The sequence below is a fragment of the Marmota flaviventris genome, chromosome 1, assembly GCF_047511675.1.
Source record: "Marmota flaviventris isolate mMarFla1 chromosome 1, mMarFla1.hap1, whole genome shotgun sequence".
In the NCBI taxonomy this organism is placed as follows: Eukaryota; Metazoa; Chordata; class Mammalia; order Rodentia; family Sciuridae; genus Marmota; species Marmota flaviventris.
The window spans coordinates 146,177,741-146,439,350 of NC_092498.1; the positions used below are offsets into that span (position 1 = coordinate 146,177,741).

The 261,610-nt window shown below is 48.0% G+C and overlaps 1 protein-coding gene and 1 long non-coding RNA gene across 2 annotated transcripts; one reads left to right on the top strand and one right to left on the bottom strand.

Annotated features, from left to right (window-relative positions):
- The first annotated feature begins 89,404 nt into the window (after positions 1–89,404).
- On the top strand, positions 89,405–227,215 carry Ccdc60 (coiled-coil domain containing 60). Its single transcript, XM_027923236.2, has 14 exons — positions 89,405–89,494; positions 149,245–149,324; positions 184,141–184,311; positions 189,216–189,317; positions 193,422–193,529; positions 203,177–203,267; positions 207,846–208,080; positions 213,888–213,972; positions 216,489–216,560; positions 219,813–219,875; positions 220,318–220,440; positions 222,703–222,834; positions 225,158–225,347; positions 227,078–227,215. Exons 1-14 carry the CDS (start codon positions 89,405–89,407, stop codon positions 227,213–227,215), a joined length of 1,680 nt encoding a protein of 559 aa, XP_027779037.2.
- LOC114081842 (uncharacterized) lies at positions 94,057–100,011 on the bottom strand. The gene is made up of 5 exons (XR_003580860.3): positions 99,738–100,011; positions 97,061–97,310; positions 95,654–96,305; positions 95,231–95,560; positions 94,057–94,347 (listed from the first exon to the last, which is right to left on the bottom strand). It is a non-coding gene; the product is annotated as an uncharacterized lncRNA (long non-coding RNA).
- Positions 227,216–261,610: the final 34,395 nt, after the last annotated feature.

The following is a 261,610-nucleotide window of genomic DNA, read 5'->3' on the forward strand; positions in this document are numbered from 1 at the left end:
GTTGATGATGTTCAAAGGGAGTGTATTCATATTCCTTAGCTAGAGTTGATTTTTTTTAAAAAATTCCTTAAAAAGAAAGCTTTGGGAAATTGGCAAATTTGGCCAATTTCATCACTCGATCATGGACATCTTTAGATTTCAGGGAACTGTCTGTCATGGAAATGACTTTGGTGTATTGGTCAAACTCGCTGCGAGACAGCTGGGGTACACATGGGGGTGTTCGTTGTGAGGTCTGAGAGGAAGTTCACCCAGAATCCCCTCCAGGTCCTCCGTCTCCTACTAAGGCCAGAGCACAGATACCTCAGCTTTTACCCCCGCTCTTGCTGAACCGTTAAGACGACCCACATTTTAACAGGAGTCTGTCCTCGTTACCTTTCGAACACTCAAGTGGTTTGTTTATGATTCAGGATCATGGATAATGGACCCAAAGGCCACCCTCAAAACACACAACTCTGAGTTTGAATCCCAGTTCGGCCGCTGACCAGCTGTGTGATATCAGGCAACTGGCATAACCTCTCTGATCTTTATTGTTATTTTGTTTTCTACTGTAAACAAAAAGTCAGAACAGTTCCAACTCCAGAGAGTTGTGTCAAGGATTTCAGGAGATGGCCACATCAAGTGCTCAGCCAGGCCTGGTGCTTGGTAAGAAGCCATTGCCTGGTAGTCTTTATTATCATTGTTGATAGTTGAAAAATCGTCTCCTAGCCCTTAGCGAAGTTCCTGAGTGTCTCTAATCCTTTGTTTCCACATCTGTAAAGTATAAAATGGTCCCGGTGGACTCGACTCCTGATTCTCAGACAGAATCTCCGAGATCACAGAGGGTCCCTGCCACACGTTCAGGAAATCCGTGAGATCCAATCGATGTTGTGTAACACTCTGAGGTGCTATTTGCCCCTCCACTCTTGTGCTCTCTTGAGCCCACAGAGGAATTTTCCAGAGTCGTAGTGACCCGTGAGATCCCAACGGAAAGAAAAAGAACAACCGCAAAAATCCAGGCATCTTCTGCTGTTGGACACGCAGGAGATTTGCAGAAACGTCAAGCAAGGCTCTTCTAAACAGGTTTTGGGAGTTTGGGTAATTATCATCACTTTTGTAAAAATGTGTTGTTTTTGTTACCCTTTCATGGCCTTCCTGTTGTTCTCAAATGAATTTATGTGAACCTTTCACCGTTACCCGTGTGATAACAGCGATCACCCCACAAACACTCCTCAGGACCGTCGAAGGGTGGGAAGTGTCCAGAGAGCCACACGTTGGAGAAGTGCCGGATTAGATGGCCGTGTCTCAACAGCACGAGAGTCTGGCATCGCTGTGTGTCGGACACTCGGTGCCCACAGTGCTGGGTCATCTGCATTCATTCTACAGCTGGGGTCTAAGGAGGACGTCCTGCATACCAGGCCTTCCGCATGGTGCTGGGTATAAAATGAGGAACAAGACACTCTCCCGGATGGGAGTAAACCAATGCCATGTCCCCTGAGTGACACAGACTCATGGACCCTGTGACAGAGCTGGTAAGGAAGAGGAAGGGAGATTCCTGTGGGCTGGGGTGGGGGAGGCAGAAAAGGGAGGCCAGGAAGGGAGGCCAATGTTAGGCGAGCAGGAGGCCAAACCTCCCGGCGTGGTTGAGAACACATCTGGCTCTGAGAGGGGGACGGGGGCAAAGAGGGCCGAGAATCAAGTGGGGGTGTGGGGTGTCCAGGAGTGAGGGCTCAGCGATGTCAGACATGAGTCCAGGAACGGCGACCTCTCTCCCTCCTGGCAGGTGACATCAGTGCTCAGAGAGACACTGGGTCCTGGGAGGTACCGGGTGCTCCCTCCCTGCTCTTCTTCCCACCTGCTGTGCTGTGGCGGCTCCAGAATCTCTTCCTTTGACTGACTTTCCTCACCCTCAGCCCTCTGCATCCTTCCGGCCATCGCCTTTGCTGCCCTGGGCCCCCGAGCAGACTACAGCCAGCAGGCACCTGTTACAGGTCACCTACACCCGCTTCCCACCTCAGCCTGTCAGCTTCTTGAAGGGACAGATGGTGCTTTGTTCCCCATCAGGCCTCCAAGGCACAGCTCAGGGACTTGTATGCCACAAACATCACCATGGCCCCACCATCACCATCATCACCAACCTCACCACCACCATCACCAACACCATCACCACCACCATCACCACCACCACCATCACCACCACCATCACCATCACCACCATCACCACCACCACCATAACCATCACCACCATCATCACCATCACCACCATCACCATCACCACCAACACCATCACCACCAACACCATCACCACCAACACCACCATCACCATCACCATCACCACCACCATCACCATCACCACCACCATCACCATCACCACCATCACCATCACCACCATCACCACCATCAGCATCACCACCACCACCATCACCATCACCATCATCACCATCACCATCACCACCAACACCATCACCACCATCACCATCATCACCATCACCATCACCATCACCACCATCACCATCATCACCATCACCATCATCACCATCACCATCATCACCATCAACCATCACCACCATCACCACCACCACCATCACCATCACCACCATCACCATCACCACCATCACCATCATCACCATCACCAACACCATCATCACCATCACCATCATCACCAACACCATCACCACCATCATCACCATCACCAACACCATCATCACCATCACCATCACCATCACCATCACCACCATCACCACCACCATCACCATCATCACCATCACCACCACCATCACCACCATCATCATCATCATCACCATAACAACACCATGATCACCATCATCATTGTCCTTACACCCATTTGGATTAGTATGTTTGGGCACTGTTTCATTTTATAAATCTTAACTTTTTTTTTGTACCAAGGACTGAACCCAGGGACACTTCACCACTGAGCCACATCCCAGTCCTTTTTATGTTGTATGTAGAGACAGGGTCTCACTGAGTTGCTTAGGACCTTGCTACATTGCTGAGGCTGGCCTTATACTTGCCATCCTCCTGCCTCAGCCTCCCAGCCACTGGGGTTCTAGGTGTGCCTCACTGTACCCCGCTTTACTCTTACTCTCATCACAGTCCCAGGAGGTATTAGGGTGCTCTAGATGAAATCGCCACTTTTTTTGTACTTCAAAACACTCACATACTAGCAGTTTCACGTGGTTCAACCGAATGTCAACTGTCCTCATTGGACAGATGAGAAGAGCGAGGCACCAAAAGACGATCACCTGTTAAGTAAATAAACACATGGGTGGAAAACCCTTGAGAACAGGGCAACAGATCTGTTGAGCGTCTGCTGCGTGACAGTCACTTTGCAGCAATATTTCATCTCTGTAACATGCATTCACCAAAAGAGATTTTTTAACCCAAACAATGATGAGGTCAGGTTGGCTGCAGACACCATAAATACTTCATTTACTTCTCACCACATCCCCAGGAGGCAAATAGGCAGCTATTACTACTCTTGGACCCATAAGATCATTGAAGCTCAGAGATGTGAAGGGGCTGGCCCAAGGGTCACACAGCTAAGCAGCACAAGAAATAGGATTTGAACCCAGGTCCATCGAGCCCCTTCAGGCTGTCAGACAATGCACAAGAGGGGCTTCTCCTTGTTTGTGTAGCAGTTACACAGAAAAAGAGGACAGAGAGACGCTCTAGGGTGTGTCTTCTTGTGAGGCCACTAACCCCATGGAATCAGGGCCCCACCCTTATAATCTCATTTAACCTTAATCACTTCCTTAGAGTCTCCACCTCCACACGGAGCCACACTGAGGATCAGGGCTTCCTCGCCTGCATCTGGGAAGGTCACAAACCTGCGGTCCCTACAAAGCCTTTTCCAGTTATTCCCATTTCTCTGCTCTGGATTCCAGGGTCCACACCCCACTGCGAAAGAAACCCTCCCAGCAAAAGCAGAAGCTTCTCCCTCCTGCAGGACAGAGAGACCAAGGACGAAAGGAAAACATTCTCACACAAACAAGCAGAAAATATTGACAAACGCGGCCAAGCCCAGCCTGGTCCCCACACAGAGGCAGACTCCGGAAGCTCCCGTCGCAGCCATCTAGGTTTATTGAACTCAACATATTTTTCCGCTGAAAAGCTTTTATTAGCAGCACGACTAGATTTTTTTTTTCTCTTTACTGGAGAAGGAGCCTGTGGACATCTAAAGAAATAAGACAGAGCCGGCGGCTGCTCTTTGTTCCTCTGCACAGGGATCACATTCCCCCTTTCTTCCCTGTTCGTCTTATTATTTTAACTACACAGAACCTTTTACGGCAGGAAAATCAGAAAACTCGGAAGAAACCCCCAGATCACCCCCATGTCCCACCCCCTCCATTCAGAGGAGAAAACCGCCATTGCTTTCTGTTGGTTTCTCCATCGACATTGGAGTGTGGTTATTGGGATGAGGATCATTTTGCAAAACAAGCAATAAAGCAAGTTTGGTCTTGTAGCCTTCTCTTTATTATTACATAATAGATGGTGAGTCCTTTTCCATGCCCATAAATACAGATTGATCTCCTTCTTAATGTCTGCCTGCTCTTCTACGACATTATCCGGATGTCTTATAATTTATTTACGCACATTCCTATCGATACCCATTGCGATCGATCGCTCCTTAGTCTTTCATTCTTACAAGCAAAGCGGACTTGGGCACGCTGGTAGCTGAATATCTGCACTCGTCCCGACTTTTGTTCCTAGAAGTAGCATTTCTGAATTAATGGATATACATAGTTTTGCTGGTTTTATGATATCTGCTCTTAAGATCCACACGTAGGATAGGGGCTGGGGATGTGGCTCAAGTGGTAGCGTGCTCGCCTGGCATGCATGCGGCCCGGGTTCAATCCTCAGCACCACATACAAACAAAGATGTTGTGTCGGCCAAAAACTAAAAAAAAATAAATAAATATTAAAAGATCCACACGTAGGTATTGTGCTCTCAAACTGGAGGGATTTTTAAAATTTTCTCTCTTCTTTGCCTTTTCTAATTTTGCGGGGAACCACTTTTGCAAAGACAGAGGTAAAAGGCAGAAATGTTATGAAATATAATTAATGAAGAGAGTTCATATCATGAATGAAGAAATGTTACTGAAATATAATATAGGAAGAGAGTTCATTGTTCATTATGTTGGAATTGCATCCCATATATGGAACTCCAACTCCACAGTCTTGCATTAGGTGTAACACAGGGTTGATGTGGAGATTCTCCATGATTTCAGGTAAAATTAAGAAAGGAAAAAAACACTAAAACTCTTGCAATGTAACTGGGTCCCCATGCTTTCATAGACCGTAGAGCATCTGGATGGCACCCCAACATCCCTCCCCGGAAATTCTTCTCACCTACACTGGCAAATCTCTCCCGCCTCTTGCTGCCTGGTATATAATAAGAAATTCTTTTGCACATGTCTCAGTGACAAAAATGTAACATGGCTTCACCTAGTTAGCATTTCTTCCCTTTGAGGGGGTTCAGCAAAGATTGGTTGTTGCTTTGCAAAAATAAATAAATAAATAAAATTTAAAAAAAAACTCTTTCCAAGACAAGAATTTGCTTCCCTAGAATCAAATTTCCACACCGCTGCTCTGTTTGGGGGGCCTTTGTGTTACACAGAGACTTTCCATTTCCATGCCAGATCATGTCATAGCATCATCTTTGCGAAGACATTTTAAGTGGCAATTAAAATCAACACGTGAAGCACAGGCAAAGTGCAGAATTCAGCTCTCGGGATGACAAGATGAGCAGCCACGGCCCCGTCTGCTCGGGCCCGGGGAGTGAAACGCCACCATGCCCACCGGCAAGCTCCATGGGGGACCCGAAGACACAGGGAAGTTAAAATTAGAACGACTGTGCATCTTTAAATCAGTGACGTTGATTCGCAGGAGCCTCAGGAGATTCCGATAAAAATGAGAGGGCTGTTAATACAAGCATACTGAGAATTAGGCTCCCTTATTTCTATCAGTAAGGGGACAGTCCAGAGCAGGTGAGGGACAGGACACATGGGTCTGCTGGCTCCTAGGTTGATGACATTTCCCACCTGCCTCCCAGAGACAGGGCCACTTGGTCACAGGAGGGAGGTTCTAGAGTTAAAGATACATAGAGATCAATATCAGATAGAAGATAGATAGATAGATAGGTAGATGGGAAGGATACGGATATAGCTATAACCTCAACATGATCCCTAAACACAAATTTCAAAAAGGCGTGAGGTCCAATGTTGGAGACACTATGTCTTCCTTCAACACAATGGAGATTTCTCAGGGGAAATTTGAACTTCAAGGTTGTGGTCTCCTGTGCTGGTCCAGGGTAGAGCTGGGATATAGGAGGACGGAATGGATAAGAGGAAGAGAATGTAAGAAAAAAAGAAATTGGATTGTCATTGTGGGGCTGGAGGCGGGGCCAGCAGGAGGTCATGAGGTCATCTAGAGGGATTGGTGCCTGTGGTGGTTTGGATATGGTTCGTCCCCACCAAAACTCAGGAGGAGGCTCAATCCCTCCATGTGGCAGGGCTGGGCAGTGTTTGGGATGTGGGTGAAGCTCTCATGGCTGGATCGATGCCATCACTCAGGAATGGGCTCTCATTCTTACAGAACTGGATTCGTGACAGTGAAAGCAGATTGCTGTGAAGTAAGATTCCTTCCTGTGCTTTGTCTCCTTCACGTGTGACTGCTTGTCCTGTGCCCTCTGCCATGAGTTGGCGCAGCAGCAGAACCTTGCTGGTTCTGGTCCAGCCCAGCCTTTCCTTGCCCCATCTGAACTTCCTACCCTCCAGAACCATGAGCCAAAATAAACTTCTTTTTTTTTTTAAGTTACCCAGTCTCAGATATTTTGTTATAGCAACAAAATATAAACAAAGAAAACACATGAAGACAATGCCTTTCTCATAGAACTGGATTCATTAGCACAAGAACAGGTTGTTATACAGCAAGCCTGTCCCACATCTTTTGCCTGATCCACACACACCCACTTGCCCTTCCACATTTCCACAGTGTGATGATGGTATAAAGCCCTTGCCAGGTGTGGCCACCTGATTTGGGGATTCCAGTTTTTAGAACCACAAGTTAAATAAACCACTTTTCTTTATAAATTATCCAATCTCAGGTATTCTGCTACAGTAACAACAACAAAAAGGACTAAGACAGATTCCACACCATACCAAGATCTAGACTCTATGCGAAGAGCATCCTCTGATTTTTCTCATTCATTCCCCATAGCCAGCTTTGGAATTGGGAGTCATGGTCATTTCCATTTCATAGATAAATGAAGCTAAGACTTTATGAGAAACCTGCCCAAAGACACACAGTGGAGAAAGACAGGCAGTGCAGTGAGGTGGCAGGTGACTAGGATCTGGAGCCAGCAGGCTGGTCCACGCTGAAATCCATGAATTTTCATGTATTGCCACATAACATATCACCGCAGCGTGGAGGCTTAAAACAACACAGTGAATCAGGAGTCTGAACGTGGCTTCCCTAGCCCCTCTGCTGCACAATCTCTAATAAGCCTGCAAAAAAGATAAGGCTCCACAGGGGAAGGAGCCCTTGTCAAGTACACGTGATTATCGGCAGAATTCAGTCCCCCAGGGTCTCCAGGCTGGTGGGCTCCATTCCTTGCTGGTTCTGGTCCAGCCCAGCCTTTCCAACATGGCAACTGGTTTCTTCATAGCCAACAGGGAAGACAGCACGTTAGCAAGATGCAACTTATGATTCATCCTAAGGCCATCACCCTGGCCATGTTCTACTGGTTAATCATCAAGCACAGGTCCCACCCACTCAAGGGGCGGGGCTCCCAGGAGGGTGAGGGACCACGGAGCCAAGGAGACCATCCTAAAGTCTCTATGCCATGCATGCTGACTACACCACTCCCTGGTGACTCACCCTCTCTGTGCCTCCTAAACCAACCTCCAAAGGGTGCCAGGCTTCTATCTGGAAAAGGAATGGAGTCCAAAATGTACCAAGAAGTCTTGAAAAGCTCGACGATGAGTAAACCATCCAAATTTAAAACTGGGCAAAAGATGTGAACAGACACCTCCCCAGTGAAGATATGCAGGATTAGGTGTATTAATATTTATAAAATGCTTCAACCAATGCCTGGCACATAATAAACATTCCCAATGTCTGTTAAACTAGTGAATACCAGAGCCAGGAACCAAACCCAGATGTGTTTGGTTCTAAAGTTCACGTTCTGGATCATCCTACTTCTGAGGAAATATTAGAAATATTAGAAGATACAACAAAAGAAAATGAAAATTATTCTCAATCAAAATACCAGCATCCCAACCAAAATCCCCATGAGTTGTTTGGTGGATAGTAAGAAGCTGATTCTGGAGTTTATATAGACAGACAAAAGACTCAAAATAGCCCATAATATTAAAAGAGAAGAAAATGGAGGACAGACAAGACCTGACTTCAGGACTTATTTGAAAGCTATAACAATCTAGACAACTTGGTAGGGCGAAAGAGTAGACCAAAAGATCAGTGAACCCAGAGACCAGCTGCTACCGATATAATCCACTGATCTTTCACAAAGGAGTTAAGGAGATCAATAGGGGAAAGGCAGTCTTCCCTCCAAGCAGAGGTGGAACAACGGGACGACCCAGAGTGGATCTCAGGTATAAATGAAAAACACATCATTTTAACTCTCCTATAGAGAGGAGGGAAATCTAGGTGACCTTGGATTTGGCGAGGACATTTCCGAATCAACACCCAAAGCGTGATCCATGAAAGAAATTGACATGTTGGAATTCTTTAAAATCAACAACTTCTGCTCTTCAGAAGACGATGGTAAGAGAATGAGGAGGCAGGTCACAGATGGGAGAAAATCTTTGCCAGGCTCCTATCTGGAAAAGGAATGGTGTCCAAAATTTACCAAGAAGTCTTGAAAAGCTCGACAATGAGTAAACCATCCAAACTTAAAACTGGGCAAAAGATGTGAACAGACACCTCCCCAGTGAAGATATGCAGACGGCCAATAAGCATGCAAAATTATGCTACACGATCAGACCACTGCAAATTAAAATGCTGATGAGCTAAAATGTACTATTACAATGGCTAAAACCCAGCACACCAAGAGCACCACATGCTGGTGAGGATGTGGGGCAACAGAAACTGTCAATCATTGCTGGTGGGTATGCAGACCTAGTCATGTTGGAAGAAAGTTTGCTGGCTTCATAGAAAACTAGGAGGTACTCTTACCTTAGAATCCAGCAATTGTGTTCCTTGGCTTTACCTTAATGAGTTGAAACCTTGTGTCCGCAACAAAACCTGCACAGGAATTATTAAAGCACTTTTATTCATAGTCACCAAACTTGGAAGCAATCACCTATGTCCATTAATAGGAAAATTAATTAGTTAAATAAAGTATTGTACAAATAAGCTGAGGCACCTTCACACAGTGGAATATTATGTAGTGATGAACAGAAACGAGCTATCAAAGCCCTGAAGAGGCATGAAAGAAACTTAAATGCATTTCGCAAAGTGAAAGGAGCCCATCTGCAAAGGTCACATACCATATGCACTCCACTGGATGGCCTTCTAGAAAAGACAAAACTATGGAGACAGTAAAAGATCAGAGATTGCCAGGGGCCTGGGAACAGTGAAACTGAGGTAGGATAGAGGGAATAAGAAATGCAAAGGAAACATAAAAAAGGACAAGGAAATAAGAGTTTAATTCAGAGGTTTCACGGACTCTTCCAGGTCCGTCACTCCCCCCAGCCAGTCTCTCTTGCAGGCCTGATACTCCGAATTGCTGGCAAGTCTCTAAATCTACAAACTCACCCACCAAATAAATAGATTAAGTGAAGAGAGAGATGATATTGAGAAACATATGAAGGATATGATTTTGCAAACCCATGATTTAGAGGACTTTCCGGTGCTATTTACTCATCAGATAATGAAGACCGGATCATCCTAAAGAACCAATGATTGGCCAGCCCACCAGAAACCATCTTGAGACCACCAGGTGGATGTCACTCCTACATACCTTTCCATACCCACTCCTCACCAAGTTTCCTTTAAAAGAAGGGCAGGGACCCATGGGGCGTGGTGGTGCACATCTGCAATCCCAGCCTCTTGGGAGGCTGAGGCAGGAGATTCGCGAGTTCAAAGCCAGCCTCAGCAACTTAGTGAGGCCCTAAGCAATTCAATGAGTCCCTATCTCTAAATAAGTAATATAAAAAAGGATGGAGATGTGGCTCAGTGGTTGAGCATCTCTGGGTTCATTCCCTAGTACTCCCCCCATAAAAAAGGAGCAGGGAATCCCCAAAATGTGTCTTTCACTCTTGAGATGATCCACCTTCTCCCTTGAATGTGCATCTACTTTTAAAAAAAAAAAAATCTTTATATTATATTATTTATTTATTTATGTGGTGCTGAGAATCAAACCTGGTGCCTCATGCATGCTAGGCAAGCGCTCTACTACTGAGCCACAACCCCAGCCCCAGGCCTGGATCTACATTTTAAAATAAACTATTTATGCTTCTGACTGATATGGACTGAAATTCTTTCCTATCCCTTATGCCAAGCTCTCTGCTGGTCTTGAGTTTAGCCTCCCCTCCTCTCTGGGAACTCCTCAGATGCTTATCCAGAGACATCTCTTCTTCTGTGACTAAGCTATTCGGCATGAAACTATAATGGTGGGTGTGGGTCATTACGCATTTGTCATAGCCCACAGAATGTATAATACAAGGAACAAACCTGGATGTAGAGGGTTTAGTTGCTAATCCTGTACCAATATTGACTCACAGACTGTGATGATTGCCCGAGGCTAATGCAAGATGTTAATAATTGGGGGAACTATGAGGGAGGTGACTCTGTGCTTTCTGTTCAATATTTCTATAAACCTCAAACTGCTCAAAGTTGTCTACTAAATATAATATAAATTAGTATATTAATTTAAAAATTTAAAATAATAGAATAATTAAATACATAGATAAATAGATTGGTTTTTTTTTTTTTCTGTGGTGCTGGGGATTGAACCCAGGGCCTTGTGCATGCAAGGCAAGCACTCTACCAACTGAGCTATATCCCCAGCCCAACATAGATATTATTGTTGTTGTGTTTTAAAGACGAATATTCAGTGGTTAAACTCCTAGTCTTGCTTCCAAGCAGATAGATGTGTCTTTAATTTAATGAATGTATCCTCAAAAAGGCAGGCACGTATCTGAGGATTTCAATACAAATGGTCAAACTTTCCTCCAGAAAGACTTCGATTTCCACCACCTGTAGAAAACACAAGTAATCTTTTCAATGCACCCTGATTAACACTGGAACCCCAGCCAGGCTCACACTCACAAGCCACCATGTGGCTTCTGAAGTTTGTATTATCCCATGCCGACTGCCCACTGCCCCCAGCTGTGCAGGCACAGAGAGCTGAGTTTATACCTTCCCCCACAGCATGTGGGGGCCCCAGGGGACTGGCTCTCTCTCTGCAGACTTCAGCTGCTCCGAATCTAAGGAGCAGGAAAAACTTCCGGCAGAATGGAATCTGGTTTGCTGCCAGAATGAGATTTGTCCATAGGGTGTTGCTATCTAGCCAGCATCAGTTCCTGTGTCCCCAGGCCTGCCCCAAATTCTGGCTGTCTTGGGATAATACCAAAGGCAATTCTTCAGGGCCCCACATGCAGTGCCAGCCCAAGATCAAGAAAGCCAGAGGTTGGGAGGGCAAGCTGGGCCTGAAACTGAAATGTTAGGACTGTTGGTGATCCTGGATGAATAACCTCCCCTTAAGCTGTCAGGTGTCAAAGGCAAGCACCTAAATCAGTGGCTGAGACTGTAGACTCCTTGTTGGCGTTCAAATGCACTCAGTACTTAGTACCTTTGTCACCTGAAACAAGTTAGAGACCCTCCCTGAGCCTTGATATTCTAATGTATAAAATAGGCATATCAATGCTCACGTGGGGGGGGGATTCTAGTGGGAATTAAAAGAGATAATCCAAGTAAAGTGCCAGCAATTCACTAGCCCTCCATAAAGAAAAGCCACCCTGAATATCCAAGGGTCATTAGAGTTCTGCCGTGCCTTTAGGGTGACTTCAGCCCAGAGAAAGAACTACTTCACCCAGAGTTACACATTGAGTTGCTGATCATGCCTGGACTTGGAGTTTTTGAAAGCTCAATCTAATGCCCTTTTGGCTGAAACCCAAGGGCCCCTCTTGCAAGACACAGAGCGCTCTGACCGTGACCTCTTACCACTTCCCTAGCTCTCTTCTGCCTCTGGGGGACCCTGGTGAGAGACAGGGCCTATGCCGTCAGTATCTCAGGCTTTAGCTTTCTAACAGGAACATTATTTAGGCCCTGAGTCATTTCAGCACAAAATTTAATCATTCGATCAATATTGTGACACAGCCTGTCAGAAACCTAGGGACTGGCTGGGAGGCGCGCGGTTGCCAAGAGTGCTTTCGTTTGCTGAGTTTCTCCTCTGGATCTTAAAGAGCGAGTCTCCAAGTGTGGAAGTTTCCATTCCCTGGGTGGGCCTCTGGTCTGTAACCAGCCGCAAGTCTCCCAATCTACATTTGCATTTGCCTGAGAAAAATGAAGTCCAGCTCTTCATATTCTCCAATGATCTCTTATGTAGTCCCCGCCCCCTCTCCACCTTTGCCTAGGAGGGTCCCCACGCCTGGACAGTCATCCCTTATTAGATCTTTCCAACTTGTCCCTCTGTCTCAACTCTGATTCCTCCTCCCTAGTCCACAGGATGACCCTAGGAGTGGACGGGATGTATGGACCTTCAGAAATAAAGGGTTTATCTCCCAAGCTGCTGCAGAATTGCCTTGTCCAAAGTCACTTTCCTTCCCAACATGGCTTGTTCAGAGACACATCACTGTAGGGGAGTAAAGACCCAGCCTCCTCTTCTCAAGATGGGATAAATCTGAAGGCTCATTTCTGGGTCAGAGCTCCCCATCATCTGAGGATTTCAGTTGTGCAAAGACCCTGAGGTAGAAGGATGCCCAACGTATTTGAAGAAGACAAAATAACTGGAGTGAATGAGCAAGAAGGTGATGAGTTTAGAATAGATTGGGGGCTAGGAATTGAGTGGGACTTGGATGCAATTTACTCAGAGAGCACGTGGAAGTCCATTGGAGAATAACATGTTTCAGCAACACTGTTGTTTTAGACTAATTGGAGCAAAGGTGCAGTTAGAGAGACTATAACGATAATCCAGGGAAGAAAGCATCATGGCTCAGATCAGGTCCAAGACAGCAGTACGCACTGCCAGTCTTCTAAAAGATTCCCTTCTCCCTTTCTTCCATAGTGGTGGGGGAATACATGGCTGTTCAGCTAGGACTACAATTCCCAGCCTCCCTTGGGGCAAGGTGGAGACCCATGTGACTAGGTTCTAACCAATGGAATGTGAGCACAACTGATGCAGTCAACCTCTCATTTACTTAAAAGGAAACGGAGTGTTCTTTCTCTCTTCGCCTCTTTACATAAAGGACAGGGAAGTGCCTAGATGCAGCCAGACAATGCTGTGGAAGGAGACTGAGTCCCTGGATGAAAGTGTGGAGCAAAGCCATGTATTCCTGGACCACTCACCCCAGGAACCATTTCATGAATAAGAAATCAACTCCTGTCCTCTTTAATCCACCAAGCTCAGGGGTTCTTTGTTACAGAAGCTTAACCTTTACCTCAACTAATACACGGGCTTTTGTGGGAGGTTTAGCAATATCAGAAGTGAAGTATAGCACAGTGTGGAATAAGAAACAACCTCAAATGTAATACTCACTAGCTCCCTCCGTAAAGCTCCTTTCTCCAACCCTGCAAGGAACTTTCCAGAATGTCTTCCCCCCCTTAGGTCCCTGCCTGATGCCTTTTCTGTTGATACATTCTGTCTCCTTTCATGTATATATATAAATAAAACTCCAACTCCCGGGTGCTTGAGGACATCTGCAAAATTTTATCTCCTTTTATCAATCCAGTGACTATTTTTCAAATCTCCATCACAGACCAGCCCCAGGAACTTCCTTTGCATGCCTCAAAAGACTTGATAATGCAGCCTCACAAAAGAAAGATGCAGCTGGGTGCTGTGGCGCACACCTGTCATCCCAGCTGCTCTGGAGGCTGACGCAGGAGGATCACGCGTTCAAAACCAGCCTCAGCAAAAGTGAGTCACTAGGCAACTCAGTGAGACCCTATCTCTAAATAAAGTACAAAATTGAGCTGGGGATGCGGCTCAGTGGTTGAGTGCCCCTGAGCTCAATCCCCAGTATTCCTCTCCCCACCAAAAAAAAAAAAGAAAGAAAGAAAGAAAGAAAAGCAAGACACATCTAATCCAGCTACTATCTTAACACAAAGAATTAGCAGCCCTTCTGAAATCATAGAAGACTCCCACTTGCCTCAGAGTAAGTTCTTGGCACCTGTCCCTTCTCTAAAATTTACTCAGTAGGTAGAAATGGGGCAGGGGTTGGTTTTCAGGAGGAAATATGTTTTCCTCTAGCCTGAGCCAATCTTAGTGTGTGCTCCTGGGGTTTTAGCATCCTTCTCTTGTGGCTTCAGACACCAATATTTATACAGCGGGCACCCCAAAGACACATCCACGTGGTTCTCTCCCACACCTGCACACAGGGAAGCACAGACCCAGGGAGCCCAGTCCTGCTGGAAGTCCCTGGGTGGTCCTGTCTCAACCTCTCTGCTCCCTCCGCCCAGCCTTCTTGACACTTCCCTGGTCCCTGGCTCTGTGTCCCTGGTCCCTGGCTCTGTGTCCTTTACACTCTGATTCTTTGGGTTTCTCACCAAAATTCACAGTGGGAATGTGGTGTCGCCTCATTTCCTCCTGCTCTTACGGTCTGTCATACCCATTAATAACGCTGTGAGGCCGGTTGTAAAACACTTCAGCAACAAGGTCCCCCGGAAGCTGGGCCCGAGCAAGGCTCTGCCAGGCTTTGCCACGTGTCAAGATATCATGTCATTTTTTTCCCCCTGAATAAGACAGGCTGTCTAATAGGGCCACCTGTCCCTGGGGTGACCGTGATCTGTCAAGTGTTCACATTCCCCACCACCAGCCGTGTGAATGGAGAAAAGGCCGTGCATATCTTGGAGAATGTCTTGCGTGGGAGGCAGCAGCATTAACCCTTCTGCCACCTCGGGGTCGGTGGGGGGGGGAGGGACCAGGGAGGGGAGGAGCGGGCAGTTCAGCGCAGGTTGCTTTCTGTGTGCATCTCTGCAAGGGCAGGCGTGTGGGCCTACTGTGCGTCAACTGGGTGAGCTCTTCCACGCATGCCAGCGTGGACGGTGGGTATGTGTTGATGTCCATGTGTGGAGCTCTTTCTTGGTGTGTGTTTGTATTTTATTGATCTCTGCTTCTCTCTCCACCCCTTTCCACGCCATTCTTCTCCCATGTTCTAAACGCACAGCAATCCGCCCTCTCTCCCCCCATCCACAGTTTTGCTTTCTGTGGTTGCTGTTACAGTGGGTCCACAGTGGCCTGAAAATATGACATGGAAAATTCTAGAAAGAAACACTTTATTAGTTTTAAATGACTTTTATTACAGGACACTGTTATAAGGGTCCCCTTTTACTGTTAGTTATTGTTGACCATCTCTTAGTGTGCCTAATTTGCAATTGGGCTTTATCAGAAGTATGTCTGAGCAGGAAAAAAATAATAATAATAATAACGCATACAAGATTCAGTACCGCCCAGGGTTTCAGGCGTCTACTGGGGATCCTGAAACCACGCTCCTTAGGTAAGTGGTGCTTACTGTATGCTCTTTATAAATTCCCCCATTCTCTCCAATCTCTCTGTCCTACCCAATAATTGATAAGTCCTTGGCCAGCCTGGACCGGTGACCTCTTCCCTTCACTCTTAAGCATTAACTTGACCCTGGGCCTGGGCTCCTGATGGCATCCGCTCCTGTCGGGGGAGCACCCACAGACCCCCCGACTTCCTCTCGCAGACTCACCACACCCGGCCCCTCCCACAAGCCCACAGTGGCCTTGCCTTGTGGGATCTTTGTTCCTTCGAAAGCATTTCCCCAAATTGACCTTCCCTGCAGGCTTCTGCCCCAGAGTTGACCACACCAGAAATCTGAACCCGCAGCAGCAGCAGCTGCTGTGTTTATTTGGGGTGGGGGCAAGGCGAATTTCTCTCTCTCTCAACTCACACACGTCACAGAGCTGAGAGCTCACCTGTTGTGGGGGGACTGGGGATAGAAGGCAGACCCAAGGATCTTTCACCTCCCGTCATATCTCCTCTTTTACCTTCTTCAGTTCCTGGACCAGATCTGAGGGCAGCGCCAGGGCCCGTCTGAAGATCACAGGGTCGCTGAACTAGGGAGCCTACCTGTGGCGAGAACTGGTGCGCATCCCAGGGGGAGTACGGATTCAGGCTTCGGGTTGTTCATCAGGGCAGGGTAGCAGCGCCTTTATGAGTTACATAAGAGCTTTTTCTTATAGGGTTAAACTTTAGATGACCTTTCTGGTCACCTGAGGTTCAAGTTCAAGTTCAAGGTCATCCTGGTGTGTGCCAGCTCCTCTCAGGGGGTCCACAGGGAACCCCTGTGGAAGCTCTCTCTTTCCATGTCCATCATCACTTTCAACGGACAGCCCTATTGACCTTGGGCTCAGCATCCCAGGCCGGGGCACCAGACTTAGATAAGAACTCCACAACCATGTCACATGGTCACTTAAGATAACTCATGAAACCTCCATTTCTCTGCCCTGATAAATAGCCTGAAGGCTCCACGGGGGACCAGACTCCAAACTGACTCTCGAGTGAAACCTGATCGCTGAATTTCCGAGGTCTAGAATCCACTCACCACTTGGAAATAGCTCCATCAGAGTGCCCCACACTCAGCCACCGTCCTGACGCCCTCCCATGGGACAGACCGCGTGTGCGTGTACACACATGAGAATTCCTAGGCGCCTTATTAACAGCCCTGGATTCCATATGTCCCAGGTCTTTCCCTGGGTCCACCGAGCTTTCAAAATTCTGATATCATTGTCAACAATTAGAATTCAGATTTCATAGACAAAATCCAGGTTTTAAGCTTTCCTTAAAAAAAAAAAAAAAAAACAATCGCTCAAGTAACAGGAGCCAGCCAGGTTCCCCTGGTGACAACTGGATGAAGGTGGAGGACAGTTGCTCCCTTTGGAGGGGCTCCTGTCCCCCACTTCCCCACGGCACCCATCTGTCCACTCCCTTCGATCTACATTACTCTCTGGCCCCAGGAGAATTCCGAATTTGGACTCTTCTGCCTCCAGGCATCCTTTTCATGAGCGAGAATAAGCTGCTGTCTCGTGCTAGCCAATATTTTGAGGCTTGGTACAATTAACGCTCGCTGTTACTTGAACCTGATTCTGAGCGCTTCGGCGGGTGCCACCGCATTCTGTGATTAAAAGCTAAAGGAGGGGCCTAGGCAGTGTCCGAGGGTCTCCCCACGGGTGGGGGGAACACAGATCCTGAATCCAATGAACATCCACTGATCTCTGTTCTTTAAGTCATGCATTTCCCCTGCCTCCCAAGGGTAGGGAGATGGGAAGAGCTAGTCTCCTCTTTTGTTTTATTTTGTTTTGTGTTTTTCCCCCGTTTCTCAAGGGAGCAAGAGATCTTCATCCCAGGCTGGTGGAGCTCCCCACAGCCCCGGGAGCCCCTTCTCTGTCTTGTTCCAATAGCAGATGATGTTGTCGGTCCCCTTCCCATCCCTCCCAGCGCCTCCAGCTCCCGTCTCTGCCATCTATTAAGTCCTCACGACTCGCCCCAGATGTCTTCTCTGTAGCTCAGCTTGTGGATGGAGCGGGTACAAGGCCATTCGGCCTCTCCTGCCGCCATGTTAATCTCTGCAGCCTGCCAATCCAGGGAGTCCCTGTCTCTTTCTCTGAGTCACATTATCCTGACGGCATCTCGGTTAGCACAGGTTTATTACGGTATTACTGATATTACTGATGGATGCATTATGTCGGGAGAGTTTATATTTGCAATTCAACCCAAAGAAATATTTCTTTCCAAGAAATATTTGAGAAAACATCTAGAAATTTCTAAAAAGTCAATCTTGAAGATTCTGGGCGCCTAGTACTACACTGAACCCACATAAACGAAGCAGAGTGCACGGGCCCGGCTGTAGCCGCGGCAGGCTCACCCATCCTGCTTCTCTGTGGCATTTATTTGAGCATTAACTGTACCAAACCTCATTCTCATAGGATGCAGTTAGGCCTAGGATGGTTGCATCAGTATTGGAAGTGGAAAGATTTTTTTTTTCCTGGTCATTATTTCCTAAACAGTACATTATAACAACTATCTATGTAGAATTGACAGAATACTAGATATAAGTAACCTAAAGATGTGTTTAAAATAACCAGAAGGGTGGGCACAGTGGCACACACCTGTAATCCCAGAAGTTCAGGAGGCTGAGGCAGGAGGATTGGGAGAGACTTCAAAGCCAGCCTCAGCCAAAGCGAGGCCCTAAGCCACTCAGTGAGATCCTGTCTCTAAATGAAATACAAAATAGGGCTGGGGATGGGGCCCAGTGGTCCAGTGCCCCTGAGTTCAATCCCCAGTAATAAATAAAATAAAATACTCAGGAAAATGTGTATAGATTGTATGCAAACACCACACCCTGTAATTCCAGGGCATGGAGCATCCATCCATGGATTTTGGTATCTGTGGGGCACGCTGGAATCAGTTCCCCACAGACAACGAGGACTTCTTTTGGATGCATATTCATTTCTGCATGCACACTTAATTTTCTACCCATGTAAGTTGATATTTCCCATAGGACGTGTATTATGTCATTTTAAAATATACTGAGTGCCAATGTGTGACGGTGTCTGCGAATGTACAGAGAATATCTCTATGGAGTGTTTTCTGGCCCCAAGCAGGGGTCCTTACGACCTCATTTAATCTATACAAGTGTCATTCTATAGGTTGTACTTTTTGCATTTTATAATGGGAAAATGCAAGCTTAGAGAGGGGCATTCTTTGGCCCCAGGGATGCTATGAGTTGTGTTTCTGTAGGTGCTTTGGGTGCCCCCTCTTTCCACCCACACTCACTTTGCCCCTCACTGGACCACCGCAAACGCTGGTGGCTCACAGTTCATACCTGCACACCTAGTTCGAGGGTACAAGGAAGGTAGCATCCCCTCCCAAGGGAGATTCTGGGCTAGTGATTGACTAACGTGGGGAGCTAAGGGCTCACTAGGTATTACCATCCAGGAGAAGATCGGGGCAGGGTTGGGAAGGAGCCAGGTCAATGTGATTCCAGGAGAAATCTAGTCTGAATCCCCATGGGTGGCTCTGCTTTTCGGGTTCCTGATCTGCACCTGGTTGAATCAGAGCTGGGGCATCGGCTCCGTCTGACGACAAAGCCTGGGGATTTTGCTCCACGCCACACCGACCCTCCCCGGGTGTCTGTGTTGCAATCCATGCTCATCCGGGATGCTTTTCTCCGTCTTTCTCCAGAGGTAGCAATGAATAGGAATTGTTTGTTTGTCTAAGAGCAGAGTGGAAGCTAACAGTTTTAGTCTAGGAAGTGCATAATGGACAGGGAGCCTGTTACATTACATTTTATGGTTTTATAGCAATTACATTGCATTTTATGGTGTCATAACATATTACATTTTATGGCTTAATATCAGCTTTAATACAAGATACCATGGCCCAGAATTTTAACAAGGGGAAGTGGCTCCTGGTGGGATGGTAATGGGCTTTCTGCATGACCACAGGCCTTCCAGAGGGAGGTCAGGGAGGGCGGCTCAGGGACCAGATCCCTCTTGAGGCCCCACAGCCACCCCTCCCTGTGCCCCTGGGCCAAGCCTGGCCTTCTCACCAGGGATCCTTGTGCAGACTAGTTGAACAGTCGCTTCTTGGAGCTCCCAGACCCCAGGTCTTCTCTACCCACATTTCCCTCTCCATATAGCAGACAATCCGGATAATCTTTATAATTTTTATTTTATTATTATTTAGTGCTGCGGATCAAACCCAGAGCCTTGCTCATGCTAGCCAAGGACTCTACCACTGAGCCACACTTCCAGCCCCCGGATGATCTTTTTTAAAACACCAAGCTGCTCCGGCCGCAGCTCTGCTCAAAACCTGTCTGACTTCTCACTGATAGTCACACTAAGCCTACACTCCAGGAAGGACTTCCCTGCTCTGATCTCAGCTTTGATTCACTTACCAGTCCCCATGTGCCCCGTGCTAAAGCCACAGTGAACTTCCTACCATTCCAAATGTCCCCTGCCCCCTTGGCACCTCCTTGCCTCTGCATATATTGTTTCTTTTGCCTAGAAACCCTTCCTGGATCTTTATTTATTTTTATGCATTCATTCAATAAATATTAATTGAGCACCTACAATGCATGATCTTGTTCTCACTGCTGGGGATGCAACCGGGAATGGACAGCCAACGCCTCCACTCTCACGGAGCTCACTGTCTCCTGGGAAGAGATGATGTTGTAGCCAGTCCTTTAAAACTCACCTCACCTCCTCCAGGAAGCCTGCCCTGATGGGCCCAGGTGGAGAAACAATGCGTTCCATTCCGTACTGTCATCTTCTCACTCCTCTGCCTTTCCCAATACAAATGGCGCCGGGAGTAAGCTATTTGTATGAAGAATTCCATAAGGGACCTGCTTACCTGCATTAGCAGATCAAAAGAGGAACAAAAAAATAAAATAAAGGATGTTTTACCCAAGTATCCAATCCATCTGAGCTCAGAAAATTAGTTAGAACTATGAGACACTGAGGCAGAATGACGAGAGCTTTGACAGTGACTGGCTGTTCAACTTCTGACAAGACCTTTGGCCTCTCTGGGCCTCCGTCTCATGAACTTCATAGTTCAAAAAGGCTGAAGTAGATATGGCAGGGACCTCTCAGGTCCCCACAGGTATGACAGCACTGCTATCATTGCTGTGGTCTTCGGCAAGCTACTTAACCCCCATAAAATGGGGAGAGGTATAAAACCATACACTCTTCAGAGGGTCAGAGTAAGGCCTTCGTAAGTTAATACAAATAAAGCAACTAGCACAGAACCTGGGATATCGTAAGCACCAGTAAATGTTGGTTATCATTAAATGAAGCAGAGGGTGGTATGCAGACCAAGGAAGGTCAGAGCTGAGAGAGACCATGATAAAAGCAAGAGTAGCCCTGTGTCAGGGGCTCACCATGCACCAGCCCTGTGTCGGGGGCTTTATAAACCAAATATTCTTGGTAACCTTCCTCCAAGGTAGGTACTGTCTTCCTTGACCCACCAATAAAGCTCAGAGCAAGTGAATAATGGGCCCAAGTTCTGGCAGATGGTAAAGATCCTAGGGCTGGAACCAGGCTCCACCTGATGGCCAAAGCTTTTCACCCAAAATGAGTCACTCTTTCTCCACGTGCTTTTTGATCCCACGTCTCTCTCTCTTCTCCTTTAGAGACTCTAATTACATGTGCATCAAGCTATTTGATGCTGTTCCCTGATCACTGATGCTGTTCCTTTTTTCCTCTGCGAGTTACACTGTGTATACTGTCTTGATCACTCTTCACTAATCTTTCCTCATGTTCTATCTAATCGGCTGTCAACATCGTTCAGTATGTTTTTCATTTCTCACCCTGTAGTTTTCCACTCTAGAAATTCACTTTGAATCTTTTTAAAAAATGTGCTCGATACCTCAACTTAACTTTTTTTTTTTTAGCTTAAGTCATATGGTTAGAATAACTGTTTTAATAACCTTGACAGCTAATTCCAATGTGTGTATCTATTCTGGGAGGGTTCTGATTGATTTTCCTCCTCTTGGACCTTGCATCTTCTTCTTGGCTTGTTTGGTAATCTTTGCTTGGCTGCCAATTAGGAAAGGTCATTTTCACCTCATTCTGGGAAATGAGCCACTAGTCTAGCCCAATCCCTGGCCTGTGATTGGTCTAGGAGTGAACACGTGGCAGAATTCTAGCCAATGAGCCACAAGGGAGAATGGACTGGGAGACTGGGGGTAAATTTCCTCAGTCTTAGGAAAGGGATCATGGAAATATGACTGTGTCCAAATGGAGCACCACGACTTCCCATTTATTACTGTGTTTATTGAGCACTTACTGTGTGCCAGCCCCTGTGCTAAATGCACTAAGTCCTGTCGTCCTAATGGTTAGGTTCTGAAGCTGATGTTAGCATGATGTCTGATTTACAGATGAGGAGACTGAGGTTCAGAGTGGTGTGTGTGCCCTTTTCTAAGTTGCATGAACATCAAAGGGTGGAGGTGGAATGGGAAGTCAGATTTTTCTGACTCCAGAACTTCTGACCTTAAAACATAATTCAACAAGGCCTCTGCATTAAGAAAACCTAATCCCGATAAGCCCCCTCCCCTCCCACTGATCCATATTCATAGCGCTCAAAAGCAAGTAATTGGGGCTGCCAAAGGGTCCCAAGAAGCCGTCCTAATGAGTTCGCTCAGCTCCTCTTCGGTAACAGCAGCTCCCTGCTGGGTCCACGGGGCCTCTTCTGTCAATATTGACGTCTGTCTGAGACACTCGGAACCCGCCACGGATGGAGGAGCAGCTACTGCTGAGATTTAAAGATAGAAAGGAAAAGAAGAAACACAAATCCTCTCAACAAAGTTACCACTTAATAGTGCAGACCCAGCAAACCCTTGTGCATCTGGGAAATTTTCAGGGAAAGAAAAAAAAGAAGAAGAAGAAAAAGAAGGCTAGATTAGATGCTTGCAAAACGTCAAGGTGCCTGGATCCCATACCTGGGGCCTGCTCACTACCTGTTCTATGGCACCCTGGAAAACTGGCCCAGCTAGGCAAGTCTGCCCTGGAGAGTGGGGGGGTGCCTCCTTACCAGGTGCACCTCTGAGCAGTTAAGAATCTAGATTCCTTGACCTGCTCACAGGTCCGGAAGCCAGCAGCCCCCTGGTCATGCTCCGGGAGGGCATGTTCTCCAGAGGTAAGGTTGGGACAACACAACTATCCTTCTCAAGAAGGGTGGTGCACTCTAAGGAGTGTTGGCTCTTGAGAGGCACAGCCTGGGCTCGAATCCGTAATAAGTGAATTATCCTCTCTGGCAATTGGGGATTTATCCACTTAGCAAGGATTCATGCATCTGGTGCTAATAATAATACCAGGTCATAGGAACGTAAGTAAAATGCCAGGCATTAGAATGTCCTCTGGAAATGCAGAAAAGTCCTGATGGGTAATGATGGTGTCGCTACCCCACTACTGTCCCACTATGTAGGGACAGCTGGGTAAAACGAGCCTTGGAGACAGGGCTTGTCCTCCAGCCCCGTCAGCACCCTCAGGCAACCTTGCAGCCAGTCTGCATAATGGGCAATTTTGTGTATCAATTTGACTGGGCTACAGGGTACCCAGACATGTGACCAAACATTCTGGGTGTGTCGGGAGGATGTTTCTGGATGAGATCAGCATGTGCATCGGTGGACTGAGTGCACTCTCCAGGAGGGGTGGGTTTCACCCAATCCGTTGAAGGCCTAACCAGAACATAAAGACTGAGCAAGAGGGAGCGCAACCCTCACAGGGTCTTGCTTGGCTTTGGACTTGGACCAAAATATCAGCTCTTCTTGAGTCTTGGGCATGCTGACTTTCATTCAAGGTGGAACTTACAGACCCCAGGTATCAGCCTTCTGGGTTCTTGGACCTCTGGACTCAGGCTGGAACTAGACTAAAGCTCTCCTGGGTCTCCCTCTCTTCAACTGCAGATCTGGAGTCCCCCATGCTCTGGCACCATGGGAGCGAGTTCCTGAGAGTAAATTAATAAATGTCTCCATCTACTACCTATCACCTACCTCACTGGTTTGGTTTCTCCAGAGTCCCTAGCACACTCCATTTTCCTAATTATGTGACCTCATGGGTTAACTGAGGACAATCAGTCCAGCCCAGTGTGCTATTGTAAGGACAATGATTCCTTGATGGTTTGCAGTGTGCTGTAGAATGCATAAGAACAAGGAACTGTGGGCCCAAAGGGGCACACGTCACAATCTTTAAGAATCGCTTCTTAGCCAGGCATGGTGGCACATGCCTCTAACCCAGTGACTCAGGAAGGCTGAGATAAGAGGATTGAGAGTTCAAAGCCAGCCTGCGCAAAAGCGAGGTGCTAAGCAACTCAGTGAGACCCTGTCTCTAAATAAAATACAAAATAGGGCCAGGGATATGGCTTAGTAGTCAAGTGCCTCTGAGTTCAATCCCTGGTACGCCACCCCCCCCCCCAAAAAAAAATAGCTTCTTATAAAAAGAGAGAGTTGAAAGACTGAGTGGCTGGTGTACAAGAGAGATTATGGAAAGAGTGTTTTAAGAAGAAGATATAGCATGTGCAAAGGCCCAGAGGTCAAATGGTGCAAGGCCTTATCCGTACATTCAACAAAGCACATTAAACAGAGCTTGGTATCTCCACAGCCCTGGAATATTTATTAGCATGAATACTTTGGTCCTTATTTTTTTTAATACATTTAATTTATTTATTTGATTTTTTTAATGTGGTGCTCAGAATCAAACCCAGTGCCTCGCATTTGCGAGGCAAGCACTCAACCGCTGAGCCACAACCCCAGCCCAAGTTGGAGCCTTATTTTGAAGACAAATGTGGAGCAATAGAAAAGTTTAGGCACAATGGTGACATCAAACTATGAGATTTTAAAGAATTCATTTTAACCTCTCTAAATTTTAGACTCTTTGTGACTAACATCAAGTGGTTCCAGCTGCCACACTGAGTTTTTGTGAAAACTGGATGAGGTTATGTACTTTAAGTGCTTTGAACATCACTGAGCACTTGGCAAATGGAAGGCAACCCAGGGTTGTTCTCTACCCATAAGTCAACATTACTGTATTAACTCCAAGGCTTTTGTGTCCCTCGAAGTTTCTCTAATCAGAGACACAAGTCAGATAATATATGGAGAAAAAGCTTCTTTGGCAAACTCTAGAACTTTGGATGAAATTTAGAGATTTATCAGCTGCCTCTCCAGCATCTGTGTTCATTGGGGGTCCTCTGAGAAGCAGTTGGAGTTCAGCATGCAATCCATCAATCTATTGCAAGGAAATGCCCGGGAGAGGAAACGGGGAGGGCACCAGGGTGCTGCGGGTCACCACCTTGATGCAGATCCGATCCCAAGGGAAGAGTAGAGAGAGGGCTCTGAGCCTGTGTACAAGTCTTTATAGGGAGATAATGGTTTTCTTTCTCTTAGGCAGAGATTTAGGAGGGGAAGGGTTGAATCATAGGCTAGGTCCACCCTGCTGTCTTAGTGACTGTAACTTCACAGTCCGTTCTCAAAGGTTTTTTATTGTTGTTGTTTTAGATCTTTTGCATCTCCATATTAATTTCTACTATTTTTTTTTATTTGAAGAAATACCAAACCGGTTTTAAAAATAGCTGTAGAATGCACGTCCTCACCAGAAGCATGCAGCGGTCACAGATCCTCAGCATCCTGGACAATCATTTTAGACATTTTTAAATAGGTGTGTGCAGCTCTCACAGTATTAGCTGCCTTTTCCTAGTCACTAGGGGTCCTGACACATTTGGGTGGGTTTGAGTGTCATGTCCTAGAGCTGCTTTGGTGGATTATCTGTTCAAATATTTCTGCCCGTTTTTAATTGGACTCTTTGTTTCCTTATTGAATTCTGCGTATTCTCCACGTCGTCTAGACAGGAGTCCCATGTCGGATGCACAACTCGCAGATATCACCTTCCCGTCCGGGGCTTCTCCCTTCCTTCTTTAACATTGCCTTTGAAGAGCAAAAAAAGTCTTGAATTTTTAATGAAGTCCAATTTGTCAACTTGTCCTTTTTATAGATTGTACTTTTGGTGTCGCATTTCAGAAATTCTTGTCTAAACTGAGATCACAAAAGTTTTTGTGTTTTTTTTTTTTTTCTCGTATTCAATTTCCTGGTACGAGTGACGGGTTGGGCCAGATGATTCTGTGCGACATCGGATGCTCAGTGGTCTATCTGGCTACTGCTTTCTAGGTGCCCTCAATGTGACCACAGAAACCTGATGATTCCTGGCAGGTGGGGCAAAGTCGTTCACATCAATGACGAGTACTCTAGGGATTTTAAGGTTGTAAGTTTTGGGTTCAAGCCTGTGACCCATTCTGAGTTCGTGTTTGTATCTGATACAAGGTGTGGATGGACGTTTTATTTTCTTTGCATGTGGCTCTCTAACTCCTCCAGCATCGTTGGTTGAAAACACTTCCTTTCTCTACTGAAGTACCTGACTGCCTTTGCCAAAACTCATTGTCCTGTGCACCTCCTTGCAATTCTGGACTCTTGTTTTGTCCCATGAATATGTCACTCATTTTGCCAATGATGTGAACATCTTTTATTTCCATGTCTCACCTTATTTCACAGAAGAGGTCATAGTGACACCCTTGTCTGATTTCTGATATCAGGGGAAAGCCTCCAGTCTTCGGCCCTGAAGTACGTTGTTAACTGTGGTGAACCTTCTGAAGATCCGTCGTGGACAGCCGTGTTCAGTCCAGGTACTCATTCCCCACCGATGAGCATGGCCCACCTTTGCTGTCTGCAGCGCCCTGAGATTCAGGCTTCCCAGTCTGGCTTGTGGGAACAGACACATTCTTGATCCTATTTGAATGCCCAGAGCTGTCACCCTTAATCCTTTTGGATGATCCTTTCCCCATACATGGGTCATTTTCTCACAGGCATAGATTGATCAAGCCTCTCCTGAAACCCAAGGATGTTCCTCTGCAGATTTCCAGGTTTCTCTGACATACAGCTCTCTTCTCTGCACCCCTCTGGCCTGGAAATGCCTGATATCTCGGCTTCCCCAGAGTCTCCTTCATCCTGGGGGCCCCAGGCTCCCCTTTCTAGGCTGCAACCTGGATGCTTTCTTAAGGCGGTGTGCTGTGGAAACCCAGGGCCGCCACACTGGTTTCCCATCTCACTCTCTGGACTTCCCAGAATCACTGTCTTCTATATTCTGAGGCCCAGCAGCCTGAACATCACGGTATCATATGTTGTCTCTGCTCCTTGGTTGTTTCCGGCAGGAGGATGAAGCCCATCCCTGCTACCCCTTCCTCATGAGAGAGAGAAATGGGTTCACTTGCAGAAATAATCAATTCCCGGTTTGTGTTGGAACTTTGTCAGCTCAAGCCTTCAAAGCGGCCACGATGGCATGGTTTATTCTGGCCTGGGACAGACTGAGCTGGAGGCTCACCCTGCTCTGGTTGCCGTGCCAAGGCATGGTGAGAGACAGCGGTGATTCTTGCTGCTTCTTCCAAAATAAGGGATTTGGAGCAGACACAAAAATTTGGGTGGCGCTGAGAAGTGGTGAAACCCACGGGATTTGGAATCCCAGTCTTGTGCTCCAACTCTGATCGGATGACCCTCTAATCATGGGAGACCCTGGGAAAAGTTACTTAAACTCCCTGACCCTCGGTTTCCTCATCTGTGAGGTGGGGATAATTACAGTAACCAGCTCGAGATGAGGCTGTTTTGAGGAGTCACTAGGATGACAGCTACGAAGCTCAATGTCTGGAATGGAGCTAATTATATGCAAAATGATAGATGTTCTTATTACTCACACGCAATACTAACCTAATCTAGTTTTTAAACAATCTAATTTCAATTTTTCCATGTCTGTGTCTGTAGCCTGAATAAAGCCTACATTAGTTCGATATGTGGGCTGCATAGAGCAAATACCCTGCTCCCAATTCTGTGAGTGCAGACATCAGCCCAAAGATCAGTAAGAATCAGCAGAGTTCTAATTTATTTGTTCAAAGTAGAGAACAAAGACATAGGATTCGGCTCCCATGTGGATATTTGGACCCAGAACTATTCAAATTATTTGATGGATACCAAAGATGGGCATTATTGAGTCTGTCTAGCCGCAGTCTCATTAAGGGAAATGCCCCGCCCACCCCATTCCCTGGTTAAGAGAGAGGCCTGGGCAACCTTGACCCTGACCTGCTACTGATCAGACCACAACTGACTAGTCCTGAGCCACTCAGTCAGATCTGACCCAAGGGGAGCCGCTCAGGGACCCCTGGTGACATGTTCCTTGGCCTGGGGAGGAAGAGATGAGCAGACCATTCAGACCCCCAGGGAAAGCCGGACGAGGTATACCCAGAGAACAGAGGTGAACCCAGCAAGGGTCACAGTCACGGTGGCACTGAAGCTTGCCAGGGAGGCTCTGATGGATCAGGAGCACCAGGACAGGAAACAGATGTGTGGGGACAGCAAACAGAGAGCAGAGCAGACCAACCGACGGGGGACAGGGACCCTCCAGTCCCCAAACCTGTTTTAGTTCCAAAAGTTCCCATCCCATTTCTGGGCTCCCATTCACAGGTGTCCTTTGGTCAAATAACTATTCTTGTTTCTGAACAGAAAAAGTACGCATTAGCACAGGCTGAAAAGAACAGAAAAACCCCGGAGAAGAATGTAAAAATCACCCTAGGGACTGGGGGTGCAGTGCGGTGGTGTGTGCTTAGTATGTGTTCAATTCCCAGCACCTCCCCAAAACTTAAAAATAAAAATGACCCAGATTCTCCTCTTCCCAGAGTAGGGCAATTTTTCCTCATCTTTTATTTTATGTCACACACACCCCCACACACACACACACCTCTTTATTTTTCAGGAAACTGAGCTCATACTATTCAACAACTTTTTTTTTTTTAATGTCACCTAACAATGTGTCACTGACTTTCCCCCACATCTCCTATGATATGCCTTTAAACGATTTCCAAGTATTCCATTCGAAGGCTGTGTTGTCATTCACTTATGTCATTCCTCATCATTGGACAATTAGGTGTCTCAAAAATGTTTTTCTCAGCTTCTGTACATCACGTACAGAACCCAGCCGTAGTTACATCTTTGCACGCATAAGTGATTATCCCTTTGTCATAAATTATTAGGAGGCTGGTTGCTGGGTCAATGGGCATGTACGTCTCTTAAATCTTTTGACACATATTGTTAAATGATGCTCCGGGGACATTGTAAAAATTTATATTCCTATCGGTGGTATATTAGTGTGTCTGGTCCAAGGAGTTTGGGGATTGATTCTTCCAGGCCTTGGAGATGACATCTCTCCTGTCAGCCATGGTGTCCATGATGCACAGACAGCAGGCACTCGATACCTGTGCGTTGACCCCAAATGAGAGGCGTCTTTCTCTTGAGCTAAGCGGACGATCTGTGATCTATGCGGCCACCATAACACCTAACCCATCTCCTGCACGCTCTTCTTGGGGGAAATCAGGTCTAATTCAATCTGGGGACTCAGAAATTTGGGGCAACAGATCCAAACCAGACACCCTTCCCTCTCTGAGCCTATGACCTCCCAAGAGTGGAATCCGTCCTTTCCTCTCCCCCAGTCCAACTACGAAGCAGAGAAAGACAGATGAAAACGAGACAGATGGAAAGCTCATTAAAACAATTATTTCAAAGCACTTGGACATGACAAAGGTGCACCAGGGTGTGTGGGTTTTTTTAATAAGACCTGGGTTGAGAGGGCAGCCGTGGGACCGTCGGGCAGAGAGCGAGACACTGCTTTCTAGAACCCACCTACTGTGAAAATGTTACCTGCCATTTAGACTGCAGCAGAAAATAGACACGGAATCAGAGAACGTTAAATCTGAGATAATGGGTTTTTTAATTGTTTTCAAATTTTGGATGAGCATTTTAATTGAAGTGGTTGGGAGGTTAATATAACTTTTGTATTTGATTATCTAGCAAGGAGAGGGGGGGAAATAAAGAAAAGTCGGGGAAATGGAGGTAGTCTTTTTTTTTTTTTTAAGCCTCTCGTGGTACATTGCATGATGAATTCCATTTCTGTACAGTCGCTCTCATTATAAGTGGCAGAGGCAAAATGATTTCTGTACATAATTAGTGCCAAGATCAGAGAAGTGCTGACAGCCTGAGGTTCTACGTTAACCCTCTGAAGACGGAGAGAGGGAGGAGATTTGCATTCTCTCAGTATTTCTGTTTAAGAGTTAGGAAGGATCTAGGATTTGGGTTGGCCGATTTTGGCCAACATTCTGTCAGGCTCCTTCCATATACATATATATATTTCCATAGTCACACACACACACACACACACACACATATATATATATTAATCTCACAACAACACTATGAGAAATCTATTCCCATTTCACAGATGACAGGACTAAGACTCAGAAAAGTTAGGTGACTTTCCCAAGGTCACCCAGCAGGTGGCAGAAGGTTGGAACAACTCCAATCCAAACCTAAAGGACACCGAGGTCAGCGCAAAAGAATGGATCAGGATACGTCCTCTTATTATTGAAAAGTCTTGTAACTTGGGGGTCCACTCTTCCACCTCTCTGAACCCCAGTTTTATCTTATGTAAAAAAGTGATAGTAATATAATAAATAAATATTAATAGCACCTGTCATCTTTTTTCTAAACCTTTTGGAGGTGTGGCCTATCGGGAGAAAGTTAGGTCATTGGCGGGGGCGGGGCACACCCTTGAAGGAGATGGTGGGACCCTGGCCCCTTCCTGTCTCTTTTTCTTTGTGATCCTGCTGTGATGTACTGCTTCACCACAACAGGTCCAGCTGACCCCGGTCTCATAGATGATTTACGTCATGTTTTGTCACCATGATGAAAAGCTAACGAGCAAAATTACGGAGCTGTAATTAGCAAGGCTCCCGGTTCAGGGCAGGCACTCCATCAACTTCAGCGGCTGCTGTTAGCAGGAAGGCCTCTCTGTGTACAGCCAGCTGCTTACTCCTTCCAAGGTCCTCTAGGGACATTTCCGAGGCAGGGTGCCCACCCTCGGGGAGCCCATAGCCTATTGAGATGGGAGTCAGGATCCCCAAATTTTCACAAAGATCCAGTCTCCTGAGCGGACAGAAAAGGCTGGTGACTGGTATCACCCCCACAGCGTGTTCCCAGAACTCCCACTGTTCCTCTAGCCTCCCTGCCCCCGCTGTGAACCCCACTTCTTTATTTTGGAAAACATGGCCCTTTCATCACCTAGAAAATCATCTGTGACATTCGACTTCATCGCCCACAGGCACGGACGTGAAATCGCAGGTCTAGGGGACACCAGAGGTTTTCTGTTTCTGCAGCCTCAGGGACATCCCCCCATAAGGGAGCAGGCAGTTTGAGGGGCCCATTAACTCTTTGGGGAACAGGGGCCTTTCCACATCCAGATACTCCCAGAGGAGCCTTCTCCCAGGGACGGATGCTACAGGCAAAGGGCACGAGGCAGAATGTTCCAGAATGCCAGAGTGTTCACCCTGGGTCAAGGGCTGGACCCATCTGGCGTTAGAGGGGCCTCAGGGACTGCGGGTCCCCCAGCTGTCTCTAAGATCATGAGATTGGAACCCTGGGTATCTTGACATGGCAACAGAAACTCCCTGCGATGATTCTACTATTCACATCCTAGGGGCAAGGATTAAGCTTGTCCCCAGCTCTGTCCCTTTATCCTCAGGACCAGTCCACTGCCCAGAGTGAAGCAGGACACATCTCCTGACTTGTCTGTTTCCACAACAGACAGGGATGGAGCTCCTTGGCCTGACTGGGCTCTCCACAAATGTTTGTTGAGCGACTGTGTGAACGGCTGCCACGGGTCAGCTGCCGCACATCCAGGACGTTCCAGGACGTTCAATACGAATGTTCTGATTTGGAAATTTCTGTTCTGTCATCAAATCATTTGGGATTTGAGCCAAAAGGGAGAGGGCACGGTGGGCCTGGGTCTTCACACTGTGGTGGGAATGGGAACGGTGCTACCGCCACCCCTGGTCTGTGCAGCATCCTTACTCCTCAGGACCCTGGCAGCTGCCTGCTAACTGGTCCCCCACCCCTCGCCCACAGAGTGTTCTCAACGCAGTGGCAGCTGGGATCCGAAACCTAAGTGGGATGGTTTCTATTCCCTGCAATGGATTCCCCATTCCTTTCAGAAAAAGTCAGACCCTTGGGATGGCCCCAAGGCCCGTGTGATCCAGTGTCGGGGACCTTCTCTGCCACCACCTCTGATTATGCTTATCTTCATTCACTCTGCACCTGGACACCGGCCTCCAGCTGCTTCCAACATGCCAGACACCTGCCTGCCTCAGGGCCTTGGCACCTGCTGTTCCCTCTTCCCAGATGGTCTACTTCCTGCCCCCACAGCCCGCTGGAATGTCACTTGGTGGGAAAGCAGGGCATAAGATCTTACGATCTGCCTGCTTTTCGGCTCTGTCACCTGAGCCTGGGTCAGTGCCTGGCACATGCTTGGCACTCCGTAAAACTTGGCTGAGTACGTGAAGGCAGAAAGCGTGAGCTCCTCCGTTCCCCAGGACGGGCTGGTGGGGCCGTCACCCGTGAGCTGTGCTCCCCGTGGGGTCACCCTGAGCCTTAAAGGAGCTGAGGCGCGTCAAGGGCCCCACAGACAGTAGGCTCTTGTCCCTTCAGGTCTTTATAACAAATTACTACAGACTGCGCAGCAGAAATGTATCTCTCACAGCTCTGGAGACTGGGAAATCCAAGGTCAAGGCCTGGGCGGATTCCAGATTCCCCACTGGGTGAGGGTGGCTTCCTGGCTCATAGCTGGCCACACCCTTCAGTGTCCTCACGTGGCCAAGGGGGCCGGGAACTGCTCTGGATCCTCCTCCATAAGGGCGCGAATCCTGTCCGTGAAGTCTGTGTCATTATGATCTAATCACTGCCCAAAGGTCCCACCACCACCCCCAAGCCACCCCCTGCAGTCCCCAGGAACCCCTTCCTCTCTGGACCACACCAACCTCCTTGACAAGGTGCCCCGGTTCTAGCCACCCCCAGACCTCTCCAGATGGAGCGAGCTGCCAATCAATTCTCGTTTCTTCCAGGTGACAGACAAAGGCTGTTTGGTGACCCAGGAGGCCCCCGGAGTCTCCCGCAAGAAATCACTCCAGCTCCCACTTTTCTAGATGAGCTGCCAACTTCTTCCCATCCTTCTCCAAATAATTCCCGGAAACAAACGCCGCCTCAAGACAGAGACAGCGTTGCTCTGCCATCCACGGTTGCTGGCAGCCTGTGGGAGAGAGGCACTCATTAATTAAACCAGAAACAATAACAATAGGAGTAGCTGGCCCTTAAAAGCACCTACCAGGTGCCAGGCTCTAGATACATAGGAGCTTATTTAACTCTCACCCTATTCCCCTGCAGGAAATAAGGAGAATAAGGCACAGAGAGTTTAAGTTACTTGCCCAAGTTCACACAGCCAGTGAGTAGAGACACCCAAAGCTCTCTTCAGGCAGTTTGGTCCCCATTATTGAATAGACACTGTCTGGCCAGGCCCTGGGTGTGGCTGGAGATAAAGGAAGGAACAAAGGAAGCGCAGTCCCTGCCTTTGAGGAGTTCAGGGTCTACTGGATAGAGACAGAAACATCTGTTATTTGCACAAATAAAGCCTGGGCTCAGAGGAGCAAAGTGGCTGTGGTTCCCTGGGTACCCACTGTGTGCCAGACACCAAACGGCGCGATCCACACGGGGACTTCCTTCAACATTACAGTTGTGGGACCCATGTATGTATGTATGTATTTATTTATTTATTTATTTATTTATTTATTTTTGTCCCCCTGGACAAGTGGAAAGGTCAAGGAGCTTCCTTGATATCTATCAGGGACAAGGACAGCGAGGACAGAACAGAGCTAAGTCCACGTCTTCCTACTAGGTCATCCATCCGATTTCTCATCCTCAGAACCACTGATGCTTTAGGCAGATACCTCTTAGTAGGGTGCGGGAGGGGGCTGTCCTATGCAGTGTCAGATGTTGAGTGACATCTCCGACCTCCACTCACTAGATTCCAGCAGCACCCCCCCTCCGCAGTCATGACAACCCCCAAATACCTTGAGGCAATCCCCAATGTTCCCTTTGTAGGGAGGGGAATTTGCCCCCCCTGCCTGAAAACCACCGCTGCAGAAACCAACCCACCCCTGAGTGTGTCTTATTGATCTCCAACTCCCTGGCACCCCACACAGTGCCTGGCCCATAGTAGGTGCTCAACTAAAGTTCTGTTAACTGCTGGATGGAAGAAAAGAGGAAAGGGAGGAAATGATACAGGGAGGAAGGAAGAAAAGGAGACAGACAGGGAGGTGAGAAGATCCAAGCTCACCCAGGATGTATATCACTCAGAGTCTGCAGATAACTCACCCCCAAATGATTTTATAATCCAAATTTTCTTTGAGGTACCTTGGGTGAAAGTCAAGGTAATCTGGTGCCATCTTTCTGTGACATGAGTCACTATAGCCAACTAGACACGCATCCCCATGTCTGCATATACTCATGCAGGTGACTGTCTTGTGGGTTGGGCTTTTCCACTTTAAAGTGACATAGTGATCATCCCCGGTCCCCAAAGCCGTGGGAACCAAGCCATTCTTGCTCTGTCTCAGTGGGAATTCAATTATCCACTTGAAAGAACACTCCAGGGGCCCCTGTGAGCACCCTCACAGAACAATGCTGATCGTGATTGATTGTTCTTATTACCACGGGGAAGGGATCTGCTTCCCTCCACCCCGAAGTCTTCCAGCTCTGCAGGGCATGGCTCGTGTGACCAGGGTCTCTTCTGCTCAGAGCTCCTGGGACTCAAGGGACAGCCCTTCCGTTTGTACACGGCAATCCACAGAAGCACCGGATTTTCCAGACAGATGTTTCCTCTCCGTACTGGCTGTGTCCGGAGCAGGTGGCCCTGTTAAAGTTGCATGTTGGACAAGACTTTCAGCTAAGGGTTTCATTCCTAGATAGAGAGGTCAGCTTCAGGGAAAGAGGGTCTGCTGTCAATTCCAAGGAAGGGAAAAACCCACCATCTTCCAAGTGGTTCCAAATGAGACCAAGGTGTGTCCTTCTCGTACCAAGTACCCAATAGCATGCGTATCAGGTATGTGGACTATGATACCAGGGTCCTTTAAGTCACCTATGAAAGTACCTGCAGTCACAGTCTGCCTGACTTGTGGCATGTAGGGGTACAGACAGGGGCTCTCAGATCCCACTTCTGACATATAGTAGTTGAGTGACTTTAAGGGGCTCCAATAGCTTGCTGGCTTCCAATGTCAACATAGGTCATATTCACATAACCCACCTCTCAGGACAGTTGGGAGGGGAAAAAAATTCACTCAATACCCATAAAAGCCTTTTAGCACAGAACTGAACGCCCCGCAAGCTCTCAATAAGCGATTGCTCTTGCTTGGATGACGGTCATTCGTCGAGAGCACAATCAGGTGGCCCCGGGGAGTCCAGCCTTGAACAGAGTCTTCAGGAAGCTTCTGTGGAGCTGGGGACACGCTGTGGGGCCCTGCGCCTGCCCAGCCTTGCAACCTTGGAAGTGATTTCTCACACAGCAGATCCTCAAGTTCCTCCACTGGGAACCAGTATTGGAGGTTTCCGCCCTTGATTGTTGTGGGAAAGACTTAAAACACCCAGTCCTTGGCAGACAGAGCCTGGGGACACAGGAGCGAGAGGCACAGTTGTCCTTCCATACTCACGGGGAACTAATTCCAGGATTTCCCATGGATTTGGAGATTCTTGGGTGCCCAAACCCCTTACACACTGTGTATTTTATGCTTTGTATAAAATGGCACGTCTTTGCACATAACCTGTGCCCATCTTCCTGTGCCCTTTAAAAGGTCTCTCGATTATTTATTCCATCTAATACCATGCAAATCCTCAGTGGGGAGTTGCAATATGGTATTGTTTAGGAAAGTCTGTGCAGGCTCAGTACAGATGTGATTCCTTCTTCAAGTGTTTGCGATCTGCAGGACCAACCAACTCTGAGGGTCCTGCAGTAGGGCGACTCTTATTAAAATGAATTGGAGCCCCAGGAAAAGCAGTGTCCACGGGGAGGTGACAGCTGCAGAGAGGGCTTCCCGGTGTGAGGAACTGATGGGCCCATCCGAAACTCTAGCTTGACTTGAAAGGTGTGGGGCCGGGAAAAAGCCATGGGAAATGTCCCATGGACATGGGTCCATCAGGATGAAGGGTGACAGGAAGATGCTTCGGCTTTCTAAAGCAGCTTAGTGATTCTGTAGAGGACTGGAGACCAACAACCTGATTTTATACCCTGGTCCTCCAAGTCACTGTGGGACATTGGATGTGCCACCTGGTGGGCACTCTGGGGGGTCCCTGTCACTGACCCCTTTCCCAGAAGGCGGGATGTGGACAAAGAAGACACATAGGGAGACATATAGAGAAGACTTCTGGAAATCTCCGGAAGTCTGCCTACCACTTGACATTGGAAGCCAGCAAGCTACAGGAGCTCTTTAAAGTCACTCAACAACTATGTGTCACTGGTTAGGGTCAGTGTAAGGGGCAGGAAGCCAAATTACAGTAACTTAAACAAGCAAAGAGAACCCCACACACACACACCCCAGAGGGAGGATTCTAGAAGAAGACAGCCATTCCATATTTGGAGGACTTGGCGCTGTCCCATCTGCTCCATACCATTTCCTAGGGGTAACCCCACCCTACCCCCTTTCCCTCTGCCCTTTTCAATGGAATTGGTCCCACCCTCGGCTCTACATGGTCCCTGATTGGCTTAAACCAGCGAGCGCACTTTATTCCTCATCCACTGTGATTGGTTGAGGGATGGGCACCTGACCCAGTTAACACCAATGAGACACGAGCAGAGAAGGGAGGGGCGTGTCTGTCTCCCCTGTGGGCCCTGTGATATGAGAATATGAGATTAGGAGGCCAGAAATATTGGACGATGGAAAAGTCAACCTAAGGATGAAGCCAACGAGAATCATCTAGAGAATCATCCAGAAACAAAGCGAGAACGTTAATGGTAGTATAAACCCCTGGATCAAACCATTCCTAAACCCAGCTCTCCCAGGGCACTTCAGTTATGAGATCCAACAACCTTCTTATCCTCTCCCTAATTCTTTCTCCCAAACTGATTTAGGTTAGATTTTTTCTGTTGCATGCAACCAAATTATTCCTAAGTAGCATGCTTTGTTTTTCTCTTTCCTACCCTCTCTCCAAACTTCTGGAATAATGACACAGGATAATAAGGTATGTGAAAATGAAGTGTAAACTGGAAAGCCCTGTACCAATTAGATGGGATGATTATCAGAACCATCACGGCTGCTTCAATCACTTCCTGGCCTAGAATAATCCAATTTGTAGCCGATGAATATTTCCTCCATTCCTCTGAAATGTACTCGTTTCATTACACGGAAATTATTAGATCATACACTGATAACGGTGCTTAATGGGGCTAACAGTATTGTTCTTCTATAAACAGAAATGTATATAATTAATAATTCTGCTAAGGCTCCTGGTATCCACTGGTACTAGTTATGATCCAGCCCTCAGCCGTGTGAGTCCAGCCTGAATCATCTCCTCACCAAGAGCAAAACCAGGTTTCCACATCTCCATGGGCTGTGAGTGCTGGTCTGCCCCAGGTGTGCGGCTGAGTCTCTGTGTGGCCTTAGACATGTCACCTGACGTCTGTGGACCTCAGTTTCCTCATCTACAAACTGAGGAAGTTAGACCCACCAGAGGTTCTTAACTTTGGGGAGATGTTGATGAGCATGCGCTGGACATTCTGGGTCTTCTCTGGAGATGTGCCTGCTTTACCCACGTCATCAGGCCGATCCAAGAAGCACAAAATCCAGAATCCAGTGACCTCCGAGGGCCCTTGTAAGTTATGTTTTCGGTGCCCAGATTTCCATGATTCCCCAGAAGTAAGACAGCCATTTGTGGGTCTTAGAAAGTTTACTTAACTAAAAGGTGCCGATCCCTTGGGCACCAGCAGCTGGGGAGCAGCAGAAGACAAAGAATCAGGCAAGAGGTTTTGTATCCATCCCAGAAAAAGGTGAAAGTGGAGATAGATTGGGGAGAAGGATGCAGAGCTTGGTGTAAAATGAGAGGAAGAGAAGGATTCCCAGGAGACGATCATGTAAGATTAAGTTCAACTGTGAGGAACAGTAAACCCCATTATAGTGACTTAAACAGACAAAAAGAATTCTCTTTTTCCCCTCATTTGAAGGACTCTGGATGTAGACAGTCCAAGGCCATTTAGAGTTAGCTGTTAATGTTTAGAGAACCTGATGCGTTCTATCTGTTCCACGATATCAACAACTTAGTTTTATCCTCAGGGTCTGCTGTGGCTGTAAGAGTTCCAGCCATCACACCTGTACTTCAGGACATAAGGAAAAGAAGAGGTAGAAATGCAAAATGAAGTTCTCTTAAGGAATTTATCTGGGAGCAAGACTTCCACTTCATCTCATCAGCTAGAATTCGGTGACACCGAGCTGTGGAAGAGACTGGGAAATGTTGTGATAAAATGTTTGGCTAGGCACATTGTTCAGCCTTCTACTCAGGAAGAGACACCTCGCACCTAGGTCCCTTACAAAGAAATGTGGAGTGTAAGGGACAGCGGAGGAGCGTCTGGTTTGGGAGTCTGGCTTGGGACATGCTGGACTTGAGTGCCTTGGGAACAACTTTAGAGAGTTGCCCAGCAGATAATTGAATACAAACGTGCAAAGCTCAGGAAAAAGTCTGAAGCCAGAGGTCAAGAAGTGAGAGCCACCAGGATGAAAGGGACACGTGGCACCCTGGAAATTCTCCTCCCGTGAATTATCTCAGAACACAAACGTGATCTCACACCTCCTTGTCGTCAATATTTCCATCTTGTCCCAGCTCTCACGATAAAGCTGAGGGTCCCTAGAGTGAACTAAGCTGAGTTTCCTAGTCTGGCCACTGACCCCCGGCTTCCTCTGCCATCCCCTTCCCCCCCCACCCTGGGCCCTCTTCCTTGGCGGGTGCTGGCCAATCTCCCCTCGTCCTCTTTACCCCCAGCTCTGCATGCTGCAGTAGTACCTCCCGGGCCCTCCCAAGCCTTAAAATGTTGGCATATTGATTGCAGTTTTACAGACGAATCGGACCGGAGCTCAAAGTCAAGAAAGATACCCAAGGTCACAGGATGAGAAAGAGGCACCATCAGAGATCAAAGCCAAGGTGTAGGAGCGGCTGGTACCTTCTCTCTGCGCCCAGCCTGCTACTATAGGGGGGCTCTCATGCCCTCCCCAGAAAGAAGGGGGCAGGAGGAAGCCCCAGAACTCAAAAGAGCTGACCCCAGGGGAGGGCTCATTCCGTCAGCCTGGACGGGAGTCTGCCCACTCCTCCTGCCTTCCTCCCCTCCCACCTTTCTCCCCACTTCCCACAGGAACTTGATTAATCCATCAGGTTTAACCTCTCCTTAACTTCCTGATTAGTTACATTTATAAACTCCATTTGTTTTGGGTTTTTTTTTTTTTTTTTTTTTTTGCTTTCTCATCAAGCCCAACCAACACCCCCAGGAAAAAAAAAATAGGCCAATTTTCAGTGCCACTGATTTACAGCAATTTTTGAAAATCAGACAAGAACGGAGGCGAGACATGACTGGAATTCTAACTCCTCCTCCTCCTCACAGGGCAGGTACCTCTGCTGGAGAGAAGAACAGCACAGCAGAGAGGGAAGGAAACAGCATGGTGCCTGGACCCCACTTGGGGACAAGGTGGCCGAACAGCATGCCTGTTCCTGGAGAAGACTAAGGCATTCTGGGGCATCCGTCTCCTGTTCGGGTAGCAAAGCTAACAAGAGCACCAAGGTCAAGGCTAAGAGAGGAGGTGTTTTCATTGGCAAAGTGAAATCCTCAAAATCATGGCACTGATTTCCTCTGCTTCCGTGTTCTCCCAATATTCTGTGGTCCGGGATATTTAAAAACATTTCTTAATATTTATTTTAATGAAAGCAATACCTGTGCCTTGGTAAAAGATTATAATGAAATTTCAGCCGACCCTGGACTTCCCCTTACAACTTCACCTCCTCCCCCACTTCCTTGGAAGCAACCACATTTAGTATTTTAGGCTGCCTTGGCTAGTATTCATCTCCATATTTTAAGTAATATACTAAAACTAATATTTGTCGAGTTACCAATGGTAAGCGTTATCTACTTTATTACTATTAAAGAAAGTAAGTGTTTAAATCTCTTACATTATGACCTCCCAAACACACACACACACTAACTCTCTTTCCTACCTCCAGTTTTTCCAAATAATATCTCAATTTTTGTTTAAACCAGTATTTGGTGTTAACATTATTAGAACCACATAAATAATGTTAATTCCTTGATAAAGTAGCATATGAAAGGTTTAATACCTACCAGATATTAACACCTTTTGTTTTTCCTGTAGATTACAGTTGCCTCTGGTTTTTGTTTACCACGCACATACCATTAGTTCCTCTTAAAAGTTACTACACAAAAATCTTAATACTGTCTTTCTACATGGACTGGTTTCTTTATTCTATTCTATACTTTCTCAAAATGGACTGGTTTCATTTAGTCGTCATGCCTGGCTGCTGACCTGGGACTTGCCTTCTTAATTTCATGGATCTTTCCCTTTTTTCCTGGCTCCCCAGTCACTTTTTTTGAATTACTCATTTATTTTGTTCGAACACTCCCTTTAGTAATGCTTTGGAAATGGTACTTAGGGAATAAAGATACTTTGCAAATCTAAAAATGTTTTTCTTCCATTCTTGTACTTGATTGGTAATTTTTTCTAGGTATATAATTCAAGATTGAAAATATTTACTATGAAATTTGAAGACATTCATGCATTTGCTTAAGTAATCCAATTTTGTTAGCTCCTGCCAGTCAAGTTTCTGGTCCTTACTATGTGACCTAGGCTTCTAAATTTTTTCCCCCTTCTTTTTCTGGATGTTTTTGTGATCTTTGTTTTAGCCCTTTTATTTTGAAATAGCATGCTGGTAAGCCTTGTATGAGTGTTTTTCCCACTTCATGAAGCAGATCACTCAATAGACCCTTCCAATCTGAAATTTCATATCCCATCATTCTTAGACAATTTCTTGTACTTTGTGTCTGATTATCTCATTCACTTCACTTTTTTTTTTTCTTTCCAGGACTCTAATTTTCACTTCTTCCCTGCTCTTTCCTAGATTCTCATTTTTTGTTCTTTCTTTTTATGTGCCCAGAAAAGATTTCTTCAATTTCATGACCTTCCTATTTTTATTGTAGTAGAATAATTCATTTTATATTTTATCTTTGGAAGTTGTAAGATTTTCATACATATTTAAAGTGCATAAAGTACATATCCTGAATAATGCATCATAAGACAAACACATTTTCTTTTAAATCATCTTAATAATTTATTCTTAACTCCTATTGTCCCTTTTAGTAGTATCCTTTTCTTGTCTCATGGATATATCTTCTCTTAACTCTAATGAGGCTTAAGCATTTATTTGTTTTACTTTTTATTCTATTCTCATGCTATATCTGTCTTCTCCAAGTTGATTTCTGTTTTTTAACTTTGTTATTACATTTTCATGTCTGAGAGTTTTCCTACGTATTGGCCAATCATGATATGTCAAGACACAATTATAAGTTTAAAAACCAGAAAGCAAATTAGAACTTTTTGAGAAGAATTTGTCAACCAATATTGGACTTTATTAAAGATGATCAGATAGAAATCTGTTCCATCTTCTTAGGAGAAGAGTGACCCAAAGTTCAGCCTGGGGTATATTGATTCTTAAAAATTACTTCTTGAATGATGTTCATTCATTGCTTTATCATTTATCATAGCGAAAACATTGGAACTTTAAAGCCTCTTTTCTAGATTTTGTTGTGAAAATATCAGACACAGAAGAGAATAATGATTCCCATGGACTCACTGACTTGGCCACGGACAATTTCATCTGCATGGCATCCGCTGGAGTATTTGAAAGTGAATCCCTCACATCAGATCACTTCGTCTGGAAATAGTCCTTTTGGACACCTTGCCTTTGCACACCTGTGGTTGGGACTCAAGGTTGTCATGGACATCAATCTCCAGTCACCCCCAGTTCCAGGAGAGCTCTTGGTCTCCCTCCATAATGCACCCTTCAGTGGTTTGGGGCTCAACCCATGGACCCATCTTTTGGAATATGAGCCCTAAGGGAATGATAATTAGTTTTAGCAGAACCAGAACTTGTCCTCACTTGGTCTTTTCCCTTCAGGAACAAGGACACAGGACAATCCTGCTAGCAGGACCTTAGGAAGCTTCATCGTGTTCAGGAAAAAAAAACAACAACAACAAAAAAACTCTCACATCACATCAACAGGCAAGCAGACATTTAAATCAAAACTCCCCAGAGGAAACTGAAACCACTTTTTATGAAGCTTAATCTGCAGTGCCACCCGGCACCATCCCCTTTACTTCTCCTGTCACTGTAGCAACCACATCCCATAATAAGCAGTAAAGACATTATCAGAACCGACAAGAAAGCAGAAAATGCCGACTTCACTCCCAATCAATCCCAATTTCAGGCTTCATTTCAATCATCCTCCATTCTTTGATGTTTTCTTCCTGTTGTAGGTTCTGGCCATTTGTGGTCCATCGGACCTACCTTGCTGGTCTCTGGAAGCATCTCCAGATGAATCAGAATGCTCAGAACATTTTGGATCACGCCAATTCGCTCCCAAATTTCCTAATGGCTTGCGCCCAGTGGTATCACATAAATCTTTTTATTTATATCCCAGTCGTGAAAGTCAAAAATAAAAGTGAATGGAGAACAGAGTCTTCAGGTGAGATTGATCCCTTGATACCTCCATTTCTTCATCATAAAATAGGAGTGGTACCATCTCTCCCATCTCTACCTGCAGCTCACAGGTGTTCTTATGAATAAGCCAATATTAATCAGGCACTTGGTCTTCACAGAAACCTTGGTGTTAGTTCCATTTTACATACGAGAAAACTGAGGCTCCAATATTCCTAGTACTTTACTCAGGAAAGCACAGCTAGAAAAAGAAATGAGAGTTCAACCTGAATCTGTCTTATTCCAAAATCTTGTCTTTGAATCATTCCTTTGTACAGAGAGAGTGGATAGATGGGCTATGATCTTTTCAATTTGTAGGGCAATGTAGCTGTTATTACTACTCTGTTACCCCTTTAACCAGACACACCCCATGCCTACACCAACCAAATGTGGAGACCAACCTGCGAACAGTGAGAAACCCAAAACTCACTGCTTCTAAGCCTGCCTTTCTGAAATTATCATAAAAGATGAATTATTTTCCCAATTCTTCATCCTTGTGATCTACAGCCTGTTCAACAAGACAAATCCACTCATCGCCCACTTGGATGTTGTATAAATGTTACATTTCTCCAAAGGTTTCCAAATGCTCACCCTCAATTTCTGTGGTTATCTCTTCATGGCAAATAACAGAGTTCATGAAACAGCACAGCCTCTAACGATGTTGTTCACTCATGGGTGGAGGTGGTATCTGTCTCCCACCCCACCACACCCCTTCCCCAAAGCCCTCAGCTCCTATCCGAGGACCCGTGTTGCTCTGGGAAATGCAGCAGCATCACTGGCTGCAGGCATGATTCATGTGCCCTAGGAGAAGCCAATCAGTGGATCCCAACCCTCTGACCTCAGCGATTGGTTCCACAATGCACATGTGACCTAAAATAGTCCAATTGGAGTGAATCTCAAGACATTTCCATAGCAAACAGGGAAAAGGATGCTCTGACCCTGAACTTGTGGCACAGGAGGGTGAGATCTGGTTCAGCTAATTCTGCGGCCATGAGGAAAGGTCCCCCAGAGGACAAGGACACAGAGTATGGTAGATTGGAACAAAGTGTTGACAAATGAAATCATAGCCCAGACAATGTCCTGAACTTCTGAACCCAACATGCCATAGCCTGCTTTATCTCTGAACTCCATAGTATCTCTCTCTCTCTCTCTCTCTCTCTCTCTCTCTCTCTCTCTCTCTCTCTCCTTAAGCCAGTTTTGAGTTGGATTTTCTGTCAATAGCAACCCAAAGAGCCCCTTTTCTTCTTTGTATGTATTTCTACAACAAGTACCTATTAAGTGCCTACCTGATGTCAAGTGCTGTGTTAGGTCTTGGGGGAGTGTTTCTTGCAGAAGAAATTGTGAAATGAGTTCGATGAGGCATGAGAGCCTAATAGAGCCGGGCGCCCTCATCCATGTCATCCGGCTCACTTTCAAGCAGTCCCATGTCATTTTAAGATAATATTTAAAATACAGATGTTTTGCAATTTATTTCAAAATTATTAACTCTGCCAGCAAAAAAATTAAAAAAAAAAAATACAGTGACCTTAAGGTTAGCTCTAGGGGGAGGGCCATGCTCCGTGTTTCACACCATCTGCAGACTTCATAATCTTTGCCAATTTTTCATACTCTCTCTTCATTTCTATTTAATATGATTAAATTGATTTACTTACTGAGTTTAAATTGTTTCGAGAGGAAACTTCTACAATGTCGCTAAAAATGGAAAACCAGTACTACTTTACATCATAAAATAAACACAATGAAATTATAGGATGTACTAAAATCTGGATATTGGGACTTGACCAAGACCATCATCAACCCTGGGGACTCTTCTCTGTCTTTCATGAAAGGGGGGATTAGCCAAGCGCTGAAAAAGGTGTTAAAGACATGTTAGCATCAAAACTCAGACTTTCTCCTTGTATTTAGAAAGATTAAAAGAAAATTGAAAAAAGGAGCCAATTTCATTGTTATTTAATGCTGTCTTTGTGTCATTCTCTCCTCACTCTTGGAGAAATATTATTTGGGCCAAATCTCCTTTCAAAGTGAAGCGAATCCAAGCTTCAGAAGCAGAGGAGCGTCCTCGGGCTTCCTGATTTCCAGCCTGCTCAGCTTCCCAATAGCCAATAACATTTGATTATTTTCATTGGATTTATTTTATGATTACTTTTTAATGAAGGAAAGTGACTCTGTTTTTTTATTTTTGAAATAATACCAAGTTTCCTGTTTAAAAAACCTCTGGTTGCTATTTGACCTCTTCACTGTTGAGAGTAGCTTGAAACAAAGACCTTAAGACGACGTGTGGTCGTGTTGACAGCACCTCCCCCACCTCTGCCTCTTCCTCCACCACCTTCACCTTCACCTCCACCTCCACTAACTCCACCTCCAACACCTCCAACATCTCTACGTCCTCCACCTATACCTACACCACCTACACCTCTTCCACCACCACCCGAGGCAGACCTGGGGGATTTATTCCTACCATCCCCTGCTGCCTCCTGATGGAATTCTCTTATATGCCCTATGATTTGAGTCCTCCTCTCCCCATGCCTAGAAGGATAAAAAGAAGACAGGATGCAAGAACTCCTCTGGAGCAGGATCTCTCAACCTTGACACCACGCCGAACTGGACCATCCTTCATATTGTGTGGGGATGCCCTTTGCATTACAGAATATTGAGCAGCATGCCTAGCCTTCACCCTCTAGACACCATTAACACCGCTCTAGTTGTACCAACCAGATGAGACTCCAGAATCTGTCAAATGTCCCCTGGGCACATATGCTACCCCAGGTCAAGAGTCACAGTGTTGTTCATGATTGAAATGTCCCCATTCCGGCCCTATTTAAATATAGAGCATTCCTTTGCCATGAAAGCTGGAGTAATTGGAGGTCATATTTTTAAACCACAGGATATTTTCTAAGAAAAATAGAAGTCATATCAGCTTCCCAACAGCCATAGAGTTCGCTCCCTCTACACAGTTCCTCCGTGCTCTCTCAGGCAGAGGAAGCTCAAATGCTGGCACCTTCGATAGGCCCTACCCCTTGCCCACCCCAGGTCCTTTCTCAGCACCACTGAGCACAGCTGATAGACGGAGCCTGCCCACGTGCGTATTCCATTTTCCCAGAATCCCTTGCATCTTAACTTCAGAATTTTAAAAGTAGAGGCATTCCCATGTTTTAATTTGACTTTTGGGGTCTGCGCATGGCAATGGTGTTAACGACTAAGGGCTGTACTTGAAAGTTGAAATGGCTATCCATCCTTCTTAAAGAAATCATTAATTTCAAAACTTCAGGTAACAAGAGAGAGCATGAACAAATGCAGGGGGCTTTGAGCTCTTGGGCTCTACCTGGAGACTCCTGAATCCCATCCACTCCTTCATTCATGCCAGACCTTCTGGCTGGAAGAAGTAGGTCTGTGGACCCCACTCGGGGAATGGGGAATTACAATGAAATGCTGTTGTCCTGGTTTGGGTTCCTTGAAAAACAAACTCTGAAACAAGGACTTGGAGGCCAAGAGTTTATCTGAGATGATACCAAGAAGTGTGGGGGAGGCGTGGGGGACTGGGAAGGGGAAGAAGCACTAGCAATGCCAGGTACTGGCTGGGACCTGCTGTGGGGGATGGGGAACTGTCCTGTGGCGACTTCCAGGGGACAGGGCAGCATGTGCTCCCCAACTGTCCCTCTGAGGAGCAAGGAAACTGGGGGATTTTTTCCACCTATTTCTATTCTTCATTGGTTGAGGGACACTCCTGAGCTGTCACTTCCTGCATAATCAGAGGGGTTACAACCACACTGCCATAGCCAGAAGAGAGATACCCTAAGGTTGAGAAGCACAGGAAGTTGTCACAGTGTATAGGAAGTTGTCATAGTGTACAGGAAGTTGTCAGAGTGTACAGGAAGCTGTCAGAGTGCCCAGGAAGTTGTCAGAGTGCCCAGGAAGTTGTCATAGTTGTACAAGAAATTGTCATAGTTGTACAGGAAGTTGTCATAGTATACAGGAAGTTGTCAGGGTGTACAGGAAGCTGTCAGAGTGCACAGGAAGCTGTCACAGTGTACAGGAAGTTGTCATAGTACACAGGAAGCATAGCCCAGTCTACACCTGTGGAGCCTAATCCCTTGGAACCTCTTTCTACAGTACGACTGGAAAATTTATCATGTAGGCTGGGTATTATTAGTAACTGTGCTATTCTATCTCCTGGTGAAATTACTGATATACCCTTTGGAGAACTGGCTATAATTTTTATTTCACCTTCATAATTGGGATCAATTACCCCAGGACTTATCATAAGTCCTTTTAGAGTAGAAGAGCTGCGTCCCAATAATAAGCCTACTGTTCCTTTGGGAAGAGGTCCTTTCACCCCTGTGGGAATGATTTGAACTCCCATCTCTGGAGTTAGTACTGCTCTGGCAGAGGCGCAGATGTCCAACCCTGCGCTCCCTCTGGTTTGTCTGATGAGGGATCTGATGGACAATGTGTCCTGGGCACTACCCTGATGGGGTTGCTGGGTTCCTCCAGTGCTCCATATATTTGTGGTTTTGGGCCCCAGAGCATTGGGCCCCCCTGTCCATTTTTTGGCAATGGAGCCCGATGCCTTTCTCCACGATATCGTGGATAAACACCTGGTCCTTGTTCGTTTTTTGATAATGGAGTACCCTCTATGGTGGTTTGAGAACGGCATTCATTAGCCCAATGTCTCCCTCTACGGCATCGTGGGCAAATACCTGGTATTCTACTCCTTTGATACCTAGTTTTGTTAAACCCTCCTCCAATGGGGCAATTCCTTTTAAAATGTCCTGTTTGTTCACAATTGTAGCATGTTCTTGGCCTGGCATCTAAAGCCTGTTTTACTGCAGCTGCCACAATTTGCCCTTGTTCATTAATGTCTCTGGCATCTAAAGCCTGTTTTACTGCAGCTGCCACGACTTGCTCTTGTTCATTAATGTCTCTACATAATTTAATATATGTGTTTAAATCTTCATGTTTCCATGGTCTAATGATATCTCTGCACCAACGATTCGCTTGCTCATAAGCCAGGTGTTTTAGTAATGGCATTGCTTGTTCTGTATTCCCAAAAACTCTGGTAGCTGTTTGAATAAGCCTATCTACAAATTCAGCATAAGGTTCATTAGCTCCTTGTATTACCTTAGATAATTGACCTTGTAAACCTCCATGTCCTTGTAAAGTCTTCCATGCCTTAATTGCATCTACAGCAATTTGTGCATATACACCAGGATCATATGCAATTTGTTGCTGCTGATCCTCATAAGGTCCCTTTCCTAACAACATATCTAGATTTCTCTGAGGATAACCAGCTGCTGCATTTCGCCTAGCCGTCTCCTTGCAAAATTCCTCATTGGCAACCTTCCATAACAGGTATTGTCCTCCATTTAGCACAGCTTTACACATATTAGCCCTTTCTCTCATCTCAGCTGGAACATATTTAATATCTAAATATTCCGGTAATTTAGATCTAGAATTATACAGCGTATTAATAACAGTTTCAATGTCAACAATTTGATTACTGGTTCGTCCTTGTGCCAATGCCTCGGATGTATACAGGAAGTTGTCATACTATACAAGAAGTCATCAGGGATACAGGAAGTCCACAGAGCATATGAGAACTCTCTGCACATAATTTAAGGGACAAGCCCAGGGGATTCAGGTCATGCACCAAGAGCACCTCCCAACGACACCTGCCTGAAGTAGGCACAGGAGCCTCCAAAGCCTGGAGATCAAGGAAGGCACCCACCACCCTAGCCCAGCCCGCACATCTCTGGAATTATCTTAACAGCTTCTTAATGGTTTCCCTGTCCCAATCTGTCCCCTCTCCAGCTGGAAACCAGTGATCCTCCTAGAACACATACCTGATTATTTTATCCTTCCCCCTAAAAACTCCTCTGACAAACCCCAATCTCTCCATGACCCAGTCCGTCTTGTCTCTGTGGACTCATTTCTCACACCTCCACGTTTTCTCCACTGAACTCTGACAAGTCCCCCAGACTCATTCCCAGAACAGTCCAAGGACAGGTATGGAGAACGCGGTTCAGAACCCTCCCTGCCCTCCGTGATCGCACTGAGCTCGTGATGTGGCCTGTCAGGAGAGGGGTCCAGGGAGACCAAGATGGAAGCCAGAGAGTCCCACACTGTGGGCGCCCAGGGCCCCGGGGAAGGAGCACAGGGCCTGGTCCACGGAGGGACATTCTGCCTTTCAGGACTCCCCTTCCTCTCCTGGAGTCACAGGTCAGGGATGGACACCAGGCTCTAAAGTTCAGGAAGGGAGTCTCTCCTGAGGGTGTGACAGGCAGCCAGGGACCCTGGGGAGGAGGGACTGCAGGGGACACAACCAAGAAGGGGAAATCGGAGATGCAAGGTTTCACCTGCTTCTCAGCCACCTGCCCAGCCCAGGTGACAGCCTCTCCTCCTGGGGTCTGGGGCTCGGTCCAGGGGCTCTTCGGAGCTCAACAAATGCGAAGACCTTCTGCTGACCAGCCCAGAAAGCCCCTGGGAAGCTCCAGGAGGTGGGGAGCAGAGGGGAGCAGAGGCATGAGGTGGCTGCCATTGATTATGCAGGATGCATTTTGTGTTTACGTAAAAAGATCTTGAGTAATCAGCGGTGATGAGCCAGAGGAGGGGAGAGGTGCCTGAGTCTGAGGATGTTATGATCCATTAAATGCCATCCCCCCCCCCCCCCAACGTCTGCACAGGGGAATTTTAAGGTGGAACTGACTTTAATTTGGCAAAGAGAATCTCAAGTGTTTTTTTCTTGATGCTCCAAAACGCATGCGTACCTGCCAGCCTGGCTTGTGTCACTAAGGGTAGATAGTCCCGCTCATTGTCACCCCCGTACTTTTACAGTGAGTTCTTTTAAAACTCTGTAAGTGATGAGCACTGGGTGCTTTATTTGGGGGATTGAACTCAGGGGCACTCAGCCACTGAGCCACATCCCCAGCCTTATTTTGTACTTATTTAGAGACAGGGTCTCACTGAGTTGCTTAGGGCCTTGCTAAGTTGCCGAGGCTGGCCTTGAACTGGCGATCCTCCTGCCTCGGCCTCCCTGAGCTGCTGGATTTATAGGTGTGCACCACGGCACCTGGGGAAGAGGGCCGTTATTGACTCCACTTTCCAGGGAACTGAGCCTTCAAGAGGTGAAGCCAGTTGTCTAAGGTTATCCAGCAAGAAGTAGGGCTGGAGTCTGTCCCAGGGCTGTGCGTGGTGGGTCCTATGTCCTCTCCCCTCCACGGCCCATGTTCAACAATATTAAGAGGTTTGGAACCTTTAAGAGGTGACTAGGCTGCTAAGAGGAATGAGTGCAGTTCTTGTGGGACTGGATTGGTTACTGCAAGAGCTATTTGCCACAAGGGGAGGACACCCCCCTTGTGGTGCCTCACGCACATCACCTGCGCACATTTCCACTTCTCCACCATGTTAGGACACAGCATGAGGCTCTCACCAGAGGCAGCTGCCTGATCTTGAACTTCCAGGATCCAGAACTGTCAATTAAATAGATTTTTTTCCTTTATAAAGTACCTGCTCTCAAGCATTTTGTTATAGTATCAGGAGCTAGACTAAGATAGCTGGTATGATTTTTATATATGCGTTTCCAAGGTCAGAAACAAGGCTGGGGAACTCAAACTTGCCACAGTCCCAGGAAATGGAAGCCGAGCTCGGAGCAAAGACTCAAAGGTCCCAAGCTGGACGCTCCTTCCAAGTTCGCTGTGAGGTGAGACTGGGCCAGAGGATAAACATAGCCTTCCAATCTCCTACCACCTCTGCCTGTCAGTGGGATTGGCTATGTCCTTGTTGCTAGTGGGAGAAGCTGGTATTCTGGGCAATAGCACAAAGTGGAGAGTTTGTGCATTTTGGAGCCCAATAAGCTTTACTTGCAAGCTGTGTGACCTGGAGCATGTTATTCAACCTCTCTGAGCTCCAATTTTTACATGTGTGAATGGAAGGTACTGTTTACTCTGAATAATTAGTACAAGCTTCAGTGTAGCACAAAGTGGGTGTTCATCAAAGATAAGCACCACAATGTTCCTTCTCCTCCCTAGGCTGAGGGCTAAAGTTCTTTTCTTCCTCGTGGGGCACTATGTTCAGAATGGGTCCAGGGTTTAGAGCTTAGCATAGTCACACACATGATCCATTGTAAAAGCACAATGAATGGTAACACCTATAATAAGAGTTCTTCTAATTATTGCTGTTTAAAAATCTATCCCTGCTGGACACGGTGGTGCATGCCTGTAATCCAGTAGCTGGGAGGCTAAGGCAGGAGGATTGCAAGTTTGAGACCAGCCTCAGCAATTTAGCAAGGCCTTAGGCAACTTAGGGAGACCCTGTCTCAAAAATAAAAAGGGCTGGGGATGTAGCTCAGTGGTAAAACCCCCCTGGGTTCAATCCCCAGTAGCACCCCACCCTGCAAAAAAAAAAAATCTAACCCTGTCACCCAAATATAACCCCTGTTAACATTTTCCAATATATCCTTGCAGATACGAAGAGTAGGAGAGCGATCATATTGCCCATGTTATTTTCCTTGCTTCTTTCACTTAACTTATATTGTGCACATTTTCCACGTCCATAAAAATCCATCTAAATCATTACTTTAAAAACCATAGAGTATTCTAGTGCATCCACACACCCAGACCCTTGCTGTTGGATAGTTAGGTTCAAATCGTTCCTGCCCTTTTCGAGAAGCCTGCGATAAACAGCAGAGCAGCTCAGCTTGTACACAGCTTTCCTCATATTTCATCGAAGACACTGCTTTAATGCACAGAAAACAGGCATGTCATCATTTATGGATCTGCTCATTTATTTAACCAATGTCCTCCTGCTGGATATTTTGATTACCTATAATTTCTAGCTCCTCTGAATAACAATATGAATGTCTGGATACCGCCTCTTCGCATCTTATCTGATTATTTCCCTGAGATAAATTCTTAGAAGGGGGAATGAATAGGATCAGAGGGAATTTATACTTTGGAGCCTTATAATGCACTTATCAAAATTGCCCCCAGGAAGAACCTTACTCAATCACTGACATTCATTCAACAAACATTTCCTCGGTTTGGAGTATCTCCTAATCTTCTCTCTTTCTGAGCACCGGCAACGCAGTGAAGTAACTGGGACCCAGCTAGCTGTGTGTTGGAAGCCTGGCTCTGTCCCTCTCTTCCCTGTATCACCTTGGGTAGTGTCCCCACGTCCCTGAGACTCTGCGGCTACCATCTCACCAACCTCCAGATTAATTGTGATGGCCCAAGATTTGAAAGACGTTTGAGGGCTGAAAACGTAGAAGGGACTTACAGCTAACACAAAGGGGGCTTCTCCTCTGCATTGTTGGTGTGTGATTTGTGCGTGGAACTCCACGTTTGCTACGAGACCCCTTGTTGTAACCCGCCCTTGCTGTGGTTACCAAGGCACAAATCCAGTGTCATTTCTTAAGGAGCCAACAGGCCCAGAGAGAATCGTTGGCTCTCTTTAGACCCCACGAGCCTTGGGACTGCTCCAAACTTGTCATCTGCCTGCTGTCTGGACGGTATTTCTTTTTTCTAGACCATCAGCACACAAATGACCACTGGCCCCGAAAGACATCCTTGCATTCACGATGAACCAAAAGGTGCCAGTGATTTAAGATCCTAGAGGCAATTCACCCTTTAATGCTTTGTCACCAAATACCACACAGGGACCTCTCCTTTCTCTTAGAATATTTGGAATCATCTCCGAGGTTCGGAAGGGAGGACGGAGAAGGGATAAGTCTCAGGATTCCTTGAGTATTGAGATCGCTACTGTGCCATAGTGTCCGTCTCAAAGCCTGAAGACTATTGTCGCTCCTGAGCTGATCATTCATCGCGTCCCTTATCAGGCGTCTCCTCCACGTCAGACACTGTGCTGGGTCCTGGGTGGCTTTGAGAAAGTGAGTTCACCTCTCTGAGCCTTTGTTCTGGAGATCGGGAATCATAAATCCTGATCAATGAAACTAAAAGGAAAAGATCTTAAGAGAGAGACCTGGGTGCGTGGTGGAGAGGCACTGGCAGACCTGAACCTGAGTAAGGCTCACAGCCACTCAAATGATCCAGCAGCACTGCTTTGTTCAAATATGTAGTTGTGTGTGGTAGATGGGGATACCCATGAGGGGCACCCCAGATCTTTTAAAAGGAAGCACAACAGCCCTCCCAGAGTAAAACTTCAAAGCATATAAATAAGGTGGGGTCAGTGATTCATATCACACAGGCCTGTGCCTTCCTTCCTCTGCCCATGGCAGACATTACTAATCAAACACACTGAACTTTGGAGAACTCCTCAGTAAGGAATTCCAGCCAATTACACCCAACAGAAGGGGGTTCACTAAGGCCATGAAAACTAGACAATCCCAGATGTAATGGATCAGAGCACAATTACCTTTAACCACTTTCTTTGGGCATATTTTCTTCCTGCAGCCCTGAGCACACAATGCCCTCTTCAAGACAATATTGTAGAAAGGCCATTTCCAGGCCCTCCCTCTCCTCCCCCAGAGTGTGTCCAGTTTAAAGAGACACTGGCCTTCCTACCAGATGTTGGGCCTTAAAAGAGGTTGCTTAGCCTCTGTGTCTCAGTTTTCTCAACTTTAAAATGGGGCAATCAGCCGGGCGCAGTGGCACATGCCTGTCATCCCAGCAGCTCGGGAGGCTGAGGCAGGAGGATTGTGAGTTCAAAGCCAGCCTCAGCAAAAAGTGAGGCACTGAGCAACCCAGTGAGACCCTGTCTCTAAATAAAATACAAAATAGGGCTGGGGATGGGGCTCAGTGGTCGAGTGCCCCTGAGTTCAATCCCAGGTACCCCCAAAAAATGTTTTTAGTGAATAAATAAAATGGGGCAAACATCAGCACCTCTTCATTTGGCGCATGAGAGTATTCGATGAGATAGAGGACGAGGTGACGTCCCAGCCTTTGGGATCAGCTCCCTAAACTTTACTTATTAGCTGTGATCATGAAGCCCGTACCATAACTAGGCCTCCTCGAGCATTATCTTAATTGTGTCTTTTAAACAATCCTGTGAGGCAGGTTCTGTGCTGTTAACTTTTTAAAAAACTAATTGTTGTTGATCGATTTGCACGAGCATCTGGCGTTTGTTGATCGAAAAAGCATGTCGTGAGGAGTCGGTTGAGTTCCTGCGCCCACACCTTCTCCCCAGGCAGAACTCGCCGGGCGCCAGGAGAAACGCTGTGCGTCAAATGTGACAACTGGATCTGACGGGACTTCAAGCAAGTGATGCAGAAATCACACGGCGGAGGCAAGATTCGAACCCGTGCTTTTTGGCTTCCAAGTGCCACCAGACTTCCTCTGGCCTTTCTGTTCACCCCGATGCCCCTGCCACACATGGTCTATTAGAAAACAAAGATGTAAACCCAAATAAACAAACAAACAAACAAACAAAAATGACATTTTGCTGCCAGTCTGTGCCAGGTCATGCCTTCAGCTTTCCTCCCCTGCTTTATTCCGCTGTCGGTGCCCTTGGGATTTTCTTTTCCTGGTACTGGGGATTGAACTTGGGGTACGTGCAGGCTAGGTATACACTCTGCCACAGAGTTATGGCCCTGGCTGCAGCTGACTGTTGGTATCCCCATTTTTCAGGAATCTCAGAGACTCTCTGAGAATTAAATAAAATAAAGGCATTTGAAAGAGCAGCCCTGACTTAAAGTTCCCCCTACCTCTCACCAGCCGTGGGAACCTAAGTCAGTTAGGGCAACTTCATTGAAGATGAAAATAATGATCTCCACCTCACCCCGCCATCCCTCCTTCCTTCATTAAACATGTATTGGACATCTAATGCCAAGAACAGTGGTATGCACTTGGTATATACTAAATACCGAAACGGGCATCATCTCTGATCTCTAGGGAGCTTCTAGGCTGTTATACCAGCAGCTCGGGAGGCTGAGGCAGGAGGATCCCGAGTTCAAAGCCAGCTTCAGCAAAAGTGAGGCCCTAAGCAACTCAGTGAGACGCTGTCTCTAAATAAAATGCAAAATAGGGCTGGGGGTGAGGCTCGGGGGTCAAGTGTCCCTGAGTTCAGTCCCTGGTACCCCCACTCTTAGCACAGAGTCTGGCAAATAAAACATGCTCGCTAAAAATTAGCATCGCCATTACTATTAATATGGCCCAGCCACGGTTTGAACCAAAGTTCTTTTCCATCCAAAATTCCTCTCCACAGAGATCAGGTTTTGTAAAGGGCTTGCATGAGATGGGATAAGGAGAGGACTGGAGCTCTCTAGAAGACTCCAAATGCTTGATTTTTAATAAATACAGTAGCAGCCCACCTCGTTCCTTATACTTCCACAGCATTTTTAGATCTTCTCCTTCTCCTTCACATCCCAGAACCAGCCCGATGTGCACGTCTTTGGATTTCCATAAACACAACCCTCTCTGTGGGAATAAATTTAATCCTCCCTCGAATGTGGACCCCTCTGTGTTTGATTTGCCTGGAAAGGTGTGGAAACTACCCAGACACGGTGCTAATGGGATGTGACAGGGACTCTCCGCTCCTCCAGGCCTGGAAGGAAGAATGTTGATGATGAGGAGCTTTAATGAGCTTCCACCCACATTTCAATTATCCTAACAAGCTGCCGGAGGAAGTCCTGCTTGCCGCACTGCATTCTGGAAAGTTTTGACAAGCCCGGGGGGGGGGGGGGGGGGGGGGGGAACTAGCCAGCCTGAAATTGAGTGTGCCTGAGGAAGGAAGCAGTTGGCTTTGTCAGCCGCTGTTGGAGAGGGTCCCTCATTCCCTGTCCCAGAACATTTGTATTGGTCATCTATGACCACAATGATGCTGCGTAACAAAACCTCATCAGCACACAACAGCAATTATCTTCAACCCCGTCTCATCCCACCCACAGGTTTGTTCACAGGGCAGCTGACGGCTCCCCAGAGAGAGGCCAAAATCATGCAGGCTCTCTTGTTCCCAGGCTCAGAAGTAGCAGGGATCCTGGCATCTGACTCCAGCCTGTGACCTGTATGTTGCATACTTTAGTCCGCCTGGAGCCCAACACAATCTTGGGATAAGGAGAGACAAGAGCAAGGAAACAGATGTTCGGTCCACGGTGGGGAGACCCAGGAGGCAGGAGTTTGTGGTGACGCCAGGAGACACCCAGACACCAGGATGGGGTCCAGGATCCTGGAGAGAATGCTCCCAACCGGAGCAGGAAGAGGCTCTGATGTCCGCCACCTGGCATGAGATCGGGGGCTGAGGCTTCACAAGGGCAACTGCAGGATCCCTGCTATTTCAGTGGCTGCACAGTGGGGAAGTCACTCAAGGGGGCCCCAAGGAACTCACCATACACCTCGAAAAATGGACTTGGCTTTGGCCACTGGCCAAACCCAGCAGAACTGGGAGTACGTGCCGTGCAGAGAAGGTCAGCACCCAATCCTGGGCGTGCCCATCAAGGGAGCCCAGCCCCCACCTCCCTGCTTCCTCAGATCTTCAGCCAGGAAGCAGAGAGAAGGTGGGGACCCAGGACAGCCAACCTCCACCCCTCTCCCCAGTGTTGGAGCTGAGAGAAGCGTGATGCGTGTCCCAGAACATTTGTATTGGTCATCTATTACCACGATAATGCTGCGTAACAAAACCTCCACATGTACACTACACCTTTGAACTCAAAGTAGTTCCCCCCCACAAGAGCTTGCCTTTCTTCTCTCTGAAGTTTGTCATATTACACTGCATTCGTTATCTATTACTGAATAATTAATTTCCCTCCCCAAATGTAGTAATTTAAAAACAATGGCATTTATTACCTCATGGTCTCTGTGGGTCAGGAATGAGGTGTGACTAACTAGGTCCTCTGGTGCAGGGTCCCTCACCAGGTTGCAGTCAAGGCATTGGTGGGGTTGTGATCTCAGCTGAAGGTGGGACTGGGGCAGGATCCTCTTCCAAGCCCACTCAAGTGGTTGTTGGAAAGTTCATTCCCTTGAGGGCTGCTGGCCCGAGGTCCTTGCCGGGTGGGCCTCTCCGTTGAGTAGCTCACAGCATGAACTCCAATTTCTTTGGAATGGGGAAGAGAGAAGAGCCAGAGATAAAGCCAGATAGAAGCTAGACTTTCAGAATATATTCCTGGAAGAGACAAACCATCCCATTTACTGTATCTTATTCATTAGAATCAAATCACGGTCCCAGGGAGGATTTCATAGGTGGTGGATCCCAGGAGGAAGAGATCCTTAGACGGTCATCATAGAATTTTGCCTCCCAGCATAAGAAAATATACTGATTTTATTAGGGCAACCAGTGCCGTTAGCCAAAAAAAAACTTATAATAACTAGGTAGATCTACAACGTCTCTGGTATAACAATCCCTACTCGTCTTACACGGTGTACACCCTGTCGATCATATGGGGTTGCTTAGGGAAGACACTTAACATCTTTTTCAAGCATTTTCTTATGGAAGCTTTTGAAGACTTGCAGAAGTAGGGAAATAATTACCTAGAATAATAAAGGAAACACAGCCATTCCTGGTTCGTGTACACCCCAGCCCTTTCTCCTAGCCATGAAGTTTTGTAAGGCATACGCAAGCCCGTCCCATCAGTTCATCTTTGGTGATTTAGCGTGAATCGCTACATAGCATTTTTACCCTTATACAATTCACAAAATCACTCCTTTAGCATTTGGACTTCTCCAATTATTTCAAAAATGTCTGTCTCTCTCTCTCTCTCTGTCTCTTTTTGTTTTGTTTTGTCTTGTTTGTTTGTTTCACACTTGGCTGGTTGAAAAGAAGCTCTAAGTCCCAGACTTTTAACCATGACTTAAGAGCAAGATCGTAAGGACGGAGACGGAGCCATTCTGCGAGCACAAATGACGGTAGATGATTCTATTACCTGGGAGTGACTCGCCAGGTGAGGGACAGTGCTCAAGATTTTACCCAGGGGCGGGGAGGCGACGTGGAGAGGAGAAGGAGGCTGCTTCCTGCTTATTCACAACAGTGGCTGCCACAACACAGGGGTCATCTCTAATCCTCCCCACGGCCCTTCAGGGTTGCATTCCAATCCTCATTTTCACGGATGAGAAAATTTAGATACAGGAGAAGGAACTCGCCTAAGGTCACACAGCTATTTTTTGGATAGAGCTCATGACCCAGTTGGGTCTGTGCGACCTCCCCAGGGGCTCCGGAAGCCTCTGTAAGGGACACTGCCCTGGTTTCCAGGACATTAAGATCGTGTGGCTGCCTGTTGACTTGGCGTTGGCAAGGAATGAACCAAGTGTGCGGCTGCTCTCTTTGTTTCCTTGTAGTTGGTACAGAAATGGGTATACAGCAGGTGCCTCATAAATGTAGCCCACAGAAAGCCTGTGTGGCCTGCTTCATCCCTGAGGCCACTACAGCACAGAACCCTGTCCCAGGAAACGCCAATTCTGACAGCCAGTCTGAATCCTCACTGGATCTTAAGTGGCTCCCAAAGGCTGCTACGGTGAAGGCTTGGTCCCCAGTTGGTGGCACTGTTGGGTGGTGGGGAAAGTCACAGAATGGAGTCTGCTGGGAGGAATTTATGCCTTGCCCTTGAGGGTGAGATCGGGGCCCTTCCTCTCTCTCTCTCTGTTTCCAGGCAGCCATGAGATGAGCGGATTTCCTCCTCTGTGGGCTCCCACCATGGTGCTCTGCCTCGCTACAGGCCCAAAGGCCACAGGGCCAAGCAATTGTGGACTGAAACTTCAGTCTACAATTGACTTGAGCCCAAGCCAACCTTTCTTCCTTTTAAGTTGTTCATCTCCAGGTATTTTGTCATAGCAACTAAAAGCAGAAAAACACGCCCAGCCACCACCACCACTTTCGTCTCCTTGACAATGGCAGCAACGGCAGAGGCGGCAGCAGACGTCGAGGTGGGACAGATTCATGCCCACGCTGTAGGAACTCGCCTGACAATGTTCGATTTTACGGGGAACTAGGTGCAGAGAAGAATCCGGTAAGGGAGTTCCTGGCACTATTTTCTTGGATGGGGCCCTGATGGCCAAGTCAACTGCATTCTTTCATGTCATTAAGCCTCTTCAAGACCCATGACTTCTCGCTGAAACTATCCCTGCATTCCGCCCCCTCCCTCTGCCTGACAAGCTCCTGATCCGTCAGGCCCCACATAAATCTCATCAGCTCGCTGAGGCTTTCTCTGTCTTTCTGCATGAAGTTCTATCTCCCTCCCACGTGTACCTGTCACCTGTCCAGTGAATCTTTCCCTTAGAACAATATGATGAATTAGGCAAAGACTGCATCTGCCCAATACCGGGAACATAATAGGTGCTCAATAAATGATTGTTCATTGGATTTTTTTTTTTTAAAAAAAGCAATGTTAAAATTATACCTATTGATGTCTCAAAATAAATCACGGAGCACAGAAGTATTTGTTTCATGAAATACAGCAAAACTTGACATTTACTCCCTTCTTCCTGTTGTGTACCCCCACCACCTGCTCTGCTAAAATGCCCCGTCTTTATTTTGTAAGCTTCCTAAAATCTCCAAATGCAGCCAGGGTCGCGGCCCTGAATTCTCTGTTCTGACAAAGGTCTCTCTTCTATTCATCACTTGGGCCCCTCTGTCTCTTGAATTTGCACTTCCCTAGTATCCAGATTCCAGAAAACAATGAAAGTCTGGAGACCGAGCTAAGCATCTTACCCGTCAGAAGATGGAGCAGGATTCTAAACTCCTAAAGGCATGCACTTGGGCCTGTTGGGTTCAGTGATTATTCTCATTGCCCCGGAGAGTACTTAGCGCACAGTCAGTACTCAGCCAAGATTCATTGTTGGAGTCTTTGTCATTTTCTTTTAAATTTCTATTTGCATGGATGCAGAAGAAAAATAAATAGCCAAAGGTGCTTCTGGAGATGAAGAGACCTCTGTATTTGGAGGTCTCTGATGGGACATTTGCCTGCAGAGACAAGTGGCCACACCGAGTAGAACAGAGCCCCCGGTCATTCTGGAAGAGCCACATGCTGCTGAATCAGCGAGAAACAGCACTGGGGACGCCGGCTAGGCGCAGTTTGGCAGCGGGGCCGCAACTGGGCTGACAATTTCCTTCTGTGTTTCTGCATAATTGAATCAGCATCCACTGAGACCGCCTCCCAGACATCGGCCACCATAGTGCCACCGAGCAGGCCCGGCAATTCATCTGCCATCACCAGGGAGTGAATTGCCATCCAATCCCGCACCTCTCCTGGTTGCTTTGTGGGCCCTCGTTAGAGGAAATTAGGTGATGCGAGGAGCCTGGGAACAATGAAATTCTTCTCGGTCAATTCCCAGCAGCGTGTCCAGGCTCTCCTGATGGGGACTCGGGCTCGCTCGGCCGGGTGCACACAAGCTCCCGGATGTGCTTCCAAATTTTGACCCGTGGTTACAAATTCATGTCCCTCTAGCTGAGGACATGGATGGTTAGGGAATCGAGGAAAGAAAATTTACAAAGGAGAACCGTGATACTGACCAATCCTTAACGGATGGTATCCAGACCAGGAATCCTAGAGTTCAGACAAGCCCAGGCCAATGGAACTGGCCAAAGCCAATGGCCAGGAAGATATGATATATCCAGCACGGAATCCAGGGAGACAACTGGGGCTAGGAGCTGGGAGTGAAGAAGAACCCTCAGCAGATGCTTCAGAACCCAGGTCATGAGCATCGAGAGCGGGTGCAGCAAGTGTCCTTCGGGGTGAGAAGTGGCCACTTGGAGGATCATGCCTTATTGGCTGGAGAAAATGACTGACAGCAGCTGGGGCGAAGAGTGGTATGCAGTGTCGGGGAGTGACAGGATCCCAGGCTGAATCCCAGTCCCATCATGATTGACGGTCAAAGCCCTTCATCCGTAGGATCTTTCCTCTGCTTCCTCAGAGAGAGCACAGGACACCTGTCCACGTTGAGATGGGGGTTGTACCCAGGACTCGAGGTGACTGAGTCAGTCTGGCTTTGTCTTCATCTGGGTTCCACCAATAAGGGACCTGCGGACACAGATCTGAGGGGCAAGCAGTCAGTTTGGGGTGTCATGGAAGAGAAGTGGGCAAATAAAGCAAGAAAGAGAAAGAAACCAAAACCAAACTGCTCACCAAGCCAGTTACTGCAGTTATTTCCACTAGAAATATCCCCATGGAAATCCCGGGAAACCACGCAGAACCCACGCCTCTGCCTTACCCCAATTCAGGAGTGAGGATCCGGGCATTTTAAGTGCCTGTTCCCATAAGTCCTTGGCTGAGGGCTGTTCGGGCAGGTGCTGACCACTTGGTATTTCTGGTCAGCCTGCGGAAGACTGGCCTTCCTCACCTTCAAAGAAACCCCAGGCACACAGACATCCATCCTGGCAACGGAGATTAGCCTTTTGGCACTGATGGGTGAGCCCCGATGGAAGCTGACCACTTTTACTGTCAGAGTTAACAATGAGACATGATGTCCCAGTTTGGGCCAAGAACAAAACACTGAGTGCCAGGATCTTCCAACGTTTTAAAGTGAAATGCAAGACTCTTGACAGGACTCGTTTCCTCTTGGCCTTAACCTCAGCCTGCGCCTTTCATCTAATTCCAGGGCAGTAGAGGGTTCAAGGTGAAGTGTGGACCAAGCAGAGAAATGGAAGGAGGACTTCTTTTGATAGTCATTGGAGCGTTGCAACACCCTCATTTCCTCTCCCCGGCCCCTTGGGGGAGAAAGTGGGTGTGTTCTGCTCCCTGAAGTCCAGGGAGGTACTCAAAAATCTCGGTTTGTGTCCCCCAAAGAGAGGAGAACCCTATGGGCTGGAGTCTGACTTGTGAGCCAGCAGAGACCACGTTCCAAAGTCCACACACACTCTTCCAGAGAGAGTGGCCGTCTGCAGAGCCCCGCCCACAGCAGTTCCAGGGAAATGAGGACTTTGCCCCATCACTTCCCACAAGGCCCAGGAGTAGGGCGCCTGGCTGGTTGGGCAGCAGCATCACCCCTTACTTTGGGGGAAATGATGCAAGAAGCTGACCGTGCCCATTTCCCACTGCGGCTTCTGCCCGCTACAACTCTGAGCAGCAGAAGTCTGACCACTGTCTTGGACATATTGATCACTGAGCTAAAGTGGATTGCAAGGTCACAGGTGCCCAAGACATTTTTTTCTACCTACAAACAAGAAGATGATCGAAAGATTCTGTCCGACAATCATTCGGCATCCCGTGACTGCACAATCGGGAGCGGGGATAAAAGTAGCTTCATGGACAGTATCGCCCAAGTCCTGCCCTTTCCAGATACAGGTTATTTAGAGACCACGTCCAAAACTGGCATTGAAAAAGGCATTCCATAAATGGTAGCTCTCGTCATTAGCTGCTCTGCAGGTGAGAGATGAAGCCAGAATCTCAGAGCCAAATGCCACTTGATGAATGTCCCTGGGCTGGACAGCACCTGGCCAGGGGGAGGAAGTAAATGGACTGAGAAGAGAGCCTGGCCCCAAGCAAAGCAAGAGGGTCCCCTCTGCCCCCCACTGCCATGGGCCATGAACCCAGGAAGGGTCCATTCACTGCGCACGCAGGGCGGGATCTTGCTCGTTCCCTCCCGGCAGCCACAGGAGAGGGAGCCTTGCTCAGTATTCTTCCTGAAGCCAAATCTCAGGGTGGATTGGGGAGGACCGTGGGGTCAGGAGCCAGGGCTGTGGGCTCCTTGCATCAAAATGCAAAGAGAACTGTTCACCCAGAGCTCAGAGCCCAGCCATGGTGCGGACCCAGAGGGATTCCCACACCTTTAGGGTTTATAGAGATCCTACCAGGGGCCTCAGGCAGGTGCTAAACATAACAGCAGAAGTACGGTAAGGGAATCTCTCCGTAACCTGTGCCTGCTCTACCTTCTTTCCTTACTGAAGAGCAATAGGCATGGGCTATTTTACTTATGCATGGTCCACGGTTCTATGGAGAATGCTTTAACGGAACTCGCTCCTTTTTCTGCAAGACACAGAGCTCCCCAAGGGAAGGAAACTGTGCCTCAACTTCTCTTTGAGTCCCTGGGACCTAACCCAGGGCCTGGGATGCTACGGTAGAAGAATCGGGGTTTGAATCTTTGCTGTGTGACCTCTGGCTGGTCATTTGACCTTTCTGAGGTTTGGTTTCTTCATCTGAAACATGGTGCTCATATCTACATCCACATTGGGAGAAGAACTATGTTTAATGTGTTTATTACAGTACCTGGCCACAGGAAAGAAAGTAATAATTGTCACCAGCATCATCAACGTCATCGTCATCATCCGCGTTGGCATTTCCCATTGGTCTCCCCTCCTCACGGTTATGTTGAGACAGTTCTGGTTCTACAACCGAATTGACTACAAAAATGGCTTAATCATTTATCCACCAAAGACACCCCCCCTCCTGTTTTGGGTGCAAATCCTGAGTCCCACCGTCTATAGACGTTGTTAGAGGTGAACATACTTTTTCATTATCAGAGAAGAAGATCCCCTTCTTGTTCCTCTGCCACCTCCTCCTGCTCTGGGTCTGTCCCAGTGGGTCCTGATGGAATGTAATCTTGCATGGCAGGTGAAATTGACACCTGAAATCAAATTTAGTTCCCGATTCCCAACGGGGCAAGCCTGGCCAGAGAAAAAAGGCCGGTTTCTTCCAAATCAGTTGTGTCCTCAGCAGGTCCTCCAAGCCTCAGAGGCTCCATCTGCACAATGGGTCTCTAGAAGATGAATGAGTGACGGGAGGGCTCGGACCACCCATGTTCTCACTTGCACCAACCTCTGCTCTGCAGGGAGGGGCCCTCGGCCACGGGGCTGCTGGCCAACAGTGTGCAGAGGCTGAATTTGACCCGATGGGCTTCAGTAGAGAAAAACCGACTGACTGGAGACCCCTTCTGCAAATTCTGATCAAATACACCATCTGGTGCGGCTGCGTCCAGTTGGGTTTTACCGTCTAACTGTTCCAGAGCTCAGTCAACTGCGGCTGGCGGGTAGGGGGAAGAGGAGGCTTTAGGGGGATGCAGGGACCTGCCACAGGATTCCTGGGGAGACAGCGGTTAGGGACAAGGCTGGCAGGAAGCAGGAAAGACCGCAAAGGGAAAGAGGCAGCCGCAGGAAGAGGTGGCTGAGGATTGTCACCAGGCCTCAGGGAGCAGGGGAAGGATTCAGAACCAGAAAGGAATCGGACTCAGCCAAGCGACCCGACTTGGAAAACTGGCATGGTCCCCACAGAAGGAAAAAGGAGAGGTGAGGAGGAATAACGGTGGCAGCCACTGTCACTCAGTGCTGTGCCAGGGGGCGTCATAGGGCATCCTCGCCATAGCCCAGAGGGTCGGTGTTGGATCATCCTCCTTAGACAGAGCCCGGGATGGAGACCCGGGGGGTGACTTCACAGCATCCCCCCACCGGCTCTCTCTCTCTCTCTCTCTGCGGGCTTTGAAGTCTCCATGCCTGTGCAGGAAACTTACTGGGTGTTCCTAAGTGGGCTCGAATTAGGTCAGGAGGCAGAGGAGAGGGACAGAATTTGAGGTGAAGGGGAAGAGGCAAACGGAGCCCCCCAAGCCAGAACCAGGAGGGTCTGGGGGCCAGAAAAATGCTGAGCAGGCCAGAGAACCCAGAGACACCTGGAACTGGCCCCAAGGAAAACTACCCACCCCCAGTCCACCTCCTTGCCAGTCCCTGTTGTCATAGCAACTGGAGGTGAAGGAGCAAGCTGGGGTTTTTCCAGAGTCCTTGGAAGAATGGTGCCAGCCAACCGCGCCCCAAGGCCATCAGAAACAATCATAGAAGGTGTCCCTGAGGACAGGAAGGCATAGCTCTCCCTGAACCGGAGGTTTTCCTAAAACAATCACAGGATCAACAACCAGCAGCATTTATCCGGTGGTTTATTTAATAGGACGCTCACACGGAGTCACCCATTTCATTTTCACCCTATGAATTAAGTAAGAAGACCATCCCCACTTAACCAATACGATATCTGAGGCTCTGAGGGGTGATGGCACTTGCCTAAGGACACAGAGCTTCCAAATGGCAGAGCCAAGATGGGAATCCAGGTTTGCTTGACTCCAAGGGCTGCAAGCGATGCACGTCCCTCCCCAGCCCTGCTGCAAGAGCTCACCTCCCTCCTCTAGGGACAGGGTCGGCTGAGCACCAGGGAGAGGAGCATGGTGTCCCTACAGCTCACAAGCTGTGCGACCTTGGGTGGGTGACGTCACCTACCAGAGCCTCAGTCTCCTCACCTGTAGAATGGTAACAGGTCATAGAGTTCTTGGGAGGATCCTGGATGCAGGAAGTGTGCCCATGGGGCCTACTGCTCCCCCTTGGGGGGGGGGCGTCTTGTGGTCCTTTATTCCCCAGCTTCATTTTTCCTACAGGGCTGGTCACAGGACAGCCATTCAGTAACTCTGAAAACACACAAGCGAGCATGCGTGCCTGCGTGGGAATACAGGGACACACAGGAAGCTCCTGCTTATCTCTGAGCTGTGGCCCTTTATCTCTCTCTTTGCTTATCTGCATTTTGGGACTTTCCCTTAAGCAGCATGCATTATGGGTGGCCCTAGGGAAAACACACCCTAATGACACTGCAGGTCACTTCTGGGGAACAGAGGGGGCAGGAAGGATAGTTAATTCTGGCAGGGGTGTGGGGGGAGTGTCTTAAAAATCTTCATATACATCCTGACTTCTGTGTTTATTTTGCGATTTTTTATTTAGAGAAAAACAAGCCATGCGACTTGTTATGGCGGAAATACCTCCAGCAAGCCAAGAGCTTGCCTTCTCATGCTGGCGGAGCCGCTGAGTTACTTCTCTGACCCTTGGTTTCTTCATCTGTAAAATGCAGATGCAAATGCTACCTTGGAGCACTTATTGTAAGGATTAGAAATACATGTTAAAAACTCAGTATATAATAAGTGATCAGTAGTTTAAAGCAGTTATCAATAGCTTATTGGGGATATTTTTTTCTGTGGGTTAATTTTGCATTAGCAAAGAACAAGGATGAAAAATGAACCTTTGCCAAACACCTAATCAAAACTCTACATCTCGCCACAGTGAAAAAGACATCTGAAAATGTCAGATGTATTTAGTCTGGGCATCGTGGTGGCTCACACCTGTCATCCCAGCAGCTCAGGAGGCTTAGGCTAGAGGATCCCGAGTTCAAAGCCAGCCTCAGCAACGGTGAGTCACTAAGCAACTCAGTGAGACCCTGTCTCTAAATTCAAAATACAAAATAGGGCTGGGGATGGGGCTCAGTGGTCAAGTGTCCCTGAGTTCAAGCCCCAGTACTAAGGGGAAAAAAAGTAAGATATATTTAAAATAAAATACCTATTGATATCCTCTTACGCCAAACTTGATGCCTTTGAGTCCCTTAGACTCTACCTCTCACGACAGACCGACTAATTAGCCAATTTTTCATTGCTTGACAAAAAGGTTGGAAAAGAACAACTTAGAGGTAGAAATGTTTATTTTGCTTCACAGTTTCAGAGTCAGCATGGTTGGCTGACTCCATAGCCCTGGGCCTGCGATGAGGAAGAGCATCATGGAGGAAGGGTCTGGGGGAAGGAAGCTGCTCAGGACAAGGCAACCAGGGAGCAGAGAGAGCTCTGCTCACCAGGAACAAAGTATAAGGCCCAAAGGCACAGCCCCCAGTGACCTATTTCCTCCAGCCACACTCTACCTACTTAGAGTTACCACCCAATCCACTAAAGTGGATTAATCCACTAAGGTGGATTAACCCACTGATTGTTTACAGCTCTCATAATCGAATCATTTTACCTTTGGATATTCATTGTGTTGTCTCACACCAGAGCTTTTGGAGGAGAAAACACATCTAAACCATGACACTGAACTTGGAATTCTCCAAGAAGTCAAGAAAAATCTGGACATTTATTTTCTTCTTGTACTAGTCGACCACAAAGCCCTCCTCAGAAAGTAAAATACACCAAGACCCCTCCCCATCCCCCCGAATCATGAGAAAGTGAGCTTTGTTCCAGCTGCATATGTCGGCAGTGCCTGAGCTAATCTTCCCTCGGGTCTTCGGGAATTCGCTGGACTGTTGACCCAGCTGCCCTACACATGCTCACAAAATCCGTCTGCCAAAGCTCATTGCCATTTAGGTTTCTGTGGTGCTAATCTGGGTCCTTTATTTTCTGGTGTCAATTTAAAGCATTTTCTCACCTCTGTAGGAATGCTTCCACAAGCTAGGGCTTTAAAAAATAATAATTAAAAAAAAAAACAGTGAATTGCAATGGATTTTGTCACAAATTGCCTCAAATTAAAATGTTTGGTCTCATCTCTCATTTAATTTCCAAATGATTACTAGCAACTGCCAGTAGGATCTGTTAGAAAGGAGGCTGAGACTATTTTCAGGCAAAACAACAAAGTATCAAAAAATACCCTAACCAGCAGCTTGGGAGGCTGAGGCAGGAGGATGGCGAGTTCAAAGCCAGCCTCAGCAAAACTGAGGCCCTAAGCAATTCAGGGAGACCCTGTCTCTAAAAAAAATTTCAAAATAGGGCTGGGGATGGGGCTCAGTGGTCGAGTGCCCCTGGGTTAAATTGCTGGTAACCCTCCCAATCAAACAAACAAACAAAAAAACCATAGCCTTGAAGAATTAATGTTTTCTGCTAATGGATTGCTAATATTTGCAGTGGCATGAAATCAAAGGCTGTTGGCGTATCTGACATCCCAAAATCTAAGTAAGTACTTTTTTTCTTGCACGCCAAAGGAGCAAATTGGTATAAATGCCGTGTGGTAACATGTGACAGTGATAACGGCAATTATGTATGGAGTATCACCACAAGCTGAGGTTTACAGACATCATATGCCTTATAGCAAGTCCCCAGTTATCAGGACAGTTTTGGCTGTAAGTATCAGAGAGCCAATTTACACTAGCTTAAGCAAAAGAGGACTGTCTGGGCTTGTGTGATTGACAGGAGGACTGAGTTCACAGGAAGAGGAACCAGCACCGGTGACTGGCTCAGGCGACGTCCTCTCTGTACTTGTCTGGGTCTGTGTTTGCCTGTTGACTACATTCCCTCCCACGACCCAGAGGCCTTTCCCATTCCACGATGTTACTTTCCCCCAGCGTGTGTGCATCAGTTGCAGGGAAAACTCTGATTGGATGGTTTAGGTCACATGCCCATTCCTTGGACCAATCACAGTTTGTTGCAGATGGTTTGGCCAGAATCAGGTTATATTGTCATCCTTTGGGCCAAGGAATCTGTGTCTGCTGGTAGAAGAAGGGTATTTAAAAAAAAAAAAAAAACTTAATAGGCAGAAGAAAACAGGGCCTAGCCCATGCTGCCCAAGGGCTTCAAGCTGAGAGGTTGTGCTCTGCTCAGGAAGCCAGAGCCCCGGGCTTTTTCTAATTCATCAACAGCTTTATATGGACCCTGAGCAAAAGCAATAGCTACCTCAGGCCACAACAAACCCTGGGAGATAAATAATGATCACTTCATCTTTAAGATGAGAAAACCGAGCCCATAGATGTAGTCACTTACCCAAAGTTGGAATCAGCAAAGCCAGGATTCAAACCCAGGACTGACTAGCTCCCAAATCCTTGCTTTCCTCCTAATAACCCACTCAACCTTCTGGGAGAAGAGAGGGGCTTACCAGGGTCCTAACAGCACGAAGAAGCCAGACAACAGGATTGTTTGAGCTTCTTCCCTCTGAAAACCCACAGGAACAGACAATCCACTCCGGAAAGCTAAACCAAGCCCGATACAAGACACTCCACTAAAACCCGTGTTTGCAAACAGCTTGAAAGTCATGGTGTTTCACTTAAAAAGGTAATTTCTTGCTTGGAACAGTGAGAAATTAGATGCAATCTGTTTTGATTTCTTCCCAATTTAGGACACGCTTTGGTGACCAATTTGAAGATGTGCCAGCATCCCTCTGTCTTGGGGACATGTTCGCTTGGTTTATGTCTCTGTTCATAAAGGACATCTAAATCAGCCCACAGGCAAAGCAGCCCAGAATACATACAACCAATGTGGGGCCAGGCTGGAGCTGCCACTTCCTGGCTATTATTATTCATAAGGATATAATAATAATAATAATTACCATTCACTGTCCTGGTGCTAAAGACATTGCTGCCCCACAGCCTGTTAGAAAGTCGGGGTGGATGGGCATCTCCCCTTATAAACATCTAGACATTTTTCCTGTTCAGGGACAATTCCCCCATTAAGAGGTTCTTGGTGGCAGCTGTCATGACCTAGGAACAGCTCTGGAGGGGAGGTTGACCCCGATGTGAATGTCAGTTTCCCCATGTACCCAACAGTGACCCATTGCAAATTACTTAACCTCTCTCTGGGTCTCCACTCCCTCACCTGGACACTGCAGGAGGCCATTGTGACTGCAACGTGGAATTCTGGTGCACATTAAAGAAATCATGCGTGGATCGCACACGGAAACCACTGGATGCGTGCTAGCAGTTACATTTGCTGCTGTTATGACTTGAGTTGGTTAACGCCTTTCTAGAGCATCACGTTTTATAGGGGGCTATATGACCATCCAGTGGGATTCTGATTGCTTTGTCACCTCCCCATCCCCCAGAGCCGTGGTTGAGGGGAAATGGAAGAAGAGGGATCCTTCTGCCAGTTGCCACGGGGTGACTTCAAAAGCCAGCCATTTACTGGGTCTTTCTCTGTGTCTCAAGCAGCCCCCAAGTCCCCAGCACCACGCAGCGAGGGCTCAACCTGTGCTCATTGATCACGCTAATGACGATGGATTTCCTTTCTTTGCCACTTGATCATCAGCTGCCCAGGGTTTTATCACCATTTGCCAGGGCAGAGCCGGCCACCCCCACCCCTGCCCCACAGCCTTTTCTTCTCACTCTGTGTCACCCAGAACACAGCCAATTAAAGAACTCATTCATTGCTCTCCCCTCCGCCCCTTTAATTACAAAAAAGCTCCGAGAGTTGAATAACAGAGAACAAAAGGCAGATTTATTTACCCCAGGACATAAACAAGATTATCAGAAATAAGCATTCAGAAGTCCTTAGCTCCTGGGAGAATTTTAATTCTCTGACCCCGGCTTTTGAGAAATCTTAGGTCTTTTCACATAATTATAAAATCCCCAGGGGCTTTGCCTGCCTGAGTTGTTGGCTGGCACACATTAGCCAGCCTGGCCTTTGCTCTCATTGGCCCATGATAAGCATCTCCATCCACGGGGCTTTCAACCAGGCTCTTTTGAGATGAAACAGGAAATCTCAACGAGAAATTCTCTTTTCCTGATGAAGTTTTCCTACCCTGTGCTTCCTGGAACTCGAAGGTGTGAAAACAGGAAGCATGATTATGCCGAGCAGAACATTTGGTCACAAAGCACTTGACCCCACACCAAGCTGACATCATGCCAAAAAGGGAATCTATGGTAACCCAAAAGTCCACCGTTAATTCCAACTTCAAACAGCACCCGATTCAGGGCTCCAGTTAACCATGTCCCTGGGCTTAGCCTCCCTGGCCCTCTCTGGCTCAGTTTTCTCAGGGTTGGCTTCTCTCTCCCCTGGGAAAGATGGTCCCCAGGCTGCCTCAGCGCCCAGAGAGCTGTGAGGAATCTCATTGGATCAGCTTTGGTCATGTGCCCGTACCTAGACCAATCACTGTGCAGAAGGAGATACACCCACTGGCTGCTGACCCAGATCTAGCTACCAACACGGTATCTCTTACGTAAGGTATTGAGTCGCGGCACTTGGTTACAGCAGCCCAAGTGAACGAGTTCTGCATCCTGTGAGGACGATGTGTGGCCAAGAGTTCAGACCCCCTGAGAACCTTAAAGGGGCTCCCTCAAGTCTAACCCCCTGCCTTAAGAAAGCCACAGCTCTACCTGATTCTGAGGCCACCAGGGTCACTACTGGTTTTAGGCTCCTGCTTCCACATGGCCACCCTCTGTCCTTCCCAGCATGAAATCAGGTATGAAACTCAGCCCTTTCCACAACTGTCCCTTGTAAAAAGAATCTGCTTACCCAAGAAATGCCTGTGTGGCTGGCTGAAGTCTGGGAGTGGGGAGAGGGGAGGATCCAACTGCACATGTTCATACAAAGCTTCAAAACCAAACAATAAGAATCTGTGCTTATTTCACTTAAAAATATTTATTGAACTCTATCTTGTCCCAGGCATGAGAAGGCAAGTTTGGTCTCCTCTTACCTTCTCTGTTGCCTTTCCACCTTCTACCATGTGGGAATGCAGAAGATGCCACCCACCATCATATGGACTTCCCAGCCTTCAGAACTGTGAGCCAATAACCTTCTGTTCATTATAAAGTATCCAGGGTCAAGTATTTTGTTATAGCAACACAAAAAAAGAATGAGACAGATTAAGACAAGAACTATATCATCAGTTTTTCTGGGGTCTGGACTTCTCAGCCCCATAATGATGTAAGCCCATTTCTTATCATATATTGCATTATAACCCTGACTGATACAGCAGGCCATAGGGCACCATAACCTCCCTGATAATGGGGCTGAATTTTTCCTTGAATAAACTGGAAATTTCCTCTGGTCATGTCAGCACAAAAGTCTCAGCCTGTTCTTTGCTGCCACCTTGGGTGGCAAGGAGAGGCTCTGTCCTGAGCTGAGGGGAGGGGCTCTGGGCAGGGCGGCAGCAGCTGCAGGCAGAAGGCGAGGAGCTGAGGCAGAGAGCACAGCACCCCCCGGGGAACACGGGAGTGTGCGGTCCAGAGAACCGCAGCTGGCTGAAGTGACAAGGAAGATGGATGTGTGGAACATGCCACGTCCCCTCCCGAGGGAAACCCAGCTCTACAAAGGAAAATGAAAACGGGGGGGGGGGGGGGGGGGGGGGGGGGGGAGGAAGACAGGAAATGGGGGAGGGAGAGAAGCTTCTGGAAACTGAGTGAGGTTGACCCCGCTAATTTGGTCAAAGATTAGTCTAGACATCGCTGTGAGGTGTGTTTTTAGATGAGATTAGTAATAAAATCTATAGACTTTGAGGAAAGCAGATTACCTTCCAAAATGTGGGTGGGCCTTAACCCATCAGTGGAAGGCCTGAAGAGAGATAAGTCCGGCCTCCGCCAAAGAAGAGGGAGTTCCACCTGCTGTCGGCCTTCAGACTTGGACGGCAATGTCAACGCTTCTCTAGGCCTGGGATCTGCAGCCCGCCGGCGCTCCCTGCAGAGTTGGGCTTGCCAGGCTCCATTATTACATGAGCCAATTCCTTAAAATAAATCTCCGTGCATATAGGCAGCGCTCAGTATCCACGGAGGATCGTTCCAAGACCCCTGCAGATATCAAAAGCCACACATGCTCAAGTCCCTTATATAAGACGGCATCGTATTTGCATATAATTTCTTCCCATTCTCCCGTCCACTTGAAATCAACTCTCGATGACTTCAAATGCTTGTTCAGTGGAGACGCTAGATAAATAGTTGTCACACTGTATTGTTCAGGGAATAAAGATGGGGGAGGGGGGAAGTCTGTACATGTTCAGTACAGATGCAATTTTTTAAAAATGTCTTCTATCCGTGGTGGGTAGAAATCACGGATGTCGAACTTACAGATGTGGAGAGAGAGAAGGAGGTTGTGCAGGGAAACAGAGCCTTCACAGACAGATGATAGATGATGGACAGGTAGATGGATGACAGACAGCCTACATAACAGAAAGGTAGCTGCAAATGTCATGTAAGGAAAAGAATAACAATGATTACATTATTATCATTATTATTATTATCATCATTATTATTATTATTATTTATGTGGTTTCTCTGGGGATCACTGACTGATATACCACCTAAACTTAGTGACTTAAAACAACGTCTTTTTATCAGATTTATGAATCCCGTAGCTCAGGGCTCAGACAAGGCATGGCAGGGGCCACTCACTCTGTGGTACCTGGAAGTTCAACTGGGAAGCCTAAACTAGCCCAGGCTAAAAGGCTAGGGCTGGAGGCAGAAAATCCAGGTGGCTTTCCACTCACCTGTGAACCCGGGTGGGATAACTGGAGGACTGGGATGGGTAGGACTTCCGGCAGGAGAGTGCACGCAGGCCCCTGTGCTTTGCCAACTCGAAACTCCAGCATGAGGCCAACTGGCCTGGCCTTTTACGGTCCAGCCTTAGAAGCCAGATACTGTCATGTGCACCGCATTCTGGTGGGCCTAGACTCAAGGGAGGGGACCAAGCCCGCTCCGTGGGAGGAGTGTGAAATTCGCAGGTGCCTTGTGAACCAGCTCAGGGACGGTGACACAGAGGGAGACCTGTTTCATCTTAACCCAGATTTTCTCAGGACGCCACTTAAGTATTGTTATAGGTTGAAGTGTGCCCCCCCCCCACTTCAAATTCATGGAGTTTGAACCCCCACCACCTCTCTAGGTGGCTTTGCTTGGAACTAGGGAGGAGGCAGGTGGAAATGGCTGTATTAAGGTGAGGTCACATGGGACCAGGTTGGGCCCTTCACCCAACAAGACTGTGTCCTCATAAAATGGGGGGATCCAGACACAGGGGAGACCACCATATGAAGGCAAAGGAGGAAGCAGGGTGATACTATCCAATCAAGGAACTCCAGAGATGACCAGGAAACCACCAGGAGCCAGGAGAGAGGCCCAGAGCGGACTCTCCCCACCGCCACCCCATGGACACCTTGACTCTGGCCTCCAGGTCCATGTCCTGAGTTACAGCAGCTCTGGCAGATGAATCAACTCCATTCATTCCCTCCTTCAACCAAATTCAAGGTTCTGTCTTCTGACTCTCTGCAGAGCCCCCAGGCAGCCCAAGGAAGGGGCAAGGGCTACAAACTCACTCCAAAACAGAACTTTGATACATTTTCAGGTTCTAGAGAGAGCAAGGGAGAGGGGAACCACTTGAGTGATACAGAAGAAACATTGCTAAAGTAAGCAAAGAGATGGTGTTCGATCCTGGCTCTAGTAAAAATTAGCTGTGTGACTTCGGGTAGGCCTCTGAACCTCTCTGGACCAGTTTCCCCTTTTGTGCAATCCAGATATCCTCAGGGACCTTCTTTCCTTTCAAGATCTAGACAAATTAATAGACACCCTTTGTACAAATTGTAGACAATCCGGTGTTGTAAGATTTCTGCAAAGTTCAGCAGGGAGGTGTTATTTTGTTATTAGTTCTGTTTAGGGATCATCTTGATAATTCTGCCCTGGATTCTAGTTTGCAAAGGGGCAGGTATAGGAGGAATTCAGCCTCTGTCTTAGTCTCCACCACTCATATAAGGTATTTGTATGAATGGGCATGTCGTGGTCACAGACTGTGTTTGCTGACTCCCATCGATACTTCTTAGGTGAACTCAGTTTGGGGGGAACCATCCCTTCCTTTCCCACTTCAGTCCAAGTGGAGGTGAATGTGACTTGGTCTCTGGTGAACACGTGACCCAGTCCCAGCCAATCACAGCATTCCGCCCCCCTGGCCGCAATGATTGGATTGAGGATGGTCCATCCAATGAGACTGAGCGCGCATGCGTACTGGGTCTTTATGTGTTGGAGGTGCCATGGGGGTGGGGGGACTCTCTGGAATCCACGCCTAAGAGCAAAGCTAATTTAGAAAAAAGAGATGTGAGACACCAAGCATCAAGGACGTACATTATTGAAGGCCCTGGATCCAGCCACGCCTGGTGTATGCAGATTCATAAGCTTATGAACACCCCCAGCTCCTTTTTCCTTAATCCAGTTTAAGGGGCGCTGCTCGCACTTGCTCTTGAAAGGGACCCGACTTATTTTAATCCTCGCTGAGCAGGTAGAAGAATGTGTAACACAACCGTGCAAATGACACGCATTCCACAGCAGGGGTTCTTGTTTGGAAAAGCCCTGGGTTCATCTCCTTCTGGCAAGTTCTGCCTGCCCCTCCTGCCTTTTGTCTCTAGGGTCTGAATTCCAGGTTCCTGTTGATTCCTGCAGGGACAGGTTCAGCAACCCTCCCAAAAGGCCTTTAGAAAGGTATTTCCCTAAACAAAGACAATTCCCTCCCTCAGGGGAATTCTGTTAGCAGCTATTGAGAGAATACATTTTCACTCCTCTGCATATGTAATGAAGAGGCAGGCAAGACCCCCTCCTCCACTGCACCCAACTTAAAAACTGTGCAGTTGGCAATACAACAAAGCCATTGAAACAGGGGCTTAGGAGCGTGTTTTTCAAAATGCAAGTCAAAACCCATTAGTGAGCCTTAAAATCAATTTACTGGGTCATAACTGGCATCTTTTTTTTTAAATGAAAGAAAATAAAATACAAAATAATAGACTATATCATACATAATGGAGGTGAGTATTGGTTCATGAAACTTTTATTTAACTTATAAATATATATGTGCTGTATATCCACTGTGCTGGATCACAGTTGAAATGTGTTTCTCAGTGTGTGTTACGCTATAAAAACTTTGAAATCCAGTGGTGCAAATCAGCACTCACTAAAGGGAAAAAATATCAGAAAGTTAAAAATTAATATATTTAACTTGTGTTTAAAAGAACAGAAAGGATCCGATCAGTATAAGTATAGATATAGGTGTAGATATATCTGAAAAATGTGGAATTATATATATCCCAAAAGAAACTGAATTATTATGCCTGGGCAGGGAAAATTATGGTATTTTTCATTTTCATGTGTATACTTTTTGTATTATCTAATTTTCAAAAAAGACATGTTTTACTTCTACAGGCAAAATCTTTTTAAAACATTTTTTTTTTTTATTTTGAAAGGTAAGTATACTTCTGGAAACCTTCTAAGAAAAATACCTAAGAAGTATGCCCAAATATTAATAGTACCAATTTTATTAGTCTATTTCCATTGCTGTGACAAAATACCGGAGGCTGAACACTTTATTTTAAAAAGAGGTTTATGTAGCTGGCCACATCGGAGACGGAAAGTTCTAACAGCAGGGTACCATCTCTGGTGAGGGCCTGACCCACTTTGCCAACCTCACATCCTGGGTGGGGACACAGTCATATTAAGTCAAGGGCCCAACTTGTTCCCATGGGACCTCCCTGACCTTAATACAACCATTTCCATTTGCCTCCACAGTTTTCCAACAGCAATGACTGGAACTTGTGCAACACAGAGGGACAAGAGATTCTGGGTTCAGGCTTATTCTTTGACAGCAATGCACCCTCAGGGAAACTAACCAGGATCCCCCAAGAGCTGTCTTAATCTTCTCTGAGGGCAGGGACCTAACCACCTCAACCTTGCACATGAGAGACCAGAGCTCCAACTCGGGAACACTGGGGTTACCAACCACCTCCAAACCACAGCGTGGGTTTATAAATAGTCTTTGATGCTCTCTCTGTTGTTGTTTGCTGACTCTCTGTTATTTTACAAGTTTCCCCATAACCAATGTAAAGGCAAGAGGCAAAACTGGGATTTAATTCCATGATTCTTCAGTGGGAGCAAGAAATTTGCAAACAAAACTTGAAAAATCCGAAAATAGAGTCCTGGGGAGGAAAGGCTGGGCGGAGCAGGGTGGGCAGGGGATGGAGGTCAGGCAGATCTTTTGCATCCGGTCTTTCCGCCTGGGTGAGCTCCTTCTCGTCTTTGAGCTCCTGTCTGATGAAGGTATAGGTTTGAATGCAGCCATTATATATTCCAAGTGTCACAGTCTTCAACATCTGTTTGAAAGAGCATAATTTATTGAGGAAGATGTGTCAACCGAAGCTCAGAGAAAGAGACAGTTTCTACCCAAGTGCCAGAAGGCAGGTGATGGCTAGACAGGAAACGGGTGTGCCTCGGAGGGTGTCCTTGAACAGGTGTCAGAGGACAAAGCCAGAGGCAGGAGGGGGGAGAGTCCCTCCAAGGACGGTATAAAGGAAATTTAAAAATCAGGCCGCCCCATCCAGTTCAGACTACAATGAGAGAGCAGAAATGTTGCCCTGCAGACCCCCGGATGAGTTCCAAGTTCAAAACTGGAAGTTATAAAAAGAAATTAGATGGGGGAAAACAGGGATGGAGTGGATAGAGAGAGAGGTGAAGGGCAACGAGTAGGCAACTGAATTCTTACCTGTCGCTTTTTCAGAAAAGCAGGGAGAAAATGTAGCTCGAGTTCATTGGGGGCAGAGCCACAAATATGAAGTCCCAGCCTCCCCACCTGGCCTCCACACCTAGAATGAGCAGCCCTCTGCGGAAGAACACGGTTGTGGCCAAGCTCTGCGCCTGGAGCAGAAGGCCACTTGATCTTCCTTATTCTTTTCAGATTAAAAAAAAAAGATCGTCATTTCTTTGCTCCCAGGTGCAAAACAAGGGAGGAAATTGGTGCTTATTTTACTTCTGTTTTGGGGGAGATATCGGGGATTGAGTTCAGGGGCACCCGACCACTGAGCCCCATCCCCAGCCCTATTTTGTATTTTATTGTGAGACAGGGTCTCGCGGAGTTGCTTAGGGCCTCACCGTTGCTGAGGCTGGCTTTGAACTTGCGATCCTCCTGTCTCAGCCTCCCGAGCTGCTGGGGTTTATAGGCGTGCACCACGGCACCCCGCCTCTGACTTATTTTGATTTGTGTGTTTTTAAAATAATGTATACACGTGATGAGGAAAACATTCCAACAGTCCAAAGGCAACCAGTGTGAGGTAGGTTCCGTTCTCTGCTGGCTGGATTCCCATCACCCAGGAAGCAGCCTCCATCCCCATAGCACCCACCAGCCTCCAGTGTCCTCAGGCTTCTAAGTGGGTGGAGCCAGGGGAGGCACAGGCAGGTCATTGGAGGAGAAGAACAGGGCGTTTTTCCCCGCCCCCATCTTCCTAAGGGGCTGCCTGGGACTTCCTGGACTGAGCCCTGCTGCTCACCAGGAGGCCCCTCCACAGCCTCTTTCTCCTTCACAGGACCAGCCTCTGCTCTGTCCTCCAGTCCCATAGGATTAGGACTGGTCACGGCCTTGCTGAATCCACCCCTGGCTTACTCCACCTTCTCCCATCCCACTGCTCCATACCATTTATAAGGAAACCCTCCCTCCTCTCACTGTGTGGCTTTGAACCCGCCACCTCCCATCCCTAATCCCTCCCCGGTGTGTTTCCTAACTGAAGGGAGACCACTGGCAGTTTCCTGTGTATCTTTCTAATCGCGAGTCCAAAGCCAGCCTCAGCAATTTAGCAAGGCCCTCAAGCAACTCAGTGAGACCCTGTCTCTAAATAAAAAATTAAAAGGGGCTGGGGATGTGGCTCAGTGGTTAAGCACCCCTGGGTTCCATCCCCAGCACCAAAACCAGAAAGTGACATCTCTATCCTGTCATATCAGGACCTATCGCCTGACCTCAATCTTACTTTGACAAGGGAGTAGTATTCTGTATCAGAATATAACAACTTATTTAACCAATTTCCTATTAATAGATATTAAGTTGCAAAAATAACCTGCATATAACCTACCATGTGCCTGTCACCTTTTCACATGCAGTGTGTCATCCTCACATCCACCCTGTGGGATAGGTATTCGCCTTGCATCTATTTCTGAGAAGAGGAAAAGAGGTTTGGAGAAATGATGAGAGAGCTCAGGGTTCTATATGGAGCAAATGTGGACACTGGATTTGAACCCAGCTCTGACTCCAAATCCCTTGGAATACTGGATATTGGTATGAATCTGAAGATCTGGCCTCAATAACAAATGTTGAAATTTGTTTTATTTTAATACCTTCAATACGTTTTTAAAATGAAATGGAGCGCAAAAGGATACAAATCCTAAAGAACCACACATCAAATGCTCAGGACGGTGAACGCACCCCAAGAGTCCCCAGTGTGATCTGGAGATTGACATTATCAGTGCCACAAACCCTCCGGGGCTCCTCCCGGCTACCATTCCCCTTGCTTTCCCAAAGATAATCTCTTTTCTTGTTCTTCTTGAGCAAATGTAATGTTTTGGTGTCTATTGTGTGTATGTGTGTGCCACAAAGGCCCGTGAGCCCCCGCACCTCAGCCAAGGAAGAACACTAATCCCTGAGAGACAGGAAAGAACCCGGCAAGATGAGCCCCAGTTCATGGGATGGAGAGGGTTTCCCAAATGGAGCACAGGAAAAGGAAGGGGCCACCTCCAGGCTGAGCAGAGGAAGACGGGAGAGGCAAGATGTTTAGAATATCAGAAAGCAGCCTAAAAAGTTGGAGCCGGACAGCAGAAGAGCTCAGGGGATCTTCTGAAGGTTCCTCCCAAGAGTCCATCTGGGTTCTGACCAGTGCATGGGTGTGAGGCAAGCAGCCGGGGCTGGGATGGAACCCTCTGAAAGAATTAGAGGGAGCATGTGCCTGTCATCCCAGCCACTCGGGAGGCTGAGGCAGGAGGATCACAAGTTTGAGGTCAATTTGGTCGACTGAGTGAGGCCCTGTCTCAAAAAAAATAAAAAGAGCTGTGGGTGTAAGCTCAGTGGTAGACCACTTGCCTAGCATCTGTGAGGCCCTAGGTTCAATCCCAAGAATTGAAAAATAATCATAATAAAGAAATAGAGGGAGCTATAGTCACATCTTTCACCAGGGCAGTTTATTGCAACTTGACAGACTAGAAAAGCTCAAAATTTACATGACATCAAGTCTGAGTACTCAGAAACGTTTATCTCAGCAGTGGGGCAAGATTAGCGCCAAATTAAGTCTGCCTAACCAGGCTTAAAAGCAAGACTTGCAGGGAGAAAACTTAACTCTGTCTCAGAACAAAATTCATGAGCATTTCCATAGAAAACAAAAATAGCCCGCACTAAGAAGGTAAAGGTCACAGTGTCTGATATTCAATCAAAAAAATTAGGAGAATATAACCCCTCAGAAAATCAATCCACTGAAACTGATGCAGAGAGGAGAATTCGTAATAGACAGGGACCTTAAGATGGTTACAGAGTAGCTATATGAAAGATTGATCATGTTACATAGAGATGCAGAAGTTTTTCAGAGATTCAAATTGCACCTCTTAAGATGAAAAATACACTGGATAGATTAATAAACATCAAAAAAAGAAAGATGAGTGAACTTAATAACATAGAAATATATATTTTCTTGAATATATTTGTCACCACTATTTTTTTAGTCTGTATCTTGGGTTTGCTTCTATTATCTCTTGTTTCTCTTGTTTTTTTGTTATCTGGACCTATTTCCTTGGGTCCTGGAATTTTTGATGGATTGTCAAATGCTGTGTGTGAAAATATGTGTGATGTATGGGACACAGATCCTATATATATGTATATATATATATATATTTTTTTTTTTTCAAAGTCCTGATTAGTAGTATCACCTTTCAAATAAAATACTTTGGATTTCTGACAGTCAACTACAGAAAGGAAGACTGCCTTAATCCAGTCAGAGACTGAGCTGAATTAAAACTGGATTTCAGTCTTTGCCAAAGTTGATCTGTTCTCCGTTTGGATAATTCTTAGAGTATAGCCCTGTTAGTGGATTCTAATTGGAAGGAAAAAAAAAATCAAGGAAGGAAGTGAGGGAGAGAGGAAAGAGAGACTAGGACCTTTCAGGGGACAAAGGATTTGGGAACTAATAATGATAGTTGGGGTTTATCTTGTGCCTACTTTATATTAGGTTCTGTACCTATCATATGCACTAACATGTTTATATCATAGATGGAGACAGATGTATGGGCAGACAGAGAGATGGATAACTATGTCATTTAGCCTCACAGTGACCCTATAAGTTGGATAGGTATTTGATATTCATTCTTCATAATGAAGAAATTGAAGCTTATTTAAGTTAAGAGAATTGCTCAAGGTCACATTTTTAATATATGTGATTAAAAATCAGGATTTGAACTCAGCTCTGTTTGGCTGAAATCTTTCCTCCTACTCAACTACCTGTCAGCTGGAAGCACTCCCCACCCGCTGAATACAGCTCTTGTGATTCTGCAGTCCAGGTGGCTGGCTCTTATGTGAGAGTATATTTTTAAGAGCCAAACAGGATGTGGGGAGACTGGAAAAGGAAACAACTCTTAGGGTAGAAAAGAGTTAAACTGTCAACTCTCTCCAATGCAGATTACAAAGTCTCAACACAAATTGTTTTAAGGAAGACAGTAAAACAACCACAGTCTCAACAACTCCAAAAATGGCACCCATGGACTCATCGAAATGGAAGTGTTTGGATCATGCTCGCCTGGAGCCCACCTGGAGACAGGCACAACAGCAGATTTCATCAGCACTCAATCTCTCTCCTCACACTGCTTCTCTCTGAGTTGGTCTGACTTTCTTCTCCCACAGAAAGACTTCTCCCTGTGGCACAAAAGAATGCCCTCGAACAGAACACAGATCATATCCTTCCAGTTCCATGGCCTACATGGACCCTTTCCTTGAATGTTCAACAAAAACAGAACAAAACAAAAACAAAGCGAACAAACAAAATTCCAAGTAACAATTCTGATTGACCCAGTTTGGATGGCATCTATATTAGTCAGTTTTTCATTACTATAATGAAATGCCTGAGGCAGGGTGTCCTTTGAAGGAAAAGAGGTTTATGTAGCTCCCAGTTCTGGAGGTCCAAGGACATGGCAAGGACATTAGCTCAGCTTGGGTGGGGACCTCAAGGTTGATGGTACATAAATATGGGAACAAGAGATCAGAGCACAAGGCAGGAAGCCAGAGAGTGATCAAGGTCAAGCTCACTTTTATAGAAATTTGTTGTGAGAATTAACTCAGATTCCATTCAAAACTACCATAATCTCTTCTGAGGGCAGTGCCCAGTGGCTGAAGGACCTCCCACTAGGCTGAACCTCTTTAAGGTCCCTCCTCCTTAAGGCCTCACACCAAGGACCATGAATGCTTCCAACACAGGAACTGGGCAGGGGAACCACACCCTAACCTAACCATGTCCTTCCCCCTGACCTAATCACTGTTATCAGAAGGAAATGGGGTTTTCAACTATCCAGGCTTGGGTGATAAGCTCACTCCTGTGACCCTCACAAGAATTCCATGATTGAAGTAAGGTGGGAACAGTTCCCCAGTGGAAGTGTGGCTGCTCCATAGGAAACGCAACTGATGTCCCCAGGCAAGGTCTTAGCTGTATGTCCTGGCACGAGGCCTCCACGATGAGCCATGGTCACTAGCAGAAGTTGATCTCCAGACTCTACAACATGCACGGTAGCATCGTCCCCTAAAGATGCACCCAACCATACAGTCAGGATGAGAATAGACTATCTTTTATCTAACAACAAGGAACTGGTTAAACAACTGTATAGAACTGTAAACTGGAACTCCCTTCTAGCAAACACTCATTTTGAAACCACATTTTAAAATGCATTTATGCTGGGCATATTGACGCAGAACCTGTAATCCCAGCAGCTCGGGAGGCTGAGACAGGAGGATCATGAGTTCAAGGCCAGCCTCTGCAATTTAGGGAGGCTCTAAGCAACTCAGTGAGACCCTGTCTCTAAATAAAATGTAAAAAAAAAAAAAAAAAATGACTGGGGATGTGGCTCAGTGTTTAAGCACCCCTGGGTTCAATCCCAGGTACCTAAATAAACAAATAAATACAGGCATCTATTAAAAAAAAAAACGGAAGATGTTTATACTTATTATGGGGGAAAAAATAACTTACAAACAGGACAGGTGCCAGGGATCCCTACCCTACCTGTGTGTTACAGGAGAACTTCACTTTTATTTAACTGAAAATTTGACGATGGCTAATTTTTAATTTTAGGCCACTGGCTCTGAAGAAATGTAGTCTTCCTAGGTTGTCCCAAACCTCCAGTAAAATCCTCCTCTGCATGGCCTCCGAGAAGTAGCATTTCGAGTGCGTTAATGAAATGAAGAGAGAAATGAAGCTACCAACAAGATTGGAGGAATATTGGTTCCTGGGGCGGCTGTCACCAATTACTACGAACTGCACGGATTTGAATAGGTTCTTACTGTCTCCGTTCTGGAACTGGAAGTCCAAAACCAAGGCTGAGCCCAAGTTCTCGGTGAAGGCTCCTGGGGAGGGGGCTCCTGCCTCCTCTCTTCCCAACTCCCCGGGTTCTCTGACTTGTAGGCCTGTGGGTCTAACCTCTCCCTCCATGCATGGGTGGCTTTCTCCCTGTGTGTCTTCTAGGTCTAGGTCTCCATCTCCCTCTCCTTGGAAGGACACAAGTCACTTCATCAGTGTCCACCGCATTCCTGCAAAAGCTCACCTGGCCATCTGCAAGGATCCTATTTCCAAACTAGAGGACATGCACAACTACTGTCGTTGAGAACTTGGGCATGACTTTTTCAAGACGATAACTCTACTGACCACCGTAGGAAGCAGGCCAGAGCATGTAAGGACTAGGAAATGGAAGGGGGTCCTTCCCAGCTGAGATGGGGGCCTGAGATGTCTTATTTGGAGGCTCAAGGACAGGCTTCCTCCAGAAGGCTGGGGAGGTCCGTCTTCTTGCAGGAGGGTTGGAAATCTTCAGTTGTCTTATTGTCTGGACAGCATGCGGAGGTAACTCCACGTTATTCTGCTGAACTCAACACCACACATACATGCACACACACCCTGTGCAGTGAGAGAGCATTATAATAGTGTGACAGAGTGTTGAAATACATCCCTGGATTTGGGATTTAAAAAGAAATGCTTCCCAGACAATCTCCAAGGCGAAACAATTGCTAACATCTAGAGCTTGCCTCCATTTCTTCCCTCGAAATATGGGATTCAGAGTTCCCCAGCTCCAGTCTGGCCTGCCTCCTAGGGCACAGCAACATGGCAGGGAAACATGGAGACACTGCCCTTGGAGGGGGCTTGGACCCCCAATCTAGTAGGTGAAATTCCCCAAGAATATTCCCAAGGGCTTGATTTTCTCCCCTGCTCCTGGACCAGTTGCAACAAAGTAGAAAAGGAAGAGGAGGAGACAAGATAACATTCTATGCTCTTCTTTTCTTTTGCAAAGATCCAAATTCTCTTCCACGCCCCCCCCCTTGGATTGCATTTTGGAGAAGAGAGCAGAAATGGGATATAGGGGGCCAGAGAACCCCCCCGGGGTCAAGGTAGCATGCAGTGAGCCTTCTTCATCCTAATGAAGTCCTAGAATCCACGGAGGTGGTACAAATACATATTATCCAGTGGCATTTAGTCCTGGAAGCAATTCATCAATAGATTGCCAGCTACCAGGTGTCAAGGGACCCCCCCCCCCCCACCCACACACACCCAGTTTTAGTCTTGCCCTGGGCCCCCTCATTTGTAACTCAACTGCTGACATTTCCATAAAAATATCCAGAAGGGGTTCTCCGGCAGGCTAGATGCAATGCAGAAAAGCATATTAAAGATATGCAAAAACTGATGACTTTTTCCAATAGATTTTTAATGCCAAACATATGTATTACTGACGGAAACTCAAGTGTTTACCAGGTTTTGAGATTTCACTTCAGCTACCCCAGCTGGTGTCTGACACGTTCCAAAATCTTTCTTCCACTTGATCCGTCTATTTTTAATCCTTTCGGGTGCTTCTGTTTCTGGAAAATTGGGAGGAGAGGGTGCCTGTTGCTCCACACCCCTCAGTTCACATTTTGCATAAATCAACCAGGAATTAAGAATTAAAGGATCACTTCCTATCTCAGTTGTCAAATATTTCACTGTTGGGGAATGTATTTGCATATCTGAAAACACGTTGGCCTCTCAGTGTTTGAGGGATGTGGAGAGTAAGAAGGGGAAAATTTAAAACATCCAGGAAAGCAAAACTGGGAGTCGGTAGCCAAAGAGCCCTCAGGAATCTCACAGAAGAGTCTGGGAGAAACCCAGGTTCCAGGGAGACCTAGGGACACCTGTTAAATCCACAGGAACCATAACTCAAGGTAGCTCCGTGCTGGTGGGCTGAGCTAGGACCCCCACCCTCCAATTCGTATCTACCTCAGAAGGTGACCCTACTTGAATCTGGGGTCTTTCTGGAGGTAATTAAGTTAAAACAAGGTCACTAAAGTGGACCCTAATCTCTATGACTGGTGTCTTTTTAAGAAACTTGGACAAAAACACACAGAGGGTAAGCCTCACAAGGACACAGGGAGAAGGTGGCCATCTGCAACCTAAAGAGAGACACGTCAGGACGAACCAACGGCGGGGGGTGGAGGGGACGCCTTGATCTCAGACTTCTAGTCCCCAAATGATGAGAAATGAAATCTCTGTTGTTTAATTTGCCTGGTCAGGATCGTCCTCCCTGACTAATACACTCAATTTCAGCAGCAGATGACATAACATTCCTTCCATAATATTCTATCATTATAGAGCCAATTATTGGGGTGTTACTGTGATAAAAAGTGACATTTGTGCAAAAGCCAATGTGCTATGATGGGGCTCTGTGACAGAGCACTTGCCTAGCACGTGTGAGGCACGGGTTCGATCCTCAGCACCACATCAAAATAAACAAAGTTTTAAAAAAAATTTTAAAGTCAATATGCCATCGAGTGTGAAGGTGAAAGTGTCCAAAAATTTGATTCCAAAGTTTGAGAAGTTGTGCAGTGCCCACCAGGAACACCTATCTGGTTGGAAAGCAACTGTGGCTATTTAAGAATCAAATGCAAAGTTTTCTTTCCAGGTACGTGTTGCATTTTATCAAATGGCGACCACATCTTTAAGATCTAAATATGTACTCAGTTGCATGGGCCAAACTACTTAACAAGTGGGCTTCTCAAGATATTTCTTTTGGCTTAGAGATGCCGTTAAAAATTTATTGAGAAGCAAAAGGCACCATGAGCTAAGAAAGTTTAGGAACATCTGTTGTATCCAGTGAGAGATTTCAAGGCAAAATGGTAGCAAAGAGTGCTTCTTGGGAACTGGGAACTGAGTGTTGACCGGGTCCCAACCCCACCTGCTACCATTATGTCGTCAATGCCCACGGAAACTCAGCTGTAGGACCTACTTCACTTTGGCATGGGATCCAGTCATCACACAGACCACAGCACCCGAGGCAGCTGGTGCCATAGATTCTGGACCAGTCCAGGGAAGGCAGAGCAGAACCCCTGCAAGGATGCTTTGCAATTGCTATGAACCCCATCAGTAGCATTGCGTCCTCCACACACAGAAGCCGAGACAGAGAAACAGAGGGGTCTCTCCACCCTTCATGTCCAATAACCCCTGAGGGACTCTGACCTTCCAATTTCTGCAGCTCTGAGCTCTGCAAGGTGAGAGTCCAGGTTCCCCCAAATGGTCACATTTTTGCCAGGGGACAAAGCATGGCTCTTTCTGACTACAGCTATCGTTGCTACAGGGCACTTGGATGCTGTGTGTCTGGGGACTAGCAGGAGAGAAAAGGGGTGACCACTTTGTCAGGAAGATTTGACCCTGATTGACAGTTATGCAGTTGGGGGAGGGCAGGAAGGAATCCATGATGAACGTGTGTGATCCAGCTGTGTCCCCAGAACTCTCCTGACCAACGTTAAGCAGAGAATGACGCATGGGGCAACCTGAGACCAAAAGGAGAGCGTATTTGTGGAAGGGCGCAGAATCCTTGGGAATGAAGACTTGGATCACACCACTAGCCAAGCCTCCAGGGCCTGTGGAGGCTTTGACGTCCCTCCCAGAGGGTCTGCAGGGAGCACGGCTGATTGGCAGGCGCTGTGTCTTTTAATACATACTCCAGGCTTTGATTCCATGGGTCACGCATCCCACACCCAGACGCTCCCAGCCAACGAGTGGGCACCGTGGGGGCCTAGAGCCAGGCCGTTCCTGCCCCATGGGGGATTCGTCTAGCAGGCTACTTTGAATCAGGGCCTCCCCATCAGCCTGGCTGAGACTTTCTCAGAGCTGTATCATCATGTGTGATTCCTCCCTTCCAATCCCCCCACTTCCGTCCTCCCATCACCAGACTCTCCATGCCTATCCCTGCCCCTCCTCTTTGTATTATGCCCCCCAATAAGTCTCTTGCCCATTGTATTAGCCCATTGCTATAACAGAATACCTGAGGCTGAGGGACTTAGAAAGAAATGAAGTTTACTCGGCTCACAGACTCAGAATCTGGATGTCCAAACAGCATGATGCGGGTTCTGCCAAGGGAACCCCTGGCTGCATCACATCATGGCGAAGGCGTCATGCAGGACAGCATGGGTGAGGGAGAAATCGGATGTGAGATCAGAAGCCAGAGTGACCAGGGAGGGGCCAGGCTCGTTCTTTGGTAACCACCCTCTCACAAGAACCAACCAACCTCCCACAAGAACTACATGAAATCCTGCTGAGGGCAGCACCTCAGTGACCTAATGACCTTCCACTAGGCCCCGCCTCTTAAAGTGACAGCCACCTCTTTACATTGCCATACTGAGGATCAAACTCCCAACACATGTGACTCTGGGGACGCACTCAAATCATATCCAAATGGTAGCACACATCTGGGGTCTTCTACTGAAGGAGCTCAATCAATCAATATGTCCCTTTGTACACTTTTTTGTTAAGGTTATGTGTATGTGTGTGTGTGTTCATCCAGCAACTAGACTGGGAGATGCCATGAATCTCCAGGGTTGGGGGGCTATTCCTCATTAACAAGTTTTTCCCCCAAAGTACTAGATTGATCTAGAAAATATTTCGTTCTTATGATCATAGCCTAGCAATAGCTATCATTTACCACGTCTTTATGATGTGTCAGGTACTGTGCGAAATGTTGTGTGTATGTCACACCATTTTTACATAGGTCCTATTTTTTTAATCTCCTTTCTGTAATGAGAAAACACAAGCTTCGAGAGGAGCCATCATTTGGGTAAAGTCACGCAGCTGGTCATGGGCCACGTTGGGATTTAAACGCCAGCTGAACTATATATTGTCTCCCAAGTTCTGTTTGGAAAGGACCTTAAATGTCAAGTAGTCACTCACCACCGAGTGATCACTGGGGCCTCTTCCACCCATCGAGAAGCCAGAGAGCCCTTGGTTGAATGCCACCGGTGCTGGGGAGCTCATTTCCTCCCTAGGGAGCACACCCCTTTGTAGACAGAAAAGGGAAATAGCACCCACTGAGCCCTTTCTGCCAAACAAGCTCTATACACTTGTCATTCTACTTGTTACTCCCAGGGGCAGGCATAAGATGGACGGGCCTGGCCATCCCTGTACATGGACTTCCCATCCATAATAAAACGGAGGCTTGGAGAAGTGACTTGACCCAGTTCTTCTAACCAGTAAATGACAGGGTCAGAATTTGAGAAGCCTTACTTCTTCCAGTTCTCACCTGGCTTTGGCAGGTGAGTACTAACAAAGGACATAGGAGCTGACCTTCCCTGAGCGCCTCCTCTGTGCCAGCCACGGTACTTTGCATAGATGGTCCCATCTAGCTTTCAGCCTGGTCCTTTGAGGCTAGTGACCATGGAGGCTGCTCGGTGGCTAAGTCAGCTGACTCCAGAGCTCACGTCTTTTAAAATGATGCTCTGCTGCATAGGTCTTTCTTCACATTGAGCCAAAGCCCTCTTCCCATGCCTTGGGCTCAGACGGAACTCGTTGAGTCCCTCTTTGCCAAGGCAGCCTGGGCTCAGAGCTGAACATTTCCCACTCTGTTTTCTCACCCTCAGCCCCATCCTCTAAACACAGTTCTGTTTATCTGCATTGTTCTGAAAGCGCTTGCTGTTGCTTAATGCTGCCCATAGAGGAAACAGAACCCGAACTTCCCATGAAAGGGGAGGTCAGATGCAGTCTCCTGACAATGGGGAGGAAATAATGACTTCCAGCCATCCACACCTGGAGCCGCATAGTCAGGCATTTTGCATTCCGTGTGGAGTGTCATCTTTTGGGGAAGATAAGCCCATGATGATATCATAATCCTCAGCAGCTCAAGGTTTAGGCAGAAACCAGGAACTCGACTGATTCAGGGTAAAGTAATGCCAAGGATAAGGCATGCAAATAACAAATGTGCAATAATTTTTTTTTTTTACAGCCTGAGAACCTACCTCACAGGGTTATTGGGGGATTAATTGAATTAATGTATGTAAAGTGCTTAGTCCAGTACCTAGCACAGAGTAAGCAATCCATAAATATTGTTAGTATTAATATCTGCTATGAAATGAGCCCAGCACAGTCAGAATGCCTAATTCTTCCTAGAGGAAGGATGTCAGGAAATAATAGCAGCACCCTCAACCAAGACTTCTCATATGCTCAGCTTTTATATATATTATCTACTTCAATCCTTAACAACCTGTAGTAAATCTGTTATCCCCATTTCAAAGATATGGAAGCTGAAGCTCTCTCTATAGAGGGCCCTTCCCCCAGGTCAGGCAGCTAAGTTGTTAAGAAATTGGGTTTTAGAATCAAACAGTTCTGACCTTGAATCCCGGCTCAGGTCCATGCTGTGTGACCTTCAGCGGGTCACTTAATGTCTCTGGCCTCAGTTGCTTAGTCTGTAAAACAGGGTAATATAACAGCTTCCTAGGTGGAATGCTGTGAGAATTCTGTTGCCGTTGTAATATAAAACACTTAGAACAGGGTCTAGCACGTTCTTAATAAACATCAGAGACAATTATATTCGTAATACACACGTGTGTTTATATGTACGTGTGTGTGCGTGAATGTATACCTGTAGAAGGGCTTTGAAGGATGAGCAGAAGTTTCTCAGGCAGGAAAAGGGGAGAATTAGGCCTCCTGGGTTAAGAATTGCCAAAGGCACCCGTTGTGCAACACACACACACACACACACACACACACCCCATCAAGGCACAAGGAACCACTCAGGGGTTAGCAGCAGGATGAAGCAAAGGTCAAAGGGAGGAGACGTGTAGAATGGTGGAGGAAAAGAATCCGGATCCTTAGATCTAAGAGGGGAAAAGTAGACCTTAGAGAACGTGGCTCTCCCGCCAGCCACCTGCTCAGAGCCTGAGTGCAGCTGCCAGGAGTCGGCGACCCCGCCCCCTCCAGCCCCAGCCAATGAGGCGGCCCCGCCTGGCGTCCCGTTGCCCGGCAACCGAGGGGCCCGCACCTGACTATCGGCGGCTGCGCCTCTTACCCTGCCTGACCACGGCTGGGCTGAGCCCCGCACTGGGGCCGCCTGGGTTCTTGGACTCTGGCGGCAGGATGGGGATTTTGTTGATGGAGTTTTATTTTCTTCACTTTATATTCTATTTTGCTTATCGGAGGGAAAAAGATACGCTTCTGAAGATGGGGGAAGTTTATAAAAGTTTGTAACTTTCTGAAAAGTAAAGATTTCCACCTTAGCCTGATTTCGTCGCCTCGGGACTTCCTTATCCTGTTTGTGGGACACTCGGGTGATTTGTTTTCCCATTCCTCCTCGCACAGAAACCCTTCTGGGGGATTCTGTGTGGCTGGAACTTGGGAGTCAGGGAGGAATTTCTGGAACTCCTCGAAAAGTAGAAGATTCTGGAAAAGCCTGAGAGATTTCCAAGATGACCAAGGTGCCAGCCACCAAAAAGATGCAGAGTTCCCCCAGCTCGGGGGCCGTGTGGACCTGTTATGATTCAGACCCTCTGACACAGGTAGGTCTCCCCATTCTGTCCAAACAAAGAGAAGTAGGTATTCGCCACCAGACCCAGGAGGGAGGGGAGAAGGGAGAAGAGTCTTGGTGTGATTCAATTGTCCAGACACATCCCTGTCACTATTCAATGGTTGGTTTCTCCCAGACAATGAAAACACAAATCAGAACAGTTCACTGGGACATCCTATTAGCCAGTAATTCCAAAATGATGGAGTAAATTGGCAGTGACACCGTAGAACATCAGAAAAAAATTAAGATGAATGGTAGGTTTGCCGTCGCAGAACTGATTCCCAGAGATCCGCTGGGCTCGGGAGATGTGCGTATTCTCTCTCAGTGTTGAGGCTGCAGGGCGTCAAACTTGGGGGTTTGGAGGCTGGGCTTACTACTCGTCCTCTGGGTGACATTGGACAAGTTGCTGAACGTCCCTGAGCCTTTCTTTGCTCCTGTCTACAAAAGGAGAACAGGAATGAGGCAGAAATAGCTGAAGAACTAAACACAATCAGATATGGAAATCGACTAGCATGATGCTTTTGCTTGCTCCTGTGTACATGGGGTTGTCGATTTGAGTGATAAAGAAAATTTGGCATGTCGTGAACGATCCAAGTCACGGGTTTCTGTTTTGAAGTGATTGTAACTGGGTAGGCCAGATTTATAAGTGTGCCTTGGTTTGGAACCCTCAAGTCCCTCCGTAGTCATGAATCAGCCACGTTAGGGAGAGGGGCGATGCTGGTCCACTCTGGTCTATCCACAGGGGCATGCACACTGTGGCTCAGAATCATGGCCCAGGAAAGTCGGCCCGTGGGGAGTCAGTGCACACAGGGGAGCTCACCAGTGCTTTGCACATGGCCCCAAGTGTCCTCTAACTGATCTTCTTGGAAGATGGACACACCATTGTGCACTCCTCTTGCTCAGCCCTCTTGGTGAGATCCGTCTGCAGGAGGCAGCTTTGCGAATCTCCTTTCATCTCTAAATGCTGCACAGAAGTGTGTTTGATCCAAATGGCCCCCTTGGGGACTGAACTTCCCAGGATAGCAACCAGGGTAAGAGAGTGAGGAGCCAGTTGGGGGTTTCAGTAGCAGCCGGGAGATCAGAGCAGGATCAGCTGACAGGAACAGGCTGGGTTTGTCCTGGATCTGTAACTTAGCATCCCCGTGGCCTTGGACAAGAGACAGAACTTCTCTGCAAAATGGGGATATTACAGTCCCTCTGCATGAGATTGCTGTAAGCATTCAGTGACTCAATGTAGGCCACCAGCCCTTAGGACAATTCCTGACCCAGTAAGTGCTGCTAAGATTTTAATTGTATGTTTATACCCCGTTCATTCAGCAAAGATTCACTGATTCCCTGTTATGTGCTGCAAACTCTCTTCCAAGAACCTCACTGCCCAGAGGGCCTATGTTTGGGGTGGGGAGTGAAGGAGGGAATAGGCAAGTGATTATAATGCAAGGTGAATAGTGATGTGGTAGGGAAATAGCCTAGGGTCTCATGGGAGCAAAGAAAAGGATAGCTAGCTCAAGACTTGTGTGTGTGCGCGCGCGTGTGCGCGTGCTATTTGGGGAGGAGAGAAGACAGGTGCCTATGCAACTCTTCCATTCAAGGATAGAGAAATGAGGAATATGGAGGAAGATACTGAGGTCAGAATGCCACACAGACCCTGTCTCTTAGATCAGAAGGCACTGATTAACCTAAGATGGGTTAACTAGAAAGGGAAAAATCACAGGAAACCCTGTAGACAGCGGGTGGGTTGGTCATCTGGGGCAAGTAAAGCCAATGATAATGACAGTTGTGCCCCAGAGGATGATGGTTGGTAGGGAGCTGCCTTGGCCAACCTTGGCTCAGGTGCATGAGGTACATTCTCGAAGGCTTCCAGGAGCAGATCTTTCTTGCTCCAGAGTTCCGCCCCCTCTCTATTTCATCATCCATTGGGCACCACAGGGGATACCGGGAGAAGCTGCAGGGCATGATCCAGGAGTTTCCAGGTTTGTTTGGAGCAGAGGAAAAAATACCTAAAGAGTATAAGAAAATGCCAGGCAGCCAGTAGGTGTCCATGGGGAGCACTGTAGGAGAGATCCGGCATCCCAGAGGAGGAAGGTGTGGCTGCCCCCCACCCCCGCTGCATGGCCCTAGGGTCCACGGCATTAGCTCCTATTGGGGGGGGCAAGTCTTGGGGAAACCTTGAAGCCCTCTGAGTCTAGACCTTTCTCCTCCTCCCAAGGACAAGCTTTTCAGATCCTAACTAATGGGGGGCAGCACTTAGAGCGTCTTCTTGTGGTCTTGTTTTTGTGCTGTTGGTTTTTTCTTCTCCCAGGCAGAAGAAACATAAATATGCAAATCCTCCACTTGAAGGTCTTCTGTGGAAGAAACCTTCCAGCCTGCCCCCGTGTTGTGCTCCCTAATCTGTAAAAGGAATCCCTTTGGGCTTTGTTTCCCACAGAAGCAAAAGAGAAGTCTAATGGGATTAGCCACAGACCGGATGGAGGGAGGAGCAGGCTGCTGTGTGTGTGTGGGGGGGGGGAGATGACTGTGAACCCACAATTTTCATCTTGGAAAAAGCTAGGAAGGGGTGGGGGGAATGAAGAACACCTCTCCCATGTTCTAGAATGGGAATGCTATTGGCCAAAATCTAAAAAGTTGTGGGATCCCTGAGGCAAGCTCGGTCTCTCAGAAACCGTGTCATTAAAAATCCAGAGAGAAGAAAGCACTCCCTAATTTGGGCAGATCCTAAGACTTCCCGGTTCCGGGGGTTCTGCTCATATTCTAGCTGGGTAACTAAAAGTAGAGATTCTTCAGCAAACTATGTGGATGTGAACCCCAACTCTGCCGCTTACTGGGTTGCATAACCTCTGGCCGGTCAGCCTCGATCTCCTCTGCAGGGCGGGTGTGCCATTTTAAGATGCATCTTGATTATGTTTTAATGAGAGGATAAGATGTGTCCTGGTTTCAGAGATGTTAAAACATGGGAGGGGAGGGATGTGCATCTTAGAAGAGGTGAATTATAGCTTAGCCACCATGATACGGTCGGTCGGTCCTTTAATCCTGTTAACAACCTCCATGATGAAGCTGGTATGGTCTTGCACCTGGGGAGACAGACACTTGCAGAGCGCCAGGGTCTAGTTCTCTGCTGAGAAGTGAGTGGGCAGGGCTGGGGAGCAGGGGACAAAGCAGACAGAACCCTAGGTATGCAGAAGACACAGACCTGCGCGTCTTTTCTCCACTCCCCCCAAATAATGAAGGAGCGTCTGCGCCAGGAGAATCTTGCTCTGCACCCAGCTGAGCCAACCTGAATCCCAAAAGGAGAATCAACACCGTTTAGAAAGACTTTCCCCAGCAAGGAACACCTGGACGCCCAGCGCAACCACACGCGTCCACCGAAAACGTGAAATGATTTTCTTCCCTGTCCGGGTGGAAGGAATCGCAGCCTAAAGAGGCGAACGCTGGTCCCTGGGGAGTGAGTCACGGGTCTTTGTCAGAAGTGAGCCCCGAGCTGCCTGACCTCTTTGCACTCTAACCATGGGGACCACCGCCCCCCGCCCTGCACTGAATCACTCACTGACTACCCTGAAAAAATAAAATATCCAACAGCCACTTGAGATTTAATTCTGAAGAATCCCAAACTGGCTGGACCTGTTTTGAGGACACACCTTAGACCAGAAAAATAGCAGTGACTCCTTTTCTTTCTCCAGGGGCTCCTCTGACTGCATTGTTTTGCCAACGGCAAAACTCAAAGGTCTATTTATTTCCTTTCCCTCTGTGGCCTAACGCTTGCCTTAGAGAATCTTGCTGTGTCTAATTGCAGGCCCATGTGACAGGCGGCTTCCGTCTGTGATAAATCAGGGTGCAGGCAAGAAGCCCGTTCATTACCTCCCAGCACAGGAAGAGCGACAGACACTCTGGGTGCTGGCCCAGGCCCTTCTGCAAACAGGCAGTTGCTCAGGGAGAGGAGGAGAGGGGCAGAAACAGATCACGGGCCCTTGCGGATGCGACTTAGAAACGCTGCCTTTGAAGTCACACAGTATGTGAGATAGTGCATGTGTAATACTGAGCCCAATCCCCAATATATGGTTAGTCCCCAGTAAGTAGTGATTGTGGTTATTAGTACCACTTGTGCTGTGTCCTCCCTTGGAGCACGGCCACCAACATTCTGAAGACCCAGTCACCCAGGACAGGCTGAGTACTCACATTACCAGCGAGGCCGTGTCCCAACTTGAGGGCAGAAAGGAAGAAGCAGGGGGCAGGAACCTAAATTTGGTTCCTTGCAGCAGAACGAGGTACCTTGCAGGAGAGAATGCCTGACCCATTTAGAAACCCCTGTTATGGAAAAGGGGACAGCCGGGTTCACTAGTGCACTCAGGAGGTTAAGGTTATTTGGGAGGCAGAGGACGGAGAATTGCACGTTCAAGGGCAGGCTGGGCAACTCAGCAAAACTTTGTCTTAAAAAAAATAAAAATAGAGCACCAAAACCTCAAAAACATAAATAAATAAAAATAAATACATACATACCTAATCATATAAATAAATCAATAGAAAACCAGGTGCCCCTGAGCATGGTTTGGGTCCCTTAGATTTATTTAACTGCCAACACATCCCCATTATTCAAATTTGGATTCCATAGAAAACCAAAAGATAGGAAGCGTAAAGAGAAACACTATGCAGCCATTAGAAAAATTTCTAGTTGCAAATAAGAGAAAAACTGGAGAAGACTGACATTAATGTGAATTCATCTTTCTCCTATAAGAGATCCGGAGGTAGAGGGTGCTGGTGTTGTTTCAAGAGCTCACTAGTGTCAGGGCTGGAGGGTCTCTTCCTTCATGGTTACAAAGTGGCTTCCCCAGCTCCTGGCATCACATCCACCTTCTATAGAAAAGGAGAAAAGTGGAGAGTAAGAGCTGCGTCTGTGTCTTTTGTGAAGCAAGCAAAGCCTTTCCTCTTATGTCTCATTTGCCAAAACAGTGTCACAAGCCTTTTCTAGCTGCAAGAATGACTGAGAAAGTGTGTATCTCACATAGGGTAGAAACCCTGGGCGAGGGAGAGGTGGTAGCATTGGAGATGAATATTTGATGAACAAATGACTTCACAAAAATTCAAACACTGGGGGTCCCAAACCACACACACTGATGAAGATGAACCCCAAGAGGAAAGAGATCCCTATTTCCTACCCTGTGCAACAACCGATTGGGAATGTCAGGGACATTTGTCCACAGTGGTCCCATATAAAACCCATCAGAAGGTTGGGGGGATTCATTCAGCTAATGTTTACAGAGGTCCAAGCATTCTTGTAGGTGTGGGGGAGTACAGAAGGGCATGAAGGTACACACATGGGTCGCCATTCTGGACCCTGGAAAACACAGAGGGCTTGAGGAATTCAGGCTTGACCAGCCTTTGCACAACCAGAGAGGGAGACCTAGTCTTGACTACCTTTCAACACCCGCACCTCCTCCCAAGATGCTGCCTTCAGCTGCAAAACTCAAAGGCTGCAAGAATCCATAGGGGGTGCAGTGGCGAGGCGCACTCCCATGAAATCTGACAGAAGCCAATTAAACCTTTCTCGGGCTGAATACACCAACGTATTTTTCTCGGAGATCTTTCTGACAGCTAAATCCAAAAATCATAATCTCCAGTAATGGGATCCCTTCTATCACGAGTTGGTGGCATCTTCCCTTCTACATTCCTGTTCTCAAACTCTGCGGAGGAAATTTCTTGCGGGGCTCAATCTTGATAGAAGGTTATTTCTGCCTACCTTGGAATTTTATGCCATCGGTAGCTTTAACTCAAACACCGGCGTGTCTGGTGATCTCTCTGCAAGACTGGAGGTGCCTCCGGGTTTCTGGATTTTGCTAAGAGGGAAGGCCACATTGGCGGGGATGGTTTCTGGGACAGGTGCAGGATGGTCAGAGTTCCATAGTGAACCGCAGCTCAGCGGCAGGGAGACCGAGAATCCTCCCCATTGTAGACTGGTACGTGGTCAGGAGCATCTCCTGAAGTGTATATTGTCCCCCTCCACGTGACAGATGTTACGAAGGCACCAACAGAACCAACTCTGGCGTCTTCTCCCAAGGAACCCACAGTTCTGTTGGAGAGAATATTAATAAGGAGCTATGAAATTAGGAGGGCAAATGAAATGCACCAAAAAGAAAGAACAGCCGGGCACGGTGGCACACACCTGTAGTCCCAGCGGGAGGCTGAGGCTGGAGGATCGCAAGTTCAAAGGCAGCCTCAGCAATTTAGTGAGGCCCTAAGCAACTCAGTGAGACCCTGTCTCTAAATAAAACACAAAATAGGGCTGGGGATGGGGCTCGGGGGTTGAGTGCCCCTGAGTTCAATCCCTGGTACGCCCCCCTCAGATAAAACAAAGAATGGGCAGTCATCCCTCAATGTCCCTAAGGGATTGGTTCCACGACCCCCTATGGATACCAAGCTCTGATGATGTTCAGGTCCCACCTCAGAGTGGCACAGGATTTACACAGAACCTACGCACTTGAGATACTCTCTAGATGGTTTATAATAATTAACGCGACCTCAGAACTCTGCAAACCGTTGTTAACTGTCTTATTCAGGGGCTGATGACAAGAAAGAATTCTGTACATGTTCAGAACACGCTCAATTTTTTTTCAAAGATGCTTTATCCATGGCTGGCTGAACCCGTAGATGCAGAACCCACAGATACAGAGAGCCAACTACTTTCAGGAGCTTAGGGGTAGGAACAAGTTCAGTCTCAGCAAGAGGCGTCAGGGAAGCCGACGGATCTGAATCTTGAACGCTGGCTGGATACAGACAGGGTGGGACGAGATGCTGAGCCAAAGCTGGAACCTATCCTGGAGGTAGAGAGGAAGGAGATATTACCTTTCTCCTCCAAGGAACAAGTTCTTCCAGGGTACCTGGGATGTGACAGGTGCATCCCCCACCCACAGAGCCCAGCAGATCAATCTTGTCATTCATTCTCTCTATATATATAAATAGATCTATGCGCACATTCAAAGTGGCCCAAGTTTCCCTCCCAGAGAGTTGCCAGATTAGGGCGGACTTTGCTCCATTGATTCCCATCAAAGGGTTAAATAATTGCAAAAGTCGAATGGGATTCTTCTTTACAGAGGTTGGGTTTCAGCAAGGCACTAGGGACCCTATGGGCAGTTCTATGCATTGATGGAAGGTAGGCAGCATCCCGGGATGCGGTCCCTCCTGTGTGACAACCAAAGATGTCTCAAAATTGCCCTCAGCAGGTCAAATGCCCTGGCTGAGAGCCACTAGCGGAGGAGCCCTGAGGTCCTGAGTACCTTTCCCCATCTAAACAAGTGATGCTCTCCTGCACCCAGTGTGGGTCTCTGCTCTCCCCCTTTCTGTTGCCCCTGGGGTCCAATCAGGTACTCGAAGGGAGGTGTCCTGCCTCCCTCATCAGGTGACCACCACCTGGTCCCCAACACCAGCGTTTCTTCTCTGGATGGTTCCGTCAGCCCTCCCAGCACCCCCCTACCGTCCCTCTGACTGTCTTCCTACCTTGTCCTTCCCTGAGTAGAAGCACTCCAGTGCTCCCCGCACTAGTGCCCCCAAAATGAGAATGAGTGGGACTCACAAGGCTCTGCACAGTCTGCCCCCAGCCAGGTCCTCCAGCCCCAACCCTCCTCAGGGGCCAAACTGGGTTTTCCATAAGACATTGAGCTTCATCTTCCTCGTCCTCCTGGGACTTGTACTTTTTTCCCAGTGTTAACTGTGGCTTCCTTAGCGAAGCCTTCCCTGAACACAGCCTCCTGAGCCACCTCATGTGCTTCCTGGAGCCTTGAAATTCGCCCTCATAATCCTCTTCCTTTGCAAACCGGAGGCTCCTTAAAAGACAAGAAATATGTCAGCTTTGATCGTTGCGGTAACCCTAGTGTCGCACAGTAGGGGTACATTTAAGACTAGGATGACTGGTTCCATGTCTCTAGGGTTGACTTGTCTCATAGGCAGTTCATTAGCATCAAAGCTTGGGACCTGAAGAGGAGCCTATGGTCCAGGTGGGACCTAGGAAGGGAATAGGTTAGAGCTCCCCCTCAATATCTCCTCTGAAATAGCCCGATCTTGATTGGTCTTCCATGGCAAGAGGTTCCTAGAGCTCCCAATGGTGATGGGGCAGGTATCGCCCTGGGTTAGGAGGCCTGGTTCCCAGATCTCCTACTACTTGACTGTTTACCTTTGGACAACCCACTTAACCTCTCTGATCTCTTCGTCTTCATCTGCAGAAGCAGGAAAGGCTCTCTGCAAATTCCTGGGCTCTCTGGTTACCCAGTGACTCTAGAGAGCAGAGTCACAGCTGCCACTTTTCTGAGCATCTGTGCTCAGCATGTAGAACAGGTGCGATCTTAACCCCTGTCTGAAGAGATGACCACGGTGAGCTTTGGAGAGGTGGCCAAACCTCCCGGGGAAGCAATCAGTGGTGTCAGGATTTGAGTCTAGGACCCAACCGCTACGGGGAGCCTGAGTTAAGAAGACAAGCCTTGCAGGCCATCGTGACAAGGGACAGTAGACAAGGATCTGTCCAAGTGGGGCTTCTGGGGAGCAGTTTTTGAAGAGCCTGTCAAAAAAAATTCTGGCAGAAAAAGGGAAGTGCCAATTTTCGCTGTAGGCAATGCAAACAAGAACGTGACAGTGCCCATGACCACAGACAAGGACATTTGCATTCACGTGAGCTCTTGCTAAAATATGCCATCGAGTTTCTGGCAGAGAAATACGGCGAGGGATGGGAGAGAGAGAACAGAGGGGGGAAAAAAGTCCTGTGTGCGGCTCAGACTCATCGTTCTAAGTGATGCTCATTTCCGTGAAGATTTATAAACCGCTTCTAATTAGAGCCACCTTTCTAAGAAAAAGCATATTTGGATCCCGGGTCAATATGCTGCCAAGACCAAGCAAGATAACAGAGAGGATGTGAGGCCCGGCTCATGAGGGAGGAGGTTCTGGGGCGAGCGAGGCCGAGATGTTGATCATCAAAACAGATTAATTGGGTTGAACAATTTGGGTAAATATCAAGTTAATAGGTTCACCCTGAATCTAAGCTCTGACCCACTGATTTTTTTTCTACCCCCCACCCCCCAAAAAAGGTAGCCTCCCCCGGCGCTTAGAAGCTGTGAATTAAATAACTCTCTCTCTCTCCCTGTCACCACCGCCTATTATGACACCTGACGATATCTGCTAGTTGCTCCTCTGCTTCTTTTAGCTTAATTATTGCAACAATTTCATCTGTTTAAAAGGAGGAAAAAAGAAGCCAAGCGAGCCCCCCACAAGGTCCCCAAGAGAAAGCAGCCTCCCAGCTCCCGTCCAGCCCCACGGCCTCCTGGTTCCACGAGTGTCCGTTTCTCTGTCTGCCCTGCATGGTGACGGGCATCTGTCTGCTGACTGTGTACTTTGGGTCAAAAGGTCACTAAACAAGATTGGGGACTCAAGGGTCCAGGTGATGTCTGCAACCCAACGCAGGGGGTGGCGAGGACGTCCCCAGCTGTGGATGACAGGGCACGCGGACTTGGTTAGGGGTCTGGGGGTTTTCAGCACAAGGCCATTTCCTGAAGGTTCAGCTTTCCCAAGGAGGAGGAGGGCTTGGTCCCCAGAGCACGGGGCATCCTGCCGATTGGGGGGGGGGGGTTGATAAAGAACTTGATCTCAAGTGGCAGCTCATTAAGGAGCCCAGGCAGCGTGATTTCTTCACTTTCCAGAAGCCTGGCTCTCCACAAACCATGTTATTGCCTCCTAATGGGGGGGGGGGGTAGAAGCCAGGAAGGCCTGCAAGTTCCAGGCCGGAAAAGGCTCAGCTGCAGGGAAGGCCTGGGTGAGGGTGCCCTGGGCTGCGCCTCCCACCAAGGTCACCCCGCGAAGGCACTGGCTTCCTGTTCCAGCAGAGGCAGGACTCAGGCCAACCCAGCGAGCCCAGGATCCGTCTCTTGGGTGGAGGCAGCAAAACAACGTAAACCAACAGATGGCCCCCCCGCCCCAGGTCCGAGAAACTCCGAAAGTGGGGACCGCTTACCTAGAACCAGAGGGTCCCAGAGAACCCTCCAAGGGCCCCTTTTATTGATCTCGCAGAGAGTTTGGAAGCTGTGCATTAAATAACTCCCTGTCCCAGCTCCAATCTCCTGGGTCTCTCACTCTGCCCCCCCCCCCCCCCCCGGTCTGCAGCCCCTGTCCTGCCACCTCCCCACAGTGAGGTCACCAGAACCCTGGCAGCAGCAGCGTCCAAGCTCCGGCTCCGCCACTTCCCAGCTGTAGGAGCTCGGGAGACTCACCTCTCTCCTTCCAGGACTCAGTTTCTTCATCTGCAAAATGGGGGTAACCATGGCCCCTACTTTTAGTGGCAACTTGGGTAAGCAGGATACCCGGGTCGAGACGGCTGGCCGGGCGTGGGCTCGGTACTTCAATGTGGTCTGAGCATCTAGATTTTTTTTTTTTTCCTGTTGGTTGATTTAAAAAGCGAAACAGATGCTGTCTTGGGTCCCGGAGCACATTCGTGGCTCATTTAAAACAAGGCAGATCAGGAAGTTCCTGCTGTGGAGAAGCTGTCCTGAGTCTCTCTCGCTGTCTCCTCCCTTCCCAGCTCCGTGGGGCTCCACAGTAACAGCCCCCGTCCTGCACCCGCTGGTACAACTGTGTCACCACCAGCAGCCATGAGCCCACTGGATGAATGATCATGGATTCCTTCATGCCCAGCCACCTGCAGCGGCTGGAGGATCACGGGCCAGTCAAGGCTGCTGGAAGACACGCAGCAAATATCTGTTGACTAAACCCGTCCTGCGTCCTTGTCAAGTCCCGGGCCTGTGACCCCCTGGGATCCACCAGCTCTGAACCACACGTATCCTATGGGAAAAGCGTCACCCTGGATGGTTTTCGTAAAAGTTCCCCTGGTTCTTTTCTTCTAGGTTTTCTGGATGATTCCAGAATATTCTAGAAGTCAGTTCACCGAGACATCTCCTCCCAGACACCCAAAGGTGAAATATCCCTTTGAATATCTGTGCTCACGAGCATCCCGTCGAGTTTCCCGTAGAGACTGTGCCCCTTAATTTATTATTGGAACAAGGGGTCACCGTTTGCTTCTTTCTCATTTCATTCATATTTATATCCATTTACCCATAGTTAGTTCATGCGAAATTTTATGTCTAGAATCTGTTACCTTCTCAAGCCATCTTTCTTTCTAGAAACTCTGGCTAAGAACTCCTGTCAGTCTTTCACCCGACTTCAGATCTTCCCCTCTAAAGTGTAGGACAGAACGTCCCCAGGAATCTTCTCAGTACAATTCCAGTCCCCAGACACAGATCCCGTCAGTCCCTGAGCTCACAGTTCCCCTCCTTCCTGGCTCCTGGTCTGTTTTTCACTTTATTCCTGTGCCTACCCAGAGACTAAATCCCCTAGAAATTCCAATGAGATCCACCCCAGAGGCTTCACATCACCAAGGCCTGCGGAACTGCCCTTTCGTCCCCGCAACGTCTTGCCTTGGGACCCTTTTGGCACTCTCTTTCATTTTCCTGGGTATCCTGAAGTCTTTTTCCGTCAGTAGATTTTTTTTTTCTCCCAAATGACTTTATGCTCCCCCAAATGCTTTTAAAAAGAAGTTTTATTATAATATGCACAGAGAACAGTGCACGGGTAGAATTGTACAGGTTTATCAATTTTTGCACAGCCAGAAAAGACCCAAGAAGCCTTTTCCACAAAACCAAGAGACAGAGCATCTCCTGAACCCCCAAACTCTCTCAGACTCCCTGAGAGGTGACCCTGTTACGTCACTGTGAATCATTTGGAATTCCCTCTTGTGAGTGCCTGTTTGAGTCTTCCGTTTTTAAAAAGTGCTTTGTCCTGTGTTATTGATTTGTGGGAGTTCTTTACATAGGGCAAGCACTGGTGCTTTGTCATGTGTGGGCACATATCTTCCCCTGGGCCTTTCTGTTCTTTTTAAGGGTGCCTTTTGGGAGCAGAAAGTCTTAAATTTAAGAAAATCAAATGTATCGATTGTTTCTATTGTCGTTGGTGCTTTTTTTTTTTTTGGCATTTACTCCAGGATCGACAGACATAGTAATACCAATATTGCTGTAAACAGCCGGTTTTCTATCAATGTGTCCCCGCATTTCCTCCCCTGATCCCTTCATCCTTTCCTGCGGGTCCCCAATTCCATCTGGAACCAGCTTCTGGAGTCCCCAGATTTGCTGCAGCTTGTCTCTTGGTGCTGTGCTGTTGCTGATGAGAAATGCCACCAGCGTGTGTGTCTGACCCTGTCCTTATTTGCTGCAAGCTTTGAAGGACATTCTTGTTGGACACAGAGCCATGGAAGGGCGGGTCGGAGGATTGTTTGCTGTTTGTTGGGCGCTCTCGGGCTGTCCTTCCGTCGTCCCTGGCTTCTGTAGTTTCTAAGCCCTTTGCATTTCCAATTCGGAGCATCTTCTTTTGCTCCCACGGCTCTCTAGTGTCTTTGAAAATATGATGTTTGTGGTTTTACCCTTTTTCTTTCTTTTTCCTTGTTGCGATGATAACAATAGGCTTCTCTCTCTGCCAGATCCTACTCAGAAACTGGACCCACACCCTCCTTGTCAGGGACTCCAGGCTGGGACACGACACTTGGCTTCCCTTCTTCCTTCTCTGATTGATTTTACCGTTTTGTTTTACTCATTGATTCTTTTGTGTGTCAGGGGGTACCAGGCATTGAACTCAGGGCCACTCGACCCCCGAGCCCCATCCCCAGCCCTATTTTGTATTTTATTCAGAGACAGGGTCTCACTGAGTTGCTTAGGGCCTCGCTGTTGCTGAGGCTGGCTTTGAACTTACGATCCTCCTGCCTCAGTCTCTCGAGCCGAATCTTTCTCATTCTCAACCAATTTTTGAGGTCTGGACATGTATAAACGTGAATGCGCACACTAAGTCTACAGCTTAGAGGTTTGACCAGCATCCATACCCACGAGCCACCAGCCCAGATGAAAGGCACAGGCGGGAACAGGAGGCTCCCGTGGTACCTGTTGTTTGAAGCACGAGGGGCACGGGCTGTCACAGGCTGTCACGGGCTCCAACAGCAGGAGGACTTAGGTTAGTCAGGGATTCTGAAAAAGCTCCCCAGAGAAGCTCTCAAGAGGAGGTGGAGGATGAAGGCCGGCTCGGGGTGTGGAGAAAACTCAGTGGACACGGGAGGCAGATGGAAATGAACCCATCGCTGAGCCTCCACCCTGGGGGGGCAGGTCCTGGGATCCACGTTTCATTTAATCCCAGAACAACTGTGAGAAGTGCTTGAAGCAGAGGGCGAGTCTCTTGGACATGAATGACCGTCCCTGGTGACACCATCCGTGGTCACAGCAGGAGTCAAACCTGGCTCTGTCTGGCTCCCAAGGTCATGTTCAGCCCAGACCTGAGGCCCACCCTGACTAGCCCCACTGGAGGGAGATGGAAGGAACCGGGCAGACTGCAGAAAGGTCAACTCGTCCCTGACACGTAGCAGACACCAGAAAAAGAAAGAAAGAGAGCATTTCTTGAAAAACTAAACAAGCAAGAAAAGGAAGCACTGGACCGCAGCAGCGCACTTCCTGGTTCATGTTGAATTCATCTCTTGAAAATAAGAACAAAGAGATGCATCACCCTCCTGCCTCACAGGGTCCCCGTGCCATTCGAGTTGGGGTCTTCTTGTGCATTTGTTTTCTTGTTCTGCTGTGGTCAGAGGCAAGAGCCGAGAGAAAGTGGGATCAGAGAAATGCCAAGGGGGTTGACAGAGCAAAGCGCAGAGGGATCCACCGTTAACCAGAGAGAGAGACACACAGAGAGAGACAGACAGACAGACAGACAGAGAGCCGCCAGGGGTCTCGTGCGCAGCCCATCTGTGGGTCATTTGTCCTCTTGTTGACCGGGAGAAGGGAGCGGAACCCCAGCGGAGGCTGGCCTCCATGGGAGGCACCTAACAGCCAGTGGAGGCGGATCAGAGGCCGTGTCTCCCCAGGAAACTCAAAGTGCAGGCCACAGTCTCCTCGACGGTGGAGATGCTATGTTGAAAAGACCCCGGGTCCCCGCCTGGAGTCCTGGGGTCTCCCTGAAGAGGTGCAGAAAGGGCTTCTTACAAAGCCGCTTTACGGAAACTCACGCACTTCATCTCCGACCCGCAGAGGGGACGCGTCCTCACCTTAAAGAGGAGGAACCTGAGGACCGAGAAGCCCAGTGACTTGAGGGAGGGTGAGGGACCCGGAGGCCCCATTTCCTTCTACCAGAGCCAGGACTGCGCTGCCTCTTGGACCCACACTTCCCAGGGGACAGGGACAGGGGAGCCTCAATATCAGGCATGGGGTGACTGACTCCCAGACTGAGGTGGGGTGTTGGAGAAGCCCCCCCCCATCCCACTTAGAAAAAACTTCCCTGGGGCGACTCCAAGAGGAGGTCCCCGTCATCAGCAGAGGACCTAAGAGTCTCAGATCACCCCAGCTAATGGATGAGAAAACTGAGGTCCAGGTCAAGGGCAGGGGGGCAGCGAGGGTCTCTCGGAACAAACACAGCCCTGACCTGTGGGATCAGGCCAGCCACCCCAGGTGGCATTTCGAGGCAACAATGCAAGTAACAGAAAAGGCTTCATGGCCCTCGCTGGGGTCCAGCCTTGTTCCTGGCACTTTCACAGGGACTGACGCATTTGGCCTCTGAACGGCCCTAAGGGGACGCCCTGACGTTCCTCCCTATTTCCCAGATGAGGAATTGGAAGGCAGAGGTCCTTCTTGTCCCTTCAGTCCCTCAGAGTTCCCGCTCTGCACGGTGATCCCATATCCTGTAGCCCTGAGCCCCCCAAACTCCGCGTCGGAGGGACCCTCACGTGTTCCTTGGACAAGGTGAAATGAGGTGTCAATCAATCTTGGTGCTCAGGCTCCTGAGCTAAGCCCGCAGAGCTGGGTCTCAGTCTGGGCTCTGAAACTGACCACGGCGACGGCCGCCCATCTCTGGGAACATGAGAGGCTCCAGATGTGCGTGATTTATATCTCAATAAAACTGTCCCCAAATTATTATCTTTTTAAAAAAATTGAGCTCTGGAGCAAGAATCCCTGGGTTCGAGCCCCAGACCTGTCACTTTGTAGCCGCACGCCCTATAAAGTCTAGAGACCCGGGACTGGCTGGGGAGGACAGTAAATGATAATGACATGCTTAGCCATCAGTATGGCTAAGACATGGGGACAGCCACTGACCCTTTGCAAGATTCCGTGGAGGTCCAGGGTGCCGCTGGAGAGGGACAGGGATGCCTAGCAGAGACACTGGACTTGGACTTACCTCTCAGCCAAACAGTCAAGAATGACACCTTCTGACTTCTGAGTTCAGCGTGTGGCCACCGGATGCCCCCCTGCAGTGGCAGCAGGGACAGCAGACCCTCCCACCCTTCCCTGACCCATTTTTCAGAAGACATAATTAACACGAGTTCACCAACGTGCCCCAGGAGGGTTTCCATGGAGACTCCCTGCTGTTGATTAGCACTTGGCAGGTGGAGCGGCTCTGCGTGGGTCCAGGCCCACGGCCACTTACTGGCCCTTTTATTTCTCATACCCCCAATTTAATGGGTGCTCCTGATGGCTCCTCCTCTGCGGTGATCTGATCATTCTGCAGGTTCCCCCCCCCCTTCCTCCTCCTCTTCTTTGAGTTTTCCCAGTTAATATCCCAAGAGAAGGGGAGAGATGGGGGAGACCTCCTATTCTCTTGGGTGGCGGAGGAAGAACCGTGGAAGGACACTGACCATGCTGACCACGTGGCGAGGGCACAGCTGGGGATTCCAGAGATTTAAAAAGTAAAATAAAATTTTAAAAAGGCAAGTTTGTTCTTGAAGCTGAAAAACACAGAAGCACACACCCTTCTATGGGGCCTTGCTCGCCACCACTGGAGGGGTGGGCGCTCAACCCAGGCCTGAGAAGTCTCCATATTTGGAGAGAGAGAAACTTGCAGTGGAGATTTGAAAATGCAAAGCACAGAGGCTCATCTCCAAGCAGGTTTCGCTTTCAACCCAGAAAAGGGTAAAAATTGCAAGCGGAGGGCCGTCCCAGGGGGATGGAGAAGCTCTCTAGTGTTGTGGGGTTGAAAGACATTTGGACCTCATTGTATTCCTTAAATCCGTGTGGCAGGAGGGATTCGGAGGGCTGCCGGAGTTTAAAGTCAGATGAGTCCTCGAAAGCTGACATAAGCTCCCTAGGAATCAGCCTTGCCAGAGAAAGAGTGATGTGCGGTGGTTCAGAGTATGGACTTACTCACTGGCTGTGCAACCAAGGGCAAGTTACTCCACCTCTCTGAGCCTCAGGATCTCCATGTGTAAATCAAGAACAATAATGGTACCTACCTGGTGGAGTTGCCATGAGGATAAATGGGTTGACGGGTTGAGGCAGCATCTGGCATGTGGTAACTATCCCCGGGTGATAATTGCGATTGTCCCCTGCCTTTGTCTCTCAGCACAAGGCCTGGGATGGACTAAGTGCCCAGTTATTGATTGTCCAAAGGATGGACGTGGTGATGTGGGGGTTCAGAGACCTTTCAAGGGCATCAGGACATGTGTCAGTCACCCAGATTTTTTGTGGGTCTGAACCCAGTTACTGAAAGCAGGAATTTCAAATTTAAATGTCTTCAAGGCCCAGGGAGGAAGCAAATGAGGAAAGTCAGCCAGGGAATAGGGACACCAGGCCCCACCTCCAGGTCAGCTCAGAAACAGGGGTCCCTCAACCTGCCCCAGCCCACCTGACACCCGCGCCACCTGGGATTCAGTCCTCCACACCCCCTACCCCCACCCCCCAGCACGCAGATCATTCCAAACAACACAATCAATTCTTAAAGTTCAGTGTCTCTCCAACCCACGGAATCCATAATGAATTAAGGAAAGCGTATCAGACATCATCACGCACTGTTGTTAAGTTCTGGGCAAAAAAAAAAAAAAAAAAATTGCCAAACGTCAGGCAGCCGGCCGGCGCCCCGGTGCTCAGCAGCGTCTGGGAGCGCGGCTTAACTTGTCATGATAATGAATGGCCTGCGCGCACAGGCTTGGGACTGGATCCCGAACGATCAGGTCGGGCTGGGAAAAGAAGCACCTCGCAAAGGTGACACCGTGTACCCCGTTTACAAGGCAGCGATCCCAGGCACGCAGTGGACAGGGGCGAGAGGGTCCCTTCCCACACAGCTCCTGCAAACTGCATGGGGCGGGGGGGGCGGGAAATCTGTTGGTAGAGGTCACGCGGGTGGAGCGAGTCAGCTGTCCCCGCCCATCTCGGGAACCTCTCTGGCATCCTGCCATCAGCCTAGGCCTTGCAGGAGATGCATCTGCTCCATAAAAACCACCTCTCCCTCTCGGGCAGTTTGGTGTAAAATGTGGGACCCTTTTTGTTCATCAACAAGGGCCCTGGAACCTTTATGCCTCCGCTGTGGGACACCTGGTCTCTCCTTAGCTGATTCCATGCTTCAAGCATCTCATGTTTTCTTCATTGAGCAGCCATTGCTGGGGGACCCATTCCTCCTATAGGAGAAGGAGATCACAAAGCTGTGGTGACATCAGCGAATTAGATCCTTGAGACTGTTGTGGGGCAGATGGCTCAGAAAACACACCAAGTCCCAGGTTTGTCCGAATTGCAGAGTCTTTATTGAGCCTGCCAGCCGGGGACTGCTCCCTGCAGGACCCGTAACTGTCTCTGCAAGGAACAGCCCCCAGCCTGAGTGTTTTAGGATGTTTAAAGGCAAAAACCACATCCAGGTTGGTGTAGCTGCAAGCAAGCAGGCACAGGAGCTGGACTGGGCAGCCACGTTGGTATTTCCCACAGGACTTCCCAGGTTGGCCCAGCAGCAAGCAAGCAGAAGGGAAGTGGGGTCAAAATGACCCTTAGTTCAGTACAAGTTAGAGAATGGCTACTAACGTCTGGACCATCCACCTCTGACAAGGTCCATTGCCCAAGAAAAATGGAAACCAAAGAGAACAACTGTATAAGCATTGCTATTTTGTGGCGCCAAGTATGTTATGAGAAGTAACTATTAATGGGTCCAGAGGCAGGGCTTTCCCACGGGAGAAGCATTTCTTACATGATATGGAGTCTCAGGGTAAAATGGAGTCTGTTTGGTCATTGCCCATAGAGCCTGGCCCATAACAGGGACGATTAGAAAGCACAGGACCCCAGAGTAATGCCCGTGTCCCCTCTGGGGGAAAGGGAAGGCAGAGCAGAAATCTAGAGAATTCCAGGGATTTGTCTAAGGAGCCTAAATCTCAAACTTAGTTCCCAGCCTATTTCCAGAGTTTAGATGGAGAAGTGGCTCAATGAGTAGTGGTGGAATGAATGGATAGAGGATGGATGGATGGATGGATGGATGGATGGATAGATGGCTCCTTGCCTTTTATTTGTCAGGAAAAACAACCACCTTTATAGTCGGAGCAGGATTCGAATCCCAGATCTACCACTGACAGGCTGTAAAATCTTGGACAAGATGCTTTGCTCTTCCAAGCCTGAGGATTTCCCACCATCCTTCGGGGCCTGGCCTCGGAGACGCTCCTAAACCATTGTTTAGAGTTTCTAAAACAAACCCAGCATCCATGCAGTTCTCTGCGCAGCTTCGCTTTCTAGCCCCAGAGCTGTTATTTCTTCAGGATTTGGTGTCTCTCCAAACCTCCAGAAAGACACTGCCTTGGAATTCTTCTGCACAACGCGGCCAGGAATCCCCCACCCTGTCTCTGAAAAAATAACAAGATTTGCAGCCTCTATCCTTTATTAAAAGGGCTTTTGCTGAGGCCCCGTGATGACCCCAGCCAGGACCCTCCCAATCTGGTGAGCCTCAGGTGGAAGGTGGCCAGGACACAGAGGTCAGTCAGCCAGGGGGCAGCTGAGCATTGGTCTCTTAAGAGTTTGGGGGTTGAATTAGGCCGACCTGGGCTCCCCCCAGCTAGTGGGAGGAATGGGCTCCTCCACCTGAGAGCTTTGCCTCTTCACCTCTCTTGTTCTCCTAGGTAAAGTGGGGCCACTGAGATTTGGAGCTGATACTTAGGACTGAGACAGCTAGGAGCCACCCTCTCATAGCCATGGGTCCAGGGTCCTGGAGAAACAAAGAACAAGACAGGGACCCTCATAGGACAAATTCTTAGAGATTTGATCGACATCTGGAGAGTCAGGCAGAACCTTGGTCTGAACCTTCTAGAAAGCACTTCTGTCTTCAAACATCCACCAAGGAATTTTCACTCTGAGATACAAACGGGTGGCTGGGCCCCACTTTGATCAACTTGGCCTTGTTGTGACCAAAAAACCTGGTAAGAGCAACTTAGAGGAGGAAACGTTTATTTTGGCTCATGGATTCAGAGGTTCAGTCCGTGGTCTGCTGACGGGCGCGAGAGTTCCACCCACCTGGGAAAAGATAGAAACCCCAAATGGTGAAGGCGCTCTTGCACCCACTGTCTGACAGGGTCACAGCGTGGGGGACCCTGTAGTAGGGCCACACCATCTGGAAACCGGAGCCATGTGGAATGTTAAGAGTTTTGCTTATGATACTCATGATACGGATAACAGGGCACATGTCAATCAATAATAGAAGTACGCAAGGCCTGAGATGTCAGGAAAATTCCCAGAATGAGACTAAGGATACAATTAAGACGTGCCCTGAGCTGTGTTTCAACATATCTCAGGATACAAACAATAGTGTTTTTCCTCAAGCCTGAGCAACAAGAAATGTTTATCCAAGGTTAACAATTTGCACTAAGCCTCCCCTCGACCCCGCCGTTCTAAGGCCACAACCTGTGCAACATACATTCCCCCCACCAACAGACCCTCCTTTGCCTTACACAGGAATTCATGATGAAATTGGGAAACAACACAGTTAATATTAATGGCAAATGGGCTGAAGTGCAGAGCCTGCCCTTTAGTTAAAGAATACAAAGATGTAAGACTTGGTGTACTTTGACCAAGGATCAGGGAAACTCTTTAAGAAAGCAGTTAAATAGGTCATATGAAAAAAAAGAAAGGAAATGACCTTGGAAATTAAAAGTAGAATAAAGTTAACATAAATATATTTTAGAGGCACTTCAGAGTAGTAGGCTTTTTAAGGAATAGACTTTCACTATTTTAAGTGCGTTTTACTGGGATTTTAGTTTAGAAAAAAAGAAAGCTTACCAATAATCATAGGTATGCTTTAAAGTTAAAGGTTAATGAAATAATTACAGGTATGCCTTAAAGTTAAAAGTGAATAATAGGTCTGGAGACAGGTAGTCAAGTTGCGTCGCCTAGCACCTGGTGATTGAGGTAAAAATGTAAAAGCTTAATCACGATTGGCCAAGATTATAGGAAAATATTTGGAACAATGTACTCAATATCTTAGGTAATCCATACGTGTCAGAAAAGATTGTAACTCTTGAAAATCATGTTAATCAAAGAAGTTTCGGGCTTTGAGGCTATGCATTAACTACCTGAAAAAACACCTGTAGAAAAGGTATATATATAAATAAAGGCCCCTCCAGGGGCAGCAGATCTTCTCTGGAGGCTGCATATAACTTGCAACCTGTATGTCCTGTCTCTTCTTTCGCTGACGCCACTCCTCCTTCAGGACCCCTGGGGTTGGACCCTGGGGCCCAAAGACACAGGTGTTGCTCCAGCCACCTACCTGCCAACAGTCCCACATCAGTGGATTGATCCACCAATGGGGTTACAGCTCTCATAACCCAGTCTTTTCACTTCTTGTTTCGGCTCACACCCAAGCTCTCAGGGGACACCACACGGCTAAGCCCTAAACAGGATCCTCCTTAGCAGTGGCCCCCCAGGATGACTTCAAAGGGAAGGCCACTCTTAATTGCTCACTGTGTGTTGATTTCCCTGGTGCATTAGGAGACCTCTGATGAGCACTTTCATGTTGTGGACTTTGTTGCTCAAGAAGAAACTAAAATAGACACTAGAGGGTTTTATTGTTGTTGTTTAATGTTAATGTAAAGAAAAATATTAATAGTAAAAGATGTGCCCGAGGGTCACAAGAGATGGTGACTAGGGAGGGATTGCATTGTGGGAAACTTGGAATCGGGAAGGAAATGTCATAGATTTAAGTGGCAGAGTGGGTTGTGTCCTCTTTACACAGTATTGAAAGGCAGGCAAGGTGGCTGACCTTGACCTACCCCTGAAGCCACTTTAACTCCCTGGTACTATATGCGGAACTTGGGGTATTCCTCCAATTAAATGCCTAGGACCTAGTATTTGCTCAATAAACAGTTGCTATTCCTATTATGAAGCTCAAGAGGAGGCAATTGTAGTTGATTGAGCTGCAGGAAAGCTGGGTTCCAATCCTGCTGAATCCCACCTGCAGCTGTGTTACTCTGAGCAAATTCCTTAACCTCTCTGAGCCTCCATTTCCTCATCTGCAGCTGGGGATTTTCTTATCACAGTTAAAGGACTGTCACGAGAAGCCCAATCACTTACTCACTCATGCCTATTTGTGTGGAATCCTGAGCCTGGCGTGATAGTGAGCAGTTTCAGGCAAAGAAGAACAGACGGTGCGCTCGAATCCACGCTGATGGGGGTTCCCACTCCAGCTCTCCCACCAACAAATCTGCAAATGTTGACGAGGGGTTTCCCACTGCATTTCCATAGTCCTCTCAAAACCCCAGCGTGGTGTGGCCCCCTTTTTCACCTCCGTGGTGGAGACAGGACACGTGGGTGATTGACCACCTTTGCACCTTTCATCCGTCATCCTGACAGCCTGGGAGGCCTGGAAAATGAACTCAGGATTCCAAATGAACTTCCGCCATTCCCTTTCTCCCTCTCTTCTTTGAGGCAATCAAGATTTCTCCAAAGGAAACACCAAAAGAACCCCATCCTTCTTCCTGCCAAAGATGGGTGGTTTTGCTCAGGAAGGGCCGGGAGGGGTGTGCACAGCAAGGGTCCATCAATGCGGAGGTCAGACACACTAACTTCACTAACTTCGGGCTTCCAAGAGCTCTGGATTCTAATCCTGGCTCTGCCGCTTTCTGGCCGTGACACTTTCATCCGGCCACTTAAAAAATCCCAACGTCTCCCCTTCCTCATCTGGACGACAACACAGGTGCTACTGTGAGTTATCCTGAGGATTAAATTTGCTGAATGTTAAATATACTGTGCTCACCGACTCCTTGGGGCAGCCACAGAGAAACAAGGTGCGATGCTATTATCATCCCCATTTTGCAGATGAGAAAACTGAGGCCCAGGGCAGTTAACCAGCTTGGCCAATTCGGAGGTGGTAAGGGGTACTGCGAGGAGGGGAAACGTTATGAAAATACTGAGTGTGAATACAGAGATCTTTGCAGTCTAGGCAGGAAGGGCGCTGGAGGGAATGGTGGGGTTTAGGGACAACGTCTCTTAAGAACGTGCCCGGTGAGGTGCTGATAAATGTTTAAGAACCAGTTTTCTGGGGGCTGGGGAACCTCATTTGTGGGGTTTGTCAATTGCTGTAGTAGGGATAGAAATTCCTGCCACTGATTTCAGGCTACCAGTGGCCGAACAAGGAGTCAAGAAGGAAATACATGCATGGCTCGCGTCCCTGGGTGATGGCTTTTTTACAGCCCCCTGTGTTTGATTTGGTCACCCAACATAATGGGGCGTGGGGCCATAAGTGGTGGGGGTGCAGTGTCCTTCCTTGACGCCAAGGGCTGCCTTCCCAGGACAGACAGACGTCCGCAGGACGGCCAGGAATGGAGGTGCCGATGGCTCAGATGGCATAAAAATTTCATGGGCTTCTGGTGCAGGCAGGATGCAAATTGGGGGCTCCACCCACAGGGCCCTGGAACCAGCTTTCAAAATGAACGAGGCCCCCAGCTCCTTCCCGCGATCTCCCCTTCTCATCGGAGCTCTAGGTGCGAAGTCTGACAAATGTAAAGCCACCTAATTAACTAGCCTATCGCCTCTTTAAAATACTTCCTCTCCTTGGGGAAAAGAGCAGAGCGGTAATCAGACGGAAAGGTCACATTAAACCAAGAAATGTGACTGTGGGAAGTGGGGCCCCCTCTCTGTGTTTCATTAACAACAAAGAAAACATGGCCACCTTCAGGGTCCCCCCACTTCTGACATCGCAGTGAAGCCGGGCCAGCAAGAGATTTGTCAGGGATCACCCTGTGCTAGCTAGAGAGGCCGAGCAGGGGGCGCCTCCAGCCCTCCATGAGGACCTTTCTAGGAGAAGGAGGACTGGCGAGGACCCTCCAGCAACAGTACGGCGCTGAGAAGATCCTGGCCAGCTCAGCTCCGGGGAGCGCCAGCGTCAAGACCGCCCACTTAGGCATCCCAGGTGGGGCAGAAACGTCCCTGGGACATGCACAGTGCTTAGCCATTGGCTGGGCTGTCCAGGGAGCCAGTGTCCCACACCCCAGTGACGCAGGGGGCTGTCACCTGACCACATGTCTTGCAGAAATGCGGGCAGCTCCCCCAGCACCCATCCGACTGCAGAGCCTGTGCTCTCGTGATGGGTGACAGAGTAGAAGCTGTTGGCCCCTCAGTCACTCGTAGCTTGGCGTAAGCACACAGAAGTGACTTCTGCTTGGTGGTTCATTGGGTCTGTTCTGGATCCTCCCCTAGATCCCTGTCCCTCACCAGTTTGCCCTGGGTATCTCCCTCAGTGGGGCCACCTCCCAGGAATCATCTCCATTTGGGGGAGTGGGGTCACTTCCCCACTGCAGAATATCGAGGACACTTTCCCATTGCCTCGTCCGACTGGCCCCTCAAAAATCTGGGAAACTCAAACAACCAGTTCTGTTTCCTTTTGCACAAATAGTAACATAAACACATTTGTCTTGTAAACAGTTACAATGTGACAGCATTAAGAACTGAAAGCATCTTTGACCATCATCCCAAACCCATGCTCACCCTAGAAGAAGGTCCCGTTTACTATTTAGCAAGATTCCTTCATTTCCCTGCCTTTTCTGTGCAACTAGTAAATGGGAAAACTTGGAACCCAACCCAGGATCATTTGGTTCCAAAGTCTTTCCATTTTATCTCTACACATTTTCTCCTACGCTACATGTAACTACTCTGTGAATACAGCCTCCTACAGACTTTGCCAAAGAGCATAAAGAAGTGCTTGGGACCTGCCAGCACTGTGCAAGGTCCCTCGATGAATCTTACAACAGCCCTTTCAACCGCTATTAGACCATTTCACAGACGCACAGAGGGAGGCTCGGGAAGACTGGATAACTGGTGGTAGAGCGAATGAGCCACCGAGATGGAGTTGGAACCCAGACCTGTTCATGCTGTTAATGGACATGGCGCCCGCCTCCCAGGACATAGCTGGCATTGGCTCTCCCTCCAACAAGCGGCAAGTGCGCTGCTGAGATTGATTTCCTTTGCCAAACTCCCCAAGGCACAAGCCTAGATAACGCTCCAGGCAAAGCCCTCTGCGCAGGCCAGGCTTGGCACAGGTTGGTCAGGACAGCCAGAAGTGGCCGGCTGGACACACTCAGGACACCAGACCCACTATGGAGTCCTCCCTCGGTGCACAGCAGGCAGACCACAAATTGAAGATGGAGGTGACAGTCGATGCTCGGCCCAGAGCCAGCGCATTCTGGTAGGTGTGAGACCAGGAGCAAGGTCATTCAAGGACCAGCTTTACCCAGCCATCTCCACCTGTTCTAGAAACCCCCAGCTCAGCCTGGCTCGGTAGGACCAGACAGGGGCCGATTCCAGCATTGAAAACAGGAGGGAAAAAAATATATGCATGCGCACATGCGCACACACACGCACACACAGGCACCAAGAGCTCATGCCAAACTTTTACTAAGAAGCTAAAAATATCTGTTGTTGCCAATGGCCACAGATCATGAAACGCGTATGCCGACATGATGGCCCTGTGTAAAATCGCCCCAGGTGAGTGTCCTCTAAGCCACTCACAATTAAACCTAAGTGATGATACATAGAGCACCATTTTTCAGGTGGATGGAGGACACTTAATGCTTTGTGGCCTGGGCACCCAGGAGGTGGCGGGAGAGGCGGGATGGACGGCAGAACAGCCAGGGTTGGCATCTGGAGTCATTGGCAGCCCCACTGCCATTGGCCAGTGTTGTCTGGGGACCCACAGGGCCCCTAATGCTGCTCTGATCTTTGCTGGGTTCCATGAGCAAAGGGGGAGCGCATCCCGGTATGCAGAGATAAGTGAGCGCCTTGTTACCTCCTCATCAGGAGTCTGTGAATCTAACCGTGTCATGCTTGCACACAGTGGGGACCTCCGTGAAAGCTTATTCAGCCACGGTGCTTCCTTGAAAGTCCTGAGAGTGAAATGTACCAAGAGATCTGATGAAGATGTCATTGTCACGGAATGCCCAGTAACTCGCCAGCCTGGAGCTGCCAACCGTAATCGACTTGTGGGTGATGCTCAACCTAGAAAGGTGGTGACGAGTTTGAACTGACCCAGAAAAGTGACTAGAGCAGGTAGTCCTTGCTCCTTGATCTGAAAGGGAAGCAGTCAGGTGCCCAGACACCCTGCAAGTATACAAAGCCAAGCTCCAGCTGAGAATGTACTACTGCAGGCGACATGCAGCTGAGAATCCAAAGCCCAGCTCCAGGGGTCCCTACGGTGTTTGCAAGAAGGTGCATCCCTGTCTCTACCTCTGAAATGGGCATAGATAGAATGATCTGGAGTGGGACTGCAAACCTTCACACACACAGTCTCTAGGAGATGGCCAAGAGTTAAGGAGGCTCTTTGCTGATTTTCGAGTATTACCTCTTAATCCTTGCATGCCCGTTTGATTTGATATCCTTAAAAGGACAACCACAGTTGAATGGGACCAGGCCCATGCAGGGGATAACTCCTACTGCCTCCCAAGAGCCTACCTGATTCATCTCTTCCCGACTCTGCGTTCTGTGACATCCAGTTGGCACAGTGAAATCAACCGTGGCGGGAATATTTACACCAGGGGAATTGGCAATCACTATAAATCAGGGTCTGTCTCCTCCTCTGGAAAGCAGGTTGTTAAATATTTATCACTGTTTACTGGCTGAAAAACTCATATCAAGGAAGTATAATAAATCGGGCATCGTGGCGCACGCCTGTCACCCCAGCAGCTCAGGAGGCGAAGGCAAGAGGATCTCAAGTTCAAAGCCAGCCTCAGCAACTTAGCAAGGCCCCGAGCAACTCTGTGAAACCCTACCTTTACACAAAAATATTTAAAAAGGGCCGGAGATGTGGCTCAGTGGTTAAGTGACCCTGGGTTCAATTCCTGGTATGAAAAAAAATAAAATAAAATAAAGTAATAATAAAAATGTGTGGTTGTAAACTCTCCAACATGGAAGGGATTTTGGACTTTCTCTTACCCAGTCTAACTTGGTGCTGGAATTCTCCCAGGGGACCCAGGGTCTGGCACCAAGGAGCAGGTGGTGAGATGATTTTTCAGTGGTGTGGTCTTCCTGCAGTTGCCACCCCTTCTAGAGAGGAGGTAGAGCTCGGAGAGGGGATGTCACTCATTCCAGGTCACCTGGCTGGTGAGCCGCAGAGCCTGAATACCAAATCGGACCAGTGAGCATCCACGGAGTCAGGGCTCTCAACCCATGATGGGGGTTTCTCATCTCAAACCTTCAGAACTTCAACGGGAAGTTGAAGCGGGTGACAGGGGAAGGGACCCCACTGACCAGAGACGCTTTGAGGAAGGGCCTTGCTTTCTGAAGTCAGATTATGCAGAGTAGGCTAGCTCTGTGTGGCCAGGACCCTTTTTGGTGATCTTTTCATCTTTATCATTAGTAAGACAGACAGACAGACAGAGAGAATGACCCTCATCCAGGCAAATTCACCCCTCTCTCCTCCCTCAGCAAACACGGAGCTCATTTCTAGGTCCTCTAGCTTCAGTACTCCTCTTGTCAATATTCAGTGATTAGGATGCTGTTTAAGCCTGTGAACGAGTTTGATGGCCGTCTGTAACGTTCCGTCACGGGGCAGAGATCTCTCTTCCAGCCCCTTTCCAACATTTTACCCCTGTGGCAGACATTGCCATTGACCCACCAGTTCCAGGGAGTGGGTGGGGACCCTTTCTGCCCTCTGTGGACATCCCAGCGAGTCTTGCCAGTGTGAAGAGGGAGATCGTGGAGAAGAGAGTGCAGAGAACTCAGGAGCACTTAACAGGTGCAGGAGTGGAGGGAAAAGTGTTCCTAGCATGGGGAACAGCACGTGTGAAGGTCCTGAGAAATGAGGCAGCAAGGGAAGCTCAAGCTGGTCCCTACCAGGCTGGCCCCTAGCAGGGAGTGAGCAGAGAGCGTGACACAGAGCAAAGAAAAATGAGGACTGAGGTGTAAACTCTGGCTGAATCACCAAGACTTTGAAGCCCATTTTGAATTCTGACCTTGGTGTTCACTGCAAGGAGAAGACAGCAGTGATGGGGTCACATTCGTGCTTCTCCAGAAATATCAGGCCACTGAGCTGTGACTGTCCCCCACCACAGCAGCTGAAGTTGCAGTGGGGCTGAGACACTGTCATAGATAACCGCTAAATAACACTTCCTAGATATTTACCATGTACCAGACACACGAAGGCGCTGAGGCTTAAAGAAATTAAATATCTTATCAAAGGCCACAGATCTGGAATTGGTTGGATGAGTAGAGATTTAAATCCAGATCTGCTTTTGCCACTTGAGCATCTCTTTCTGGAAGTTTCTGGAAGTTTCCAGAAGGTCTAATTACCACATAATCCCACCCTCCAGGTCATAGATGACTGGAACAGATTTCCTCATCTGGGAATATGGATCTGGGTCCCTGAGCAATAGACCCAGACAGCTGTAATGTATGGAGGGAAAGGTCCAATCATCTCTGGGGGGACTGCCATTTTGGCATGGCCATGATGGTTGTATTAAGGGGATAGAAGGATCCAGGAGAGAGAGAGGAAGGAAGAATTAAGAAGCAGGTATGCAGAAAACAGCAGATCTGGGCAGCCAGGCCCTTTGGGAGAGCCCAAGAGACAAAGCCAGGAGCTGAGCCTTCCTGTCATTGGATTCCAGGAGATTCCATGCATCTCTTCGGTGCATTGGAGAAATGTGTTTCCCTTCCTGCCAAACACAGATCACTGAGCGGAATTTTTTGTCCCTCTGTCGGCTGCCATGTAAGACAGCTCGAGGAGAAATTAATCCTCGGAGTCAGTGTCAGCCCTGCTGACAGCAGATCAAGGCTGAAAGACAAATTGCTCATTACAGTTCAGGGAGCCGGAGCAGGGAGAAGAGAGCTGTGTCTTCCCCGTGAGCTCCAAGTGGCTCCCACTAGGGACTAACTTTGCAAGGGACCCGTCCTGGCTCCTGCCTTCCTGCAAGGTTTCAGAGGGGACTGCCCGGCTGACTCTAGGAGAGCAGTCCGTCTGAACCTCCCTCAGGGCCCCTTACAGACCATATTTGTCACCTTGTCACCGTCACCGGCATGCCCAAGCCTAATGCTCTGGAAAAGCTGTCTGTGTACATCACCTGTCACCTGCCTGTTCTGGGTCACTGTAGTAACCCTCAGTGACCACAGGACTGACGGCACAGCACAGGGTCCTTGAACAACGAGAAATCACAGATGCGGACACAATCCCCACTTTGCCCCCCTGCCTTGCATCTCTGTCACTTGCCTCTGATTTTTTTTATTTACTTGGACTACTCGATGGTCAGGGATGATCTGTTTCGTGGGGTGAGTTGCACCCCAGCTCCTCACCTGAACCCAGAAGAGGGGCTGATAGCCGGTCCACCAAGCCACATGCCCCCCCACCCTGGCTGCATCCTCTTAAAGGGTGGCTTTCACTAATTTGCATACACGTGCTGATTGGCTTAGCGAGGTCCTTATCCGTCTGAGCTACTGGATCTTACGTGCTTGTTGTCCATCCCCCCAAGTAGAATGTGAGGTCTGCAAGGGCAGAGAAAATGCTGGAAATATTCCACTTGCCTCCCCAGGGTCCCTCACTGCTCTTATCCTCTCTGTCTCATGCCCCAGGAGATGACAAATGGGTGGCTGTCCTGTTTATGGTTGGAAGGGCCACCAGGAGATCAAAGGGCATTGGCCTGGTGGGTGTGACTCTCTGCCAGGGGCTGTCACATAGCTTCTGTCTACAGCTCCCCTCTTGGTCACTGCTCCCTTGCTTTGTCCCCTTTAAGCTCCAGGGCGCAATGTCTGCCTGCTCTGCCCTCCCTGGGGTGGCGTAGGATCCCTTGGTCCACCTTACAGACCGCCCACACCTTTGTAAATAGTCCTTGGGTCCACCTCTCCTCAGATCCCCAATCTGAGTGCCCCTGGCTCATCGCTATATCCCCTGCGCCCAGAAGGATGTCCAGCACAGAGTGACCACCTGCTCAGTGAACGAAGAAAGGAATGAATGAGTTAATGAATGAATAAGTGCTGACGCAGGGGAACAGGCCTTGATCGTCCAGCACCTTGTCAAAGACACCCCCGCTTCCTCCTCGCCCAGCCCTGAGCTCTGCTGGAGAAGCCTGAGCAGGAGACCTGTCCCTCCCACCTGGTCTCTCCGTGCTCAGCAGACCTCAAACCTCCCTGTTCTCAACCACTTATTTCAGACGACAATTAGACCCTGTCTGAAAAATTTTGCTTCTGTCCCTCGCGGGAGGAGAGAAAATAAAGCGGTGCCCTCAGAAGACCATCCCTTTTTATTTCCTGGGAGTGGGGATATATTTTTTTTTTTTCTGGCCGTTCTTCTATTCTTTACACCCAGCCTCCAGACCCAGCCTCCCGAACGCGTGCGGTGCCCACCCGCCCGCCAGGACCACTTCCACTTAGACACAGCAGGAGGCGCTCACGGGCACCCCGGAGCTGTTCCCTCTGGGGAGCCACCGTGCAGCCCCACCCAAGGGCGTCTTCAGGGGCAGCAGCTTGAGGGCCATTGGACATAATGACCAGGTGGCTGCGTTCCAGTCCTGGAGATGGTTCAGCATTTTCCCTCCAGGGCTTTGCAAGAAATGACACTGTCAGAGCAAACAATGATTTAATGACCACACGACAGGAGCCCTGAGCCTAATGGTACCCAGTGCAGGAAAACGTAGGAGACCACCGGAAGGCAATTATGACCCAGTCCGCGCCTACCGAGCTGTCATTACCAGCCGAGCATCCGTTCCAAGAAGCCGCTCTCCTTTGGAAGGTCAGGTTCATACCGTGCCAAGCCTTTGGGAGAGAACGGCTGAGGCTGGGAGACTCAGGGTGGGTGGATGTTTCTATGGAGAATTCTCCAGAATCAGGGGCAGTGTGCCCCACCCAGCTGCCTCCCTTCCCTTTCCCCTTCCCTCCTTCCTTCTCTCTCCCTCTCATCAATTCAATTCTCTCTCTCTCTCTCTCTCTCTCTCTCTGTAATGACACAGTTCTCCCACTTTCCAAACCCAATTCCAACAAAAGCTTTTGTTTATGCAGACCAGGGAAAGTGGCCCAGCCTACTTGACAAGTGGCTTTTGATTAGAAACACTGAACTCTGCTCAAGTAATTGTGCTACACACAAGAAAAACATTTGAGGGCCCAAGGAGAAGCTCCTCTTTGTTCCCAGGAGACGTGAAATCGTGATTTAAGGGAAGGAGAGAGAGAGAGAAAGAGAAAAAAAAAATAGACCTCTGTCTTGCAAGGTTTGAACAAAACTTACATCTGTGCCTTCCAGTTTTGCTAGATTTTTCTATAATGAGCAGGTGGGATATTTTCTGAGCATTTGTATGACAAAAATCATAAATTCACCCATCTTTATCATTAAAAGTACAAGCTCTATGCATTTAAAAAAAAAAAAAAAAAGAAAGAAATGCCTGTCTTAACTGGCTCTGCCTGTCCATCTCTCATGGCCAGAGGTCAATACTTTTCATGTGTATGATGTAGCCCCTCCCAAACCGGTTTTCATACAGATGATGCTTGTATATGAATCTTTACACACTTTATTTTTATAACAATTTTCTTTTTCATAAAAGGGTTCCTGCTGCATGCATTTATCTCACAGGTTTTTAAAACTTAAGACCTTTGTCTTAGAAATTTTTTTTGCATCGGAATCAGTACATATAGATTTACCCAATTGTCATGAGTGGCCTGGAGTTCAGTGGTTTTACTGAATTTTTACCACAGTTTCTTCACTAAATCCCCCAGTGCCCATGTAAGTTCCTCTTAAGGCCTCACAACTACATGCAAGAGTTAAATAGCTGTGTGTCGCCTGTTTGGACACATGACCTCATACTTCTATAAGGAAGAGATAATTCATTATATCCATTAAGATACTTCAGGTTGCAAATAGAGGAAGACCCGAGGGGCTAGACAATAAGGGCTTTGTTCTTCCATGTTCATGAGAGGTCCGGAGGTTGGTGTTTTCCAAAGATGATTCATTCAATGGCTTGATAACCATCAAGGATGGACCTGGGCACTTTCTTTCCATCTCTCTGGTCTGCCCTTCTCAGTGAGGTGGGAATGGTCCCCAGTGGACCCACCAGAGCTGGAGATATTCTAGGTGATGTGTGCAGACACAGCCCTTCAGCTTTCCCTGGGTCCCATTGGCCAGGACTGGGCTGCAAGATAAGCCATACCCTGCCACTGGCAAAGGTGACAGAATGGGCATGATTGGCATGGACAAATCCCAATTCCCCCTTTGGGTCTTGGAAGAAGGAAGGAAGGGGAAATGGATTTTATTAATCAAAGTACCCACCAGAAAATCTGCACCAATTTCAGCCTACAAATGGTACCCAAGTACCAACTACGATACATCTTCCTCCACCCTTAATAAGATATTGAAAATTTTAAGCACATGATAGGCAAAGAAGGCATTTCTTTTTTTTTTTTTTTTTTTGCACTGACCTTATTACAATTGAGACTGAGGATCATCTATGTATTTATTGCCGATTTGCATTTTCTCTCCTGAGAATTAGATATTTGTTGTCCTTTGTTTTATTTTCCACTGAATAGTTTGCTGAGTTCTTATTGATTTGTAAAAGTTCTATATCTGTATCCTGGAAACACATATAATCAAGACATTTTAAAAAGGTTCTTAAAAATAGAGAACACTCAAATTACCCATCTTTGTTTTTACTGAGATTCTCAAGTGCTTCTAGAGCAGTCCAGGGCACAGGAGAACTTCCATTTCTTGGAGAAGGTTATGGCGACCTGCTGTCTAAACTATGTGCTTCAGAGCACAAATTCCTTCCCAGGTGTTAAAATGCAGTTGAGGGACACCACAGAAAACCTCCTCTTTCAGAATGTCCACAGTGCACAGAGAGCATAGGGACCAGCCCTGTTTTCATTAGGACCACTTCCCTGCTGTGTGCCCTCAGGCCTACATGACACCTCTCTGAGCCTTGCCTCACTCACTATTAAACAGTCCTTTCTGGGCTTTTAAGGGGGCATAGCAGCTGCAGCCCTTGGGCTCTTCCCATGCCCATGCACACCAGTGACTTCCCACAGTAACCCCTGTGGCTCTCTGCCTGTAATCTGGGGCATTCCAGAAGGATCTAGAAGGTAGTATTCTTAGGGGCGGCCTTTCATGGTAGCATATGGGTTGCCTTGCTTTTGCAACAACTCTCGAGACATATTCTATACCAGGAGTTGACAAAACACAACCTCCAGCCAAATCTGGCCCCCCTTTTGTTTTTATAAATAAAGTTTTATTGGAACACAGCCACATTCGTTTGTTTATGTATTGCCAATGGGTGCTTCCAGGGGCAGATTAGGCTGACTCAGATTGTCTGGCCTGCAAAGCCTGAAGGAGCTACCCGGTGGCCCCGTTGTATCAAGCCTGCTGAGCCCCTGCTCAACATTGTCCTCCAGTGGCCCCAGCAAGGCTGAGCCCAAGTCGCCTACAGCGGGAACCCACTTGCTCATTCACATTCTCTTTTCCTGTCTGGATCCTCTCCCCTGGCCCCCTGGAGTCACCCCACCACCACCACCACATGCTACCTGTGCCCATAAAGCTCTAATGTCCTAGGCAGATTTGGAGGAGAAGACACGGCAGGAGCCGGACTGACTGAGGGCCAAGGCAGCTCCAAGGCTAGCCCCCCACCTCCCACCCTTCCACAAGTCACAGCCACCAACGCACATGTGCCAGCACGTGCAGACACAGCGAGCTCGGCCTTCCTCCTGGGCGGTGGCTTTGCCCACGTTGTCATTACTGGTTGGGGACTTGCAAACTTCATTTGAAAATGCAGGTGGAAGATGAAGATGCCTTTCTCTCCTCTGCACCTAGAACACCCCGACTCCCGACTGCTGCATCCAGAGGGATCTTGTCATCTACCTGTGACTTTGCATATTTTACTATATAAAGTCAACAGGTCACTGAACATCTCTCCTGGGGGTGGGGGGGGGGAAACGCTCCTCACACCTCACTCTCCTAGGCAATGCCACAATGATGCCACTCTCAAAATTCAGAGGACAAAGCCTTAAACACACCCTGCATCTTCCCACCTCCGGGCATTTGCACAGATTGCCCAGAACACTCCCTTTGCAGATGTACTTCTATCACTATTTGGGTCTCCATTTAGATATCACTTCCCCAAAGAAGCCTTCTCTCATCTTCCTTCCAAGCGTCCCCTGTCACCAAGCCGTCTGGGTCCCTCCATAGAGCTGTTTGCCACACTTGCTGCGTCTACCATAATAACTAAATCCGTGCCTGTGCGAGGTCTTCCTCTTTCACCAGACAAGAAGCATAATGAGTTCAGGGATCACATCTCCCTTGTTTCTAGTCACAGGCCCCAGCGTCTGGCACTCAATGAATGCTCAGCGCATGTTTAAAATATGCTGAGTTTGCAGTCATGCCATCTGGCTAAATCTCTGGATTAAGATCCTGTGTGACGCCATGTCTTGGTTGGTATTGGGTCTCAACCATTGACCTCACCGTGACATCTAGTCCCATGTGAATTTGACTTTTTTTTTTTTTAAAGAGAGAGAGAGAGAGAGAGAATTTTTTTTTAATATTTATTTTTTAGTTCTCGGCAGACGCAACATCTCTGTGTGTATGTGGTGCTGAGGATCGAACCCGGGCCGCACGCATATCAGGCGAGCGCGCTACCGCTTGAGCCACATCCCCAGCCCCAAATTTGACTTTTTAAAAAAATAAAATGTGAAGGGAAGGCAGGGCTCTAGGTTGCTGAGCTCACTGAAATCCCAAAAGCATCAGAAAATGAGCTGTCACTCAAATGTCTCTGGAGCGACTCTGAGCTAAGCCTCGTGGGACCAGTATCCCTGTCATTACTGTCTACACCTGTTGTGACTCACATTTCCAGTATGCATACATAAATGTATATACACAAGTAGATACGTGTGTGTGCGCGTGTGTGTGTGTGTGTGTGAGTGTGCACGTGCCTTACCTTCTCTTAAATGCCTTCTGCATCTGGGCGCTTTCAGGATTTCCAGAAGATACTCGGAGCTATGAATCCTGAGGACTTTGGCCGTAACCACCAGGCAACAGCCCAATGCCTTAGGCCTAGATTCAGTGTTAGAGTTTGGGCTCCAGCTTCCGACTGGTCTGAACTGGAATACCGCCTCCCACACTTCACAGCTGTGTGACTTGGCAAGTCCCAGGCCACAGTTTCCACCACAGTGTGACGAGCGGCACACTGAACAGTGTGCTTAAAGTGCATGCTGCAGGGTGGGGCACACAGCAAGCGTCACTAGACAAAAGCCACTCTCACTGGTGCTGTTATTATTGTCATTGTTGATCTCCCCCATAGGGAAAGCTGAGAGAATGTTGAGGTGGAGGTCGAAAGGGCTTTTCTTTGTTAGAATAAGCGAAGGTCTGGTGCCTTTTACTTCCTTCTGAGCCATCAGGAAATTCGAGGCCTGGGTTTTGGCTTCTGGAAGCCTTCTGCACTGGGGCCCTGTGACCTACCCGTGGGCTGCCTGGTACAACAGAGACTCAAGACTCCTGTCACCACACCACACAACTGTGTGCAAAGTATTGCAAAGGACAGAAGCCACATTTCAGGACAGGGTCCTGTGAAATCTGTGATGGCTAGACCAGCCAGCCCAGGTCCTCTCAGTTGTAGGAAACACGATCCCTTTCAGAGACCCAAAGAGAGACCTGATCCTAGAGACAAGGATGTGCCATGGAGCTCAGCGGTAGATGCAATGTGGCTTCCCAAAGGAGTGGTCTCAGGACCTAGGACATCATTGGTCTCCGCCCATCTCTTCATCTCTCCAAACATCCACCCCCCACAGACAAGCAGATGTGGAAGAAGGGGCCACTCACAGAGACCCCGCTTCTCCTAGGACCACCTTCTGCCGAACTGTCTCCAACTTGAGCCGGGACACATTCTACCCTCTTCACCTTGGTTTCGAACCGAGGTGGACATTTAACCCCAGCTGAGCCAATCTGATTCTTCCCTGAGAATTTGGAATCGAGGCTGATTTTTCTCACCTGTAGAATGACACCAGGTTTGTAGCTCAGCAATAGAGCACACCTTAGCACGCATGAGGCCCGGGCCTCCATCCCTGGTGCTACCAAAAAAAAAAAAAAATGGTGATGATAATAATAGTAACATTTACCCTGCAAGACATGGTAGGGATTGAATGAAAGATTCTATGCCAAGTTCTTCCCCAATGCAAGGTATATAATGAGCACTCGGTAAAATATAACTGTCATTGTCATCGTTATTCCTAATACCAAGCCCCTTAGCACCTATCTCAGAGGGGTGCTCAGTAAATACTTATGGGATGGATGGATGAATGGATGTTGGGAGGTGGGGGGGAATGGCCGTGCTGTTGGATGCTCAGTTTCAATAGCCCATGGACCCAATGTGTGTGCATAATCTCTCTCTGGAAGGCACTCCACCTTGCCCCCTAAACAAAAGCAATAGCACACCCCCAACCCAGGATCTCATGCTTTTGAGGTTCCATATAAAGAGTTTTTGAGAGTTGCCAGGTGCTCGAGCAACATTTTACAGGTCATTAAATCTCTAGTTAGACAAACTCAATCATGTGTACTCGTTAAAATGAGATTTGGGCCATTTCGAAGATGAGGCTCGTAGTGTCAAAAATACAGTTCAAGTTCAAGTTTGCCTTTGGAAGGGGGTGGGGGAGGGAAATGATCTCACAACAGCACCGAAAAGTCTCGCCGCTCATTTCTCATTTTATATTTCCTGCAGTCATTCTCTCTGTCTCCGTGGCTTCTGAATTGTCTCAATTTGGGGAGTGTTCACCTACACCATACGCAGGCTCAAAAATGCACATCCTGGAGATTTGTACCTGCACCGAATGGGGAGCATGTTTCTATATTTTTAAAACTGTAGCTGCAATCAATGGCTCCTGAAACGTACGTCGCACAAATGCAGACATGATTAATCATCTCACCTTGGGAGAGAAGGTCACGGGGAAAGTTCTGCAAATGGGATTTTCTCCCAGGGCTGTTAGGAAAGAGACTTCAAAGTGGACAGGTTTCAAGAGGAGAGAAATATCACCAGTCCGAAGCTTCCTGATTTTGTGTGATATTTTCAACCAAGGGACCCAGCAAGAAAATATGGATTCATTTAATGGGACTCCCCTCAGAGGTGAAGACAGGATGACAGAAGGTCAGATGGCCTTTTCTGGCCCCAAAGCTACACCGAAGCCACCAGGTGTTAATGAGCACCTTCAGGAAGTGAGCGCTCACACACCCCTTCCCTGGTCTTGTGAAAGGGTATTTAACGGCTTCCAGCATCTTCAACATTATCAAGCCCCAAGATCCTGGAACAATTGTCCCCTATTTATAGGTCCCCCAGAAAATATGCATTGAACTAATAATATTCCTGCTAGATAAAAAGTGACAGATTACATTCTCAGCTTGCTGCCCGGCCAGGAAATGCAGGAACACCGCATCTCATCATTACCACCACGCTGCAAGGCAGAGGTTGCCATGAGCACCTTCACCCGCGAAGAGATGAAAATACTGAGGCTCAGAGAGGATCAAGGACATGTCCAAGGTCACTCCACCAGGAAGTAAAAGATTGCAGATTTGAAACCTCTGTCTGTCTGGCCCTAAAAATCCATATTCTTACCTCTTGTCTCCCCTCCCAGTTCCCTCCAACATTTCCTCCAGATCTTTCTGCTGGCCATGAAGCAGAGGTAATTTCATGGCCCAAGGGATCTAGTTGCTTAGCACCTATGTGCCAAAGGGTAAGCCATGCCGGGACTGGCAGTACTTTGTAGTTCCTGCAAAGTACTGAAAAGACCTCTAACTACTCCCAGGTGTCCCCAAGTACACAGCGGCTCTCTCTAATTGCATCCTGAATGGGCAGGCTTCTGGACACTGAAGGAACAGCCATTCTCACAAGTGACCAAGGCGTTACATGCATGACCTCGTGGAGAGCTGCTCTCTCCAAAACCGGGGAAATTGAGAACCTTGGTCATTCAATGTCCTCATCATTCAATGTCCTGCTATTGCCCCTCATCAGTGGTACGTTCCACCGAGTCATTTAGTCCACCAACACTTACTGAGCCCTTGCAGAAATAAGACCACCCCTGATCTCAAGATCTCACACCTAAATCGGAACAGATGCTTAAAACAAATAACTTCAGGCATGGGTTCAGGGTTCCAAGAAGAGAGGCTTGACCAATATGTTGTGGGAAATAAGAGAGGAATGACTAAGCTCTCAGGAGGGGAATTGGAAAGTTTTTATAATAGTGATGATATTTACATTGGGTTTTGAAGACTGAGTAGGAGTTTTCCATGATAAAGAAAGGAAGGAATGATGAATATCACCTGCAGGAGACAGAATGTGCTTCCAGGAGCCCCATGTGTTTCAGAATTATTCAGAGTGAATGCAGAACAGGGTGTGTAGAGTTGTCTGCTCAACACCAGCAGATGGAAAGTCAGGAAAGACTCTGTAGAACCACCTGAGGAATTGAGAATTTGTTTTGAGGTCAATAGGGAGCCATTGAAGGGCTTTGAGTGAGAGCATGGTCATAAGGTTCACTCCACAGAAAGATGGTGTATTTGGTTTCATGCCTCCATAACCAATTATCACGAGCTGGATGGTTTGACACAACAGAATTTTATTCTCTCACCATTCAGGAGGTGAGAAGTCCTGAGCCAGGGTGTTATCAGGGTCTTTTCTTTCTGGGGGCTCTGAGGGAGAGTCTCCCAGCTCCTGGAGACATGTCACTGTTCTCCATCGTCACCCAGGACTCTTCGTACTATGTACCGTTTTTTCCTTAATCACTGGATTTAGGTCCTACCCTGATCCACTATGAACTGAACTGATTACATCCACGAAGACCCTCTTTCCACATAAGGTCCCATTCTGAGATCCCAAGTGGATATGAACTGGGGTGAAGTGGGCTTGGTGTGGCCCACTGCACTAAGAAGAGGCCCAAATGTCACTGGGAACCCAGGAGACCAGCCCCGTGGAGAGGGAATGGGTGGAGGATGTGGCAGTGGGGAAGGATTGCAGCCTCATACCAAGGACCTCCTGGTGGCCTTTTTTCCCAGAAGAATGAGATAATGACACAAGGAATCCATCATTTGAAGGGACCTTAAAGACCCAATTGCATAGCCAGACTCGGTAGTGCATGCCTGTAATCCCAGTGACTCAGGAGGCTGAGGCAGGAGGATCTCAAATTTGAGGCCAGCCTCAGTGACTTAGCAAGACCCTGTCTCTAAAGAAAAAGGGCCGAGGATGTTGCTCAGTGGGGAGAAAAACCAATCACTCCCTTTCCCCCTATTTACTGATGAAAGTGATCGCAGACATTGTTAAACAGTGGAAGTCGTTTTTCGTAACTAGACTGTCTGTCTTGATGATCCCGCCAGAGCTTGAAGATTGTTGTAATGCATGTGGGTCAGGTTTAGCGTAGGCAGAGACTTTAAGAGCTGAGGATTTTATTGGCAGAGCTCATAATTGTCTTAATAGCCAACATTTATTAAGCACACTCTAAATGGCGGGTACAATGTGAGCTGCCTTGAATTCATTATCTCTAATTCTCACATCTCTAAAAAGAAAGGTACCGCTACCAACGTCTCCATTTTATGGGTGAGGACATTGATACTTCATGAGGTTAAAACTTGCCCAGGGTCTCACAGTGATGGAGGTAAACTGGAATCCAGGGCCATGGGATGAAACCAAGGAGGTTTCTCAAACAAACCAACCAAAAAAATTCTACAAGCCAGTCATGGTGGCACACGCCTATCATCCCAGCAGCTCGGGAGGCTGAGGCAGGAGGATTGCAAGTTCCAAGCCAGCCTCCGCAACCTAGCTTCAGTAACTCGGCAAGACCCTGTCTCAAAATAAAAAGCAAAAAAGGGCTGGGGATGTGGTTCAGTAGTTAAGCATCCCTGGGATCAATCCCAAGTACTAGAAAGAAAAGGAAAAAAAATACATAGGTATGAATGTTTGACCAATTCAAGTGGCCCCCGTGAATCTTATTCCCGAAGAAGGAGTCTCTTGCGGCCCTGGCTTGGGTTAAAGAACCAGCTCTCGAAGGCAGATGACAAATTGGGGTCATCCCTGCTGAGGGTGGGGTGCCGAGAAGGAGAAGGACACAGGACCCAGATGGGCACCCTCCTGTCCAACAAGGGACCTGGGACACAACCTCATTAAGCCCCCCTCCCTGCCAACGTCTCCCTGGCCCTCCCATCTGCTCAAAAGAAACCTTGTTCTCTCCGGGGATTAAGGGACCTTTTCAATTCCAGCTCATTCAGAATGAAGTTCCTTGGAACAAGTGGCCAACTTCTTCTTCTTTTTTTTTTTTCTTTCTTTGCGCCCGACACGCCGAGCCAGCTGTTCAATCAGAAAGCTCTGCCAACAAGCCTGTCCTTGAAGACCTCATCTGGTGTCTGCTCGAGGGCACCCCACTCTTCTTAAATACTTACATCCCCCCTTTTAATGATAATTACACTTCAAAGGGAATCTGGTGCTTGTAGGAACCAAGATCAAAGTCTGGAAACGGGGGGCCATGCTCCCTAACATCCCTCCCCCCACGGGGCTCTGAAGTCGAGGGGAAGGGCAGGTTGGGGTGATGTCATCGGTCCTCCCTCCCCCCATCTTGTGATCCTCTGCTTTTTTTTTTTTTTTTTTTTTTTTGGTACAGGGGATTGAACCCAGGGATGCTTAACCACTGAGCCACATCTCCAGCTTTTTTTTTTTTTTTCTATTTTGAGACCTGTCTCTCCAAGTTGCTTGGTGCCTCTCAGTTGCTGAGGCTGGCTTTGAACTCGCGATCCTCCTGCCTCAGCCTCCCGAGTTGCTGGGGTGACAGGCAAATGCCACTGTACCCAGCTACGCCTCTGCATTTGATGGCTGCCGTGGGGCACCCAGCTCGGCCAGCTGGTCTTTGTAGTATGTTCCTGTGGTAGGCAGTCTGAGGATGGAGCAGCCTGGACCCACCCTAAAATACACCTCGACACACTAAAACCTAGGGAGTCCCCGGAATCAGGTCACGTTCCCAGCATCCTCTTGCCATCAGTATCCCCCACTCCATGTGCTCCGTTTTTCATGAAAAAAACACTACTAGGCGGAGGGTCCCTCAAGTCACTGCAGCCTGTGCATAAATTAATCTACAAGTTGCTTTTCATGGGTCAAAGCCACAGAAGGGCATCCAGCTGGGAGTGTGTATGTGGGGTGGGTGTGTAATCAATGGAGAAGAGTAAATATTTAGACATAACTAGAAAAGGAAAGAAAACTAGAGGCCTAAGGTCACATAGATAGTAGCCCAGGTTGTATAATGTCAAATGTCTTTTCAGTTGACCCATACTGCCTGAATGGCTTTTTCCCCCAATGCCCTCTGTGACTCTCCATCTACTTTGGGCTACATATTTAGGGAAGACCCAGCTCATCTCCTACCTCCAAGAGATTAAGGATGCCATCCATTTATCTGCTGTTTACCCACCTGTGTGTCTATCTATCCATCCATCTACCATCTACCCATCCATCCATCCTCCCACCCACCCATCTACCCATCCATCCATCCACCAACCTATCTATCCATCCATTTACCCATCCACCCATCTATCCATCTATCTATCCATCTACCATCCATTCATCCACCCACCCATCCACCTACCCATCCACACACCCATCTACCCATCCATCCATCCACCCACCCATCCATCCATCCTTCTCTTTATCAAGGATGTATCCAGTGCTTGCTGCCTGTCAAACCCTCAGCTCCAGGCTGGGGATCCACTGGAGGAAAACATACAGTATTACACCCGCAGGAGCTCAGATCTAGAGGAAGGGAGGGCCCCATAATCTCGGCATCTCCACCCACATTCCCAGTGTGTAGGCATCGAGGTCATTCTACTGACACCCTGAAGTCCAGTTCTGGTGGGTTTCTAAGGTGTTGATGGATGACACCAAAAGCCCAGCCTCCTTTTATTTGATTCAGATGGATTTATATACCTTTGGAAGGTTGAGTTTCCGTTTTTAACATCAGCAAAGCAATTCAAGATCCTCAGTAATGGGGATTATATAAATATTCAGCTATCACGATTCTCTGTTTATGGAGCATCAAAGTGCACAGCACATTATAAAACTTCTAATTAATCCTCGTAATGCTCTGGTGTCATGAGCAAAGGGCAGCTAATAACCCTGTTTTACCGATGGGACCAATGGACCAACGGCCACTGTAATTCAGCTACTGGCCTGCGGTCATATGGCAGATCACCTGCATTTTATACCTTCATTAACAGCGCGGCTTATTAATTACAACAATTACGTTAACAAGTAGCATTTATCGGGAGCCCCCATAAACCCAGCTCTGTCCTGAGAAGCTTACACACACATTAGCCGATTGAACCTCCGTCACAACCCCACGAAGAAGGTCCTGTGATCATCTCTCCATCGCACACTGGAAACCAAAACTCAGAGCAGCATCATATCTGCCAGAGACCTGGCCAGTGACCTCGAATCTGTGTGACTCCAAATCTTGTCCCCTCCTTTTGCCTTCTTGTGCCTGTCCAGGGGTACATTGGGAAGCACAGCTCCACGTGTTCTTGTCCCATCTTCTCTGCTTAGCTGTGGGTCCTTAGCAATGCTCTCCAGCTTCTCTGAGTCTTGGGTTACCCATCTGTTGGCAAAACAGGGAGAGGGTAGACTTTGGAGCCAAAATACAGTTTGTATTTAAACCTCCTGTGAATTGAATGTGTCCCCCAAATTTCACACATTGGAAACAATCTCCCGCAAAGTCCTACATTAATGGAGGTAGGAGGTAATTAGGATTAGAAGAGATCATGGGGCGGGGTGGGGGGGGTGTAGCTCAGTGGTTGAGCGCTTGCCTAGCCGGCGAGTGGCCCTGGGTACATTAACCTCTCTGTGTCTCTGTTCTTTAATCTGTAAGATGGAGATCATAACAGTTCTATTCCACAAAACAAGTTGCAAAGAGAATTAATACATGACAAATAATGATGGGGGTGTTGGGAAACCTCTCAACTCTGATGGTCTCAGAGTTTTTTGTTTGTTTTATATTTTGGTGGTACTCAGAATTGAAACCAGAGGGTGTTTACCACCAATCTACATCCCCAGCCGGTTTTACTTTTATTATAAGATGGAGTCTCGCTAACTAGCTCAGGCTGGCCTTGAACTCAGGATCCTCCTGCCTCAGCCTCGTGAGTTGCTGGGATCACAGGTGTGCCCCACCACACCCAGCTCAGATAATTCCCAAATGAAAGGTCCATGGTGTGTTTTGGTTTCACCCCAGGGAAATAGTATGACTCTCCTGGGGTGTCGTTTTGGGGCCATCCAGACAAAATATCTGTGATGCGCTAACGAAATCATGGTCAAGATCCCTTAAGCTGCAAAATGATAGAAAAACCCAATTCAAAGTGCTTTAAGGACAAGAGAAAAAATAACTGTCTAAGGTTAACAAAGAGTCCACAGGTAAACCCAGGCTGGGGAATAATTATGTCCAAGTGTTCAAACATCTCTTTTTGGGGCGGGGGTACTTCTCTTCTTTATATCCTTCTTTCATCTGCATTCTTTATTCTAAAAACAAAAATTCACCAAAATGACAGCCAAGAGGTCCAGGTGGACGTGTTTCCATGGAGCAACCCCAGCAGAAGGCGTGCCGCTCTCTCTGTGCAGCTCCAGCAGATGTCCTGGGACTGAATGCCACGGTCCTTCTTTCTATTTTTTCTTTTAATGTTTGTATTACTGCCTTATAATTATCCATCATAGTGGGATTCATTATGACATATTCATATATACATACATAACCTAATTTACTCCAATTCATTCCCAGGGCTCCCCTTTCCCTCCTCCCCTCCCTTCCCCCGATTCCCCTTCCTCTCGTCTTCTGGTCTTCCTTTTAGTTATTTACATGAATATCTTCTTCGTTGCTGCATTATAATTATACATAAAAGCGGGCTTCATTGCAGTGCCTTCACACATGTATATAGCATCATGTGGTCAACTTGATTCCCGAGTGCGTCCCCTTCCCCTGCCCGTTTCTCCATCCCCAGCCCCACCACCCTCCTCCCGGGGGCCTCAGATGCAAGTCCTCACTGTGGCCGGAGAAGTGGCACATTCCCACTGGCCATACCTGAGTCGTGTGTCCACCCCCTCCTGGACTGGAGTAGCGAGAGGAGACCCTGCCCACCACCCTGTCCCAGGCAGTTGGCTGCCAGGCCCATGGTAGAGGGAGACCACTGCAGCCCAGCTGCCAATCTGCAGATCCCATGGGCTTGGGGTCCAACAGCATAATTGTTTTGGTTTGTGTCACTTAGCTACAAATTGGTGTCCCATCCCCAATCAGGCCATCAACACCACCTTTGCACGACATCCTGACTCTGTTCTCATCTTCAGAATTTGGCCCCTCCTGCTTCTCCATCATCACCATCCCTGCCTCCCCCCCAGCCGCCACCGCATTGCATGCTGCATTCCGACAGCCTCTTGGAGTGCCAAGTTCTCGCTCAGCTCCAGGTCCTCGTGCATTCCCTCTGCCTGGCACACCACGGCCTCCCTCTTCTTGTATGTATTTATCTAGTTTCTCAGTTGACAGAGGGAAAACTGCCTATAGGGGTGGCGTCTAGGGTGACTTTGGACGTAGGCACCCAAGGGGTGGTGATTGGAGAGAGCTGATTGGCGTCTCCATCGCCTCACCTGCTCCTGGTGGCTGGTCCCTCAGCTTAGGCTGGGAAGTCCCTTCCTTTATCTCTGCAGCCCCTCCTCCCCTGCTGGGTCAGAAGTCCCCCGGAGGAGCCCGCTCCCTCCTCAGCCCCCATGACTCTGCCTCATCTTCTGCCTTCCCCCCAGGAGATGCCAAGAGGGAAAGCTTTGAGGAGGGACCCGAAGAGAGGGCTCAGGAAGTCTTTTTGAGAGAAAGTCTGTCTTTGGCAGCAAGGACGATTTGTTGAAGTTCAAGGTTAGGAAAGCAAGGAACCCGGCACAAGTGTGAGAGGGAAGCCAGAAGACCCCAGCCCACTAGCAGTACCCCCAAGAGTGATGGGGTTGGGTAAGTCTGCAAGAGGCGAGGCAGAATGGGCCACCATGCTTAAATCTCAGCTCCAGATAAGACTCCCAACCCAGCCCCCAAACCATAGAAAGATCCAGAAGGTGCACCCAGCAGGGCCCCTTTGTGTCAAAGACCCTCACCGCCTCTTCTCCCAAGCAGGCACATCCAAGATGGTTGTAAAGAAATCTCTGCAGTTCCTCCTAAAAGCTTGTGCTCCACAAACAAGAATGCCCCCCCCCCCATGGCTCTGGATTCACCTTGGTCTAATTTGCATGGTGAACCTGCTTCATCCGATTTGCCCCAGGAAGGCATGAAAATGAGCATTTGATACCATCAAAGGCGTCCGCTTTGAAGGGCTCGCCTTGGCTCGGGCTTTCACATCTGAAAATAATAAGCAAGTTGCTGCTGCAAACTGCAGTCTTCTTCCAACCTGCGCTCCCCCCTCCCCCAGGAACTGTGTTTGCTAACTCGAGAGAAGGCAGGCGCTTTGCTTTTCAAACAAGCCTGCACCCCAATTAGTTTCTCAGCAACTTGATACTCATTGGTGGCGACTGTGGTTTCTCGGCTAGCCTTGTTATTGATTTGGTCAGAAGTAATTAAGGAGATAATTCTTACTCAATTACATTTCCCTGAATTTCCTGAGGTTGCTAACTCTGCTCCCTGGCTGTATTTTCTTTTCCAAATTAATTTTGTCTTGACTCTGAAATGAGGATGGATATTACGGGGCTTGTTGTGCTTGTTGATTTTTTTTTTTTTATTTCCACGGGAGCAAAGTGGGGCTCTGTATTTGCATTCCGACGAGGGCTCTCAAATGCTTCTAATTTTTAGAAAATCAATGTAAAATACACTGAGGTTTCATTTAAAACAACAACAACAAAATAGCATCGAAAATCTCCTAAGGAACAAGGGGCCCTTGTCCTCACCCCCGGTGCTGTCACCCAGAACGGCCAATTCTAACAGCTATTTCTTCCAATGATCCATGATTGGACTTTTACCTGTATTTCCTCTTATGCATTTAAGACATTGATGACTTTCAGCTACAAAAGATGAGGCTCTATCTCCTTTAATTCCTACCCCACCTCCCACTTCTAATTCCTCTGCCTTCCATACTCTATAACTTATTTTTTCTTGATACAGAAAATTGTTACTGTAGCACTATTTGTTACTAGTGGCTTACAAAAGCTTGCTACACTTGCGTTTCTGGCCCTATTACTCTGTGGAAGTACATCCACAGCCCTCTTGGCATTTTTTACTTACTTTTTTGGGGGGGCAGGGGTACTGGGGATTGAACTCAGGGGCACTCGACCCCTGAGCCCCATCTCCAGCCCTATTTTGTATTTTATTTAGAGACAGGGTCTCACTGAGTTGCTTAGCACCTCGCTGTTGCTGAGGCTGGCTTTGAACTCGAGATCCTCCTGCCTCAGCCTCCCGAGCCACTGGGATCACAGGCGTGCGCCACCATATCCAGCTTTTACTATTACTTTTACATTGTCCCGATTGACAGCAGTTACACTCTGCTCCACGTTCCTAATTTGATTTTCCAGGCTTCCTTTGTCTTTGATTTGGGTCTAAAAGTTGAAAATCAACCAACAGTATGGTTTTGTTTGCCTCCATTCATCCGCTCGAAGGGTACATGACTGCCAAGAAACCACTCTTTGCTTGGCACTGTGCCCCGGACCAAAGACGCAATGTGACAGGGTCACCCTCTGCTGCACACTGCAAGGCTAGAATCCAGAGAAGGGAGAGGAAACACACTTTACAGCATGAAAAGAATAGCCACTTAAATGAGTGGTTTTGAATATGATGTTTATAATATGATTATAAAACAGAATAAAGAGGTAAGCCAAACGTAACCCCCCCCCCCAAAAAAAAAAGGTTTAAATGGAAGCTGCTTAGTTTTCTTTTTGCTTCATGAATACAAGCAGAATCTTGACACCCAAACCTAGGCCCCGTTTGACATCCTCTGGAACCTCAGGCCATGGCCAGAGCACCCAGAGGGTGCAGCATACCAGGGCTGGGGGACGGCGACAGGTATCACAGTCCCAATCTGAGTTTGTGCTTCTAAAGCTCCTTCATCAAGAGCAAGTCTCTGTGACATTCAGTGTCCTGAGCACACTGGCTAGAAATTTCCCTTGGAGAACAGCTGGGAATGAACATCTGCTCACCACGAGAGGTGCCAGATCCGTCACTACAATGCCAGTCGGGCCAGCTCAGAGCACCAAAGACACCTCAGGAGCCACAGAGGGGGATATTCAGACTGCCCTGGGGCATGAACATCCCACCCAAGAAGTGGAACTCAACAACCTAGAAGCCTCATGGCCAAGTTCACTAAGAAGATCAAAATGATCAGATGCAATATCTAGTCAAACACGCACACTCGCCGACAGACCAATTTAAAAAGCCCTGGATTATTCTTCTACTTACCTTGCAAACCATCCAGTACTTTCACCACCAGCGCATCCGTTTGCCCGGCTGGAGCCTTTCCCATTCACTCATCCCCTCTGTGCCCTGGTGGTTTCTCCTTAGACCTGTCAAATGGCCAGTTAAGGACGTGTTATTTCTTGTGGCTCTTCTCCAACATAATACTTTGCAGAAGTCAGAGCTGGGATTTGAACCCAGGTCTGCTTCCCCAAGTGCGTACTTCTCAATACTGCCATCTGCTGTCCCCTCGCGGTAGCTCTGGTATGGAATGACCTTGTCGGCAACCAAGTTCACATCCAGGCCAATCGACACCCTCAAAAGCACCAACAATTTTTCCTCCGCAATGGTTGAGACAGTTATGGTCAAAGAAGTTCTATTAAACCTGTGATGAGACCCTAAAGAGAAATTAAATGGGTTTCTGTAACCCGGATCACCAGCTGTTTCCTGTAGAGAGTTCATTCCCCTAGGACTGCATTTGAGTTCTGTTTTGGTGTGTTAACAGATTACTCCAGAGTGTCGCAGCTTAAGACAACAAACATTTATCATCTCCCAGTTTCCCTGCTTGGCTTGGGGGGGGGGGGGGCGGGGCTCTGGCTCAGAGTATCACAATCAAGGCACAACCAAGATATGGTCACTGGGACTCTTGCTATCTCAAGGCTCAGCTGGGGGAAGGGGTCACTTCCAAGGTCACTCACATGGCTATCAATGGAGTAAGTAGCAGGTGCTCCTGAGCTATAGTAAAAACATTAGTTCCTTGCCGCATGAGCCTGTCTCAAAGGGCAATTCATAACCTGGAAGCCAGCTTTCCCCAGAGTAAGAGCAGGTGCCCAAGCCAGAGGCCGTGGTCATCCCATCACCTAATCTCAGAAGTGACACTGTATCGTGTTAGCATATTCTATTCATTAGAAGTGAGTTACTGGGTCCCACCCACCTTCCAGGGGAAGGGATCACACAACAGCATGAGGATGAGGATCACTGGGGACCTACCTGGCTTTTAGTCATCCACAAGCTGAGTACCTGCCGCCCTGGGCTCTCCAGGAGACATAAAAATCCAACACACCTTCTACAACTGTGTGGCTTGGTCTTGGCACAATTCGGACCAGATACAGCTTTGTGGAGGGAAAAGAAAGACATTGTAAGGACTTTAGGAGACTTGTTGGCATCTACCCACTAGGCACAGCCGCCACCAAGTTGTGACAACAAACAGGATCACCTTGGGAAGTTGCCTTGGATTGTCTACTAAGGTCCTCTCCGTCACGTGATAGAGGAGGGGTGGCATTTTGTTTGTCCTTGAAAATAATCTACGGCTAAAAATCCACCCACAAAGAAGCCTATTTCATGCTTCCAAACCTGGGCTCAGAAGACTTCTCGCAAGAGCCAGACAGTGAACATGTTAGTCTTCGCAGGACCTTGTAGTCTCTGTTCCAGTTAAGCCATCTCTGTCCCTGTGGTACAAAAGCAGCCATAGACGGTGTTCACCGGGATGGGCAGTGTTGGTGTTCCAATAAAACTTTATTTACAAAAACAAGCAGGCTTTTCTGTATCTTCTTCTGGATACTCTGTTGCTCCATGGACCTTGGTTCCCTGAATTGGTCCTTGGCCTAATCTTAGTATTTTCTTCTCATTCCCTCCCTCCCTCTCTCTTCTTCAGAGTTAATTCAGCATTTTATACATTAATCTCCAATGGCACCCTCTTCTCGAAGTCCTGATCCATGACTGACAGCAACCCACTCTTGTTCCCAGCTCCAAGGACCCCAGAGCTTGATGCCGTCTTGCCCCTTGTCCCTCGTCCCCCTTGACATTCTGACAGTCCCCAAGATATAGTAGTTACAGGGAGGGGAATTAGCATAGGAGTGATACTGTCATTTGTGTATTCATATGAAAACAGAAGGTCTGTGGTTGGAAAGGGGCACGCATGCATGTGTGCGTGTACGTGTGTGTGTGCATGTGTGTGCATGTGTGTGCATATGCACGTGGGCTTATTTAAGACCTCTCTGGAAGAATACACAAGAACCCGGTAATGCTCATCCTCTCCAGGCAGGAAAAATGAATGACTTGAAGACAAGGTAGATGTAACACTTTTTAGCTACATGCCCTTGGGTCTGTTTTAAAACTATTTGAAAATATTGCTTATTCAAGGGGGGGAAAAAAACCAAATTAATAGGAAAAAAAAAATAAAATGAAACTCAGTGCTCCATCTTCAAGTCTCAGCTGGGCCACTCACCCTAGACTGATTTTGCTAAAGTGGCCTCTTACGGCTTCTCAGCAGCACTAGAGTTTCAGGGACATCAGAAGAACCCACACCACCCCTCCCCCACCCCATCCTACTCCTCGTCCCAGCCATTCAGAGCTCCTGTGGGTCCCTCTGTCTGGAACACCTGTAGGGAGGAAAAAGCAATGCCCCTCAGGAGGATCTCGGCTCACAAGCCCGTAACAAAAGACACATAAACACGAGGAAAGCGTAACAGGTTTATGTCAGCCAAGTTTTATGTAGCTCCGGAGTCTTCAGGAGGACCCAAGGACCCAGGGGACATTGGTATTTGCATCCTAAGTCTGATGAGAGAAGCGAATGGTTTGAAGAAACAGGATTAGACCAAAAGAGGTTCAAAGGGTAGTAAGCTGGGGGTGGGGAAGATGTCTGTCCAGCGTCTTCTCAAGGTCTCTGAAATCCATTCCTTCTCCGCCCCCCAGGTATGAGGCAGGACACCTGTCACATGAGGAGGTCAGAGAGTGTCTAGTTTGTGTGGCCCAGCTCAGGGGAAGAATTCTAGTTTCTATGACCTGTTGGGGGAAAGAGAGGAGAATCAGAAGGGAGAGTGGGAGAAGGTTCCAGAAACCTGGCTTCTGAGACCCTCCCAATCCCCATCAGCTCAAGGTGCTGAGGCCTGACACACCCTTCCCGCTTTTTGAGCTCAGCTGGGTCTGAACCCCTGCCCTCAGTCCTTCCAGCCCGCCCCAGAGCTCTGTTCGGTGCCTAGACCCCACCCCAGATGATATCCCCCACCCTGGACCTTGAGCTCCTCAGGAAAAGGACTGTGTTCTGTCCAACGTCATACCTGCAGCCAGCTTTAACTCACATGAGGTATTTCAAACCTCTGAGCTGCTCTTGGCACCCACAGAGCTCCCCAGTGTGGTCCATGGAAGGTGGCCTTGAATGGCATGCTGGGGACATCAGGGAACTGTTTGTTGTCAGAGTATCAGAGAGCTCACACCAAGCAGCCCTGGAATCACACTAAGGCTCATGCCAAAGGTCCAAGCCCCAGCCAGCTCTTCTGCATCTGGGCTCTTTCCTCTTTCACCAGTTTTAAGCCCAGCTCTGCTCCGCCTTCTCCTGTGTAAATGAAGTTAAATGTCATCGTCGAGCTTGGGAGGCTGAGGCAGGAGGATCGCGAGTTCAAAGCCAGCCACAGCAATTTAGTGAGGCGCTAAGCAACTCAATGAGACCCTGTCTGTAAATAATAGAATAACAACAACAACAAAAAAAAAAAAGAGCAGGGGAGGTGGCTCGGTATTTGAGCACCCCTGAATTCAATCCCCTGTACCAAAAAAAGGGGGAGTCTCCAACAGGAGGCTGAGCTCACTCCACTGTTGCAGAGATGCCCACGTCACCCACTTCCAGGGAGAGAGAGAAGACGGACAGAAGCCCAGGGGGACTTAGCCCCAACACACACACACTTCTCCAAAGGACATTGATGGCTTGAAAGAAGATGCTCCTGGGTCACTCCTCGTTTCCCTTGTCTAGAATAAATTGCCAAAAAATGTTTCATTTCCAAGAAGGCAAGTCAACCGTGGTGTGTAAGAAGACATGGAGATCCCTAGGCAACCAGACCGGCTGAACTTCTGATTCTGCCTCTCACTAGCTCTGTGACCCCAGGCAAGCTGTTAACTTCTCCGGGTCTCGGGGCTCTGTATCCTAAAACAGCAAAAATGATTATTATGCCTCTCACCTATTCTCATCTCAGTGGGAAAAGCAGGAAAAGGGCCCCACAGAGGAACCACGGATGGTGTGTGGTCATTGATGCTGCTGTTCCCTCCTTGGTCCGGAGCAGGCATTGCCAGTCAATCACAGAAATTTCTTGTGATGGGATTGGACCACAGGGAGCTCCAGACGCTTTTAATTGCTGAACAGAACTCTGGTTGGCAGGACTCACAATACAGAACAGAGCGTTTGTCACATCCGGGGGTCCTCCAAGCTCCTCCAGGACTTTTTGAAAGTCAGCCCCTAGCCCATCATACATTCCCATTGGCGACTGGTACCTGGCAGCTGGACCCCAGGCCCCACATATCTAGTCTTTCAAAGAGCTTATGAGATTAATGTATTTGATTAATTTTTTTGAACTAAGTGGATAACACATTCGCTGCTGGCAATGCCAGCTCCGTCCCAGGGTTGATGGGGGCTCATTGATGCTGGCAGCCAATTTCCATTTCAATCAAGTGGGAGAGGAGGAAGGCAGAGAAAAGATGGAAAGAGACATTGATTGAAAGCCGTGGCATCTAGCGCCACCTACTGTTATATCACCATATTGCTCCCATGGCTGACCATCTGGGAGTCCTTGATAGCCTTAATCTGCCCTTAATGAGTTTATTTGGAAACATTTTCATCATCTCATTCTAGTTATAGTTTTCATTTGTGGTTTATGGTTCAATATGTAAAATCTACAGATATTCATGATGTGTCAGTGGAAACAGAATCAGATCCTTGGCATGCTCAGTTCACCAAACTGTACCAAGCATTGGCTCCAGGCTCCTGGGTGAAGACCAGGCAGATGCTTAGTGAGGCTGAAAGGCAGTGACTTTCCTGGGCCCTCACGGGCCGTGGGGCATGGAGCTGGGAATCTGACTCCACATCCTGTTCTCCCCCTGCCTCTGTCTCTTGTCTATCTCTGCTTGCCCTGGGCCACCTGAGGACCTGGCTCACACATATCGAAGCCTTCAGAGCACAGTTCCTGCTCCCATTTAGGTGATGTGAACTAAATGCATGGTGTGGGTTCTACTGAAGGGTGCATGGAAGAGATGGAGCCGACAGTCATGTTGCACCCCACGCAGGGAAAACCAATAAATCACCCTTTAAGCCGAATGAGGTGGTGCATGCCCATCATCCCTGCGGCTCGGGGAGGCTGAGGCAGGAGGATTGTGAGTCCAAAGCCAGCCTCAGCAAAAGCGTGAGGCCCTGTCTCTAAATAAAATACAAAATAGGGCTGGGGATGTGGCTCAGGGGTCGAGTGCCCCCGAGTTCAATCCTTGGTACCCGCCCCCCTCCCAAATCATCCTATAAAAGCCTGTGATTTTTTTTTTTCTGTATGTCAGTCCCTCCTCTTCACCCCTGCTCCAAGACCCGCTTCTGTTCCCCAGAATATATCCCTGGAGTCTTCCATCTCTCAGCTTTTCCAGGTTCTTTCTCACATTCATCTTCCTTCTCTGCCAAACAACCGCCCTTCTTACAAAACGGGGAATTTAAGAAACAAATCATGAAAAACTGTCTCCCTCCAGCATGAAGGACTACAAGGCTTTGAATTTTCAAAGCTGCTTAATGGCTGAGGACCCACTGGAAACGCAGGGAGACCAGGTTCCCCCTGGCTCTAACAGCTCGCCAGCTGGGTGACTGACAGACAGCCGGCTGCGTCACTTTGAACGACTTCCTCTGCTTCCACTTCCCCTTCTGTAAAGGGGTTTTTATAACTGTCTTATTAGGTCACTGGGAAAAGGCAGTTTTCCTGATGGCAGAAAATGCTAAGCATTGTGCTGACACGTGGCAGTTCCTCCATCATTTGTTAATTTAGGTGATGTGAACGCTTCCCCTTCCCAAGAACCACCCCACCCCCAAAAGGAGATTCCATGTTCTTAGGCTAAAGTGTGTGAATGCTGTATCTCTCCAGCATTGTGCTTTGTCCAACCCGAACATCCTTATATGATGGCCAGCTAGGCTCAGAGGGTCAAGGACACCAGCAAAGAGTTAAAGGATGAGTCGAAGCTAACAAGTTGAAGGGAGAGGAGTTACACAAGAGCATCTGGGAAAGAGAGGACAGCAGGCGCAAAGGCCCTGTGGTTGGAAGGAGCGTGGCACATACAAGACTGTAGCAGTCAGGACATGGGAGCAGAGCACTAAAGGCAGGAGGCATGTCACAGAGCTGTGTAGTTCCCAGGATTTGGGACTTTTAAAACAATAAGGACCATTTTTAAAGTGTGCTGGGCAAGGGAATGGGACCAGGTGTGCATTTGGGAAGGATCACCTGTGTGGACAATGGCCCAAGGGAACAAGAGCTGGGGGGGAGGGGACAGCCATTGGCAGATTGTGTCTGCTCTCCAGGTGGGGTCCATGGCAGCAATGTGGCAATGTCACTGGAGGGATGGAGGGAAGATAGGCGGGGGGGGGGGGGCTCTTTAGGGGATAAAGTCGACTTGCTCATCTCCCAGGCAACAGCCCCCTGCCCACCCCTCCCTGTCTTTCCCAATCCTCCCCCCCAACTTCCTTTTTCCTGGGTCCATAAGATGGGTGTCGGGAGGGAGGGTGAATCAAGATATGGATACATCCCACCTGGGGTAAATAGATCCTTTAAAAGAACTCGACAGAACAGTTTATGTTTCAGTTTGAAGGTTTGACGTGGATGAAGTCACTAATCCCAGGCATCCCTGTGGAGCTAGGTACCCACCTTAAATCCTTAGGATCAAAGAATAAAATAAGGTACCAACTCATCCTCCCCCAAAGGAAAGAGCCCATCACCACCTTAAAACCATAAGAGCTTAAATACCGGTGTGCACACCGAGGAGGTGTGTGGCCAGGAGCCCCCTGGTCCCCTGGTCCACTCTCCACAGGCTCCACAGTGAGTCTGGAGGTGGCTAATGGTGTCCCTGTCCCTCCTCTCTGCCTCCAGACTCCCCTGCACCGTCCTTGCTCACACAGCATCTCAGCCGTTCCCCTGCTATCCGCATCAGCCTGGGCACATTTAACAGGAATTCGTTTCCATCTTAATCTGATGCTCAGAATTTGATTGTATTTTAGGGAATCACAAAGATGGGTCCTGACACACATTCATAAAACACAAAGAACAGATATTTAGAAGACGGGGCTTTCCGGCTGTGACCTTCAATAAAGCAGTCTGATTTCCTGCCGTATAAAATTCCTAATGATGAAATCTCACAAAATTCCGTAGGTGAACTTGGTAACATCTGTCAATCAACAGCCAGCAACTGCTGTTCCTTAGTTAGTAAGAGCCCATGACGCAAAACGGGGCAGAAGACCAGGAGAAGTGGCGCACGCCTGTCATCCCAGCGACTCGGGAGGCTGAGGCAGGAGGATCACAAATTCAAGGCCAGCCTCAGCAATTTAGGAAGGAACTAAGCAAATAGTGAGACTCTGTCTCAAAATAAAAAATAAATAAATTAAAAGGGCTGAGGGTGTGGCTCAGTGGTTAAGTGCCCCCAGGGGTTCAATCCCCAGTACAAAAAAAAAACAGGGCAGAGGTGGGGGAGCAGAACAGGGCAGCTGTTAAGAGCACACGCTGTGATGCACTTGAACTTGATCCAGCATAGACTTGGCCCCTCCATAGCACGTCATCGTCACTTTCCTGAGCCTCCACTTGCTCCCCTGTGAAACGGGAGCCCTGGTGGGACAAGGACTGAAGGAACCCGGGACTTCATGGAGGAATGCACTTGGGACAGGACATGGCCCAGAGGTGAACAATGTCATGGCTTCAGCATTGGCTCCGTTTCATAGATGGCCTTGGTGCACCCAGGCTGGGCGTGGTGACAGAGCGTCAGAGGCTATCTGCCCAGAGGGTGACGGACGGGGTTATGCTCGAACTTCATCTTCTCCTGATTGGTTTTTTTTTTTTTTTTTTTGCATAATTTTCCGGTTTTCCACAACATGGATCCGTGGCGTCAGAGGTGTAAGGACCAAGGGAGTGGGGAGGACCCAGGGCAGGTAGGTTTTGGTGGAAGAGGAGGTGGCCTACAAAGACCTGGGACACAGTCCTTTCTAGAGAAAGAAACAGGAGGGGTCAGAGGGTCAGGGTACCTAGAAACCTGGTGGCTACAGCTTGGATCTGGAATGTCTCCCAAAGTCTTGGTCCCCGGGTTCTTGGTGCTGTTGGGAGGTGGTGAAGCTTTCAGAGCCGGACCTAGTGGCAGGTCTCCAGGTCACCAGGGGGAGCACCCACAAAGGGGATTCCGAGAACCTGCCCTCTTCCTCCAACTCTCTTCCACTTTTTCTCACCACAGGTCCAGACCCAATGGGCCAGTTGGTCACAGACTGAAGTGTCTGAGTCTGTAAGCTAAGACAACCCTTTTATCTTTATAATTTGATTATCTCAGGTATAATATGTTCTAGTAATGAAAAGTCAACTCACACCGTGGTTTTTGATCATGATTTTGAGAGAATGATCACAACTCTGAATGTGCACATCAACGGTGGAACCTCAGGCTCCAGATCAAAAGATAAGGAGCATCCAGTTACCATCGGTGAAGGGGGACTTCACCAAATGAAAGGAAGAACCAGTTTTATAGCCCAAAAGTGGCCTGGGGCTGAGGCCCCCCCATCTGTTGGCTTGTAGGTCCTCATTTTCATTTCCTGCACCCACAACGGACTGGGGTCCTTGCAAACTGCCCGTTTCCCGGGTGACCTTGTCAGGGGCTTCCAAGTAAGTTCAGGCACTAGGAGGGACCAGCGGGAAATTGGGAGTGGGAGGACGATGAAGCTGGTATATCTCTAACGCTCTCCTGTTCAGCTGCAGAGCAACGGGAAATCCAGCTGACACTCCCTGTCCCCCTGTGAGCCGGCCCAGCCTGCACCAGGGAACCGGACCCCAGGCTTCTGAGGGCCACCTCTCCCCGGAGTCCCTCCAGCCCTGAAGGTGGTCCTGGCTGCCTTCCCAGCTCATCCCCAACTGGCTGCCCAGATCTTCCAGCGCCTTGGTAACTGCTCCCCGGTATTAAATCCCCTCTATTAGGCTGCCCGACCTGAGCGTCCACTTCCTGCCCAGACCCTGCCCCATCCCATATGTTAAAAAAACCCACTAACTGAGGTATCAATTCTGGGTTCTTAGACTCCATTTAAATCCTCATTAAACACTTCTATTTTGCCTGCGTTGAGAGAATTAGTCAAAATTGCTGTACAAACACACACCAAAAAAACACTATTATCTTATTAGAATTAATATATGTAAATTGTAGAAAGATTAAGAAAAGAATAACCAAAAATAATTATTTAATGACTTATAACTCAGACACCCCATGATGGTGACATCCCTGTTAATGAGGCGTGGTATTCCCTTCCAGCTCATTCCATGGCCTACCTACACGCTGTGCCCCCACTCACCTTTGTCTGAGATGATAGAAGTTTCCAGACGTTCCCATAGGTCTTATGAATATAGATCTCAGGGCTCTCCATGATCTAATTCCTCGACACTTTACACCATATGTGTCTTCACTTGAGATTTTATGCCTTTACTGTCTTTCCACATCAATAAATAAACAGGGACAGCCATGCTAAGCGGTAACAGCCAAGCTCAGGCGCTCCTCGTGCCGTGGTGGGGACGGACCATGATTTATCCCCCATCCCCCGCCCCCAGCGCCTGTGGCTGGGCGTTCAGGTGTCTTCTCTCCGTGATTTACACTGCTGTGGTGGGCAGCCTCTGGACAATCTTCTCATCCTGGCAACATTGTTTCCTTGGATAGAAGCAGAATTATTGGGGCATGGGCCGTGTCCAGTCATGCATGGCTTAATGGTGGGGCCACGTTTGGAGAAATGCAGGGGGATGGGGTGATTGGGGTGTTGTGCAAACATCAGAGGGTGCCCTGACCCTAATGGAGATGGTAGAGCGTCCCACACACCCAGGCTGTGTGCGTGTACGTGTGTGTGTACGTTGTGTGTGTGTGAGACAGAGAGAGATAGCCTGTTGTTCTTAGGGCTGTGGACAAAACCGTCTGAGATTCAATCAAACGCAAGAGAAAATGACACAAAGAAGAGGCTGTGGCCAGCGCAGCACAGCATACTGCTTTATAGTGAACGTTCACCTATGTGATTAGTGTCTTTTAACTTTAGTCCTGCAGGGAAGAAGGATTACAAGGGAAGGCTACCTCAGTTCCAAATATTTTGGTCTCCATATGGCCAATGCCATGGGTTTCACAGTGGAATGTTCTAGAACGAGGATCATCTGATTCTGATCTCTCCTAAGGGGTGGAGGGGGGTGAAGAAGGACTCCTTAATATAGTTCCTGGTCTCCACCTGTCTTGGCACTCCCAAGGGAGGGAGGGACACATTTCAGATAGAAATCTTGCAGTTTTAGGTAACAGATGACCCAATTCACACAGACGTAAATAATAATAAAAGAAGCATTCAGGAAAATTCAAGGTTCCAGTGAAGCTTTATTATTTGAACAAGCGAATGGAACGGCTCTCTTCTGTGCCTTTCACCTCATCTTCTTAGCCTGAGGTTGGCTCTCCTCATGGGCACAAAAGAGCTGCCAGCAACTCCCAAGGCATGTCTGCTTTCCCATTCATAGTCAAGTGAGGAAAGAGAACATCTCTGCCTATGGTTCCTGGAAGATCTAGGAATTATGGTTCCAGGGAGTCCCTGGGAGATCTCTGCTGGCATCTCCTTTGCTCAAACTGGGTCACATGACCAGTCCTGAACCAGTCACTGCTGAAGGACATTGTGTTGCTATCTGGCTTCAGTCATTCAGGGCCAACTGTGCTGCTGGTGCCATCATGACTCTCTAAGATGCAAGTGCTGAGTTGAGGGGGGGGCAAAAAGCCCGGACAGGAAATGGGTATCAAGATGGAGCAGAAGGGATTCTGGGTGTCTGAGAACAGCGAATGTCCTTCATGTGAAAGTGTGAGAAAGTTCTGCAGATACTCTACCCACCTGTCCCTCAGGATGAACACTGTCAACTTTCAGCCCAAGGAGTTGGAACCTTCTGGAGTATTAGGATGGACATTACCTGCAATCCGTTGCTAATAACAACTAAAGAGCTGAATTTTGTAAATGATTTCATGGTTTCATTATTTAATTGAGCTTATCTGAGGCTATCCCACATACTTTGGGGCTTCCAAATACAGATGCTAGTCAACTTACCACGGGGTCACATCCCAGTAAACTCATCATACGTTGATCTGTCATCAACCAAAAGCACATTTAAGGCACCTCACCTGCCAAACATGCCTACCTTAAACACGCTCAGAACGCTTACATTGGCCTATGGTTGGGTGAAATCATTTAGCACAAAGACTATCTTACAGTACAATGTTGACCAAGTCATGTCATTTATGGGCTGTTGTACTGAAAGTTTAAAAACAAGAATGGTTATCTGGATTATGCTATGGCACCGTGCTTAAGTTGAGAAATCTTAAGTCGAACCATCGTAAGTCCGGAAGCATATGTACTTTTCTGAAGTAGACAAGTAGTAGCTGCAGTTGCAGATACTCTGGGGGAATTCCATAGATTCTGCACCCTTTGTCTGAGCCGCCTTGGGTGGGCTGTGTCCTTTCACATCTTTGGTATATGTATATCCACATAGATCATTTTTTCAAAAAACGAAAAACAGATCCATGCTACACCTACTACTTGGTAGCAGGTCTTCTCACTCCAAGAACCCGAACATCACTCAATGGTTGCGTTACCATTACATGTATTCTGTTGTTCAGATGCACCATAATCTGATCTGTCTTCTGTTGCAAGCAGTATAAGTGGTTTCCAAGAGTTTGCTATTACAAGCAGCATTATTATGATGAATAATTTTGTTGATGAATCTCGGTGCACATTCAGGAATATCCCCTTAGGACATTTGACAGGGAATCTAAGGGCATGCTCACTTCTGAAGCATTTGGTATGCACAGGTGAATGGTCCTTCCAAAAAGTTATCCCACTTATTTTCCCCACTGGATTTATTTGAGTGCCTATTTTCCCATAATTTCTTAGTATTTATTTTTATTTTTAAAAAAAAGTGTAGGAATTAATTTCAAGGCAGGATAAACCAGATAATATTCTGGTTCATGTTTCTCTAAACTGGTATCTGAGAAGAGTGATTATTTTATTAAAATATAGTTAATTTTAATTTCTTTTTGTTGACCTGGTATCAACTTAGGATTGATAAAGTTTTGTATTGTGAGGTTTCCTCAATGTTTACTTATGACAAATGAATAGAGAAAAGGGAAAGACAAGTCCATGAACAATGTGTGGATAATTCACTCGTAAAATCCTGCTATGGGGGAAAAGGGGGGGGGAAGGTACATTGTCATCTTTTCAACGACCAGATTCATCTCTTTAAATTAGCTGCCAGTCGACACCAACAATTATTTTCAATGTTCAATTCTTTGCTTTTCCCTAAGTGTAAGGCTGGAAAGTCAGTTCCGTTTACTATCAAATACTTGCTATGTTGAGTCCAGAATTTTGCATTTTATTGAATCCTCACTACAAGGTAGAAATTATTCCCCCCATTCTACTGAAGAAAACGAGGTCCCCAGAGGTTGAATAATTTGTCCCAAGTTCACATAACTGGTCAGTGGGCAAAATCAAAATCAGAGCTTAGGTCCACTGTGTCCAAAACCTTTTCTATGTCCACTGTGCCTCAAGGAGCCTCTTGGTTGTAGAGACAGACTTTGTGCTGCCCAACACCCATCCAATCTGGTCAGGCATTGCTGTGGTTTGGATCTGGAACATTCCCCAAAGGCTGATGAAGACTTGTGTGCTAAAGGCTTGGTCCTCAGGTGACAGTATTGGGGAGAGTGGAGCCTTTAGGAGGTGGAGCCTGGTGAGAGGTCTTTAGGTCATTGGGGGCGTGGCTTCAATGGGAATTGTGGGCCCTGCTCTTTCCTTTCTCTGTTTTTTGCTTCCTACAATGAGGTGAGCAGTTTGCTCTACCGCGTGCACCCTTTATGAGGAGCTTTCTCACTGCAGGCCCAAAGCAGAGGGGTCAACCCATCTGGGACCCGAACCTCCAAGACCATGAGCCAAAGTAAACCTTTTCTCTTTCTAATTTGATCATCTCAGAATGTTTGTTATAGTAATGGAGAGCTGACTAACACAGACAGCTCAGGGGAACAGCTGTGCCTCTGTCCCCGGCTGCATTTGGATCAGTTGTATTAACACCCCCTTTTCTCTCACTTCTTATTGTCCCTTCAGGTTCCAGGCAAATCAATGAAGAACATCAAGTACATGAACAAGGAAATAATAAACATCAAAAAAGACCTCATGCGAAGCCGGTGAGTGAGTCTGTAGGGAAAGACCCACAGACTGCCTGTCAGGATGAGCCTGCTGTGGGGGAGGGGAATCCTGAGTTTTGAGGTGACACTAGGTTCCCTGCTTCTGCTGGCAGCTGGGGTTCGTGCGGGCTGCTGGCCTCGCCAATTTCCTTCTGGGTTCTTGTCTCACAAATTTGAAGATTAAAATTCGCAGACAAAAACAAAAGGGAAGAGTGAACCCAATAGGATTCATTTAAACGAGAAGAGATAAACGTCTTGCCATATGGGAGGGGACCTGATAGTGTTACGGGGGGAGGGGGTCATCCAAGAAACTGAGGCAGGATGAAGACGCCCACATTCTACCCCCGATTCTTGTGATCAAGTCAGAAAGACTTCAGACACGTCACTCAGAGTGACAGGCATGAGTTTATTGAAGGGATAGCAAAAGGGAAAGGGGACACTCTCAAGGGAGACAGTGGGTCCTCTCAGAGAGCCTCTCCTACACTCTAGTTTTATTGGGGATAAGTTTCCAGAGAGTCTCGCCCAGGTCCACCCCTTGACTTTTGACTCACAGCAGGATGACATCAGACTTTCAAGTCCCCACTGCCATGACAACTCTAGGTCCCCTGGGCCCTCGGTGACCAGTTCTCATTGGATTCCTCACCATACATTCTTGCAGAGTTTATGGGTAGGAGAAATTATCCTTATCTTCCTGAGTTCCAGGATCTGGTCTTGAAAAGGGTCACCAAGATCTCCCACTTCAGGGTAACTTGGGTTTTTCGTATCCATGTCATTTGGGGCCTGGGTGTCTCCTGCAGATAACAGGTAGCTTGATGAAGAGTGGGACGTATCCCGTTCACTGAAGCCAGGCAGGGCTGCAGGTAAATTGCTTTCTTGGAAATGCAGGGGTCAGCATGGGGGGGTTGGCACCGTGGGCCTATTTCGTAGAATCATTCCCTAAATCTCGTGGTCTGTTCCCACCACTCATGTCTGCCTGACCCCTGTCAGAGGGAGGTGCCAATGAGTCCTTGCCAGATCCCAGTGTCCCCTCATTCCTCAATGGTCAGCAGAAGATTGACAGGAGGGTCAGCAGTCAGCAGCAGAGGACAAGAGCCCTGACCCACTGTGCCCTTCAGGGAGCATCTGCACTAGATGCGCCTCTACAGCCTCCCTCGGTCAGTCTCCTGCCTAGAGCCCCCTCTGCTCTCCATCCGGATGGGAATCCGGCTCAAGAGAGTCCTCACGTGCTCCAGAAATCTTCCCTTGGTACAACAGGTAATAGCAGAGAGTCAGATAGACTCGGCATCCATCACTGACCCTGCCACCTGCCAGTTGGTGACACCGGAGGAGTTATCTCGCCTGCCTGTTTCTCTGTCTGCAAAATGAAAATAAAATAGGTCGTTTCGAGACTAGAGTGGGACCCTTCCTGTGTCTCTGAGCCTCCTTCTCCAGCTCGCTCCTCATTCCTTCCCTCCTGGCCGTGTAAGCAAAAGAGATCCAGGAAAATAGGTTATTCATCTCTAAGTGGTAAGATGGGAGTGTTTTTCTTCCTTAACCCTTAACTCTTTCCTGAGAGCCGGAACATTCCAAAGTGGGTTCACAAAATGGGGCTTTTGGCAAAGCAATTCCAGGCAGAGTAGGAGCTGGAGACTTGGCACTCAACACCCGTGAGGTACGCTAGGACTGGTGACAGAGGCCATGGGGAAGGTCAGCGCCTCCTAGTTATCTCCCACTCTGAGCTGGACCAGAGCGAGGTGCACAGGGAGACCTTTCCTCCATCACCTCCATCATCTCCAGGTTCCCCCTCCCCACAGCCATCTCCATCCTTCCTCTGACGGAACTGATTCAGCCCAAGAAGGGACATGGGGTGGGGGGTAGGGAGGGGTGAAAGGGATCAGGGGATCGGGTTACAGAGAGGATCCCAGAAAGTGATTTTCCCTCTGACTGCAAGAGGGGAGGCTCTGTCAGCTCTTCAAATGTCCCTGGACAGTCACCGTCCAGTGGAAACAGATGAGCCATGTATGTCATTTTGAGTTTTTGACCCGTCACACTAAAAAGGGTTAAAAAAAAAACAGGTGGAAGCAATTCTAATACTAAATTTTATTTAACCCAAAATGTCCAAAATATTATGATTCAACATGTGATCAATATAAAATGGTATTTAATGAGACGTTTTTCATTCTGTTTCTGGTACATGATAAAAAGGAATGAAATGTTGAAAAATGATGATAGAAAACACATGGTGTTGCCGGGCGCCGTGGTATGTGCCTGTCATCCCAGCGGCTCAGGAGGCTGAGGTGGGAGGATCATGAGTTCAAAGCCAGCCTCAGCAACTCAGCAAAGCCCCTAAGCCACTCAGTGAGACCCTGTCTCTAAATAAAATATTAAAAAGAGCTGGGGATGGGGCTCAGCGGTTAAGCGTCCCTGGGTTCAATCTCCAGTACCAAAAAAATAAAAATAAATAAAAAGGAAAGAACAAAGAAAAGAAAACCTGTGGTATATTTCATACTTGGGAGCACATATTAATTTGGACCAGCCACAATTCAAGTGTCTAATAGTTGTTGTGGACTCAATTGTACCCGCTTGCCCTGGAAAAATTTCATATATTGAAGTCCTTGACCCCAAAGTGACTCTAGCTGGAGCGAGGGCCATTGGAGAGGTGTTTAAGGTAAAATGAGGTCGTAGGGGTGGGACCCTAATCCAGTCTGACCAGTGTCTTGGGAGACATCAGAGATGTGTGCAGGGAGAAGGTCATGTTGGAGGACACAGCCAAGAAGAGAGCCCTCGGGAGAAACCAACCCTTGATCTTGAACTTCCAACCTCCAGAACTGTGAGAATGTAAATGTCTGTGTTCAAGCCACCGGCTCTGTGGCATTCTGTTAGAGCAGCCCCAGAGGTCTAATAATAGAACAGTCTGCTCTGAGACCACCCTGCAGACCACACCCCTGCTGGAGGGGACCCACCGGGCTCAGCCTGACAGTCTCAGGTGGAGCTGAGCTCAGACATGACGTTTGAACTGGGCTCTCATAATCAAGGGACCCTCTGTTCATTGTGGACATATTGGCCTCTACTCTGTAGGGACTAGTGAGAGGCGAGAAGCCAAGGGCCATCTGGGCATCACCGGGCAGCAGGAAGAAAAGAAAGAGTAACCTCCCCACAGGGGTGCCCACTCCGTGCTCCGGGGTGCCTGGAAGATAATCCAGACTTTGCAGAGAAGTTGGATCGGACGTGAGGTCCAAAACACAGATTCAGCGCTTCATCAGGGACACCCACCCATCAGAACAGACGCTGGCCGTGCACCGCATGACTACCACTTTGGTTCTCGCCAGCCGAATGTCATCAGCCCAGAGACCCAGTGACAAAGGCAAATAGCAATCTCCAGAGCCTAACAAGGGAGGGTCATTGGCCCACTCCAGCCACCGCTGCTAATGACATCCCTGCTGATAGCACCTGGATCTCCAGGTCCCACCTGCGGCTCAGGAAGCGGAGGATCACGAGTTCAAAGCCAGCCTCCCTGGTGGGAAAAGGCTGGGGATGTGGCTCCTGGATTCGATCCCTGGTCCCAACAAAATAAATGACATCAATTTGTAATTAAATAAATTATACAAGAAGATACAGATAACAGACACTAGAACCGTCCCCTCCCGGCTATTCTGTGGGCTTTGCTGTGGTCTAAGTTCTTGAGGCTTCTTTCTGATGGTGGCAGAATGTGTTCAGTGGACACCCTACAGGAGGAGCACCCCAGCAGGTCTCCTCCCAGCTCTGGGCTCACCGATGCCACATTGGAGCTTGAAACCCCCATGGGAATATTTATGTAATGGAAATCAGCAAGCACTACAAATCCAGACTCAACAACCAGTCCCTGGGAGCTGGTTGTTGCCCATCCACCAGCACACCACTGACTTTCCCACTAACCCCGGAGACCTGAGCGGCTTGATGCAAAGCTTGTGCAGACCTCGGCATTTCCGCCACCTTTCAGTTGGCAAGCGGAGTCTTTGACTCCTGCCAAACACACTTACGTCGGCTCTGGACCACCTAGAATTTAACATCCTCATCAGACAAGCTTAGCCCGTCCAATGGCTGGACTCGAAGGATAAACCAGGAAAGGGCCAGAGAGAGAAATCTACCACCAAGAAACCAAGAAATGACAATAAAACGTTCCACCTGGCCATGCTCCTGGATCCCACCTGCATTTTTTTTTTCTGAGACTAAATATATTTCATTATCTAAAAAAGAACTCCTAATATGAGAGTTCAACTATTATAAAAAAATAAAATCAATATTTTTGCTGGTGCAATGCATTTTAGACACAAAACTATACAAAGTATACTTTTTAAAAAGTGCATACATATCTTAAATGATATTAAAACAGAAATATCCAAATTTAATGAGGCAGTGGTTTTTTAAAATTATTTTTTATTGGTTCTTTTTAGTTATACATGATGGTAGAGTCCATTGGGATCTAATCATACACGCATGGAATATATCTTATTCTAATGAGGACCCCAGTCTTGTGGATGTGCACATAGTGAGGTTCACCGTCCACCTGCATTTAAGGGGGCAGCGATTCCCCTTCAGAAGGAAAGGTCCTGCTTTCTGGGGACAGTCACCTCATGGAGAGGTGGACTCCCTCCCCACCCTGCCTGTGGGCCCATCTCCCGGGGTTCAATGAGGCGAATTTTTAGGAAAGAAGATGCTGCCTTTTTCACTCCCTGTTCTTTAAAATCTGTGCTACCTCCTAATAAAGTCCAGCCCACCTGGAGCCAAACACCCTGACCATCTTTGGATTTTTATTTAATACTCCAGCCCCCTTAGAATTTAATTGCACCATCCCGGGCTTCACGGCCAATTGAATACGATGCTAAAAAAGAACGGAACTCTAGCTGCTTCCCTCCTCGCCTGTCCCTGCACCTCCCAGATGTGGGGTGGCACTAAGCTGCACGCTCTGCATGCCCCCAAACAAGCAAACTGTGGGACCTGAGCCGTGATTTACCCATAGCAAAGTTTAGTTAGCCACAGGCGGGTGCACATCCCTGACCTCCCCAGCGCAGACCCTGGCAGAGTGCAGAATAGGCAAGTGTTTTGGAGACCTGAGACTTGGCTTCCTGACTGCATTTGGTAGACAGCCGAAGGAAGGCGATTAGGTGGGATTTTTTTTGGAAAAGGAAGAAGCTATTCATTTTTTAATTCGAGTTAGGAGCTTCTTGGCTGTGGCTTGCATGCATGACCTCCTAGTTCCCCCAGATGGTGCTATTGGGCGGTGGTGGAAACTTCAGGGGGCGGAGGGGCGGGGATTGGGAGGTATTTAGGTTATTGGGGGTGTGCCCTCAAAGGGACTGTGGAACCCTAATCTCTTCCTCTTGCTGTTCTTTTTTTTTTTTTCCTACCTGGCTCATAAGCTGAGCAGCTTTGCTCTTCCAGATACTCACACACCCCAGCCATGATGTGCTGCTTCACCAGAGGCCTGAAGAAAGTTCTAGAACCTCCAACACCAAGAGCCAAACTAAGTCTTACTCTTTACAAGTCAGTGCCTCGGATCCTTCATGATCGCGAGAGAATGATGACTGAGACATCCTTGGTGTCTCCTTCGCCCTCTGTGCTCATTCACCTTTTTTAACAAATATTTATCGACTGTGAAGTACCGCCAGGTGCCCAGTACTTACATTGTTGTAAGTTCTGGAAACTCAGCAATGAATGAGACAGACGAGATTCCTGTCTTGAGCAAGTAAGAGATGATGATGATGATGAGGAGGAGGAGGAGGAGGTTTATAATGGGGTGAAGACACAGAACCAGTTAGCAGGTAAAACCCTCCCAGGATCTGGGGTCTGGAAGGGCTAAAACAGGTGATCTATCAATCGTGGTGACAGGGTGGTGACAGGTGACAGCTGCTACTTCAGCCAGAGTGGGCCAGGGAAGAAAGGATTATAAAGAAGACCCTGGGCCTGAGCCCTGAATAGTGAGAGAGGGTCATTCACACAAAGGTGTAGTGGGCAGAGAGCAGCAGGAGAAAGGGGGTACCAACGTCGGAACAAGCTGGATCGTGGAAGTAACAGAAACCAGGCCCATCTGGCTGGCGCAGGGTGAGGTAGAAGAGAGGCCTGAGACGCGGTGGGAGCACTGGGCAAGGCTGGGCCAGGCACAGCCCTGCAAGCTGTCACGACACGTCTGGTTTTTAGTCCAGGAGCAACGAGAACTCGTGGGAAGGTTCTGAGCAAGAGAAGGACATGGACTGAGTATTCAAGAACACTGTATCCTCTGCCCGGAGACCAGCTGAAAGTCTGTGGTGAGAGGGGACACGGGCTCGGATCAGGGACATGGCAGAGGATTGGGGACAAGAGGACAGAGCCAGGATTTCTTTGGAGGTAGAGCTACCAGACTGGCTATTGGATTGGACATGGGATCCAAGGAAAAGGCAGAGTCCAGGTGCTACAATGACGAGTTCTCACCCATAGACTGGGTCACGTCCACTCTCATGGTCCTGAGCAAGTGTGTATTCATGGGATTAATTATGTTCTTCTGCATACCTAGGATTTAGTTAAAAATAAGGATGAAGGCTTGTCTGTTAACAGGAAAGTGAGCAAGGGGGCTGGTTGATACACACACACATGAGCAGGATAAATCAAAAGATGAGGCACTGAGGTACCTGGTCCATTGCTTCAAGTCCTGCAGGTGAGGCTGTTGACCTCTGCCTTTTCCACTGCCCTTCAAGCGGGAGTGTCCATTCTGACGTATGAGTGACTGGCCTGTGGTCAGAAGGAGGAGCTATGAATGTCGCCCAACAGCAGAACCAACCTGTCCCGTGAATCCTCAGGGTCCAGCTCGGTGCACAGCCCAGACTAAAGATGGAAGAATGGATTCCACTTTGCAGTGGGAAGAACTTCAAAGTCACATTGCAAAAGGTTGGAGACTTGGGGCCATTTTTCAATCGACCACAGTCGTGTCGCTAAGTCTGAGCTGGCTCTGAGACCTGACCTAGTATCAGATGGTAATCTGTATACATCAGAGTCTCACTCTCAGGAATTGGGTGAGTCGGCCTTGTGTTGCTGTGACCAAAATACCTGACGAGAACAACCTCGAGGAGGAAAAGTTTATTTGGGGCTCACGTTTTCAGAGGTTCAGTCCAAGGTCAGCCAACTCCATTGCTTTGGGCCTGAAGTGAAGAAGAAAATCCTGGTGGAAGGGCCTGGTGCAGGAAAGCTGCTTAACTCATGAGAGCCAGGGACAGAGAGAGAGAGGAGAGGGGGCCAGGGGCAGACAGTCTCCAAAGGCAAGCCCCCAGTGACCCACCTTCCCAGCCACACCCCCATCTGCCTACAACTACCCCGCAGTGGTAACTGTATTCAAATCATTCGTCAAATGGATTCATCCACTTATGAGGTTACAGTAATCCAATCTCTTCCCTCCTGGACACTGCTACATTGGGTAACACATGGGCTCCCGGGGGGACATTTTTAGATTCGAATCACAAACCACTGTCATGAGGTAGCAGCCAGACTAGAACCTGCAAAGCTAAGAGGTCAGAGCCATCATGGTGAGCTGAGTGGGAGCCAGCGGCATCGGAGGGCAATGACCGTGGGTACACAGACACCACACATGGAAGAGAGATGAGAAGACACCAAAACAGATCCAGCCCAAGAGAAGAAAGTCCTTGAGTAATGCCAACACCCAACCAAAAGACTGTCAAATTCCTGCCCCTGAGGATCTTCCAGAGGAAATCTCCAGTCCCTCTGTCTGTGAAGTGTCTGATCTTGGAATTCCACGAGCTCTGTCACATCCTGGGTCACCCCCACGTGTCCTCTTTTACAAATCCCTCTTGGGTAGGCTAGCTTGCCAACCAAGGAGCCTGGTTAAAATGACTTCTGGGCTCATAAAGTACAGAGAAATCTAAGAGAATTATAGCACTTGTACACCTCACCCTAAATCTTGAGCTATTTTATGGGCTAATGGTGTTTTCTAATGTTAAGGGTGTTTCCTTTGAAATATGGTTTGTGTCTGGGCTGGTAGATGGAGTGAGCTTCTCCCGACTCTTTTTGAAACAAGGAGGGATGAAACTCATCACTGTATTGAAACAATTGGATTTAGGATAACAGATACGTGGCTCACGAACCTTCCCTCCTCTCTCCTGTGCTCATGGCAGACATGACTAATGGATCACAGCATTCTTTCCCTTCACACCCAGATTTGGTCTCCACATCTTCTCAGGCCAGCACTCCAAGCCGGCTACCACCAGGAATCAGAATTGTGACATAGGATTTAATTTGTTTGTCATCTCTAGATGAGAAGACTCCAGAGGAGACTTTGATATCTATAACGGCATCCTATTAACTCAAATTGAGGGTTAAAGGATGTGAGACCAGCAGAAGGAAGGGATAACCCCCAAATCTCTTCATGGATGAGGCTGAATATAGTCCACGAATTTAAATAGTTGGGGAAAAAAATCATGGTTGACCTCAGACATTCACGAATTGCTCTCTATGGAGAACATCTTCTGCATCTCATCGTTCAACACACCCAGACTCCCATATCCACGGCCTGTAGCCTGGACCTTCATCTAGAAAGTCACTCCTGATTCTTCCCATTGCTGCTTCTGCCAGACTTGAGCCCTTGTCTTCAAGCCCCAGAATTTTTGAAGATCAGGGATTTGTGTGCTGGTGGATACTTTGGATGCAGGCACAGCCAAGGCTTCTGAATTGCACTTTCTGAATCATTCAAAGGACCCAAGTCACATCTCCCCACACCCTGCAGCCAGCAAATGGCCACTAATGAGTCCCCTGTATGTTCCACCAGGACCACCATTCGGCCCCATGTCCCCAGCCCAGAACTAATAAACAGAACCACACACCTAGGGGGTAGGACACGGCTGCCCCTGCCTGAGGAAACTTGGCTCAAGTTAATTACATTTCTTATCATCCTGGATGTGACCCACAGGCTCTTTCCATTTCTTCCCCATTTCTGGTTTCTTTGTGTATCTTTGATTCCTCTAGTTAACCACAGTTTGAGGAAAGTTTTCTTCTCTCCTTTTCTAATGCCACTCTCCACTGAGACTAAATATCTATTTGATTCCTTTCCTTGCGGCTAGGGCTGACTCAGAGGGCCCCACATTAAAAAAAAATCATAACAATAACTTGACCAGAAAACCATCTTTTCAATTGGAAGGTCCAAATATCTTGAGCCCTTGAACTTTTGGTGGCATAGTGTTCGTACAGAACTTTGTTTTCTGAAATGCCTTCCCAGATGACAAGCGGCGTGCTCAGATTTATGCCCAGGCTTGGAGGGTTCACGCAGGCTAGCGGGAAACCTGTTGGCTTTGGAGTCAGCTGTGAGTTCGAATCCAGCTCTACCAGTACTGGCAAATCCATCCACTTGTCTAGACCTGAGTTTTTTTTATCAAGGGTGCAGGGCGGAGGGATGGCGAGATCTCTCTCACGTTGTCATTGGGATGTGGGAGAACAGATACGAGTGGAGATTTAGAGTAGATCAATAAAAAGTGGCCGCTTTTGTTTGTATACCTGTTACCGTGAGAATATCTGAAAATACTCACCGATGTCAACCAATAGCATGAGCTTTGGAGACAAGGGGACTCACCCCATCTCGGCTGCGTGACCTCGGGCTGGTCAGTTTGCCTTTCTGAACCTTTCAGTTTCTCCTCTTGGGAGAAGATCCGTGCCTTCCCCACCCCCTTGGGATCTATTATCCAAAACTGGGGAAAGAAAAAGACACTTTGATTCATTCACATCCCTTCTTTACCAGTGAGAGATTCCTAACCCTCTTCAGCCAGCTAGCAAATGTCAGAAGGTAAAATACTGACGATAAATGGCCACTGTTACTCTTTGATCATTTTTTAAAAATAGCATTCGAACAATGGCGACCTCTGTTTCCCCCCCCACGAGCAGAGAGAGCTCGCGATTTAAGCAGACACGTCGGGTTTGGGTTCTATATAAAGACAGGTCATCTTACCCAAAGTTTCCCCGCGTGTGTTGAGCAGGGTGCCCATCCTGCAACATGCACTGTGAAGAATCGTGTTCTGCAGTCACATGTTGGAGATGTGCTGCGACCTGGATCCCTGACTCAGAGAGTCCCGGGGCACGATGGTGGGTTTTTGCTTTGACAGTGCTGGGGATCCAATCCGTGGCCTGTGCATACCAGGGAAGTAGCTCTGCACAGCAAGAATGTAAAGCTTTCTAAAATCCTGTAGTAAAGAGACCTGCTTCAATGCACGTAGCCCAGCGTCCCCTAATTGTAAACCGTGGGCTTCCTTTTCCAGCCATATGGTGCACTAGGCGTCTTAAATGGCTCTTCCACAGAGGAGAAAAACTAAAAATGAAAAAATAAAAATCTGGATATTTATTAACCCATCAATGTGGATGTAGGACGGGTTGTGAGATGGGTTCCCAGGGAAACAAAGTCTCAGGTGGAGGTTGTGTGCTGGGGGCTCGCTGGGTTGTATTCAGGGTCTACCCCCCCACACACCCCCGAGAGGGAGTGGGAATGTGAGGCAGAAGGAGAAGCTAAACCCTGATGCAGCCACAGCGAGGTCCTGGTCAATCCCAAGGGGGCTCTGAGGCTAGGCTTGCCCTTCAGAGATGTCCTCCACTGGCCCCAGAGGGTCACCGCTCTGTACCCAAGCAGGTCCTTGGAAGGGACTCCTCCGGGAGCAGTCTCTCTGGACAGAGCCTTAGTGGCTGGGGTCGGGGAGGGGCACTCAGACGAGGCAACAGCACTTCCATCGACCACCCGCTTTGCCTCTGGCATCCACTTGCTTTGTGCAATAAGTTCACCCCTTTGGGGAGCTGATCTTCCAGGATTCCCACTGATTTCTTTTCCTGGAGAAGCTTGCTGGCGATGATTAGTGGCTCAATATGGACCGTCCTCCCCACTGCAGCGCGGTTTATGCAAAGGATGAACTTGAGATGTTGTCACCGCCAAGGCACCCACTCCCCGCCGGGGATCCCATCTCACTTTACGTCTTAGCAATGGCTCTGCTAGCGTTGGGCGTCTTAGCAATGGCTCTGCTAGCGTGTCTGGGGCCATCAGCACGCCACCTCCCACCAGAAGCTGGACCCGTGGGTCGCTTCCCAGTGTTACCTGGCTCTTGGACGGGGGAAACCAGTCTTTATATGCAGCGTATGCTAATTTCTGTGGTGTAAATATCCCCACTGGGGCCAATTCCAAGCCGCCAACGCGGTGGCACTGAGGAGGGAGTGGGGAAGAGACAGGCTCAATTGGCTCTCGCTGGCCATTACAAATTGGCTCAGCACGTCACTGGCTGGGGTCCTCGCTGCCAGTTGGATGGTGGCTCTTCAGCTCCCAAATCCCCTTTAGAGTCTACATGTGAGGATTGTTCCTGCACCGATGGTTGTAGGTCAGTTTCCCCAGAAAACAAACTACCAAGATGGGCAGGTGCATGCACGTTGCTCATTGGCTAAAGCTCCTGGGAGCAACACCTGGACGCAGGTACGGGAGCAGGAAGGGGCGGAGGGAGGAGCAGTCACAGAGGTAGTTCAGGTGCTCCTGTGGCTTACTGCAGAGCCTTTGGAGATATCCCAATGGGAGCAAGAAGACGAGTTTTTTGTTCCCTTATAGGAACCATTATGGGATGCAGGCTTCCCCGACAAAAGAGGCTCCCCCCTTTATTGAGGCTGCTCCCTGAATTTGAGGGAAATTTCTGAGCTGGAGAAGAACTCAACCATGAGCCCTGAGCAGGCAGCAGCACCTCGGGAAGTACAGGCGTCCATCTGGAAGGGGCAATCTGGGCTGCACACGCCAGCATTCGCTGGCATGCGTGTCGAGTAACCAGAGCTCAAAGAACAAGAGACTATGGGGGGAAAGTGGACGTTATTTGACCACTGGAATTTTTATTCTCATTTCACCGTGATTGCCTTGTCCGAGACTGGCGTGTGTGTGGTGTGAGTCTCCGAGTTGGAAGGTGCGTGCACTCCGAGTTCTATGCTTTCTTGTTCCTCTATTTCCTTATGGTGTAGGGTTTTGCAGTTGGGGTTAGTTACCCTAATGATGTCCAGTCCTGCACTAAACTGGAGGATCATTAAGAACAGGGCCAAATCTGCTTTTGCTTCCTGATGCATTGCAAGTGTCTTGCACCATGTCTAGACACACTTGGCTCTTAATAAGTACCCGTTGAAGGAATGAATGGGTGCTGCAGAATTCTTTTCACATTTTTTTAGGAATCTGGATGAAGGGAGAGAAGGGAAAGGAGATGACTAGCTGTGAACTGGAAAAAGCCAGGTGACCAGGCTGACTCACAAAGAACCTGGCTCAGCTCAGCAAGCACAAGCAGGGCTAATTATTCATAAGCTCATGCCGGCTTTGAGCCACGGTGACTGGGTTCAAAATCCAGCTCCTCCGCTGACAACCTATGTGGTGACAAACAGGATGCCTAATTTCTCGGATTGCCCAGGTAGAGATTGTAAAAATATTTTGTCCATCGCTTAGGGCCACTGTGAGGATTGAGTTTGTACATGCAAAGCACTTAGGGCAAGGTCTGACACTTAGTAAGTGCTCATTAAACAACACTTGTGTGAATCATATCATCCACATTCCCAGAGTGACTATAACTGTTTTGCGATATGATCAAGATCTCTTGAATTTCTCCCTGTCATCAGTCAAGGGGCCATAGGCAGAGCTCCACATCACATCCAGTATGTCACTTGTAAATCTCTTCCTGTTGGGGTTGTTAAACAAGCCGTTGCTCTAACGGATGTAGCCAGAGGCCACACAACAAAGCCCTAGTCCTGTACTTTGAGTGGACTCTGAAACTGATGGACTCTGCCAAAGTTTGAATCTTGAGTGTCCCCAAAAGGCCCAAGTCTTGAAGGCTTGGTCCCAGTCTTTCAGGAAGTAGGGCCTATTGGGGGGATTCGGTCATTGAGGTCACATCCTTGAACAGGATATTGGAACCTTGGCCCCTTCTTTTGCTCTCTGCTCCCCAGTCCCTATGAGGTGAGCATTTCTCCTCTGCCATGTACTCCTTCCACATTGCCCTGCCTTCCCACAGGCCCAAAGCCATAGAACCCAGTGACTATGGACAGAAACCCCTGAAACCATGAGCCAAAATAAACCTTTCCTCCTTTTAAATTGACTGCCTCAAGTATTTTGTAACAGTAAAGGAAAGCTGACTAGCATAAGCTCTGGAATGTTCTTGAACTTTTCACAGAGATAAAACATCATACAGGAAATCAAATGTAGGGACATCTTTAGAGTTAGCTCAGCATATGCTTTAGTTCCTTGGGATAGATTCCAAAGATATGTAGCTTAAGGGTCTTGATCCTTAACCCGGGTCCTCTAGATATTCACAGTGCTTCAATTGCTGAAAAGTAGCTAATTCATAGATATTTGAAACAAAATGAGTTTTTCTCATAAAAGATGGTGGGGGAAAGCACGAAACATGGTCTAAGACTCTATTCCAAAAGGGCATGGTTTCACTTAAAAGTAAAATAACGTTATATCAAAAAGCAGAAAACCTACAAGTACACCAGGTCAGCCTGAGAATACCTGTGTGGTGCTCAGTCACCCTGGATGACAGACAGGAAATCATCCTGCAGCCCGCTGTGAGAGAAGCGACGCCGCTGTCACTCATCCACCCCACCACCCACCTGAGTGCAGAGTGATAATAACAATAAAAGAGCCGGCAGCTTCAACCCTGTTATTCCAAAATTAATGCTTATAAATATATTTCAACAGGTATTCATTTCCTCCCAACTCTATTCCAAAAGGGCATAAGAGGAAGAATTATTTTTAAAACCAACTTCCCAATTACCTACCCCTCACTTGATCCAGTGTATTGAATCAATGGTCTAAGAGGTCAAAATTACTTCAGATAAGACTTTATGCCCTTTTCACTTCAACATAGTCATTACCAACAGGGAGACAGTTTATAGCAGTCAAAATGAAAACAAACTATGCATGAACGAAACCCTCCCCCCACCCCTCGGAATTTCCTGGCAATGTTCACTTGAGCCACAGACAAAGTCACCCTCCAACCAGGATATCCCTTTTGTTCCCAGGATTCTTTATGTAAAGTCATTGTCTTACTTAGTAACCTCCTAGGCTCAGCATTCCCTTGAATGCCAGTGTATCTGACATCTTCCCATCACTCTAACAAAACACCTGAGATCATCAACTTAAAGAGACAAAAGGTTTATGTTGGCTCAAATATTGGCCTCATTGCTGTGATGTGGGAGCATCGGCAGAGGAAGCTGCTCATCCCAAGAAGCCAAGAGGACAGCATCCCCAAACCCCCCCATGACCTAAGACCTCCCTCCAGGCTCCAACTTCTTACTGTTTCTACCAGTTGCCAGCAGCACCCGGCTGGGACCTAAGCTTTTCACACATGAGCCTTTGGTGAACATTCCATATCCAAACTCTAGCATCCTGCATGTCCATAGCTGATTGTTTGGATGAGCCTATCACCTGTGTCTGTGACCATTCACCTTTTTCAACCCCGGTAGGCTTTGACCACTTCTTTGCCTGGGTCATCTCTGCAATATTACCTGACATTCTGCCATCAGGGTTTCACTTCAAAGTAAAATAACATTATATTAAAAAGCAAAAAAAAAAAAAAAAAACCTACAAGTACACCAGGTCAGCCTGAGAATAACTGTGTGGTGCTCAGTCACCCTGGATGACAGACAGGAAATCATCCTGCAGCCCGCTGTGAGAGAAGCGACGCCGCTGTCACTCATCCACCCCACCACCCACCTGAGTGCAGAGTGATAATAACAATAAAAGAGCCGGCAGCTTCAACCCTGTTATTCCAAAATTAATGCTTATAAATATATTTCAACAGGTATTCATTTCCTCCCAACTCTATTCCAAAAGGGCATAAGAGGAAGAATTATTTTTAAAGCCAACTTCCCAATCACCTGCCCCTCGCTTGATCCAGTGTATTGACAGCCAGTCTAATTTGGCAGGGCTTTTGGAACCTGCCTGAATCCTGGCTCTACCGCTTGCTAAATGTCTGAATATGGGCAAGTTACCTAATCTCTCTGGGCCTCACTGTCTCCATCTATAAAGTGGAAATAAGAACAGAACCTACCTCACCAGATTGTTGTGAATTAAATGAATTGAGATGTGTGTGCCCGGCGCAGAGAGGCGTCAGTGTAACCACATATGCACTACCAGAGCGGCCAGTACCTCTGATGACCGCTGCTCATACTGCACTCCAGGTGCCTGGCCAAGTCGCCGAGACTTTTATCACTTGTTCAGTGACCCAGCTCAACGGTCTCCTTCCTGTCTGATTGGAAAATCAGCGGCCAGGGAGCATATAGCCGAGGTGCTTAGGTATTTTGGTTTGTTCTTTTCCTAGAGAGACGATGAACTGGATACTTTTCAGACACAGATAACCCCACTGGAAGGCATTTAGAATACAGGCGCCACAGGAAGTGTCGGCTCCTGACATTACTAATGTTCTTATTGCTGATACTTTTCAACAGCATAAATCAGTGGGAGGAGAAGAGGCTACCTATTTTCCTTCCTGCATACCCACGGTCCTATCATGGGGGGTTGGAGCAATTACATCATAAGAGGTGTCTTTTTTCCAGATAGCCATAGGAGCTGTCCCCGTGAATTATGCACAAGAAGTCTAGTGTCTCTCCCTAGGAGCTTCATTCAGCTTCCCCCTAGGAACCAGAGGGGAGGAGAAATTTGGTACTTAAGGGTCCTTTGCTGTCATTGCTTCTAACAACCAATAGGTGTCGCTATTTAAGGCCCCTGGAGTCTTAAAGAACATGAGGGCCCTTCTTCACTGACATCTCGCTGATCCTGATCTAAACTCATAGGGTTTGGGTAGACACCTCTTACCCCTAAGACTACCTGCATAAGGGAGGTGATCTTTAGGGGCTCCAGAAGCTCCAGCCCCACTCAATCATCTAAGAGAAGCTGCCCTAACATGGAACCAAAGAGGTTTTCTGGCTCTTTCCTTGCTGAAATGAAGAGCACATTTTTTTTTCCTTCTGTTGAGGTTCCAGATATATTTCATAAAACATTTTAATAGATGGACCAATGGATGTGCAAGGAGATGTTTCCCCAAAGTCAAAAATACCCTCAACCTCCCTGCAGCGGCATCTACCTTACCAAATGGATTTAGAGGACCCCTTAGAAATTGGCCTGAACTTTATCTGCCCCAAATTTCCTATGAAAAAAAAAAAAGAAAGAAAATGCAGAACAAAATCAGCAAGAATGCCCAGAGAAGCACTTTCCTGTCCTGAGCTTAAAAAAAAAAAATGCACGACAGCCAAATCAAGCAGCTTGGACAGCGTCGAGAATGATGCTTCAGCAAGTTCCATCTTCAGCAAGTTGCATCTGAGGCAGCCAGAGTCTGGGGGGTCAGGAAATTCTGACTGTCTTAGTGCCTTCTGTGTCAGGCCCAGGGGGTCCCATTTAAAGAAAGTGCATGGCTCCCGACTCTTCAGCACAGCGGATGATGTGTTTTGCTCCAGGACTCATTCAGGGTCGAAAACAAAACAAAAAACCAAGAGAATCCTCGTAGAATGTGGGAGCCAACTTAAAGAGTACCACTAAAACAGGTTTTGCAAGAGAGTCTTTAAATCAGAAAAGCCTATGTAGGAGTCCTTTAAATAAAGGCCTATGGAAATGACGGGTGAAAGAGGAATTGATCTCTATCGCTGCCCTGAGACAGCTCAAAATGCACCTCCACTGAAAAGCAGCCCCTGGATCCGAAGAATTCCTGTGTGTGTGTGTGTGTGTGTGTGTGTGTGTGTGTGTGTGGTCTGCTTCTACCTGCAATGCCACGCCTCTGCTTGCTCATGGCAGGTAACTGCCTGGATGCCGACAGGTGACCCAGAGGTAGTGGTGACAAAAGTGGCTTTTGGATCTAAAGTAATTGAGCTCCTAGAAGCAGAGATACAGTGGTGGTTACCTGAGCAGGAGACACTGGGCAGGGGGCTCAGGGCTTTCATATTGCAAGAAGAATACGACCTAGAGATCTGATTTACAGCATGGGGGACTGCAGGTCACCACATGGTGCTGTGAACTTGAAATCTGCTTGGTGGGTGCATCCTAAGTGTTCTCACCACCAAGTTTAAAAAGGGAAGCATGTGCAGTGACGGTCACATTAGGACATGCTAATCATCTTGATCGTGGTGATTATTTCACAATGTATACATATATTAAATCACCAAGCTGTACGTCTTCAATATATACAATTAGAACACACAAAAAAGGAGAGAGACCCCAGGATCCAGACAGACCAGAGTCCAAATCCTGGCATTGCCACGTCCCCATTCCGTGCTGTTAGGGAAGTGGCTTCAATACTGTGAGCCTCCATCTCTTGTCCTTGAAATGACAGGACCTGCCTGGCAGGGCCATCATAGGGATTAAATGAGACAACACAGGTGGCATCAGGGACCTGGCAGACACACAGAGTGTCCACTCTAAGAAATGGCTGTCGTTAGGATGATTTACCAAGCCCAAGCCCTCTCCAGGCTTCTTACCCTTGTGGATACTGAGCTTCTTCTCTACCCGCCCCCCACCAAACCCTCGTTTGCTTCTAAATATGATGGGGTAAAAAGACCAGATCAGGAGAGCGGAGGGGTGGGGAGCAGGAAGAGGCATATTAGGCTCCTGAACAAAGCAGGCTTGGCCATGTTCCATTTCCAGTGAAGTTCAGAGCTTCCCATCTCGGTTGCCTGGAAACCAGAGCTGTGGTGCGCTTATGCCGCCTCCCAGAGATGCCCCTAATTGGGATGCACATAGAACTGTTTGTTGACACGCCACAGGTTTTTAGTCTTCTTCCAGAAGAGATTCAGCCCTCTTGTACAAATGCTGACTCGCATTAATTAAAGAATAAGCCCCGAGCCAAGACACCCGTTCCCCATAGAGAACCAGCTGGGCCGGGGGGTTGGGGGTCCGGGGGTGGGGTGTGTGATGTCTTGGCCTTGGTGGGCATCCTCTGACAGAATAACCGCTTTAGGTTGCTGTCACTGTGTTTGCATTTCAGGATGCTCCCAAGGTCTCGGGTGACTTTGGAGAGCAGGATGCTGCATGTAAGAAGCTGTGTGTGTGTGTGTGTGTGTGTGTGTGTGTGTGAGAGAGAGAGAGAGAGAGAGAGAGAGAGAGAGAACAGTGAGGTCACAAAAGCTTGCAAAACCATGCGATCCTACGATCAATCAAAGCACAACACGTGCTTGTGTGTAACCCAATACTAAATGCTGGATACTGCATTCCCCTTGGGAATTTAAATACCACTTGTAGTCTTGAGACATAAGGTAGGTCAGAAACTGTATCAGGAGCGAAAGAAATAACTTTACTGAGAGGCACAGAGGGGAGCTGTTTCATTTGATCAGATCTTGCAGAACACAGCTAAATTCTAGTTCCCAGGTGGGAAGAAGAAAAAAAAAAAAGAACGCCAGTATTTCAAAGGCATTCATTTATCTCTATCCTGTTTGCATCACATACGTTTCTATAACCGGCTCCATCCAAAGAGAATATGAACTGGCCACATACCAGAAATAAAAAAAAAGAAAATAGGCGTGTATTTAATTAGAGTTTTAAATTCGAGAATTCCACATTGCTTCACTATTTATGCGATATCATTTTTGGTTTTTGAGCGATCCCTAAGAGGTAGTCACCATACCAGGTTCTGGGACAGGGGAAGAGATTTCCAAATTGCGCCCTCTTCTCCTGGTCTGGGGGCGGGGTTGCGAGGCGCGAGGGCGTGGCCAGGCTGCAGTTCCATCCGCGGTCCATAGGGGCGCAGTCGCGCCCAGGGAGGGAGGTGGTAACTTCTGGTGAGCGACAGGGTGGGGTTCATACCCGAGCAAGTGCTGAAGGGTGAGTAGGAATCATAAAAAGAAGGGAGTCTGTTTCAGCAGGGGCATCAATTGAAAGAAGAGTAGTGATCCAGGAGAGGGGCGAGAACAGCTGGATTTTAGGGCACAGCAGCCTGGGAAGGAGCCCTGAGATAGAGCAAGGGCCAGCCAGCCTGGAAGGAGGGAGGTCATCCAAGGTCCTGAAATGACCAAGCCATGCCATCTTCACACGACATGCCTCCTCCTGTTTCCGAAGATAACCCTGGTGCAAGGCGGAAAACCCAAATATCAGGGGTGCAGGGCTAAGAGGCAAAAGCAACGTGGTCATTCCATTGCCAAGATTTTGGAACTCCAGACCCCCAGCTGAAAGTGCCCTGTGGTTCAGTTTCCCCAAGTGACACTTGAGGTGGCAGAGGGTCTAGGAGTAAACTCATTGAACTGGGAATCCGGAGACACTCCAGAGACACTCCACCACCCCCATAGTGGTCCTGGGTCTGCCTCTAAGTTGCCATGTGACACCTCTTCTCTCTGGACCTGTTTCCTCATCTGTAAAATGGGGCTTTGCCCAAAGGTCTTTTCTTTTCCAAAATGCTCCATCGAGCCTCTGCCCGGGTCAGAATAACAAGTTCCAAGGCCAACATGGACATCAGGAGTGAAGGGCTCCTTCCCCAAATGCCAGTGACAACATAAAGTCTTGGAAGGTGAAGGCCAGTTCTTCCCGGTTTCGGCATCTTTCCCCAACTTCAAACAGCACCTTGTGCATAGTGAGTGCTCTATAAAGATGATCCGGAAAGAAGAAATTAATCACATTCAAAATGAGGCAGAATCCACGGGAATGGGATTGGCAAGTAGTGAAGAGACTTGGAATAGTTACCTACCGACAGTAGATTTGTGAATCATGAGAGCTATTGCTGGGAGATATTGGTGTCTAACTTTAGAGATAGATGATAATGTATCTGACCTTCAACAGGACACCAAATCATCAACATAGCCATTTGTTCTTCAGTGAATCAACTGGTTATTTTTTTAATTGATGATCAAAAGGTCCCAACTACATGCTCAATAAATGGGGAAAGAGATGGGAATGATAAATATGGGATGATATCTGCCTCCAAGGACTTTAACAATGTCTAGAGATCCATTTGGCCAAAATCGGGATGCCACTTTGCATAGATACAAATTTGGGTCATCTTAATGTCCCTCATCACCTACTCACCCGGGCATGTGCCCCCCATTGATGGGAGGGTATGCTTTTCCAACCTGTGATTAGGTGATTAGGACAAACCCCACCTCTTCATAAAGCAGATTGGAATATTTGGTTGAGAATTTCATTTCATGTTCACGTGGCATTTTTTAAAAAACTTTTCCAAACTGCTATTTCCTCATTTTTTGTGTGTGTTTCATGACAAGTCAGACATGGTTTTGCAAAACAGCTGAGGGAGATGGGCTCAGGCCTGGGGACCAATCCAGGAGCCACCTGCAACCAGCCAGGTGACCCTGCATAAGTCACTGAAACTCAGGGTGAAATGAAGCCAACAATACTACCAATATCTGCCTTGGAGGGTTGTTAAAGAGATTAGTAACTGGAAACACTTTTCCACAGTTACTGGTACATGGTTATTCATGTTTGGGTTGTGATGTTATGTTGGTGATGGTGGTGATGGTGGTGATGGTGAAGGTGATGATGATGGTGATTGTGGTGGTGATGATGGTGATGATAATGATGGTAATGATGGTGATGATGGTGATGATGGTCATGGTTGTCATGGTGATGGTGGTGGTGATGATGGTGATGATGCAGATGGTAATGATGGTGATGATGATGGTGGTCATGGTGGTGGTGATGATGATGGTAGAGGTAGTGGTGGTAATGGTTATTTACTCCTACTCAGTAGAACAGAGCAGTTAATTATTCTTCCCATATCACAGAGCAAGCCAAAGTTGGAATCCCCAACCTGGCTCATAACGAACATTAATGAGTGTCACGCTTGAGCCTAAACCCATAGGTTTAATTGTCATTCACGGCGATCAGCAGGGTCTCCCTCTGAAACATCTTCCAGTTTTGTGATGTGAGTTTTTTCCATCTTTCCATCTTTTCCTCCTTTTCCTTTTTATTATTTTTCCTCTTCCTTCTTCATCTTCTTTAGTGAAAATCTGAGATGGAGAGTAAACAAAAGAAGAACCCAGGAACAACAACAACAACAACAAAAAAAAAACCTTAAGGTAATTAGGAAAGCTCTGCTGTGACTTCTTCAGCAGAACAGAAGTCACCTAGTGGCCCGTTAGCTTGATAAATTTCCTTACTTCCATGGTAACTAGCGTTTCTCCCACCACCTCCGCAGTGCAGATTCGCAAGCCTCATGAATCACTTCCTAATGCCGTTTTCTAAGTCCTCAAATACCTGTGGCCTAATTAGACGGCTCCTGCCGTCACCCTCAGAAGAGAACCTCCGAAGGCCCTGCCATTTGAACCAAGTGGCACTTCCCAGAAGCCCACGGGGCCCACAGCCACACCATCCAGAAGCCCACGGGGCCCACAGCCACATCACCCAGAAGCCCACGGGGCCCACAGCCACACCACCCAGAAGCCCACGGGGCCCACAGCCACACCATCCAGAAGCCCACGGGGCCCACAGCCACACCACCCAGAAGCCCACGGGGCCCACAGCCACACCACCGCCCTGGCTGTGCACAGGAGAGCGTTGTGACAGCGGCCACTCACCGCAGTGACCCTGAGGAAGAAGAACGTGAGAGTCGTCACCGGAGGGGGAACATCCGCAGGCACCGACCCATCGACTCTTCTATATGATGAAGGCGTCAGCCTCCCGGGACAGTTCTCCATTCATCCCAATTCGACAGGTGAGGAAAATGCCTCTCAGAGGGTGAGGTGACTCACCAAAGGTCACCGACATGGAGTGACGAGGAAATAATGACCTATGTAAACTTCAACAGGCCGTTTCCAAAACCAGTGCACTTTCCTCACGCAGTGCTTTGGCACCAGGCCGCCTGGTGTACAGTCAGATCCACCAGTTACTACCCTGCCATGGGTCTACTGGACCTCCTGGACCCTCAGGCTCCTCATCAGCAAAATGGGGATAACAGAATACAGCCAGTTTGGGGGAAGGTTCAATGAGACCAGACTGGAGCAGACAGCTCAGGGTCTCACCCAAGCCATCGCCTCCTGCAGGCAGTGCCTGTCCCTCTCTTAACTGCAACCACGTCCCTCCCTCTCAGCCCTCATTCCCTGAAGGTTCAGATCCTCCTGCTCTCTTTACTGGCTGCCCCAGGAAGACCCCCTAGACCTCTGTGCCTAGTTCTCTGGGAAGAGTCTCTGTGATTCTAAGTTTCCTTCCCTCTGCCAGTTATCCAAACCAACCGCCCCCACCCCCCAATACCTTCTCCTGGTTCACGGCCAGTGATTTAGCCAAGGATGATGACATTTGAAATCATGGCAGTTCAGCCAAGAAGAGAGAAAGAGACTGTCACTCAGGACTGTATTCTGCTGCAGAGTAGCTGAGCCATGAATCTCCATGGTTTCCACAAGGTAAAGAATATGATCCCTCAGGTAAAAGAAGTTTATGTTCTGGAAGGAGGTGATCCAGTACGGGTATGGTGGCTTCGTGGTATGCAGTACAAGGCTTCCTTCTATGTTTTAATCCTAATACCCTTGGTATTTGCTTCTATCCTCAAGGATTCCTCCTCACAAAATGGCTGCTGGGGCAGCAACCATCACATCCAAGCTTCAAGTAACAGGAAGGAAGAAGGGGATCAGAGGCCAGAGGGCATATGCCATACAGCTGTGTCAACTTCCTTCAAAGAATCTTCCCAGAAGCCCTTCCCAAAGACTTCCCCTTGTATCTTGTTGGCCTGTCCTATCCATAAAGGCAGCTGGGAAATAGAGTTTAATTTGGTCATTTTTTAAAAAATCTAAGCCTATTGATGTTCAAGGTAATGTGGTCACTAAAGAAGCTAGAGAAATGGATAGTTGGTGGCATTTCTGCCATGGGGAGCAACAGAGAGAGGTGGGAAAGGAAAACCGACAGGCGCTGGTCATCTCTTTGCCAGGCACCGACTTTAAGGCATGAGCTCCCAAGTAGGAATCGGCAGGTAAATAAGCCGTCAGCCTACAGCGTGGTGAGCGCAGGGAGGGAGGGAATCCCAGGATGGGGCGATGTGGGTGCACTTGACCTATCCTGGGGCGTTGGGGCAGGGCATTGCATGTGGCTTGGGAAGGAGAGACACCAGCCAGGGAACTACTTATGATGTCGGACACTGGGATCTTCTGACCCGACGTTGATAGAAATAGAACCGAGTCAGGCGAGTGATCAGGCAGGCAAATCTGAACTGGGGCTTCCGCGTGGGAAGAGTCACCGCTCCTACAAGAAGCCCTCAGGCTAGCTCCGTGAATGGAAGAAGGGGGCTTGTTCTGTTGGTCACTTGCAGGGGTGGGGATGTTGATTGACACTTCAGCGTTTTGCCCGATGCAAAGAGAAGTCCCTGCAGATGCTCGAGGGAAAGCACACCGGGCACACTGGTTGAGGGTGGCACACCTTGGGGTCCTCCTTCAGGCCCTGAGCTGAGACCCAGAGAGCATTTGTCCTCTTGGGCTCCTTGGCAGAACTCATGGGGCTTCTGTTGGGTCTGAGCAGGACGCTCAGGTGCTTTGCAGACCACTGTCGACTTGGAAGAAGGCACAGCCCAGGGCATTTCTTGGGCCAGTGCAAGGACACTGTGTTGGTCCCTGTGGTGGTCCCTGTGTCGCGTAGAGGAAGGGAGACAGCAATGGTGGTTCTTGGCTAGGGCTGTGACCAAAGGAAGCAAGCCAAGTGATATTTAGGAAAGAGAGTTGACATCACGTCGTGATCAATGAATTAATTGGCTATAGAGAGGGTACAGGGACCTAAATCAACTATTCATTTTGCAGGTGAACAAATTGGGTCTGGCCACTCCAGAATGATTTCTGAACAGTGCCCTTGCGCTGGCCCAGGAAATGCCCTGGGCTGTGCCTTCTTCCAAGTCGACAGTGGTCTGCAAAGCACCTGAGCGCGTCCTGCTCAGACCCAACAGAAGCCCCGTGAGTTCTGCCAAGGAGCCCAAGAGGACCGCTTCTCCGCTGAGAGTCAAGTTTTTGGTGGCTCTGTGGCAGTCCCAGTGATGTCTCTCTTCCCTCTGACCTAGGATCCAGAGGAACCCTTGGCTGTGGGCTGAGTCTCTGGGGAGGGAGAGCAAGCCATCGGGAACTCTAGTGAGAGGTGGAATCCTGACTCAGCCCATCTCCTATAGCTGGACATTACAATTAGCAGACGACCCGAGGATGGGAAAGAGACGTTCCGATGTGATTTAATAAGAAATGTGGTTGCAATGAGCGCTCGGAATATGTTTGCGATCAATTTGCTGTATACACAATATGCTAGCAGGGCCGTCTTCTGTGTATGCAGTTGACCTTTATCTCTGGCAATCTTGTCCCATAAAGAAGAGTGAAATCCTCCATTGCAAATCATTAGCACTCGGGAAATGGCTTTAATTTGCATGCTGACAAAGATATTAACTCGGGTGGGTGGGTTGGGTGGTGGGGGGATAATACAACACGTCCCTTTGTCTGAAAGGCAGTTCAAAATCCGTGTTGTGACTACCGTTGACTGAAGTTCAATTACTGTAATAAATGTATTCCAAATTTCATCTCAATTGCATTTGCATTTTAATGAATGATTCTCACCTTCTTGTCAATTTGGCAGCCAAGCTAGATTTATTAAGTTATTGTATAAACAAGGGCCTTCTAATGCGGGGATTTAAATGCAAACTATTTGCCAGGGTGCATTATTAATTTGCCTCTATGGCTTCCCTGGAAAATTCAAGAATTTAAAGATGAGACTTTAGACCCCCACCCCCCTTCCATCATGTTCCCCCTCCCCTCTCGATATGTCTGGGTGGGCTGAGGAAGGGAGATGCCAGCCGGCCAGATGAAGTGGGCTCTCCAGGGCTCCAGCCTCGACACACTGGGACTGCGCTGATTTATCTGCTATTATTGGAAAAAAGAGCAGAATTTCTTAAGTGGAAATTTCCCACGGAGGCAATTCCCTTCTGCGGGCGCAGGACATCCCTGACATCAGATCGGCAGGAGAGTTAGTTCATCTTCGTGTCATCTGCCCTGCCCGTCCAGGCACTCCTGGCTTATGGCCCTGTATTTCCTGTAGGCCGAGACGGAGGCTGGGAATGGACAGCAGCTGGATATCAAGCCATAGCACCAGTAGAAGTTTTCTTTTCTTTTTTTTTTTTTTTAAGTACATTGGGGCTGTCAGTTGTTAACAAAGTGATTTTCGGTGGTTAATCCCATTCCCCCACCATATAAAAAAGGTCCTGTTATGCCAGGTTCGTGGGACCCCAATAGACCTCCAGGAGCCGAATCTGATGCAAGCACACAAGAGTCTTTATTGCAAGCTCGAGCCTGGACTCACAACCGTTCCTGACGCAGCGGTCCCAGGGAGTGAGTCCCGGTCCTTTGTTCAGTGAGGATTTATAAGTTTTGGGGGGGATACTCTATGCATCACAACATCACACAGCAAATCATTCCTTACCACAGGAAAGTCAAACAACAGCTCTTAACATTGATTAGCACATTCACTGGCGGGAACAAGTTGGGTAGGGGTGATTGGTTAGTACAAGAGGGGGGTTTGTTTGAACTGATTGGTTTAGGCCACGAGGGGTGTACGTGCTGAACTACATGGTTTCCCAACATGTTATCAACCCCCATAAACTACTGGGGGGTCATCTGGCATCCCAGGTATTCTCCCTGTCTCATGCTGATTGGAGGTTGCTGGGGGGTTGCTATGGGTCCCCACCTAGCCTGACTGAGTCAGGGACATCTGGCACCTCAGACCTCTCCTGTTATTTACAGACAAACAGCTCAGCAGCGTGGGGATGTGCCTTGGAGTGCTCTGTGGGTCTTTCCCAGGACAAGGGTCACGCCCCCTTCCTTAGGACAGGCCTTGAGATAGAAACTGGTTTCTCAAAAATGGAGTCACATCAGTTTCTCAGTCCCATGTGGGTTCCTGTCACCCACCGCATCCCGACTGTCCGGGACACTGCAGCTTCTTAGAAGGACCATCTGTTTGAGGTGATGTTCCTTTAGGTCCCTTGGGAGAGAGGCTGATGCAGGCAATAGGAGACCTATTGTAAGCTGAGGGCCTGCACAGGAATGAGAACGGCCTAAAGAACTTTCTAGATGGATTGGTAGCGGGCATGTGAGAAAATTTTATTTCCAACTTGTATGTGGCCCCTAGGGTCAGGTCTCTCATGAAATGAGACAAGTGGGAGGTTTTCTGATTAGAGTTCTTAGGAGCCGGGGAGAAGATGGCTAGACTGGTGTATGCAAGTCCAACTTCCATGGGGACCTGCGCCACAGGGGGACCCTGTGAAAATGCAGCCTCCGCCTCCGGAGATCTGGGTTGGGCCCAGAATCCTGTGATTCTAACCAGCTTCTGGGTGATGCTGTTGGAGCTGGGCCTCACTTTGAGGAACCAGGAATAGAGAGCATCACTTAAGGTGGGGGTGGCTGGTTAAAAGTCAATACCCTTGTTACAAGTCGGGTGAACCAGCCATGGGGGTAAATCCAACACCCCCAAAAGGACTCTTCCTCTCAATACCAAAACATGGCTCATAGCTTTTATCCAACATGCCACATGCATCTCAAAAGACGCTATTTATTGCTTTAGGCTCTGAGTTCTACTGTAAGCCACCTTTTCTCTGGTCTGAGGCAATTTCTTTTTAATTTCTTTTTTTAATACTTTTATCAAGCCTTAAGAAGCATATTTTTTTTCATATTTCAACACCTCTAAACTTGGAATGTCATGTATAATCATGTGGGGAGGGGTGGAGGCTGGGGGGGCAAGCACTTTACCACTGAGTTCTACCCCCGGCCCTTTGTAAATTTTACTTTGAGACAGGGTCTCACCAAGTTGCTGAGGCTGGCCTCAAACCTGCGATCCTTCTCCCTCGGTCTCCCGAGTGCTGGGATTACAGGCATGAGCTACTGTGCCTGGCCCATTGTAAGCAAGCAGACAATAATAAAAGCAGTCCCCAGTGAAGCAGGCCCTCTGTGGCAGGCAGTGTACTAAGCTGTCCCACTTAATGAGCCCAGCGTCCCATTTGAAGATGAAGAGGTGGGGCTCCGAGTGGTTTAAATCTACAGGGAAACCAAGATGAGCCCGTGGACCACCATGTTGAGTGAACTAAGCCAGGCACAGGAAGACAAATGCCACCTGTCCTCAGACACACAGGAGCTGGAAAACGTGGATCTCATAGCAGTGGAGCACTCAGCAGAGGTTGGGAAGGAGAGGGGGGACCTGGAGAGAAGATGGCTGTCGGGGACAGGGGCGCATTGAGCAGGAGGAATAACTTCTCATGCCCCGTGGCGCACTGGGGTAACGGGTTGACAATCATCACTGAAATAATTCAGAACAGCTAGGAGAAGGGTTTGCTCCCTGCACCAAGAAATGAGAACCGTTCCAGGGGATGCATGTGTCCATCCCATTTCACGTTGTAGGCATGTACTGAGATGTCACCGTGTCCCCCATAAAGGTATCCCACTGTTATGGGTCAATGGAAAAATAAAATTCTGTTTAAAAAGCCCCCCTGCCCCAGAGAGGGACAAAGCAAAGATCCAGAGGCTGTCCAAAGCCATACCACTGGGGACACAGCCCTGGAGTCCCGAGGTGCTCGGGAGTGGAGCGCAGACTGAGCCTCCGCAGTCTCTTTATTGTCACAGTGAGTGTCCTTCACTGGCAGGCTCACGCAGACTCCCAAACAGAGAACATATGTCCCTTAAAAATGAAAACACACTCCCCCTGCCCCGACCAGGCGTTGGTTAAGAAAAAGTTGCACCAGGAGAGGAAACTTTCCATGTGTGATCTGCGTCTCCTCCGCCTGCCTGGCGCAGTTAATCACCCTTGTCCCCACCGCCCCTCCCCGCGCAGTCAGTCAGGGGAGTTTTACTTCGGTGCAAAACAGTGAGCCGAGGCCCCGGGTGAGTGGATTTAAAGGCAAAAACTTCTCTTCCCTGCAAATAACTCCCTTTGCACAAATAGCCTGGTAATCAGCAATAATGAGGAAGAAAACGCAGGAAACACACAGGGAATTAAATGGGAATTTGCTCAAATATTAAGCATTTTTAAACAGGTCTCCGCAGTACCAGGGGAGCACTCCCGAGCTTGCTGATTGAACAGCTCACAGTTTGAAGTTCTCAGAATAGACTGGTGTGTCTGACACGAGGGCCCAGGCCCTCCCCTCACGACTGTTCATCTGTCACTGAGGCTTTTCCAAAAAGATCTAGCATCTGGGAGTCTGGCGGCCCCGGGCTGAAGAGGGGTTCAAAACCTGCTGGTTAGATTCCTGGAATCATCCATCACCCACTCACCCCGTCCCTGTCTCTGGAGTTCATTGACAAGATGAGCATTCTGCACTCTATTTTCATCTAGGCTTTATTGGATTTACTTTTCACAGTGTTCTCCCCGCACAGATCCTGGAGAGGAATCTCCTTCCAGTTTCAGCACCAGGAATACCTCCGATTTTTAAAACATCCTAGGGCTATTAGGAATCACATCAGGATTAGTATTTCCCTCTTTGCATTGGCCACTAGGATTCTCAGGGCCAAGTCTGTGCATCAGATCATGCAGCATGAGTTTTGATGCCTGTTGTTGTACCTGATTTTCTTGTCTTCTGTCCTTCTAACTTTTTAAAATTTTCTGCCCCTAATTCTTTGTGGAATAAGAACACAAATAAGTAAGTCCAAGACAATGTCTTACCAACATCTTAATCACTATGAAAAAAAAAAAAAACACCTAACGGGAGTGGAGAGGTGAAGGCTGAATGCTTTGAGGAGGTGTTCATCTTCTTAGTGTTGGTGCCTAGAACAGGTCTTGACATTCAGCAAGGGCCCCACCTGGAATCTGACTCATTATAAATGCCTAGTCCAGGGCCTGACACACAGCGAGTGTCCAAATGATATTCAAGTCCCTTTTCTTTACTGTGTTGTGAAACATCCACCTGGCATTGATTCAGAGACTGCTGCAATAAGGATGCTGTGAACCCTCAGGTTCAAAGACAGTGAAAAAGAAATCAGCCTGATCCATAAATGTAGGACTGGATAATTAATCCTGCATATTAGTTTGCTGAGAGTATCACAGCACAGTAGCCAGACCAACAGGAATTCCCTGTCCCCCAGTTTGGAAAACTGAAAGTCCAAGATCAAGGTATCGGGTGAGTCGGCTCCTTTTGAGGGCTTTTAGAATCAGTCCCAGGTCCCTCCTCTTGATTCGGCACCCTTGCAAGGGACTCTTGGCCTGTAGAAGTCTCACCCACCCCCACCCCATGTCTCTGTCCCCCTCTTAGGGTGCCCTCCCTGTCTGTCTCCACATTTCTCTTTTCATAAGGACACCAGTGTGACCTCATCTTGACCAATCACACCTGCAGCCCCCTATTTCCAAATAAGCCCCCATTCTGAGACAATGCGGTTCAGACTTCAGCCTATGAAACAGGGGCCACCTGTCCGTCCAAAGCACGCCCATTTCAGAATCCAGCGGGTCCCAGCTTCTGCAGGGGGACACAGAGGCTCTTGTCTAATCACTCAGGGAAACCAGAGCCCAAAGCCTGCTGTGCTGGCTGGGTCTGTGGCCCGGGCCCAGAACACCCCCTGTGGTCACATGCCACCATCACACATGACAGGTCTTTTCCACTCCCGTCCTGCACTCTGCCCCTGTGATCGTGCCTCGTCTCAGAACCTGACAGGCCTCCGTGACAGCTTCCCACTCCAGGAGAGAATGAGGACAACGGCAAGGAAGATTTGGTAGCCCCTGACACCTGCCAGTCACTGACACGCCACCCGAGTGGCTGAGGACCCACGGAGCCTTCAAGGTCATCGAGAGGGAAGGACCCACCAGACGGGCCACATAGAGCAGCCTCCTGGCACCCCACCCCCCGGCAGGGTGTCCAGCAGCCTCCACAGGGAGCCGCTGCCTGGGTCAGACCCCAGCTCGGCTGCTCTCCAGCCTCGGTTTCCTCGTCTGCAAATGGAAATTACAATAGCAGCACCTAATTTGCAGAGCCACCAGGAGGATAAATAAGATCATGCAGGCGTCCAGAAGTGGGGAGTTTCCCCGGTGGGGTTCGGAGAGATGGGAGAACAGCACTAGGGTCTGCCACACCCCGCCGTAGCCTAGTTCACAGAGGGGCTGAATTTGCTGCACCTCAGAAGGACATTGGAAGCCCATGAGAGGGCTCGTGGAAGCCCAGCGGCAGAGAGGGGCCTCCCGGGCTCTGCTCCAAGAATCCTCACCATGAGGAAGGTGGAGTGAGTCACTAGAGATGAGCTTCTTCGTTAAAATGGTAAAATCTATTGCTTCCTGGAGGAGGAGTCCAGGTGTTGGGAAGCAAAAAAACAAAAAAAAACAATGTTTTGGTAGCACAAAGTGTATTCTGTGGCATTACATAACATTTTATTCAATGAAAAGTAAATTATTTTCTTTGTAAAAATCGTAGTTGCTCAGGGCCTTTGCACTTGCTACTTGGAACATTCCTCCTCCAGGTGTCTGCCTGGCTTGGTCTCCCACCTCCTTCACGTCTCTCCTCAAACATATCTTCTCACCGAGGCTTTCACTGGCCACCTCTTTAAAATTGCACTGACACCCCCCAGTGGCTGGTGTCCTTGGCAGTCACCCTGCTCACGTTCCGGCTTTCTGTCCGAGCCCCCCAACAGCTGTTACCCTATTGTGTATAGTTTACTTTTTTGTTTTGAATCTGCCTCCGCCCCAGGGAATATGACCTTCACTAGGGCAAGAATTTTGCAGCTGCGTTGTTTATCACCATATCCTCAGTGCCAAGGGTAGTACCTGGTTCATACTAGATGCTCAATAAACAGACGAGTTCACTAGACAGCTGGTAATGATGCAGCTTTTTAGCCAAACCCACAAATTCAAAGTTGGATGTTCATCAGCGTGAGAAGACTCTGCCTCCATTTCCTGATGTGTGACTGTGGACAGCTTTCAACCCCACCCTCCCCACTCCTCTTTTGTCCTGTATCTTGGCCAGATGATAATAAAAAGGCAGGTGCTGCATCCTTTGGAGCTGGGGGGAAGTTGGAATCACAACTCTGCCCACCGCCCACTACAGCACCCCAGACAGCTGCCCTCCCCACTCACTTGAGCCATTTAAAACCTGCCTGAGAGTCTTCCGTGTGTCCCCAGAAAACCTTGTCATGTGAGTTGGGGCCCCTCATACCCTGTGGGTGCATGCACAGTGTCTGTGTTGACCTCTGGACCAATCACAGACTGAATATCTATCCCCCCTCCCCTGATTCCAGGGATTGAACCCAAGGGTGGTTGACCACTGAGCCACATCCCCAGCCCTTTTTAAATATTTCATTTAAAGACAGGGTCTCCCTGAGTTGCTTAGGGCCTCACTAAATTGCTGAGGCTGGCTTTGAACTCGCGATCCTCCTGCCCCAGCCTCCTGAGCTGCGGGGATGACAGCCAGGCGCCACCTGCTTGGCTTACTTCCGGTCTCTGAGAAGCAGCTCACAAGGAGAACCCCATCCACCCCGCCTCCCAGCTTCTCTCTGCATTTGCTACTGTTTGCCTTGGGTGGAGAAGGTCTTCCTTTGTGAAATGGAGAGGTTACACATGGTAACAGTTCTGTCTTTACCAAGTTCCTTTGCATCCTCCAGACACTCACTGATTCATGGATTCTAGAGCCTGAAAGCAACACAGAAGCAAGCTCCTGTTTCACACTGAATTCCACAACACAGCAACCGCTGGCCTCCCTGAACCTAAAAGTCAAACAAAGCACCTACAACCGGCAATTAGGGGCTAAATCTGTCTCTAAATACAGGATCACGCTGCTGTCAGAGGCTGCCCGTTCATTTAACTTACGCACAATTTTATACAAGAGAAAACCGAGAGATCATTTTGCTGTGACAAGAACCCGAGCCAATCCTTGCCTGAAACTGACTGGCGGAGATGGACAGGTGACACGTAGCACAGACGTCCAGAAAATTCTACATGAGCTGAGAAGCAGGGTCTGAACTCAGCAAAAGATAGCAGCGACCTCCCGGTGACACTGTGAAGAAGCTCAAATGCTGCGTTTTATGGAATTTAAGCCACCATCGACTCAAAGTCACGCCATTAAACACACAATGGTACCAGTGAAATTCAGTTGGTGCTCTTCGCGCTTAGAGGCTGTATTTTGGAAGCATATCTTGTCTCGTGCTTTAAAAAAAAAGGAGGGGGGGTGCTCTTTCATTTGCCTTGACAATTTTCTTATATATGACTCTTGTGATCACAGAAAAACAAACCTATAGGTGGAACGCATTGGATAAGGAATTCCTCAAACTTCTTCCCATGCAAAACCCAGCCCCGCTGCACACTCTTGAGCTCAGAGTCAACAAGGGACCTTGCAACAATGTATTCAGAGAATGCTGGGCCTGGGGGCAGAGCTCCCCAGCAGAGATCTGGCTGAGCTTATGCAAGGTGCTGGGTTGGATCCCCAGCACTGTGAGAAGAAAAAGGCGGGGGATGTCACTCCACGACTGTCCCTAGGTTTTTTATCTCAGCCTCTGACCCCCCCACTCTGAAAGTTTTTCCATTTTGCAAGCCAATGTCAAGGTCTTCCAGACCCTCCGACTTATGGTCCTATGCTTTGTTGGCTACCATCTCAAGGACTGAGTTGTGCAGACAGGGTACCAGGAGGAACAAGTGAGTTGGGACACACAGAGGTGACCACAGCAAAGATGGCGGCAGCAATTGTAAAAAGGTGATTGGAAGACAGGGGCTCATCTGAGAGAGGTGCGTGGCCGAAGCAGAGAGTAAGGTAACTGCAGTCGTAATGACAGAGACGCCAGTTCAGGAAGAATTGATTATGGAACCTCACAGGATGTTGGGGTGTCGTTACTAGCTTAGAAAGCTGTCGGCAAAAGCTCCATCAGATGTTGGCGGCTTCCTGGCAGCCCCCAAATCCAGGCTCACTTAAGAAATGAAGGCTGTAACCTCGCCATTCCCCTGCTCTCCCGGGCTCCAGCTTCTTAAAGACATTTGTGATTGGCTTAACTCACTTAGCATGATATTCTCAACGCCACCCATGTACTGGCAAATACCGTAATTTCATTCTTCTTTAAGGCTGAGTAGTATTCCATTGTGTATATATATATACCACAGTTTCTTTATCCATTCACCCATTGAAGGGCACCTAGATTGGTTCCATGGTTTAGCTATTGTGAATTGAGCTGCTATAAACTGATGTGTCTGCGTCCCTGTAGCGTGCTCATGTTAAGTCCTTTGGGTATAGACTGAGGAGAGGGATAGCTGGGTCAAAGGAGTTGGAGACTAGCATGCTAAGAGAAATAAGCCAATCCTAAAAAACCAAAGGTCGGATGTTTTCTCTGAGATGCAGATGCTAATTCACAGTAAGGGGGGCACTAGGGAAGAGTAGGGTTACCTTAGATTAGGTAGTGGGGAGTGAAGGGAGTGGACATGGGGATAGGAAGGATAGTAGAATGAAACAGGCATTATGACCCTATGTATATATATGACAGCAGGACTGATGTGACTCTACAGCATGTACCATCAGAAAACGGAGAAGTGATACCCCATCTTTGTATGATATATCAAATTGCATAAATGCATTCTACTATCAAGAATAAGTAATTAAAACAAATTTTAAAAAATTATAAAAGAAGAAAAGAAAGGTATTGGTGGTTCCCTGACCAGGCTATCTAAAGATCTACCTCTTGGCCTTTAGCCCTCCTGATCTGTTCACTGGTGTGACATTTTCTTGGTGGCACTCCTACTTAGCCCAAATGTCACCTTCTCCAGGAAGCCTCCCGTGATTTCCCTGGGTTCCTCTAGCCCTGAGGTAATTCAGGTGTAGAGTGTACCTCTGGGGTGTTCTTTCTCCATTATACGGGGAACTCTCTGGGGACCAATGCCTTATTCCTTTGGGCAGTCCCAGCCCCCTGCACTGGTACCTGGAATTGATGTTCAGCCAAGACCAGCCAGAGAAATGAATGAGTGAGAAGTCAGCGCTCAGCTACCACCTGTACACTATGATTGGAAAATGCCGGCAGAGCATCCATGCTGGCTCCCAGCCTCTCCCCCATGGTCATTTACAGGAGCCCCCTGCTAAGGAAATGCCCCTAGGAACACCCCAACTCCTCCTAGCAATAAGCAGGGGTCAGTTAATCAGAGTCCGGCTGTGACAGCCGACTGAGAACTTCCCCATCAAAACTGAGCGCAGAGAGAGACTCGGAGGGAGGACGAGGCTGCTCTGAAAGAAGGAAAGAAAATATCCCTGTCTCTGGGGAGGAAGTTTCCACCCACCCAGTTTCCAATTTGCCTGAATTAGCTGTCCCCCACCTCAGGACTGTCATCATTGACGGCCCAGGTCTCTCTCCCCGACTGGCCATGAACTCCAGACACCCCGTGTATCTTAAACGGTCAGCTCAGCGTCTAGCACACATCGGTTGTTTATTAGGAATTTGGAAGACAACAAATGAAACTGAATTTTAGAACAAACATTTATATCTAGGAAATATGATGGTGACTTTTGGGTTTTGGTTCCCCTCCCCTCCCCCTACCCCAGTGCTAGGAATCAACCCAGGCCCTCAGGCACACTAGGCAAGCGCTCCGTCACGCAGATCAGATACATCCCCTTAGCTACAGGTTCTCACTGAGTTGCCGAGGCTGGCCTCCAACTTGTCATCCTCCTGCCTCAGCCTCCTGAGTTGCTGGGATGGCAGGTGTGCCCTCTGCCGGTGGCCATCACAGAAAAGCCCCTCTTCACCCTCTCCCATGCACCATGATGTCTAATCCTGTGGCCTGCAGATGGTCACACTGATTTCATGGCACCTAGCAGGGTGCCTGGCACACAGTAGCCACTCCATATCTGAATTGCAGATATTCAGCTTCTCTCCTCCTCTCCATCTCTCTCTCTCTCCCCCTCTCTCCATCTGTCTGTCTGTGTCTGTTTCTCTCTTTCTGCCTCCGTCTCTCCCACCCCGGTCTCTGCAGCTCCCTGATCCAGGCGGTGAAGATGGGCCGCGGCTACTTCACCATTCTGAGGGAGGAGAGCAACTTGAAGAAGGAGCAGCTGCAACTCCAGAAGCTGGAGGAAGAAGAGAGAAATAAATTCCAGCCGGCCAAGAAGGTCTCCGAGATCCAGTTAGGGGACTCGTTGTTGGTGTAAGTGGACAGGGAGCTGAGGGGCTGATAGGGGCCCTCCCCCGGGTGGCGCCATCCAGCCTTCTGGTCTACCGAGGAATATCTCCTCCCACAAACGCCTGCCCCATGAAACAGGAATCCCTGGCCCTACTCTAGCCATGCAGATGAGACTTAGAGGTGTCAATCATTTCCCCAAGGCCATCAGTTAGAAAGCAGCCTGATGCCCACACTCCGTGGCACCCAAATCCACGGGCTGCACCAACTGTCCTGGACAAAATTCTGAGACGCTGAGCTTGTGTGGGCCCAAGGAAATCTACAGCAGGGACAGGGCAGAGGTGCCAGAGTGGGCAGAGAGGAAACACGCCCTAGAGATGGCCTGTGGCTGCGTCCAGTACCCCATGGCCACAGCCGTCCCAACCCTGGCTACCTACTAGACTACCCGGAGGGGTCTGCAAGATACCAATGCCCAGGGTACCTTCCGGGCCGGTTACACGGTATGCTTCTCTTGTTTTTAAAATAAAGTTTAAAAGGTCTATTTTAAAGTTCTCCTACTTTTTAAAGTTCCCTTGGGAAATGCCAATGGGGAGCCATGGTTGAGCTCCATTGTGCCAGGGGCCACCTTCAGGAATCCAAAAGGCCAGGGCATTAGCTCAAGAGGACACGGGAGCAGACACCCCCTTTGCAAAAATTCTGTTTTCCAGACAGTTAAAGAAATAGGAATGTGCACTTCCTAAAAACTTTTCAGCAGAATCCTATGTGAGCTCTGTCTGGCTTCTTCTGCTTAAGACAGTGGGTTTGAGGTTCATCCTAGACAGAAATCAGGGTGGTTGGTGGCAGCAGACAGAGAGGCTCAGAGACTGCTTACTAGATACGGGGTCTCCTTTGGTGGCCATGAAAAAGGTTGGGGACTAGATAGAGACAGTGGTTCCTCGACGCCGTGTATGCGTGTGATAAATGCGACAGAAACCAAGCATGGCTCCAAGTTCTCCAGCTTTGCTCCAAACATCTCTACTTCACGGTCAGCTGTCTGCCACTTTTAAGTTGTTTTTTTTTTCTATTTTGTCCAGCAATTTTGTTTTGTTTTTGTCTAAATAGGCTAGCCTGACATCTGTGCCTTCATTTATTGACTCATGTATTTTTTCTAAGACAGAAAAACTATGTCTGGCTGACAATCCCTCATCTGTGCCTCTTAAGGAGTGGCCACCCCAGGAAGGAAGCTCTGTCACTTGAGCAGGGGGCATCTGGATGAATCTGATACGTTCAATACACAGGAAGAGCAAATCGATTCAACCGGGAGGGAGACATTCAGAAGACGGGCCAGGGGTGTAGCCCACCAAGACAAGAAAGAAGAGGGAGGAAACAGGCATATCTAAGATGTGCAGGAGGGTTTGCCTCAAGGTGTGAAATTCGAACCCATTTCCATGTCCCTCGGGGATCTTTAGTAATACGGTTCCCTTGGTGCATCCAATTGTGGAGCAGGTTCAAAGTCAGTTTGGAGCAGGCAAGAGAGGCTGTCTGGACGCAGATCTACCCTCATTGCACAATCAACCACTGCGTGTTGAAAGACCATTGTGTGCACAAGCCCTCTGGGGGCACATGGAGGTACCCAGAGCATTAAGAGCGCCCCTACTCCACCCTCAACCACAGCGAAGTGCCACGGGGGGACGTGCCAAAGTGCCTCAAGTACACCCAGCCCCTCAAGTAGAGGACGTAAAAAGGAAATCTAGAGGGGAAAAAAATCCCAGGAGGCCCTTCCATACTGGACAGAAGCTTGCTGAGTGACACAAAGCACAATCAGAAGCTCCATCAATGTCCCCACAAGCCCACCAGACGGCCCTGGAGCCAGCACATCTGCTTGGGATGGTCCAGGTTGGAGAAGGGGGTGCAACTGTGTTACCTTTTCAAAAAATATCTGTTTAATTTTTCGATTGACATCTAATAATCTACATGCGTGTGGGGCACAGGGTAACATCTCCATGCACAACGAGCGCCACTTGCAAGGGTCAGGGCGACCGGCATACGCATCCCTTCAAACATGGATCATTTCTTTGTGTCGGGAAACATTCAAAACTCGCTTTAGCTCGGCTCAGATGGACAAGTAACTGCTGTCAACCACAGTTACCCCACCGTGCAAAAGAATTAGAGATGATTCCTGTCTAACTGCACCCCGTACACCCAACGGTGTCTTGTGCCAGGCGTTAGAAAGGTGACATGAAAAGCCAGAACCATTCCAGTGTCCTCGTCAGACCCTGAAGGGGTGTGTGGTGCAGAGAAGGCCACTCCATGAGCCCAGAGCTTCCCATTTTCTCCAGAGGGGTCCCTAGAGCTCAGCAGACATGCTGCCCTCCAGCCTGAGCCCAGGGGCTCTCGTACAGTCTGCGACTCCTGGTGATGGAGCCAGCTTTCCCTGGAAGGATCTAGAAGGAATCAACTCGTGGCTCTTTATTCCAGGAGTCCTGCTCAGAGGAACAGGCCAGGCAGCTCCAGGCAGGGGCAGGAGCCCATCTGCTCAAGAGGCTCCCCCGCCTGTTTAAGTGGTTGCCTGTTTGGACAGAGTGTTTAATCCGCGGTCACAGAACACAGTTCTCCCTTCTCCCATCCGTGTTTCAGCGAGCGAGACACGGTGTATTTAAAGTTTAATAAGTTTAAATATGCATGAGATGGCTTGTCTCGCAGACATTGGTCTGGTTGTATCTTATCGGGTAGATTCTACGCGCTGTACAAGGCTGGTTATTAAAATGAAATTGTAAGCCATTAAGGCACGGTAGCCATCAAATGCCAGAGTGGGGACCTGTTATAAAATGGGATTAGGAGATGGCACGCACCAAGACAGGGAACTGTGAGGAGCACAAACCTTGGAGCCAGTCGGGACTTGAATTCGAATCCTTACTTCTGCAATACAACTGTTCAACTTCGGACAAACACCTGTACCTCTCTGAGCCTCCTTTTTCCCTTTGCGCATATGAAGGGTACCAAACCTCCAAGCTTGTTAGGAGGATTAAATGAAGTGGTACTTAGCACAGGGCCCAACTTCTAAGACACCCTTGGTGTAATTATCACCTATTAATTATGCAATAAAGTGAATTTGCTCTCCCTGGGCCTCAATTACCTCAAATCCTCCCACCTGTGCCTCAAAACCTTAAATTCCAGGAAGGCTATGGGAAGTACCCCACATTTAAAAAGCTGTGTTTCTATAAATAGGATTCCAAGCACAACAGTATCCAAAAAAATACAAGCATTCATTTGGGAAGACTTTTTTTTTTTTAAAAAACCAAGCATTTGATCTCGCGCCTCATGAAAGCAAAAGGGATTATTTTCGGTGCCCCCTCAGGATGTAAGACCAGAGAATAAGTTCTTTTTTAGACAAAAGTTTTTAAGTCTGACAAAGTATGCAGGGAAAAAAGAAAATCAAGCCTGTTCCGGAAGGTTCTTGTCTTCCAGCATTATTTCCCACCGCGTTCAATGACCTCATTTTTTTCAGCCTCAGATTCTGCTGAAATGGTGGGGGGGAAAGATGAGTGGAATCTGTTCTATCATTGTCGTTTACAAAGGCCAGAACCAGAGATTAAGGAGTACAAACACGGGGTTAATTTCTACATATTCTAATCCACCGGGAGACCAGGATAAGATGGGGCAAATTAACGTGTTTGCTTGTAGGTTTTCTTTCTTCAGCTCCAGCATTGAATAGTCAATGAAAGAGGAAATAGGGGGAAATCTACATTTAGGTCCTTTTCGTTAACTCTGTGACCCAGGATTAATCTCGAATTCCAGGAGGACAGTCAGCTCCTCACTCGTGTGCCAGTCTCGCCTCCCCTAGCCCCTTCTGTCACCGTAACACCCTCAATGGCTAATGTTTCTCAACAGAAAAAGATGAAAGTTGCCCTCTCCACGGCCTCCTGCTTTCCTACTCACCATATGCCCTCTACCACAGGATCTTTGCACATGCTGTTTCCTCCACATAGAAGGCCTTTCCCTCCTCCATCTGCCTAGTTGATTCCCATTCAACCTTCAGATTGAAGCTCAGTCTTTACTCTTATTCCCATAATGGTTGCCATGAACAGTCGCTCCAAAACGTATTAACTCAAGACAACAAACTCTTCTTTCACTAGTCTGCAGTTGGAGGGGCAGGACTGTCTCTGTTTCAAACCGCAAGGCAGGAGCTAGGGAAGCTCAAAGGATCCATTTCCAAGACTGCTCACTCTCATGGGTGGCTGGCAGCCGGGAGCTGAGAGCCGAGTCCCTCTCCCTCTGGGCCTCTTCGCAGGCTGCCAGCTTCCTCACAGTATGGTGGCTGGACACTAGGCAGGACCATCCCAGGACATGCAGAGGAGAGCCGGCCAGCGCCTGGGGCCTGGCATGACGTCACTTCTGACACGTGCTATTGGGTCAACCAGTCTAAGAGTCCCGATCTAAGGGGGAAGTAGATGTCGACCCATCTGTCACTTGCAAGACTATCGAGGAATTTGGGAACGTGTCCTGAAATCACCACGACTTTCTCAGCTTCAAGGAAGAATTCCCAGCTTCCTCCTTGGTCAAATTCCCTATTTTCAGCTGTCAAAGCACACGGATCCCAAGGGTGGGTTTGGCAGTGCCTGTTTGCCCCCACTGGAGTCAGTCTCATTCATTGCTACATCCGCTGTCCCCAGCACAAAGAAGGTGGTCACTAATGATTGGGTACAAGTGAGCGGATCCAGGAACCATCAACTGTTTCATAGAAAAGGTCCTTAGACGGTGGCTCAGAAACCACAGGGCCTTCCAGGAACAGGGTGGGGAGTTTTCGGCACTGTGTCCCCAAACTTCTCCTATGACCTTGACCCTATTCCTGGGGCTGGTATTGTTGCCTGGTACGTAATAGTTCCTGGTAATATAAGAGAAGGAGGCGTCGAAAGCTGCTACTCACGGTTCTCTTTCTGCTTTTCCTCCAGCATCTACGAGGACGAGAAGAAGTCGGGGACCAACATCATCTTCCGCCCATTCACCCCCATGCGCAGCTGCCTCTTCCTGCCCTCGATGCCCGAGGCTCACGTGTAAGCAGCCTCACCCGGCTCCCCGGCCTCGCCATCGGAAATGACCCGGGGCACGGGGGTGTGCAGGGAACTCTTGAGCTACACATTCCCTTGTCCTCTTGAAAGGGACACCGAGCTTGCCGCTGGCAAACCTATCTGGCATGAAAAATACCAGAAAGCAAGCCGGGCGAGGTGGCCCACGCCTGTCATCCCAGCCGCCCTCGGGAGGCTGAGGCAGGAGGATCGCAAGTTCAGACCAGCCTCAGCAATTTAGTGAGGCCCTAAGCAACTCAGGGAGACCCTGTCTCTAAATAAAATCCAAAATAGGGCTGGGGATGTGACTCAGGGGTTGAGTGCCCCTGAGGCTGGCTAGCCCTGCAAAAGGGTACTCTTGCTTTCTAACACCAGGACATCCCTGTCCCCTGAGTGTCCCCCAGAGAGTCGCAAGTCCAAACTCTCCTTTTGCACTGGCTGCTCATTTCAACAGGCAGCGCTTTGGCACGGAGGTAGCAGCCTCTGGCTTGAGGGAAGGGTCCCTCCACCTTAGCACTGTCCACGCCTGGGGACCCAGAATTCTTGGTCGTGAAAGTCTGGCAGGTCACTGTAGGATGGCTAGTCACCTCCGTGGCCTCTACCCACTAGATGCCAGGAATTCTACTTCCCCAGCCTGTGACGACCAGAAACGTCTCTGGACAGCCAAAAGTCCCCGTAGGTGGGAAATGACCCGCTCCCCTCCATCCCACGTTGAGAACAACTACCGGAAGCTACTGAGTCGGTTTAAGAACTTTAGTGCGACAGACTTATGTATTAGACCTCCATGACCCTTCCGGCATTATTGGCCACTACTGACCACTCTCTAGGCATTCATTACCTCATTCAAAACTCTTAGCATCCCATTGGATAGGTGTCTTATTATCCCCACCCGGAAGAGGAGAAAGCAGAAGCTCAGAGAGGTCTATTCACCTACCCAGGCTCACACAGCTCAGGGTCTCCCTGTAGTGAGGCTCGGAGCCAGCCGGTCTGGCCTGAGAGCCCGGGTTCTTGTCACCACGTGCTACACAGAAAGAGTGTCCCTAGATCTGGCCTTGGAGGTGCTCATGGTATATTTGGAGAGCCAAGTCCTCTGCCCTTGTAGAGTCAAATAATGCGAGAGTGAGATCATAGGACAGATAGCAGACGGGTAAATCGTTAGCAAGAGCACTTACTTACCTCGTGGGTGGACATGCAAAGGTCACCCACACCATGGTCACCCTGGTCTCCACCATCAGTGTCTATTGGCCACCTCCTCATCCCTCCCTAACAGTCGGGCCTGTGATGAGCCCCACCCCCATCCCACTTTCCTCCTGCGTCCCTCGGATTGATTTTATCTTTGATTTCATTTTCTGTTCTTCTTTGGTGCTAGGGATTGGACCCCGGGTGATTTACCAATGAGCCACATCCCCAGCCCTTTTCAGCTTTGATTTTGAGACAGGGTCTTGCTGAGTCCCTTAGAGTCTCCATAAGTTGCTGAGGCTAGTCTCAAACTTGCAATCCTCCTGCCTCAGCCTCCCGAGTCACTAGGATTACCAGCATGCGCCACCATACCCCGCTTGACAGGCTTCTCTTTAGACCCAGTCATTCAGGGTCATCCAACTGGCAGTCGAAGCCTGATGCTCTTAAAACATCTCCTTCCAGCAAGAGGCCTTGTAATCTCTCCTAATGTCCCTTGGAAACACTTGGGCTGTCCCTGCGTCTCTTATGGACAAGCCCTCTGAAGCCAGTGAGATGTCCCTTGCATCTGGGGATATTGAGGGATATCTGGGAAAGTACCTAATCCCGCCCAAACACCACCATATACTCTATTCATTTGGTCTGACCACACCGAAGCTTAAATCAGCCACGAAATGACTAGTGGTAGCTTCTTGCCCTTCTTCCTTCAATGCCCATTGGGGAAAGTGAATCAGAGAGGGCCCAGAACTTGCCAAAGGTTGCACAGCAGGAATCTTGATCCTGTAGCTCCTGAGTCGGCTCTTTACACCAGGTGTATCAGATATGTTATCATTAACGGCATCCCAGTGGAAGTTGTTACTGTTATGCTCTTCAAGGGCCGGATGATAAATAATCTTATGCTTTGTAGACCAGAGGGGGCTGTGGGTTCTAGGATCCTTCCTTTTCTTCTCTAAAATAACGAGGCTGCCCCTCCCCCATGGCCTTCTGTGGTCAATGGTGCAGCAAAAGCCAAGACCAGAACTCACACCCCAATGTGCCCTCGGCCACCAGCACGGGATGCTCCGGGGGTCTTTGGACTCACAAGCCACCAATCAGCACTGTGGTGAAGAGCACCAAATTGGGAGCCAGAGGCCCGGACTCCAGTTCCAGCTCTGCCATGTGCTGGCTTTTGTGACCTTGGACAAGTTGCCTGAGTCTCTGGGCCTCTGTTTCCCCATCTGCAAAATGGGGATGACCATGAGGCCTCCCCCACGGGGATTCATGAGGATGAAATTGGTTACTGTGTGTCGAGCACAGAAAACAGGGTCGGACACAAAGGAATGCTCTCTGCCAAGTATTCACCGCTGTTCTGATTGGGCTCTTGTGACGATGTCCTATCTCAACGGTTCTTGGCGACCCCAAGTTATCAGCTTCAGGAAAATGTCAGATCTGAACCAATCCATCCCCACCATCCTCCGTTCAGTAACCAGAAATACACTGAGCCCACTCTGCCCAGCACCGGGAACCCCGGGCTGGGCAGGACTCTGTGGTTTTCAGGTCCGTGGAGGGTCAAAAACACAAGTAGTTATAATAGAGCGAGGACCCAAAGGGTAGGGACAGAGGGACACATTGAAGACATGGGGATGCTTTAGAAAGTCCTTGGAGAGAGCCTAACCCAGGCCCGGAGCAATCAAGGAGGGCTTCCTGGTGGAGGTGATTATGAGCTGAAGCCCCGTCACTGAAAGGCAGAGAAGATAAACATGCACCAGGAGCGGAGAACAGGGTCCAGGAGGGATGCAATCTCAGGAAAGAGCAGTTACAGGGCTTGGTACTGGAGGCCTCTGCTCTATTAGTGGGAGGGGAAGTCAGTCGTGGAAGGTGAGGACAGCTGAGTCCAAGAAAAACACAGGCAGCCTGTTAACCCTTCCCGACCGCCTCCTCGGCTTCACCGGAGGAGAGCGAGGCCTCCGTGAGAGGCAGGGCTCAGGCCCGGGGGAGCACAGTATCCGGGAGGAATCAGACCAATCCTCTCTACTCCCAGCTGTGTGACCTCAGGTAACTCACTTCACCTCTCTGAGCCTCAGTTTCCCCTTCTCCAAAACAATAATGGATCATAACTCATACCTCCGCAGATTTGGGGCAAAAATAAATAACGTGGGAAAAAGTAGCTGGCTCATTGTAGATGTTTTATATGACATGCCCCTCCCTATCAGAAAAGGTAGATGGGACCTATTTTTAAATAGTGTTTTAGTTACATTTTCAAATATCACGCTCAGTGTGCTTTTCTTCAATATCAAGCTGCATCTTCAGACAAAGGACGTCCACATTTAAGGACTTCCCTGGGTCCCCCTGTTGATTAAGAAGAAAAAAGTAGTGACCACACTAGTTCCTTGTTTTCCAGGCTACCTGTCACCCAACTCACTTATTGTCCTTTGATTGGATAAACAGCCAGGTGCCTGGTCATTAATTCCCTCAGTTTGCCAGAGTTGAGACTCCATCTGGGGACCCCCCCCCTTGTCTCCCCGCACCACACACTAACCCCCACTGCTGGCCCAGGATCACCTTGCTTCAAATCATGGCTCTGCCCCCTGCTGGCCCGGTAATGGGCACACCTTCCTAACCTCTCTGAGTCACAGACTCCCCGTCTCCAGAATGGGGCCGATGACAGGATGTGTGCCCAATCCACATGCCCCATGCCTGTAATCCCAGAGGTTCAGGAGGCTGAGGCAGGAGGCTGGCAAGTTGGAGACCGGCCTCGGCATCTGAGCAAGGCCCTAAGCAACTTAGAGAGACCCTGTCTCCAAATGGAAAATAAAATGGTCTGGGGAGGTGGCTTAGTGGTAAAGCGCCCCTCTGGGTTCAATCACCAGTACCAATCTTTCCCGTGAAGATTGTCGTAACGGGATCTCACTGTGTCCCCTCCCTGTGTCTTTGCAGCGAGCCCCTGTTCCGCCAGCTCTGCGCCCTGCACTGGCTTTTGGAGTCCCTGACCATCGACCACACCCACCACACCATGAAGTCGGTGACCACCTGCTGGAATTTCAAGTAGGCATCTGCGCCTCCGCCCTGCCCCGTGCTAGCTCCAGCCTGGGCAGCGGGAAGGGCTGCCCTCCGCTCCTCCCTCCCGTTCATCCTTCCGGGTGACCAGGTGACCAGGTTGCTTTAGGGGCTCCATATATTCTGAGGGATCCAAACAGGGCAGGGCAGAAGCAGCTCACACAGACCCGATCGGGTGCAGACCCTTGCAGCCTAGCGACATCACATGGGTGGCTTGAAATCAGCCGGTCACAGTGGGAGAATTTACACCACAGAAATTGGCAGATCCTCAGCCAGACTGCTCTCCAGCCCTCCGGGGGGACGGTGTCTCCTCCTTACCATTTTTAGTTTTTCTCTCTTTCTTCTTCTCCCTCCTTCTCCAGGTCCCTTTTCTTCTTCCCTTATCTCCCTGTTCTTGATTTGCTCCTTCATCTCAAGGAGTTGCTTGGTTTGGCTGTGCTGTCTTTTCAATGGGTTCTGGGCGCTCTTTCACCACTTGGACCCAAGGACGTCTGTACCTGAAATGCAGCTCCCTGGGGCAGCTGGGGTTTGCCCAGGCAGAAGCTTCCAGAACACTTTGTCCAGGCCAAGAAAAGGGTCAGGAGCATCACCTCCAGGGGACAGGGCTCAGGCCCAAGCTTTGAGGCCACGGTAGCAAGAACCGCACGGGGCATGCAAGGTGGAACAAGAAATAGGAACAAACAAGGCTTATTCTTTAAGAAATCAAATTGTCTGTAAAAAAAAAAAAGGGGGGGGACACAAAATAATAATAAGGAACCCAGTCTTGAGGAACAGGATTTGCACTGTGAAAACCACAGGCTGAGTTTAATAAACCCCATCCCCAGTGCTAAGGGTCCTCTCCTCCACCTTCATGGGCCTGGGTGCCTCTAGAAGCCCTGCCTCCTGGGAAAGTTCAGTTTTCTTCTCTTCCAAATATTGGTCCTCATTAACTCCTTCCTCCGAGGACATGGACCACCCGTCCCTCCTAGTCCCCCAGTTCACCTCTTGCACCAGGACCCGGATAAACTAGCCTCAGACGCAATCACAGATATGAATTCTGCATCTACCAACATGTTAGTAACTAATTTATTCAGTGTTCTTGGCTGGGACAAAGTTACAATTGTAATATTTTTTTTTGATACAGTGGCTTACAAACTATTTTTTAAGCAGTCATAGTTTACTTTTTTCTTTTTCACGTCAAAATCCCTGTAATGTAAACCAGATTGTTCTGAATGGACCCTCTTCAGGAAGGAAGAGATTTAAGGGCTGAGAGACCCGGGGCCCCACTCCCACCCTGGTCCCTCAGTTATTTACAAAATATCTTTTATGATTCCCAGAATTTGTTTGAAACCCACAGCCTTCAAACATTCATCATGCATTATTCATTTTTCTTTAAAACCAAACTGTCCAAGTTATGAGTGAATGCAATTTACTCATAGAAATTTTTCAAAAAAAATTTATAAGCATATAAAGTATAAAAGCTTTTATTCCCTCCTTAGAGAAAAACTCCTTTTAAAGGTTTAAGGTGTGCCATTCCAAATCTCTTTAATACCTTCTTCATTTTTTTTTTTTTTTTTTTTTTTTGGTACAGGGGACTGAACCCAGAGACACTCTACCACTGAGCTACATCCCCAGCCCTTTTTACTTTGTATTTTGAGACAGGGTCTTGCCATGTGGCTGAGGCTGGCCTTAACTTGCAAACCTCCTCCTGCCTCAGCCTCCCTAGTCACTGAGATTATTACAGGCTTGCACCACAGTGCCTGGCTCACAGATATTTTTGATGGAAAATGGTTTAAAATATTGTTCTCTACCTCATTCCCCGCCCTCGCCTTTTACAGGGACTCATGATGGCACCTACCCATCTTCCGCATTCTGTTCATATTGAAAGGCACGCACACTGGGGCATTCTGTTGTGTGGATGGAACATAATTCAGATAAGCATATCTTTATTGACAGACATGGAGGCTATTCTCAAATTTTTGACATTCCAAGTGGCTCTTCACGGAACATTCTTACACATGTCTTTCGTGCCCAGTTGTGAATATTTCTTTTGATTGGATTCTGAGAAATGGGAATCGCTAGGTCAAAGCAACATGTACATTTTTTTTTTCCACCGTTGATTGCTTAGATTCTAAGAAAAAAGCCCCTGAGCCTGGGGACTACTAATTGCATTTCATCGGCCACCAACAGCAACCTTGCCTCTGACGTGTACACACCCACCCTCCCTCACAGAGGGAAGAGCATCATGTAGGATGTGGACGGAGGAGAGAGAGAAAGGGTCATCTTTATTTTCTTTAGTTGCTTTTTTTAAAAAAATGTGCTCAGAACGTAACCAAGAAAAAAAAAATTGTTGATGGCAGTAAAAAGACATATTGGTCTCATTGAGTATCGATGATTGATAAGGGCAGGGATCTAAGGTTGCCCAGCTCTCTAAAAGCAGAATCAGAATAATTCAGACAGACCCAAGAGAATAGTGCAGTTCAAGAAGATTGCCTTTGGCAGGGAGAGTATCTTGGTGGGGTCTGGTTTTTCTCTAGTAGACCATTTCCTCCTGGTAGGGACTTTTAACGTGGGCCCCGGGATACGATGGTAAATGTTTAACAGGCAGTTTTTCAGGGCCTGGAGAGACGTGGTTTGTAGTAAGGCCAATGTCCCTGGTGTGAATACCCGGCCGAGGCTGATTTCAAGATGGCCAGCGTGATGTCACTGGGCTTGGAGCTGGGAAGAGTTGCCCCTGGGTTCTCACCCGTCCATGTGAGCCAACTCCAGGACCCCAGGGTCTGTTTAAATGACAGCTCTGGGGGACAAGAATTCCTGGTTATGGATGCCTTTGGGACTTCAGGCTAGAAAAGAAACTTCTGAGCAGAATTTTAGCAGCACATGAGATCCGTGGTCACTGGGTCACTGGGCAAACACACAAGGTCCACCAAAAATATCTAACTCCAAAGAGAAACACCTCAGGGAACGACCCCAAGAAGAAGCCCCAGGTCCCCAGTTCTGGTGAATGCTCATCCGAATTTCCATCAGCCGAGAGCCAGCCTCTCCTGGTGTTAATTCTGAGACCCAGACCCTGACCCTGCCAGCCCCCGAGGATTTTCTGAAAGGAAATATCCATCCCCGGTGACCCATGGCTCCCAGAGGCATCATGACATCTGCATACCAAGTCCCTCTCTTTATGGATTTAGAGCAGGAATGTGGGGGTGGTTCAATTCCTCCGTGTGGGTTGGGCACACACAGCGAGATTTGACCAAGGGGCAGCTAGAATGCTTCGAGAGGGACCATCAGCATTCACAGGACGAGGATCTCATGTTTGGATGGATTGATGGCTGGTCAAGTGAATGGGCAGACAACAAATTTTAGGATTAGCTGCATCTGAGTCTCTGTTTTACTTGGGGGGGGGAACTTCTCAATTCTCAGTTTCCTCCTATAGCAATTCAGACATAGCACCACATCCCAGCACCCTTATTAATCCTACTGCTCTTAAGAGTTTATTTCTATTGGTCAGACCAAGAAGAGAAACTAGCCTTCAATACTATGGCAATTATCCTTCTGCAAGTGTACAAACCTCTTTTTAGACAAAGTCACACCTGATTTTTTTGTGTGAAGGTCCATAAGTCTTTCCACCCTTGGAGCCAACTGTGTTTCAGAATTCTGACTTTTTTTTTCTAGTTTAAAAAGGAAGTATGAGGTATCTACCATATAGAACGTCACACTCCCAAGGAGGCCCGGGGCGGCACAGATGTGAGTCTGCAGGAAACAAAAAGTGAATATTTATCCTAAGTTCCTAAATAAAGGGCAATTCCTTTCAGGTCACATTTTGCTGCCAAATAAGTTATTAAAATCTTGTTATTCAATCCTTTGGGGGGTGGTTTGAAATAGAGGTTTTAGACCTGAATTGACGGTATTCTTATTAAAGAATATCTTGGCTGGGCTCAGTAGTACACACCTGTCATCCCAGCAGCTCGGAGGCTGAGGCAGGAGGATCGTGAGCTCAAAGCCAGCCCTCAGCAACTCAGCAAGGCTCTAAGCAACTCAGGGAGACCCTGTCTCCAAGTAAAACACCAAAAGGGCTGGGGATGTGGCTCTGTGGTTAAGCACCCCTGGGTTCAATCCCGGATACCAAAAAAAAAAAAAAAAAAAAAAAGACTATCTTTCCAAGGACTAAGCCTGAGTAGAACTTTCTGGAGGAGCAGGTGAGCAAACATGGCAGCCCCTCTCCAGCCACATCCCTTCTGCCATCTTCTCTAGTCACCTTGGGGAAAAGCAGGGGAGACCTTGCAAAAGAAGGGAGAGAATCAAGAGTCACCAGTTTACCCTCCAGGTGGGGGACATCACACAGAGCTGTCCCCACAGACCTGTGCTGTCCCCTGGAGCCAAGTAAGCAGCTCAGACGTCTAGGTCCCATTGCCTCCGACTGCCCCAGACAGACCCCTCTGCCCTCTGCACCCACTCTTCACTGGGGGCTTGGGGGACAGGTGAGTGGAATCCTGGTTACTGTAGCTTCCTCTGGATTTTTAAATATGATAATGTGTGTGTTTAATTGCTCTGCAGTCTCCAAAACATTTCCATGCACTCTTAGTTCAAAGCTCTTCACACTGTGCGGCTGGGGACCCCAGTTAGCATAAAGATTCTGATCCCGCAGGTTGGGGCCTGAGAACCTGCATTCTAGCAAACTCTCAGCAATCCTAACTTTTATGGAAGGAGTCTAGGCACAAAGAACACCCCCTTTCCTTATAAAAATATAGATGGCTCAAAAGGAACCCACACTTTGGTGGCTCAACACGAACCCCTAAATCCAACCACTATTTCATAACGGAAATAGCCAGAGCTCGGAATTGGGCACTGCTCTGACTCTATGACCTCATCTGAGCCCCATTCCACCTGGTCAGTGCAGACACGGAGGCCCAGAGGATCGGAGTCATCTTCTGCAAGCGGCAGAGCTAGCCAAAGAGAAGTCAGGATCTGAACCCAGCTAGAGAACTTGGGTGCTCAACCGCTCGACGATCATTTCCAGTGTCTGTGGCCGAAGCCCAAAGTCTCCAATTAATTTAGAGAATCATCTGGTGCCCTCCCTCAAGAAAAAAAAAAAAAAAGGTTATCTCATTACAAAGTGGCACATTAAAAAGGGACCCACTTATCAAGGTGATATAGGTATCATTTTCTTTCATAAAAGAGTCGAAAGTATTATTCTGCACATACGGCTTTGCCACTCCAGGCTTCCTGTTTAACTTGACACAGGAGGAGCATCCCTTCGCGGCTGCACCTCTGGAGCTTATGGGTTTAAGAATATACAGAAATATGTTCACCAATTCTCCAAGGGAAAAAAAAAAGTTTTTCCAAAATTTTCCCTTTCATGCAACAGGGCAGTCTCCTTGACCAGCACACCCAATGGCACTTCTTAATGAAATGGCTTATATTTAAAGGGGCCTGCCCTTTGTCCTGTAGCCCCACCCCCACCCCCACCCAAGAGTATGTCACTGACCTGCAGCTCAGCCTTTTGCTGGTGGCACACTGCTGGGAAGGCTGCAGCGCAGATAACAGCCCACGTCCTGCTCTCAGGAGCTTCCCTCTGGAGAAGAGAGGGGACAACAGATAATCAACATGTCACAGTCAAGATAATTTGAGATAGCTCTAAGTGTCGTGAGGAAATAAATGGGTGATGGGATATAGTGGCAGGGCCTGGGGCTGTGCTTTGAAGTTGGAAAGACTGGCTCAGGAAGTGACAGGTTAGGGAGTTCTTGATTTCCCCTGCTCCGAGCTTTGTGTGGCTGCAATCCGTCCGCTCTGGTTCCCCAGCCGACATCAGGGAGCGGGAGCAGGCGGCAGGATGATCAGTTGGTCTCATCCCTCCTGAGGCAGGGCGGGGCCGCCTGGCCTTGGGGATCCCCAGAGATCCGCCTCTGCCCACCCCCAGGTACAGAATCAGCCGTTCCTGCCCTCAGCCCCGGACAGGTGGACACGGCCTGGTCAACCGACTTTCCACCCTGAGGCACAGGTTTTCAGCCCAGTGTGAGTCAGAAAGTGAGAGTGGAGTGGTGGAGACAATTGCTGGTTGCCACTGTAAACGGACATCTTCAAACGACAGCCAGGGACAAGACGTGCTCTCTCGGTGGACACCATTAAAAGAGAGGAGACCATTCTCAACGCCCTCTTCCCTTGATTTCTGGCCAACGGGATCCCCCAGAAAGCTTCCAAAGGGGGAAATAATGGCCTAAAAATCACAGCTACTTCTCCCCTATAGAGCTGCCCCGGGGCCTCGTCCCCACCATCAGCTCCTCCTGAAAGTCACAGTAAAATCTCTGATGTAGCCAGGTACAATGGCGCACGCCTATCATCCCAGTGGCTCTCGGGAGGCTAAGGCAGGAGGACGGCGAGTTCAAAGCCAGCCTCCGCAAAAAAGCCAGGCCCTAAGCAACTCCGTGAGACCCTGTCGCTAAATAAAACACAAAATAGGGCTGAAGATGTGGCCCAGTGGTCAAGTGCCCCCAAGTTCAATCCCTGGTAACCACCCCCCCCCCCATAAAAAAACATCTCTTCTGTGAAAAGCACACCATCACTGTGGGTAGGCGAACTGTACCAGGTTCTCTGTACAAGGCACCCACCGGCTCTTCACGAGCCCCACTTCTTTTCCTCTGCCCAGCAATCATTTGCATAGTTCATATTATCTCCCCATTTTACAGACGGGGCTCAGAGAGGCTACAGAACTTCACACAAAGTCCTGCATTCAGGAAGCAGTGGGCAGCGGGACTCTGGAACTCTCCCCACTGAGATCACCCTCTTCTGATTCTGATGCTCAGGGGGACTGGCCCGGGTCTCACAGACGGGACATTGGGAGCATCAATGAGGGGATCTTGATTAAACTGCAATAAATGCAACCCCCAAATCTCAGCGGCTTCACGCCATAGAAGCTCCTTTCTTGCTGCCCTGACGCGTCCAGCTCTCTGCTCATTACAGCCAGGCGGGGGAGGGGGCTGACAGAAGCACCATCTCAGCACAAGCTCTGCCAGATGACTCCAGGACGGCCTGTAAAGCCCCCGCCCAAGGCTCCCCTCGCTCACTCCCTCACGCTCATGTATTTTTGAACAAAGCAAGTCACCCCTGACTTGAGGGAGCAGGGAAGTGGGTGGACTGCACTAATGATCTCGCCATCAGGGCACTGGGGAGGACCTGCTGCTGGCCCTGCCCTTCCCCACGAGGTGTGCGGTGGACATCGCTGCCCCCCGTGGCTTTGTCCTGTCCTCCCACCTATCGATCTCCCTGTTTGGTTTATTTGCTACTGAAAATGAAACATCAGAGAGACCGATTCTGTCCAACCAGGGCTTTTCGGTGTCGGTGGCTTTGCCGTGCCAGGGCTGGGGGGGGGGGCGTTTGAAGGTCTGCGGGAGACTCGCTGCATTTTTTTAGCTCATTTAGCGTGGCCCCTTGAAGTGGCAATAGATTTCTGGTCGTCTTGGAAGTCAGCATTGGCGGAAAACTTCCCTCTTCCCGATTGGGCCTGAATATTTCAGATTTTTTGAAAGCCTGGCTGGGGCCAGATTTAATTTTGAAAGGGGAAGGGGGTTGCTTTTGAACTTGAAGAAAAAAAGCTGGCAACTCAACAGGGGCCGCCATAGCAGAGAGAAAAGCAGAAGGCCCTGTGGTCTTGAAAGAAGATCTCCGGCGCAGAAGCCAGGGGCTCCCCGTTGGTGCACCTCAAATCAGACTTCAAAAGCGCCCGGAGCTCCAATATTGTTTCTAGGGCTGAAGGACCACCCGTTCTTCCTCTGGCTGATTTTAAATATTCCCTAATTTGATTACTCTGGGCGGGGGTGGGGGGGGAGAGGCTGGCAGAACCAACTTAAATGAGCTTCTCTGTTAATTATTCAGGGGGCTTTGTATTGTGTCATCAAACCCAACGTCTTACAAAAAGCTTCGAGACCCAAACTCACCCCCGTCCTCCCCAGCCTGACTTCTTCTGCCGGGGCCTGTGTGCATTTCGTGTCCCCTGGTTGTGAGCTGGTATCTGTCCAACAGGTCCGTGCTGGTGAGGACAGGACGGTCCCCTTAAGAGTCCTCAATGGTGCTACTCAGGTCCCCCATGCCTGGGGAAGCCAGTCTTAAGTTGGGTTTAACTTGATCATCTTTTGCCTCTGGAGATCTGAGCACTGGGACCCGCCACCACCCCGCCCTATAAGCCCAGACCCTGGTGAGCATGCGTATCTGCTCATCTCCTCACGTCCCCCAGGCCCTGCTCCGTGTTAGAAGAAACCGGACAAAGGGAAAAAGGATCCCAGGCCTCTAAAATCCTTTCTGCAAAGAAAAAGGGTTGAGAGAGAGAGAGAGAAAGGTGGGGGTGGGAGGATGGCTGATGGATGGGCCAATCAACCAATCTACAGACACACAAGAGATCAGACCCTACGACCCCCCCCCCCCGTCCTTGCCTATCAATAGAGACCCCCTGCCCCATCACCACAAGCCCAAAGTCTAACGAGACTCCGAACCAGCGTTTCCCTAACTCATTTGGCAGCAAAATCTGACCTGAACCAAATCGATGAGGTGCCACAACTTGACGCTATTTAAAGTCTTTATTTAACTGATATAAATATTCATGTATTTTGTTAAAGAAATATGAACGCGTTTGATTATAAAGCGTTGCCGAGACCCCATTAGAGGGATCATGGTCACACACAACAGAGGCAGCATATTTTCTTCCCAAAATGCCCGAATTATAAGAATTTAGCAGCAAAACAGCTCTTCAGGTCTCAGGTAAGGGTTTACGGCCACGTTACCAACGGAGCCTGCTGGGGCTTCAGTCTCCTCTCCAGGGAGTGATTAGCCAGGCTCTGTGCCCCTTAATCCAGGCCACTTGGGAAGCTGAGATGGAAGGATCACAAGTTCAAGGCCAGCCTCCTTGGTAAAGTGACACTGGGTTAAATCCCTAGTACCATCACCATCACCACCACCACCAACAACACAACACCAATAATAATACAAAATTGCAATGTAATCTTAGGTACAGGGTCTTTAGAGAAGGCACCCCTAGAGGGAGGGTCCCTGAAGCTTTGTAAATATGCATCTGGGTGAGTGCGGAAGCCCCCCCACCCCGAGTTTTGTTTTCTCATCTGCAAAATGGGACCATCATGACAGCATCACAGGATCTCAGCGACTGAGGAGATTCTGCAAGGACACAGAAACATCTTGAAAATAGCCTCCAACAGAACTTGGGCTTCAATAAGTCTTAACCAGTGATTGTCACTGTGCAAACCCCTCCCCTGGCTACCCCAACCTCATCGGCTGATATTCTTTGTGTTGCTCCAAAGTGCCCCTGATGCAGGGACCCTGAAGTCCTAGAACATGCAAAACAGTCACAAAGGAACTTCCCAATTCATCTGAGCAATCTGAGACTTGTCCTGGAGTCCCAGAGCACACAGCTGTGAGACCCGCACAAAGACAGCCCGCCTCCTTCAGCCCGGGCCAGCGGGCAGTGGTCCCACCTGGCCTCGAGGTTGCAAAGACTCAGCTGCAGAGCATCAGGGCAGGTGTGGGGGTGGGGATCTTATCCGAGACCAGCCGCCATCCATCCCCTGGTTCTTAAAAAAAAAAGAAAAGAAAAAAGAAAACTTGTAATAAACAAAGTCTGTGCAAACGGAGAACTCATTAAGCTGTTTCTCACTCAGGGACCCCGGGGGAAGCAAGAGCTCGATAAAAAAAATCAACAAGGACAGGTCCATGGCTCAGAGGTGGGAGCACTTCGTGGCCACACCAAAGGTAACCAGCTGCGGCCGCCCTGCCCGGTGGCTACCAGCCCCCGCCTGGGCAGGGACGGATTTTGCCGGTCTTTCCTCTAATGCAAACTTATTTTTTTTTCTTGTTGGCTTTTGAAGTGAAGGGAAGTCAGAGACCACAGGCTGTTGGATGGTTCTTATAAATTTTAATTAAAATGGTTATCTGGGGATTATAGGAAAAATGACATTGGGCTGGACGCTGCTTGAGAGGGGGTGCTGAGCGGCTGTTCAATAAGATGTCACCAGAAGGAAATGGACTCATCTCACTCCACCTCCTAAATCAATAACCCTCCTCCCTCTCTCTCCCCCTCTCTCTCTCTCTCTCTCTCCTGAGTGCTCCGACAGACAAGATTCCCTACAAATTAGAATGTGTGCTCACTGTTAAGAAAATATCTCAACCCCAAGCTACTCCTCACCCCAAAACTCCCGGTTGGTTCCTCTACTAAATAAACAAGCCTCCCAACACACCCCCAAGCAGGAGGCGATATTTCAGGAAGTGAAGACTCTAGTGTTGGCTGAGCCTGTCTGTCCCTCACCCACAAAATGGACATAGAGCTGGTCCCTGCCTACCTCACAGTCGTGGTGAAGAACATAAAGACGCCATCTGCAAACTCACTTTGAAACTGCGGAAAGGCTGAGCCTGCTTAGCAATTTTTAGAAACCGATTTTCCATCAATGTACTCATAAGGAGGCCAGTTCTATGCGAAGGAAGTCCTTTACTTGAATTATCCAACTCTGCCTTCTTAATAACCCCACGGGACACTATTCTTATCCTCTGGTGGGAGAGGAGGAAGTTGGAGTTCAGAGAGGTTAAGTAACTTGCATGAGGTCACACAGCTGGGTGGTGGCAGAGGCAGGAGTTCATCTTGGGTCTGTCTATTTATTAAACCTTGAGCTCTTCCACTGCACGTTCCCCTCCACAGACCATTTGCACCATTTTCCTGCTCTTTCTGTCAGACCGCTCCTAGATCTGAGAAGCAAGAGCCTTTGTCTCTATCTCAGAAAGTTGCTATGGAGATATTGTGCACATCCGTCTCCAGAGATGCACAGACAGAGCAGCAGGAGCTGCAAACCCTGACAAATGTCCTTCAGGAATATTCACGACTAGAACTGGAGGAGTGGGGAGTGAATTGCAGGAGCCGAACTCTTTCAAAATTAAATTTCCCAGCAAGCCTGTGTGGGGTCCCACCCTGGACAGTAGTGTGGTCCACTCTGGGGGCGTGAGAGCACTGAACGGGATGAAGGATGCCTAGTTCAGTCACGGTGACTCCATTCACTATGTGACCTCGTCCCCTCTCCTGATCTCAGTTTCTCTGCCAATAAAGGATGGAGCATTTGGAAATCCCACGGCCCTTGATATCTTTCTGGAACCGTGAAGACCTTGACAGGGCCCTAGCTGTGTTCCAAAGGGCCCAGAAAATTCTGCAGATGGAAGAATCAGCCCGGGTGGGATACAGTAGGGAGGGGTGAGGTCTGTGGCTTCTCTTTAGTCAAGAAAGCTAAAGAAAAGCCCCTCTGCTCAGTGCCAGCTCATTTTGTCACATGAGAATAAAAACTCAGGCCTTGTCTTTTCCAAGAGAGAAAAAAAAATTAGGTTTTTTATGTAAAAATCTCCTAATGTATAAAATCCAGGCTGATGAAATATGTCTCCCTGGGAGCCACAGTTTGCAACCCCTGCTTCTTAGAAAGTCTAAGGAACCATTCGGGGATTCTGCTACCAAAAATCAGTCCCTACTGATGTGGTTACTATTGCCCCTGAGTGAAATAGAAAAAAAAAATAGAGAAGCATTTGGGGATTGAAGTCAACTCAGGGGAAGTCCGTTCATTAAAGGGCAAGCAAGACGCTGAAGCTGCCTGTCACATCTCCCCCCCACCCCACCCCACATTTTTATTTTTCCACCACTCTCAATGAATCAGAAGTGTCAGCCCTTCACTTTGGACTTTCCTGGCTGGGGTGGTTAATTGAATTTTAATTACTGGCAACTTTGAGGAGCACAAGATGAAATCCTAGCTGGGAGAAGATGCACACAAAACTGTGGCTAGGGAAGGCCCTCCTGAGGTCCTCCCAGTTCCACCTCTGAGTGTTTTGTAAGTGCCTTTGGCTCTGAGTTCAGGGCTCACTGCAAGATTCCAAGATGCCCTCCATGGCCGTCTGTCTGTCCAGGCTCCAAATCTGACATTGGAGTCCCTCCAGAAAGTCCTCGGTTTCCAGCCCCAGGAATCTGTACGGTGGCAGAGAGAACAGAGGCGACCTGTGTGTGGACCACCGCTGAGCTCTGACATCATCTCCCCTGGGGGCAGGCAGGAGAGGGGCTGTCAGTCAGGACAGAGGGAGCCTTGTTCCCAGCCCCTGATTAATCAAAGGAGAGAACACGCCAACTCTTGGTATCTGCTTTGACTTTTATCACAGGCGCTTTGCAACCCCTTGGAGGTCTGGCTAAGCCCAGTTCAAACTCCAATCCCCACCCCCCCCCCCAGTCTGTCACATTCTCTAACATGCTGCCATTTGGGTTGAATGTCACTGAAGAGCCACGCCCAGGAAGAGCTCACACGATAGCCTTCCCCCCACCTTCTTCTCCCTTTCCCCCACCTTCCCCTTCCTCTGTACAACCAAGAAATCCCTCCCCTCTCCTACTGCAGGGAAGTTCCACCCACATTCAGGGCCCCGTGAGACAGCCAATCAAAATACGGCTCCTCCTGGGAGTGGGGGGGCGCACTCCCTGACCCCAGAGATTCAGGAGGCCGAGGCAGGAGAATCACAAGTTCGAGGCCAGTCTCAGCAACTAAGCGAGACCCCACGTCCAAATAAAAAATGAAAAGGACTGGGGATGGGGCTCAGTGGCCAAGCGCCCCTGGGTTCAATCCCCAGCACAACTCTGTGTGTGTGTGTCTTCTGATCACATGTCATGGACTCCTGAAATGAACCTGCTGGATACAGTTCTCTCCACCCTATTCTGTATTTTAACTACATATTAAATTGAAGTGTGCTCTTCTGCCCCCTCTCTCCTTCCTATCTTCTTTCCTGGGCAACTTTGTGTTTCCTCTAAAGAAGTCATTTGTCTGACACCTCCCCCCCCCCCCACACACACACACAGCTTTCATTTAAAATATTCTCAAATAAAATCATCTTTATCAATTGGGTGTAAATTGTCACCCCACACCTGTTGTGAGCTTTTCCTCTGGAGTTGTAGAGAGCCTACTCTTCCCCACCCAAAACCAAGGAGACTACTTTTTTGTTGGTTTGGTGAACTAGGGGTTGAACCCAGGGGCGTTTTACCCCTGAGCCACATCTCCAGCCATTTATTTTGAGACAGAGTCTCTATCAATTGCTGAGGCTGACCTTGAACATGTGAGCCTCCTACTTCAGCCTCCCAAGTCCCTGGGACTGCAGGCGTACACCACCTGGCATTTTAAATGCCATAAAGAATCCTCACCGTGGGATCAAGGGCACTTTCAATGCCACCGAAAAGGCCTTTCAATGTATTTTTAAGTAACCAGCTTTGGTGATACCCTCACCTGTGTTTGAACCCTGGCTCTGCTGCTTGCTAGCTGTGTGACCTTGGGAAAGTTAAGAAGACTCTCTGAAACTTGGATCATGCGTGTCAAGAGGACATGACCTCAGAGAGTACTTTGTGGAGGGACTCCAACAATGTAGGAGGGTACTCATGCACACACACACATGTGCACACACACACACACACACCTGTAACCCGTTCTCTCTGACTCCTTCCCTTCCCCTCACAAGCTTCTCTGTCTGCCTCTTGATCCCTTCAAGGCCTTCCCACCCCCCACGGCTTTTCTCCCCCAAGAACACCACCCACCAGACATACCTGCCTCCCCCGCTCCACCTCCTAAACACCAGGCCCAGAAAGTTCTCAGCTTCTTTGGAAAACACCCCTGAACACAAATCTTCACCCTCGGGTTCCCTTCCGGGCATCGACCTGGTGATCAAGTTGGAGGCCAAAACCAAGATGCAGCTGAAGACGTTGGACCTACCTTCCTTTACGGTTTGAAAGTCAACTCCAACAGTCATGACAAAAGAAAAGTTGAAAACTCTCCTGGGCCGGTAGCGGGTGGTACACGCCTGTCATCCCAGCGGCTTGGGAGGCTGAGGCGGGAGGATCACGAGTTCAGAGCCAGCCTCAGCCTCGGCAACTATGTGTGGCCCTGTGTCAAAATTATAAAATAAAAAGGGCTGGGGATGGGGCTCGGTGGTTAAGCACCCTTGGGTTCAATCCCTGGTACCAAAACCAAAAATCAAACCAAACAAAAAACCACCCTGTTCTGGGCCTTGGCAACAGCCTGGGAATCCACAGCAGCCTTCCTGGGGTGAAGACGGGGACCGTGGGGACCTCGTTCAATAGCACAGATTTTGTCACATTTGCTTCAGTTGCTTTTTTAAAAAATTATCCTGATTTGTGACCCGAGGTCCCTCCGGATCCAGCGAATGTCTCCCGGGGTTCAGAAGAGGCCCAGGGTGCACGTGGGTGTCCCTCCTCCCGTCCCTCCTTTCTTCTTCCCTCTCCCTCTCTGAACTCACCTCCTTCTCTCCTCCCTTCAGACCAAGAAATTCAAAATCCCCGTCATCAGGGCCGTGAGCCGCAGGCTGAGCCGCCGGGGCTCCACCATCAGCCTGTCCCGCACCAGCGGCGCGTCCTCCCCGCAGAGCAGCATGATCTCCATGAACCCCGGCTCCGACGAGCACCCGAGCGTGGCCACCCAGGTGACCGGCAGCAAAGACATCGAGGACAACGAGTCCTCTTCTACCAAGCCCGACGAGGAGCCCCTGCACATCAGTAAGTCCCACCCAAGATCCCACCACCTGCCTCGATGTGACCATGTCCTTAGGAGCGCACCCGCTCCACCTCCCCTCAGTCAGCACAGGCACAGGGGTCCCCCAGCCCCATGCGGCTCCTTTGGGCCCCTTTCCTTTCCCCCAGTGGGTGAAGTGACTCCCAGCATCCCGCTAAGGAGACATCCCAGCTCCTCATTGTACCTTTTGAATTTAAAAAGTTTAGTTCAGCCAGGCACACACCTGTCACCGCAGAGGCTCAGGAGGCTGAGGCAGGAGGATCGTGAGTTCAAAGTCAGCCTCAGCAAAAGCGAGGTGCTAAGCAACTCAGGGAGACCCTGTCTCTAAATCAAATACAAAATAGGGCTGGGGATGGGGCTCAGGGGTCAAGTGCCCCTGAGTTCAATCCCTGGTACCAAAAAAAAAGTGTATTTTGTGTAGCCCATTGTATACAGAACACTGTCACTCAACATGTCATCGACATAAAAAATTTTAATGAGATATTTTGTATTATTTTCCAGGCTAAGTGTTCCAAACTTGGCACCTGCTTTTTAAAATGCCTTCCTCGAGGAATCTTTTCAATATCATAAAATCCACTCCTTTTAAATGGGCCTTCTCATGACTTTAGGAAGTTTGCCGAGTTGTATATCCATCCCCACAATCTGATTTTACAACATTTCCATCAACCCAGAAGCAAACCTTAACCGTGTGGCCATTAGCGCCCCCCGCCCCCAGCCACCAGGGAGCCACACATTTACTGTCTGGCCCAACAGATTTGTCTTCTGAGAGATTTCCCTCCCGTTGGAACAAGACTTTTCAGTGTTGGTCACAAACGAGGGGACACGGGCACGTTGGAAAACCCGCTGAAAGCTTTGGGCTCAAGAAGAAAATTCAAACACACACACACACACACACACACACACACACACCATTTTTCACACCATTTGTGGGTGGGGAGCCTCAGACCTCAGCCAGACAGAATTGTGACTGGAAGGCAGGGTAGGAAGGAGGACGGGCTTCTGCAAAATTATTGACTCGGCTGCACAGGACAGCCCCCTGCCTGTCCCCTTAGTGGGGTCCACGCTGAGCCCTGCTAGGCCTGTCCCCCTTCACCTCTGCAACGCCTGGCCTCACGGAGGTTGGTAAGGAGGTCCAGGGAGGCCAAGAGTCTGTACAGAGCCCTGAGGGGTCAGAGCAGGAAGTGGGCGGTGGGCAGGCTCAGAGTCATAACTGCCAGTCAGAAGGATCCCGCCACCTACCCCTTGTCACCAGGGGGCTACCAAAAGGCTCTGAGACCTGGAAAGCTGTTCTCTGCACACAAGTTATTAGCTGAGCTGGGGAGAAGCCCAGCCAAGCCTTCCCCGGATGGGTGATCCTTGGTGGGTCTCGAACCTTCTTTCCTGAGCACCTACTAGGTGCAGGGAACTGAGGTGTGGTGCATGTTTGAAGTTACAGCACGTTTTACAGATAATAAACAAGAAATCACAAACAGCCAGGCAGTGTCAGATAACGAGGGCTCAGAAGGTGATAAAACAAGTAGGTGTTGAAACGGAGCCGGTTGGAGTGAGGTTCATTTTGCCAGGAGGTCAAGAAAGGCTTGGCTCAGCTCTGGCCAGAGTGCACAGGGCGTCTGCAGCACCAAGAAGACTTCAGAATTATTTCCAATACAATAGGAAGTCTCTAGGCGACTAGGAGGAAGGAGGAAGGGGACCTGGATGGCCCGTCAAGGTGTCTGTGTGGCCGTCGGTGTCCCGTCGGGGCCCTTGTGTCTCTAACACTAGAAGTTCTGCTCTTAACTAGGAAGGGCAGAGAAGCACCCCAGCTTCAGGCCACGGTTCAGAACTTGCACATGTTCCTCGTGGGCGCAGCTTGAGCGCTGAAGGCAGGACACTGGAGGAGGCAGGAGGCTTTGCAGGTGGAGCCTCCTCTCCAGGCACCAGGGAGGCCACCAAGGATCCCTCCTGAGTTTGAACTCAGGAAATCTGGCCCCACGTCCCACATGATCTCTGTGCTTTCCCCAAGTTTCTAAGAAAAAAAAAAGAAGGTAAGAAATAGAACAAAGTCCAAAGCAGCCCGGCTTTTCTTACATAACATGCATCTTTCATTTTTTTTTTTATTGCTGATCCCTGAAGCCACCTGAGGTTGGGACCCCTGGTCCAGACTTATCTCCTGACACCTACAGGGTGGTGACACCTTCCTAACTAGTCTCCCTGCTTCTTGTCCTTCCTAATGCTTCTCCGTGTGGAGCCAGAGCGACACTGACACAGCAGAGCCAGCATCGTCACATGACCCAAGAGCTAGGATGAGCTCAGCTCTTCACACCTTAAACGGGTCGGTCCAACCTCACCAAGACACTTTCCTCTTCTAAAACGGCCCGCGTGCTTGGGCGACTTCCTCTACTTGGGATTCCCTTTCACCCTGACTCTGCGAAGCCTTCCTTGCCTCCCTGTGCTCCCTCTTTTCAAGTCTCTCAGTATTTTCGTCTTGGCTTCTTATTGGGAACTTAGTTTATAACTGCGTCTCACTGAATCAGACAGGGACTTCTTTGGGCTGATAAAAAGACCTGAGGATGGCTATTTTTCTTACCAATTAGAGAAGACCAGTCCAGGGCTGGGAAGGTGACTTCCAAAGGCTCATCAGGGAATCCTGCTTTCTTGCGTCTTTCTACGCTGCCACCTTCAACCTCACTTCGTGATCCAAAATGGCTGCTAGAACTCCAGCCATCACACCCTCCTTTCTAGGCTTGAAGCAAAAGGAAGTAGACAAAATATTGTTCGAGCAGCCTTTTCAGAAGCTCTATGCTACCCTTCTACTAAAGTCTCGCTGTGCAAAACTTAGTCATAGGGCCACACCCAATTGCAGATGATTAGGAAAAAAAAAATATGCTAGTAAATGTGTCTTGTCACCATAGTACTATTACTAAGGAATAAAGAGGGAAGGAGGGTGAGATCCCTGAAGGCACAGATATCTTATTGACCTCCAGCCTGGGACACAGTGGGTGCAGAAGGGCTGAGAAACGCCTTTCCGTCAGGGACCTACTTCTAGGAGGGAAAGTTCTTCTTACTTCACCCTCCTCTCCTCTCTCCATTTACGTCTGAACCCGCCCCCTGTTTGTCACAGCCTTTGATAGAAGTAGATTAATGTCCCAGCCTCTCGTTGCCTTCCCAAACCTCCCCCAGTTGATTCTGCATTCATGAATTCTCTTCTGAGAGACGCACCATTTGGCCAAGGTCTCATTTCCGGGGCCAGCTGCATAATGAAGTCTTGGTGGATGCAAATCACTGAGACAGAGGGTGGTGGCCTCTCCGCGGACTGATCCCTTCCCCAAATCAATGGCAGGGCAATTCCCAGGAAACCCAAGCCCAGGCCATTGCTCCTGCCGGCCTGGAAAGCAGGGGAGAAACTCCTCACTTAAAATAGCAACTCGAAATGTGGGTCCTCTGTTATCTAAGGTTCTGCTTTGAGTCAGGCCACGTAGCAAAAAGACCTCCCTTATTTTCCCTTTGCCTGTCATCCCATGACTCAGGAGGCTGAGGCAGGAGGATCACGAGTTCAAAGCCAGCCTCAGCAACTCAGTGAGACCCTGTCTCTCAATAAAATATAAAAAGGGCTGGGGATGTGGCTCAGTGGGTGAGTGCCCCTGGGTTCAATTCCCAGTACCAAAAAAGAAAATAGAAAGGGATTTAGTAACTCCAGGGTGTGATTCTCAGGCTGGAAAAGGGAGGACGAATTCCTCTTCTCTGAGCGGATGACTGGAGCATGCTGAATGGCATTGCCTGGGAGCCACGGGTCACGGCATCCCCACAGCCTGGGAACGGAGCAGCCAGTAGGTTTCTCTGTGTGCAAACATCCACCCCAGGACCCCCTTCCCCCCTCGGGGAAGCGCCACTTTGAAGCATCTGCACCCTTGCAAACCAGCCCTCTCCTGGGCAGCCTTGAGGAGTCCCGGGATCTGCTCTGTCTCTCCGTTTCCATCCAGGGCTACAAACACAGGGGGCTTCATTTGATCGGCACCAGAGATGTTCAGGGGGCAGGAAAACCCCCGAGTGCATTGAGCTTGGAGCTTAGCATGTGATCCTCTAAGAGCGTGTCCTGTGTGCCAGGTCACCGGGTCATTTACTGTATCCACCCACCCGAGGCTTTGTTGCTTATGGCTAGGGCGGAGGGAAGGGGAGCAGGCAGTTTTTGCTGCTGGGTCCCCAAGAGAAGGGAAGAAAGGAGGTGACGCCCCTCACTAATGGACACACCCTGGGGATTCCAGGGTGTGGTGGGAACAGACAAGACAAAAACCAAGGTCAGATCCAGGGGAAATGGAATCACCTCCTGGTGCCATGGCGCATGCCCACAATCCTAGCAGCTTAGGGAGGCCGAGGCAGGAGGATGGTGAGTTCAAAGCCAGCCTCAGCAACTTAGGTCCTAAGCAACTCAGCGAGTCCCTGTCTCTAAATAAAATATGAAAAGGACCCCTCATTCCAAGCCTCTCTTTCCTCTCCTTGTCCATAAATCTGGAGAGAAATTCAGGAAGAGGCTACCACCAAAGAGCAGCCTCACACGCTGGGGTGTTTCAGCACCGAGGACAGCTGCCACCCGGAGGACAAGGAAGCCCCCAAGCCCAAGGCTTCTGCGTCCTGCAGATCCCATGCCAGGGAGAGGTCATGAGTGAGGGGCAAGGGATTTGCAAAATGTGCATCCATGTAATACACGATTCACTCCCCCATTTCCATTTTTTGCAAAAGACATCGCTGACTTGATCCACATTTCCCTTTTTAACTTTTGCAAACGTCAGGGGATCTGTCTCTGGGTTGTCACCACAAACACCACAGCCTGGTGCCTGAGATGACAGAATGTATTGCCTCAAAGCCATGGTGGATGGACGTCCAGCAGAAGGGCCATGCATCCTCTGAAACATACAGGGGGGTCCCCTCGCCTCGTCTGCCTTCTGGTGGTTGCCGGGAGTCCTTGGCTTGTAGCTGCATCACTCGGATCTCTGCCCATCATTGAGTGCCCATCTGGCCATCTTCCCTCCGAGCTTGTCCCCCTCCTTTTATTATGAAGACATTCGTTTTATTGGATACAGTGTCCACCATACTCCTCATTAGAACTATAGTAACTCTATTTCAAAATAAAGTCACTCTCAGACGTACCAGGGATTGGGACTAACCATGTCTTTTGTGAGTCACAACTCAAGCCACAAATGTCGGGTGTGAAGAAATACCTCTGCACCCGTAAAGGTCAACAATATTAAGCATGGAAATGAAAGTCGGGTTCCACGGTGAGGAGTCGGGGGAGCCCCGGGGAGCTGAAGGACACACGCCTGTCTAAGGCCACAGTAACACGGCCCCACTTGGGGGTGTCTCCCAGGGAAGCTGCAGGTCTGGATTTTCCCGGGAAGCCTGCTGGTTTAAAAAGGTTTGCCTGCCTCTCCAATCAGATTAAATGCATTTGTGAGCAGGGTTGAGCCTGTGAATCACCAGTTTGGAAAATGGAGGCCTAAGGAGATGGGAGAGGGTTTGTTCTCAGGATTAGAAACAGTTCTCTGGGTTGCAGTAGAGTTCAAGGTGAGCGGAGGAGATAAAGAGCAAGCCGGATCCCCCAAGGCCTCCGGGGCTCTCTGGAGTCATGGTGCTGGAAGGAAAATGGAGGGGCACTGATGGGTTTAAGCCAGGGGGAGGCCACGTGGTCAGGCCCCTGCCACCTCTCCTGGACCCCAGTGGGATCTCTCCAGCTCTCTGGGGACTGGGCCCCACCATGCACACTTGTGTCTCCAGGGTCCCCCCCCCATCCAAAGGTCACCTCTCATGTTCCCATCAGATTTGCAAAAGCTCCTGGAGATGGTTCGAGAAGACGCCCGGAGGACCGTCATGATGGAGAACGAGATGCAGAGGAAAGCTCCCAGGTACATGCTCCCGCCTCCTGGGGCAGGGTCAGCCCAGCAGTAATGACATGGACACAAGCTGCCGGTTCTCAGGCATCGGCTCAGCTCTTAACTTGGTCCCTGGGGCTCGCCTCCCTGAATCCTCACAACCACCCTCCCAGGGAGGTGCCCCTGTCTTTATTTTGCAAATAAGGAAACAGGCTCAGACAGGCTAAGTGACATGTTCCAGGTCCCACAGCCAGTGCACGGTCAGGTCACGACTCAAACACCACCCTGGTCCCTGCTCTGCCTGTTGGGAATCCTGTGGCCTTATGTCCACTCTTCTTATGAATATTCATGAGTATGCAAAGTCCATGCACTCGTCATTAGCATGAGAAGTGTCCAGGGTATGAGCCACCTGTAACCCCAGCTGCTCTGAGGCAGGAAGGATTGCAAGTTCAAGGCCACTCTGGGAAACATAAAGAGGCCCCGTCTCAAAAGAAAAGATAGAAAGGGCCAGGGGTGTGGCTCGGTGGTGGAGCACGCGTCTGGCACAGGTGAGGCCCTGGGTTCCATCTTGGGTGCCCTCATCCCAAGGACTCTGATCTTATCCCAAGAGCAACGGGGATCCTTTGAAGGGTGAAGTGGCTCATACACCAGGCTCGAGCCTGAGGTGGTGTCCCTCGGGTGGAAAGCGGCTCCCTAGGACCTCTGACCTCTAAACTCCTCCGAGAGGAGGCAGGCGGGAGTCAGAGTCCCTGCTCAAGAGCAGATCCCTCTGCGCGAGCAAATTACTTCCTGAGAACAGATGAGGCAGGAGAAGAGGCTCATCATCGCCTTCAGCCTGCTGGGATGCCGGCGATGACTTATTGGTTATTGTTATTACCATAATTACAGCTCACCCAGCGCTCGCACCAGCCCGCCCCTCCTCTGCCTCCAATGATGAATCTGTCTGCCTCAGCCTGAACCTGCACTGGGGACGCCGGAAGGTGGCCTTAGAGGCACTCAGAGCCCAAGTCGGCCCATAAGGCCCCGCTGCTGCTGTCCCTGTTTGGCCAGCAACAGAGACAGACAGTAACAGTGAACAGCAGCTCAGCAAGGCTGCTCTTCCTGAGAGCTCACAGCATGAGCACTGGGCTAGGAGTTAGGCTGATAAGAATCCAAACACTGGTGGCCTTTAGACATGTCACTTAGGCTTTTCCTAAACCTTCCAACTCCTCATCTATAAAATGAGATCATAGAGCATGGAAGCATTGACTTTAGAATCAAATATTCTAGGGACACTCTCCCCGCCACCATTTCCTTGCTGTGTGATGTTGGGCAAGCTGCTTTACCTCTCAGATCGGATTGCAATTCTGTCAAAGGAAGCTCTTTAGCAACTGATCCCAAAGGGCTGGGGTGAGAATGACATTATTCTTGTAAAGTATTATGAATGCTATGTAAATAGTGTCTGCTCCCGTGAGTCACTCGAAGCAAAGAGTGAGCTCGTGCATTTTATTTAACGTATAAGCTTAGACCTGGCAGATAGGAAGCGCTCAGTAAACGACAACTGGTAGGGGAGGAGGGATGGATGTTACTTGTATTTCCTACCTCGTGCTCTGTGGAGTCTTTGCTGCACCTTGTTGAGGCAGGTCCCTTAGCTGTCACCAACGCCCCATCTCACTGATGGAGAGGAACAGCCACAAGTGACTTCCTAAAGATCCACAAGGACAAAATCGCACTCGAGCCTGATTCTCAGGGGACCCATCACGTGGCCTCTACATTCAGTTTAATGATAAAATAACCATGGTTACGGAGCAAGCACCTGTTGAAATTCCCCTTCCTCGTTAATTCCTCCGAGGGGAAAACCCCTCCCGCCCGACAGCGGAGATTGAGTCTCCAACACAGAGCCGAAGGGGGCCGGCAAGGAAGCCACCGTTCTCCGTCCCGTCCCTTTGGAATCTTGATTTATTTCTTTCTTGCTTCATGCACCAAATCTGCTCCCATCAAGGTTGACAGAGAATCCTGGGGTTTTGAGGGACCCCAAAAGCCAGCCTTGAGCAGCCTGTGGCTTCAAGGCTGGACTGTCCCCCAGACATGGAAGAAGACAGTGTTTCTTTCAAATTTTCTAACGGTGTTTCCCAAATATGTCTGGAGAGCAGAGTCATTTTGGGGGAGTTTGTGGGAAAACACAAATGTCTAGACCTTGGTGTCCCAGACTCTCCAAAGGCAGCCTCAGGCATGTCAAGGGGACACTGTCACAGGATGCTGGGAATGCTACAGGGCCGTGTGTGTGTGTGTGTGTGTGTGTGTGTGTGTGTGCACGCGTATGCGTGTGAGAGGGAGAGAGAGATTTTTTTTGGGGGGGTGTATCGTTTTAAATGCAGCTTCTGAGGCCCACCCCCAGGCCAGTAGATCCAAATCTCTGGAAACGTGGCCCAGGGTGTCGGCAGGCTCTGCAGTGATTCCTCTGCAGGTGGCCCTGAAGGTCCCCCCTCTGCAAGGACCCTCGTCCCCCCATGGGTGCCCAAGGAGCCTCCGTGTTCAGGGCCTCACTAAAGATCACTCTTGCTTTGCAGCCTCTTGTCGGTGCTCAGACAGACCAAGAGCGACTCTGCCTTCAGGGAGGGGCAGGCCACCCACAAATCCAGGTAGGAAGGCTGCAGCCCCCAACAGGGTTACAGGAGCCACGGCAGAGCTGCCCCTCTGCCAGGCCAAGGGGCACGGGGTGGTAAGGGGCCTGGGTTCCTTCTGGTGACCTTACTGGGAGTGAGCCTCTCCATTGGGGGCTCAGGGTGTGTATCTTGGTGGTTCTCCCCAGCAATTGCATCCCATCAAGTTAAAGCTTCAGCTGAAATCAGGAAGGTGTGGGGCAGGACGACCCCACCGCTCTTTTTTTTTTTTTTAACATTTTTAAAAAATATACGACAGCGGGATGCATTACAGTCTTTATTACCCACAATTTTTCACATCTCTGGTTGTACACAAAGTATATTCACATCCATTCGTGTCTTCATACCTGTACTTTGGATAATGATGTCCATCACATTCCACCATCATTTCTAACCCCCTTCCCCCTCCCTTCCCTCCCACCCCTCTGCCCTATCTAGAGTTCGTCTATTCCTCCCATGCTCCCCCTCCCCACCCCACTATGCATCACCCTCCTTATATCAGAGAAAACATTCAGCATTTGGTTTTTTGGGATTGGCTAATTTAGTATTATCTTCTCTAACTCCACCCATTTACCTGCAAATGTCATGATTTTATTCTCTTTTATTGCTGAGTAATATTCCATTGTGTATATGTGCCACATTTTTTAATCCATTCATCTACTGAAGGGCATCTAGGTTGGCTCCACAGTTTAGCTATTGTGAATCGTGCTGCTATAAACATTGATGTGGCTGTGACCCTGTAGTATGCTGTTCTTTGGTATAGACCAGGAGAGGGATAGCTGGGTCAAATGGTGGTTCCATTCCCAGTTTTCCAAGGAATCTCCAAACTGCTTTCAATATTGGCTGCACCAGTTGCAGTCCCACCAGCAATGTATGATGTGCCTTTTTCCCGCATCCATGCCAACACTTATTGTAGCTTGTCTTCATAATAGCTGCCATTCGGACTGGAGTGAGATGAAATCTTAGTTTTGATTTTCATTTCTTCAATTGCTAGCGATGATGAACATTTTTTTCATATATTTGTTGATTGATTGTATATCGTCTTCTGAGAAGTGTCTATTCAGGTTCTTGGCCCATTTATTGGTTGCCGACCCCTCTTTTTCAAAGATAAATTTTGTAGCCGGGTACAGCACCACACACCTGCCATCCCAGCAGCTAGGGGGGCTGAGGCAGGAGGATCACGAGTTCAAAGCCAGCCTCAGCAACTTAGGGAAGCGATAAACAATTCAGAGAGACCCTGTCTCTAAATAAAACACAAAATAGGGCTGGGGATGTGGCTCAGTGGTCGAGTCCCTGGTACCCCTCACCAAAGGTAAATTTTGTTCTGCATGTTTGAGGTTTCCAACCTGATGTGATAAGACAGCTAAAGATGGACCTGGAGGACTTCAAACTGAGACACCCTCCCCTCTTTACTGGGGTGACTCATGATGGGGTGTGGAGGTCTTCCCAGCTCATTTATTCCTTTAGGAACTATTCTAAGATCCTCTCCAGGTGCCAGGAACCGAGTAGGTATTGAAGCTTCAGTAGCAAACGAAACAAATGTTCTCTGTCCTCCTAGATCTTACTGTGTGGACATTTTGGGGGCCATGGATCCTTGATAGTCTGAGGAAGCCTACGCATTCCTTTCCAGACAATGTCTAGGATGCAGATTTATAAACACATACTATAACTTACAAAGAATCACTGAGATTTCTGTAGTAACATAGATCACTGTATTGCAACCCAAGTTGGCACATAGTAATCTCTGAGCTTCTTTAGCAACGCATTATATAATAAGATGGAACAGCAGGTCTGATAACCACTGTGATTTCGGATTCTTGTTGAGTGTAAATGATTCTTCAAAATATTTCCCACAATTATAATGCGATATACAAATGCCTGTGGTTTCCATTTCAGTTCAAGGCTAGTTAAAATACACATGAAGTTTTTTTTTCCCAAACCTGCATTCACGGGACCCTTAAATTCTGTTCAGGCTTAACAATTGTAGTTTAATAGGGGTGTTGAGCATGTCTCGAATAACCCCATAGTTAACCATAAATCATGACTCAAAAGTGTTGCCAAGGAAAAGCAGACAGGATGGAGAGGGGCCCAACCAAGACTGAGCTTAATGTTTAAGCAGAGACCTGAAGAACAGAGAATTGGCTCCTCTGCGAGGTGGGAATTGGGGATGGTGTTCTAGCAAGGGCATAGCATGTGCAAAGGGCCAGAGGCAGAGGACCTCGAAGGCACTGTGCAAAGACCAGAGTGGCTGAAACTCAAGGAGGAGACAGAGACGGGCACACAAGTCTTGTTTCCCTCTGTTTATCACCAACTAGCTACACCACTGATCTCACCTGCCTCCTTCTCTCTGAGTCACTGTCAAAGCTTTGGAAAGAGAGCCATCTACAGGAAGAAGGTTAGGGCCAACATAGTTCTCCAAAGGACCTATCTGCAGGGCGGGGGCAGTGGAATCCAGCACACAGGCCTTCTGGATATTGTTAGTGAAGCCCTGCTTCCCGTCCAGGTGGGGTAAGGGTTTGTCCGCTGTCAGCCAGACCCAAGACCTCTAGATCCCGTCCCATGGGTTCCTGGAAAAATCAGTAAAGACCAGGACCTTTGCTATGGGGAGGGATCTGAGAGCCAGCCAGGTCTGTGGCCTGAAGAAGTTCCAACGCAAGGTCAGAAAAAAAATAAGACAGTCTTAACGCCTAGAAGCACACAGAGTGGTCGAGGCAGCTGGCCAAGTTTATGGAAAAAATGAAGGGGAGTAAAGAAGGTGCTAGACCTCGGCGCTCAGGCCTGAGCAGGGCCCGGCATCCCCCCTAGGGAACCTGCCCAAGTGGGTCAGGGTGGTGAGGCGCAGGGGGCATGCCGTCGGGGCTCACATAGGCAGGCCAGGCGGTGAGGACAGTCCTCACGGGTGAGGACACAGAGGGGCTGGGCTCTGAACTCAGCCCTGTCTGCCTGCAAAGCAGAGTCACCCTGGCACTGTGCAGAAGCAGAGGGCAAGGTTGGACCAAGAGTCCAGGCATTCAGGCCTTGCTCTGGAACCTAAACCAGGGAGGACTGGGGCAGGTGGACAAGGAGCCCCGAGGGCGTCCAGGGCAGCGGGTGGGCAGGAGCAAAGGCCTGGAGTTCTGGAGCCTCAACCATCCCCTGGCCTGGATCCTGGGGGCTGGCAGGAGCCAGGCGAACCCCCTTCTTGTGAAAAGCAGACTTGGGGCAACTTGAAACCATGCCTTGGTGTTTCAGTGAGAGATCGAGCTCCACCGGCGGGGAAAGCCACACCCAGATAGTCCAGAAGAAGGCGAAAGGGTGAGTCCGATGAGCGGGGGGCAGACTGACTGCGATGGCCACACCCTCCTGCCTCCCCCCCCCCCCCCGGGGTGATCCAAAGCAGACAGACTCCCTGAAGTCGCCGGTAGCACCGAAGGACCAGGGGATCCCCCAGGACAAAGGGCTCCTAGGGAGGCTGAGCCTGAATCCCACAGCTTTTCAAGTCCCTTAACATTGTCTGGGAGCTAGTGACCAGTTGTCTCAGTTTCAGGCTCATTTAATAAGTCCCCAAACACCAGCTCGATGCTGTTGAGGAGCCCAATCCTTCCTACGCCCAGCGGGAGGCCGAGGGAGGCCCGGGGTGAAGGCGGAAAGCCAGGTGGGCGCAGGGAATCCCCACTCCAGACACCTGGGGATGCAGGGAGGCGACAGCAGGAGCCCTGGGCCCCATCCGCCAAGCCCTTCTTCTGTGCGCCCACAGCCGGGCCCCCCGTGACATCGTCCTCTGCAAAAGCGGGCTCTGCAGCAGCATGAGGGCCAGGTTCTACAGTGTGGCCCAGGAGGCCGGCTTCTGCCTGCAGGACAAGATGGAAATCTTCATGAAGTAAGGGCATCGCTCCACCTGCCCACTCGAGGGGCATTTGTCTGGTACCTGTGTGCCCACCAGGGGACAGGTACTGGGGCCACAGCCCAGTCCCAGAAACATGCATCCCCTCCTCTCGGGGAGTCGATGGTCTCCTGGAAAAAAATTGGGTGAAAATTAAATAACTGCGCCTATAAATAGAGCTGAACACGTTCCAATCACTCCATATGGGAAGAAAGCAGGGCGCCATGTCAGGGGAGGGGGGGAGAGAGAGAGGAGGGAGGAGGGAGAGAAACCTAACTTAGGTTGGGTAATCAGGAAGTCCTCTCTGAGGACCCACTGCAGGATGAGGCCCGGGTGGCATCAGGCCAGGGGGCAGGAAAAGTGCTCACAAGGTTCCAAGAAGGGGCTGGGGAGCTTGAGTACGGTGAGTCAGGCAGCAAGGGCCGTGCATCCCGCAGAGCCAGGAAGGCCGCCGTTGGAACTTGATTTCAGATTGCCAGGGGCCGCTGCAGTCTCCTCTCTCTGGCAGCCCAGTAGCTGCCCTCCTTCCTAGCCTGCCCCCCCCCCCGCCTGCAATGACCCTCTGTCACACGGACTGAGGGCTGCCAGGTGACCCTGTGCTCTCTCGTCCGTTCAGAACGGATCAAACGATGCTCTGGGCCGGGGGTTTAGAGAAGGCTGACCCCGGATGTGACCTTCTGGAAGCTCCTGGTCTTGGGGGGAGACAGATGAATAGATAAGAAGCCGCTGCACAGGGCCCTGAGCCAGGAGCTCAGCCAGGCAGAGGGCTAAGGGGACGCAGGACAGGGAGGCCCTTCCTGATCTGGGACAGCCATCAGAACCGTCTTTCTGGAGGGAACAACATTTTCTGTTTAATAAAAACAGATCATTCCAGGGCACTGCCTCGGTCAGAATATTCCAGAGAACCATGGGCCAGTCGTGGGCCTAAGAGGTCTGTATTTGTGTACTGTTTGCCCCTCATGAAAAACCTACAGGGCAAGGGTTGCCTGTAATAGCAACCTATTAGACCACTTTATAGCTGATAGAAATGACATCAGAAATGTCTCTTGTCAAAGGTGATCCCCCAAGTGCCTAAACAGTAAAGGTAAAATTCAAACACCGAACTGGAAAGTGAACAGGGAATAGAGTTCCCATTAAAAGCCACAGCAAAGTCCCAGAAGCCAGAAAGGGCACAGTAAGGCAGGGAACAGCCAGCAATCAGGTGTGGCTGGGGCTTGGGATGCTTGCAAGGCGATCAGAGAGCATGACAGAGGCCAGATCATAAGAGGCTTTACCAGCCCACCCATGGAGGTTGAACTCCAGCTCAGAGACTTTGATCGTGAGCCAAAGCATAAAGTTCTAGGAGAGAAGGAATGAGAAGGAGGGTGAAGATGCTGGAAAATGTTGTAGGGGCCGAGGAATAACTGGAGCTTGGAAAGCCAAGTCATTCTAAGCGACTTATTCTGAGTAAAATGGAAGCCACCGAGCATTGTATACAAAGAATTGAGGCGATTATATTTATAATACAAATTGACCTTGGAGAAATAGAACAGGCACAAAATGCTAAGGGGAGCGGCAAAGAGATGAACCAACATCAGTTGGTTGAATGAGTCAGACATGAAGCTCAATTCCCTACAGATGTGATTTAATCTTCACGTCCGAGTCCTAGGGACCACCCTCAGCCCCATTTTACAGATGAGAAATCAGAAGCTGGTAGGGGACGGGAGCCAAGGAAGAGGCCAGTTCAGCAAGAAAGGCATTTCAGGACCTTGGAGAGAGCCATGCCGTTTCGCAGCAAAAGCCTCATCACAGACTAAGGCGGAGCTGCGATTCTGCCCCCAGTGCTGAATTGGAGCAAATTGTATCCCATGTTTAGAATTAAGTCAAAATGAACCCCAACCTTATGTATAACTAGAATGCATAAATAAATTTTTTTTAAAGAGAGGAGTAGTGAGGGTTATGAAAGGCCTCAGCCAGGCGCAGTGGCGCACACCTGTCATCCCAGTGGCTCGGGAGGCTGAGGCAGGAGGATCCCGAAGTTCAAAGCCAGCCTCCGCAAAAGCGAGGCCCTAAGCAGCTCAGTGAGACCCTGTCTCTAAATAAAATACAAAGTAGGGCTGGGGATGGGGCTCAGTGGTTGAGTGCCCCTGAGTTCAATCCCGAGGACCCAAAGAAAGAAAGGCCTCGGGGAGGAAAAGGTGTGTAAGTCGATCTCGAAAGCGGGTAGGACCGTCAAAGGAGGAAGGCTCTGACGCTTCTCCCTCTTTCTCACACCCCTAGGCGCCAGGAAGAGAGAGGACTCCAGAAGTTCAATTCTTTTGGCCGTGCCTCCACTTTTCAAAAGGACATGTCCAAGATGCGACATCAGATCTCCTTGGTCAAAGGAGACGCACAAGAAATTGCAGACCACTGGTAAAAATCCCGAGGACAAGGCGAGAGGGTCAGAGGGGCCGGGCTGTGAGTGCAAGGTCAAGGCCCATTCGGTCTCTTCCAAGGTGCAGAGAAAAGCATCGCCACCCTAAACTGTCACTGGCCACCAATTAGGTGGCACCCAAAGAGGTTAATTTCAGAGAGCACGAGTCAGAACCCATCAGTTTCTGGACCACGGGGAAGACCACCTGCTGTGTTCTCTGCTCTTACCTTCTGATGGCCCCAGGGGAGGGGCAGGTGAAACAGCCCAACCTAAAACCAGTCTACAGACTTTGAGGTCTATGAGGTGGTCCCCAAATAATTTAAAACCTTAAAGACACAAACCCAGGTAGGAGTGTCCTAGGAACCCTGTGCCCCTGTGCTGGGTGAGGATAAGTGACCAGAAGCAAACCAGGTATGGTGGTGCACACCTATTATCCCAGCAGCTCAGGAGGCTGAGGCAGGAGGATCTCGAGTTCAAAGCCAGCCTCAGCAACAGCGAGGCACTAAGAACTCAGTGAGACCCTGTCTCTAAATAAAATACAAAGTAGGGCTGGGGATGGGGCTCAGTGGTTGAGTGCCCCTGAGTTCAATCCCGGTGACCAAAAAAAGTAACCAGAAGCAACATGGTGAGTTTTGGAGTCTTATTGAACCTCAGTGGGCACCATGGTCAACATGGTCTGTGTACTTCAAAATAACTAGGAGAGAGAAGGCTGAGTGCTCTCAGTGTGAGGTGATGGATATGTTAAATATGCTTTTGGGGTCATCACACATTGTATACACCACGTACTGGAATGTCCCGCTGTACCCTATAGATAAGTCCAATTATTATGTGATGATTAAAAAGCAAAATGAAAGGTTTAAGAAAGGAAATACACACCAGACTGGGAATGCAGCTCAGTGGTAGAGAACATACGTAGCATGTGCAAGGCCCTGGGGTAGATCCCCAGCACAAGGAAAGGAGGAAGGAAGGAAGATCAACAGCCCTCCCCTAAAAAAAAAAAAAAAGCAGTATGAATTAACTGATTACTAGACTGAAAGCTCCACCCTACTCAGGTTTAATGAATTATTTTATTCCTACCCTCAAATCCTTAAGGGTACCTACTAACCCCATTTCACAGACAGGGAAACTGAGACTCAGAGAGGGCAATTAATTTACTCAAATTAATAGTAAATTTGATAGTAAGAGGTAAATTTAAGATGTAAGTCCCTTATCTGGCCCCAGTCTGTATGCTCATTTGCAATTCAGAATTAGGGTTCAATGAACTGGGATATCGTGAACCCCACCAAGATCCAAGAGTAAGATGAGAAAGTCCGAAGATGTACCCCAAATTCCTCCCCTGATTTAATACTGCAGATCAGGAGCTTACAAAGCAGGTCCCTGAGGTCTCAGCAGAGTTCTGGGGCCTTCCACGGTGCCTCATGCTCCCGGGGGATGATGCATATCTACACATAATGGCATTTATTCACGTCTCCTGGTGTAGAATGAAATCTCCATGAGCACAGGGACTTTGAGTATGGGAAGCATGCGTTTCTCACAGTAGGGGTGCTCGGTAATTTTAACCGGAAAGACTTAGTCAATGACTTATCTCAGCACCGTGCTCACCAGGTTGCCGTTGATCTGACTTTACTCTTACTGTGGTGGGCACTTCCCTCCCCCGTTAGGATGCCCAAAGTTTCCAACATTAGCAAAGGTGGCTGGATCCCACCGGGCAGGATCGGCATTGATTTCTCACCGCGATGCCTAGACGTGAGTCTGTCTGTGACTCTCTGTTTCCGTTCCCCACATCTCCCCCGAGGAGTAGAGAGGTAGGTTAGACCAGGGTAGGGCGGAAGCTACCATTCCCTTCCTCTTATGCTCATCATCATCTCCAAGGTGAGCACCTCCCGATTCTGGGACTCATCCCTTGGATGTGTCCACACACCCTGGGCTGATTAACCCTCAGGAGAGCAGCTTCAGAATCCTTCAGATTTCCAATCTCCCCCTCCTGTCTTCTAGTTTTCCTGCTTGATTTAAAAAAAAAAAAAAAAGAAAAAGAAAAGAAAAGAAAGAAACTAAACTCAAATGCATCCCTTGAAACCATGTCCTTAGCCATTTTCTAATGGAACACGAGTTGCGTTCCAGCTTTTCCCAACCCTGAGGACAAGCACTCCTCCTGATTCGTGGGCCATTAACATTTAGGATGGATCAAAGGTCCTCAGACCGAGTCTCACGTTGCCCTGGAGACACTCCATGAGTGACAGAAGTGGTGGAGGAGAATCCACGGGGCCCAGATCCCCCGGCCCCCCGGTGCCCCCTAACGGGCCCTGTCCTCTGGAATTGAAGGTACTTTGACCTGTTGTCCAAACTCCCTGAGGATCTGAAGAGCTTCCGCCCCGCCAAGAAGATCCTGGCCAAACTGCAGAAGTTTGGGGAGAACCTGGACCTCAGGATCCGGCCCCACGTCCTCCTGAAGGTGTTACAGGAGCTGAGAATCTGGGAACTGTGCTCCCCAGACGTGGCTGTGGCTATTGAGGTAACCCCTGTCCCCTCCCCCCGCCCCCATGCCGTGGTTGCCTTCATTCCGCCATCTGTCAACCCGAAGGCGTTTATTATAAGTGCCGGGGACACAGGGAGCAAGAGACACGAAGACCCCTGCCTCCCAGGAGCCTACGTCCCCTAGAATTACCACATGACCTTGGTTGTTGGTCTCCGACTCCAAGGGACATTAGATTCTACATCAGCGGGGTCCCCTGGAACCTTAGAGGCTTCGAGGACAATCGTTGTAAGAAGCAACTCCAAATCCTGCCACTGCAAGTGTGGTCCCTGGGCTTCCCCTGGGTGGTGGGGAGAAGGGGAAAATCTCAGGCTACCATCCCAGAAGTCACATTTCAGGGGGCAGGGGGTGTCGCATACCGAAAAAAGTCTGAGGAGCTGAGGTCTAAAGTAAACTAGTGGCACCTACCTTAACCAGGACGACAGCAGAAGGTGACTTTTAAGCTGAGACCTGAACCATGAGAAGACAGCACCATGTAGACAGGGGAAAGAGCAGGTCAGGAAGAAGGGACACCCTGTGTAAAGGCCACCAAACAGGACCCGGCTTGACTTGGAGGAATTCCTGACCATGCATGGCGATAGCTGAGGTGTCCAGGAGGGGCATGGTTCCACGGGTCCTGGAGAGGTCAGTCCACACCCACCTCTGAAGGTCAGGGTGAGGACTCAGGTCTCTGTCTCAAGGTGCTGAGGAACCACTGAGTGGCTTTCAAAAGTCCTCGACCATCAGAAGTTTCCAGAGCTCTGTCCGCCATCAGAGGCACGAGCCGTGAGGACTCCAGAGTGAGGGGCAAACAGAGGTTTAAGGCCCACCCTTCATTTTATGGGATGGCCTGTGTGCATTTCCATAAGGCACTCAGTGACTCCAGATAAAGAAGTGACTCAGACGGGGACTTTCTCCAGCTGGACAGGCTTTGGGGATCTTGGCGTCTCCACCCCGGGTCAGCCCTGCCTTCAGATGACCTGGGTGTGTGTCTGTGTAGAAGGGCAGGGTCAGGTGTCCAGGGTCCCCTCCCCATACCCTGCGAGGCTCTGAAAGACTCCGGCAGGCAAGGCCGGAACTACCTTGAGGGTGACGGTCCACCTCCTACCTGCCAGTCCTGAGCCACCTTCTGCCTGCCAGCTTGGGGGGTGCATGGGAGAGAGATCCAAGTGAGTCCAGAGCCCTGGCTAACAAAACTCGGCATGCTCCTCCCCAGAGCGAGCATCACGCAGCCTCTGATAACCCGGATCTGGGGGCTCTGCATCTAGAGTCGACATCAAACACTACATTTTGTGTGCCTTCAACCCTTTCCTGAAAAGCAAGCCCCATACTGTCACCAATTCTCAAAGAGATCTATGAACCGAAAAAATATAGATATAATAGTATGAGAGCAAGTGACTTTTTAAAATGATACGAAGAAGTAGAAAAGAAAGGGAGAGGCATGTTATCCAGGTTTTCCTGCCCTCCTCAAATCTCCTTGGGTCAAAAGTAACAAAGGGGGCTTAAAATTATCCTGTTGAGCGAGGAGACTGCAGAGAAGGGCCCTCTTCCCAAAAAGATCAGCCCAGCCCGATGCTCCAGGCATTATGAATGAATGAATAGTTAAGTGCATCCTGGGGCCATGCGTCTTGGTGACAAATCTTCTGGGATCCTAGCGGGGAGGCAGGGGAGGGTGGTGGGTTCTAGTTTCCAAACCAAATTCTGAGGTTGCCACTGTATTTGACCCACAGTTTGTGCGAGAACACATCGTCCACATGCCTCAAGAAGACTACATCAGCTGGCTGCAGAGCCGGGTCAACCTACCCCTCAGGCCCCAGAACGCCCTAACAGAGTCTAGGCCTGCAGTGACCAACAGTCCCAGCGTCTGAGGCCAAGCCCAAGCCATGTCCCTACATCCCTAGACCTTTGCGCTTGCTTCCTGCCTGCCCTCACAGGTGCTTGTTAAGATGCAGTAAGATCATCAGAAGACTGGCCTCCGACACCCTTCTAGAGTGAGATTCCCACCCCAGCCCCGGCCCAACCTCCAGTCTGATTCTATCTACTTCTTCTACAGATTCCTTCCCCCCTATTCCTTGTCCACAAATTTGGGATAATAAAATTGACCTGGGTCTTTGATGTCTGAATGGGAAAGCGTTGGAGCTGTGGGATTTGGGTACAGTATTCAGGTCCTAATGATAATCATAGTGACCGTTTATTGAGCTGCTGTTATGTAACAGGCCCCGTGATAGTGCTTGGCTTAGAGGATATCATTGGAATCTCACAATAATTTGGTTAAGTAGGAACCCAATTCACACCACTGGGATTAGAATGTATTTCTCAACATTATATATACCATCTTGAATGAATGGATGGAAGGAAGGAGGGATGGATGGATGGATGGATGGATGGATAAGTGGATGGATGGATGGATGGATGGATGGATGAATAAGTGGATGGATGGATGGATAGTGGGCAGATGAAGGGTGGATGGACAGATGGATGGATAGACTGAGCATTCCCCAACAAGGCAAAGGTATGCAAGAAAATCTTAGCCATAAGCATAGTCATCTATTTTCTGGTGGTCTTGGTTGCAGCACAAAGCTTATTTTCAAGCTCATCTCACAACGTAGCAGGGCTCATTGCCTTTTAACCTCTTTCTCATCTTGGTCTGTGCTCGCCCACCTTCTCAATAAGTTACAGGAACCATAGGCCTTTTAACTCTCTCAGTGATGGCAGAGCCAAATAATCAACCAAACAACTGGCCTTGGTTTGCAGTTGTCACGGTTATCAGAGCATTCGTCGAGTCTGGCCTTCGACCTCTCCCCTGGACAATGGTCAAGTGGTGAGAACTGGAGAGACACCTCAGTGCCAGCAACATCTCGCTCCCCCACTCACCTGCTCGGTCACATACTCGTTCATTATGGACATTTATCAAGAGCCCAGTAGGCACCAACCAAGTTCGAGGCGCAGCAATGAACAAGGCAGACACAATCCCACTCTCGTGGCGTTTCCATGGAGAAAGACAAGTCAACTAAATGTGCAGATGGGTCACATACATTACGCACTCCCCACGGAGCTGCCCTGTGTCTAAAAGAACACTGTGAGGAGCTATTTTCTGTGTAAAGAGTTGGGATAGTCCATAAGGAGATGGCGAGATTCAGAGACTGTAGACATCTGTGTAATAAATAGGCATTTGAGTGAGAGGAAGTAGGGAAGAAAGGAGATCCTCACCCCCCAAAAAATGCAGAAGAAGTGGAGGAGAACAAGCAACGTTAAGAGTGAGCTGAGACCTGGAGAGACACCAGCCAGGTCCCCTGAGAGTGGCTGACAAAGGATCTCTAAGAACTACGGGGCGGACCAACCCCTCCACCCCATCACTTGGACCTTCAGTGATCTCTGCCACACACCTAGGTGTCTCCTGGGGGCGAAGCTTTGAAGAAATAAAGGAAATGGGGGGGCGTGTTCTAACCCTGGGGAAGGGCATGAGGGACCCAGAGCAGGAACTGAAGGAGCCAAGGTCAGAGAGAGTCCTGTTCAGGAGCACACTAGATTTATAGAAATCTTGAATGTACATTTGACTTCCCACTCAATATGAGATGGAGACTCAGCCAAATGGACAGTTATCTCCAAGGTCAGGTGACCATCGCAGAACCAGTTCCACAGTGTCAAAGTACAAGGAGACCCCCCAGAGACTAGGAAAGGGGGTGCTGACTGCTACCTGAGGTGTGAGGCTTTTGAGAGGAAGCGAGGATACCTGGAGATGAGTGGGGGTCGTTCTGAGGAAGAAGGGTGGGCAGGTCGAGGAGGGAAGGATGTTCCAGGTGAGGGAAGAGAATGTCAAAGTCCTAGCATGAGAGACACGGGAGTTGTTAGCGGAGGAACTCAATCAAGTCCTGCTGGACGACGTTGCAGATTAGAAACACAGGACAGAGGGAGATGAGGAGGAGAGGAAGGAAAGAAAGGTATAAAGAGAATAAGAGGAGGTAGGTTTTAAGCCTATTAAGTTGGAGATGCCCGGGGGACCACTGGGTGGAGGGCCGCACAGGTGAGGAAACTTGACCTCAGCACCCCCTCAAGATGGCTAAGGTAAGAAGTGAGAGGAGCGGCCAAGGGAGAGAGGGAGAGAGGCCCTTGAGGACAGAGTCACATTTACTGAAAGGCCACCCTGTTCCGGACACAACGTTTGACACGGGTTATCACATGCCACTCCCACAACCCTTCAAGGCCAGGCTCTTGTATTTTAATTTTTAACAGATACATAAAAACGTAAAAATCAGAGCCGGTCACAGTGGCGCACACCTGTAGTCCCAGCAACTCGGGAGGCTGAGGCAGGAGGATCTCAAGTTCCGGGCCAGCCTCAGCAACTTAGCAAGAACCGGTCCTAAAATAAAAAATGAAAAAAAAAAAAAAAAACCGCTGAGGATGTAGCTCTGTGGTAAAATACCTCTGAGTCCAATCCCCAGGACCGCAAAAAAGAACCAAAGAAAGAAAGGGAGGAAGAAAGGGGTATCATGATGTTTTTATACATGTACACATTGTAAAATGTTCTGATCAGGGAAAACATACCTATCTCCTCTAATGTTATTACTTTCTGGCAAAAAAAAAAAATGCAAAACCCTTCTTTCTAGATTTCTGGAATACACAGTGTGGAACGGTATCTAGAGTCACCCTACCATGCCACAGCACAGCAGAGCTTCTTCCTCCTATCTTAGTACCTACCCATCTATCAACCCTACCCCAGCCCTCCCTCCCCCCACGTCCAGCTTGGCTGTGAATCCCCTACAGTTCCCGGCTACCCCTGAGCCCCAGCTCTTGCTACTATAATACAAGGAGGTCATGAAAGTTATCGTGCCTTTGGAATCGTGCCCAAGGAGTGGCTCTAGCAGGGTGGCTTTTGGGCATTGCATTAACTCACGTTTGAACTGCTTCCAGTTCTCACGGTGTCTTCCCATCTGATGTTTACAGTGTCTCTCCGAGGTGGGCTCTAAGATAATCCCCATTTTGTAATTAAGCCTATCGAGCCTTAAGGTTGTTTGCTGGCAGCCACATACAGGTAGGTGGCAGAGACCAGTCTAGAATGAGGTCTGTCTGTCCAGGACACAAGATTTACTCCACCCGCCTGCATGGCACTTTCTGAGCCTCTTGCTCAGAGCTGTAGCTCCATCTAGTGGCCGCTATTAGTATTTCTTCCCCTCAGCGCCCTTCAGTAAAATGTAACCACCCTGACAGAAAGAGAAGGCAATTGTTAGCAACAGCAAGACCTGCTCTGCTTGGACAAGAAGAATTTATTCAAGCAAAGGAGACTTTAATTACAAATATTTGGGGGACTAGATGGTGACCACACATCATCATCTACCATTTCTCAGGCTCAAAGAGTCACAGGGAGAAATATTTTTGCTATGAGTCTCTTCTTTAGATTTCTAATTGAACACCTACTATATGGCAGGCCGGGTCTGTGTTAGACTCCCCAGGAGTCTGTTCTTCTGCTCTGTGCCTTGTGTATCTTTCCAGGGATGTTCTGTTCACAGGCAAGCAAAAGCATCTTAAATTAATTAGCTAATAAATTTAAAGCATCTATTATGTACTGACTGTATGCCAGGTACTGCTCTGAATAATTTGCATGTCAATCTTGGTTTAACTTCAGCACAACCCTATAAAATAGGTAATATTCTGATCCCTGTGGTGTAGCAGAGGAAACTGGGGGTACAGAAAAGTCGAGAAACCTAAGCTGTTACATGTAGGGTAATGTCGGGTAAAAATTTAATGCATGAAAATGTTCTGAGCGCCTCATTAGTTCATTCACTAGTTGAGTCCTTGTAACCAGCATTACTCTGTGAAATCAGCGTTACTCTACAAAGCCAAAGCTCAAATCCCGGTCATCTTGAGGTTTTGCAAAACGACTTCCTACTTAGCTGCCTCTCTGCTTATTTAGATGCTTTGCCCTGGAGGTTCAAATGGACCGTGTTGGTGGGGCTCAGAGTCATAACTTTAGTGGTAATACATCTCAAAAGCCTTTTACATCTTTTGAAGGATAAGTATATCCATTAGCACCACGAGAGCATCAGAGCAATCCTCTGAGACAGGACGAAGCCGATCTCACACTTCAAAGATCTGACACACCCAGGAACTCGAGACCTGACCTTGGTCCTCTGACTCTGGAGCTTTCTCTGTCACACTAGGCTGGGAGGCCAAAGAACCCAACCCAGGGACTCTACCAAAGCACCCTGGGAGGACAAAGCTCCCTTAGTTTTCATCTCAGAATAGCTTCCCCCTCCCATGACACACAGAGAGTTGTTTTAATCTGTCTCTCTAATTAGATGGAGGCTCCAGGAGAGAGGTAGCTACCTTATTTACCAATGCACTACCAGCACCTATCACAAGGCTCCTGGAATCAACTGAATGGATGGATGAAAAGATGGATGGATGGACAGATGGATGGATGGATGGGTGGACGGACAGATGGACAGATGGTTGATTAAATTGATGAGTATATGAATAAATGGATGTGTGTGTACATGGAAGGATGGAGGGATGGTTGGACAAATGAGTAAATGAAGGGATGGATGGTTGGTTGAACGGATGAGTATACGAATAAGTGGGTGTATAAGTAGATGGGGGATGGAGGGATAGAAGGATGGGTAAATAGATAAATGAATGGATGGGTGGGTGGATGGATGGGTGGACAGATGGTTGGTTGAACTGATGAGTATATGAATGATTGTATGTGTGTGTAGATGGAGGATGGAGGGATGGAAGGATGGATGGAGGGAGGGAGGGATAGATGGATGGGTGGATCAACGGATGGATGGATAGATAAATGGATGATTGAATGGAAGGATAGATGGATGGGTGACTATAAGAGAAACCAAGAGGAGTCATGGTCAAGGTCATTGGTCTCATGGAGATTCCCCAGATTCCCACTGCCTTCTGGGAAATAGAGATATCCATGAAGCTGGTATATATATCAGATTGTCCCTTCTGGTGGGGATCAATGGTATAAGAAATAAGACCACAGCCCCATGTCCTTAAGCAAAGCCAGCACAGATAGTTCTCCCAATGACTCACCAGGTCAGTGAGCACAGAACCAAAGGGTTCCTTTTCCCCTTAGACTTCTCAAAGTAGAAGGTCTGCTTTCAGAACATCCCACTTAGGCCTCCCATCCCTTGCCTTAAGCCAACAAATGCGCCCCGCCCTTATCTCAAGCCACTCTCCAGGTTCGGATGCCCTTTGAGATGACACCCATTACTGCTGGTGCCACCCGTCAGCCGTCTCTCATTCTTCCTTGGCTATCAGTCCTCACGTTGTCCAAGTGTCCGCTCCTTCCCGTGGGAACCAAGGTAAATCTTGATGGGTCTAATTCCATATGGAAATTGCATTTCCCAAGCTAGGATTGGCATGTGACCCGGGTTTGCCAAAGAGATGAGAGACACCTGAGAAAAGTTTCTCTCTTTTGAAAGATGGATGCAGGAGGAAACAGCCATGGGATTTACCCTGCGTTGTGCAGGCACCTTGCTGACAACAGGGGGCAGGTTTAAGAGAATGTCCTCGGTGGGGACCTACCCTAATGGGCAGCGGTTCAGCCTCTCATCGCCTCAGACAGCTGAGTCTGGATTTTCTACCACTTGCCATTGAAGGCACCCAGTTGTAGAAACTCAGAAGAGCAGCATTCTCTCTCTCTTCTCCCCCAAGAAGCATCTGCTCTCTTAGCAGCCCTTTGAATGCTGACTCCCTTTTCCACAAATCTCAGAGGAAGCCTTGTACCCTTTTGAGCAAGATGTCATCACGCCAGAGAGAATCCAGATTGGCCATGCGTTGTGACCTTGGGAACAGCCCTGAGTTTATGCTGATGAGGTGACCCACAGAGAGGCCCAAGATTTAGTTTGATGTCAGGGTCGGTCACACCCAGAAGATCAACAACGTGATTAAGGTCAATTCAGGTAGGAGATATCCATTCATCCTGTCCTTGGGGGAGAGGAGAAAGACGGGAGGTCAAGTTTAGTCCCGTGGCCAATGAATCCATCAAGTGCATAATGAAGACTTTGTAATAATTAAGGGGGAAAATAAAAGCCCCGAACATCCGGAGCTCCAGGGAGCTTCCCAGTTTGGTAATTACACACCAATCTGCTTGCTGGGACACTGACACATTCTGAAAATCTGGACACTTCATGTTTGCGATGCTCCCAGAGCAGATCCCATAAAGCTCTTAATTTGGATGGTTTTGATTTGTGCCCTTAATAATAAAACTAATCATCGGCATGGTGTTTTGCTGAGTTACGTGAGTTGTTCTAAGTGAGTTGGGAATCTGAGGAGCTGGTGGGAATGTGCTAGAATCCTAGGCTAAAGACCAGACTCAGGGGATGTGACAAATCCAGCCACTTGCCCCCCAAAACCAAACAGAAGAGGTAATGGTGAAAATCAGGACAGGAACTTGAATCGGTGCCACTGCAGCCAGGAAGACAAGGGATCCCGTCCTCAGCCTGTCTTCCAGGGACTGACAATGACTTTGAGGTTTCTTGGTAGAAAGGGTTATGAGGGCCAGGGCTGGGGGAGCTTCTCACAGCTGCACTCTTAACCTTGAGAGTTGATCTAATGCTGGGCAGTTTGCATCACAATGGCTTTGCAAGAAGAAAACTGTGATCCAGATAAAGTAACACAGACTCCCAACCCTATGACTGAGCCTCTGGCCCAAAGAAGCCCTAATTCAAAGGTGCAAAACAGCCCGTTTGTACCTGCCTGCTCCCTCTTCTTTAGGAAGCAACCTCACTCCCACCCCAACACTCATTCCCTGTGGATTCCAACCCCAGGCACCGTTATGTGACCAAGACCTGGTCAGTCCAAATGGCTCACTCAACATAATCCAATCAAACTCAACCCCTGAACCTCTAACAGGACTGGAAGAGAGAACACGGAGTGTTCTCTCTTGCTGACTGTAAGATAAAACAAACTGAGGGATTGGGGGAGTCACCACACAGAGACACAACCAGCAAAGAGAGAAAACCAAAGCTGATCCACGCAGCCAGAAAGAGGTCAAGTCTTGGTTACATCACCTGAGCAGCAGGACCCAGCCAGAACTTTGAACCATTCAGTTATGGGAGCTAACCAATTCTCTTTTCTGCTTAGGCCAGATTCCATGTGATTTCCTTCCTTTGCAATAAGATGCCTGATTAATGCAAAGGAGAAAACCAAAGGATCTGTGTGTGAGCACAGCTAAGTTCCAGATGCCCCTGAGGAAAGCCCCCTTCCTCTAATAGGTCTGGTGAGACAGCAGGGGAGAGAGTCCTCAATAATAGACGGTGCAGGTAAAGCGAAGAGGAAATCCTGAATTAAACTCACAACATCCATCAGGAGAAAAGGGAAAGGCTAAGAATGCAGATGTTTTATCACTCAGTTATGCAGCAGGTGTGAAAGTGCCAATTTGGATTTAAAAGAGCATGAAACCAATGCGGGGGGGTGGGGGGTGGGGGGGATTGTTATCAGTGCCAACCCTTATGTATCTGCCTCTGTGGAACGAGGGGCTGGATAAGTGAATTTCCTAGCTCAGTGGTCTCCAAAGTCGGGGGTGGTGTGCAAATCAGCCCATTAGGGAGCAGAAGAAAATATTGGAACATATATTTACTGCTATCCTCGTGGAAGGGTGCTTTAAACTTTATTGGTAGTTTAGCTGCAGATTGACTCTGACACCCTATTTGGTCTATACTGAGAATGGCACCATCTGTCGGGTATCCTTCAAAGAAGGAAACCCAAGGGGAAAGGAGAGTTTCTCCTTCAATATGAAGGTAGGATGGTTTAGATACGAGGTGTCCCTCAAAAGCTTGTGTGTAAGACAATGCCAGAGTTTTCAGAGGTGAAATGATTCCATTTTGAGAGGTATAAATTCATCAGTGGATTAATCCACTGGTACATCTTAACTGGACAGTAACAGTAGGCAGGTAGGGTGTGTGGACAAAGTAGGTCACTGGAGATGTGTGTTTGGGGTATATATGTTGTCCCTGGTAAGCTGAGCTCCTCTGCTTCCTGGCTGTTGTATCCTGAGCTGCTTTCCTCCACCACACCCTAACGCCATGATGTTCTGCCTCACCTTGGACCCAGAGCTATGGCGTCAGCCAACCAGGAATGAACCTCATGAAGTCATGAGTCAAAAATAACCTTCTCCTCCTTCATTGCTCTGATTGGGTCTTTTGGTCACAGTGACAAAAAAGCTAACTAAAAGTGAAGGGGGTAATGAGGTCATTCTTGTCTTTTCCTCTTGAGTCTGGCTTCCCATAAAAATAGGTCTTACTTCCTCAGTCTACAACGCCTCGCCTTAAATCTCCTGCCATATTCATTACAGAGTGTCATGTGTGTCTGTGAAATCGGCATTGCCCTCTGCACCCCAGCAATGCAGTCAGATACCGTGGTGCTCAATGGTCATTGCTCTCTGCACCCCCAGGACATACTTACCTTGGTACTCAATGGCCCCAGAGGCTGCTTTTCTAATCCTCTCTCCTTCCTCTCCTTGGGTCTCTAGGATGTCTCCTAGAAAAAAATTGATGCTGCAAAGAGAAGCAATATGCTAAACTTGTTCAAGAGAAAGCTGCAAAACTTTACACAAAATTTCATACACACACACACACACACACACACACATGCATGCACGCACACACATATCTCCAACGGAAATTGGGACACAAAACAGCAACTTCCCTGTTCCGAAAAACTATTATGCAAGTCACTTTTCAGGACACAGGCACAGTATCCTAGGACCTGACTGAAAGGACCTTGAGAGCCTGGAGGAACCAAAGTCTCCAACAAGCCTAGCAGAACCTTGAAGAATGAGAAAAGCGCCTTCAGGGCCTAGAATAAAAGTTAAGAGCTGTGGTCAACAGTGCAGGATGGACCCGAATAGTCAGAACAGCTAATCAGAGGCCGTGTCCCCTTACCCCGGGCCACTGAAATTCCTTTGCCACTGGGACATGGGGAAGACGGATCTGAGCATGTCTCCTTGTCCTTGTCTGTCCACCGACGACCAGGCTTTTCCCAAGCCCTTGCTTGGGATCACAACTCCCCATTTAGGGTCTGGATTTTTGCAGTGCTGGGGTGTAGCCCAGGGCTGTGGCATGCCAAGCAGGGGCTCTACCACTGAGCTGCATGCCCACCTCACTGCTCCCAGTTCACTGGCCACATGCCCCAGGGCTGAGGCCACAGAAGGCCCAACAGTCAAATTCCTTCGTTCTTCCCATAGAGTGGCTCTTCTGCTCACATTCTGATTGTCTCCCCCACAGTAGGGTCGAGGTGTCAGGGGACTCAGAGAAGCAGAGAATCCACCCCAAACCATTTTTACTTGGGGTAACACCGAGACACCACCACCCAGCCTTGATTAAGCAGCAGCTGCGTCTCACTGCAAGCAGCCCCAGCTGGGGAGAGAATGGAAAACGACGTACAAAAACAATAAATGTGGTGCTTGTTTTTTTCCTCTTTATATGAGCTCGTAAGAGGATTCCATTACACATGCAGCAACTCGAGGGCATTGGAAATGTGGTCTCATTGACAAACATTTTATTTATACTTTATTATTTCATGAACCACTGGTTGCATTAAAGCAGGATCCATTATCCTCCTTCTCTCTTCTTCAAGTTAATATTGTTTTGTGTTTCCAGAAAACTCACCAGTGAAGAGTAGTAGCAGGAAAGCCGGATGAGCTCTTCAGATGGTAACAGATTCAGTCCTCTTCTCTTCCACAGCCTCAGTTTCCCCATCTGTAAAACGAGAGAGCTAGATTATAAGGCCTCCAAACCTACATTTCTACCAAGACCCAGAAAGTGATACAAATCAATGAAGAGATTGGGTAGAGTATAATGTGTCTCCTCTTTGACAGGCATTGGGCAAACAGGGTACTAGAGACAAAGGGATAGATAAGCCATGGTCCCTGCCCTGGTGAAGCACTTGGCCTTGTGAGGTAAGCAAGCACATACAAATGCATTAATCAGCTTTCCATTGCTATAACGAAATACTTGAACTAATCGAGTTATAGAGATGAAAGGTTTACTTTACCTCCCAGTTTGGGAGGTTCAGTCCGTGATTGATTGTTGCTTTGGGGCCCGTGGTGAGGCAGCACATCATGGTGGGGAGCACACAGTGGGGCAGAGCTGCTCACCCATAGCACCATCCAATATGGCAGCCTCATTAGATGCATGTGGCTAGCAAGCACCTGCAATACGGCCAGGGTACATTGAAATGTGCTCTAAGTACAAAGCACACAGGGGACACTGAGCACCAAGTATGAAGAAGGGAAAATGTAGACTATCTTGTTTCATACTGTTGACACATTAATATGTTAAAATTAATTTCTCCTGCTTCCTTTTACTTTTTAAATGAGACCAGGAGAGAATTTTGAATCCCATATGGGGGCTCACATCATAATACCATCAGAGCTGAGTTAGAGGGCCTGAGATTGAAGGAAGATCAATGAGGAGACATCGAAATGTCAGGAAAGACCATGAGGTTCTGAACCACGCAGTGAGATGAAAACAGAGAATCAGAGGGAGACAGATGCAGGATTTTGTTGTAGGGCATAATGATTCAAATCCTAGCTCTGACACTTACCAGCTGTGTGACCTTAGGCAAGTCACTTCACCTGTCTGTTGTGCCTGGTTTCCTCATCTGTGCCAGGTGGATAGTAGCAGTACCTGCTTCATAGACATATTGTGAGTTAACTAAATGAGTTCGGTCATTGATTCCCATACTTGACTGCCAACTCGATTCACCTGGGGAGATTGGAAACTTCCAGTGCACAGAGATTCTGATTTCATTAGTGCAGGGTGTGACCTGAGCATCAGGGCTTTTAATTACCCAGATGACCGATGAGCAGCAAAGTTTGTGATCCAAGGAGTTAGGATCAATGCAGCACCTGGCATGGGTAACCGGAATGTGTTTGCTATGATTCTACTTTATTTAAAATGCACAATGGACAGCCTACTATGCGCTACTAAGTGCCACTGCAGAGACAGGACATCTTCCAAATGACTCACGGAGCTCACAGTGACCGTTTCACCATGCCCTCCCCAGTGAGTATGGGTGGGCCGACTGGAGATGGAGCTCTGAGCTGGCAGCTCCTTCAGCAATCCCGACTTTTTGAAACCTCGGCTGGTGAAATGACACAGCCCGTTCCCCAAAACACTTGATTCCAACGGCAAGGCTTTAGTATTTGGCCATGTGCGAAAAGAACGTCATTGAGCCCTGGAGCCCTGCACGGGTGTCTCCCAGCTGGAGCTGATGGGAATGCCCAGATCTCGCCCAGGCTGCAGGGAGAGCCCCTCACCCTTTGTCAAAAGACAAAGGTAAATGAATGAAATCACAAGCACAGGCCCAGGTGTGGAGGACACGTTGGTGGGAACGTGAATTATCACATCTGTTAGGGAAAACAGTATGGAAGCTCCTCAAAAATTCAACATTGAACTACCCCACAGTCTGGAAATCTCGCTACATGGTGTACATCCAAGGGGAACACACCAAGGACAGATCTGCGCTGGGGTGTTGACTGCAGCACTGTTCAAACCAGCCAAGGTGTGGCTCCTGTTTGACAGGCATTGGGCAAACAAGGTACTAGAGGCACTGTGTCTACCAACGGAGGAGTAAATGAAGAAGAGGTGGGAAATATGCACCACAGAATGCTCTCCAGGACTTCAGAAAGGTGAGAGCCTGACATTTGATTTGAGGTAACATGGATGAACTTGAGACGTATTAAAGGAGGTAAGCCAGGCACAGAAAGACACATACCAAGTATCCTACTCATTCGTGGAATCTAAATATATATATATATATATAATCTCACAAGGCACAGTAGTGCACACCTATAATCCCAGCTATTTGGGAGTCTGAGGCAGGAGGATGACAAGTTTGAAGCCAGCCTGGGCAACTTAGCAAGACCCTAAAGGGCTGGGGCTGTAGCTCAGTGGTAGCACTCACTGAGCATGTGTAAGACCCCGGGGTTCCATCCCCAGCACCACATACATATAAATCAAGAGGCTGATCTCACAGCAGCATAGTGGTTGCCAGAATCTGGGGAAGGGAGAGAAAGAGAAAACAGAGAGAAATCCATTAACAGACAAATCTACACTTCGAGAGGAGGAGTGAGTTCCGGTGTCCTACTGAATGATAGGGTGACTACGGTCAACCCTATTATACTGTATAGATAGTTCAAAACAACTAGAAAAAGAAGATTTTTCGATGTCCTCACCACAAAGAAATGATACATTTTCGAGGTGATGGGTAGGCAATTCGAGGTAATTGATCATTACCTGATGAATAAATATACTGAAACATCACATGGTACTTCAAAAGTATGTCTAATGATTACGTGTAGACTAAAAAAATAAAACTTAAATATAAAAATATCATTTAAAAATAATAAACATTGTTAGCGTGTGTTGAGCATTTATTATGTGCCAGGCACTATGGGAAGTGCTTTATATGCATCAAGGTTTTAAGATCCGTGACACCTCTATGAGGAAAGAGACATTATCAACTGTTCACCATGAGGAAACTGTGGAGGCTCAGAGCAGGGCAGGAATTTGATTGCAAGGGACAGAGCCTCAGTCCAAACTAACTAGAGGGGAACTGCTCTCCTCCTATGTGCTGGTTTCAAAAAAAGAAAAGAAAATCCCAGGGGAAAGTTCTGATTGGCCCAGCTTGGGTCAGATGTCCACCTTGGACCCATGAACACTAACCAAGCAAGAAAGACCACGTAAGAATAGGGCAGCTCACTCAGGTCACATGGGTGGTAGGCAGAGAATGGGGGGAGGGAGGATTTCCCAAAAGCAGAATGACACATTTTTATGGTTTAGATCTGAAGTGTTCCCTCCAAAAGCTCTGGGTTCAGATATGAGAAGATTGGATAATGAGGGGTCTGAGCTCATCGGTGGATTAATCCATTTGATGGATTCATAATTTGATTAGACTACTAGGTGGCAACTGCAGGCAGATGGGGCATGGCTGGGAAGTAGGTCACTGGGGACTTTATCTGTCCCTGGCCCCTTCTTGTCTGTTTCTCGTTCCCATGAGATAAGGAGCTCTCCTCCACCATGTCCTTCCACCTACCTGGCCTCCAAATTGCTTTTCCTCCTCTAAATTGCTCTTGTCATATGTTTTGGCCACGGCCCCAAAAAGCAGACTCACATCCATGTGTTCCCAAAAGAAAAGAAAAATACCTTCTCGTAGTCCACTCCTTCCAAAGAGGGCAGTAACAGGGCTACTAATTCAACAGGAATATTACTGCTGATGATGGTTAGGCCGCTCGGAAGCTCCTTAGAGAATCTGAGGTTCAGACCACGTGTGCCGTTGCTGGTTACGTGAACATGACTGGCATTTTTATGGTAGAGTGATGTGATATTCCAGGCTGGCACACAGTATGGGCTCAATAAATATCTATTGAATGAACTAATGCAAGGTCCCTATACCCAAAAAGTCCCTGCCTTGTAGGTAACTGAGGAAGAGAAACAATCCAAAAGGAACACAGACCTTGAACGCTCAAATGAGAGATCACATTGGTTCATGCATACACGGGGGAATGATAGGATAGGAAAGCCATGGCAGGGGTGGGGAGCTGCCCTTTGAGATGAGCCTTGAAAACAGAATGAGACTTCAGCAAGCAGAAATGTAAAAATAATGTGTACCTCAGGAGCAGGTCTGGAGGGCAGGATAGACAAGCCATACCACATCTGGGTGTTTCAAAAGTGGGTCAAATATACGTAGCACAATATTTGCCAACTTAACCATTTGTAAGTGCACAATTCAGTAGCATTAACTATATCATTATTTTAATTATATTATATTATAATCATCATCACTATCTAGTCCCAAACCTCTTCTATCACCCCAAAAAGAAACTCTGTGCCTCCTAAGCTACAATTCCCCATTCCCCAGGAACATGGTAATCTCTAAGCTTCTCTCTGCCTTCATTAATCTGCCTCATCAATATATTGCATATCAGTGGAAATATGCAGTATCTACTCTTTTGTGTCCACCTGGTATCATTTAACATAATGTTTTCAAGGTTCATTCATGTTGGAGCATATACCAGAACTTCGTTTGTTTGGCTGTATGATATTGTACACTATTCCATTATATGTATCCCGTATTTTGTTTACCCATTCACATGTAGAATAACTTCAGCAATTGTAAATAGTGCCGCAATGAACGAGCAAGTTGTGAACAAGTTCCTGGATGATGACTTGGATCTGGAATGGCTCCCCAGAGCTCATGTGTTAAAAACATGGTCCCCAGTGCCGTAAGCTTCAGAAATGGGATTTTCAAGACAATGATTGGATCATAAGGATGCTGAGCTCACGAGTGGATTAATCCATTTTGATAGCTGAATGAACTATGGAAGGTCAGACTTAGTTGGAGGAAGTAAGTCACTTGGGACATGCCCTGGAAGGGCTTATCTTGTTCCCAGAAGCGTCCCCCAAGCCCGTCCTGGGCCTCCATAGTTTTTGCCCTGATGTTCTGTCTCACCTCAGGGTCAGAGCAATGGAGACAACCAACCATGCACTGCACCTTTGAAACCATGAGCCCAATTTTTATTCTTTCTGTGTCCACCTGATGTCCTTTAACATAATGTTTTCAAGGTTAAACTTTTCCTCCTCTAAGTTGTTTTTATCAGTTATTTTAATCACAGCAGTGAAAGGTTGGCTAACACACCTTGTTTTCGATTCCTTTGGTCACACACCTAAGGAATGGAATTTCTAGATCCTATAACAATTCTACGGTTAGCTTTTTGAGGAACTACCATACGGTTTCCCAAAGCAGCTGCACCGTTGTTTTCAATTCCACCAGTAATGTGCAAATGTCCCAGTTTCTCTGCATCCTCACCAACACATTATGCTCTGTTACTTCTACTGCAACAGAATACAACACGGGATGGTCTTTAATAGCCATTCTAGTAAGTGTGAAAGCGGTATCTCGTTGTGTTTTTTATTTGCATTTCCCTAATAACTAAAGATGTTGAGCATCTTTATAGATTCTTATTCAAGCCATCCAGCTTCCCTGGTGCACAAACCCTCAGTGATAAAGCTAAGTTGTTTTCTCGCATAGGCAATAGGGAGTCACTGATAGTTTGGAAGCAGAAGAGGGACATGATCAAAAAAATATATACCCTTGACAGAACAGTACAGGATGGAGCCTAGGAAGAAATTAAGAAGATATTTCCATGGTCCAGGTGAAGGGCTGTGCAAACTTGAGCAGGGAGGCAGGAAGGACAAGAGGTGCTTCAACACACTGGAAGCCACCTGTGCACAGTCTTCAGAGACTGTTTCCATAAGGACGCGACAGCCCCCCCCCCCCCGTGACAAATTGTTCCTCATCCCTAAAAGTAACGATGCCCGAGAATAAATCATGAAGCAGAAAGATGTTCACGATATGTTAAGTGAAAAGCCATAAGGTTATGGCCCAGAACCTACATCGCGATGCCGTTTTTCAACAGGTGATATGTAATTAGATCAGACTGGAGACAGAAGGACAGATACAGAGTGGGGGGAGAGACCCTAAAAACCACAGACCTAAAAAAATGTGAAGAATGACCACCTCTTGCTAAACTAAACTCCCCCTGAGTTACTGGTGAGTTCTGTTTTATTTTCTTCTCTGCCCTTACCATGATCTGAAATCAGATTCTTGGCTACTTGGTCAAGTCTCTGATTCGTTGGTTCATCAGTTTATAAGTTCCAGGAAGGAGGGTCCCTGCTCTGGTCTCCTTCTATTCCCAGGATCTAGCAGCTCACCATGGGAGATGTCCTATAGATATCTTTTTTTTTTTTTTTTTTTTGATGATTTCTCTCAATGGTGGGATACAGCTTTTTGCTTACCTATATTTCTGAAATGGATACAATGAATTCATGACTTGTATCATAAGAAAAAATAATAAACAGTTCCCACCACCACCACCCATGTCCCCACCACTTCCCACAATGCCATGGTTCTTTGGGACATAACCATTGGCTCCAGAAGGACCTCTAAGCCAGAGGCCAACACCGGACACCACCTGGACAACATCAAAGTGCTCTTTGCATCCTGTGAACCGACCCAATGCCTCTCCTGCCCTCCTCCTCCAGCTTCCTGGGTATCCACTTGCCCTGATTGTGCCTGCTCAGCACAGGATGGTGTCATTAACACCGTCACATCCCCAGAGCCCCAGATTCCCAGAATAACCTTCCCCGGGTAGGGTTCCAGGAAGAGGAGGTGTGCCATGGGTCTCCTCACGACTCATGTCCCTCGTCCCCAGTCCCGGGCACTGTGGAGACCATTTTTGGCTGACCCTGGAGAAGGATACCAGGCTGTGGGCATGGAAAGGCAGGAGCAAAGCCAAGCAGCCAACTCGAGATGTGCCCGCAGTTTTGGACTTTGGCACCTGGCTCTTCAGTCTAGCATTTCTGAACCAAAGACCAACCGCCCCTGGGTCTGAATCCCTATGAGATAAATTCCCAGACTTGGGCCGCTAACCATAAAGTGCTGATGTTTTAAAATGACTTAATATTCTAGAGTAATCTAGGATAAATTTATTATAGGTGGTAAAGATGTTTCACTCCTGGGGCTGGGGTTGTGGCTCAGCGTAGAATGCTTGCCTCGCACGTGTGAGGAACTGGGTTCGATCCTCAGCACCACATAAAAATAAATAAACAAAATAAAGGTCTTGTGACCATCTACAACTTGAAAAATATTTTAAAATATATATTTTTAAAATATAGAAATATACATATATATTTACTTCACTCCTGGATGTGCTACATAGAGAAAAAGCACCTACATTCACAGACTACATATATGCTACATGGATTTATACAGATTGCTGTTTTACCTTTATTTGCATGTTGATGTGTCTATGAGAGAGAGGACATTCGATCATTCATTTTCTTATCTGCTGTGAAACTGGACCCTGACATTTTATACCATCTTGTAGGCTCAAAGTGGGGGACAAGCACAGGATTTAAAGTCACCCACTTTTTTTGGCTGCTTTTTGGATAGAGATTGAGTTCATCATAGGAGCTTGTGGGAAAGAGGCGGGGGGCAAGCTCTATTTGGTTTGGAGAGAACCAAGACCTTTGATTTCAACAAAAAGGAAGCAAAGTCCTCTTATGGAAAAGTCCTCAATGAAGGCAGAAATGTATCTCTAAAGAAGGAAACGTTCTCCTTCTCTCTGGAACAAAGTGGGGGTGGAGGGCCTCAGCCCTGACTGGGGAAGAGATGGTCAAGGGTAGCACTGACGCGGGAAGTCCGCTGACCCCACAGTGCGGTGGCAGGAGAGGAAGGCTCACCAGTTTGGGGGTCCACAGCATGTCACATGAGCTCTGGGAACCATGAAATCCAGGTGTCTCTTTCCGTGACGCGGTTTCTTGATTGCACCTTGGGGCATCCACATACAGACTTGGGGCTAAAGCAATGAAAGATGTCCAGCAGAGAACTTGAGAGCAGGAGCCCAGAGGAATACCCTTGGAACAGAGGAAGGGAACCTGGAAGCGCTCCTTAGGGAGCCCCAAAAATACCCAGGCTGTGGGGGTGAGGGGAGGCTGGTGCAAACAAGACAGCAATTCCATTCAATCAACTTACAAGAGGTCTCGAACCATCAGAATGCAATCATTAATGAAGGCGATCCACGGAAGCTGGAGAATTCCAGGACAGCGGGGTTCCGAGTAACTCAGCAGAACTATCAGGTCTTCATCCAGAACCAGAAAGACAATGGGGAGAACGATGAACAGATCTTAAACCTCTCAAATGCAACAGTCAGCAAGAGGTCCAAGTGAGTTACAATAGAGGTGACAGTCTAGTAAGAGTATCGGTTTTAATCTAAATATATATATATATATATATATATATCTGCTAACTTTTTCTGTAAAGGGCCAGATACATATTTGAGGCTTTGAGGCCTCTGTTGTAACCACTCAATGTTGCCACTGTAGCTCAAAATCAGTCACAGGTAACACAGAAACAAATAGGTATTCTGCATTCCAACAAAGATTTTTGGATACTAACATTTGAATTCCAAAGAGTTTCCACGTGGCAGAGAATATTACTCTTTCTTTTTTTAACTACTTAAAAATGGAAAAACCATTCTTAGTTCATGGATCACACAAAAACAGGTGACTAGCTAGACCAGAGTATGGTTTGGCTAGTCCTGGCTGATGACAATGACAATATAAACCTGTGGTTTTGAGCACTTGCAAGGGACCCAATGCTACACTAAGTATACGTTGCTATAATGATTTTCTGCGTATGATTCAGCTTTCCAGTGGGTTTTCTTGAATGGGAAAGATAGAAGGAGCCGCAGCTAATTTTCCGAGAATTGAGCCTAACTGTGGACGGGCTCCCGTTGTGAACAGCACCTGCTACGTCTGTCTCTTTGGAAGGCAAGCATTGAAGCAGCTTCTCTAGCCACCCCTCTGCAAACCCACCAAATGCCCAGCAAGAAGGGATCATTGAGTCTATTGTCACCCTTGATAAAAGATTGTCTTTTATCAAGACATAAAAAAATGCATCCAAAACAGCAGACCCCCTGCCACCTCTCCTGGCGCCATTTATCTCGACTTCCCCCAGCCTCCAGTGACTGTCCAACTTCAGGTCACACATGGGCAAAAGAGGTGGTAGAAAACCGGGTGACTTTAGCTCACCAGAGCATCTTGCCCCCCAAGGCATCTTTTGGCCAGGAGAAGAGGAAAATTTAACAGGCATCTGGGAAGGAGGCGCTAGCCCGGTTTATTGATGGAAAACCATTTGCCAGAGTAAGAGCTCTTTGGGGACCTTTGAAGATTTTGGCAAGCCCCAGTCCCAAAGGCTGCCGTGTGCTAAGTAAGAACTCCTGGGCCTCTGAAAATGGAATGTCTAGAAGGTTACAGCCCCAGAAACCTATTAAGCGAACAGCGTGTGATGTTCTCCATCCAAGGAAGGGAACCATCAGGTCTACCTCTGGGAAAAGTCACCACCCAGCTCTGTCACGTCTGCTTTGGGGAAATGTGCCTAACTGTAATTTAGTTACTGGTGTGTATTTTATACCCCAAAAGTTTCCGAGCTCTGTCAGCGTGTCCGCTGGCTATTCCAGCTCAGGGTCAGTGACATGGCCAAAACGTGTTCACCACAATGAGATATCATCAAAGTTATGATGTTGAGGACAAACAGAAGGGAACACAGTTAATATTTGATTTAATGATCGCAATTTTCTAAAATTGATTTTTTTTTAAAAAAAAAAAAGGCATGGATCTATAGGTTAAGAAGCCCCATGAAGCGAGGGATGATGGTGCACAACTATAATCTCAGCTACTTGGGAGGCTGAGGCAGGAGGATTGCAATTTCAAAGCCAGCCTCTGCAACTTAGCAAGATCCTGTATCAGAGAAATTTTAAAAAGAAAAAGGTCTGGGGATGTGGCTCAGTGGTAGAGTCTTCCTGGGTTCAATCCCCAATACTGGGGAAAAGAAAAAAGAGGAGGAAGAGAAAGAGATAACCAACAAATCCTAACTAGAATAAATAAAAAAATCTTATTATACACATCATAATGAAGTTACGAATAATAAAACAAAGATCTGAAAGGCAGCCAGAAAGAAGAGACGTGTCATTTATAAAGAAATAACCAGTAAACAAACTGCACAAGTATTACCAGTAACCTTGAAAACCAGCCAAGAATGAAATCATATTTATAAAATATGAAGCAAAAATAACCGTCATGCTAGTATTATATACTCAGTAAAACCATCTTTCAAGAATATGGGCCACATAAAGACATTTTCCAAAAAGCAAAAACAGAATCACTTATTACTCACAGACCTTTCTGATACAACCTCTAAAAGATGTATTTCAAAAGGAAGAAAAATGATCCCATAAAGAAAATCTGAAATATAAGAACAATATCAAAGACATTGGTAAGCAGGTAAATGTAAACATACCTGATTTAAAAACATAATAATAATAACTTATTTGTGGATATAAAAATAGACTTAAACATTGGAAGTTATATTTCAAGAGTTCTATTGCACTTCTGAGCTCAGTGATGCACGCCTGTAATCCCAGTGACTGATGCACTAAGGCAGGAGGATCACAAATTTCAGGCCAGCCTCAGCAACTTAGTGGAACTCTGTCTTCAAATATAAAAAGGGCTGGAGGTCTGTCTCAGTGGTAAAGTGCCTCTGGGTTCAACTCTCAGTACTCACCCCGCAAAAAAATATAAATGGATTAATCTCATTAATTAAAAGATAGTGATAGCCAGGCACTGCGGCACATGCCTGTTATCCCAGCAGCTCGGGAGGCTGAGGCAGGAGGATCTGGAGTTCAAAGTCAGCCTCAGCAAAAGTGAGGCACTAAGCAACTCAATGAGACCCTGTCTCTAAATAAAATACAAAAGAGGGCTGGGGATGGGGCTCAGTGGTCCAGTGCCCTTGAGATCAATCCCTGGTAACCCCTCCACCAAAAAAAGATGATGATACTTGTAAAGTCACCTATAGGCTATTTGAAAGTACACACACAAGAAAATAAGAGAACATAGAAAAGTTGAAACAAAAAACAAGCAACCAAAATAGAGGCCAAGATCTATTAATATCTGACAAAATTGACATTAGGGCCAAAAGCATTCTTTGAATTTGCTAGGAATAAAGAGGAGCAATATATAATGATAAAATATTCAATTCATCAGAAAGCTTTAACAATTCCAAACTTATGAACAATTAATAAAACAGTACTGAAATATGCAAAGCAAAAATTGAGAGCATACCAGAAGAAATTGACAAGTCCATCAGCAAAATGGAAGACTTCAACACCTACCTCTGAGTAATTGAGTGTGTGAACAACACAACTTAAAAGCATGATTTAATTGATTCACTATATAGAAGTCAGTGCCCAACAATTACAGAATGCACATTCTTCACATCACTTATGAAACATTTACAAAACCTTGACCACATTCCAGGCAATAAAGCATATTCCAACGATTTTCAAAGCATCAATATAGGGTTGGAAATACAGCTCAGAGACAGAGTGCCTGCCCCAAATGTACAAAGCCCTGGGTTCAATCCCCAGCACCAAAAAAACAAAACACAATATCATAGAGACTGTGACCTCATGATCTCTGATCACAAGGCAAATCAATAATGAAGAGAAAACAAAAAATTGGCATTTAAGAACTTTCTGTATAATTCATAGGCCAAAGAAAATTGTAATGGAAATTTTTAAATACTTACAATTGAAAATAATGAAAATGCTACAAATGGAAGTTTATGAGAATAATAGAAATGCTGTAAATTCAAGTTTGTGGGCTATAAATTCAAGTTTATGGGATGCTATGAGAGAAGTGCTTCAAACTAAAGGTATATCCTTAAATATTTATATTAGAAAAGAATGACTAAAAATAAACAAAGTAATAATAATAAACAAATATAATAATAATAAACAAATAAACAAACTTAAGAAGTTACAAATGTAACAAAGTAAACTCAAAGAAAACAAGGAAAGCAATAATAAAAAGAACAGAATGCACAGAATAATAAGAAAAACAAATTTAAAAAGTCATATATTGGTTCTTTGGGAAAAACTAATAATATAGGCAATCTTTTGTTGAGATTGATCTAGTCAAAAAGAAATTAAGTACAAACGAAGAATGTGTCTAAACATGCCTAGAGGAGATATTTTTAAAAGATAAAGGAATAATGTGAAAACAACTTTATACCAACACAGTCGACATTTTAGCTACATACGGAAAATTATGGTATTTTATCAAAACTGGCTCAGGAAGAAGTAAAAATCATGAAGAGTCCTAAAACCATTAAAGGAAATTAGTCAATAATTTAAAATATTTCCTCAAAAGAAAAAAAAAAAAGGCCTACGTAGAATTCCAGGCAACTTGTACCAAACTTTCAAGAAACAGAGAATTCCAATGTTATGCAAACTTTTCTAAAGAATGGATGACAGGAAATGCACCCCAAATATTTTTAAAGCTTATATAATCCCGATACCAAAACTTGACAAAAACAGCAACCAAAAGGATCATTACAGTATAATCTTACAAATAAACTTAGAAGCAAAAATCCTAAATATTGAAAGGCAAAACATATATATGTATTTAAAAAAACCAACATTACCAAGTTACTTTTAGACCAGAAATGCAAGAATTCAGGATAAATTTATAAATTGCCACATTATCAGATTAAAGGAGGAAACTATATAATCATGTCCATAGATGCAGAAAAAAAAGTACCCCACAGAATCTAACACCTTAGGTTAGCTAAGGATATAAGAGTTTGGCAAAAATCAAGAGGATTCTGTGTGAACTGTAAACTTGGAAGTTTCAGTAAAGGAATATCATGTGTATTTTTTGAGTGGGGCAGTACAGGAAATTGAACCTAGGGGTGCTCTGCCACTGGGCTACATCCCCGGCCCTTTTGTTTTGTTTTATTTTGAGTCTCACTAAGTTTTCGAGGCTGGCCTGGAACTTGTGATCCTTCTGCCCTGGCCTCTGGAGTAGCTGGGATCACAGGCATGAGACACCACACCCCATTGGAATATTGTATATTTTAAAATATTTGTAAACTGCAGGTTATGCATCGTGTATGTCAGAAAATGTATAACAAATGTATCTGTTATTTATAACATAGAAAAAAAGGATGATGAGTCAATACAGTGAAATGATAAAAATTGGGACTCTGGTTAGAGTCTTTACTGCGCCTCTAAGTGTCTTCTAAGTTTCAATATTTCAAAATAACTTATTCAGAAACAATGCAGGTGCAGGTGCAATGTACACATATTTAGACAAGCAAAACCTGACAGAATCCATTTCAGGAAACTCAATACACTAAAAGAGACATAAAGGGGATTCTTTGGGAAGAAGTCTATTTCTATGCAGTTAGAAATAGAAATTAAGAGCACAGTGTGTTGGGGCTGGGGTTGTGGCTCAGTGGCAGAGCACTTGCCTCATACGTGTGGGGCACTGGGTTCGATCCTCAGCATCACATAAAAAAAATGAATAAATAAAAGCATTGTGTCCATTACAACCAAAACATATTTTTTAAAAAAGAACACAGTGTGGGGCCTGGGGATGTGACTCAGTGGTAACATGCTTGTCTGGCACATGTGAGGCTCTGGGTTCTATCTCCAGCATCCAAACAAATATAGAAAGCAGTGTGGACCTTCTTCAAGAAAAGACAAATAAATTTCTTAAAAAATGGAACAGAGCCACTTTTATTTGGGCACTCGATTGATGACATATTAAGAATGGTAGTGGATTAATGAGATTTCCACAAGGGGAGCAGAGAGTCTTTACTCCTTTCTCACCCCATAAACTAAAAGTCCTCTTCCCACAAAGGACTCCATGAGATGTGAATTCGCCATTGGGAGATGGCATGTATCTTCACTCCACAGGGTGGAGGGTACCCCTGTGGCACTCCATCTCTTGTGGTAGGATTGAGAAATTGCACCTTTGGGGGTGGAAATTGGGGGTTTCTAGGTAAAAACCAAAGTTGAGATATTCTCAAATGACTCCAAGAGCAGGGTGCTGGAGCTAACAGACAGAAACATGGGAAACTTGACCCAGTGACCACAGCGGACAACCTGTCACATGCACGTGTGACACCCCACCAGCTCTGCCATGCAGGAATGAAGGAGCTTTTGCAGTAGTCTGGGGAATGGGTGGGAGATGAAGGAGAGGGCCATCTGGCTGGTACTGAGAAAGTGACTCCTACTGAACCCAAATAAATTCTAACTTAGGAACACCTGCATGGTCTGAGTTAGGTCTTGCCTACCTCTGCAGCCTCATAAACTGGCCTAAGGTAGATGTATTCATTTGCTAGGGCTCCTGTAGCCAAGGACCACAGATTGAGTGGTTTAAACAACAGAAATTCATCTCCATCTGGTGCTGGGACATAGATGTCTGAGAGCAGGTGCCAGCATTTTCCTCCCCGGTCTCTCCCCCTGGCTGCTCAGGGGTGTTTTCTCTCTGTGTCTTCACATGATGGCCCCCCTGAGCCTCTGTGTCCTGATGCCCTCTTCTCCTAAGGACACCAGGCAGGCATACTGGATTAGGATCCACTCCTCTGACCTTGAGGTAACTCAATGACCTCTTTAAAGGTCTATGGCTTATTATGGCTTAGACATGAAGTGCCCCCCAAAAGCTCAGATGTGAGACAATACAAGAATCACTCAGAGGTGAAATAATTAGATGGTGACAGATGTAACCTAATCCAGAGGTTCATCCACTGATGCAGTAACCACAGCCATGTAGGGTGTGTCTGGAGGAAGAGGTCACTGGAACTGTGCCTTTGGGGTTTCTATCTGATCCTTGGTGAGTGGAGCTCACTCTCTCTCTGCTTCCTGACGCCATGTCCTGAGCTGCTCTCTTCTGCCACACCCTTCCACCATGATGTCCTGCCTCACTCAGGCCCACAGCCATGGAGTCGGCCCCCCATGGACTGAGCTTCTGAGACCCTGAGCCAAAATACACGTTTCCTCCTCTAAGTTGTTCTTGTCAGGTCCTCCTGTCACCTCCTGTCACCGTGAAGAAGAGCTGATTAAGACAAGGATTCCAACATCTGAATTTCAAGGGACCCCACCCTTCACAGAAGGCATTCGATGACGCCACACTAAGTGAGTGAGCCAGTAAAGGAACAGCGCAGGCCTCCATCACAACACGCCTTTCCTGGAGGAAGATCCCAAGCCCAGATGCCCCAGGCTGTGGGCATTTACCAACGTCCTGAGCTCCCTCCCTTCCAGCCAGCCATCCAAGTGTAGAGAGTGGGTCCATCCCAGAGACACCAGGGAGCAGGCTAAGTGCTAATCCAATCTACTCGTCATTGCCACAGAGCTGATATCTTCCATTTCCCAGCACTAAACCCTGGGGCCCATTTCCCCAACAGGAATCCACAGTCAGATTCAGTCACCTTTTAAAATTAACCCTCACAAAGCACACAACACACATAACCCCCACCCGAAAGGTTTCCCTTGTCAGATTGTGCGGTAAGACAAGAGTGTGCCTGGCCCAAGATGTGTGGTAATGTATCCTCGATTTTCTAGGTCAATACAGTCACTAAGGCCAGAGTCCAGACTTCAGCTGGCTACCTCCGTGGTCTGTGGTTGCCCAAATTTGGGCAACTCAGGAAATGGTGGTAAAAAGCTAGGATAGCCCACACTAACAGGCCCTGATCTCTAGATATATCATCATCTTAAAAAGGAATGCTTTGGGGTTGTTTTTTTCTTTCCATTTTTAGTCAATGTTTTTATTAGTGCATTCTGGCGATACATAATTTTGGGTTTCATTTTGACATGATCATAGAATATAATTTGCTCCACCTCAGTCCCCAGTACTTCCTCTTTCCCTCCCCTCCTCCTTCCTCCTCCCCTTTCTCTACTCCACTGATTTACTTATCCGTAGCTTTTCTTTTAAATTAGTGCTTTACAGGTGTACATAAAGGTGAGATTCACACTCACATTCACATTCATATGTGTGTGTGTGTTGAAAAATGGAAGAGCATCTGAGATTCATGTAATTATTTTTTTAAAAAGAGGCCATAAGGAACCCCAAGATACCTTAATTCTATGCAATACCCCGTTTTTCATGACACGCTTATATTTCTAACATATTTTTCCCAAATAAATAAATGGTGTGTCTTTTTTAAAAAGTGAATGCTTCAAAGTTAATCTTCTCAATGGTTCCTCCAAGGGCTAAGACTTCTTCTCTTAAACATTGTGGTGTCTTAATTAAAAATACATATATATATATATATATATATATATATATATATATATGGCTTTGAAATCCATATGTCACTTCATTCATTCATTCATTTAATCACTAGCTAACATTTACTACATGTGGGACACTGTCCTAAGCATTGGGATACAACGGTCAAGGAGAGTTTCTACTTCCATGAAACTTACATATTAGCTGGGCAAGGTGGCGCGTGCCTGTCATCCTGCAGCTCCAGAGGCCGAGGTGGGAGGATCATGAGTTCAAAGCCAGCCTCAGCAAAAGCAAGGCCTAAGCAACTCAGTGAGACTCTGTCTGTAAATGAATACAAAATAGGGCTGGGGATGTGGCTCAGTGACTAAGCTCCCCTGGGTTCATTTCCCAATACCAAAAAAAAGAACTGTGACTTGTCCAAGGTCCCCCAAACAAGAAATACGGGAGAGGAGGAGATACCAGATATGAGCCCAGTGATTTTCAACACCATATCGACTACCATCATCTCTCGTATGAAGTGCATGATTCTTGACCTAAGCCAGCTCCTAAAATCCTGGAAGATCTCAAGGACTTCTCTGACCTTCCTAAGGGACCCTTACTGTTCCTCCAAAGCCATTTGGGGGCCAGATCCAGGTGAGCTCCATCTGAGTCTCTGGGGAAAGATTTTAATAAACAGAGATGTCAGAATTTGAACCCAAGGCTGAACATACAGATGCCTCTTTGTTATTTTTTGGAAAGCTCTCATAAGCAATTCTGGTGAGCAGCCAGGAAGAAGACTGACCCATGCAGACAGACCTCCCAAACACACAGCCTCTGCAGGGAACCTCCCAGACACCAGGAACTGATCACATTCCAATTTTAATTCTAAGAGATGCAAACTTCTTTCTTGACTGCCTGAAGTCTGCTTTCCCCAAACTTTGGCTGGAGAAACAGAAGCCATCTCATGCCGCAGGGTCAGAAATTCTGATAACTGATCATCCCGCATCCTTCCTGGTCTTGTTTAGGGGTTTTGTAAGGAAAACAGAGCACCCCAGTGTGCAAATCAGAAAAGAAAAGAAAAACATATGTTGTTCCTCATTATATCTACTTTGCAAAAAAAAAAAAAAAAGATCAATGAGACAGAAAGAAGAGGATTTGTGGAAAAGGGACGGGGGATGGGGGGAGCTGGTGATGAAAACAGGAAGAACAAGCATGGGTCAGACACAGGTTCTGCTGACCGTGGCTTTGACCTCGAAAAACCCACTTTCAGTGATATTTGAAAGAATAATCAAGAGATTCTTCTCTCAGCAAGAACATGTTGTATTTACATTGGCCAAAAAAGATGCAAGAAATTTCATCCCTTAATGTAAAAAAAATTCCCTAGGAGCCAAGGAAGAGCTTTCTCGCTGGATTGTGATGGCGAGTCCACTCCTTCATGTATAATTTAAGACATTCAGGACGGCATTAGAACCCTTCCTGCTCATAACACGGAACTGCCTTCCACCCCTGGCTAATGCACAGTCCTCTCAGGAAGCTCTCCTAAGCTATTAAAAATGGTTAATTCTGAGTCTGAGAGCCTCCATGCAGATGGAAGAGCACATTCTAGACTTATTCACTCTTCAGCATGCTCCCTCCTTGCCAAATGTGTAGGTGAGACTCATTAACTTTTTTTTTTCCAAAATAATGCAAATCATGAAGTGATCGTTTGGAATGAACATCTCCTTTTCATTTATCCAACTGATTTCTCATTTGCCAAGAGTAGGATGGAAAACTATCTTATGTGTGGTCCCTACCCCTCAGGAACAATTTTCTTCTGAGGGCTTAATGCTGGAATCCCATCCAATCTCAAGACCTAATTTAATTTATATTGCACTGAAGCTTTATTTTGCATTACAACTGTGAGGCGTAGCGTCTCGAAAATGAGAAGGAAAATCTTATTAGGCTGTGTGGATTAGAGTAGTGGTATTCAGTCTCTGGTCCACAGATCAGCAGTACCTGAGAGCTTTTAGGAATGCAGAACACTGGTGTGGTGGCACACACCTGTAATCCCAGTGACGCAGGAGGATCAAAAGTTAGAGGACGGCCTCAGCAACTTATCGAGGCCCTAAGCAACTTAGTGAGACCCCGTCTCAAAATAAAAAGGAAAAAGGGCTGGGGATGTGACTCAGTGGTGAGACACGCCTGGTTTCAATCCCCGGTATGAAAGAAAGAAAGGAAAGAAGGGGGCAGAACCCTGCTTCAGTGCAGAGATGCCCAACAGAGGTGATGTTACCTCCCCCTGGGGGACACTTGGAAGTGTCTGGAGACATTTGATCGTCACAAATGGTGGTGGGGGTGCAATTGGCATGGGATGGGTGGAGGCCAGAGATTCTGTTTGACATCCTACCATGCACAAGACAGCCTCCTCCACAGAGAACTCTCCTGCCCCAAGAGAGCAACTGCCAAGACTGAGAAACCCTGATTTAGAGGAAGGAAAGTAGATTGGAAATGGTGGGATGGGAGAAAGAAGAGTAAATATGGAATTGTTTCACCCTGGCAAATAATGGGGGTCCAAGAAGGAGGAAAGAAAACATTGGCATGAGATTCATTGAACTAGGACTGTGGTTGCAGGGACGGTGTGCCCTTAGGAAAGTCATTTCTCTGTTGATTTCATTGACACATCAATCAAATGAAGGAGAAAATAAAATTGAGCTAAAAGAATGGAATTACCGTCTACAAGGTTCTTTGCAGGATAGACCCATCACATTTGGGATTTTCCCACACTTGAGTCACCCACACCTCACCCTCAGTCTGTGCTGTCTTTGCTATTTTGGACTTATAACTAACATATTTCATAATTTAAATGTACTTTAAAGGAAATTGTACATCGCTACCATTAGTTTAAAGCCACGCCTGTTTGCCAAAACTAGAAGTCAGCATGATCCAAAGAAAACTGTGTCATTAAATTTTAGCCAGATATCATTCTAGGGTCTTCCCAGTGGAGCTTGAAACCAGTCTCTTGGTTAAATGGTTGACCAGGGAGAATTAAAGGGGTTGAAGGCATACGAGCACCAACCACCAACCTGGACTCTCTGAACCATCTTAAAGGATCTTACATCCTTCACTTTGGAAGACCATGGTATAGAGGTTGAGAGAGGAAGCTTTGGAAACAAACTCATTTGAGCCCCAGACCCTTTATTGGCTATGGCTGTGCAAGCAACTTAATCTTCTTGAGCCCCAGTTTCTCCTTGGTAGTTAGTAGTAGGACCTAGGCTGATATGGTGGGCAGCCTCTGAGGTACCCCCCAGGCATTGTATAAACCTTGAGTGTGTGCTGCCCTAGTGAGCTGCTCATAGCCAAGAGAATACAGCAAAAATAAGGGGTGTCACTGCTGAGATTAAGTTGCAAAAGTCTCTACATCCCCTCCTCTTCTTGCCTTTATTCTAGAATAACAAGCTGCAATTTCTGAGCGACCCTTTGGAGATGCCCATATGGCAAGGAACTGATGTCTAATGTCCCCAGCCAACAGCCAAGAGCAAAACCAGTCAGAAATAATAGAAAGTCAGAGGATAGCAAGGATCTGTACCCAGAGGGACTCTTTTGAATCCAAGTTTGGGCGCTTTAGTTTTGAAAGGTTTCAGAAACAAGAAGAATGGGGGAGGGAAGGAGAAACGTCCCAACTTCTTCAACTCCAAAGCACTAAAATTGGCTGTGAAAATCTCATTTTTAGGGTGACAGCGATGTGGTCCTTCACAAGGCAACTCAGTTGATGATGATTCTCCTTGGGATCCTGAATTAGTGTGTGCTACAGCCAGGTGCTGAGACGCCTGTTGAATTACATCCCTCTGGAGGCGAGATGAGCACCTCACATCAATTCTCTTTCTCTGAGACGTGCGGGTCTGTGTGTCTCCTGCATTGTGAAACATTTCTCAATCCAAACCCTCTGCCGGCTCTGTTCCTCCTGCCTAGTAGCCTCCTAGCTTTGTTCATAGTTCTTCTCCATCTCCTGCTACAGGTCTTGATTTCAATGTTAACATCTTAGTGAGGCTTTCCCTGACCTCTAAGCAAGTCCCTTATTACTGTTCTGTTCCCAGGTGGTCAGACCACTAATCCTTAATGAATACTTCTCTTGTGCCAGTCCCTATTTGGTCTCTGGACATGCAAGTGTGACTCAACACAAGCCCTGCCTTTAAGGAGCATTTTGAAATGACTTGTTGGTGCATTTTAAAATCATTTTGATTTGCTTTTATTGTCATTATTGTTTTGATTTGATTTTTGAAGAGAGAGTGAGCCACCCCCAAATATAAGCTCTATAAGGACCATGGACAAGGAAATTATGTAGCTCATCGTTTTATGACCCCCAACAACCCATTGGTCAGTTTAAGGCATGCATTTGCACAGTATTCGCAAAGAAATCAAAGAATAAGTGACCCCTTTATTTCTGCCATGCTGACCGATTAGAACCCACAGCACACTGGTTCTGGGTGAAGTCAGGTTCTTTTTCCCAAGACTTTGGAGTTTGATCCATAGAGATTTGGTCACTGGGAGCCAGACAAGAAGAGACTAACCTCAATGGTGAGGTCCCCAGATCAGCCTGACTCCTGCCTGTTCTGAGACCTAACTCTTCTGGGAGCTCATGAAATAAATCTTCCTTCCAATAAATTTCCCAAGGTCAGCTTTAACCCACCAGGGATAGGCTAACATACCCGGGATGGGTGGTGGGGCTGTCGCCATTCTTAAGCCTAAGGGGAAGAAATCAGCGATGTTCTGGAATTCGAAGGCTGAGATCTGTGGAGATAGCTGCCTCAGAGCACCTGTGAATACTTCAACTCAGTGATTCACCAGCTCTAGGCAACTCAGAAAGAAGGGAGTCAGGAAGGAAAATACTCTGGTATTACTCTCCTCCCTTCCTCCCTTCTGCTAGGGGTCTCTGTTGGCCAAACCCGTCTGCAACTAGAAGACAAGGAAGGAAGCCTGTTGGTATAGACTAGGAGTTAGCGACAATTTTTTTTTCTAGTAAATACTTTCAGCATATTGAGTCATACAGCTGCATGCACTATTGCAACTACTCAGCTCTGCCATTATAGCATGAGAAAGGCCATAGATGACACCTACCTGAATGAGGGTGGCTGTGTTTTAATAAAGTTTTATTTACAAAAATAGGCAGTGGGCCCTAGGTTATTGGCCCTTGAGGTAGAACTTCAGGATGGTCTGCTGGGGCAATGAACAAGGTAGAGATGGACGGTGAGGGACCTGGGGTTAAACAGAATATATCTGGCATCCTTTACCCAGTTCCCCCCTCCACCTAAAGAAATTACCATAATTTGGACCTTGAGGGTCCCCCAAAGGCCATATGTTAATGGCTTAGTCCCCATGGTGTGGCTATGGTAGGTGGTGAAACCTTTAGAGGTGGGACCTAGAGGGAGGTCTGCAGGTCACTGGGGACATGCAATTGAAGGGGATGGTAGGACCCCTGACCCTTCCTCTTCCTCTTTTTCACTTCTCAGAGACCCAGAGGTGATCAGTTTTGTTCCACACACATTCCACCATGATGTGCTACCACAGGCCCTGAGCAAGTGGCCGAGTGACCGTGACTGACACCTCTAGAAATGTGAGCCAAAATAAACCTTTTTCCTTTACAGTGGATTGTCTCAGGTCTTTGTGTTAATGATGGAAATCCAACACAGTACTCCCCTGTCCTAAGTCACACCAATTATCCTGTTTTATTTCCTTCATCCTAAAATGTAAGTATCTTACTTGTTCATCTCTAAGGATAGCAATCATGGTTCTCTTGCTGGCCACTGTATGACTGGCACCCTCATAGGGCCTGACACTATGGCCCACTGCCTGGTTTTGTCAATAAAGTTTTATTGGAACACACATTCATTTGTGTGTTGTCTGTGGCTTTTCTAGTGCTACAGTGGCAGAGTTCAGTATTTGCAACAAAGACTCTTGGACTCAGAAAGTGGAAAATATTTACTAGAAAAAAATTTGCTGTCAACTCCTACTCTACACCAACAGGCTATCTAATTGTGCATCTTTGAATGAGACAGGTTAACACAAATCCAGACTATCTGGTCTTCCTGACATAGGTGCACCAAATGGCATGCTCCAGACATCAAAACTGGGTTCTCCCCTCTTGTTCACACTTAGCTGCAATTTCTGCCTATTCCATTTCTGTCTCCCAAACACCCACTCCAGACCAAGTCTGATCACCCTTCACCCCCAGCACCACCACCATCCCTACTGCAGGCTGCAATTCCTTATATCAACTTTCAGACTTTCAGACCCTCTGTGGTTTGGAGTCCAGAGCTTTTGGAAATATTCCTGTTCCATGAGACTTCTCCCCCATCCCTTCAGGTGGTCAGCTGGAGAAAACCTGTTTTTCATGTCTCCATTTCACCCAATGAGAGCAAGGCATTTTCCTGGGTAGGGTGGTAATGGAAGGAAAAAAGAGAATAGAGTTTATGAGACTGTAAAATTCTCTGCATCCTTATTTTTAATCCAAACATAACAGATTCATAAAATTATCTGACATAAGGAAACCAGTTAAATTGTTATGAAAGTCTTCAAAAATGATCAAGCAGAGAATTACAAGGTGGAAAGGATTTAGTATGGCGCATCAGGTTTCAAAAAATCAAGACACAAAATGAACACTTCTATTGCAAGTGTAATAACCTCAAATCAAGGTCCACAGAGAAGATGGGAAATGTCAGTCTATTGGGGTGTGGGTGATTTCTCCCTGATCAAACTTCAATGTCTACCTCATTCTTTTGCCTCGATCCACTAGCAAAAACATATATTTTTAAAAAATATTTATTTTTTTAGTTGTAGTTGGACACAATACCTTTATTTTATTTATGTATATGTGGTGCTTAGGCTCGAACCCAGGGACTCCCATGTGCTAAGCAAATGCTCTATCGCTGAGCCACAACCCCAGCCCTGAACACATATTTTTTACCTATTTGGCCCTCTACTTAGTAGTTATAAGACCTCATTCACACAAGCGCCTTTGCCTCTCTGATCCTGGGTTTTCTCATTTGTCAAAAAGGAAACTCTGGTCAATAAGAGTTGCTGTGGGACTTCAACGAGACAACAGAGGCAGGGAACACATTGAGTGCACACAGTAGGCACTCATGAAATGTATGCTGATGTTGGAGTGCTGGACCAGCATCGAACAGCTGGGTGGTCCATTACCCACTTTTGTGTGGTGCTATTTATTATGAGGGGATCGTCCATGAGCTACAGAGTGTGTTGTCTCATCCAATCTGCAAGAAGAGCGATGGAATGGACCCTTATTTATTATCTGGTACAATACAAGATAGATGGAAAAAAAGACTGACATTTTCAGCCTTCGAGAGTTTGTTTCAATGTTCCTCTGGACTCACTGAAACGCCTAGTGTAAGAAATTAACGGTACAGAAATCTGTTTCCCCTTCCTGTTCCCTTTCCTCCAATTTTTTTTTTTTAAATTTGTGAGAGAACCAAAGTCGTGGAATCTAAAAAGGTAAATGGTTTTCTAATAATATTAGCCAAAAAGACACTGTTCTTCCTCAGCAAGCCCCTGAGACCACAGCAGTTACTTTATGACTGCTGAGGGCTGGGGCTTGAGGCTAATGTGTAGTTTGGCAGCGAACACATTCAACATCTTGCCATTTCCTAAAGATCTGGACTCTTTCTCTTGCAATTTCACAGATCAGCAGATTCATATTCCTCCTCTCTTTCTTGCTCTCACTCTCGCTCCACCCCTCCTTTAATTTTGAAGTCCAGCACACAGCTAAGACCTCAAAGCATCCATTTTCAGCCCCCTCTCTGAGATTCAATATGGCTCTACTGGATATTATAGATGTGGGGATCCATTTGGCACTGGAAAGACCTTCTCTGAATCCATCTCATTTCATCTCATTTGGAGTGCTTCATTTCTGTAGCCCATTGAATCGGTGATCCTTTCCTTGAGCTAAATTTTCATTCTCCCTTTGGCTCCCGTATCAAAATCCAACTTCTTAACCAGTCAATCTTAAGTTTTTTCTCTGCCCTTTCAAAGGTTGACATTTACCCCATCAGATCATGAGTCACAAGGAGATGATCACGAATGAAGACATCTGGGTACAAAAGATGCTCATCGTGACATTAAATAATGTCTACAAAAACATACTAAAAATAACCTAAATCCTAGCGATCGGGGTGTGGCAACATAAATAAGAGCCCATAAAATCAATGGGGAACCATGCAGAGTATAAAAATGTCTGCAAAGAATGTTAATTGTCATCTAACGCTGAGGAAGAAATCAAGAGAACAAAATGGTATATAATTGCATTTTGCAAAAATAAAATATACACATGTAGAAAGAGAACTAAAAAGAAAAAAGTCTTTGCATTCGTGGTGCTTACCATTTTGTGAAACCTCTTTTTGTTTATGTTGGTCTTCGTTTTCCCACTCTTCTAGAATAAACCTATTTTAGGTTCACATTTGGAAATAAAACTTTCACAAGGATCAAAAAGACAAGTTGCTACATTGAATATAAGCCTTTCCCTTCTACACTGTGTATTAGGGAGTCGCTTTCTCCTCTGTCTCATTTTAAAGAGGGAAGGTATTATCACATTATTAAGCAATCAGCCAGTAGGGTTCATCCAAGAGCAATAAATTGACCTCT

Coding starts and splice junctions, on each gene's coding strand:
- Ccdc60 (XM_027923236.2), top strand. CDS start 89,405: ATGACCAAGGTGCCAGCCACCAAAAAGATGCAGAGTTCCCCCAGCTCG. Junction 193,530..203,176: donor ACCACCTGCTGGAATTTCAA/GTAGGCATCTGC, acceptor TTTCTCACTCAG/GGACCCCGGGGGAAGCAAGA. Junction 213,973..216,488: donor ATGCAGAGGAAAGCTCCCAG/GTACATGCTCCC, acceptor CTTGCTTTGCAG/CCTCTTGTCGGTGCTCAGAC.